The sequence below is a fragment of the Peromyscus eremicus genome, chromosome 9 (assembly GCF_949786415.1).
Source record: "Peromyscus eremicus chromosome 9, PerEre_H2_v1, whole genome shotgun sequence".
Classification (NCBI taxonomy): domain Eukaryota; kingdom Metazoa; phylum Chordata; class Mammalia; order Rodentia; family Cricetidae; genus Peromyscus; species Peromyscus eremicus.
The window spans coordinates 46285257-46541652 of NC_081425.1; the positions used below are offsets into that span (position 1 = coordinate 46285257).

Consider the following 256396-nt stretch of genomic DNA (forward strand, 5'->3'; position numbering starts at 1 on the left):
TTTGGTTTGGTTTGTGCATTATTATTAATATTGTCATACTTTGATAGCTATTACTGTTGTAATATGTATGTAATATTGTCATGCTTTGATACTATTATCGTGACCAAATGCAATTTGGGGAGCAAAGGGTTTCTTTGGCTTTATTCCAACGACATTGAGAGAAGTCACAGCAGGAACTCAAGCAGAAACAGCGGCAGGACCCAAGGAGAACACTGCTTAGTATCTTGCTCCCGTTGACTTTTTAAATACACTTTAAGACCAACTGTCCAGGGTTGGCACTGCCCACAGTAGGCAGTGTCCTCCCACATCAATCATCAATTAAGACACATCCAATGGCCAATCTAAGGGAGGCAATTCTTCAGTCAAGGTTCTCTCTTCCTAGGTATGTCAAGCCATTGTAATCAGTATTTATTCATCACACAAAAGAATGGATTTCATTATGACATTTGCACGCATGTATAGAACATTCTTTGATCATATTTGCCCTCTCTGCCATTCCCTTCTCTGATCTCCCTCTCACCTCAGCTGGTTCTCTTCTTCCCAAATAGTCTTCCTCGTACGTTCACCTCCTCCTCCTCCTCCTCCTCCTCCTCTTCCTGTTCTTCTTAAAAGATCTTGTTTTGTTTTCTTGAAACAAGGTTTTCCTGTGTAGCCCTGGCTATCCTGAAACTCTCTCTGTAGACCAGGCTGGCCTCAAACTCACAAAGATCTGCCTACATCTTCCTCCTAAGTGCTAGGATTAAAGGTGCCACCACCACCACCCATAGATTATTTGAGTGTGTGTGTGTGTCTGTCTGTCTGTCTGTGTGTGTCTGTGTGTGTGTCAGTGTGTGTCTTCATGTGGGTAAGTACATGTGAGTACAGTGCACAGTGATCAATAGGGGGCGTCAGATGGTTGTGAGGATCTGAATTCTGGTCTTCGTAGAACATAGCAAGCACTGTTTACCACTGAGTCAGCTCTCCAGCTGAGTTATGTGTTTTTAATATGAAAACCTATGAAGAGTTTGAAATGTCCGGGTTAGAATCTTGGAATTAAAGGTGTGGTCCCTGAAAAAAGGAGCCCATCAAGACAGTTAGAGGGAATGTAAATTATTCCAGCTGTTATGGAAACCAGCGTGGAGTCTCCTCAAAAAAAAAAAAAAAAAAAAAAAAAACCAAAACACTAGAACTACCAGGTTTATCACTCAAGGGTATACACCTGGGAGAATCTAAGTGGAGACACCTGCTTATTGTGTTTATCATGGCACTTTTCACAAGAGCCGATTTCTAATATAGCCTACGTGCCTGACAATACGTATAGGAATAGAAAATGTGGCTTGTATAGACTATGGAGTTTTATTCAGCCATAAAGATGAACATAATCATATCTTTGTCAGGAAAATAGATGAAACTGGAGGTCATCAGATAAATATTTTATATTTTCCCTCAAATATGTGTGGAGTCTTGATTTAAAATGAAGAGGGCCAGAGGGGTGGCTAAGTGATTGAGAGCATGTACTGCTCTTGCAGAGAACCCAGGTTCAGATGCCAGCGCCACATAACAAGCTGGGTGTTTTGTACAACCCTGTAATCCCAGCACTGAGGAGGATGGAGACAGGGGGATCATGGGGGATTCTTGGCTTCTATCTTAGCTGAAAAAAAAAATAAAAGATCCAGGTTCAGGGAGAGACCCTGCCATAAAGGAATAAGTGGAGTGTGGTAGAGGACACCCGATGCCCTTCTATGACCTCCACACAGGTGTATGCACCTACACACATGTGCACATCACCACACACAGACACACAAATTCTTTAATATCATGCATACTGAATGTTCCTATGGTAGTAGCTATTTTGTTTTATTATATCAGGGATTATTGCATTACAATGATTTGAGGACTTTATACTAAATGATCTGACTTATTTAGCTATTAAAAGGCTTTGTTAAAAAAGGAGTCTTAATCTGTTTCCATTTATCAATATGTCATTTTTTTCATGCTCAGCCAAACTTTGGCTGATTCAGGTCCCTCTGGCCAGACAGTCCTGGAGTGAGAACATTTATTTTCTTAGATGCAGCTGTTTCCAGGCAACAATTGTTCCAGTCCCAGGTTTCCAGGCAACAATCATTCCCATTCCAGATTTCTAGGCAGCTTGGCCGGAAAGGGATCCTGGCAATTCGGAGCCAAGGAATACCATAAAGTCACTATAAGCATAGCAGCTTACAGTCCTGCTCCAGGGAACTGTTTCCCCAGTGTAACAACTCTGCTTTGGCCAGGGAGGATTTCCCCATGGAAGTTATTACAGTTCTTCTCCCCATCAAGCCATTACAGTTCTCAGGTCCCCCAGAGTGTAACAACTCTGCTCCGCTAGAGGAAGATTTCCCCAGGGAAAGTGTTACAGTTCTGCTTGCTCCTGTGCGAAAGTTGTTACTTCTCTGCACCTAAACCTCATTCAAGAGATTTATGGGGAGGGAGGAATCCAGGAGGATGGCTGCCTCTGCCAGGGTGGAAAAAGGCAGCGCCCAACTGGTACAGGGCTCATATAGGGCTTCTTAGGGGTGGAGTTTTTCCAGATGAAGATGTTCAGGGTGGGAATCCACTCAGATTTCAATCCCTGAGCTTGGACAAACTCAGAGATTGGCTGGATTTCGTGCTCAGGGATTGGTTGGTTTTCATGCTGAGTTGGTCAGGGACAGAATGTGTTTCTTTGGCTCTGGTTTCAGGGCAGGGTGTGCTTGTTTCATTCTCTGGCCCTTTTACCCTACACCCCATTACCCTGGTGAGGTGTTCCTAACGGCCTTTAACCCCAGGTGCAGAGGATCTGACACTCTTCTGGCCTCCACAGATCCCCGAATACACACACATATCATACCCAACACACTATACTTAGTAAAAATAGAAATACCTTAAAACAAAAATATTGAGTGAGAAAAGTTTAAGAAGCCATGTCTTAAAGGCAGGATAGCTCACACTTATAATTCCAGCACTTGTAGGGGAGGGTTCAGGTGGGAGGATTGCCATGAATTCAAGGTCAGCCTGGGCTACCTGTTCAGTTCCAGGTCAGCCTGGGCTAAATGGTCGGTTCCAGGTCAGTCTGGGTTACCTGTTCAGTTCCAGGTCAGCCTGGGCTACATGGTCAGTTCCAGGTCAACCTGGGCTACCTGTTCAGTTCCAGGTCAGCCTGGGCTACCTGGTCATTTCTAGGTCAGTCTAGGGTACAGAGTGAAACCCTGTCTCATGAAACCAAACCAAATCTCACAAAGCCTTGGCATTTCTCTTTGCTCCTGCAGATGGTACATTTTCATTTAGTACTGAAGGCTGTGTCTGTGTCTCTCTGGCTGCCACGCTGTATGTTTTATGGTTGTTTTTAAATAAAGGCTCCCTATGTCATACATTTTTCCTAGTGAACTTGTTTACAGTTGCTGATTGCTGCCGGTCTCTGCTCTGGGCCTCAGTGGGAGGATTCTAAGCCTGATGGATGAAATCTTCTGAGGGCTTGACTTAAGATACAAAGAGCCACTTCCAAAGTTGTTTACTCACATAGCTGACTCCTGAGAGGTAAAAAGAGTGAGCTCCTTTCCACTGGATCTCTTTTCTTTTCTCTTCTTTTCTTTTCTCTTTCTTTCTTTCTTTTTTTCCTGGTTTTTGGTTTTTCCAAACAGGATTTCTCTGTATAGCCCTGGCCATTCTCGAACTCAGTCTGTAAACCATGCTGGCCTCCAACTCAGATCTGCCTGCCTCTACCTCCTGAGCGCTGGGATCAAAGGTGTGCCCCACCACACCCAGCTTTCCACTGGGTTTCTTAAACAAGTGCACTCCTAGTAAGGATGTGTCAGGCAGTGGGGGGTGGCAGCATGGTGGGCGGCTTCTCCTGGGGTGTGCCTTGAGGAGAATCAGACCTTCCTCCTGCAGCTAAAGCTGCTAACAAGGCAGACCCCACCAACAGAGTCCTCCAACTCCTTGATTTTCATCTGGTGATTGATGAGTTACAAATTAGTACTATCTGTCCTCTTGGAATAAGCCAATCACAGAGACAAACCTTTCCTCTTCAGAGCTGGCAAACACATAACCTCAAACTCCCAATCTTTCTATCTGTAGTCTGTTTATCCATCAAGAAAAAGTCCAAGATCAAACCACCCTACGGAGACACACCTGTCTTCAGAGCTGGGCTCTTCTTCCCACTGTAACAGCCGGAAGAAAATGACCTGAGAGAGAAATCTGGTAGAAAGCCACCCTTCCGTGACCTATTCACAGAAGTCACAAGACGTCACTTTCACTACATTCTGTTTGAAGTGAATCGCTAGGCCTGCTTCCCATCCAGGCAGAGGGCACCTGGCTTCCTATTTTGAAGAAAGGGCTTGAGACGTATTTTAAAACTACCTAATGGCCTGCAGATGTAACTCAGTTGGCAGAGGGCTTACCTAGCATGCAGGAAGCGCTGACTTAGCCCTCCAGCACCATATGAAGCAGACTCAGGAAGCCGCAATCGCAGCATTCAGGAAGCGGAGGCAGGGGAATCAGGGGAGTTCAAAGTCACCCTCAGCTACATATTGAGTTGGAGGCCAGCCTGGGCTACTCTCAAAAAATAAAAATGTCGTGATCATCAAGCCACCTAGAACATCAGGAGTCGCCTGGAAAATACACGATAACTGGAGGGTCTAATTATGCATGTCCCATGTTCTCCAGTACAAATACAGTTTTGTAGTCTTCAGTTTTTCTTGCTTGGTGGAATTAAAAATAACATCTAGAGAGGTTCATCTCAAACAGTGCTATAGCAGGTACACCCGATTTGCTCCGTCTGCCTCCTCCCCTGAGAAGGTCCTACGTAAATCCTTCCGGATAGAGACGGGAATTTTGATCTTCACAGTAGTCTCTCCAGCACATACCTCTGCACAGAGACATCAGACTTCTTTGGTAAAGCCTCAGTGACTTACCCCTTATGTTAAAAGGAGGGCGAAAGGGAGGGAGATGTGTTTTAACTTCTCAGAGATTCTGGGAAGGAAGCTTCAAGTCCACAGTGATAATGAATAAGCTGAGTCTACATAGTCACAGCAATTATTTCCTTCAGGACATGTTAAGAGATGAGAAAAAAAATCGATTGAAAACAAATTTGCATTAGAGCTAAATGTTTAAAAAGCTCAATTAGACCTCTTGTAAGCCTGGCTGTCAATTCTTCCTCTGGGTTTTCAGTGGCTACTGGATTCATGGTTTGCGAGGAAGATGCTTGACCTCGGGGAAAGCAATTAGCATCGCTCTCACAGCTCAGTGTTGGTTGCTCAAGGTCTGGGAAGGCTGGGAGAATTGTAAAAGACTTACTGAAACAAAATCAATTTCCAAATGTGATGTGTGTATGCTCTCTGGACTTAGGCAACTTGGGAGTATCTTATTAGCAGAACAGAAGAACAAAAGAATATAAAGTGCTAACTGCTAAGGGCTTTTGCTCCTGCCATGGTTGAATCTAAGCCTCAACATCAGAAATAATAAATTGCAGTGGAGCAGAAATATTACTAATTGCTTTTCTTCTCAGGAGTCCTCCATCGTGATCATTTCAGTCCCCCCAAGAGTAATGTGAATGTCCTGGTTCTGAGAGACTACAGGGATGTGTCCAGATGGGCAATGAATTACAGAACAGAGACCTTTAGCCCAGCCCAGTTAGTTACTGGCCACCAGTGAGCTGTCTGTGTCCACGGGATTAATGATATATTCTGACTGCCTGTATCTGGCATTCCATTGTCTCTGTTTAGCAGTCCCAGAAGGAAGACGATCCCGTCCCATCCAGAGGCTTGCCAGGCGAACACCACAGAAATCCATTGTCTCTAGGCATAAAGACAATTTGGCAATCAACCAAATGAGGTTTCTGGGGATTCAATTTCAGTGGGTTTGGGAGGCTTTTCCTGGTGGATGATCAAGAGATGTTGTGGGGAAAAACACATTAAAAAAATAATATAAAATAAACCAAAAAGACTAGTCTTGTGATGGAGAGATAAAGAAGGTCTTAGGAGTCAAAGATTCAGTCACATTGGACCTCCTGTGGTTCTCTCTAGCATTCAGCATGCCGTGTGTGTATGTGTGTGTGTGTGTGTGTGTGTGTGTGTGTGTGATGTGTGTGTGTGGTGTGGATGCGGTGTGGTATGTTTTAAAAGTGTTTTAGTATATATTAATCACTCAGATTAATGGTTTCCATTACGCCACGTTCAAAGGTATTTCAATCAATTGTCCCCACCCCCATTACCCTCTCCTGTCCCTTCCGATTCCCATTGATCAAGATGCATTTAAAAAAATATTTGTTTTGGGCTGCAGAGATGGCTCAGTGATTAAGAGCACTGACTGTTCTTCCAGAGGACCCAGGTTCAATTCCCAGTACCCATATGGTGGCTCACAACTGTAACTTCAGTTCTAGGGGACCTGAAACCCTCACAGAGACATACATGCAGGCAAAACACCAATGCACATAAAATAAAAATTTTATTAAATTTACGTGCCTGGTGCTTACAGAGGCCAGAGGCTTAGGATCCCCTTGGACTAGAATTACAGGTGGTTGTGAGCTATCATATGGATGCTGGGAATTGAACCTGGGTTCTCTGGAAGAGCAACAAGTACTTTTAACCACTGGGCTGCCTCTCTAGCCTCTCAAGATTTTGTGTGTGTGTGTGTGTGTGTACATGAGGATACAACTTTCAAATCCAAGTGCCCATTGGCCAACCACCCACTTGATGATCAAAAATCTCTCATTGCCTCTCCTTAGATTCTCATTCTACATCTCACAAGAATGAGAAGGAAGGTTTCTCTATAGAAATAATATCAAAATTAGAATACAACAACTTGGCAATTCCTGACTAATTACTGGGTCTACTCAACACTCATCAATGGCTGCAATATTATTAATGGCTACTTTTGTGTTGCTGTGATCCATACACCTGACAGAAACACTCGAGGAAAGATTTATTTTGGTTCCTGGTTTCAGAGGTTTCATTTTTTCAAAAACACAAAAACCAGGATACCCTAGAGATACAACTGGGAAAATCCAGAATATAGAAAATGACATGAAACAAGTAACCAGACAAGAGCAATGACCGTGAAGAAGAGGAGAATGGGGTAGAGAGGGGAAGGGAAGAAAGGGAAGAGGAGTGGAGGTGAGGAAGACGGGAGAAGAAGAGATCCTATCCTGGAATTTGTTTAGAACACGAACAGACCATAAAAATAATGGTTTTTAGGGATGGAGAGATTGCTCAGTGGTTAAGAGCATTTGCTGCACAATCATCAAGACTGGAGTTCACACACCAACATACACACCTATGTGTCCTAGCCCCAGTGGCAGGAGGAGAAAGGAGGATTGCTGGAGCTTGCTGGCCCCCAGCCTAGCTCGGGAAATATGAAGTCCAAGTTTAGGGAGAGATACTGCCTCAAAGAAATAACAGAGTATGGGAGAGGACCCTGGATGCCCTCTCCTGGCTTCCCTATGCATGTGGTAGGCATGTCTGCACACATGTGAGGTGAGCAGGCACACATACACCAATACACACGTAAATACATCTCTAAAAAACTGTTTTAGAGCTTTGACCAAGGTGATGAATGATCCTTTTCTCCTTTATGTTTTCCTGCTGGCTGGAAAACGCAGACATTGGTGATCTACCATGCAGCCAGGACTGCACCCTGGGGCTGGTATAACAAGAAGTTGGAAGTTCCCCAGGCCTTCAACAGCCTCTGTGGCAGAGTCACCATGGCAGCTCAATTGTTTACAGCAGAGAGGTGTGAATGCTATGAATGTAGGGTGATGGCAAGGGCTCTTCTCCTAAGGGCCAGGAGCAGACTGGACATCATTCATTCATCTCTGTCCCACACCTTCACCTGGATGGAACCCTCTTCTGCCCCTGTTTGTGCATTCGGTGGGAAGTCTGGGCTTTGAAAACGGGAAGCCTTAGTTTTTGCTCTTAGGGAAATGTGGACAGGATTCCTCATTGATATTCAGCATGCATGGCTTCCCCGGCTTGGAAAACTGAATGTCAGTGAGCTCCATCTGTTTAATATGGTATTTTAGGGCTTACTGTTACTTGTAATTTTTATCTGGACACTTTGATCAAGTGTTTGAGTACTGTTTCCTAGCTCTAATTTCATTTTATATAGAAAGTATGATTTAAATGTTTTGATAAATTATATAAAGAAATAAATCGTATTTTATTCCAGCAGTGACAAATTAAATTTTCTCATGCTTTATTTAACACTGTATTCCCACAGTAATCCCTAACGGGCAATTAAATTGGCTTGCTGAGAAGGACTGCTTCTTGCAGGCCACAGCGGCCATATGTTACATCAGACACAAGGCATTTACCAGGAGTAATCACATGGACTCCTGTCACTCATCAGGCAAAATACATGCAGGGTCCTGTTTGATCTTCCAGAAGGAGCGTGTTTCAATTTTTTTTTTTTTTTGTACTGAGTTATCACTTGGTAGGTGATCTTATTTTGCTACACAGCTAAGAATCACAAAGACATAATCCATTTTACCCCCAAGTCTCTCTCTGCTTTGTTTTGGACTCATCTATTTCTCTCATTCGCCACTATTATTTTCTTAGTCCAAGCTATTACCCTTTCCCACTCATTTCAGTACAGTGTCTCCCGGGCTGGTCTGATAGCTTAGTGGGTAAGACTCTGAAGACCCAAGTTCAATCCCCAGAATCTACATGGTGGAAGGCCAGAACCTACCCGATAGTTGTCTTCTGACTTCCACCCATGTTCTATGGCACACACACACACACACACACACACACACACACACACACACACACCATGAACACACGCACAAACATAAACCTGGTTCTAGGCATGGTGGCACATTCCTGTAATGCCAGCACTATGGAGGCTGAGGCAGGAAACCATGAATTTGAGGCCAGCTTCGCGGCAATACAGGATGACCCCGTTTCAAAAACCAAAACTATATATATATATATATATATATATATATATATATATATATATATATATATATATATATATATATATATAATTATTTTATACTCAAGCTTTAAATTCTCCTTCCAACTTACCTGTTCTTTGAACAAGGCTTCCCAGCGCTTGCCTCTTTTGGCTCCCCCTTCCTCTGCGAGTGTTACAGATCCGGAGGGAAAGGTATCCTGACTTGTTGGGAAGTCAGGCTACACCTACAGCTGTGAAGGGAGGTATCCGGGATACCTACAGTAGTGAGGAGAAAGGTATCCTGACTTGTGGGGAAGTCAGGCTATACCTGAGGCTGGGGTGCGGTGGGGAATGTTTTTCTCCCTGCAGGATGTAGCGATCTTGCTCCTCAGAGAGAGCCATCACAGCTGAGCTCTGCTCTGTTCCCTTAAAGGACTGTCCTAGCGGAGGTGTCCGGTTCTTCTTCTGTTCCGGCCCAAGATGTTACTTTTTCTGCTTCACTCTGCTAAAGGGGAACCCCCTGAAGAAATGTAGCAATCTCCTCCAGCTGCAGCGGCAAATTGTTGCATTTTCTGCTCAGTCCCCTAAGGGAACGTCTCAGCAAAGGTTCTTCTGTTCTGCACAGGTGAAGGAAGATCTTCATCCAAAACTTTTAAGAAAGAGATTTATCTCCAGATCTAGGAGACTGGCTGCATCTGCCAAGGTGGGAAAGGACAGCCCACAATGCAACAGGCAGAGGGCCTTATATATGGCTTCTTATTTTATTTTATTTATTATTATAATTTTTTTATTTTTTTTTTATATTTTGGTTTTTCAAGACAGGTTTTCTCTGTGTAGCTTTGCGCCTTTCCTGGAACTCACTCTGTAGACCAGGCTGGCCTCGAACTCACAAAGATCCACCTGCCTCTGCCTCCAGATTGCTGGGATTAAAGGCGTGTGCCACCATCGCCCGGCTTATATAGGGCTTCTCAGGGGTGGAGTTTCTCCAGGGAAAAGATTTTCTGCTCAGGGATTGGTTAGTTTTCCTGCTCAGGGATTGGTTTGTTTCGTTGGTCAAGGGCAGAGTTGGCTCTGGTTTCAGGACCAAACCGAGTTTCTTTCACTGGCCCTTTTTAGCCTTTTGGCTCTAGTTTCAGGGCCAGGGCATATTTCTTTCACTGGTTTTGGTTCTAGGGACAAAGTGTGTTTCTTTGTCACTGGTTTCAGGGTCAGAGTGTGTTTCTTGGGTTCTGAGTTCAGGGCTAAAGTGTTTCTTTCACTGACTCTCTGTTCAGGGTCAGGGTGCTAGATTTCCTGCTCAGGGATTGGTTGGTTTCGTTGGTCAGTTGATCAGGGGCAGAGATGGCTGTGGTTTCAGGGCCAAGCTGTGTTTCTTTCACTGGCCCCTTTTAGCCTTTTGGCTCTAGTTTTAGGGCCAGGGCATATTTTTTTCACTAACTCTGGTTCCACATCCAAAGTGTGTTTCTTTGCCTCTGGTTTCAGGGTCAGAATGTTTCTTTCACTGGCTCTGTTTCAGGGCCAGGGGCAGGGAGGGGGTTGGCTGGCCCTTTCCCCCACATTCTCTCCTGCCATGGACAGTGCTCCCTCTGGGGCCATGCTGCCATTCTGAGAACATGATGACATCAGGTCTGGGTTGCTGCTGGGGCCTTCTTTAGGGCCATGCCCCTACAGCAGCCAGGGTTGAAGTCCAAGACTTCATTAACCACTAAAGTCTTGCAGATGACTGGGTTTGGGTCAAACACCTGAGTCCATGTTGGTCTCTGAGGGCCATGCTTCTGCTGGAGCCCTGGGAATCTGGAGGGCCTGTGCTGCCACCTGGAGCCTCAGTGATATCCAAGCCTGGGCTGAGGCTAGGGGCCATGTCTGGGTCCATGGCCCCACCTACCACAGCCAGGGTGGGTCTGAGTCAATGTCCATGGCTCCTGATACCATCGAAGGCCATGGGGAAACCAGGGGTCTAGGCTGCCACCTGGGGTCATGTTGGTGTCCAAGGGCTATTCTGTTGTGGGGGCCATGCTGATCTGTGTGGGTTGTGCTGCTACCCAGGGCCATGGTGGCATCTGAGCTTGGGCTGCTTGCTGCCTGGGACCATGTGTGGGTCTGTGGTGTCCATGGTCCGTGTTGCCACCAAAGGCCACACAGATGCCTGTTGTTTAGGCTGTATGCTAATGTTGGTGTCCAAGGGCTACTGGGGCCATGGTGTTGTCTGGGCCAGGGCTGCTGTCAAGGACCATGCCTGTGTCCATGGCACTACCACAGCCAGGGTCTGTGTTGATGTCCATGGCTTCTGAAAACATCGAAGGCAATGCCAGGGCCAGGGGTCTGGGTTGCCACCTGTGACCACGTTGGTGTCCAAAGGCTCTACTACCACAGTGGTCAGGCCAATCTGAGTGCCCTGTGAAGCCACATGGGGCCGGGCCCAGGCTGCTGCTGTAGGCCTTTGTAGGGCCCAGGGTAGTTTGGCTACATTGCTGCCATGACAGGCTCAATGGAGACCAGTCAGAGATTAGGCCCAAGTTTTAGTTTACTCTAAGACAACACCCACTTCCAGGAAAAACCACAAACGGACACCACCCAGGAGTGGACCAATCAGTATTGAGGGGAAAAATACCTAACACTCTAACCATTATAGATCAAATCACCAGATGCACATATCCCCTTTCGCCAAGATACCTCTAGGCAAATATCAGCCAATCAAGGGCCCTGAAACTTGGAAATCTCCTCACCCCAACTTCTGCTATGATAAAAACCCTACCCTGACCAGGTTTGGGTCTCTTCTGAACTGCTGCATCAGATAGGTGGAGGGTCCAACCTCGAGCTTGAATCAAGACTCTTGGCTTTTGCATACAGAATCAGACTCCTTGGTGGTCTCTGGGGGACTCTTCGACTTGGGCATACCAGCCACGTGTGGGTCTGTGGTCCAACAGCAGCCAGGGTCTGGGCTGATGTCCATGTCTCTTGTTGCCACAGGGGTATAGGAACCAAGCGTGTTGAAATCCAAGAGCCATGCTGAGCCAGCCCTGTCCCTCACTGGCCCAGGATGGCTGGCCCTGCTCCTCACTGGACACCATAGCAGGAGAGCTGGTGCCATCCCCCCCATAGGAGAACTGACCCCAGCACTCAGGAGAGATAGCCCTACCCCACCCCACAGGCTTTGGAGAGCTGGCTCTGCCCCTCGCCTGAGGGGGTGGTCTCAATGATCCAGACTGATCAGCTCGACTACCACCCAGACCCACATCCTGGGCCTTGGGTTGGCCCACTCTAACAGCTGCCCCATCTTGTTTGACCTGCTAGACTGCGCAAAGCGTCCTGCAGAATGATAACCACAGAATCTCCATAAATGGGGCAACGACAGGATATCTGAGAGGAGTTTTGATGAAGGCCTGGCCCAGTGATGATAGTGTATCAGAAATCAGAAGCCTTGAACCAGACCGATGACTCATGGCAATGAACATTTTGCAGTTGGGGCTGATTGGACAAAAGGGATGTACTGCGTGACACACGGCAGCTCCCAATGCCACCCAGATGAATGAAAAGGTGATGGAAAGATGGAGGAGCGAGATGCGTTTGGTTTTTTTTCGTTGTTTGTTTTGTTTTTTAATTAATTTGAGGGGGTATACTACAGGGGTGAGGGGTGGATATGGAGGGACTGGGAGGTGAGCGGGATTGGGGTGCATGATGTGAAATTTCCAAATAATCAATAAAGAATTATGTTTAAAATTTTAAAAAAAGAAGAGTTTAGCAGGGCTAGTCTTTAATCACAGAGTTCAGGACGTGAGGCAAGCAGATCTCTGTGAGTTCCAGGCAAGCCTGGATTATATAAAATGAGTTTCAGGCCAGCCAAGGTTACATAGACCCTGTCTCGTAAAAGCCTAATTAAAAAAATACTTTACAGTGGACTTCTGAAGGGGGGGGGGCAGAGATGCGAATTTTCCTCTAAGTGACAGTCTTTGAGCTAGAATGTACTTGAGTGAGTGTGAACAAAGAGCACTTCCGGCCTAGAGCAGCATCAGGACTGTGGGTGACAGTCAAGGACATAATTTGAGAGTGGGCTCAGCCACCTGTTAATGGCATTCTGATTCCCTCAACTCACTTGTTACATCTTTATTAAAGACTTTGCCGCCTACGCTGTAATGGCTACGTGACAGAACTGTACTGGTCTGAATTTACAAGGCCCAGGGGGAACTCCAGCTATATGTCAAACAACAAAGAGGAAAAGTCCTGGTGCTTTTTGTCATGCCTCAGACCTTGCACTCTGCCCCAGCTCTAATGAATCCTCACAGTGTGGGATTAGAAGAATTATTCTCGGTAATGCAAGCTTGCTAAAATGTCAAGTTTCCAGACTTGTCCCTGGAAATTCTGGATTTGCTCATCCTAGCTGTTGGGATTTTCAGGATGTTCCTCGAGGAATCCTGCTGCAGTGTGTCCAAGCACTGGCTGTTGAGAGCCCTCATCTAGAATGAAGCATGCTTGGTAGTGGATGTGGTGGTTGGGATATTTTTTTTTCCTGCTTCATCCCATCTGGAAGAATCGGGGAGGATTGTAATTCTCCCTTTTAAGCAGGTAGAATTGCCTGAGGTCTGAACCAGAATCTAAGCCTCTCAGGATGTCTAACACTCAGGCCTTATTCACTTAGACGCTATGAATCTGCGCCAATACAAAATTGTGAATTTATGTAAGACATCATGAGGATTTTTTTTCCTGTAAATTGGCTGTGAGGTCCTGAAGTGTGAACTTTGTAGATGACAATGTCATGTTGCAATGTCAAAGACTGGGCATGCTTGACTGGGTCACAGCTTAGTCTAAGTACTCTTAGAGTTCTTGGAAGAATTGTAGCCAGAGTGAGTCTTGGGTCTTGCTTCCTGTGATCATATTTTCATCTTAAAAGATTTGATAAGAATTTCACTGTCAACAACCTGGGGGAAATAAAGAATTTTGGAGTTACCTATTTTTGTTACTGACCTTTGTATTTGAATGCTTTTTTGGGGGGAGGGGGTGTGATAACTGGGACACGGTGTCAGCTCTTAGAAGTTTAGACTAATGATTGTGAAATGAGCAAAGAATAACAGCACCACTGAAGTAAATTCTTGTGAGGATTCAGAAGGACTCTACACAAGTACCCGGCCAAGCATCTGGCGTGTTAGCACGGTGAAGGCTCTGGCTGCCATGACTGTCACTTTGAGATCTCCAGGGAAAAACAGTAAGAAAGAGGTGCTGAATAATTTGTTCCATTTTCCCCATATAATCATTTTCAAATCTCTATTTTCTTCTTTTGCCGCATTTTCTTTAGCCATTTATTGTCTCCTAATATCTTTAAACACACACACACACACACACACACACACACACACACAAATTTATCTCCAGTGACCCACAAATCAAAGCTAAGTTCCTAATCTTTTTATTTTCAACTTTTAATTGAATTTATTGTATGCTGAGTTTATTTCCACGCCATAAGTGGTTTTTTTGTTTTTGTTTTTTCAGTTTCTTCTAGGATGTCTTTTTCTTCTGTGCAACATCCTCTTCTGGTTTAGGAACAATTTGTTCCTTCTCAGCAAGGCTCATCTCTGTGGCAGGGAGAGTTCGTGTATAGATTAAAATCCAATGCATCCGTTACTTTACTTTTCTATTTTTTTTTTTTTTTTTGGTTTTTCAAGACAGGGTTTCTCTGTGTAGCTTTGGAGCCTGTCCTGGAACTCACTCTGTAGCCCAGGCTGGCCTCGAACTCACAGAGATCCGCCTGCCTCTGCCTCCCGAGTGCTGGGATTAAAGGCATGCACCACTGCCGCCCGGCACATCAGTTACTTTTCTGTTGCTGTGATAAAACACCATGGCCAAGGCAACTTATAGAAGGAGGAATTTGTTGTTTGTTTTTGTTTTTGGGGGGGCCTACAACCCAGCACCCAAATAAATCATACGTGGAGGCTTATTCTTAGTTATGAATGCCCGGCTTTAGCTTTGCTTCTTTCTTACCAGCTTTCCTTAACTTATCTGGTCTACTTTTTGCCTCTGGGCTTTTCCTTTTCTATTCCTGTATGCCTTTCTTTCTTACTCTGATCCTGGTTGTGTAGCTGGGCAGCAGGCCCCTGATGTTCTCTTCCTTCTCTGGCTCCTCTTTTTCAATCCTCTTTTTCATCTGGCTCCTCCCTACCACTTCCTGTCAGCTAGTTGCTGACTCAGCCTCCTGACCACAGGTGAATTTTATTTAATAAAACATATCTTTGCATCATTAAACAAACAGGACAGCCACAATATTAAACAGAGAGGATAGGCAGTGGTAGCACACGCCTTTAATCCCAGCATTCCAGAGGCAGAAATCCCTCTGGATCTCTGTGAATTCAGGGCCACATTGGAAACAGTCAGGCATGGTGACCTATGCCTTTAATCCCAAGAAGTAAGCCTTTAATCCCAGGGAGTGATGGCAGAAAGCAGAAAGATATATAAGGCGTGAGGACCAGAAACTAGAAGCATTTTGGCTGGTTAAGCTTTTAGGTTTTTGAGCAGCACAGTTCAGCTGAGAGGCATCCAGTCTGAGGAAACAGGATCAGCTGAGGAATTGGCAAGGTGAGGAAGCTGTGGCTTGTTCTGCTTCTCTGATCTTCCAGCATTCACCCCAATACCTGGCTCAGGTTTGATCTTATTAATAAAAACTTTTTTTTTTTTTTTTTTTTTTTTTTGGTTTTTCGAGACAGAGTTTCTCTGTGTAGCTTTGCGCCTTTCCTGGGACTCACTTGGTAGCCCAGGCTGGCCTCGAACTCACAGAGATCCGCCTGGCTCTGCCTCCCGAGTGCTGGGATTAAAGGCATGCGCCACCACCGCCCGGCATTAATAAAAACTTTTTAAGATTCCTGCTACATCTACAACAGGAGTTTATTTGGGGTTCATGATTCCAAAGGATAAAAGTCCATCATCAGCACAATGGAGACGGCGTGGCAGTAGTCAGGCATAACCGAGAGCTCACATCCACAAGCAGGAAACAGAGAGAGTCAACTAGAAATGGCTGTGGCTTTAAACTCTGTCTTCCAAGCGCCCATTAGGATGGACCATTAAGCACTGCTTACAGCACTCAACTGCGTTTCTAGTCCACAGTCCCAAAGTCTCCCACAGTCCTCCCAAAACCAACGTGGTCAGGTTTTTCACGGCAATTAACTCATTCCCTGGTACCAACTGTGTATTAGTTACTTTCCCATTGCTTTGATAAAATACAATCATCAAAGAAACTTGCTGAAGAAAGAATTTATTTTGGGCTTACAGTTCCAGAAGGTTAGAGTCTGGTGGGGATAGCAGTTTTGGTAGGCATGCTGATTGGAGCTGGCCGTTGAGAGCTGAGGGCTCCCATCTCAAGCTGCAGGCAGCGTGTTAAAAGAGTGCACTCAAAACGCTGTGAGTCTTTTGAAACCTCGAAATCTGCCCCAGTGACATACTTACTAAGCCACACTTTCTAAGCCTCTCCAAACAGCCGCCACTGGGAACCAAGGATTCACATGCCTGGTCTATGAGGGGGCATCTCATTCAAACCACCATATCTCACTGTGAGCTCTGTACGTCGGACAGTACATCATAGACGCTTCATTTAACCTGCATATGATCAATGCAAGTACCTAATCTTTGAAGCCCATTCCTGGGGCATGCCAGGCTCGTTTGCTTTCCTTCTCTCACAGTCTAATTTATTCCTTCTACTTGAACTAAGCCTAAAGCAGTTCACATATGCTTGCCTTTTGTGCACGTTAGGCCTGTTTCCAAGCTGTTATAAGAGAATGCAACCTTCCTTTTCAGTGCGTGCCTGGTCTTTCCCATCACGTTAGTTTTGCCAGCAGATCTCAGAGGCCTGACAGTTTTCCCAGACCTTATGCTGCACAGATACAGACTTTCTGCAATTTTGTGCATAGCTCTGGTGCGTGATTGAATAAATTACTTGCCATTCTTCCCATACCTTACTGTTTGTTTCTCTTCAGCAAATGTTCATTCAACCAAAGCCTACTGACATCCCAGAGTATGTCAAACACTGTGCTGGATGTTGTACACATAAAATGAATAAAGCACTATTTCGTATTCTTCCATTGTGCTTCAGTAAATCTGGGGGGAAAGCAATGTTTTTGTCAAGGAGCAGTTCAGTTAGTAGTCTAGAAAACAAAGGTAGGCATCTCATGGTACAGTGTTAAGTATCACACACTATGAAATTGAGAAAATAGAACTTCCTCTGGGGGAGTTTCTCAGGAAGTAACATTTCCATTAGTCTTTGTTCATAAGCAGAAGTTTGCCAACCAAAGGACAGGGCCATAGTAAAGTAAAGGGAAAATAGGGTATCTAAGGCACAGGAATTGTTTTCAAAGAGGCTCTGAAATGGCATGAGGAAGGTCCTGGGGTCTTCAAGCATGTAGACCAGATTGGTGTGGTGGGTGTATGGAATACTGGGTACAGAAGGTCAACTGAGAGGACTCAGTTGAAGCAGAGGGTGGAATTCATTCCAAAGGCAAGCGGGAGAGGAAACTGTTTAAGCAGGGCAGTTAAATAACCAGATTTGGCCCGGGCTGGTTAAGCTTTTAGGTTTCGAGCAGCAGTTCAGCTGAGAGCCATTGGGATGAGGACACAGAAGCTTCCAGTCAGAGGAAACGGGACCAGCTGAGAAGTTGGCCAGGTGAGGTTAGCTGTGGCTCGTTCTGTCTCTCTGATCATCCAGTGTTCACCCCAATAATACCTGGCTCCAGGTTTGATTTTATTAATAAGAACTGTTACGACTCCTGTAACAGTAAATACACACAGCTTTTGTCTATCTAAACCATAGCTTCTCTGTACGTCTTCTTCAGTTATTCGTCTTTCAAGGCACTGCTCGGTTTTGGCTCTTTGTTTCCCGCACTTCCATCACTGGGAATCCCACAGCCAGAAGTCACACCCACCTAAGAAGTTGCAGAAGCCGGAGATTTGTCCCTTGCGGCGCGCCGTCCCGACGTTGCCCGTGCGCAGGCGCAGTTCCTGGCCCCGGGGCGTGCTCTTTCCCTTAAGTTCCTGGTATCCCGGCCGGTGAGCGCCGCCGGCTTTGCGCGGTCTCCCTGCTGCAGCGGCTGCCTCCGGTCCCGTCGCTCTCCGTCCTTCAGCTCGGAGCCACTGCTCGTGCGCGCACGCCGCCGCACGCGACAAACTCATGGCGGAGCGCGGGGAACTCGATCTGACGGGCGCCAAACAGAACACGGGCGTGTGGCTGGTCAAGGTGAGACGCGAGCCCCGCGGGGCGCTTTCGCCCGCCCCTGCCGGGTCTCCCAAAGTTCTGGGTCCACCTGCCCCGGGCCTCCCCTGTTCTGAGGGGCTGGTCGCTGTCGCGTCCGTGTACAGGTTAGAGAAGCTACTTTAGGGACGCGGGGCGTCTTTGAATTCCCTCCGCCCGGCATGGAGCTCCCCTTACCGCCTAGGCCCGGCCTTCCGGGGCGTCCTGCCCTGATGTTCGCAGAGGGAGCGGTACATTTTACCCCAGGCCGGACTTTCGGTAAAGTTGACTTTGGTCACTGTATAAATTAGTGGAGTAGATATGCCGTACAGTTTTCTGGACCACAAAGTGGAATTGGCCTCAGTGTACTTTTTTTTTTTTTAAACTGGGAACTGGATCTCACTCGCGATGTAGCCCAGGCCGGCCTGGAACTCACAGATCTATCTGCCTGCTTCTTTCTCCCGAGTGCTGGGATTAAAGGCGTGTGCCACCACCGCCCGGCGGACTTAGTGTTTTTAAAGAGCGGGTTTAGGTCTCATGAAACTAAACAAAAGTAAATATATATGTATATATATTTATAGTCATGGCACGCTTTGTTCGCCGTAGTGGGCATCATTTATTTGGGTTACTTTTGCACACGGTGAGGGGGTACTCTTTGGGGGGGGGAATTTCATTTTAAAAAGCCACTTTTAAGTGGAGTCGTGAAAGTTTCCCAAAGTCACAGGAACTTTTGGTTTATGAGTGTTTTATCTTTATAATGAATGTCAGTGTTTCAGTTACATGGCTGAGTTCTCACTAAGTCAAAGTGTTCCTTTCTGTCCACTTCTATGAAACCACTCATCATTTGCCAGCACCTCAGACTGTGTTAAATTCTTCATAGCACCTAACACAGTTTGTGGTGATCGTTGTACCTGTATCCACTGTTGATTGGCACCCCCACCGTCCGCAAAGTCACAATGAATGGAAGAGCTCTCACTCTCCAGCCTGCTCTCATCTGTTTTATGTCACAGCTGTGTAGACATGACGTGGAAACTTGGAGCAAATGGGCTTTTCTGTCTTCAGCTGTTGGTTAAAATGGAGATCTCCCCGTACACAGAAGGGAAGTGCTCGCAGCAGTGTTGGGACGTGAGATATGCCTTTGTATTTGGAGTATGGCAAATACTCGGTAAATGTTTGCCTTGCAGGGTTTGGGTGAGTGTACAGTAGTATGACAGTGGGAACAGAAATGCCAGTTTGAAAATGCATGCAACATTGTGAGTCCTGGAAAGTGAACCCTCGAGCAAAGGGTGGAATAAGTAAAGGTTGAGGTCAGTGTTTGAGATTGTCTTTTCATGAAATGAAAACGTCCTGCGGTTTTAGTTTAAGGTAGGGTTGCAAAACTATCAGAAAAATAGTAGAGTTTGGTCTCCTGCAGAATGACTTAGAGGAAATGGTAACTGGAGTCAGAAACAAGATGTTCTTGCAGGATCATAAGTATGTGCCGATGAAGCCTGAAGAATTAGGGACATTTGTTCTGTAAAAGTTACAAGAGTTTTGGTGGCAGACACCTCTCTCTTCCTGTCACCTTCCTCTGTAAATGGTGCCTGCTGTTTGTTAGAGGAGGTGGGAATCATCCTTTGGGCATTGGATGCCCTTCATTCAGCTGCCACCAAGCTCAGGCTTTACTTTTTCACAGACGAGCAAGGACTTGGGCAGTGATATCTAAAACATAAAAAATCACAAAGGCTGTATGTCAGAGAAACACAAACTCTATTGGGTGGGAGTTAGTCTTGTGGTTTCATTGGATTAAGAGCCTGAGAGATTAGCGAAACACACTTCCAGGTGTGTTTGTGGTGCTGTTTCTGGAGACAAGTAGGTCATTAGGGCTGTGATCTAATTAATGGATTAATTACTCCTTTGGTGGATTCATAATATAGCTTCCCTGGGAACTAGTGAAATGTAGTGAAGTGCATAGTTGGAAGAAGTAGATGCTGGCCGTATGTTCTTAGGGGCTGGGTCTTGTCCGGGCCCTTTCTGTATCCTCTGTATCTTGGTCACCATGGTGTGAGCTGCAGTGCTCTCCCTTGCTTTTCCCACCACGATAGACAGTGCAAAAATAACTTCTTTTTCCTTTTTTTTTTTTCCCCTCGAGACAAGGTTTCTCTGTGTAATTTTGGTACCTGTCCTGGATCTTACTCTGTAGACCAGGCTGGCCTTGAACTCACAGAGATCCGCCTGGCTCTACCTCCTGAGTGCTGGGATTAAAGGCATGCACCACCCCCGCCTGGAGCAAAAACAACTCAAATTGTTTCTTTCAGTGTTTGGTCACAGTAACCAAAAGTCTGATTAATGCAGATAACACAGCAAAGGCTTCTAAGGAACAGGAGAAAAGAGAACCTATTCTCTTCTCCCTTCCTTTCCTCCTTTTATCCTTTCCTCCCTTCCCCTCTCTTCCCTTTCTACCTGGAACTCACTGTGTAGCGCAAGGTGGCCTTAAACTCATGGTAATCCTTCAGCCTCAGTGTGAGCTAGAACACTTGTGCTTCTTGTATATTCGTTATAAAGCAAAGATACTACTATGGTGGTGCACACCTTTAATCCAAGACCTTGCGAGGCCAACCTTGTTCACATAGTGAGTTCCAGGCTAGTCAGGAACATAGTAAGACCCAGAGGCCAGAAGAGGGCATTGGATCCCCTGGTACTACCGTTGTAGATTGCCATGTAGGTGCTGGGAATTGAACCCAGGACCTTTGAAGGGCAACCAGTGCTTTTAACACTGAGTTTTCTCTCCAGTCCCTATCAAACTTTAGTAGCAGAAACATTAAGAATCCATACAGTTTTTGAGATACACTGTACACAGTCTGATCTGGCTTTGTTGCTGAATTGTATCACTAGCCAGCCCTAAGGAATCACTACTCAGTTTTCACATCTGTAGACTAGGGAGAGTGCGTGTGCGTTTGGAGAGTGACTGAGAGGATGATGGGTGTAGAATTTCTAGCGTGGTGGCTGACAGAGTTGTCTTCTCGCCTTCATCATTTCCAGCCTTAGGCATATTATCTAGCATATATTTGTAGTTCAGTAAGTTAATGTGATGAACTTACACAGAATTGAATAAACACAATCAGTCTTTTTACCCCTTTGTTTTTTAACTTTAACTGTAGTCAGTGTACTGTCCCCCATAATCAAATCTTGCTAGACTTTAACCCCCTTCCAGCCCTGATGCCTATATCTTAATTGTGCATTCCTTATGTTCATGATAGTATTCCAAGATTACTATGAGAAATAATGACACCTGATACTCATTGAGTGTTTACTCCATACAGCGTATGATGCTTCATACTATATTTGTAGTCTTCCTGTTGCTTCTTATAACAAGATAGCCTTAACGATATGTGCTGATTTCATGAAAAGAGACAAGTTATATATATTAGAGAATTAATATATTATTCCATTTTTTCTTAGAATTTAACCGTTGGTGACTTTTGTGTCTGGTTTTAGACACAATATTTGTATGGTTGAGAGCATAGTCCCTGGCACATAGACTCTGGAGATGGTTTGGCCTTGAATCCCAGCTTTATCATTTACTAATTGTATAACCTTGGGGTATGTGAGCCCTGGGTACTCATAATCATATGTAAAATACTTTGCTTCATTTTAGGTTCCTAAATACTTGTCCCAGCAATGGGCTAAAGCTCCTGGAAGAGGTGAAGTTGGGAAACTGAGGATTGCGAAGTAAGTTATTTATATGTGTACATGGTGAATATACTAACAGTTTAAAAGCTTTCGTTTTGAGAATGTTTACAATTGCTTTTGAATGTGACTATATTCTTAGAGAATTTATTTAGAGGGTGAGAGTTACTGGGCATATTAAAGCGGGATGTGGGATAGTTATATATTCTGTGAGGAGATGAGCTTGTATGTGTGTGATAGTGTGAATATAAAGTTAAATTTATTGGTGAAACTTGCAGTCAAGGAGCAGATGACTCCATCTCCACAGCTCTCCTTCTGTTCATCGTGTGCAGAGGTGTGCTCGAGTTAGGCATACCTAGAAAGTACTTCTGATGGAAGGACTTTGCTACTGACATCGTGCCTGGCTGTAGGGGTCTGGAACGAGATAGAGAGCATCTAGTAAACACTGTCACAGACAAGCCTCAAAAGCTGAGTTGGTGTCACCTGAGGCTTTGTGTTCCATTTTTTCCATTCATTTGTATTTGTCACCCCTCTTCTATAAGGTAGTTGAATCCAGGTCCTCCATGTTAGAAAACATTTTATCATCCCCAGCCCTGTTCATCCTTTCTTTCTTTCTATCTATCCATCCATCCATCCATCTTGTTTTTTTAAGACAGGGTTTCTTTGTGTAGCCCTGGATGTCCTGCAACTTGCTCTGTAGACCGGGCTGGCCCTGAACTCAGAGATCTGCCTGCCTCTGCCTCCTGAGAGCTGGGATAAAAGGCATGCGCCACTGTGCCTGACTTCATCCATTCATTAAATAAATATTATTTTATAAATATGTGTCTTTTGCCTATATGTATGTCTATGCCCTGTATTCTTGCCCGGTGCTTGAAGAGGCCAGAAGAGGGCATCTGATCCCTTGGAACTGGAGTTAGAGTCAGTTAGTTGGAAACCACCATGAGGATGCTGGAAATTGAACCCTGTTCCTCTGGAAGAGTAACCAGTGCTCTTGACTGCTAAACCATCTCCAGCCACTCATCCATTCACTTCTAATCCAACTCCAGTGAGAGTCCCATGCCTTCCTCATTGAAACAGCTCTCATCTGCTACTAATGTCCCAGTCTTTATCGTTGGCTTTTGTTTCATAACAGAACTTTTACAGATTTGATTTGTTCACAATTCTCTGGATTTGTTCTGGTTGGGTCTAACCTGCCAGTGTCTCTGATTGGACTGGCCATGTTAATATCAGGTGGCTTGGTATCAGCTGAGCAGTGGCCATCTGTTTTACCTCCAGCATGTTCTTTCATGTGGTGGTGAGAGTTCTCAGTAGCAAAAGGAAAGAGGGTCTACAGTACAAGCAGTTTGCAAGCCTGAGCTTGTATCTGTTTGCTAAAGCCCCATTGGCCAAAACCAAATTCAAGGGTCTGCAGCAGAGTCCGACACCAAAGAGTTTATTGCTGTGAAAACTTATTCCACATCAACATTCCCAACTCTTCTGACTCAAGTGGCAGCTGTCTTGATTGCCCTTCATCAGAATTTGACATGGAGCTGGGCGGTGGTGATGCATGCCTTTAATCCCAGAATTTGACATGGTTGATCACATTTCTTAAAACTATTATCCAGGGCTGTGGTGGCACACGCCTTGAATCCCAGCACTTGAAGGCAGAGCCAGGCAGATGTCTGAGTTCAAGGCCAGCCTGGTCTACAGAGCGAGATCCAGGACAGGGACCAAAACTATACAGAGAAACCCTGTCTCGAACCCCCCCCCCCCCCGGAAAAAAAAAAAAAAAAGCTGTTATCCATCACACCAGGACGGCACTCTGCAGCCCCTTCCTTCATTATCTTCTCCTTCTTTGGATCTTTGCTAGGTTCTCCCACCCCCCATCTCAGTCCTTAGTTTACATGACCCCTCTTCTCAGTCATCAGTTCTTCTCTTCTCTTTTTGTTCTCTTTTAAGTGGTCTCATCTCTTCTCTTAGCTTTAGATGCAAATGTTTTTTCAGATGTATAGATCAAGTCTAGCCCTCCCCCAAACTCTAGGCTGGCGACTGGCCATTTCTTCAATATTCCCATGTGGATGTCTCAAGTGCATCTCAGGCTTAGTAATTGCTACCTGCTTCTGTCAGAAGTGGCTTCCTCTAGTGGCCCCACGACTTGTTCCCACACCCTTTTAGGTCCCCATTGACCACACACATAAAACAGCACACTATTCCTTCTACCTCCTCCTCCTTTTTTCTTTCTTATGTCTTTTCTTTCTTGTAGTTGATTTTTTTTCATTTACTGCTCTTCTCACCTTACCTACTGTGTATTTGTATGGTATCTTCTCTGTTGTACTATACATGCTACAAGGTCAGGACTTCTTCTTTTTTTTTTTTTTCTTGGTAATTACCATATTTCTGGTGTTGAGAACAGTGCTTGGCATGGGACACACTGAACTGAGTTTTGTTGAATCAGTCAGTGAAAACTTCTAAAACAAATTTAGTAAAAAGAGCTGTTTTATTCTGTATTTCTTTATACAGTAGGTCCAAAACTGACAGCTAGTAAACAAGAGTGAACATTTTATAGCTGAAATTTTTCTGCTTGCTCTACTGAAGTATGGAATTTATGTCCCCTACCCCCTAAATACGCAGTATCTCTGAGAATTCAACTTCATGGGCCATTTTAAAGCTTCCTCAAGAAAGACACATCACTCTGGGGTTAGATTTGTTAGCTTTCTTCTGGGTTTTGCTCTTTGTTATGACTTGTCTTGAAGAAACTTAATACTTCTTTGTCTTTCCCATTTTGTCTCTTAGTTCCTTGTTTCTTGTGTGTGCCTGTACACATGTGTATATGCATGTTTAAGTGTGTTCAGATGAGGGGTGTGTGTGTGTGTGTGTGTGTGTGTGTGTGTGTGTGTGTGTGTGTAGAGGCCAGAGGTCAAGCTCAGGTGTTCCCCAGGAGCTGTCTACCTTGGTTTGGTTTTGTATTGAGGCAGGGTTTGTTACCTAGGCTTAGGTCTCGCCAGTTATGCTAGGCTGGCTGACCAGAGAGCCCCAGGTATCCATCCACCTGTGACTCCCCAGCAAGCCACCATACCTGGCTTTTTATCTAGTTGCTGGGGTCAGGTTCTCATGCTTTGGTGACAGGCACTTTACTGACTGGGCTATCACCCAGTCCCAAGTTCCTCCTATTATAAAAAAATATATTGATTGAAAGCAGGTCAGAGTTGTAAAGCTAGGTAGGAACAAGCAACATCATCTCTTTTTCTCAGGCAATGATCATGTCTGATAATTTTTATATATGTTATGTGGGGGAACCCAGGCCATCACATATGTTGACATACTTTACCACCAACTCCCTTGCCTTTATTCCAGATATTTAATTAATGAACTAGGTTTGATTTCAGGCTGTTGAGTGGTAAGAAAACTCCAACTGGTTCCAGTTCCATTTGGATTTCTAGACCTTGCACAGGTCACTGAATCTTTCTGAGGTTAGATCTCTTGTCTTGAAGTTGTCTGTTCAGGGCTAGTGTGGTAGCTAAGGAAGGGCCTTGTTGCCAAGCCTGACAGCTTGAACTCAGTCCCTGGGACCTATGTGATGGAAGACATATCAGAAGACAACCCCCACAGGTTGTCCTCCGAGCTCTATAGGCTCTCAACCCCCCCCAACTATAAATACATTAATTAAAAAATTAAGTTGCCTTCCTGTTTTGTGGTGCTTTTATAGGAATCCAGTGAGATGATGTGGAAATAGTCACTTATATAAAAATAAGCATAGTATCAGCATATTCCTTGAAAGTTGTAAATAACATTTTCCTGAGTCATCATACATTGATTGGTTTTGGAGTGCTGAGGGTGGGACTCACAGGTGGTAGGAAAAGTACTCCACCACTGAAATGCTGCCGTACCAGCCAAGCTTGCTGACAGAAGCAAAGAATGCACACCTTCAGTTAAACTTGCAGTGACTGTTTCCTGTCAGATGGGATCCTTTGTAATGCAGACAGTTATCTTCATTTTTAAAAGGACTCACTTAAAATTTTTGTTTGTTTGTTTTTTCAAGACAGGGTTTCTCTGTATAGTTTTGATGCCTCTTCTGGAACTCACTTTGTAGACCAGGCTGGCCTCGAACTCACAGAGATCCGTCTGTCTCTGCCTCCCGAGTGCTGGAATTGAAGTCATGCACCACCACCATCTGGCTAAAAATTTTTTTGAGATTAAATATAATTATATCATTACCCCCTTCCATTACTCAAGCCCTCCCATGTACCCCACCCTTTCTAATTCATTACCTCTTTCTCTCTCTCTGCAACAGTTAGAGAGAGAGAGAGAGTTTGTGTGTGTGTGTGTGTGTGTGTGTGTGTGTGTGTGTGTGTGTGTGTATGTTTAAAATTCCTAAATATGCACATACAGCTTGCTTAGTCCATACTTGTTTGTATGTTTTCAGGGCTGACCTTTTGGTTTAGATAACCAGTTGGTGTGCTGTTCCCTGGGGCGGCTCTTTCCTTCATCTCAGCATTCCTTCATTGCCTGTTAGTTTTTTTTTTAGGGTAGCGACTTTATGAGAGTTCTCTTGTCTATGTTAGCATGTCTTTTGGTGGTGTCTTTCGTTGTGGAAGAGGGTGTGGAAAGAGTATAAGAGCCAGAGGAACAGAGTTTGCTCTGAAATTGTGTCTTCTAGAAATGCCAGAAGGACTTACTAATTTTTTATGTTAGGTTTTACTGAAATAGGAGCCCATACCAAGATGAAAGCTGAGACCTGTGTGTCATTGAAGAAAGTCAAGGCAAAGGCAAAAGGCTTCATTTATACACTGAACCCCTTGTCATGTGATGTGTGTGACTTTACTAGACTCAGGCAGGGCCTGGCTTCTCCTCCTGAATAGTTGTACATAATTGTTGGCTTTGGGAATTACTCTTCTGTAGCTGGAGAATTTCTCTCCAGCTCCCACCAAGTCCCGCCAGTCCCGGAGCCCACTTATAAAATAAACACACAGACTCTTACATTATTTAAACTGCTTGGTCATTAGCTCAGGCCTGTCATTGTCTAGCTCTTACTCTTATATTTAGTCCATTTCTATTAATCTTTACTTTGCCACATGGCTCATGGCTTACTGGTACCTTACATCTTCCTTGTCCTGGCGGCGGCCCCAGGTAGTCGTCTCCTCTACCTTCCTGTTCCTTCAATTCTTCTCTCTGTTAGTCCCACCTATACTTCCTGTCTGGCTACTGGCCAATCAGTGTTTATTTATACAGAGCGATATCCACAGCACTCTTCTAAGCATTAGTGTCCTTGTTTGTGAAGTGTGAATATTAATATTAGTGCCTCCAACCCACAGGACAGTGTTTATATGACAGTAGAAGCTTAGCATTTGTTAAATGGCTTTGTAAACTCAGATGTGACCTTACCGTGAACATTACATTCCTGTAAACCTGCACAAAGACCATGCCTATTAGAGGAATGTCAGATCTCTCTTGGTGTGAGAGACTGAGACTTAGTAGGAATGAGCTGGAGGGAAGTCATGCAGACCCAAGTACTGAAGTAAGAAGTTAAAGATGTTGTTCAGATGAGCAGTGATGGCTGTGCTTGGGGTCTTCATTGATGTAAGCACCAGTGCTGGATTACCAAGCCAGGGTTACCCAATTAGGGTTGAAGGGGATGTCATTCAGGCAGGGTCAGAGGGTTCTCAGCAAGACTGAGGCTGAGACAAGTTTATGTCAAGTAATCAGACTTTTTATACACGTATCAAAACAAAATATAATGGTGGTTGCCAGAGTACAATGGTGATTGCAAGCTAGATGTGGTACACAAGATTAATGTCTAAGACTAATTGTTCAGCCAAGCTTCCACCCTTGAGGGTCGAACAACCCCTTCACAGGGGTCCCCTAAGACTATCAGAAAACACACATTTATATTACAGTTCATAACAAGAGCAAAATTACAGTTATGGAGGAATAATGAAAATAATTTTATGGTTGGGTCATCACAACATAAGGTATTGTATTAAAGTGTTGCAGCATTAGGAAGGTTGAGAAACCCTGTTCTATATGCTCTATTTCTAGGGAATGCAAGGATACACAGGTGGCTTGAATCCTTCACTGCCTGAGGGAGTGCCTCAGTTTCTCAGGAACTGAAAGTCACACAGTGTCCCAGGAGCCAGGGACTCTAACTTAAAAAACCTGTGACACAAGCCTCTCAAGGTAGCTAGACCAGGCCAACTCTATGATTGCCTGCACATTGGTAGGAAATTTCAAGCTCCTTTTCCCTTTATTTTAAATCAAATGGCTTACATAGTTGCATCTAGTATTCATAGGTGACCATACTTACAGGTTTGCTTGGCTCAGTCCCAGTTGATAGGTTGAAGTGTCCAGTTTCATTCCCCTGAGTATCCTAGTTTTGACAATAAACGATAGTTACCTAAATGTTATTGTATATGTGTTGTGCATTACCAGACCTAGTTTTTATTTATAAAATGGTATCGTTGACCCTTGACCACCCCAAATCCCATAGAAATACTGTGTATATGTGTTTGCTTATATAAGGAATACATTCCTTTTTAAATTTTTTAATCACCTTTATACAAACTAAAGTCATCTGTATTTCCCATTCACTCCTTGGAGGTGGTGACAGTTTGGTGTGTAAGCCTCTAAACTGCATCCTGATTATTTTGGATGTGTAACATATGGATGCAGTTTTAAAGCATCTTTGTTTATTCCACTGAATTCTCAGACTCCTTTAGGCTCAGTGTTGCTAATTTCAGAACATAGCACAGAATTCTGGTTGTGTTCTCGTTGTCATTCACTGTTGTATGGGGGCTTAGGCTTTAGTTTATAGATTGTTCTGTTTTCCTTTATCTCCTCCTAGGGTGCATGGCTAACCCCTGTTCCTTGGGTCTTTTTAGAAAGAAAATCCTTAGTAGAAGAGACTTGAAATTAATCAATTACAGAGAAGAAAAAGTAAACATGCCAGAATTTCCTTAAAAAACATGTGATCTTGTGGTTGTGAGGAGTAGTTTCTATGCCACTGTACAATATAAAGAGCAGATATTGTGTGTGTGTGTGTGTGTGTGTGTGTGTGTGTGTGTGTGTGTGCGCGCTATCTGTCTACCCAAAATGACACAGTCTTGCCTTCCAGAAAATCTGACCTCTTTAATAATAGCATGCCCATAATATTTCCCTAAGATTGTGGAGAGATGCTTGAAAACAGCTTGTTCCTATTAGGTCTTTGGCTGCATCTCCTGTGTGTCTTGTTCACACTCCTAATTGACTGAGTTTTCACTGCTATTGCTGAAGTACTAAGTCACTATTGGTAAATGTAGACTGGGTGAGGAATGGCTTAGCAGTACCTGTGACAGAATTACCAGAATATATGGCTGTAAACTGAACTCTCTATTAATAGATGTTTGTTTAAATGAAGTGCAGTAATGGTCTCACTCTTCTTTTTGCCGGTTACCTCACAGTGCAGGCATATGTTCTATTTTTAATGTTGCTCTTAGAGGTGAGCTCTTAGAGAGAAGTGGTTGGGATCAAGGGATGGTGAGGAGAGTTTTTCAGTCGATGCCTTATGAAGAGCATGGGACACTTGAAGGATTTAGGACTGTAGAGAGAATTAGGGCACACTACAGGTAAACTGCTTTTCAAATGTTTTTGTGACTAAAGGACACATGATCAGTTATTGATTCTTAAGAGGAAAAGTAGCCAGTTTATAGTTGTCTATGTGTATGTGTTGTGAAGGGGGTGTTGTATTGAGTTTAAAAAAGAATTGAAGGGTTTAGAAAGTCAGTGTGGAACACTAATTAGGTGTATGGACCCAGAAGTCAGGTTAGAGGTTCAATCCTGACCGCCCAACTAGCTGTGTATTTTGAGATAAATTATTTACCCTCAGTTTTCTCATCTGTTAAAAGGGCATGTATTAATACCTCATGTTGACTGTATGTGTATAAAGTACTTAGTGTAAGTCATAGCACACATCACATACAGTAGGCACCATGAGGTGTAGGTAGACTTCCCTCCCTATACCAGATCTCCCAAGGTCAAGGAGAGTACACTGCACAGCATAGGCCAGAAGCTAGGAAGATCTGCACAGTGTGCTGGTTCATCCCTGCACAGGGCTTTGGGGTGGAGAGACAGAGAGGCAGAGGGGAGGAAAGAAATCTGCAGCTGGGGAAGCAGCCATCCTCACACTTGGTTCCATTTAATGCCTGCGAAACTGAGAGCCTGGCTGTGAGTGTGACCCCTGAGAGCAACACTCTATTTAGACGGTTGGAAATTTGGCTGTTTATGTAAATCAGTTTATCAGATGTCCTGAGCCTCTGTACTCTGATTATTTTGTGACTTTGGGCATCCAACATGTATCACACCTGAATTTCTACTGCTTTAGCTTCTTCAATTTACATTACCATCCTGCCTTAGAGCACTTCAGTTTTCTGTGTTTGGTTTGTGCTGCATTTTACCTTCAATCTTGAGTACCATTTCATTTTACTTATTTGTTTGTTTGTTTGTTTGTTTATTGAGTCTTTTTCAGAGACACTAGATTTCTAGTTTTATTGCTTAATAGATTTAACATCCTATATCATTTGGGGCCCATCAATAATAAAAGTCTGCAAATAAGAAATCAATGAAATAAAACTGAATGAATCCATAACAAGTTTACACTGCTGACAAGCATTTATATTAGCACAAACTGTTTGAAAGACAATGTATATGTGTATCTATACATCTAGCAATATATACAGTACATACATTATACAGTATTGCTGCTCACAACAAAATGGAGTTGGAAACCACTATTCCCTGGTAGGTACTTTACAGCTTAGGCATTGTTATTAGTTCTTGTTCCTGTTGCAGACACAGACAGAGGCATAGGCACACACAGAAAGACAGAGACAGACACTGACTCAGCCGAGCATTGCGATGATGAGAGTGAAAGATGAATAATAAAATACTCTTTCCTTGATCCCAGCAGTCTCCTCAACTTCTAGGAATTTACCCCATGGACCAAGTTAGTGATAAAAAGATTGATAAGCAAGAATAAGTTTCATTTCTTAGCAGGGATTACTTAAATATGCTGAGCACAGTTTTTAATTATTGGATGCTTTTATTTTAAAACGGTCTTAAGGTTGGGGCTGTAGCTCATTTGGTAGAATGTTTGTCTAGCATGTACAAATCCCTGGTTCAGTCGCCAGCACTGGATGTGGTGGTGCATGCCTGTAATTCTAGCACTCATGAGGTAGAAGCCAGATCAGAAGTTCAGGCTTATTCTCAGCTATGTAGTGAATTCATGGCCAGCCTGGGCTACATAGGACTGTCTCAAGTTTTTCTTTTTTTTTTTTTTCTTTTTTTGGTTTTTCGAGACAGGGTTTCTCTGCGTAGCTTTGCGCCTTTCCTGGAACTCACTTGGTAGCCCAGGCTGGCCTCGAACTCACAGAGATCCACCTGGCTCTGCCTCCCGAGTGCTGGGATTAAAGGCGTGCGCCACCACCGCCTGGCCTCAAGTTTTTCTTAAGCTACAGGACAGTTAGAAGAATTCTGAAAAGTACTTTTCCCTTGAACCATTTAAGACTACAGTGCTGAAATATCCCTGGTCACTCTGAACTACTCTTAATGTATGTTTCCTCCAAAGATGTCCTCTGTGTAGTCACATAGACCTCCAAACCAGCAGGTTAACGTCCAGTAGTACTACCCTCATGCTTAGACTTTATTCAGTTTTTTCAGTCATCTCAGTAGTATTTTAGTTGATTCATTTACAGATGAATCTTACAGATTTTGGTTTGTTGACTGAATCCCAATTTTCTGCTCTTATCCTTTGTTCTGATGTGCCTTCTCACCCTGTGTTGGCTTATTTCCCTCAGTGGGCTGCATTTGCTCTGCTCACAGGGATACTGTCCTCTCTCTATTAGGTTTCCTCCAGGGAGATGCCTTCTTGCACTGCTAGGAGTGTAGCAGTGTGTTTCAGGTGCCTTCCTATCTAGATGTCTGTACTTCTGCACACAAGTGCAGCCAAGCCATTCCTTTATGGAGAAGCCCTTCTTTATCTACCTTTGCTTTGACAGCTTGTGCGTCATCCTCACTCCATTTGGACTGTGACTTTACTAGCCCGCCTACCTCAGATAGATATCTCATTTGGTATTGCCTAATGGCTTTTGAGCTTAATTGTTTAGGCAGCAGAAACCCTTCAACGTAGTTGATGATTTCATATTATTTGGTTAGTTTTCTTAACTAGGAAGAGAAGTTTATCATCTATCAGTGATAATAAGATCTGTGGCTTTTTGGTGTCAGATCCAAGAAATACTTAAAAAGTGAAGGACAAAGACATGCTTTTTGTTTTTTGTTTGTTTGTTAAAGCAAGAGGAGTGAGTGGATCGTGAAGAAGTGCTGTGGGTGTTGAGAAGTGGCTCAGAGTAGTGAATGAGGAAATACAGAACATTTTGATAAACTCTGATGGATGGGCCAGATGTTTACCTCATTGCTTTCTAGAGATACTGTTTAGAAAACTAGTTGGTGTTGGCCATTTTGGCCACAGATCATTAGACAAAAGAAATGTGATAGTTTTAATGTGGAACAATAAAGTCATGTGTACTTCATACACTGACACACACCAACGCAAAAGTATATGTATCCACCTTTTTAAAAAAGGTTACAGTTTTTCAAAGACAAGCTTTGTTTCCTATGAAGTTAACCTGTCAGAGCTCATTAATCTGTCCTCATTCCAGCTAAGTTGCTGCTGTGATTATGTAAAAAGGAAGTTACCGCTCCCCTCCTGTGTTCCCTAATTGCATCTGCATGATTTTCTAGTTATCCAGACTGGAAATGTCAATGTGATCTTTAATTCATCCTTTTTCATTTGCTGCCCACTTCCAGCCATTTCCTCTTCTGTCAGTTCTGACAGCTCAGCAACCCACTGTGACCTTCTTCCTGCATTTCACCACCACCTGGTTCAAACCTTCATTCCTTTTTCTGTGACTTTCGTGTTCACCTCCATTCAGTCCATTAACATTGTAGCGTAGTCTTCTGCAGCTCGGCCCTTCTGTCTGCATCTCTGTGTCTTAAAAGTAGCTGAACCACACACCTCAAGAAAGAAGTTCAGAAGTGATGGAAAGGGACTATGGCCAGTTCAGTGCCCGACCCAAACTCGTGTGGGGTTGTTGTCAAGTACAGTTTGAGGCCATTGTTACCAAATCTTCAAGTGTTGTAAAAGAAGATGGAAATTCATTTCTTTTGTGTGAAATCTTAAGGTTTTCTCTCGTTTTCATGTATTTTCCCATACGTAAAGAAAAGCTGAGAAATCAGTAATAATCTATTTTAAGAATTTAGACTATTAGGGACTGGAGAGATGACTAGCAGTTAAGAGCACGGGCTGCTCTTCCATAGAACCTAGATTCAATTCCCAGCACCTACATGGCAATTCACAACTGTCTGTAACTTCTGTTCCAGGCGATCCAGCATCCTCTCTGGCCTCTAAGGGCCCTGCACACATGTGGTATACTTACATGCACGTGGCAAAATACCAATACACATAAAATAAATAATTTGGACTCCTTACTTTGATGAAAAGCCTCTTTACTCCTTAATTCTAGGCTGCTCTTCCAGGGTTAGAGGATGTACGAGATGCTTTCTCGTTTTGATGTCTATTAGTCTATAGCCTGAAATTCTTCCATTTTATTGACCCCCATCTTTTATTCATTTCCTCTTTCCTGGCTTTCTAGTCTGCACTGTATTGTGTGTGGACGTCTCTGTAAACACCAGGGCCAGCAGAGTAATGATCTGCATGAGGTAAGAAGAAAATCTGGTTCAGCATGACACAGTAGCCAGTGTTGGTTCAAACTTCTAGAGTGTGACACTGGACAGTTTATTTTAGGCATCTTTTAAGTACAGTACAGTTTTGGAAAAAAGTTTCCTGATAACAACTCAATCCTGTGTGCATAATAGCACTTAAGGTGTGACTACATTGTTTTGCAAAGTACATGTGACTTCTTTTTCATAAACATGGATTCTATGAACTTAGAGACTAGGGAAGGATCTGATGTGGTTTAGGTTATACAGATAGCACAGAAGGCACCAAATTATAAAGTATGAGGGCACCAAGCTGTAAAGCACATGTGACATATAAAGATGTTGACATAGTTAGAGTTTCTATTGCTGTGAAAAAACACCATGACCACAGCAACTCTTATAAAGGAAAACATTTAATTGGGACTGGCTTACAGTTTCAGAGGTTTAGTCCATTGTCATCATGGTGGGAAGCAAGGCAGCATGCAGGCAGACATGGTGCTGGAGAGGTAGTTGAGAGTTCTACATCTTGATCCTCAGGCAACAGGAAATGAACTGTGTTCCACACTGGGAGTAGCTTGAGCATTTGAGACCTCAGAGCCCGCCCCCACAATGACACATTTCCTCCAAGGCCACACCTACTCCACACCTCCTAATAGAGCCATTCCCTACATGCCAAGCATTTAAATGCTGAGTCTATGGGGACCATACCTATTCATACTGCCATAGGGCCAACCTAGGATCAGTCAGCCAGATGATGGAAAACAGAGAAAGCCCTAAATGTCCCTCTTTGAAGCTGAGCAATGTGTGCGAGCCTGGTCCTCAGGATGAAAAGACTCTTGTTTCATGAAAGGTATAATTCTCCAGTAGAAAGGGTTGAGGTAGTAGAATAAACCACAAATGTCCTCATCTAGATGCACACATATTGGTAAAATGTTAGGACTCCAAATGCGCATGTACACACACACACACACACACACACACACACACACACACAAAACCTAAATGTTTTCATGACAGAAAAACAGGTTATTTATCAATCAATGAATAACTAATCAGATTGGTGTCTGACAAACAATATTGGATACAGTAAGCAACTAGAAGTTAGAAAACTTCCATCAAAAATCTGAAGGAAAATGATTTTTAACCAGAAACAAAAAGTTGGAACTCAAACTTAATTACTTGAAGTAAGCTGCAGTAAACTAGAAAACTAGTGCTGAGTTGAAAGATAAAGCAACAAGGGCAAAGAGGAGGAGAAAGGGCAGGAGGAAGAAAAGGAGGATCAGGGGAAGAAGAAGAAAAGAACGAAAGGAAAGGGCCATTAAGAAGGAAACATTAAGACTCAGCTAGTAAATGTTTATGCAAATTGTAACACGCAAAAGATAAGAGATTGCAGGGACTGCTGGTGTATGCTTTCACTCCCATGGGGAGGCAGAGGCAGGCAGATTTCTGAGTTCAAGGCCAGCCTGGTCTATATGTCGAGTTCCAGGACAGCTAGGACTACACAGAGAAACCCTGTCTCAAAAACCAACCAACCAACCAACCAACCAACCAACCAACCAACCAACCAAATAACAGATTAGCCTTAAACTAAAATCTCAGGAGTACACCAGAAGAGATCAGGATGAAAAGCTGAAGGGGATGGATGGATATGGCAACTGAGTAAACACTAAGGAAAGATAACCAGCAAGGCAATGGGTAGAGTAAGTGCAGACTGTAATCCCAGCATGCCAGAGATGGACCAGCCTCAGCCACATAGTGGGTTTGAGGCAAGCCAGGACTACAAGAGACTCTTGTCAAAAAACAAAACAAAAAACCAAATGAAACATATAAAAGACAGCAGGGAAAAAAAGTAACAATAAAACCCAGCCAAATCACCAATAAAATAAGAAAAAGCAGTACCCAACCAATCTATGAAAATGCTGGAATCAAAACATGATCTTTCCAGCTACTGTGGTGTGAGTCAGAGCCTCTCAGCCTTGCACAGGCTGACAGGAAACGGTTGCAGGAACCAGAGCAGAGGCCAGGGCCTTTGGAGACCTAGCTGCAGATCCACTTGAACCTATGACTTTGAAAAAGATAAGGGCTTCTTGGGTACTGGAAGCCTTAAGAACAGCCTACCACATGTTCTCCAATATGTCCTAGGGACCAGCAAGTGCCAAGGTCAAGGCTGTGGTTATCCCACATCATCAGAAGGCACTGAAGAGACTGGCCAAGAAGCACAATGCCCTTTGACCTTGGTGTATGAAATGAAGCCACTCTCACAAACCTGGGTGTGTAGGCCCACAGAAGGCTGCACACAATGGACACATGCAGCCAAGCATGTGGTTGGGCCATAACCAGAAAATAGTATTTCACAGCCCTTCTCTGTCTTCTGGCTCTTAAATTCTTTCTGCCTCCTCTTCCTCCCTGTTTCCGGAGTCTCAGAGGCAGTAGTCTAAATGTCCTGTTTAGGGCTGAGCACTCAGCCATCCCTTTTCTCAGCCCCCTGAGCAACCATAGGCCTCTGCCTTCACCACTAACACTGCAGAAAGAGGCTTCTTTGATTAAGGCTGGGAGTAGTATCTCTTTATGAGTATAAACATATATTTAGAAGGCAGCTTGGCACCATGACTTTTTAACTAAATAACAGTATTAAGTTCACTGCTCTGCTATAGTTTATTTTTATTCTATGTGTATGATTATTTTGCCCACATGTATATTACAACAACAGAAGAGGGGTTTTGGATCACCTGGAGCTAGAGATAGGATGTTTGTGAGCCACTATGTGGGTGCTAGGATATAGACATGGGTCCTCTGCAAGAGTAACAAGTGCTCTTAACCCCTGAGCCGTCTCTCTACCTCCATCAGCCGTGGGTGTTTGACCAGGTTTACAGTATCAGGTATGAATTCCCCTCTTGGGGAGCAGGCCTCAAGTCTAGTCAAAGAGCAGTTGCTATCCCCATAGCAGACAAGCCACCGTTACACCAGTGGGGACATCTTACCTGGTGGGTGGTGGATGTTGCAGGCTGCTGTGGGACTTTTTAGGACAAGGACTTGTGCTTCTTCTCAGTGCCTGTTGGCTCTAGAAGATTATAATGACAGCATGAATGAGGGACTTAATGAAGGCAGGTTAGACAAAGCTGAGTGTTGAGGAGAAACAGAAGTTTCCATGTGGTCTTTGCACCTCAGTCTTCTTTAGTTCACTTATATATTTCATGCTGCAAGTCAAGTGTGCTGGATCATCTTTGAACTTGTTTTTGTTCTTTTTCTTTATTCAGATAGTATCTGCAGATCTTCATTGCCTAAAGAATAAAGTCTATGCTTTGGGCTGTGATGTTTAAGGTCTTCCACAATTGAGCCTTAACTCTCCTTATTAGTAATTTGCTCCCTTCTTCCTTCCCTCCTCCCTCCCTCCATCTTTTCATTCCTCCCCCTTTTTGTTTTGGAGAGGAGCTCCTAGGATTGAACCCAGTGCTCTTACCCAGAGCCCGCCGACTATTCCGTTGCTTTGCTTTCTTCTTGCCCCCAGATCTGATCATCCAGTTGTGCAGATTTTAAGATTTGCTTAGGTAGGAGCAGTTCAGAGGCTTTGACCCAGGTTTGGTTCCCAGCACCCATATGGTGATTCACAATTGTCTTTAACTCCATTTCCAAGAGATTTGACACCCTTTTCTGGTCTTGTCGGGCACTAGGCATGTATGCAGTGCACATACTTACATGTAAGCAAGACACTCATCTACCTAAATTCAGTCTTTAAAAAACAAGATTTGGTTAGATAAGTATTTTTTTTTCAGACAGACAAAGGAAGTAGTAAGCTGCTAAAGGCTAAAAATTCTTAAAAATAAGAACTAGAAGATCATTATTTAGTTAATATAATTAGGAGAGGTTAGAGTAGTAGTATATGATACAAGTTCATAGCTAAACATGTGGGGTTCCTCTGACTATCTTTTCTTACAGGATTACAAATAGGAGCAAAAGATAAACATTAGTTGAAATAAATTTAATGTTTTATGCAACAAGAATGAGCATGTCTTTAGACTTTTACTTAAATTCGAAAGTAATTTGTAATCTAAGTAATTGTAATTTTTTTTGTTTCTCTTTTTAGGAATCAAGGAAGGACTGAGGTGAGATTTATATGAAAATTTTATTGAAATTATCAGCTGGGCATGGTGGTGCATTCCTGTAATTGCAGCACTTGGGAGGAAGGGGTGGGTGGATCAGGAGTAGTGCCAGGCCAGCCTGGGCTACCTCAGATCCTGTTTCACAAAGATCAGCAACAACGGCAAACCACAGTGAGAATATTTAATTGTTAGTAATAGTTGTTGCATTCTGGAAAACTCTAATTGAAATGAATGTCTGATGGTCAGGAATATGTAAAGGTATAAATGTTACTTGGATGGATGAATGGACTCTTCTAGTTCAGTCTGAGCATTTTTCTTTGCCCTAACTATCCCTCTTAGCATTGTGAAACAATATGGCTTTAGTAATACTTTAGCATTACTTCTGTGGGACAAAGACATTTGATGTGAATTTTGAGGATGTTAGATTTGAAACTATCAAGTCTTAATTCATATTGTGTATATGGTACCTATCATAATAATAACTGTATAGTTAATAATTCATGATCTTCCTGTCTAGTTGGAAAACCAGTGATTTTATAAATTATTTAAACATAAAATAGTACCATATATTCATGCAAGAGTTTTTAAGCTCTTTAGAGTAGATAGCTTGCTCCTTACCCTTTTCAGATACAGTTGATTTCTCAGTATTAAAATACTCATTCAACAAACGTTGTTTTCCTTCTATGTGCCAAGCATGTGCTAGGTCTTAGGGAATGTGTCAGTAAAAAAGTAACCAGTTTTTTTTCTGGAAAGACTGCTTCAGCCACAGACCAGAGAAAACATTGGTAGACAAGCTCCATCATCTGACACATGGGGATAAATATTCTGTTTATGGCTTAGAAATTTATTGGTGACATTTAAGAAATAAATGTTTAAAAGACTCACATCTTTTAAAAAGTTTTTTTAAAAATTTATAATCAAAATGTCTATATAGGTACTTGAATATAAATGTCTATTTTAGTAAGCTTTGTTTTTTTGTTTTTTTGTTTTTTTTTTTTGGTCCACTAGGTATCTTTTACTTTGAATGAGGATCTTGCAAATATTCATGATATCGGTGGGAAACCAGCTTCAGTCAGTGCTCCTAGAGAACATCCATTTGTCTTGCAAAGTGTTGGAGGACAGACATTAACAGTGTTTACTGAGAGCTCCTCAGGTAAGGGGGAATAGAATTATGTGCTACGATTTCAGTACATGTGTAGATTTTCTGTCTCATCCTGCACACCTGTTTGCTTTGTTTAAGGTCATTACCACCTATTGTTTTGTCTGCTTGTCTGTGTCATATCATGCAGTCTTTCTGCCCTTGTATTTTTCTTGTGATGAATGAAATTTTGACCATTACCTGAGAAGAGCTTAATACCCATGTGGGTATGAACTTTCAGAACAAAACGGATGGGAGACTGTAGTGGTGAGCTGCTCTCCTAAGAGTCTGGGCTTGCCAAGCTAAGGCAGCCCTTGCTTGCTTGGCTAAGTTAATCCAGAGCAAAGTTATGTTCTGTACAGTGCTTCCATTAGGAAATGTTTTAGCTTGCATTTCTGTGCCTGTGTGCTTCGTGTTTTGGAAAGTCTTTATAGTTTATAAGGATTAACTTTTATTGTCATTAGCTTCCAGAATGAATGAAGTATAGTTTTTAAATTGTGTGTGACAGCAATGTGACATTGGTTCAGTTTGTGAATTAAATGTGGAGGAAAGCTTGCTGGCTTGTTTTCATTAGTCTTTTACTGTTATCTTTCACTGAATTCAGAACATTGCTGTTCAAGCAGCACTCCCTCTCCATTCAGTAGAATTAATTTTCTCCTAATTCAAAGTTATTGGTTATGAAAAGAAAAAATTAATTTTGTTGTATTTCAAGCATTTTAAAGCAAACTGTAAGATACTATGTATGCCAAGAATGCCGTTGCTTTAAAAAAGCCTCACGAAGCATTTTTGTCATAGTTTGGATTTTAGTAACTGTGTGAACTGATCTATTAGATTTCCAGTAGCTTTATAAACTGATCTAGTCTTTTCTTTTTTCCTTTTGATAGAGAATCTAAAACAATGCTGAGTATAACTTTAGGGACATGAAGCCAGAGCTACAGGATTAATTTTACTTTTATTATTATTATTATTATTATTATTATTATTATTATTATTATTGGTTTTTTGAGACAGGGTTTCTCGTGTAGCTTTGCACCTTTCCTGGATCTTGTTCTGTAGACCAGACTTGCCTCGAACTCACAAGAGATCTGCCTGCCTCTACCTCCCGAGTGCCCAGCTTTTTTACTTTTATTCTTTTGATGCTATATTAATTTGTTGTATCGTGTTCAGGAAAGTAGAAAATACACTTATGTTGGGGAAAATTCAGCCAATCAATAGCCACTTATAATATGTTCTATTGTTCAGGGCACAGTGCATGTACAAACAGGCAGGCTGTGCTTAAGTCTTTGGAATGAAGATGTTGAACCTGTGAGGCTTCTCGCCTTCTGTGGTGAGCCATCAGAGGCAGAGGCTTGGAGAGGCTCTAACTTGCCTAGCAGAAAAAGTATCTTGTTTCTATTTTTTTGTAACTATGTGACTAGTGTTTCCAAAGAATGCTTTGGCTCTGATTGTGATTCAGAAAACTAACATGTGTTGTCCTCAAAATTGTTCTTTAGTTTTCATCTTTTAAATTCTTCCTGAACATTTTGTGTTCCCGTTTTGGTAGCAAGTGTGCTCCCAGTGATATGGTTTCAGGCTTATCTTGGCACAGGGTATGGAAAAGGATGCAGATTGTCCTTGTCCTGTTTCGTCTGCCTGTCTGTCTCATATGATGCAGTCTTTCTGCTCTTGTGTTTTTCTTGTGGTGAATGAAAATTTGACCATTACCTGAGAAGAGCATAATTCCCGTCTGGGTATGAACTTACAGAACAAAACAGATGGGAGAATGTTTGGACAATGTGTTTGCTTTATAGAACGGAAGGAACTTTTTGTAGCACAGAAAACTTACTTTGTAGATGGGAATTTTTTTTGTAAGTCGTTGCCCTTCACTTTCTTTGGGCCTTTCTGTCCTTTAAGTTCTTCCTTTGTGAAATCTGGGTAATTACTTACACTTACACTATAGTGTACTCCAATGCTTAGACCAGTGCTTAGCACCACTGGAAAGGAGAGACAGGTAGATCCTTGGAGCTTGCTGGCAAACCAGTTCAGCTGGATCTGTGAGCTCCAGGTCTGATGAGAGACCTGTCTCAAAAAATAAGCTGTAAGGTGATTAAGAAAGATGCCTCAATCGACCTCTGGTCTCCACACACATGCATACATGTGCCTGTGCACACGGAACCACATGCACATACACCATACACACAAATAAGGTGGAAAAGTAATTGAGGAAGATAGCCCATGTTGACCTCTGCCCTCCAAACACATATCCACATACATGTATGCAAACACATGCACAGATAAATGTTTAAAAATAAATATTTTAAGCTCTATTTAGGTGATATACCAGTCTATAAAATGTAGAGTTTTATAAGAAAATTAGTGTTAAGTTCAGTATGTATAGAGTTTTAGTTTTAATAACTTTATGCCTTTTGTTAATGTAATTTTGTTGGTTTTGAGAGACTTTCTTTGAGCCATCTTTGAGTTTTATATATTTGAATGTCTGTGGGAGATGGAATTAGAGGGGACTAATAGTGTACTTTATAATGCTGTCCCTTAATCAAAACTATCTTCATATCATTAACATTTTATCAACCAAATTAATTTGTTCCTGGTTGGATGGTCAGCTTGTTATGGGTTAGCTCCTCTACTTCTGCATTTCTACTCCTACTGTATCAGCTCAAACTTTTCACAACTGAGCTTCTCTGCTTTTCTTCAGCTGGGACTCTCTTCTGGATAGATTGAGCAAGAAGAGAGCAGAGATCGTGCTGACAGTCTCTGGGGATGGGAGGCTAAAGGTTAGAGTGCTTTCCAGGGTCTGGGCGTGAGCATCCGGATGGGTGGTAAAGCTGAGTTAGAAGACGCTGAAAGTGGCAGGCAGGGCATCTTCCTTCCTTCCTTCCTCCCTTCCTTCCTCCCTCCCTCCCTCCCTCCCTCCTTCCCTCCCTTTCTCCCTTTCTCCCTTTCTTCCTTACTTCCTTCCTTCCTTCCTTCCCTCTTGGTATCCGTTCATTAATTCAGCAGGTTGATGTTGCTGCCTACTTTGTGCGTGTCCTCTTCTAGGCTTAGGGAATTTAAGTGAGCAGTCTCATCCTTTGTGGTGCTTGCTCCCTCTGGTAGAGGAGACAGCAGTGAATAGTAACCTGTCTCAGACTACAGGTTGTCTGGGGAGATGGGATGAGGTGTATACACTGGTTGGTTTTTATCAACTTGACATAAACTGTAGTCACCTGGCATGAGGGAACCTTCAGTTGTGGGTTTGTCTTCACCAGATTGGCCTCTGGGCATGTCTGTGGGGCTTTTTCTTGATAAATGCGTGGTGTGTGCAGGCCCAGTCCACTGGACAGTCCTCCCCTGGGCAGCTGGTCCTTGGTTGCAGAAAGAAGCAAGCCAAGCAGAACCAGGAAGGAAGCCAGTAAGGAGTACGTCTCCATGGATCCTTCTCTGACTTCTCTGTGACAGACTGGGGTTGTGAAGTGTAAGCCAGATAAACCTTCTCCTCCCTAACTTGCTTTCTGGTCATGGTGTTGATCACAGAAACAAAGCAAACTAGAAGCAGAGACTGGGGCATTGCTGTGATGCACAGGACCATCTTTTGGGAGAGTGTGAGGTATTAGGAACTTGGGGCTGGAAAGCTGCTGAGTGCTTTTAGAGTTTAAAGAGCAGGTAGGGAGCTTTGAAGGCAAGAATGTTGAGAGTAGTGTACATGATGGAGGCCTGGCTTGTGCAGTTTCAGAGGGAAGAGAAGACAATCAGGCCATTTATGTGATACTTTGCATTGAGAGTCCGGAAATGAAACCTTTGCTTAACTGGGGCTGAAGAATCAGCTGTGATTAATAAGAGACGAGCATCATTGAGTGAATGGGAATGCAGGCAGCAGAACTTGGTAATGTGAGAGCGTCTCCCATGTGCCACTGGTTTTAGAGGCAGGAAAGCTGCAAGATTGAAGCCGTTACGAGAGGAGCTGAAGGCAACACCACCAATCCGCTGTTAGCAGCCAGATGCTTTCAGGGTGGAGAAGAACATTTAACCTAAATGTTTAACTTAAATGTCCTATGGTAAGAGCCAGCCTGCCATGTCCAGGCAGTAGCAGGAAGGTCAGGAGTGGATGAGTCTAAGGGAAGAGTCTAAGTGGGTTCTCAGGTTCAGAAGCCCCTGTGAAGATCTTGGGGTGTATTTAATGGAATGAGAAGCTGTGGGATGCATCAGGTGAGTCAGTTTACCTTGTAAAGGCTCCTTCTGACTGGCTTGAGAAGAGCCCCATGCAAGCAAGGCTAGAAGCAGGAGGCCGTGACAGGCTTGGTCCAGTGTGGCAGCAGTGACAGAGGTCTAGTCTCGTAGCTAATGTCCAGCCCTGTATCAGTAAATCTCACCTAAGTCCAGAAGACAGGGGACAAATTCACTTTTTTATTCCATGTTCTCTATAAATTCAAGCTCTTTATTCTCTTGGCCACATTAGTTATTATGCTTCCTATTGTGCTTAGCCACAATCCTCACCTGGTCATTTCTTGTAGAAATCACACATGAACATGTGTGACAACCTCTTCAGACTTCGCTGGGTCTCCACTCTCAGCTGCTAAGTCCCTTTTCTTTCTAACAGCTATCTGCAGAGCAGTCTCTGCTTTTCCTCTTGTTTGTCCGTCAGGTGTGTGTGGTGCCTTTTGTAGACATAGCCTTTATGGAGCTAGCTTTTATTTGTAACCCTTACTGTCATGATGTGAAGGAGAATGGCTCCCAGAGGCTCTTACATTTGAATACTTGGTCTCCAGTTGATGGAACTGCTTGGAAAGGATTAGGTGTGGCCTTGTTGGAGGAGGTGTGTCACTGGGAGTGGGCTTTGAGGTTTCAAAAGATTCTCAACTTCCCTAGTATGTCTTTCTGCCTCCTACTTGTGGATCAAGATGTGAGCTCTCAGCTCTTAGGACTTTGCTTCACCACCATGAACTCTAACCCTCAGATTGTAAGCCAAATTAAATGCTTTCTTTTATAAGTTGTTTTGATCAGGGTGTTTTGTCAAAGCAATAGAAAAGTAATTACCTCACTTAGATTTACTTGGCAGTAAGATTTCCATAACTTATTTTGTCCCATATTTAAACTTTTTAGACTGAGGCTAGGTCTCAGGTTATACCCACAATACCCAGTAGACTAGAATTCAACGGAGTGAATGTGGTGAAATATTTGGTGCCTGCTAAGAATCACGCATGCTCCAGAGATACTTTTCAGTGCTTTAGAATGAGACAGCTTATTAGCCACTTGCATAGACTGCCTTTCTCCTTTGGAAGTTAACAGCTTGGCTGAAGATACTTGAGGTTCAGGACTGAATATAAAGTAATCTTGTTACACTTTGCATTTGTTTATTGTAGTTTTGGATATCCCCCCACACACACACACACTTTCTCTTTGCTAATCAACCTAGTTCAGCATTGTGCGCACTGAGGCTTGGTTAGCTCTTCTACATATTTTCAAAAACCTATTCCCCAGATAAAGTAGCAGCCAAGATAGTTGGCCCTGAAACATTTACTTTGATACTGTATGGCAGCCCAGTATGGCTTAGACTACAAGTTTGAAGAAAATATTTAGAATGAAAATTCTCCTTGAGGATGCTGAATTACTGTTTGCTTGAAATTTAAACTGACACTGAGGAATTTTGAATCTGCTGTGGATGGTTCTGCCTTGCAAGGTAGTAAGCAAAGCTTGAAGTATGGTGTGCCTCCATTTTAAATTGAAGTTTTGAGTGCTTATGGAGAACATTACTGCTGCATTTTACCCCATTGTGAAGAATGGGATATCTGATACTTGATTTTGAGAGATTTGAATTGCAGCTCTTTATATATGCATGTGAGCCTGTTAACACTCAAAATCTCATTAGATTGCTTTTCCACTAAAGCTATAGATGTATATTACTAATTGCCCAGAGACTTTTACTTAGCTTTGTTCTAAAAAGTTAGCAGAAGCTGGGAAACAGACATACTGCTGGACTTTTTTTTTCTTTTTCTTTCTTTCTTTCTTTCTTTCTTTTTTTCCCCCCGAGACAGGATTTCTCTGTAACAGCCCTGGCTGTTCAGGAACTCGCTCTGTACATCAAGCTGGCCTTGAATTCATAGAGATCTACCTGCCTCTGCCTCACGAGTGCTAGGATTAAAAGTGTGTGCCACCACTGCCCAGCTCTGGCTCAAATTTTTGAATTTTTGACAGATTAGAATCCTTATCAAAGGCCAAGTGTGGTGGTCCTTGTCTATAATCTCAGGAGAACGAGGAGAGTTCAAGGCCAGCCTGGTCTTCATAGGGAGTTCCAGGATAGCTAGGGCTGCATAGAGAGGTCCTGTCTCAACCCCCTCTCCTCCCAAAAACAACAGCCACAAATCCAGACAAACAAATTCAGTGTCTATGTTCCTCTTGGGCTAATCTTTCACTCGAGGCTGGGTTCTGGAGCAGCGTGTGTCCCTTAGCAGGAAACTTCCTTCCTGGACTTGAACTGTTCTTTGCAGTGCCGCCTGTATGGTTAGGTTTATGAGAGTGCTTGTGTTCATTAGCAGCATTGTTGAGTTTCTCAGATGAGAATTTTAGTATTAGAAAGCTGCTGAGCTTAAAAGACACTGGGCACAAGCTCTTCAGACGTAATATTCTCGAGAAGCTGTGTTTGTTAAGTACAGTTGAGGTGTTGTCTTTGAAGGGACGAGTGTTTCTCATTCAATTTTGAAAAAAATACTGCCCAGATACTGGAGTGTGTGACTGGTTTATCAGTCAGTTGATTTGCTTTTTCAAACTAACTGAAAACAAGTGGGCAGACTTACTCACACCCAGTGTGTCCATCCACTAAGGCAGCCATATTACCCAGGAGCAGCAGAAGTGTGTGCCTTGCATTTGCCTTTACAGAATGTTAAAGTCTGTATACTTGAGGGAAACATTCTGACAGGAAACCAACTTTAAAACAACACCCGCAGAGCCTGGAGTATACGGTGGTGAAGCAGACCGACATGCAGATTGTTGTCACTGCCTTGATTTGTGGTGGCATCACCGCTTTTATCCACTGTTGCTAAGAGCAGTGAAAAGGCAAGTCCATATTTTAATAAAGTAGTTCAGACCTGGTGGGTACTCAGAAGCTCTTGAGGATCCCCTAGGGGTCATTGGCCCCAGTTCTGAGGAATGCTAGCTTAGTGTGCTTTAAATAAGCAGCCCTTAGGTGTTACATTTATAGAGGTATTGCTCCTTCCTACACTAGTGCAGCACATCGGTAGCAATCTTAGAACAATAACATGCCTGTTTCAGTGTGTGTGAGAGGTTGCTGTGGATGGTGGTGGCGCATGCCTTTAATTCTAGCGCTCAGGAGGCAGGGCAGGTGGATCTCTGAGTTCGAGACCAGTCTGGTCTACAGAGTGAGTTCCAGGACAGCCAGTGCTGCACAAAGAAACCCTGTCAAAAAAACAAAACAAAAAAACCCCCAAAAACTGAAAATAAGGAGTACAGTGCATATTTTTACACTGGACCTGGTTCACAGTCAATTTCCTTTAAGTGTAATATTTCTCCTGACATTTGACTTGCCTGTCTATGTACTGTCAGTTTAATTCTCCCTAAAACCCTGTGGGGAGGGGGCCCGAGAGATGGCCCAGATGTTAAGAGCACTGGCTGCTCTTCCAGAGGTCCTGAGTTCAATTCCCAGCAACCACATGGTGGCTCACAACCATCTGTAATGAGATCTGGTGCCCTCTTCTGACCTGCAGGTGTATATGCAGGCAGAACACTGTATACACAATAAATAAATCTTAAAAAACAAAACAAAACAAAACAAAACCCTGTGGGGAGGGACCCCAGGGGCTCCACCATGCAGATGAGAACTAAAGTTCTTAGGCATTCTGTGATTAGCCTTCTTAGTTGCTTCTGCTGAAATATTTGTTTAAAGCATCTCCCTGTGATTAAGAGATGGCTCTTTTGGTAAATTGCTTTCCAACTGTGAGGACCTGAGTTCAGATCCCCAGTACCCCTGTAAAAAGTCAGGCATGGCAGCAGGTCTGTAATCCCAGCACTGGGTTGGCTGAACCAAATGGATTCCTAAAGCTTGATGGCTGTCTTAGTTAGGGCTCACTCCTTCCTTTTTTCCTTCCTTTTTTTTCTTTCTCTTTCTCTCTCCCTTTCCTCCCCTCCCCCCTTTCCCTCCCTCCCCCTCTTTCTTTAGTTTATCAAGACAGGGTTTCTTTTGTTTATCGAGACAGGGTTTCTCTGTGTATCTCTGGCTGTCCTGGAACCAGCTCTGTAGACCAGTCTGGCCTTGAACTCAAAGAGATCCGCCTGCCTCTGCCTCACAAGTGCTGGGATTAAAGGTGTGAGCCACCACCGCCAGGCTTAGTTAATGTTTCCCTTGCTGTGAAGAGACAATATGACCATGGCAACTCTTATAAAGGAAGACATTTAATTGGCTTACAGTTCAGAGGTTTAGTCCATTATTTTCATGGAGGGAAGCGTGGCAGTGTGCTGGCCGAAGTGGTGCTGGAGAAGGAGCTGAGAATTCTACATCCTGATTGGCAGGCAGCAGGAAAAGACTGGCTTGAGCTTCTGAGACCTCACAGCTCACCCCCTAGTGACACACTTCCTCCAACAAGCCCACACCTCCTAATATTGCCACTCTCTATGGACCAAGTCTTCAAACATGAGTCTATAGGTGTCATTTCTGCTCAAATTATCACAATGGCTAATCAACTTAGTTAGGTGAGCTGCTGGTTTGATGGAAGATCCTAACAAAAAGTAAGGTAACAGAACTTCTGCTGCATCCTTGCTTCTGAGCCCTGTGGACATTCTCTTTTGTCTCTCTGCTGTGTCCTTGCACAGCCCAGAGACCCACCTGGGGCAGTAAAGTAATGAAGCAAAGACCAACATAAGGTCACACAGAAAAGCTGGAATTGGGTAGCCTGGACTCCGATGGAGAAGCCTCAGCACCTAGGAAGCTCAGCATGTTTAATCTATACAGTTGAACAGAGAGGCAGAGTTATTGCATACAGGAGAATCAAGGAGGCGGGGTTTATGGTATACAGCTGAATGAGGAGGTAAGTTTAGCTAATCTTGGTGAGATCAAGCAATCTTCATAGAGAAGCAGCCTTCTGGGATGGACATTTTCTGCACACAGTATTATCTATAGTGGACCAGAGGGAGGCTTTGCCATCTCTCCAAGCCTCATCCTGGTGAAAGTCTGGATCTAAGGCTGTGGTCCTTAACATGGCCGTGGCCATGTCAACAACACACACTACTCAGGCCATCCTCACTCCCCACATCCCTTCTTCCTGCATGTCACTTCTCAGTCAGCTCCAAGCCTTGTCTACCTTAGCAACTGTGCTGGGCTTTCTTGTTTCCCAGGTGACTAAGTGACAAGGCTCCCACAGGAGGAGGGAAGACCGGCTGCCTACTTCTTCCTCTGCTGACTCCTTCCCAGTCAGAGCAGTCTCAGCACATGTGAGGAGAACAAAGTGAGGGGGAAATTATGGTTTAGTGTTACGTAGATTTCCTGAGCTGCCCCCGAGGTTTGTGGTTGTCTGCTGTGGATTTATTGCCAGCTGCCTGAACTGTGTCTACTGTGGAACACTGAGCCTAATAGTAGAACTGTTCCTTTATTCAGTGGTTGAAAGAGAGTAAAAGGGATGTCTGTGCTGTCCATACTCAAGTATGTGTTTAGAAATTCAGAGCTGGTTTATGTGATAGCTATAAACCAAGGACAGACTAAAAGAAAGAACCTGGAAACTAGAATAATGTTAAATAATATTGGGAATGACAAATTCATTAAAATTTAATGACTTATGTTTTTATGTATTTTATTTATCAAAAATTGCTTTTTTTCATGCAATATATTCTGATATGGTTTCCCCTCCCTCATCTCCTCCCAGATCCTCCCCACCTCCACAGCCATCCAACTCCATGCCTTCTTTCTCTCTCTCTCTTTAGAAAACAAACAAGCAAAAAGAAAACAAAACAAAACCAGAATATAACAAAATAAACAGAAAAGCACATACACACTCACATAGAAAACCCATAAAAACACTGATTGAAAAGCATAATATATAAGCAAAAAAAAAAGGCCCAGAGAAAACATTAAGACACAAAAAAATCTCAGAAATACCATTGAGTTTGTTTTCCCTTGACCGTCTACTGCTAGCATGGGTATGTATACAAACCCTTGAGTATGGTTTGTGTACACAGTAAGACTCCATTGGAGAAAACTCATTTTTCTTTTGTGAATAATTGTCAGTTGGAGATGGCTTGTGGATCAAGGATGTGGGCTTGTGTCCACTTCACTCTCAGCACTGGGACCCCATCTGGTTTGGACCTTTGTATGCTGTGAGTTCATATATTCATCAGTCCTGCGGTATCTGGGAGGCCTTACTTCCTTGGTGTCCTCCATACCCACTGGCTCTTACAATCTTTCTACTTCCTGTTCCACAGGGTTCCCTGAGCTCTGAGGGGTGGGATTTGATGAAGACATCCCTTTTAGGACTGGGCGTTCCAAGGTCTCTTCACTCTGCACCTTGTCCACTTGTGGGTATTTGTTCCCATCTACTGCAGGAGGAAGCTTCTCTGATGAAAGCTGAGCGAGACACTGATCTGCTTCCCAGGCCAGTAGAGCCAACCCTCAGTTTTTATGGTGTAGTAGTTTAAACCTTTAGGAAAGTTTAGAGACCAGTTTATAATGTCTTCTGATTGTTGTGTTTTGTAAGTACTATAATACAGTCTGTTTTCAAGACTAGAGGATTTTAGATACACTGATTCCCATCTTTGTCTTCCTGGTCCCAGCCCCACAGCTGCTTCTCTAGAGGACTCTTGCTCTGGAGTTGCTGTATGAGCATGACTCAGTGTGCTTCTCTATATGTCTTTACAGTGTAACCAGAGAAAACCAGTACAGTTTTTGGAGCTGATTAAGTAGTGTCCTTTGTAGCTTGAGTTTTCCTGCCTGGCCCACAGTCAGGGCAAATCTCTCTCACCTGCCAGTCTCACAGCCGCTCAGACCCGACCAAGTAAACACAGAGACTTATATTGGTTACAAACTGTATGGCCGTGGCAGGCTTCTTGCTAACTGTTCTTACAGCTTAAATTAATCCATTTCTATAAATCTATACCTTGCCACGTGGCTCGTGGCTTACCGGCATCTTCACAAGCTGTTTGTCATCGTGGCGGCTGGCAGTGTCTCTCTGACTCAGCCTTCCACTTCCCAGCTTTATTCTCCTCCTTGTCCCGCCTACACTTCCTGCCTAGCCAATGGCCAATCAGTGTTTTATTTATTGACTAATTAGCAACACATTTGACAAACAGACCATCCCACAGCAGTCCTTTATATATCTAGCAATGATGGAAGTTCAGTGCTTAGATACGAGAGCTATTTTAGAAGTGTAGAGTATGTACTCACAAGATTAGTTTTTCTTCTGTTTATTTTTAGAATTTAAAACTAATTTGGTAGACATTTGTGATGTAAGTTACACCAATGAGAAACTTAACTGTCCAGTGTTCCCGGTGAAACTGTGACTACTCGGCAGAGGAGGAGAGAAGATGCTTACATTCTGTTTAGCCATGACAGCCGTGCGTTTTTGTAATTTGGTAATGTGCCTCCTCTTCATCATCTGTATTGTCATGATCCTACTGACAATGTTTTCATTGTGCATCAGTTAACATTTAGAATACTGTTCCTCAGAAGGCTCCGTCTATCATTTCTGGCCCATTTTATTTTCCTAGTTAAATAAAAGGATTGCTTTATTTTGTTTTTATGTGTATGAATGTTTTGCCTTTGTGTATGTTTTTGAACTATGTGTGTGCCTGGTGCTGAAGGAAGCCAGAGAGGGCATTGGATCCTCTGGAACTGGAGTTAACTAGGAACTTAAGTCAAAAAGCATTAACACATCTTTACTTTTATTGTATATAATCATACTTACCTATTTTTAAAAAAGATTTATTTTTTATTATAGTATTATAGGTGGGTATGTACATGTGAATGTAGGTGCCATGGGGGCCAGAGGCATTGGATTCCTGAGAGCTGGAGTTACAGACAGTTGTGAGCCGTCCAACAGGGGTGCTAAGAACTGAACTTAGGTCTTCTGGAAGAGCAGCAAGTACTCTTAAATGCTGAGTCATCTCTCTAGCCTCATATTTACCTTTTCTTGAAATACTTTGATACCTACCTTTGACCAAACCTGGCTATTTCCAGTTTGGTAAGACAATCCTGAAGCATTTAGAAAACTTGTCACACCCAGAGAGAATGGCAGGGGATACAAAGATGCTTGTCTTCTCTCCTGTTGGTTTTCTGTAACTTCCAGTTCATGAAGTTGCTTCTTTGTTTAGGCTCCTGTATACCCAAGTTCTCAGGGAGAACTTAGCATCTTTACAGACCAAGTCAGCATGGACAAACTGGTTTCAAAAGAGAAGTTATTTCTTGGAGGTTTTGAAACTAAGTCATTGACTATTTAATTTTAAAACATTTTCATTTTTTTAAAAACATAGTTCTTTATTGATTCTTTGGGAGTTTCACATCATACACCCCAATCCTGCTCACCTCCCAGTCCCTCCATATCTACCACTCACCCCTGCAGCATGCCTCCCTGAAAGAACCTCCCCAAATTAATTGAAAAAAAAAAAAAAAAAAAAACAACAACAACAACAAAAAAGCCCACCTCTCTCTTCAATCTTTCCAACACCGTTCATTCATTCTAGTCACATCAGGAGCTGTGGTGTTTAAACATTTCATTTTATTTTTTCTGCTTTTACAGTTGTCTTTTTGCCTTTTAGTTTTAATTTTACTTTATCTGTATGAGTTTTTTGCCTGCATGTATGTGCAATGTGTGTGCAGTGTTGGAGCAGGCCAGAAGAGGGCTTCAGATCCCCTGGGACTGGAGTTACAGATGGTTGTGAACTGCCAAGTGAGTGCTGGGGATTAAACCCAGGTCCTCTGCAAAGAGCAGCCAGTGCTCTTAACTATTGAGCCATCTCTCCGGCCCTAGTTTCTTATTTTTAAAGCCTACCTTGGGAGTGATATTCAAGTTGTGTTGTTGGTATCTACGTTACGGGCAGGATTCTCCCCCAGTTCTTTGAATAGCTGTGGTTTCTTTTATTGCTTTTCTGCCTTTTGAGGTAGAGTCTCACTCTGTAACCCAGGCTGTCCTGGAACTCTCTATGTAGTTCAGGCTGGCCTCAAACTTATAGCAATCTTCATGTTTGAGCCCACTTACCTTACAGATGTGAGCCAACATACTGTACTTTCTGTGCCTCATCGTCTTTATTCTTTTGGAGAAAGAGTCTCATGTAGTCCAGCTGTCCTCCAGTTGTATAGTGGAGAGTGATCTTCTGATGTCCTCTCCTCACCTTCCAAGGGCTGGATGACAGGCCTGTGCTGTTACCCCTACTCTCCCCCTGCATTCTTAGAAAATACCACGTGGCGAGCTTTCCTTGCTCTGTGTTTGTATTACAAAGAAAAGATGGTTTGTTTGGTTTCCTTCGTATTGTTATTTTTTTAGAGCTGTCTTCTGACACTGTTAGTATAGTAATTCCCTTGAAAGAAAAGTAAGACTCTACTATTGGCTTATTATTTTAAAAAATGACACATACTGTTTATTTAAGAGCCTACATAGAATGTTGAGAGCCAAGTAAATAAATAAAAATAAAAAAAGTTGCAGCCCCTTGTGCCCACTGGTTGCACACTTTAGGTGGCCAGTGCTGGTCAGAGGCGGTGTGTAAGAAAGTCACAGCGCAGCAGGGTTGGAAGGGAGGCTGTGCTTGCCTGCTCTTAACTGCAGTAGCTGTGCATTTCATCTTCTCTTAGCTACTTGTTTTGAAAAAAATCGAAGGGGTTTTTATTGTGGCATATGGTTAAGTACTTAATTTATTATTAAACAATAGCCTATGAATAGAAAAAATAGATAACCTGTTAAGGTCTTAGTTTGTTTAAGGTAGTGGATGTACGTGAACTGTTGCATTTACTCGGTTCAGTAAACCTACCACCATGCAGTGGTAGTATGTTATTTTATTGATGAGAGAGAGGATTTTACACAGTTGATCCAGATCATGTAGCCTGTAGGCCTGAACATTTAATAATGATGTAAGTAGATTTTAGAGTGGATGTAAAGTCAGTTTTATGGAAAAGACATAACGTTTTAAAAAAGAGAAATACATGGGAAGTTTAACTTTTGTTTTAGACCATTTTACATATATTCTAAAACAAACAGGCCAACCCTGGTATCCCTGCCCAGCTCCAGGAATTTATGATAGATTTTTTTAATGTGGCTTAGGTAATGATAAACGAATTAATTTGGCTTGATTTCTTTCTTTCTTTCTTTCTTTCTTTCTTTCTTTCTTTCTTTCTTTCTTTCTTTCTTTCTTTCTTTCATTTTTAATAGATTCTTATTCTATAGCCCAAGCCAGCCTCAAACTTGGTATTCTTCTGCCTTAGCTTTATAGACATGTGCCACCATGTCCAGTTGAGTTAATCAGTTTTGGAAAGATGTTTAATCACACCATTTCTTCATCATTGCTCTGGTAAATTGTACTGCCTAAGACTGTGTGTGGCTCTATGTATCACTTCAGTGCTACGCTTTTTGATGGACAAGCTATTGGCTGTAACTCCTTGAGGGCACAAAGGTTATATAGTGGGTAATGTGTTGAAGGAGCCAAGAGAAGTGATTGAACTCATTCACTCTCTTGGCGATTAATTCTTGTAGGGTTTCTAATGCTGTGAAGAGACACCATGACTAGGGCAACTCTTAAAAGGAAAAGATTTAATTGTGGTGGCTCACTTAACAGTTTCAGAGGTTTAGTCCGTTATCATCATGGTGGGAAGCATGGTGGTGTGCAGGCAGGCATGGTGCTGGAGAAGGAGCTGAGAGTCCTACATCTGGATCAACAGGCAACTGGAAGTGAATGTCACACTGGACCTGGCTTGAGCATTTGAGACCTCAAAGCCTGCCCCGTAGTGACACACTTCCACCAACAACGCCACACCTACTCCTAATAGTGCCACTCTCTGTAGGCCTATTGGGGGCCTTTTTTTTTTTTTTTCATATTACCACAGCCATTGTGAATGTTCTTGTTTCTCTATCCCAGCTCTCTGCAGTCTTTATCTTGTCTCTTTTGTTATAGTAGAAATTTTTATGCTTTTAGGAGGCTATTCTTGAGGTTTTATCCTTATATTGATATTTTAAAGCATCTACTCTAAGTACCCTTTTTTTCATAGTTATTTTTCTGAGCTTATTCTTTTAAAACAACATGGGGGTGTTTACCATGACATAAAGCATACTTCTGTTAATTCATAGCAGCCTTCACTAAAGAAAACAATACACAGGGTATTTTAAATGTGGCTTTTTACTGCTTTTGAAGAAAGTTCTTCCAGCTGGAAAGATGTCTTTTGTGCTCTGGTCCATGTTCACTCAGGCTCAGAGACTCAGGTATAGCAAAGGGAAACATGCAAACAAATTGAAGTGTGGCTAGCTTCTCACTTGTATTTTTCAGAGGATTATTTTATAGGATTTTTCAAGGGAAAAAAATAAGATTGGATTTTCCACCCTCTAACCCCACTTTTTGAGTTTTTATTATGGTGAATTTTTTGAAGACATAAAAGCAGAGAAAGTGTATGGAGAACAGCTGCCTCCTTTGTCATGGAACTTCAAGGGTGTCAGGTCCCATATGGCTGTGGTGCCTATTTACTATACCAAAGTGTCTTCTTGGCCTCAGACTCACTCACTACCTGTGGTTCCTCTCAGCATGTCTCATCCCACCCCCTACTCTAAATCCCTCCAGTCCAGGGGCTTCCCTTCCCCCAGCTTCTGATTTCTATATAATCCAGCCACTTGAGCCATGTGCTCTCTTGGTTCCCTCTATCACTCTCCCCTTCCCACTCTTGTCTCATGGCCCGGTTCAGTCTGGACCTTTTAGATGCCTCTGCTGTTCTCTCCCTCATAGCCACAATAGAAACCTCAGCCATACTAGGAGCAGTCATGTTCTCATTTTCAGTCAAGATCAGGTATGGCTAGTGTTATAATGGTGTAGCAAGGCCACTACCCTTTCACCTAGCAGAGTTATGTTAATGACTTCATTTCACCCTTAACTTTCTCAGTGCGCGTCTCTGTATGGATTCCTTGTTTAAAAATGCACAACTGCAAACCACTGGGATAGGTGCAGAAAAAACATAAATCCCAAAATGTCTTCATAGGTATAGTTAGTGGGAGCTGTTAATGTTCAAATTCCAGTGGCTTCTTTAGTTTTTACAACTTTATCTGAAATAACCATGGTTCATATTGCATGGCATCACTTTGAGAAGATGCAGTTCATCGAGTCTTTCTTACTGCTTTGGTGGCATGATCGTTCTACAGACTGAAGAAATTTGTATGATGAAAATGCTTAAGAGTAGAAAATGGTTTCTAGGGCAACCAAGGCACTGGTGTCGCGTTTGAGATCATGCTGAGGGGGCTGCTGTTCACTGAATACTGGATTGTTTTTACTTTGTCAGAGTAAAGTTAACTACAGAGGGGGTGGTGGTGGCCCACACCTTTTAGCCCAGCACTCGGGAGGCAGAGGCAGGTGAATCTCTCTGAGTTCGAGATGAGCCTGGTCTACTGAGTGAGTTCCAGGACAGGCTCCAAAACTACACTAAGAAACCTTGTCTCGAAAAAACAAAAACAAACAAACAAAAAGTTACTAACAGATATGTTTGGAAATGCAAAGTATTGCTAATCTAGTATGACCGAAATCTAAGAAGCAGAAGGCTTTCGAAGTAGAGGTTAACAACCAAATAAAGGATTCTGTGAGACTTTGTATAATGAGTGTGTGTCTCAAGGAGGGGCAGTGTTTATAACTTTAGCAAACTTTTACAATATCAGTTTATTACTTGGAATATGAAAGGTAATTGATCAAAAGAAGAGAGAGACCAATTTCTCTAAGTTTAAATTTAAAATAAATTTCTTTGGTCATTTTATATTCCATTATACAAAAATACTCAGTAAGCAGCTTAAGGTTCTGAAATGTAACCACAGTCCTGTCTTTCCCTACCATCTAGTAGGAGTGGAGAGCTGTGTGTGGCCTGGCCAGGGAGAAACGTTAGTGGTGGGTGAGCCAGTGGATACTGAAAGCCTGCTCTGTTTGAAGAGAGCTGCAGCTGAGGTCTGTTCTGGTTGGCGTTTTAAAAGCACATGTGTCTCAGTGCTTGCCTGGATCCTTTCTTACAGATATACTCACTAGCTGTTCCAACAGATACATGCTGGTACCTTCTTCAACCCTTCTTCTGAAGCCTTTCTTGAGAATGTTTTAGGGATGGAAGGAAGTACAGTCATCTCTTTTGATAGAAGAAAACCTTTCCCACCCAGGGTAGTTTTACAGCTTCGGTATCTTACATATGACCCTAGGATTTAATGGCTGTGGTGATGTAATAGATTTTTCCTTACTGTGTAACTTGTTCCATACTGTAATTTCACCATTTATTCAGATGAATACCTATACTGTTGAACAAAGGGAAAACGTGGTTTAGAGCAGTTTTCACTGCTTTCTCTGCTGTGCCTTGGGGAACACTGATGTTTCTTTTATGCACAAATGAAGGACAGGCTCCTGTAGTTTGGGACTGGCATAAATGATGTCTGTGCCCACCCATGTGTGTCCCTTGGTTCTAGTATTTCTATGTACCTGGGCCAATTTCTACATTGTGGCATCTCTGTCTCTGCCTGAGAGAGCTGTTTCTTCTTCTGCCAGCCAGCCTGCCCACAGGGAGGCATGGACAGAGTGCAAGACTACTATAACTCTTAACCCTATGGACAGCCTGTCAGTCTAACCTGCAAAGAATTAGTGGGAGTAAATGCTATTCTATTAACCCTAAGTTGGGATACTCTGAGAGTGTATCTTATGCTGCCTTCCAGAGTTCTGCCGCTGGATTAAGCAACAGTTTCTACAGTGGGTTCAGCTAGCACTGATTTTCTAGACTAGTCTCTCCATTGACTTCTTTTGTTCCTTTTCCCCAGTCTCTCCAGTGTTTTGGGACAGTCACCTGTAGCTAGAGTTTTCCTGCCTGGCCCACAGTCAGGAAAAATCTCTCTCACCCACCAGTCCCACAGCCACTCAAACCCAACCAAGTAAACACAGAGACTTATATTGGTTACAAACTGTATGGCCGTGGCAGGCTTCTTGCTAACTGTTCTTATATCTTAAATTAATCTATTTCTATAAATCTATACCTTGCCACATGGCTCGTGGCTTACTGGCATCTTCACATGCTGTTTGTCATGGTGGCAGCTGCCAATGTCTCTTCCCACCTTCCTGTTCTCTCAATTCTCCTCTCTGTTAGTCCTGCCTATACTTCCTGCCTGGCCACTCGCCAATCAGTGTTTTATTTATTGACCAATCAGAGCATATGACATACAGACCATCCCACAGCAGTCACCTCCACCTCCCTCACAAGTACACTGCCCAGCATTTCAGACCGTGTGTTAGTTGGCTTCTGGAGGGATCAAGACAAGACTTGGAGCATGTGTGTATGCGTTGGCTGGTTCTCTTTCTCTCCCCTCTCCTCACTTCCCCCTTCTTCCCGTGTGTGTGTGTGTGTGTGTGTGTGTGTGTGTGTGTGTGTGTGTGTGTGTGTGTTGGGGGAGTCAGAAGACAACTTGTCAGAGAGCCACTTCTCCCCTTCTGCATGTGGGTTCTTGGGATGGAGCTGGGTCACCAGGTGATGAGTGCCTTCCTGGCTAAGCCATCTCCAGCACTACTTTGATGAGCTGGCCTCCAGTCCACAGGGATCCTCCTGCCTCTGCTTCCCAAGTGCTGGGATTAAAGGTGTGCGCCACCTCACCCAACTTCTACTTTGAGTTTTAATTCATAGGTCCACCATTGCATTTTCTAGACTGATACTTTACATATCTCTAGAAACTTTGTCTCCCCTCTAATGTACACTACTTTTCACATTTTTAAGCACGGGTTTTACATAGATACAGGTATTGTCTAGAAATAGTATAATACTTCAGCTTCAGAAACACTGTGTATTAAGACAGACCAGAGAGTGCTAACAACATATATTTTCCTTTTCTTTTTAAGTACATAAGAAATGAGTTAGTTCTTTGAGATACATAGGCTGGTAAATTGTAGCTTGAGTTTTCCTGCCTGGCCCACAGTCAGGACAAATCTCTCTCACCTGCCAGTCCCACAGCCACTCAAACCCAACTAAGTAAACACAGAGACTTATATTGCTTACAAACTGTATGGCTGTGGCAGGCTTCTTGCTAACTGTTCTTACAGCTTAAATTAATCCATCTCTATAAGTCTATACCTTGCCACATGGCTCGTGGCTTACCAGCATCTTCACATGCTCTTTGTCATTGTGGCGGCTGGCAGTGTCTCTCTGACTCAGCCTTCCACTTCCCAGCTTTATTCTCCTCCTTGTCCCGCCTACACTTCCTGCCTAGCCAATGGCCAATCAGTGTTTTATTTATTGACTAATTAGCAACATATTTGCCATACAGAACATCCCACAGCAGTAAATTTATCATTTAATTTGGGGCTCCAATTAATTTTTCTTTCTCTAACTTAAAACTTTTAATATTTTTCTTCTGACATGACTTAGTAAGTGAAAGCACTTGTGAAAGTGAATGTCAGTTGAATCAGTGATGCAGGTAATTTATTTGAATTATTTTTGAGGAGTTTTTTTCTTCTTGGAATGAAATCATTTCCACCAAATGACATTTTTCTACACTAATGAGGTGCTTTGTACATGGAATATTTCCCCCTTGCAACTGCCTTTTTGAGTGAATTATATTCTAATAGATTCTGTAGCTTTGAAGTTGTTATTTCAGAAAGCTGCGGAATATAGAGATTCTAAATACATGACAGCCTGGAGTTGGTATTCCCAAACTCATCTGAGATGACACCTGAGAGACTCGTTTTGAGACTAGAATGACAGCTTATGGGAGAAAAATAAAAAGGTGAGAATAAAGGGATTGGCTAGCCTGAAAACTTTTGAAGAGACCTGGCTCCTGTTGTCCAGGGGTTTGACTATAGAAGATGATGGGAAAGGAAGTTTAGTGGAAGCAAAAGAGAAGGGAACAAACCAACCAACCAACCCAGCAGAATTCTATTGGGTGAAGGAGAAAAGTGTCTGTGAGCGTCCAGCACATCAGTGCTTCACACCAGCAAGTAAAGCCTCTTGCATACTGAAGTGGCATTTCCAACGAGTGAGAGAGTGAGGAACTTGACCATGCCAGAGTGAAAGATGTGACACATCCAGGAGTTAGTCGAGCTGCTCTGCCTCCTAAGGAAAATGGTGCTTCTGAAGACTGTGAAGTCTCTGAAAAGGCATGGGGAGTGCAGAAGATTGGTGCTTCACAAATTAGGAGGTTGGTGCTGTGGTCTCAACATCTCCAAATACTGAGAAGTGCTACTGGAGTAAAGGTTTGGGGAGAAGAGAGAAACAACATTCAGCACTTGATTCCACCATGGTTTGGGGCTACCACTTTCATATAAAAGACAAATCCAGTGTCATTCTGAAGTTAATTGTTACACAGCTACAGATATCATCCTGTATGATATATAGTTCATCTTGTTTCTTCTGAAGATTGAGGAATGTTTCTCACATTTGTGGGAAAAGTGTCCAAAGGCAACCATTGTCTTTGTTCATTCTAATGGATAGTCTGTCTTACAGGACTCTGTCTTGGCTTCTTTCAGGCAGTGCACAGTACCTCAGCTACCTTATCTCTGGATATTTGTGATTCTAAAATTGTTTTAGATGCTTTTGTAAAAATGTCTGCATTTATGATGATTGTTTCTAGTTACTCTTCAGTGGAAACAATAGCTTTATTAATAACTCAGTTTAGGTCCTTCCATTTGTAATTACTAGTCTTCATTGGAGCTAATTTTAGTTGGTATGTTGAGATTTTGTCTGACTGACTACTATTAGGCTTACTTGGCTCTTATAAGAGAGGGTGCCTGAGCTGACCTACTCTGGTGATTGGATGGCCGAACACCCTAACTGTCATGACTGAACCCTCATCCAGTGACTGATGGAAGCAGAGGCAGAGATCCATGGCCTGGCCCCAGGTGGAGCTCCAGGAGTCCAATCGACGAGAGAGAGTAGGGATCATATGATCAAGAGATATCGAGACCATGATTGGAAAAAGTACAGAGACAACTAGCCAAACTAGCGAGAACACATGAACTGTGAACCAATAGCTGAGAAGCCCCTAACTGGACCAGGCCCTCTGGATAAGTGAAACAGTTGTTTAGCTTGAACTGTTTGGTAGGCCCCCAGGCAATGAGACCAGGGCCTGTCCTTAGTGCATGAGCCGGCTTTTTGGAACCTAGGGCCTGTGCTGAGACACTTTGCTCAGCCTTGGTGCAGGGAGGAGGGGCTTGTACCTGCCTCAACTGAATGTACCAGGCTCTGCTGACTCCCCAGGTGAGACCTTGTTTTGGAGGAGGTGGGAATGGGGGGTGGGTTGGGGTGAGTGGGAGGAGGGAGGACAGGGGAATCCGTGACTGATATGTAAAACGAATAGAAAAATCTCTTAATAAAAAGAAAAGAAAAAAAATAAGTAGTAAGAATCATTTTTGATGAGCTTCATGTGGAACCTGATCATATATAAGTGGTAAGACTTTCATTCTAAAGAACTCTGCTTTGTTGTGGTGGCTACTGAAGTGCTATGTAAGCTTTTCAGCAGTCAGATTTATGTGAAAATCGTTGTCTATATCATTTCTGTAGAAACATAGGTATCTTTCTTGTAAAACTAATTTCATAGTACTGTTAATATTTTGTAAGCTTGCCACGTATAGTTATATTTTTTTACATAGAAAATTTAAATATAGAATAGAGGATATTTATAAACTCCCCATATTCTGCCATTACCTTTACACACTAATGATAAATGGCTCATTCATTGTTAATGGTTTACCTCTTTCATATCTGCCTTATCTGGATTTTGTGAGAGCAAATCTGGGTTCTATCTCTCACCTTGTAGTAATCACTTTAGTTTCGGGTTCTCAGGGATTCTCCTCCCCAAGTCATTCCAAAGAGTAATATTTAGGGATAATTAGCTCTAGAGTGGAAGCTTCCTGACTTTGAATTTCTCAGTTTTTCATAATCCCAATCTTACCTATAGATCAGTTTGACATTATTTAGTGGTTATAAAGAAAAGGTATATTTGCATTATGTTACTTTTTCTAGTGTAATTTTATTAAACAGTTGTAGCTGGAGTTATCTCCAGTCCCGCCCTGGCTGGCAGTCACTCAGACTCAAATAAACACACAGATGCTTATATTATTTAAACTGTTTGGCCTAATGGCTCAGGCTTCTCGCTATCTAGATCTTACATCTTAAGTTAACCCATTTCTATTAATCTATAAGTTGCCACGTGGCTCGTGGCTTACCGGTATCTTAACATCATCTTATGGCGGTGGCTGGCAGTGTCTCCTTGACTCAGCCTTCCACTTCCCAGCATTCTCCTCCTCTTTGTCCCACCTACACTATCCTTCCTGCCTGACTACTGGCCAATCAGCGTTTTATTTATCAATCAATCATAGCAATGTATATTTATAGCATACAGGACATCCCACAGCAAACAGTAATTCACATTTCACTCTTACAGGGTACAATTTGCTAGTTTTCGTGTATTTACAGTGGTACACCTGTCACAACATCCCATTTTGGACCATTTTCATCTTATTAAAAACATTATCATTAGCAGTCACCCCTTAACTGTCTGTACTGTAGTTATCCATTCTGGAAACTTCGTACAGGTAGAATCACAGTATTTAGTCTTTTGTGATTGGCACTGTGTTAATTCCTCTTTTGTTGCTGTGATAGAATAAATACCATGACCAAAAGCAACTTAAGGAAGAGTTCATTTTGGCTTATGGTCCCAGAGGAAAAGAATCCTTCATCAGCTCCTGGACATGGAAAGCTTTTGGGATTTATCTTTGATACCTTACAGTTTCAATAGGGTAGTTTTTGTATGTGAATAGGTTGCTCCTCTAAGCTTCCCCGTAGGAATCATTGAGCTTCGTGCCTGTGGATTGCTGTTTTTCTTCAACACAAGACATTTTCAGACATCGCTTTAAGTGTCGTCTCTGCTCTCTACTTTTCATCCTCCCTCTGAAATCCTGACTGAACAAATGTCTTAAACATATGCTCAGTTGTTTCATTATGTCTTCTGCATATCCTAATTTTTTTTTTTTGCTTTTCCCCCATGCTATATACTCAGCAAAATTTATTGTTTCATATTCTAGCTTTACTGAATGATTTTTTTAACTTACGTCGAGCCAGGTATTAATCATATCCAATGATGTTTAAATTCTGTCTATTGTGTTTTTAGAGTTTCTAGATGTCTTAGCTGATTACTACTGTGTTCCTCACAACATAGTTATTTCATAGTCTGTATTTGAGAATTCTAATCTCTGACATCAAAGTTCTTTCCTCCAGATAGGACTTGCCTTACTTCCACTAGCCACTTGAAATCATTACCAGTTCTTATCACCGTTTCAGCAGTTTATTGTTGGGTAAGAAAACACACCAAAATGGAGCTTAAAAATAAATGATGCAACATTCCCATGGATGTGTGGGTATCTGATTAGGCTGGGAGGTCTGTGAGTTTATCACGCATCTGCACCCAGCTTTGAGTTGGCTACGGTGCTGCTTTTGACTTTCTCACTCACAGTCAGGTTCAGTGTTGCAGGGGTACCTTGGTCCTCCTTCGTGCTCTGCAGTACTTTCTCCGTGTTGAGTGTCTAACCCAACATCTGTGTCTGGCATCATAGGGTAGGTAGGGTTTTTCAGCTGCAGTTGTTTAGTTTCATCTAGTCACAGGGCCAGCCCAATTCCAGAAGGAAATAATCCCCCACTTCTTTCTCTTACTTTCTTCCTTTCTGGGTTTCCCCCTTTTGTGTGTGGCTGCAGATTATTTATTGTAATCCCCTCTCATTTTTATTATTCAAAACCCTGGGAAATTCAACAACTAATTGTCCTGTTGTCTTAGTGCCTGTGAATTTGGGGAGTGGAGCAGAGCAGTTGTACTTTGAATTCGCAGGCATTTTCCTGGGAAATTATATCTAAGTTGTATCACGCATAGAATGTGTTGAATTTAGTCCAGTATAGGTTTGGTGCACATAACTGTTTATTATTCTCAGTGTTTTTCTGAAGTTTAAAATATTAAAACTAAAACAGAGGAAAATGCTCTAAGGGAATTCATTAAATTATTTTATTTAGCAAATAATTATTTTCTAAATTCATACCAAATGGATTTTTTAATCCAGGCCCTTCAAGAAGCAGGCATTAAGCAAGATGAGATTCATTGTGCAGGAATTTCTTAGGAAAGTAGATTGACCCCCCCCCCTTTCTTTTTCTTGCTTTACATTTGTTTATTTGGTGTGTGTATGTGGGGGTGGAGCTGTGTATGTGTGCACGTGGAGACCAGAGGTCAATGCTGGGTGTCTTCCTTATACCTGTCCTCCTCAGTTTTTGAAGACAAGGTCTCTCCCTGAGCTGAGAGCTGGCCAGTTCCACAGGGATTTCTCTGCCTTGCCATCCCTGGCCTTACACGGGCATGCTGCTGGGTATGGCTTTGTACATGTGTCCTGCTTACTTGAACTTAGGTTCTAATGCTTGCTATGCCCACTGAGCTGTCTCTTCAGCCCTGGAAGGAATTATTATTTTTTACCATAATCTCCAGAGACAGCCTACCACAGGCACCTGCAACCACACAAAGAAGCTTAACCATTCTTTGTTATGCCATAAAATTGAAGTTAGGTAATCATTCATATTACTGTGAGACTTGATATCCACATAGTTGAATACACACACACACACACACACACACACACACCTTTTGCTCTGCAAGCAGAATTACAGCTGGTCATAAATATTTTTTCCCAAGCTGTCTGTTTGTTGAAGAATTGCCTGGCTTACTGAACCATACTGATTTTTTTCTTTTCTCATACTTACTGTTTTTATTTATTTGTTTGTTTGTTTGTTTGTTTGTTTATTTATTGCTGTTAAAATCCAGTTTTAAATATGTATATTTTTTCTTAGTTATGAGCTCTGATCTAATTTGATCTGTATTATTTAGAACATATAAAATGATTGTTTTTATTTTCTCAAGTTTTGTTTCAAATGGACTGTACCGTTAATTATTTCTACAGGTTTCTTATACTTGGCAGCTCTCATAAATTATTCTGTTGCTTTAATTAATTTTTATCTCTTAGTGCTTTCTTTAGGAGTTGATTTGAAGGAGTCTTGTTTTTTTTTTTTTTTTGCCGCATACTACATAGAAAGAGAGAATATGAATGAATGAATGAGTGAATGAATTGTCAGACTTCTTGTCCTTATCACACATAGCCATCAAACCCCAAGGTCGTAAACCATGGAATCTGTTGTCTTTACACTTCTCCTTCTCTCCTCACTGGCTGCCCTAATGAAGGGAGAGTTACTTATTTCAGCTAGTGGCAGCTTGAAATTTATTGGCCTATTCACAGTAGCTTTCTTAGTTTCTATTCTTATAGGTGTGACAAAATACTCTTAACAAAATCAATTTAAAGAAGAAAGGATTTATTTTAGTTGATAGTTCACTGTGGATACTCCATCATAGTGAGGAAGTCAAGACAGCAAAAGCCTGAACAGCTGGTTACATCAAATCCACAATCAGGAACCAGAGAGTGATAAATGCATGCTGCTGCTCTGTTACCTTTCTCCATTTACACAGTCCAGGACCCCAGCCAGGAAATGATGCCACCCACGGTGGCCAGTTCTTCCCACCTCAATACAATGAAAATAATGCTCTGCAGGTACAGCCAGGGACCCATCTCTCAGATGATTTTAGATTCTGTCAAGTGGACAATAAACACTAACCATCAGACAATAAATCAGAGTGAAAAAACTTAGTTAAGAATTTTTGACTTGGGGATTGAATGAAGAATAATACTTCAAATGTGTCTATTACTCATATGTGGCCATTTTTTCCCTAATGCTCTTAAAAACAATTATTAGGTGGACTGCTTTACTTCTGAATTATATTGCAGGTAAATACTGTTTCAGAAATGGAGTTGGGGTGGAGGTAAGAAACAGCATTCTACTTTTTAAAGGGGAGGGAGAGAATGTAGGTAGGGAGAGTGTCTATTGTAGAGAGTAGGCTTTGAAGCTGACTGCTGAGTCAGAACTTCGTTACTCACTGGGATCTGCATTGGCTTGCTCTTTGCTAGACTTCAGTTTCACCATCTGTAAACTGAAGGTAGAATTAGCAAGTATTAACCAAAGTGCATGGTAGGAGTTCATGAAGAGTAGATGTAAATAGCATTTTCTCCTACTTTTCAGAATTCTTTTGTTTTCATATTTATCACCGCACGTTATTCTTCTACATATGTAATAGTAGCCCATGGTGATGTAGGCTAGAATTTTCGACAGGCAAGAGCCTTGGGCTGTGAAGACAATTTTAAATAAGTGTCTATTGTAGCTGTTTTTAAAACATGGGTCTAAAAAATGAATTTCTGCTGAACGGTGGTGGCACACACCTTTAATCCCAGCACTCAGGAGGCAGAGGCAGGCGGATCTCTGTGAGTTCAAGGCCAGCCTGGTCTACAGATCCAGATCCAGGACAGGCACCAAAACTACACAGAGAAACCCTTTAAAAAAAAAAAAAATTTCTTTGGAACGTCTTAAATTACAACAAAATGTAATAGTGATCTACTGTTATTTGTAAGGGAAGGGTGTGTGATCAGTTGGCACTGTCATTGTCCTGAGATTGATCAGAACGAGGCTACTAAGCCTCCCCCTTGAGCCCATCAGAATGACAACATTGTTCAGTCTTTATTGTGCCTTGGTTATTTAATAATTCAAGGTGACTAGAAACTAAAGGTGCCCAGGTCGAGGCCATACCCCAGCTTTTATTGGTCTTTGCTCCTGCCTTCCATTTCTTAGTTTTCCTAATTTTAAGATGCTTTCTGTTTCTAGTTGTCTCTTTACATGCATTTTTCTATTTGGGCCTTCAAATGATTTAAAGATATTTGTCTTTTGGGTGGCTTTAAAATAAGGCTTTTAAAATAACAATAGTTTTATTTATAAATAATGACTATATGTTTAGAAGTAACTTAACAGAGAATCCACTAACCTGTAGATGAGTGGGTGATTCCTTTAATGCATTAAGTCTTAAACCCATTCCAACCATTGTTTTTTAGATACCCCCTCTATCCCCATCCTCTGCCCCTTTCCCCTCACCTTTTTCCCTTCCCTCCCCTACTCCCTTTCTCTCCTTTGCCTGCATTTTGAAAAACACTGCCTGGTTGCAGTCAAGTCAAATTTAGCTTCCATCCTTTTATGGTGGGAGCTGACCCAGAAGGCTGTCACAGCGAGCTCTGCTGCTCATGGGCCCTGTGTCCTCTGCACTGGGACCTAGGGATAAGGTTGGCTGCAGACAAAACAAAGCACTACCTGGTGCCAGCAAGATGGCTGCCAAGCCTAAAGATCTGAGTTCAATCCCCGGGACCTACATGATAGAAGGACTGACTTATATACACATGCACTCATATGCAAATAAAAATGAATTAATTAAAAAGCCTATGTAGATTTTAGCATCAGTGCCCTTGTATTTTATATGTGCAAAATCTAGATGTCTCTGTTCTTGATGTTTCTGTTGACATGTTATTGGATGCCTAATTGTTTGAATCACTTACTACAATTGATTGATTTGGAAAACTGGAGCTAACTGCGCAGGCCGACAGGGACCGCATGGATGCCCCACTGCGCTGCCCCTTGGCACCTTGTCTATAGAGGCAGCCCTCAGTGCAGCTTTCTCTGTGCCTTCTGTGCTGTTTCTAGCCCTTACTAGTTCAGTGTTTGCATTCAGTATTCTTTATTCTACGGAGTGCTGTGAAACTGCATTCAAAGTGCTTTATGAAGGATTTTTTAAAAATCCTTGATACTGTAAGGATACAGAATTGTATCCCCTTTCCTCTACCTCAGTAATTCTCCTCTACCACAAAATGGAGGCATTACATGAAATTTACTGTATCTCCGATCTGTAGCATTGCTCTTGGCTTTACTTGGCACATACCTTTTCCTCCCTTCCTTTGATTAAAGGTATTCTACTCACATTCCATGAAGGAATTTTTAATTGAGTTTTAGAGATCAGTTTCATAGTTATTCCCAGTTGTAGTTGTTTCTTCTCAACTTAATCCAGAGATGATTCTGTGTATAAATGGAAAAATTTGCCTGCTTTGCAATGGTTTCTTTCCTTTCGTGGCTAGACTTACTATTTTCAGAGGTTTTTTTGTTGTAGTTTTTTTTTTTTTTAAGATTTATTTATGAATTTCTTGCCTGCATATATGTCTGTGTGCCACATGCACGCTTGGTGCCTGCCAAGGTCAGAAGAGGATATTAGATCCCTTGGAACTAGAGTTATAGATGATTGTGAGCCACCATGTGGGTGGTGGGAATTGAACCCATAATCTTCTGCAAGAGCACCATGTACTCTTAACCACTTAGCCATCTCTCCAGCCTTTTAAGGTGTTGTTGTTGTTGTTGTTGTGCGTGCTTGCGTGCGTGTGTTTGTGCGAGCGCCATGGAGGTCAGAAGAGAAGAGAAGGCTAAATCCCCTGGACCTGGAAGTACAGGTGGTTGGAGGATACCTGCTGTGAGTACTGGGAGTTGAACTCTGGTCCTGGGCACGAGTAGCAAAGCACTGTGACTGCTGCGCCATCTCTCCAATCCCTGGTTAGACTTCTCATCCTGCCTAGTCTCTCTTCCTTCTGCAGTTGTGGCCCCAGTCGGAAGTGGATTCTTTGCCCTCATTTGTCTTTCAGGATACTTATCAAGGCAAACTGAATTCCTATTATAAAAGCTAAGGCCTGACCTGATCTAGTGAACAGAGGTCCTGACCTTCCTCCAGTGTTGTCTTGACATTTGCAAGCCTCGTGTTCTTGGTCAGGTTTTTCACTCAGTTCTTCGTGACTAGTCTGAAGGCAGTATTGTGGAGTGACTAAGAACTTGGTGCTTAAAGGTTGCTTGCCAGCTGTAGGACTGGACAAGTTGTCTTTGTCTGTGGGTCTCTGTTTCTTCTGTAAAATAAGAGTGCTGAAGCCTTTGGCTACTTCAGATTGAATGGACTGACCAGCATCTCGAGGCATCAGTGACTTCCGATACATTTCCCCACTCTGATGGATGGAATTCTAAGATAAGTCCTCTCTCCCCTGCTTCGGTCATCAGCTGCCTCTTGCCATTGTTGGCTTGTAGCTTCTGTTCTCATGGTTTCTAGCATGAGTGCTGTACTTACCCATCATGTCTGACTCTTGTTGGTAAAATAGAGGCAAGAGGAAAAAGGCAGAGGACTCAGCGGCCTTTCTCCTCTTTAAGGAGCATATTACAAGTCATCTATGCCTATATGCCATCAGTAAAAACATGAGGCCATGGCCAACCTATTGAGCCTCCCAACCCTAGAACAGCAGGAAATACAGGTTTAACCTAGTTGAGTTAGATTCCTAGCAGAGGACAAGAAGATGGTTCTGGGAAGTAATGAGCAGTCTCTTCCTTAGCTTTGGAGACTGTCATGTTCAGTACTTTGAAAAAGACAATGCTTATGTGAAAAAATGGAAAAGGAAGTTTGGTTGTTTGGGACAGAAAGTTGCAGCATGTTTAATACACTTTAAAATCCTTTGTACATGGTGATTCTTATGGGAGTTGTTTTAATTTTTGACATTAGTATGCACATTTTAGGAAGACTATTAACACATACTTGTCAGTTTTTGTAAGGCTTATTTATTTGTTTGTTTATGTAGATGAGTACTTTATTTGTAATACAGAATAAGGCATCAGATCCCATAATAGGTTGTTGTGAGCCCCATGTGGGTGCTGGGAATTGAACTCGGTCCCTCTGGGAGAGCAGCCAGTGTTCTTAACCCCTGAGCTTACCTCTCCAGCCCCATATTTGTCAGTTTTAAGGAATAAAAACTTATGCTATTAAGTGATTATACATATTTGTCTTTTAAGGAAAAGTTGGTATTTACTATCTTTTATACAGAATCAAATTATAATGACATATATTGCAAAAGGGGTATATGAAAAATTATTCAATTCCAGTGGAATTGCAAGGTTGCATCTCTTTTGAATTAAAATTACTTTTATTATATTTTTAATAAAAAAACATGAACATAAATATTAACAATTTTTGTCACATTAATAAGCTAAATATTTTCTGAAATTATTTTGTCTGCAAAACAGCTCTTTAACTTCTTTGCTTTTTTTTTTTTTTTTTTGCTAAAAAGTGCTGGAAAAGTATAGTTTAATATGTTACCCACTTGCTAAAGAATACCCCCCCCCAAAAAAAATGCTTGCCTTGGGAGCAAAAAAGACAATGCTTAATATTTACGGCTGTGCCTAATACTGCACCTCCTACTTTTCCTGGCTTGTTTGGATTAATTCACATGCTTTCCCCAGAAGAGCGATCTTTTATAATGTAATGTGCTCTGTACCCCATACTGCCATGATACTTGAAACAACCAGACATGACCTCTGCAGGAGTGAGTGAGGTGGTCATGGTTCTCTTGTTGGAAAACAATTAGCTTCTGAGGGGTTTTAACTTTATGCAGGATTGGTAAATCCTACTTGGGTTTTGAAATCCTCAACTCCCTTTTCTACCTTGAACTTATCATGAAAAAGCTGCTGTTTAATATACTTATTTTAACAAAATAAGAGTCTAGAGAGGTGATGCAGGAGTTAAGAACACTTGTTGTTGGTTGTTTTTCACTCTTTTATTCTTTGCTCTTTTGGAGGGCCTGCCACCCAACTCCCAGCTAAATCACACAGAGGCTTGGCTTATTGCTAGCCAGCTTTTCCTAACTTAAATTATCCCATCTACCTTTTGCCTCTGGGCTTTTACCTTTCTCTATTTCTGTATATCCTTCTTATTCCGTGTCTGGCTGTGGCTGGGTGGCTGGATAGCTGTCCCCTTTGTTTCTCGTTTCTTGATCTTTTCTTGCTTCCTGATCTTCCTCCTATTTATTCTCTCTGCCTGCCAGCCCCACCTATCCTTTCTCCTAGGCAGGAGCCATTCAGCTCTTTATTAGACAGATCAGGTATTTTAGACAAAGTATTTTTTTTGTTGTTGTTGTTTTTAACAGCTTCACAGAGTTAAACAAATGCAACGTAAAAGAATGCAACACGGCCGGGCGGTGGTGGCGCACGCCTTTAATCCCAGCACTCGGGAGGCAGAGCCAGGTGGATCTCTGTGAGTTCGAGGCCAGCCTGGGCTACCAAGTGAGTTCCAGGAAAGGCGCAAAGCTACACAGAGAAACCCTGTCTCGAAAAACCAAAAAAAAAAAAAAAAAAAAAAGAATGCAACACGTCTTTGCATCATTAAAACAAATGTTCCATAGCACAAACAAATGTAACACATCTTAAAATTCTACAACAAACACTTCCTTCTAGAGGAATCCAAGTCAGGGAGCCCACAACCACCTGTGACTGTAGCTCCAGAGGATTTGAAATGCCTTTCTGGCTTCTGTCAGTGCACGCATACACACACACACACACACACACTCACACTCACACACACTCAGCATTCACTCTCACTGACACATGTACATATAAGTAAAACTATAATACAACTTTTAAAAATAAAATGAATTAAAAGTAATTGTGCTTGAGTTTTTAAAATTCTGTCCTGTGGTTAAAGAGACAGTGTGGTACCAAACAGTTAGTTGGTGTTGGTAGCATAGTGATGAGTGTACATTTCTTCCAGAATGAACATTAGGAATGACTTTATTTCATACATAGATAGCCTTTGAGTTTGACAATACATAGTAGCCGTTGTCTACTGCCAAAGCTGTACATAGCAGTTTGCTGTTTCAACACCGTTAGTGACTTTTATTTCTTTTATACACACTAATGCTTTTGTTCTGCAAGCAGTATAGTAGAATCTCCCTTTTCTTACTCATTAAGTACATTCTGCCAACACTCAGGTCATCTTATACTCAGATTCCAGAATTTTTATTGAGACTCAAAGGGGAAGGAAATACAACTGGAGACCAAAATGACATTTTAATGTGTCCTGGTTTTCAAGGTCACTGAATTTTATATACTAATCTCAGTGTGGTGTTTTCAGGTTGTATTGTAACAGGCACACATTTCATAAATTCCTGTGGTTGTGTTTTCTGTTTTGTTGTTTTGTAAGCTATCCCTACTAACTTTTTAAACACTTTACAGCATGTTAACTATAATTAATAATGTACACTTTAAAGTGTTTTCACAACAAAAAGATATGTGAGGCAGTATATATATTAATTAGTTCCATTAGCCATTCCACAGTGCTCACATACTTCAATACACCGTGTTATATACCATATATATTTTTTGTCCACTAAAAATATAAGAATTCATTTCAAAATATTCACATATGTATGTAAAAAATACAGAGAAAAATCAAAATGAGTTTATCAAGATGTAAGATCACAGTATCTTCAGTCATAACTTAATTTTTAAAAGAGTCATTAAATGACATACCTAAAGTGAATGCAAAATCATTTAGTTATTTGTAAAACTAAATTAAATGATGAAAGATTCAAATTCAAGGAAGTATTGAAATTAAAATTAGTTATTCAGCATTTCTTAAAAATTCTTAAAAAAAGAGTTAATGAACATCTGTTATAAGGAAGCAAAATCAATGGAGTGTAATTAAAATTAAATCAGGAGGCTAGCTCAATTTCATACTTTAATGTAGAAGAATTTGTGCTTAGTATCCTAGAGGATATTAATCAAAATTACTTGTATAAAGTTGAAGCTAGCATCAAAAAGAAATTTTAAGAAACTAAGTAGATCTTTGTAGGTAATTATTAAAATTGTTTTGATATGTGACCAGATGTACTAGGGTCCTGCACTTGGAAAAATCTGTCATGGTGTTGTAAAAGAATATAGTAGAGTTGCCTCATTCTTTGATATCTAATAGACTTCCCTTTTTGTTTTTGCCATTCTTTAATGTCTAATTCAGTACTTCACATACATAATGCCTCAGTTACACACACACACACACACACACACACACACACACACACACACACACACACACCCTACAGTCAGTGCTGGAGATCAAACCCAGGGCCTTGCTTATGCTAGGCAAGCCCTCTGCCAGAGTCATCCTCAGCCCAAGATATACACATTTAACGTGGCAGAGGAGTTTAGTTAAATATAGATAACATAATAGTGTGCAAGATACATTTAAGTGACTTGTTTGATAGAAACACTTTAACCAATTATGTGTTTTTGTCAAGAAAAGATGAATATTGTTACCTCTCACAGATTATTTCAGGTAAATTTAGATTTTATCTTAGATGTATCTGTGCCCAGCAAGTGCTTATTTATTACTTTCCCCTTGTGTTTGTTGACAGAGCAAATGGATTTTAATAATAGCTTTAACAAAATATGATTAGGAAGCCAGCTACAGAAGAAGTCGTGTGTTTCAGAGCTGTACACATACATTCTCTGAGTTACAAGCTGTGTTGGATGGTCCGTGTTACATCTCTGCTTACGAGCATGATCATTATGACTCAGACACTAATTTTAACCTCAGCCAATACCTTTGCATTGTGAGGTATTTGCTCATAACTCATTAAATAGGCATAGCTTTTAGATTGCTTTATCATCTGCATTGTTCCCACTGAATTTAAAAATGTTAATAAGATAATGCTAACTTCTTTTGTTGTATATTTTTATATAGGGCTAGAAAGATAGTCTGAAGGAAAAAAAAAATTTTTTAATTCTTCTGTTTATTTTACATCCCGGCCACAGCCTCTCTCCCATCCTCTCCTCCCAGTTCCTCTTCCCCATCTCCTCCCACCCCCAATCCTCCTCCTCTTCCGTCTTCATCCAGGAATCATGTGTGTTTTTAATAATAAAATGAAGTCTCTTTTTCCTATATTTTTGTCTTAATATATTTCACTTCTTTGCATAAGCAAACATACGTTTATTAAAAGTTCTGTGTTCCATTTATGTCTGAATAGAAAGCCTAACTTAGCAACCCTGCCTTCTCCATGGCTGATATTTGTGATTAGGAAGATGCCCTTGCACTGGCTAAGATTATAAGTGCTTTGCCTGGAAGTCCGTGAAGTAGAGGCATTTACAGAGCTTACCATTGAAACTTCATCGCCAGGACAGTAAAAGTTTGAAAGGAGTAAGGATGGACTCAGTATCCTCTAAGATAGTTTGTAGAAGTTAATAGAATATGAGTCCAGAACTCTGAAGGATTTCATTTTAGCATATTTTGCTCACAACATAAGAAAAATATTTTTCATAATACAGTTAATGTGGGTTCTAAAACTAACCTTTTTAGCAAACCTGATATGTAAAAAATTTAGATTCATAAATAGACAAATTTTGGGTATTCTTTAGTCTTATGAGATGAATGATTCACCTCATGTTCTTTAAATGACATGACATGACATTAAAAATGTTATTTGCTGTTCCAAAATTCAATTTTTCACTTAACATTTTACAAGAATACTTGTATTATTAACGTGTACAAGTAAGACTGTATCTGATATTCTGTATTCACATGGAGTTTGTAAATGTCTGTTTTGTGCTAGGTTCCTGGTTAGGTACTGGGGACCTGAGTGGCCTTGTTCACATGTGCATTCCTTGCTGCATCTGGAGCCACTAAATTTGGGCTGTGGACTTCAGCTCTTGATAACTGTGTTTGAAGTAGGATGGGATTCTTAACCCTTCTTTCTCTGTCATCTGTGAGAAGTAAAGAGTGACTGTCCGTTTGTGTGAGGATTGATTGAGATACATAGCGTGATATTTGCATATAGTAAAACACATCAAGGCAGTCCTGGTCACTCATACCTGGAACTCAGCTCTAGGAAGCTCGAGGCAGGAGGGTCTTCAGGAGTCTGAGGCCAGGCTAGGCTACAGGGTAAGTCCCTGTCTCAAAACAAAAACCAGACAACAAGAACTTAATTGAATGTTACCTTTTTGTTAGTAGTGCCTCAAAAGTAGCACTTAAAACTATACCAGAAACACCGCAACAGGTTTATTCAGTATTTTCGTCATTAGGCTGGGCCAGTAAGTCATCGACTTTGTGTCATTTGAAGTCTTGTGTTTCATTTATTCTTCATGCTGCACAGATACTTTAAAACACAGCAGAAAGCCATAAGTACATTTTTGTTTGTCATAATTTAAAGTTGGGTGCTAGAATCACTGTGTGGGCTCGTTCTAAATAACAGGAGAACGTATGTGTAGGTCCTGGTAACTGCAGTAAATGCCCGTTCCCACCTTCCTTTACAAAGGTGCTTATCAGTTCTTAGGAAGGTTTGCTTTTAAGAGAGAACTTCCACACTCGTTGAAACAAAACTGTCGGGAAAGCTTTGCTCTCAGGAGGATACCTTGAGTGAAGATCCTTGTAAATGTTGCTAGAAAACTAAAATTTAAAACTAGATACTTTTACCCACAGCACAACATTTAAGCACTTGCATCAATATACAGTTCATTTTGAATTTGCAAAGGTACATTTCTAAAGAAGTGTAAGGGTAACCGATGTAGTCTTGTTTTCTTGTGCACTATTGATTGATGTAATTACTGTTATGCCTTAAAGTTTGAGGACTTAAATCCAGATATGAATATTCATCTAAAGAGCTACATAAACATGTGCCTGATTCCTTTGGTGGTTCATAACAGCAGCAGTAACTTCGTTATGAAAGGTAAATTCTCTCATGAAGTCATGGGAAGCCTTTGCAGTTCTGAGACTTGTTCAGCCGCATCTCCTCTAACAGATTGTCAGTGTGTCTTTATTATCTGGAGTGAGATCTTGATAGAGAAAACCTGACTCGGACATGAAATCACTACCAGTTTTTTTCATTACCAATCCAAATGGCAAGGAAAAGTCAGCTCAGAGTCTGAGGAGGTATGTAAACAGCTAAGTAGTAGCCACTGGCAAATCATTGTTTGTTTGTTTGTTTGTTCCTGTTTTAATAATCCCTTTAAGTCCTGATTAAGCCATTTATAGTTTATTATGAATATTTGGTACTTTAGGAAAAGCATTTTTTTCTTAGTGTAACATCAGAGAATGTTGTAGTTTACATTGAGTGTTTTTGAAGGGCTGTGTTTGCACAGTAGCTTTTAAGGGGTTCTTTTATAGTCTGTACGGGCAACTTTTATATTACCTTAGATCTTGTAAGTCAGAGTCAGTTATAGTTAATAATCATTAATTAATATTGAACTTTATTCTAAATTATATATGTAATCAAGATGTTGGAATATATGCTAAACTACGTAAGCTCAGCCAAGATAACAGTTTTTTGTTGGTTTATTATAATTAAGGTTGAATTATAGTTATTTTAAAGGTTGCTTCCCCACCCCTTTTTCTTTTCTTTTTTTCCTTTGTCTTTTTTGAGAGAGTCTCATCTAGTATCCCTGGCTAGCCTCAAACTTGTGGTAATCCTCCTGCCGCAGCCTCCCAACTGCCGGGATTCAAGGATAAGTCACCGCTCCCAGCTTGTTTATTTTAAATTTAAGACAGTTTGTTCGTAGAAACCATAGGAGTGATGTGGTGAAACCACAGGAGTGGTGAAGGTGCCTTCTGCAGAGTAGGTAGGCAAGGTGTGCACTCACATGTAGAGGACAGCAGGGAGATGAGTCCTCAAATAGTCAGGTTTGAAATTTCTTTAAATATTAGCCCGAAATAGAAACAAATCAGCACAACTCTGAACAGGTATTTTTTAGTATGACATAACAGAAATTGAGTAGTAGTTGGTGTTGACTTTGTTGGGTTTTGAGATTCTGAAGGTCTTTTTACATAATAGATTTTTAAAGGACCAGTAAAGCTGTTTTGTAAGAGTTTGTTGATTTAACGTTCATTTAATATTTTGAGCTTGAAAACTGAGCAGATAGAGTGATTGTGAAAATGGATTCTTCCATTTTGACACCGTGTACTCAGCTGGGACCATGCTACCCAGGCCTTGCTGGAGCGCAGTGTGCCGGGAAGTACAGTCGTTAATTTCTGTCCCTTGCCGGACCAGTAAAGTGCTATAGATTGCATCAGTGCAGAGTATCATGCACAATCATCAAGTGGCACTATTTGTTTTTAAAGTGACACATGTAACTTTTATTACAATCATTAATACAAGCAAAGAAGCTAGCAGTGATTTTTATTATTTTTTATTGTTATCAAGCCGTTTCCTAGGAATTTTCAGCAAAATATCAATTTAGCCATAATTCTAGTATGAAATACAGGAGCTGTAATAAAGCTTTTGTGCCTGCTATTTAAAAAGTCAAATCAGCAGCTCGAATATATTTTACAATCCCATTTTGATTCACTGTCACTCTGCTTTAAGTAGCTCTGTACATTTATTTTGCTCTCCATGTTTATTTATCAGTTCAGCTTCTTTGTAGATTTTTTTCTGTAAGTAGAAAGGATTTTTGAACTGTATGTTGTTAACATTTGCTATAGTGAATGATAGATGCAAGTACCCAAGACATTGAAAGACAGCTTAAGGGACAAAAAATAAATAGCAAAAGCATTGTCTTTATTTACAGTGTAGAAGACCACAGCTTCACCGGAGGTGGAAGTGTGATGGCAGAACACCCCAGAGAAGGACATCTTTAGTGATAGATTTACATACCGTTAGCTCACAGTACTTGATTAGCAGCCGGGCTCTGGGACAAGCTAGCTGGGCACGTTGTTTGGGACGCCTTTGATTCTGTGGCTTCTGAAGCTTGCTGGCTGCATGCTTGTTGCCTTTGTTCGTGAGACAGGTAATTACTTGATAAAATGAAGTGCATCACTGTGAACAATTGACCCTTTGGAGCAGTCCAGGCTGGTCAGCAGTCTAAAACCACACTTTAAAGCCATCATTATGGCTTCAAACTTAAGAGTTTCCAAGGTGCAGACAAAGGTGTTGTCTTCCTTTAGTACGAGTCGAGTGCCATTCTCAGACTTGATGAAGTATTTAAATTGGATGATATTTGACGACACAGAAAACTCTTCTGGAAACCCATCCAGCCTGCTTTTGGACACCAGGACGATGCGAGATTTTATTTTTGATATGAAATCAGGAGCATTACAGAAGATTCTCAGTCCTTGTGAACGGTCGTGGTTATCTGTTATTTCCAAGAAAGTAGTCTCTCGAGGTGTCAGCTGCTCTTTTTCCCACCTGGATTTCACTTCCTCTGCCAGCCCCTTGAGCTGGAAGAATTCTGCTTCCTGAGCAAGAAGTTGATTTTCTCGAAACCCTTCGGGCAATAGAAGTTCTCCATTTCGTAGGAAGTTTAGGACATGCCTGAAGAGGAGCCCGTCCCTGTCTATGAAGTAATGGCCATCAGCATCAAAAGGACAGAGAATTTTCCCATTGACAATACCTTCAAGGAAAGTGTCTGGGTACTTGGTCAGGGTTTGCTTTTGAGTAATGTATAAATATCCACCAACGTTGAGGGTCATCAGTGTGGATTTGCAGTTCTTGCCTTGCTCAGCATCTTCCAGGCTGTTGTGCCTGCCTTCATACTCCCTTTCTTTTTCTCTTCTGATGAGTTTACGCTCCATTTTCAAGATCCTATTTCAGCCTGTTCTTCTTGGCTTGGAGATTTTGTCTTTGCTTTTAAAAAGGGAACACTAGCAGGAAAGCACGCCTTTCTCCGTCCCAGGCTGGCGATGCGATGAAATGCTGGCAGCAGCAGCAGCGCTGCGCTGGCAGCTGGCTTTGCAGTAGGTGGCGCCTTGTCAGCTCTGCGTGCAGGGGCTTCTGGAGTAAGAGGAGGAGAGGATTTGCATTTAACTGTGTCGGGGAGGGATTTCTGTGTCTGTTCTCAGAGGAAGGAAGACTTGATACTCAGGGTAAATTCGCTTTCCTCTGCCAGGTACATCGCCATTCTGCTTTCATTTCCAAGTAAATGGGGATTGCTCTCCATTTCGAGAGGTCTAAGTCACAGCTTAGTCAGGCAAGGCTAATACTGAGTTCTATTGCCACCTTTTGGAAAGTGCCATGTGTTGAAACCCGAGGTGAAAGAAACTGCCCATATAGAATTTTCTCCTATGAAAGTCCACTGTTTTCAGTGATGGAGACCCAGACAAAAATATTTAAGCTAACTGTTGTGACACTGCATTTGAATTTGTGTCTTTTGGATTTGGGTCTCTTTGTTAAATGAGAAAAAATTAGCATAACTTCTTTTCACAAAAGGTTGTTTTTTTTTTTAAATTAGCATAGCTTCTTTTCACAGAAGGTTATTTTTTATTTATTTTTTACTCCAAAATTTTAAAAAATCATGTAGGCTGTCTCTGTAGTATTCATTCACATTTTGTTGGTTAAGATTTCCTATGGGAAATCCATAAGCTTGTTTCCCCTTATGCCTACGTCAGTGCTCAACAGTCTTGGGCTACTACAGAGGATACTGTAGCCATAGCATGCATTTGTGTTGGGAAAATGGAGAAATGGAGATTCTAAATACCTCCTCCGTAGGAGTGTCATAGGCCAGTTAGGTTTTGTCTGTTCTTTCACAGAGTGACAGAATAGTGAGTGGAATGCCTCCCTGTTCCTCTATCCCTAAAATTGCCTTCCAGAACATTTCATGATTCTGAGTTTATACTCCTGAAATCAAGGGCCCGAAGTCTGGGTGTTTCCCAGCATTTATTAGTTGAGCAGCCTGTGTACTAAATTACCCTGAGGAACTCTGTTGTTCTTAAGAGTAAGACTTTGGCTTTAATATGAAAGTCACTTATATTTCCATGCATTAGTGGTTATTTTTAAATTATGTGTGTCTTGTTAAAGGTATTAGAATAGGTTCTCCTTTTAAAATGTCCAACTTTTACTTTCTGTAAACAGGGTTAATTTTTTATTAGATATTTTTAAAAATTGTATCTCCTAGTAGATAATGAATTTAACATTTAATACCAAGGTTATCAAAAGCTAATTGAAATTGGGCTAGAAATTTAAGACATAATCACTTTTTAGCTGATGGTGAAATTCACCTTCTCTGTTCTACCGAAGATAAAATTGCATTCCAGAGATCTTTTAGTTTTTTCCTGGGATTTTGCACCTTGCTTTGACGAAAGCCATAAACTAACGTGTCCTTCTCAGCCCTGCAGCATTTAAGAAGAGTGTGCTTTTACAATCTGACAGCGGGTGCATGCATAATGTGTGCGTGCGTGCGTGCGTGCGTGTGTGTGTGTGTGTGTGTGTGTGTGTGTGTGTGTGTGTGTGTGTAAGGGGGGAAGGAGAGAGTGTGTTTTAGAATCAAATCTTTTCTATGGTTTGACTTATTTTAACAACTGAATAGTTGGGTGTAGGGTACAAATTTGGAAATCATGGAGTTTTTGTTATTACAAGTGAATAACATCAACAAGAGATGTACAATCCATTTTTTTGTGAACCAACAACAGGACACCAGAATCAATACAGTATGGTCATATTTTAGGGCTAGGTTTCCTGGTGTAGCTGTACTTCCTTAGCCTGTCTGTAGACACCTTTACTGGACAGCCTTGCTACTGTTTCTGCTAGAAAATGGGCTTCCATGGGGTGGTGAGCAGGTGGGAGCACAGGCAGGTCTGCTGTCTTCTACCTGAAAGTTCCCGTGTGGTTTCTGCTGCGAGAATTTCATCACCACTCATGAGCACTGTTTCTTCCGTCTTGCCTTCTGTGTTGTGTTATTTAATTTTTTGTTTTTGTGACAGTCTCACTCTAACCTACCCAGTCCTCAGAGTCTTGGTAGTCCCCCTTCTTCTGCCTCTTCAGTGCTGGGATTGCAGCTCTGATACCTGGCTTCCAGGTTTGCTGGGATACAGTCCAAGGACTCATCTACCATGTGCCTCTTACCCAGAACACTTCCTCACTTCACTGTGGTGGCATGGTGTGTTTGCCAGCGGGCCTGCCACTAGTATTGTGACTGAAGTCCTCTGATGGTATATGAATCCACAGAACTTTCCTTTTGTGTCTTGTCTGCCATCTTGCATCTTTAAAAAAGAAACTGGTATCCAGTAGATGCCGCCTTATCCATATGACTGCCATTTTAGCCAGATGATTACAGTCATGGAATTACAGCTTCCTTTGATCTTTGCTGCCTGTGGTACACTTGCCAGCTTGGCTTCTTCTTGTGGACTCTTGGAATTGTATTATCTGTGATAGATACCTGTTGTAGGTAGTCAGTCAGCTCTAAAACTATAAAATAGTACTTGTGTAACAATCAGTGATAGTCCCTATTTATGTGACTTATTTCTCTGCCTCACTACAGCTACAAAGTAGAATTAGTCAGTCTAGTGATTCTGTTATGAGAGACTAAACAATATATGAAGATTGGCTCCTAGGTGTCTCTGACCTCCAGCTAACTCCATAGGCAGGAAGTATCATTGTGAAGAGTAGAGCCCCCTCTTTTGTTACGACCTGAGTTCTTTATAAGAGTTGGATTGGATCACACATGGTAGTACATGCCCTTATTTATCCCTAGCACTCAGAAGCTGAGGCCAGAAGATCCTGAGTTCAAGGCCAGCCTAGGCTACATAGTAAGGTCCTAGCTCAAAATTTAAAAAGGAAGGAAGGAAGGAAGGAAGGAAGAAACAATATAGAAAGATAACCTCTTCAACACTGTAATCATGAATCTTACAAAAAGAAACGTTGAGCAACTTCAAGAATTTAAATGGATTGTTGGTTTAAGCATTTCCTATAGTGAAATAGGCCCAATGCCTAACCAGATTCTAGCAAGACTTCCCATTTGAGGTAATACTCATTTACTGTCTATAGAAGACAGAATTTATTCTAGGCTAATAATGGGAGGAATTCACATCTTTTCTACCAACTTTTAATGTTTTGTATGTTGATTGACAGATACAAGGAGAGGCCAGTGCCCCCAGACTCAGCAATTCCCTCTTCCATGAGATCCAGACACTGCATTTCAGGAAGTTGCAGTGGTCTTAGGAGCTTCCATTAATAGAAAGACACCCCGACCCCACGTTCTGCACCCGTGCCAGATCTTTTGGTTATTTTTGCACATTTGCTTGTGTTCCTTGTTCTTTGAGATGGTGAGTTCCCGTGAGCTTAGAAAGAGAAGGGAAAGTGACCGTGGCTGTCAGTTTGTACTTGATCTCCTCGGTACCTCGCTGACTGTGACTTCACTGTGCCCTCCCTCACAAGCCGAGTTTCTCGTTTTGACATGTGGCTTGTTTCTGCATAGCCTCCTGTTAAAGCATTGGCTGTGAGAGGCTTTCATACTGCTATTCCCTATGAATATTTTATATTAGCCCTTTCGTGTATTAAAAAATAAAACACCACTGAATCAAGGTTTTTTCCATGTGAGTCTAGTTCTGTTTGCATGTCAAAGTTTAGTTGCATTTTGAAATATAAAATTCATCTGAATTGTGTGTATCTAGAACTCATCTTACTAACGCAAGGACAGTGTCGGCTAACGGGCCACAGCATCACATAAGCTATGCTGAAGACCAGAACCTTCTAGAACTCACTGAACATAATCTCTGGCCAGAAGAGCATGTGGATGTGTCGTGCTTGCCTCGTGAACACTCACACATGACTTTTGCAGTACTCTTCTCCACGGAAGCCAAAGGGGTGTGTGGCTACTTGGGCAAATTTTTTAGCCTTCTTTTAAGAGTACAGAAAACAGGAGTGTTTTATCAAAAGAACAAATAAAAATGACAGACTAGCTGAGAAGATCGGGTAAAATTCCATTCCACCTTTTTGCTTACAGAAACAATCTTGACAGCTTTTAAATCTTATTTATTCTACTGTGTATACTTTGTAGATGAGTTCTTCAATAAAACTTAGGTTTCATAAGTAGAATTTAAACTTTAAAAATATTTTTAATGAAGAGTTTGTTTTGTTTTAGTATTTATTTGGTATGTGATGTGTGTGGGCATACAGGCCACAGCACTCAGAGGACAATTATGAGAGTTGGCTGTCTCCTTCCTCGGGATCCTATGGATCCTGGGACTTGAACTCAGCTCATCAAGCTTAGTAGCAAACACCATTACCTGATGAGCCAGCTCACCAGCTCCTTGTTTCTAAGTGTGGCCACTTAAAGTTTTTATTTTACCCCGACTGGCAAAACATCTGTCAGTCATCGGCTTGGCTCTAAAGTTAGAACGTTGTACAAACCTCATCTTTGTGGTTCTCTGTGACAAAGTCAAGTTTCACTATTTCTTTGAGAAGTAGTTATTTTGTGTTAATAGCCACATCTACTATCTCTAAATGAATTGTGATTTTGAACACTTTCATAAAGTTTGTGTGTAGTGGATTAGGGATGGAGAAGTCTCACTAACATTTTTTTTTTCACATTTAACATTTCTAAAATTGTCTTGAAGTCATTGGCTTGCCAAAAATTAATGCCAGCATTTTGTTTCCTTAGTGGGACATTACATAATGATGACTATTGAAATTGATGTCATTTTTAAGCAACTCTGAGACACTCCTTTCATATCTCAGGAAAATCAAGACAGGAGACTGTTTAGGGGATGAAGTGAAAGACAGTGAGCAGAGAGACACTGAACGAAGGAAAGCTGGCTGCTGCCCTAAAGTATAAACTAGCACGTGCCCCGAGAGCACCACCTCCCTCCCTTCCTTCCTTCCTACAGCACAGCTGAAGCAGGGCGTGGGAGTCCAGCACACTTGAAAAACTCCCCAGGGGCAAGCTGATATCAACCAGAAGAACCAGCAGTTAAGGAAATGGTGCTCTGAGGAGGTGTCTTATCTATTGTTTTGTTTCCAGGTAGGGTTTCTCTGTGTAGTCAGTCCTAGCTGTCCTGGAATCAGGCTGGTCTTGAACAGAGGGATCTGCTGGGATTAAAGGCAAGTGCCACCACTCCCTGCCTAAGAAGGGGTTTTAACTTAAAGTAGGTTGGGTTTTTGTTATTTGTTTTGGGTTTTATTTGCTTGGTTGTTTAAGAAAGGAGAGAATTCTTTTTGCTCACAGTTGCAGGGGTTTCAGCCTGTGCTTGGCTAGCTCTGCTGCTTTGGGCCAAGATGAGGTGGAAAGCATGGCACTTACCTCATGGTAGCCAAGAATCAGGGCTCTCAAAGGGGGTCTAACCCCTGTAGTTGGAAGAACTAACTCTTCATACTTAATACTATCTTGAAAATCAGAGAGCTCAACTACTGTTGCTAATTACAAGAGTTATTTGGGGCTAGTGAGATGGCTCAGCAGTTTTGAGTGCTGGCTGTACTTCCAGAGGAGCCAAGTTCAATTCCAGTGCCCGCATGATGGGTAACAACTGACTATAACTCCAGTCCTAAGGAATTCAGTACCCTCTAATTTCAAATAGAGCTGCTATAGCTAGATAGTTTCCTTTAATCAGGGCCTAATACAAACCATAGGTTGAGTGTTTGTGAAACTTAAAATCTGAAATCCAAAGTGGGTTTTGAAGTTTTGCATTGTGGATTTCTGAATTAGGAGTGCTCAACTGGTAAAACTTATGCATATTTCAAATCCATAGAAGTCTAAACTTCTGTCCCCATGTATTTTGAGTATAGATATTCAGCCTGTCCTGCATTACAGTGACTTTCCTGCCCCCGTGTTACTACAACAAAGTATTCCTGCATATAAAAACAGCATTTATTTTTCTAAGTCTGTTTTGTTCCTAGATTTTATTTGCTTTATTTTGTATGTGTGTGGTGTGTGCACAAAGGTATTTACATGTATGGGTACATGTGTGTGTGTACGTGCATATATACCTGAGATTGGTGTTGGGTCTTTCTGCCTCACTCTACTTTGTTTACTGAGGCACTGAACCTGAGCTTACCAGTTGGGCTAGGCCAGCTAGCTGCTGATTTCTCCTGTCTGTGCCTCTTGAGTGCTGAGACTACAGGCAGGCTGCTCTGCCTATCTGGCTTGGATTCTTACCCTTAGATGCATGTGCTTGTGTGTATATGTGTGTGTGTATGTGTGTGTGTGTGTGTGTGTGTGTGTGTGTGTGTGTGTGTGTACTAGTGCCTGTATGTGTCAGGGCTCACATACCATGGATCATATGTGGAGCACAGAGGACCACCTCAGATGTTGGTCCTTGCTTTTTACCTTGTTTTAAATAGTTTCTTTTCTTGTTCACCACTGTGTGCAACAAGCTATTGATGGGATTCTCCTGTCACTGCCTCCCATCTTGCCTTGGGATTATATACATGGACTACCTCACCTAGTTTACATAGGCCTGTTGAAACTTGGCTCTTCGTGCTCGCATGGCGCCAGTGCTTTCCCACTGAACCACCTTCCCAGCCTCTTTTACATTTTTGAAAGCAATTTTGAAAGAAATTGTCTCTGTAGCATTATGTCCACATCTTTGTTTAAGACATTTTTGTGTTGACTTAATCATTGATTGTCTCAAGTCTAGTGGGACGATTACTTGCGAACTTAGTTTTGTAGAAGGGATTAAAATAATGCAAATGTGGGAGTTTTACAACGTTGGTTGTAAACATTTTACAGCATGTTAGTCTTTGATAAAAAATCTGCTCATGGTCTATAGGATGACAGGACTGTCCAAACTTCTTCACACATTTGATACCAATTTTCATACCCTTAACCAACCACTTTCCTTTCTGCTCCTACACACCAGCCCGTCACTGGCAGGTCCTCTTAGGCAGGGTACCAGCATCTGTGTGCATGCCTGTGCCTCCCATCCCTCTTTCTCTCCATCCATGAAGAAAAAGAGCAATATGTGTCAGTGAGGAAGTTGAGTTCTTCATTAGATCCTGAGCCTAGTTCTCAATTGTAGTTTTAGGTTTTTATTTTAAATTGGGAATTCTCAACACGTTGATTTGAATGGTATTATAAGAAAGCATGTATTATCTCAAATTCTGAAGGTCAGGTAAGATCAAAATATCAACTCACAAATTAATGATGAATAATACCTTTCACCTTTTAATAAAAAGAGGGGATACTGAATTCACTTAAATGGTTTGTTAAGGTGCCAAGTGACCCCACCCAGATATCCCCAGGGGGAACAACTGCTAGGAAAATGGACTAAATGAAGAGAGAGGATACTACTGGAAATATTAGAAATCGTTTACCTTCTAGGTGCATGTGATTGGTAGAAGTTCTTTTGTTCTCTTCAAAGATGGTAGGCTCAGGAGTGATTTGTGAGAGTCACTTCAGAAGTCTAGAAGATCAGCTCCAAGTCTAGTAACTAGCTTACTGAACTGTGTTGTAGCTGGAGTTGGAAGTGTCCTCAAAGATGTCCACATGCAGATGGATCCCGAGTAGTCTTGTGGAAATGAATAGCCAATTTCTGGATGCCTGAGGACTTCCTAACCTAGCTGATCTCATTGCTCACGTGCCAGTGCTAACACAAACCCTTCCTGCTTACTTAGTAATCCAGCTTGCTCAAGCTAGAGGTAGCTTTAACTATTCACTTCCCCTCCAGTCTTCAAAATGGTACTGGGAGCCTACAAATCTGTGTTTGGGGTATGTTTTGTTTATTTACTCTTAATTTTCTTTCTGCTCCCATTATATTTATTAGAGTCTTTTGGCTATAAAACAAGAACAGAAATGGATAAACCAATCTGACCAAAGAGTTGGACAGGTTAGAAAAGATCTAAGTGTTTGTCTTTTGAGACAAGGTTTCTCTGTGTAACCACCCTGGCTGTCCTTGAACTCACTTTGTAGACCGGGCTGGCCTTGACTCACAGAACTCCGCCTGCCTCTGCTTTCCTGAGTGCTGAGATTAAGGCATGTGCCATCACGCCGGCTGAGTGGTACTTTACTCCTGTCATCCACAGAAGAGTTGAACAAATGCCCAGACCTAGGGAAGGGAAGGGAAGGACTGAGTGATTCAGGCTCTCAGTAGAATGAGTTTGTGTGTCCTCTTTACAGACTGCAAACATGACCGTGTAGTCTTAGGCATTGGTGGTTTGCGTTTCTGAGCTGAAAATTCCAAGTACAATAGAGTGTCTAGGCTTATCAAAAACTACTGCCATGACTGTTCCAGCCACCTCCAATTCCCTTATCATCCCTACCGTCTCTAACTCTTCCCAGTTGTCAGGGTTTCCAGCAAAGCTCTTTGTGATCCTCCAGTTGGACATAATTTCTCTCTGTATTGAACTCAGTACTGTGTGTCAGCCATGTAGCACTTGTGGTCTTACTTAGTATAGTCACTTTGTATGATAGAATCCCGTAGGTGATATGGGAGGACCATGGTCAGTTAAATTAGATGGTAGGAAATTATTTCATTAGCAAGTTTCAGGGCTACACAGAGAGTCCTGTCTCAAAACAAACACATTATGATTAATATATATATTCCTGTGTTGTATTTTAGGATTTTAAAGTGTTTAGCTGCTTGTTTAGGAATGTAAGATAAAACTGCTTTGATTGTAGGGTGGGTGCCAGTTGACCATCTGCTTTTGCCTTCTTGTGGAAATTAAACCTATAATTTAAACGATCAGTTTTGGTTTTTTCAGTCACAAAGCAAGAACTTAGATACTGCAGTAACACTAATCAATTTGTATAGATAGATGCTTATCATCTGTCTCCAGGTTCATAGCAAATTTGAAAGTATGTTTTAAAAGCAGTTCACCTTTACAAGTCTTTAACATAAGACTTACATAGAAACAGCCCCAGGTGCCACACCCCTTCTCTTAATTTAATAAGTTGATCTGATCCGTAATCAAATTATATAATTACTTAAACTAGCATCAACAAGTTTGAGCAGAAGTATGTGGGAGTACTTGAGATTAACCTACTACCCACTAGTGTATGGCGAGCTGTGGGCATCTGTCACTGTATTTAATAATGGGTATATGTGCGCCTGTATTAATCTGGAAATAAAGAGGTATGTTCAATGCTTCCATTATATTGAATTTGCTTGTATACCCTTTCTTCCCCATTTTACTAAACCTGAATATGGGGAGAGGTGTGTGAGCTCAGCTCTTTTCCTCACATTCTCCAAAAATTTCTTGTTTCCAGTGTTTTACATATCCATAAATAAGTCACATCAAGGCCTAGAGTGCTGGCCTGGCAGGAAAGAACACTGATACTCTTCCAGAGGACCGGAGTTCATATCTCAGCACCACATCTGGTACCCAAGACCACCTAGAACTTAGCTCCAAGGCATCAGACTCCCTCTTCTGGCCTCTCTGGGCACTTGCACACATGTGTCATGTACATACACATACACAGTTTTCAAGTTACTCTCCCAGAAGTCCAGTGTTCTGTTCCCAGCCTCAGTGTCAGGAGGCTCACAACCACCTGTAGCTCCTGCCCCAGAGGAGCTGAGGCCTCTGACCTCTGTGAGCACCTGCGCACACAGTCACATACTCACATAGGCATACGCAGATATATAAATAGGAATTCAATTTAAGTTAAGTAAAAGAAATTATTTGGGGATTTCTATATTTCTTTTTCATTTAAAACAAAGCAGCGTTTTGTAATCCCAATACTTAGGAGACAGAAACAGGTGGCTTTCTGTAAGTTCTAGGTCAGTCATGGCAACATAGATGACCTTGTCTCAAAAACAAAACAAAAGGCAATGTAAATGTATTGAGTTATTAATTTTTTTTGTAAATTCACAAATAAACTAATTTGTTTTGGGTATGTTGTGTGTTGTGTGTATTCACACACACCATATTCCACGTATCATGGAATGTCGAAATCATGCTGTTTCTATACTTTTAAGAACGTACAGCACAGAACAAACATTTGAGAATGAGTGCACTTGTCTCTGCATTCCCTGACCACATCTATATCTGATGTGCTTTGCATGACATCTTGGGCAATAGGCACTTGATAAGTATGTATTAAGTGTATAAGAGTAAAAAGGATTATTTTTCAAATATTCACTTTCTTTCAAATTGGTCCAAAAGGTAGTTTTAAATAAAGATTCCTGTGATGTATACAGTTTGTAATTACCAGCCATGATGTACAAGTGAGTGCTATAAGCTAGAATTTCATGTTTAATATCTTCCCCTTGAACTGTAAAGAAAAGATGCATGGTTCAGTGGGGAAAATACAAGAGCATGTTCCCATGAGAGTTTGAGAAGTACATGTTAGCATTAAACAATGAGCAGGCAAGTCATGTTTGGGGGGGCATGCCCAAAATAAGTTGGCCTTTTAAATTTAAGAGAGGGAATAAGGGAAGCAGAGCGTTCACTAACACCAGCCAGTTGATGGGAAAATTCATTGCTAATGATTAAGTCTTTCCTTAGCTTGAGAAGCATTTGAAAGCAGTTTTAGGTCTAAAAGGATGGTATGCTAAACAGAAAAGGATGGTCTAGGGAAGGGAATGTTACTGCTCTGTGTGAGTAACCTTGACTAAAGAATAGAAAGTATCGGTCAAGTTGAAGTGAGCAGGGGCCTTCAACTTCTTCCCACCCTTTAAGAATTAAATTCAGTGTATCCTCTTGGAGTAGGTACTGCTAAATAGGTGGGGAGCATTAACAAATGGTATTAAAGGTAGCCATTTTAGCATTCAACATTAGTAAATACTTGGATTTGTGGTTGATGTATTATCAAGATTCTATCCTAGACTTACTTTGTTTTTGAAAAGCATCTTTTACTGTGTAGTGTTGGACTTTTCCTCATACACTCAGGATACAGAATACATCAGAATTTTCCAGATTTTATTATTGTGAGACTGGATTGGGTTCTTGTTTTGGACTCTCAGTTTCATCCGAGAGATCAGCTTGGATATAAGGTTTGTGTTTGCTTTGAGAAAATTCAAAGTTTAGTCCTACTAACTCCACTCGTGACAGGGACTTCTTTTCAGGTTTAAAATGTAAAGGATTGTGACTTGTATAGTATTTCTTTCCTGGCACATTGTAGTGTGAAATATGTGTGGGTCTTGTCATTGTGCTTTCCAGCACTTCTTAGCCGCCACTAAAGATTTTTTTTGTTTTGAGGTACTCTGGGAATATTTAATTCAGATGGTATGTTTCATAATTAGTATTTAAGACCATAGGATATAACTCCTTGAATTTTGGAGACAAAAATCTAGGAAAGTCACGGGAAGATTTTCCAGTATGATCTGTGTAATGTGGTTCCGTGTGAGTCTGCGTTTTATTTGGTGTGTCACTGTTCGTATAGCAAACGGGTGCTGCTTGAAGACTGTGCTGTATCTTAATCATCTTTGATTCTCCAATGCCCACATGGTGCCTTTGTGTGGTAGTCATGTACATTAATGGAATGAATGAAGTAAGTCACCTTGAAGAGATGAATCAGTGCATTCCTGGTTAGTCAGAGGATTTTCTTAGTCCCTTCTCAGAGTTCAGGTGAATTCTCATGGAAATGACTGACCAGGAGCTGTTTCTAACCACAGTCTTAGATTTTCAGGTTGTCCTACTGCTGTCTGTGAGAGGCAGTCATCTGCCTCTTACATAGTAGGCCATGCCCATCAGCTTCACTCTGCCATGGTGCCTGATGCCAGTGGGCTTGCAAGGTCCAGGCTTTTATTTCCTTTTCTATTTCTCCTGGTTTTAAGTCAGGGTCACTATAAGAAAGAAAACTGCATTTCTGTTTAAACAGATAGTCATAGTAGATTCACTGTTGGCTTATAATAGTCTTGCTGTGTAGCCCAGGCTGGCTCAAAATGTATATCCTCTTTATCTTTCTCCCCAGTGCTATGACTACAAACATGCTCATTCCTCACCTTAGAGATTCACGTTGACACACTCTTTATCATTTAGGATCAGAGTACACAGTATAACCTAGATAATGAGTTGCCCAGTTCACAGTATTTTCTTAGCGGGCTCTTCTTCCCACAAGGTGTTCTAGGACATCGTTTGTGTGTTTGTACGGATCTTTGATTTAGTGCTTTAGATTACTGTATTTCTAGAAGTGACTTGTGTTATAGATGGAGTCTTCCACCTTTTTATGTGGTTGTATGCCCTTTTACTCTGAGTGTGTTTGAAAGCTGCTGTTGACAAGCGGCAGTGCAGCTCAAGGAACAAGCCAGAAAGTCTCCAGTTTGCAGCTTAAGAATGAGGTTTCCCTATTCTCATAAGTGATGTTGCTATCAAATTAATACTATCCTTTTGTTTCCTGGTATTCTGTGAATTATGTTTTAGTTATATGTCAAAATGCCATCTTAGAAATGATGAATGTTATCTCTGAATACAGTTTTTCTCTTCTCATTCAAGATAAACTGTCATTGGAAGGAATAGTGGTACAGAGAGCCGAATGCCGACCTGCCGCCAGTGAAAACTACATGAGATTAAAGAGGTTGGTGTTTTGTAACTTTAAACTGATACTTGATATTTTTCTTGGGGCTTAGGATACTTACATTAGATTGCTTATTGGCCACATGCAAACCATAGTTTTGTTTGTAATGTTTGCTTTCTGCTCTTTGGGGTTCAAAACCAAGTAGTAAATGCGGCATAATAACACACACTTTTAATCCCAACGGATCTCTGAGTGAGGCTAGCTGGTCTACATAGTGAGTTCCAGGCCATCCAGGGCTAGAGTGAGACCCTGTCTCAAAAACAAAACAGAAGCAAGTAGTAAGAATGTCTTCAGAGAACTGTCAGAACCCAGCTATTGGAGTTACCTTAACCTACTGTATTAATGCATTCTGAAATCAAAGTTGATATTTTTTCCTAGGTGTACTTAGGTTGTGTAAGCTGGGGTCCATGCACTCATGCATGTGTGTGCACATTTGGTTATATGAGTGTGGTGTGTGGGTCAAAGGTCATCCTTGAATGGTGTCCTCAGGTACTTTCCACCTTGTCTTGTGTGTTTTGTGGTGGTGGCTTGATTTGGTTTGGTTTTAGAGACCTTGTCTTTTGAGACAGGGCTCTCTTGCCATAGAGCTTGCTGCCTTAACTGAGCTGGCTGGCCTGCAATTGGGGATTTGTCTCCACCTCTGAGCACTGGGAGAATATTGAACCCTTGCTTGGGTTCTGAAGAGCAAAGTCAAGTCCTCAAACTTGGCAGATGCTTTTCTAAGGAAGCAATCCTCCCCACCCATGAATCTTGATTCTCTAATGGCATGTTTCAGAGGTCTTCAATTTTCCTACAATGAATATGTATCAGACTACTGTCTGAAGAAGCAAGTATGGTTGTCAGAGTATCATCTTGCTTTTGATCTATTCAGAATTTTATAAAGTTATGTATTGTTAATGAGATTGTTACTTCATCCCCCAACTCTAATTTGCCATTAACATTTTGTAATTACTATTTAAAGACAATGACTTTGAGTCAGCATTTTTCCCCAAACTTTGAAGAAATGCTTTTTATACCAGTTTCATGATTAGTATTTAATAGATTTCAGCACCATGAGATTAGAATTGCTCATCCACCCATTCATCTACCCATTCATTCATTCTGCACTGTCTGCCAGGTGTGTTTTTAGGTACCAGAGAAACAGTCGTGCATGGGATAGACACTGTTGCTAAGCAACTTCGCCGAGGGCTGGTTGTAACCACACAGTGCTGCTCCTTGAGAAAGTGCTGTATTCAAGAAGTGGCCGCCTAGTGTCCAGCATTCTTACCTGGGAGACTGCAGTTGAACTTAGCATCTCTAAGGTCATATTTCCTCCCTTTTCTTGATTGCATTAGATGCTGTTGCCTAGGAGTGGCACAAACATGCTGGATGCTCTTTTGTTCTTTTGTCTAATCATTCCCCTAATTTAAATGCCTCCCCGGGGCAAGCAAAAGAATGACAAGTCAAAATGAAAATTAGCTTTGTAAAACTGTCAAAAGATATTTCACTCCTTGTTTGCAGCCTATAAAGTTTATGCTATAATACAAGCCTTTTGATCTTCAGATAACTGCAAATGTTGAAAAGTACAAAATTCGTTGTTGGACCATTTGTTGAGATCTCTTTTTTGTGGTCGTGATTTTCCTTAAAGGACTTCTCTGAGGATGAGGGCAGGCGGGCCACCTGCTGTGTTTGTAAAATATCTGCCTTGTTTGTGCCAAAATGAAAATTATGTAGCTGTAAAAATAAGCCATGCATCCAAGTATTCATATTTTAGCCTTAAGTGACTGAAAGCAAAGAGCACAGTGATTCAGGAAGTGCTGATCATGTGTATCACAGAGTAGCTGGTGTCCAGTTTGAAGGCTGGTAGTATTTTAACTAAGTAGAAAAAGATGAAGGTGGGAAGAACCTTCAGAATAGAAGTCATAAAGACACGAGGCTTGTATGGTGTGTAAGCCTAGATATGGGAATTGTGTCAGATGACAGGTGCCCTTCTGTCATGAACTCTATATACCCTCATACATTATATACTATTTGTCCAATGTGTCAGAAACAACTCCAGATCTCTGCCTCAGAACCTATCACCAGCATTCTTTTAGCTCAGGTAATGCCACACCCACCTCACTGTCTTTCCTTGGTCCAAAAACCTTCCACCCCACAGCCAATGTCTCAGAAAATCTTGCAGATTGTACCTTAAAATCCTTGTTTCTGTATTCCAAACTTGCCTTAAACAAGCCACAGAAGTGGCCTTGCTTTCTCATCTCGACTATTGCAGTTGCTGTCCGCTAGAGTCCTGCTTCCCACCCTAGTCTCTTAGCGCAGTAGCCAGCTCTGTAGCAGGTCTTTTAAACTCTGAGTCATGCCATTCCTTTGCTCCTGGTGTCTCAAGTGTTTCCTGTCTTGCTCAGAATAAAATTCAAGTCTTTGCAATGGTCAGTGGAGGCCTCCACAGTCACTCTGTACTCTGTGTGCCTCCTCTCCATCCTTGGCTCTTCTCCCTCTCTCCACCCATTTTGCATCAACTGCCCCAATCCCTAACAGTCTGTGAGAACTCTTGCCTTGCTCTCATCCTGGGCCTTTGGGCTGTGGTTTTCAGCCTCCAGCAGCCTTTCTTCTTTTTCAAGTGTCTGCTCCAGTACACCTTTTCATTAAGGCCCGCCTTGACCACCCTACCTCATTCTCTGCTCTGTTTTCTTCATTGCATCTCTTCGTTCCTTTCTCTCCTCCGAAACTGTAACGTTTTACCTAGCTTTTCTTCTGCCTTCTCCCTCCTGCAGTCAAACCTCTCACAAGAACGGGGGGTTTCTATTTTTTTGACTTTAGATTTGTGTATATCTGTTTAATTCTTTCTCACACACATTTAAAATATTTCACACACATAATAATCGGTAAATACTTGGTAAGTGAAAGAATGGCAGAAGAATGGGCTTGAAAATTAAGAGCTTCACATGCCATGTAGGAAGGTACTGAAGAAGTTTTTTACTGGGTAGAATATGAAGAGATTTGTGTCTAACTGAATCATTCTGACCATAGGCTAAAGATGAGACAAAGGGAAGGAAGCTAGAGACTAGATAGCCAGACATAGAGCATCTGCTTCAGAAGGGAAGTGGGACGCTGTGTTTGCGGTATTATTCTGAGCAGAGAACTCAAACTTGGATGCTTATGAGATGACTGATTTCTCTAGCTGGCCTGGATGTATGTCCCACCATGACTATGCCAGACTGGCTCCATTCCATCCTGTGTATCACACAGGAAGGAGTATACCCATGAAAGAGGAGGGACTGGAGGGTTTTTGTAATTTCCATACCCATCTTAATGTAAATTCTAGCTGACAGCTTATCAAGAAGACTTAAAGCAGAAAGTACTTAGCATTACAAGGGCAGTACCAGGGACTAAACTAGCAAAATAGCTAGAGTGTGAGTCGTGAGCTGTGTCTCTTATACTTCACTTGCAGTTATTGAGTGTTGAGTGTATGCTTTGATCCCTGAGGCGAAGCTCAGTGTGCTCTTAAGTCAGAAGATGCTGTTCTTGCTCCAGAGAGTTTACAGTCTTTGAACCTGAAAAAACACACATGCACCTGCTTCTGTAAGAATATGGTTATTGCCATTGTAGCAGGGAGAGGAGAAGTATGCTGGTGCTGTTGAAGGAGAAATGGAAAGGCAGATGTAGGTGACATTAAACAGAAGTGATTTGGCAAGTGGGATATCCCACAGCTCAGTAGCACACATATGATCGGGTTTCCTCAGACACCCTTTTGAGTACTCTCTCTTTAGTGCCATTCACGTGTTCTGATAATCTGGCTCTTGTCTCACTTTCTGGCTTCATTTTCAACTGCTCCTCTATAGACATGCTTAGATCACACTTCAAGGTGCTATTCCAGATATGCCTGGGGTTTTCCCATCACATGCCTTTATTACATATATGCCGCATTCTCTACCTGCAGTGTCTTTGCCTCTGCATCTTTACATGTGTTGCAACCTTCAGCAAAATCTCTTCACAGTTCCCATCCCCACCCAACTTGGGATCTGCCATTCTTCTTTTGAACATTGCCATGTCCTTATTCTTTAATGGTGTGTGTAAGTAAGTGTCCATGCCTTGTTTTCTGTTGTGCTTGGAGGACTCATCATCTATCACATTCTGATCATCATGATAGCAAGGACTGCATTATCTTTCCTTTCCTTCCTCTCTCCTTTTCTTTTTGGTTATTGTATTTGTAGTTTGCTGAATAGTGTATTCTGAATAACAAATAGCCAAAAATATATGTAAGAGTGAAGTGGATTAAAGTGGAAAAGAATTGTCAAAATGACATACAGGAACATGGGAATCATAGACACCTAGCTTCTGTATTTCTTTTACTCAGCACCATTCTCAAAGCCTGGACTTTTTCAGTTTTGTACATATGTATATATATGTATGTATAACTGTGTGCATGCACACACATACACCTTTGAACAGGAGAATGTGATTGCAAAAATTAGATAAACACTTTGAGAATTTTATTTTAGTAATAAGTTCTTAACTCTTAAATTTTGGTTAATAAATTTTCCAGTTGTGAAGATTACATATCCATAAATTGTAAGTTAATAAGATTCTGTTGTTTCTTTAGATAAAGGTGAAGTTCAATGCGTAATGCTTGAAAATAAAGATGGGCAAAAGAGATGCCTCGGTGGTTCAGAGTGCATACTGCTCCCCTAGAGGACTGAGCTTGGCTCCAGCACCCACAGTGAGGGGCTCACAGCTGGGTATAACTGCAGCTCTGACAGACCTAAAGCCTCTTGCCTCTGTGAACACCTGCACTCATGTGTACACACCCCCACATGTGCCCATATTTTTAAATAAATAAATAAAGTCAGGGTTTATAAATAAAAAGACAGCGTTAGAGTATATACTTAGCATGTGAGACCTTGTGTTTACTCCCTAGTGCTACTGTGTGCATATGTAGTTAAAAAAAAAAAGACAGTTTTCCATTTGTAGAAAACACACCCCTCACATGCCTATGGTTTTTTGAGGCAGGATCTTGATTCTCAGTTCTCCTGCCTCAACCAGTGCTGGGATTACAGGCTTGTGCCACTACCATGACTAGCTGAGTAAGCCTTAATATCAAAGACCTTTCCTTCCTTGATGTAAGTCAGTAATTTTAAAATTTAATTAGTGAATTTTACTGTATTATATTTTAGTGAATGGCAGTTGAGCTAAATGCTTTTAGTAACATAAGTGGCTATATTACGAAGTATAATGTTATAAATAATGTATTTATAAACAGTGTTCTTTAAGGATAATCAGCTGTATTTTTGAAAAATTTGATTTTAGTAATCAATTCTTATTATATAGCTCTGTTATTGAATTTTGGCTGATAAATTGTTCAGTTATGAAAATTACATATTCATTAAATATAAGTTAGCAAGATCCTGTCATTTATATAAAGATGGACATTGAAATGGGACTAGTATTATAGTAAACCTCAGGAATATTGACGCCCTTAACAAATGGAATTCAGGCCAAGAGAGAAACGACGCTGCTGTTCTTTCCTTCTGTTGATCAGCACACAGTAGACTTGTGCATGAATCCCGATGGCCACTAGACCATGTAGAAAATCACCACCACCACCTCTTACTAGTTCTGTCTGCTGGCCGTAAAACCTTAGACTCAGCTTTTCACATGGCGAGGGAAGACCTTCCATGCTTCAGTGCTTCTCTGTATTTGATGTTAATTTGAGTTGATCTCATTGTTTCAGTAGCAAGAGACTTATGTTGAGTTGATGAATATATTTTACATCAGTTCATAGTGGTGTGTTAGTTAAAGTTGATCTAATTTTGCTTTATTGAGTGTAACTTTTACTTTTATCTGTTGAATTCTTTATCTTTAATATAGTTCAAGTATATGATCAGCATATTTATAGTTTGTAGCCAGATTTTTCTTGGGGCCGCCAGTTCACAAAAAATGACGTGGAGACTTATTAATAATTATGAAAAGCTTGGCTTGTAGCTTAGGCTTGTTTCTAACTAGCTCATATAACTTAAATTAACCCATTTCTGTTCATCTGCATGCTGCCATGTGGCTCGTGGCTTTTACCTGTCCTGCATGTCTTGCTCCTTCTGTGTCCGGCTAGCAACTCCACCTTTCTTCTTCCCAGAGCCCTCTGTCCACAAGTCCCTGCTATACCTCCTGCCTAGCTATTGGCCATTTAGCTTTTTATTAAACCAGTCACAGTGACATGTCTTTACACGGTGTAATCAGATATCTCATAGCAGTAGTTTATGTTTCACTTTGTCAGCTACAGAGGGACATTCCAGTAGGAGGATATGTGGCATTGGGACCTTTTACATGATTATGTAACCACCTCATTTAAGAGCACTTGCTTTCAGGGCTTGATAAGATGTCCCAGTGGGTAAAGGTGCTTGCCAGAGAGCCTGATTTTGGTTCCCAAGAACAGCGTGGTTAAAGAAGAGAACAAATTTTTTTAAGATTTATTTTTAATTCAACATTTGTGGGTTTTCTTCAGAAAACCTAAGAAAACCCTTTTTCTGTGGGAACCTGTGAAGGATGGAGAAGAAAAAAATTTGAGCCTCCTTTTGTGTTAAGAACCTACGTGGAGGCCAAGCGGTGGTGGTGCACACCTTAATTCCCAGCACTTGGGAGACAGAGGGAAGTGGATCTCTGTGAGTTCCAGGCCAGCCTAGTCTACAGAGATCCATAACAGCCAGGGCTACACACAGAGGAACCCTGTCTTGAAAAACCAAAAAAGATCCTAGATAGGAAAGTAGGCTGCATTTTACAGTCCTTCCAGATAGAAGTTCCTATGCTGTACCTGCCCGGATTCCTGTTATTGCTTGTGTGATTATAGATGTCTTTGACCAAGCTGGAGAGATGGCTCAGTAGTTCAGAGCACTGGCTGCTCTTCTAGAGTACCCAAGTTCAATTCCCAGCACCCACATGGCAGTTCATAACTATCTGTAACCCAAGTTCCAGAGGATCTTACACCCTCACACCAATGCTCATAAAATAAAATAATAAAATAAATTATTTTTTTAAAAAAACCTCCAGAGACACAACACATTCTAAATAAAATATATAATTAAAAAAAAAAAGTTATCTTTGACCATCTTGCTGCAAGTAACTACAGTTCCAGAGGATCTGATGCCTTCTTTTGGCCTACATAGGTGCCTATACTCAGGCATACACATAAATAAAATAAATCTTAAGATATTTATATACTTTTGATTTATGATTTTATTAGAATGATGATCATGCATATGTACACACATATATGCAAGGTGAATGTAAAATAAGTTTGCCATATCATTTATTATTTAAAACAATATATTTTTAAAATTTTAACTTGTGGGCTGGAGAGGTGGCTCAGTGGTTAAGAGCACTGTCTGCTCCTCCAGAAGACCGGGGTTCAATTCCCAGCACCCATGGGGCAGCTCACAATTGTCTATAACTCCAGCTTCAGAGTATTTGACACTTTCACACAGACATACATATAGGCAAAATACCAATGAACATAAAAATAAATAAATCATTAAAAAATTTTAACTTGTATTATATCATGTGTGAGGGGTGTGTATGCACATGTGCACTTGAGTGCACAGCCATCTCCACATGTGGCACAGCACACATGTGGAGGTCAGAGAACAATGTGCAGGAGTCCGTTGTTTCCTTGCACTGTGGTCCCAGGGATTGAATTCAGGTCGTCGGGCTTTGTAGTAGGCACTTTACCTACTGAGTCATATCCCTGTTTCTCAAAGCAAGATACCTTAGCTGGGGCATGGTGGTGCAAGCCTTTAATCCCAGCACTAAGGAGACAGATGGATCTCTGTGAGTTCCAAGACAAGCAGGATTATACACAGAGAAACCCTGTCTCAAAAACCAAAAAAAGAAAGAAAAGAAAAAAAAAATCTTCGGGAGGCAGAGGCAGATGGATCTCTGAGTTCAAGGCCAGCCTGATCTACAAAACTAGTTCTAAGACAGCCAAGGCTACACAAAGAAACCTGTTTGGAATGCCCCCATCCCCAGAAAAAGGATACCTTGACTAGAGAGTTGGCTCAGTGGTTAAGAGAACTTGCTGCTTGCAGAGGACCCAGGTTCGGTTCCCAGCACCCACATCAGGTGGCTGAAAACTACATGTAACTTCAGTTTCAGAGAATTTGATGCTCTCTTTGGACCTATATAGTTGTCTGCATATATACTGAAGCACATACATAAACACAAACAAAATATTTATATACTTTTGATCTGATGTGTGATTGCTTGTGTTTGTTTGGATTTCTTGAAGATGGGTCTCATGTAACCCAGACTTACCTTGAACTCCTGGCCCTCCTGGCCCTGTTTCCTGAATACTGACAGTAGAAGTGTGTGCCATGTATCTAGATTGATGTGGCACTAGAGATTGAACCTAAGTCTTGACAATGCTAGACAAGAACTTTACCACCTGAGCTACTTCCCAGGTCCCCTGTGGGGAGCCATCCCACCCCCGGTTTTCCCCAGGGTGCTCTTGAGCACGAGCAGCAGGAAATATTAGAAGTATAGAGGAGAGAGAAACAGATAGAAAATACAGGATAGCTCCAAGAGGGCCTAGATCCTAATCCATCGGGCCCTGACTGTCTCTGCCAAAGGGCTTTTAAAGGAATGCCAAGGGGTGGAGCAAAAGACATTTCCCCAGCACAGCCAGTTGGAGACCATCTCAGACACCTGGTACTCAGGCCCGTGGTCCAATCATCCTCTTTATGCAAACCTGCTGGGTAAAGCCACGAGGAACCTGAATGGGCTCCAACAGTCCCCTTTGTTTTTGAGGCAGTCTTGCTCTGTAGCCCAGGATAGCCTCAAAATTGTGGCAATCTTCCTATCACAGTATACTTTTGAAAATGAAAACAGGTACTGATCAGAGAGAATGATTTAAAAGCATGTGTACTGTAACTGTTCCAAGAAAAATGGGACCTGTAGTCTCTCACTTCTAAGTAGCCTAGGCAAACTGAAAAGCCAGCCTTGAGGACAGAAGCCAAAAGATGGGAGTCAAATATTGAAATTTATACTAAAATACTAGATGAGAGCTAAACCAGTCCAGGTGAGCTATGAATGCTTTCATTTGCGTGTTGGGAAACCCAATACAAACTGGTTTTAAAAAATAAAGTACATTGACCGGCATAACAGTACAATGTATGGTGGGCTTCTGCATTGCCTTCATTTGGAGGTTCAGAGTATGATCAGCATGTCAGCTCCAATTCTAATTTTGAGAATCTTTCTCCAGATTGAGAGCTTTCTTGGGTCTGTCCTCAGGCTCTCTTTTCTTCTAGTAGTCAGATAGCTGCCATTTGGTTCCTGCCTTTTTGTTCATATGGGGCACCTGAAGTTGAAATTATAACGTGTGTGTGTGTGTGTGTGTGTGTGTGTGTGTGTGTGTGTGTGTGTGTGTTGGTATAATATATATATATTGCATAATACAATATTATATAATGTGTATATGTGTTTTCATGTGTGTGACTGTGGAGGCCTTTAGTTGACATCCAGTGCATTCCAAAATCACTCCTCTATTTACTGAGATAGGATCTCTCAGTGAACCCACAGCTCATCAGTTCACTTGTCTAGCTAGTCAGACAGCTTGCTTTGGGAAAATAGTCATTCCTCAAGAGAAGTAATCAAGAGTATGGACTGTCAGCCAGGTGGTGGTGCACCCCTTTAATCCCAACACAAATGAGGCAGAGGCAGGTGGATTTCTTGAGTTTAAGGCCAGCCTGGTCTACAGAGTGAGTTCCAGGATGGCCAAGGCTGTTATACAGAGAAATCCTGTCTGGAAAAAGTCGTGGGGGGTTGCGGGGAGAGTATGGCTGAGTTAGAATGAATGTTCTACCAGAAAGCATGTCAGTAATAGGGAACATTCATTCCACTGAGGTAGTCATACTTTTGATTACTTCCCTTGGGGAAGGAACATTTTATTCTAAGTATGATCAAGACTTCCATTAGAAAATCATTCTGGGACTGGAGAGATGATTCAGTGGTTAAGAGCACTGACTCCTCTTCCAGAGGTGCTAGGATTGATTCCCAGCACCCACATGGTGGCTCACAACCATTTCTGACTTCAGTCCCATGGGATCCAACACTCTCTTCTGGTCTCTGCAAGCACCATGTGTGTGCATGAAACACATACATACATATATGCAGGCAAAATACCCATACACATGAATAGATAGAAAAGAACTCTGGACTTTTTGGTGTCTTGATAATTAGACAGATAGTTAGAGTTCAAGCTCTGGGGTCAGACTGCATACTCTGAGACCAGCTCCCTACCTACTGATCTCAACAGTGCACCTGGCCTGTTTCTTTGTTTTTTGTTTTGTTTTAATCTGTAAAAAGGACAGTGGCATTTTTCTCGATGTGAATACTTTACAATTGCAAATGTTCACTGTTAATGCTATGGCCTTTAACCATGCAAGAATGGCTACCCTAGCTCGGAAAGTTGCCCTGACCCCATCTGTTGTTGTGGGTTTTTACTCTTTTGGGGGCCCACTACCCAGCTCCCAAATAAATCACGCACAGAAGCTTATACTTAATTATAAATGTCTGGCTTTAGCCTGGCTTGTTGCTAACCCACTTTACTTAACTAGTTATCTGGTCTAACTTTTGCCTTTGGGCTTTTACCTTTCTCTATTTCTATTTTTGTATACTTTTCATTATTTCTTGTTCTGTGGCTTGCTATGTAGCTGTATAGCTGGCCCCTGGTGTCCTCCTTCTTTGGCTACTTCTTTCTCATTCTCTCCTCCCAGCTTTCTCCTTCTATATATTTTCTCTGACTGCCAGCCCCACCTATTTCTCTCTCCTGCCTCTCCATTGGCCATTCAGCTCTTTATTAGACCATCAGGTGTTTTAGACAGGCACAGTAGCAAAGCTTCACAGAGTTAAACAAATGCAATATAAACAAAAGTAACACACCTTAAAATAATATTCCCGAAAACCCATCCAGTTTGTCTCATGATAGAGGATGTAAAGGGGTGATTTTTAAATTGTTTTGTTCATGCATGAAAAACACTCATGCATACGTCTGTTCGCCACATGTGTGCCTGGTGCCCATAGAGACCAGAAAAGGACATCAAATTCCCTGCAACTGGAGTTACAGATGGTTGTGAGCCACTATCTGGCTGTAGGAACTGAACCCAGGTCTTCTGGAAAAGTAGCCCATGCTCTTACCATTGAGCTATCTCTCAGCCCCAACTTTTTAACTATTAAGTATGCTAGTGCAATCAAGTTGACCTTAGTATATAAAGAGAATAAGTGCTAAGAGAGTGTCTTAGGGTTTTTATTGCTGTGAAAAGACACCATGACCTCAGCAACTTTTATAAAAAGAAAACATTTAATAGGGGCTTGCTTACAGTTTCAGAGGTTTAGTCCATTATCATAACAGGAAGCATGCCAGGAGACATGCTTCAGAGGCAGCTGAGAGTTCTACATCTAGATCAGCAGAAGGAGACTATGTGCCACACTGGGCATAGCTTGAGCATATGAGACCTCAGAGCCTACCCCTACAATGGCACACTTCCTCCAACAAGGCCACACCTCCTAATAGTGCCACTCCCTATGGGCCAAGCATTCAGATACATAAGTCTATGGGGCCATTCCTATTCAATCCAGCACAGAGAGAAAATCTGAAGATTTTGCAGTGGAGTTCTAAGGTAGTAATCCTCTCTTCAAAAGAGAAATTCAAATGACAGAACTGCCTGGATAGTCTCCAGTTGATTCTGGAGCTGAGTTAACTCTATCATCTCATCACCCTGTTCTTTCTATCCAAGGATTTCTTGTTGCTGTTATTGTTACTGCATGTGGGTAGATATCAGACAACTAGAGAGTTTTGAACACACAGTCTTGCTGATAGATGCTTAGAACGTCTCTCAGAAGTCTAAAGAAGTCTTGATGGTTTCCTGAGTCATGTTTAGAAATGGTCTTGTCATTCTGCAGGCAGTGATAAAGTGCCCAAGTGCGTAATTTTTTAAATATGTACCAAAAATCTCTATGGTTAAAGATTTTTTTAAGGCTGGGAACTCTGTCCTTCTGAAGCACTAATGGAGAATAAAGGCAGCTAAGTCTTTTCTGCCATAAGGGTGCTTCTTTCTGTTCCTGCATTCTCTTCCCCTAAACTGCTGCTTTTTAATTGTCTGTTTGCAAATGAAGAGCAGTGTGAAGAAGCTGGTTTGAGATTATAACATAATTACATTATTTACCCCCTTAAAACACTAGAACAGACAGGTATGTGGTACACGTCTTTAATCCAAGCATGGGTGGCAAAGGCAGGTGAATCTCTGTGAGTTCAAGTCCAGCCTGTCTACATGGTGAGTTCCTGGACAGCCAGAGCTAAAGAGAGAGAGTCTGTCTCACCGCCCCCCCTTCCCCCAGAGAAGGACTAAATTATGCTGTTTAGGGCAAGAAAGATACCTAGGAGATCTTGAGGGCAGCACTCACCCCTTTTTCAGCTCTCAGGGAACAGACCATGGCAGTGTCCACAAGTTCACTGCTGCAGACTGCTCCAGGAGGTTTCCTTCTCTTAGGAGATGACGGTTTCCAAGTGAGTGCAGACACTTTTAGGAAAATATACTCAAACATGAGCTCATGGCTTAAACAACAACCTGAGGATTTATGTAAGTGATTATCTTCTTTCAGGTCATCCAGTGTCTTTCAGCATGTAAGTGCTGTTTCACCCTGAGCATCTCTGGTCTTCCAAACTCCCACGCTCAGCTTGTTCTTTTTGTTTCTCTGCTGGTACCAAATGTGATTCCTCTCTTGTAGAACCCAGATGTGTGGTTTTTGGTTTGGGGTTTAGTTTTTGTTGTTGTTTAATGTGGGAGTATAAGTCCTTTAAAATCAAATGTTTTTTTAAAGGACAGAGAACAGAAAGAGCCTCTGTGTTCTGGCCCCATATTGCTGCCAAGTGTGCGCTGGATCAAGACCAGTCACTTTCTGCCCCCACATGCATTGTGTGCTCTCCTGACCTGCTCTCCAGGGTCTTCATCTGTTTTCTACTTGCCAGACTCCATTCCTTCCCATGCAGCCCAGATGTCAGAAGTTCCTTGACAGCTGCCCCACTCAAGGCAGATACCACCTCCCCAGTTCTTGGTGCATGTCCCCTAATTAACACTAGCCACATTTGCTTTTCATTTTATTTCTGTTACTGTTGTCTCTCTCTTGATTGTGAGTTCTTTGAGTTTAGGAACTGGTTCTCATTCGTCCAATGAAAACTAGCAAAGGTTAATATTTGAACAGATTTAAGGTTTATAGTTCTACGTTGACTGATGAATATACAGAATGGTATGTTTAAAGGCATTTGTCTGCGTTTACAAGTGAAAGTGTTAAGTTCGGGCAGCATTATTGCCATGTGGTAGTTCCCAGAGCCCACAGCTTTGCAGAATGAAAATACCTCAGTATAAGTCTGTCTTTGTTCACTCACAGCTGAAAGTCAACAGGACTAACCTGAGGCAAAACTCGATAGAATGATTGTCTTTATTATCTGGCTGTCTCCTTTTTCACCTTCCTTCTTGCAATGTCTATATTTAGACATGGACTTTTTATCTCATTCTGATCTTTTTATTCTGTCAATTCTGAATGCATCCAGTCAAACTGAGCACTTGATTTTAAACCTCCTATTACTGAGTGTTGAAATCCCTGCTCAAGGTATTTGAGTGGGCAGTTTTCCATGGGAGGAAGAGAAGTCACTCGATTTTGACCATTTATAGATTGGCCCCAGACAAAACCTAATTGGTTTGGTTTACTGGAAGGTTTGTCACCAGGACAACCATCTCTGCCTCTGGCAGGTGAGCAGTGCTGGCCCTGATGCGTTTATTGGAAATCTGTTCTAAGGTGGCCTCTATAGGTGACCACGTTCCTACAGGTGGAACCAAGACCATTTCTGGCTAGTCCATCTGGTATCATTACAGATCAGAATAAGGAGTTTATCCCTCAGATGTTTTTATTTTTATGTTAGAAAATTGTGGTAATTTACAAGTGTAGTTAAGGAAGACGTTACTACCATATGCCAGGAGATGGTCACGATAAGAAGTGTGAATCATTGCTGTCTTAGATGTGAATATGGCTTCCATGTGGCACCACCACTGCAAAATGGGCACACTTGGGAGGGAACTGCACTCACTCCCCAGTGTTGCAGACCTATGTATGTGTGCTGCTTTCTTTGTGGAACACATAAAGGGTGGTGTGCTTCTCCTGGCCCTTGGAGGCACTGAGGTTTTCATCCTTTAGACTATGATTCCCTGAAGCTTTTCAGACTAGGAAAAGATGTCATAGCCTCCCTTGTTAATTAGTGTGGATCCTATTCAGTACATTGGGTCAGTAAGCTACTCAGTGCCTGGGACCACCAAATGTTGTCAGTCAAGTCTTTAACTTACCAGTGGGGTGAACTTAATTTATACTTTGAGATGGTCAGAACTCAGTCTTTGCATTTTGTTATCCCCAAAGTACTAGCTGTGACTCTAATGTAGTTGTCATGAGGTGTTATAAAGAGAACTTTTAAAGCAGTTACTCAGTTTGTAAGTAGAGAAAAACATTGATTTTTTAAAAATGACTGATTAGTGGAAATGACTTTTGAGCAGGTCAACCTGCGTGGCAGACTTCTCTTAAATGGCTTCATGTCGCCTGAATCCATTCTTTTCATTTACTGTCCTCTTAGAAAAACTTATTTCCACTTTCCCAAGTGAGAAAATTGAGTTGTGGAAAAATTAAATGATTCTCTTAGGCTCACATTTTGTAAATGGCAAAGCTGGAATTTGAACCAATATCAATGGAATCCAGGACACTATTGACTGACAGGTTACCTCTTCCAGGTCTAGTGGTTTCAAAATACTGTCTAGTGTGCTAGGAAAAAAGAAGGAAACTTGCACACTCCTTCCTCTCTTAGATGGCTCTTGCTCTAAAGTCCTCAAAACTTAAACCAATATTATTAGTACCATGATGCTGGATTACCAAGTAAATATAGTAAAAGCAGTAATATAAGATATGTAATTATTTCTATTTGGAAATTTTACCCAGTTTCTGATCTTACAAATTTAAATGAAGTTTGATATCATAACTGAAGTTAGAGCTACATATATTGGCAGGAGAGAAGTAGAATAGAACAGCAAATGGCTTTGTCTATGTGATTTTCTTTTTTTTTTTTTTTTCTTCTTTTTTTGGTCTTTGTCAAATCTGGAATGCTTTAGTAATTTTGATGAAATAGTTGTGTCATTTTGAAGTTACTCATTGATCCATCCACTATCTAGTAAAGATAGTCATTCGAAATGTGTCTGACAGCTAATAGGTCTAAAGTATTTTCTGAATAAAAGAAGGAATAAAAGTTGTAAGGCTGGGGCTTAACCAATTAGAGTCTCCTGGGCTTCCGAGAACTTTGGTCATTATGAGTCTTTCCTTTTTAAGTTATGGCATGTCACATTGACTAACATACTTCCATTCCTTCCCCCATATTTCATAGCTCCCAAGCATTATTTATTACTCATTGGTCAACAGATATTTTGCTAAGTATCTAAGCATATTAAGCCATGGAACATCAAAAAAACCAACCAGAGATACTGCTTTTGGAAAATAGATTAAGCTGGTGTAGTGCCCTGTTTTATGTGGTGTAAGAGATTGGCATAGGCAGTAAATAGTAGAGTTCATAAGTGCACTGATACAGTAAAGTCAGGGGAGGGTCTAGACATGTGGGGGGAGTCCAGGCTGGAACAGCAGAGCACAGGTGTAGATGTAACAGTCTTATTAAATAAGAAACACAGAGCCAAATGCAGAGTTAAAAGCCCAAGAGGTCAGAGCAGTAGCTGAGAGCTGAGACTAAAACCCTTTCTTACCCTTCGCTGCCGTTGCCGTCCTTCCCCTGAGAAAGAGGCCTACTTCCTGTGTGTCTGTCTTTTTATTGACTTTCTGTCTGCCTTCTCATTGGTTGTAAACTCAACCACATGACCTCCTCGTCACTGCCTGTCTATACAGACCTCTAGGTCTCTGGTTGGTATTGAGATTAAAGGTGTGTGTCTCCATGCTGGCTGTATCCTTGAACATAGAGATCTGCCTGTCATGTCATCAGGATTAAGGGCATGTGCTACCACTGCCAGACTTCTGCTATGGCTTGCTATTAGCTCTGACCCCCAGGTAACTTTATTTATTAACATACAAATAAAATCACATTTCAGCACAAATAAAATATCACCATACACAGGCAAAGCAGTAGGAATGGTACTTTGTAAACCATCATGAGTAAATAGATGAAGGAACACGTTAAGGCAGCAGCCTGTGAGTAAAGCTGGCTGTAGAGTATGTCGGTGCTGGGCTGAAGGCTAGCCTCCATCTACTGGTAGTCCCTGGTGAGTGTCCTTTACTATATAGGAATTGCCTAGGTCTCTAGGACTTTATCCTTGACACACCCTCCTCATTCAGTAACTAACTTAAATCTTTTTAAATATATATATTTTTATGTGTTTTGCCTGCGTGTATATGTGTATTATGTATGTATGTGCACCATGTGTGCCTGGTGCCTGTGGAGACCAGAAGAGAACATTGGATCTCGTGGAACTGGGGATGGTTGTGAGTTACCATGAATGCTGGAAGTTGAACTCAGGTACTCTGTAAGAGCAACCAGTGCTCTTAATCAAAATTATTTTCTTTTTTTAAGATTTATTTTTGGCTGGAGAGATGGCTCAGGTTGAGAGCACTAGTCTTCCAGAGGTCCTGAGTTCAATTCCCAGCACTACATGGTGGCTCACAACCATCTGTAATGAGATCTGGTGCCCTCTTCTGGCCTGCAGGGATATTACAGGCATAACACTGTATACATAACAAATAAATATATATTTAAAAAAACTGCTTCATTTAAAAAAAATTTATTTTTATTTAATGTGCTTGCATGCAGTGCCCTTGGAGGCCAGAAGAGGACATCAGATCCCCTGGAACTGTAGTTACAGACAGTTGTGACTTACCATATGGGTGCTAGGAATAGGACCCCAGTTCTCTGGAAGGGAAGCCAGTGTTCTTAACCGTGGAGCTATTTCTTTAGTCTTCCTTTAGGTGCACTTATCTCTGTAACTCTTTGCACCCTACATTTTATCCATTTAAAATACATCAGTATAGATACATATCTATATATGTATGTGTACATGTGTGTAGTGTGTGTATGTGTGGAAACTCTAACATGTGTGTGTCCTCCTGAGACCCATTCTCCTGAGTTTCATATTCACGTGTGTAGCATTCCCCTTGACCAGAGGTTCTCAACTTGTGGGCTGAAGGGGTTGCATATCAGATATTCGTATTACTACAGTTCGTAACAGTAACAAAATTACAGTTATGAAGTAGCAATGAAATAATTGTATTATTAGGGGGTCCCCACAACATGAGGAACTGCATTAAAGGGTCGCAGCGTTAGGAAGGTTGAGAACCACTGCCCTTGACTGTCATACTTGGATGGCTGTCATTTTAGCATACCTAAACCCACTCTAGAATCCTATTGTAACACTAAGTAAGCTGTAGTTTTTGTTTCTCAATATAGATTAATTGTGACAGCAGTACATCAGATCAAGCACTGGGCTTGCAGGTAGAAGCCTGTAGTGGGTAGCCATTCCAGCCTTGATCTGGAAGTTCCGACCCCCATTGAGGCTTCGGTAACTGTCACGCCTACAAGGCGGGGCCAAGAGAGGACCCTGAAGACCCGATATCCGGACGCTCTGGCTCTCTTGGTTCCTGGACCCTGGACGCTGGAGGTAGACCGAGCAGAGTTCTCCAGACCCTCAGGACTTTGTGGTTGGATCTTGAGACTTCTTCAGCCTCCTCTCATTCATTGGCAGCAGCCCAGGAGACCACCTTCTGTCTACCAAACAGAACAGTCTCATCTCCAGTTTCTTCTGCATGTGAACAAGCCTTTTGCCAGATCTTCAAGTGGCAGCCTCCTTCTTATCGTGCAGTTCCTCGCTTCACGTTGCCCTCCCTGGCCCTCTAGGCTGAAATAATGTAGCCTTCCTCTCAGTGCAACTTCCTAGTTCCTTGCTGTCTTAATCACTGTTCTGTTGCTGTGAAGAGACACCATGACCAAGGCAACTCTTCTAAAAGAAAGCATTTAACTGGGGGCCTTACTTACAATTTTAGAGCCTTAGTTCATTATCATCATGGCAGAGAGTGTTTATTAGCATGCACAATATTTGGGGGAATACAATACCACATTTCCTCTCTTTTTTCTAAAATTTAAAAAAGCTTATAACTAATACAAGAAAAATTATATCTAGTAAGTATATACAATATACACAGTCAAGATTACATTAACGATGTCTAGTCCATTAACATTTGACAGATTCAGATAAATTCCATTATATATATTAACAATGTCCAGTCCAATAACATCTGATAAACTCAGACCAAAAAATTTTCATTACTTATCTTATTTAAAACAAGCAGTAGAGAGGGCAGGGGAGATATTGCTGGGTCTGGTGTGGGCTTTGAAACCTCAAAGTCCACACACACACACACACACACACACACACACACACACACGACACACGACACACGACACACTTCCTCTAGCAAGGCCACATCTAATCCTTGTCAACTAATGCTACTCCCTGATGGCTAAGCATTCAAATATATGAGCCTGTGGGGGCCATTCTCATTCAGAGCACCACACCTGCCATGTTACTTCTCAGTTTTATTCTTAACACTTAAACTACCTTTGTTAGTTATGACTAATGCATTGTCTGTGTGCTCATCAACTTCAGGGTCCTCTCTTGGCCCTGCCTTGTAGGCATGACAGTACTGAAGCCTCAATGGGGGTTGGAACTTCCAGATCAAGATTGGAATGAAAAATACTTGTTACATGAATACATGTTGCTTATGATCTTGTTTTTAAATGGTGTGTGTGTGTTTGTCTTGTCTGTTTTGTGATTATGTGAATATGTGTGCAGAGGTCAAGGTTCTATCCCCTGGAGCTGGAATTGAGGCGCTTGAGATGGGTGTCAGAAATTGAACTCTGGTTCCCTAGAAGAGTGGTGCATGCTCTTAACTACTGAGCCATCTTCATCCCCTTAATTTTCTTAAGATTTTTCTTTTAGGCATGTATGGGGGTGTGCTCCATGTATAGGGCGCTTGTGGAGGGTCAGACCCCTCAGAGCTGGAGTGACAGGTGATTGTGAGCTGCCCGTTGTAGCACTGGGATCCTCTAGAAGTGCAGCAAGCTGTGAACTACTGAGCTGTCTCTCCAGCCGCTTTATAATTTAAAGTTTGTAGTCTTCGGTTTGCTTTTTTAGGTTTCTGTATGTCCCGGCCTAGCTTTCACTTGAGATTCTCCTGCCTCAGTCACTTCAGTGTTGGGATTGTTACAGATGTACCACCATGTCCACCTTAGTCTGATTTGATAATCAAGTTACAGACTTTTCTTCTTTTATTAAATCCTAATGGTTTTACCCTGCTGAGCCGTCTCTCTACCCCTCCTCCAAAGTTAATCCTTCAATCGTAATAAGAATGTATTTCATCATAACATTTAACCAGGCGCTGGTGGCGCACGCCTTTAACCCCAGCACTTGGGAGGCAGAGGCAGGCGGATCTCTGTGAGTTCGAGGCTAGCCTGGGCTACAGAGTGAGTTCCAGGAAAGGCACAAAGCTACTTAAAGAAACTCTGTCTCAAAAAACAAAACAAAACAAAAACAAAAACATTATTTATATATATATATGGTGTGGCATATTATATGATATATACATGTACTGTCATGCTGTGGTTGTAATCTTAAGTGTCCCCCAAAGATTTGTGTCTGAGGTTTGATTCCCCAGAGGTGTATTGTGAGGTAGGGAAACTTAAGTGCAGCCTCGTGAAAGGTAGGGCTTTTGCCAAGAACATGTGGCCTCAAAAAAGATATTAGGGTACCAGCTGTTCTTCCTCCCCTCTTTTGCATTGCAGCCATAAAGTAAGTGGTTCTGCCCTTCACTCACTCCTTATAATGATGTACAAGCTAATCTTGGACTAAAACCTCTAGAATTAGGACTCAGAACTTTTCTCTTTGTAAGTTGAATGTGCCATGTATTTCTTATAATAATGGAAAACAAGCACAGTTTGACAAGAAATTAAAGATATCCATACCTGTTGAAACCAAAGTTAATACTACACAGAGCAGAATCCCACCACCCCACCCCTTGAATCAGTATTTTATATTGTTGATAATATGGAGCAGCGTTTTCCCCCATTAGTTGTCAGTATTCTATACCATAAAATAAATGGTGTCCATAGCCAAGCTTCGCAAGTTCATGCAATAACCCTCAAAGTAAGTTTTGAGCATTTATTATGTGGCAGCAGTCAGGGATGAACAGATGAGGAAGACACTCATCTTAGAGTTGCTCACTATAGATAATTGTATCTGATATTCAGTGTTCCACATAATTAAATATATTTGTATAGTCCATCTACTTCATGGACTACAGTTACACCATTAGCCTTTAAAACTTCATTTTGTAGTCCAGAATGACGCAGGTGTATAGAGAAAACTTACTGCACACATGTGCATACACACACCCCTCAGAAGGCTAACGTGACAAGAAGTACTTTAATTTGTGAGTCTGTTGTTTACCACAATTGTCTGCTACACTCATCAGTTTGGGAGGAGGTGGGTGTGGTGATGGACGGACAAATGCTATTGTTCACAGAATTTTCGGTTCTTATTATATAATTACATTGGGTGCCATCTGGCTTTTTCCTGTAGCACGTTAATTACTCGTGGTTCTTCTGTTTCTGTTATTAGTGCACTTTGGCTTAGCTGCTTTTTAAGTACAAACTTTAAGTGTTTGTTTTTTTTCATCATAAAATGTTATCCTTTGGGGTGAGATTCATGGAATCCAGCCCATGTAGGCTCTAAATGGTGAATAAATGGTGGTACAATGTACTTATTCAGATATATATAAAATAACTACTGGTAATCATGTTAAAGAAATAATTTACTTTTTGTTTGTTTGTTTTTCAAGACAGGGTTTCTCCGTGTAGCTTTGCGCCTTTCCTGGGACTCACTTGGTAGCCCAGGCTGGCCTCAAACTCACAGAGATCTGCCTGGCTCTGCCTCCCAAATAATTTACTTTTTCATGAATATTTTGTTCTAAAAATTATCTCTTGGTTTTTCTCTGTTACTATGTTTTTCTTTCTTGAATTTTATAGGAATAAATTGTTTATATTAGTTTATATTTGTCTTTTTAACTTTGGAAGATTGAAGGTATTTGTCCAGTAAGATATACAATTAATAAGCTCAAAGAGCTGGCAAGAAAAACACAAATAAGGATAATTACCATTCCTTTGTGGATATTTGAGAAAGGGTCTCATATTATAGACCCAATTGGCCTGAAATTTACTGTGTAGCCCATGCTGGCCTCAAGTTCATAGCAATTCTCTCTTCACTTACTAGCTATTGCTGTCTCCAGCAAAGGTTTCCTGTATACTTCTTAAATGATCTAATGAAAATAACTGTAATGTGTCTTTGTAAACAGTGTTACATAGTACATCTGTGCACACCTTATATACAGACTTCATTGAGAACCAAGCCTAGCCTTCCTTTTCTTTAGCTCACGTTTTCATATGAATGAGCACCTGTGTTTGAACTGCGCTCTGGGTGCTTCCGAGTACCATCAAGAATAGCATATGGTCTTTCCAAGTGGGTCCTGGGTATTACAGTTCACATGTTCTTTTCCTTGTCTTCTGCAGTTCATCCGTTTTTCTCTCAGAGCTGCCATTTTATCATGTTAGCAGTCTCTTGCAGCCCTCTCCTTTTGGGGGAGATATGAGTGGAGACAGGGTTTTTCTGTGTAGTCCTGGCTGTCCTGGAACTCACTCTGTAGACCAGGCTGGCCTCGAACTCAGAGATCAGCCTACCTCTGCCTCCCAAGTGCTAGGATTAAAGGCATGAGCCACCAATGCTGGCTCTTCTTTTCTGATTTACTGTTTTTAATTCCTGGGAGCTAGGAATCCAGTGTGTGTTAAAGAGGACTGCATAAGTTCTGAGTTGAGTGCTCAGAGCTGCCATACTAAGCCTTGTGACATCTGTTTTGGTTGCTGAGATGGTTTCTGAAATTCTTTTTGGTTCTGGTGAAGGCACATGTCATTCATAGTATCTAATAATTCACAAAATGAAAGAAGGTTGTCTCAGCTTAAGACCCTTCATTAAGGTAACTTGGCCTTTGTGATAATGATACACTTGTGCCATCTTTCTGTAACTTGGCTATATAAAAAAGTATTGCTAATTAAATATTCTGACATCTTTCCCAGTGCTTGGCTAGGAAACTGAACCGTGCAAGCAAACAAGCTCTTACTATTAAGCTGCTGATTTCCAGAGTCGATTTCTCTGCTGATCATTAAAATTTCTATCATGGCCAAAGTAGGCAGCTTCAAAGTCTAGTTTTGTGTTGACTGGTGGCCAAACCCTGTGCCTCCTGTGTGACACAGGCGATGCTCAACTGTTGCTTTGCACTGCTGTCCCCATATCAGGGTTTTTTATAGTTGGTCCGATGAACATTCCTTAACTCTCCAGCTGCACTGTGAGCCACCTTCTTTAGTAGGCACTGTCAGTGACTGTGTCTATAAAACACAAGAAAGATAAGATTTCTCTTTTAAAGGTTTGCCGAGTACAGGCTTTTTCCAGCTTTTGTGTGAGGATGCAAATCAGCTCAGGTCTGTACCTGGAATGTAGATTCCAGAACCAGCAGCAGAAGTCTGAGCTGGAAGTAGACACAGTAGTTCACAGACAGTCTGAAGAGGGTGGTATAGGTGGCCCTTAGAGTGTGTCAGAGCTACTGACATATAAAGTCTAAAATGTAAAGACTTCTTAACAGGTGGTATGCTTTCAAATAATATGCAGACAAGAATAAAACAGTGCTCTATTTAACCCAAATTCTATTTCCTCTGCAAGCTAAATTGTAGTAATATGCTACAGAATTTTTTTTTTACAAGAGACCATAAAATTATCATCATCCCTTAAAATTATCACTTCATTAAATTGTAGCTCTCTTAGTTGGTGAAGTACACTGATGTTCACACAATGACAAAGTCAGCTGATAATATATGTCATCCTCTTGCCCAGCCCAGAAGTTTATTTATTTGTTTGTTCGTTGGTTGGTTGGTTGGTTTTTCGAGACAGGGTTTCTCTGTGTGGTTTTGGAGCCTGTCCTGGATCTCACTCTGTAGACCAGGCTGGCCTCGAACTCAAAGAGATCCGCCTGACTCTGCCTTCTGAGAGCTGAGATTAAAGGCATGTGCCACTGCCACCTGGTCCAGAAGTTTAACTACCTCACCACAGTTAATCTTTGCCCTAAAGAACAGCATTGGTCTCTTATCATGCTTCCTCCCAAAGACAGTAGTGAGTAGAAGGTTAGAGCAAAGACAGGAACATTCAGGGACTTTTTAAATGCAGTGTTAGAGAATGTATATTGAAAGGTACACTGCCAGAAATTGTATTACTATTTTCTTCCACAGAGAGGATTCTGGGTAGCTAGCGGAGACTTAGTTGTATTATGGATCTTTTTGTACTATACAAATTCTATTCCAAGTGGTTGGGTTACCCATCCAAAACTATGTGTGGGACCATAGAGCATGTCGCAAGGGTGGAGCTTTCCTCCTTGTAGGTGCTTGGTTTGAGCAGCCCTCCCTTCAGAAGCTGATGCCATTCCTATACATAGTGAGGCCTGTTTCCTAGTCATCTTTGCTTCTCCGTCACTCTGGTTTCCTATCAGAAAGAGTAGCATTTTGCTTCTTGCAGCTTAATACATATTAATATTATCTAATATAGGTTAATGTCTAGAATATTACAGTTCCCAGTATTACTCATTTTCTCAGTTTTTATTACTTGTTTGATCTTCCATGTCAAATTAAAGACAATTTTTACCAAATTAATAAAGCTCCAGTAAAAGCTTTTGTTTTCAAGCCAGGATATTGAAATGAATGTGCTGTTTGACTATTTCATCTTAACCATGTAGAAATATGGTTAACCATGTAGAAATATAGCTGCCAGATTCAAGCTTTCTTTTGAGTCTTCCTGTAGTGCAAATCCTTGGTAGAAAGTTGAGCATTTTTGCTAAGAATTGGCCTATTATAATTGCTTTCCTTTTAATAAATATCGCACAGCTGGAATATAGAAAAACTACTTGGGATACTTACACTATTGGCATGTAATGCTTTTTCCAGTTGTTTCTCTCTTTCCTTAAGGTATATCACTATTAACCTATAAATGTGTATTGACATTTTTTTTAAAAATCTCACTAGCATATGAAACCTAGAAGAGTATATAATCATTTGACATAAAATATGTTCTCATAGTTATTTAAATAAAAATGTAAAATAAAGTGGACTATTGATCAGATATAGACAAGAACTTGATTTTGAGTTTCAGTTTATTGATTTCTTTACCCTAAGAAAAACAAGATTGAGCACTACAGAACTGCAACTGTACGGACTGGTTTTCTAAAACAGACCCATGGTCCCACAGGTGCATACGTGTGTGAACACTTATCCAGCCACGAACTTTCAGCACATGACAGTGACGCTTCACTTCAAACATGTGGCGAAACCTTTGTGTGCAGAGAGCATGCAGTGGGCTTCCTCTGCAGTGCCCCTGCCTTGTCTGCTTTCACTGAAGAGTTCTCTGGAAGTTTTATTAATGCACTTTAAACAGATTGTAGAGCAGTAGTTAATGTCTGTTACCTGATGGCTTCTGGACTCTGAATGTATTAAGTAGAGTGTAATTGAATAACATGGTGGATTGTTGACGTTTATGCTCACTTTGTAAGTAGCTGGGGACCACTGCTGCAGTAGAGAGATGAATAAAGTACTTGGGGAAATAGGACGTTGTGGATCGAGGGACAGCTTCCCTGGGGACGTACAGCTCAAGAAGGCATTGCTATGAGAGATGAGGACCAGGACTAACAAAAGGCTTCCTGAGTGAACAGCCTGAGAAGCTCCAGAAGGTTTCTTTGGGAGTTGTTCTGCCTTGCCTTCCCTTCTGTATCATGTCAAAGCTTTTGCTGCAGGCTTCTGCAGTACACTGCCCAGGTAGTACTGGGCCCCAGCCCTTTGGAAGTTAGTGTCACATGTCTGCTCACTACACTCACAGCCCATTCTTCCAGAGTTAGTTAGCTCTGGAGCGTTTGTTTCTTGTTCACTTGTCCTATCATTCTCCTTACTCTTCCTGCTGGACATGACGTGCAGTTTAAAACGAGTCCTTTGCTACAGCCGCTCCAGTTTAATAGCCGGCTCCCTGTAGCTTAGCTGGGCGTACGGGACTTCTTCAGTCTCACTTCTGTCCTTCTGTCTGTTCCTCTCCTGCTTCCTTCCTTTCTCACACTCTCGTTCTCTTTCCTTACCTTCTCTCTCTTAGAACTTCTGAGATTTCCTCAGCTTTCATGGAATTGGTCACCTTCTCCTGTGACCCTATTCTCCTCCCTTTTGCACAGTAAATGCCTGCTGAGGACATCCTCCTCCTAAAGCAAGCCTTGCCTTAGTCCTCCAGACAATCACTCTACCTTCTCTGTGGGTGTGTTCACTTCCTATTGCAGCTCTCCTCCATGGTCTTGTTTGGCTCTCTGGACTGGCCTGTGACAGTCTGTTGGGAGATGGTAGATGTGTGGAGTTAGTTTGCAAAGGGGCTTTTATTAGAAGAGGAGCGTGACTGGTAAGAGGGAAGCACAAATGCATATTTCAGAGAAATTGCGGAGTATTGATAGAATGCATTGTGGTTCGAGTGCTGGAGTGTGGGAGAGAGGCAGCTCCAGTGTTTGTATTGGGAAACGTGGATGGTTGATGAGGTCCTGTTCTGGAAAAGTGAGAGGTGGGAGGTTGAGAGGAGAATTTCTAACAGGGCAGTGTGCGCCAGTCTGGGATAAGTAGAATAGGGTTTACAAGACCTAACAAAGAAATTTAGAAGGATAAATCAAAGAACTAAAATAAGCTAAAGGGACTTATAAGCTGACACACTTAACCAAAGATGATGCAAAAATGCCGGGTGGTGGCGGTGGCAGCGCACACCTTTAATCCCAGCATTTGGGAGGCAAAGCCAGGTGGATCTCTGTGAGTTTGAGGCCAGCCTGGTCTACAGAGCAAGATCCAGAACAGGCACCAAAACTACACAGAGAAACCCTGTCTTGAAAAACAAACAAACAAACAAAACCAAGAATAACATTGCCTTATATTTGTGCAAGTCAGTAAATTGTGTTTATTGCCAGTCTCCATAGTCCCGGTGGTTTTGGGGGAAATCTAACTAAAGCAAGTCCTAGTAATGTGTCTGTCTGGTATGAGGTGCTGTAGTTCTTAGCGATACATTCCATGTAATTAAGACAACGCTTCACTTAGAGCTAGAATTTTGTAGTGTTATAGCATCAAAAGATCACAATATAACATTGAATGAAATAGCAGCTTTTGTTACTTAGAAGGAGTCCGTGAAGAATGACAATATAAAATCATAAGAAATGGCAAAAAGCCTTAGATTTTCTTAGTTTGCAGCTTTTGTATGGGACGAATTATTTGGCATGGAAATTTAACTGCTTCAGGTCAAATCCAAATCTAGCATTTGCCTTTTGAAACTGTTTCTCAGGTGTTTATCTCCAGCTTTTATTTTTACTGTCTAAAGTTTACTTTCTTCTAATAAGAAAAACATGTGCACAAAGCCTCCTATGTATCCCCTCAATGAAGAGAGAGCCAGAGACCATATGGCTGAAGGCTGTGGGGGCCCTTTGCCTATTCGCAGTCCTGTTTGGCAATCTTGGAGGTTTTCCCCATGTAATATCAATATCAGTGCCTCAGCAGCTGGTCCTAAATAGAGCTCTCTCCCTTGAAAGCTACCTCCTTCTCTAATTTTTTTTCTTCCTGGCTTGATTAGTCTTTAGTTAGCACGAAAATCTCTTTTAATTTTTTAGACAGCATGCTAAAATTTGCATTTTCTTTTCAGAAACTCTTTATGAATCTCAGCCCACATTAGCGGCTATACACTGCCAGATATTTCCCATCTACTCCAGCATTTATATTTTCATGGAGTCACTAATGAATTAGCCTCTTGCTATATTTGCTTAGTCACCATAGCAACAGCCCTTGGTTAGTATACACCTGGGTAACTTCCTGCAGTTTGACATGATGCACAGCCAACAATTCTGATTTCCACTTATAGGCAACTGGAATTTTGTAGATGGTACTTTTTAATTTACTAAAGAGAAGTGGTTTGATTCTACTGCTGTATTGTGTTGGTACGCATCACATAGTCAAAGAGTGTAGAAATTTTAATTTAGAAAAATGATTCAGACTTGTGTAGCTACCTAGAGAAATAGTACTTCTCTCATTGTAAACACCTTATTTGATCTCTAGCCTTAACATTTTTAAAAGTCAGAGAAATTAGGGCTTACAAATTGAGGTTGCTTAATAGCCTAGGTATTTAACTTTAAAAACTTCAAATAATTCTGGTTATAAGCCTTTCGGTGTCTTTGTTTTGTTTTTTGAGACAAAGTCTCATTCTATAGCCCAGGCAGTGTTCACACTCACTATATGATCCAAGTTAGCCTTGAATTTTCAGTCCTTTGCCTGGGCACACACAAAAAGCCTTCAGGTTTTTTTGTTTTATTTTATGTGTATGAGTATTTTGCCTGCATATATGTATGTGTGTGCCTATGTAGACCAGAAGAAGGCATCAGACCCCCTGGAAATGGAGTCAATAGATGTTTCTGAGCCACCATATGGGTGCTCAGAATTGAATCTTGGTCCTATGCAAGAGCATCAAGTGCTCTTAACCACTGAGCCATCTCTTCAGCCCCCAAGCCTTCAGTTTTTAATATAATAAAAGATGAAAACTGAAGATACTTCTCATCACAGTAATGTGTTGTGGGATGTTCTCTGTGCTGTGAATGTATTGCTATGATTGATTGATAAATAAAACACTGATTGGCCAGTAGCCAGGCAGGAAGTATAGGCGGGACTAGCAGAGAGGAGAATTCTGGGAACAAGAAGGCTGAGTCAAAGAGACGCTGGCAGCCACCATAATTAGAAGCAGATGTTAAGATACCAGTAAGCCACAAGCCACGTGGCAACTTATAGGTTAATAGAAATGGGTTAATTTAAGATATAAGAACAGTTAGCAAGAAGCCTGCCACAGCCATACAGTTTGTAAATAATATAAGTCTCTGTGTGTTTACTTGGTTGGGTTTGAGCGGCCGCGGGACTGGTGGGTGAGAGAGATTTGTCCTGACCGTGGGCCAGGCAGGACCAGAAAAACTCTAGCTACAGTAATGTTTTCCATCTTCCTGCTGTCACGTTTGTGTTAGATCAGCCTCTTTGAATCTCATTTTACATCCTTTCTTACACTTCTCAGTCTTGCTATATGGCCCTAGTTGGCCTAGAACCCAAAGAGGTCCAACTGCCTCTGTCTCTGAAGTGCTGGGATTACAGGCTTTGTGCCATCATACCTGGTAGCCTGCTTAATTAAGCCCACACTTCTCCTGAGTCTGTTTCCACTATGTAAATGTGATGCCTTCAGATTACATGTAGTGCAAATATGTCCTTCAGAAAACACACGTTCTCTAATAGACATTTTTGGGGAGAGAAGATAGTATGTTATTCATGGTAGCATTTATAATTTGAAGAATCTAGTCTATCTTAAATGACATAAAGAATATCAGTATGCCATCTGCTGTGAAATCTCCAAAGGCTCATTTTATTTAAACCTTTGTGCTCCTTTCATATATAAATTGCTCAACATTCTCTATACTTTTAAGCCACACAGTTTATATGAATTATTTCCATAAAGGTCCACATTCCTTTAATATTCTCATTTTGACCCTTACTGATTTCCTTCATGGCTTTAAATAAAGAGAAAAATAGGCACGTTTTAGACTGTTCAGTCACATGTTCTTGTACTTTGTATCTTTTCATTTGTTCCTGCCTAACTTGGTTATTGGGTAGATTGTACCAGGAAACCAGGGTTTTAGCTGTGGTTGTTACTAGAACTTTATCCTGTTCTATGGACACGGACTTTGCCCTTGCCTTCAGATAGCATGAAAGCCTTGAGTCGGTTGTAGAGGGATCTAGAGAAAGGAACTTGGTATAAAAATGTTGCAAGTTGACTAATTTGGCAAAAGTTGCAAGAGCTTTTACCTTCCTACTTTCCTACTGGGAATCAACCTGAGTTGATTTTCCTGAGTCAGCCAACCTCATTAATCAGTTTTCTGCCCCCCACCCCATAATAGGTTTCTCCACTGACACAGTAAGCCAGATCAAGCCAAACTGTGAAAACTTACAATAACAGGTTTATTTGAGCAAAGCAACTCCCGAACCGGTTCTCCAGTCCTAGAGATCAAGGCTGGAGAAGAAGCCACATGCCCAAACTGAAGCAGGGAGATTATATGGTTATAGGCAAGGGGGTGGTGATGTGTCTACCACAAGCTGGGTTTGTGCCCCAGTATGGTCAAAAGCTGAGCGCTCGGTGGGGGGGGGGGACGACGACGGGGACCTTGGGCAAGCAGCCAGCAGCTTGAGGGGAGGAAGCTGCAATGGCCGCCAAGAATGCAGAACTGAGCTTTTGGATGTCTTCCCTTTGTTGGGAGGTTCTCAGAGTGGTATGGGTTTGGAAAGATAGGAGTAGGCTTTCTGGATTATGTAGGGGTGAGCTGGAGGTTCCAACTGAACCCTCATGTTGGTCACATACACAGTTGTATACCAAAGCAGCATTTGCAAAGTTCTGCATAAGTGACCCAGGTCACTATGCCAGCAGCTCAGAAAAGTAGGCTATTGCTCGTCACTTCGTGGCTTGCCTCATGGCTCCATGTAGCTAGCTATATTGTAATTTTTACTGTCTGTATCTTGTTGCTGCAGAAAACTTTGCATTTAGAACAAACAGGATGAACCATTTCTACAGTGCTTTCCTGCTTCTACTATTAGCATGAAAAATATTATTTAGTTGGACCCATGCAGTTTCTAGCTCTATGAAAAAAATTATGTAGTCTTCATGGATCATGTTTTAATATGGGGGAAATGTTTTAGACTAATTGTTGGTCAAAGTAATCTGTATGTTTCAGGATCTTCCACTCAAATATATGTGTTTACTTTCATTAAATTCAGACACATTCTAGTCACTACTGGTTGAAAACCATGAGACTTGACTTGAGTGTCCCAAAGGATTGAATGTTTGAAGTCTATCAAATATATCCAGACTCCAGTGAGCCAGTCATGGTTGTACATGCCTGTAATCCCAACATTGATGGGGCTGATATAGGATTACCAGCCTGGACTCAAGTGAAACTAAGTGTCTAAAAAAGCTTAAAAAAAAAAAAGTGAAATAACATTTTAAAAAGTGGTATTTTAAAAAAAAAATTATATATGGTTACTCTATACCGTCAGCTATCAAATTTTATGTCTTTTGGTGCAAAGGTGAATTGTAATGAATTATTAAAGACTTATTATGTATACAGTTGTATATCTGCATATATGTCTGCAGGCCAGAAGACGGCATCATCTCATTATAGATGGTTGTGAGCCACCATGTGGTTGCTAGGAATTAACTCAGGACATCTGGAAGAGTAGCCAATGCTCTTAACCTCTGAGCCTTCTCTCTAGTCCCTGATGAAGGATATTTTTAATCTAATGTAACAAAACACCACCATTAAAATAATATTAAATGAACACAGGTTTCCTAAGTCGTATTTCTAAAATCTAGTGTATAAACCAAGTAATAATTAAAAGATATGTGCTTCTTGAGGTAATTCCTATACATATTGGTGCAATATGGGTCCTTCAGTAGCAACAACAAGTACAATAACAGCTAAAGTATACTAATAGTATGCCAACATTCTCCTCCTCCTGTTCCCTTCCCTCCTCCTCTTGCTCTCCCTCCCCTTCTTTTTTTTCCTCCCGCACTCCTCCCCTCCCTCTCTTCCCCCTTTTTCTGTTTTTCCCCACCCTCATTCCTGAGGTTGAGCCTAGGTTCTCAAGCACTACTGAACTGTCTGTCCTCAGACCTCGTTAAGGGCTTTACAATTATTATTTCATTATTTATGTGTGCGTGTGTGAGTTTATGTGTTACCATATGTGTGCATGTGTGCCCACAGGTACCCTCAAAGGTCAGAAAGCTTTGAATCCCCTGGAACTAGGGTTCCCAGTGGTTGTGAGCCACCGACTGTGGTTGCTGGGAACTGAAGATGGATCCTTTGCGAGAGCCATAATCCCTCTTAACCACTGAGCCATCTCTTCAAGCCTCTATTTCATTTTCCTTGATAGCATTTTTCTTTGGTACCAAGATCTTAGGAAAACTGAGTAATTTAACCGCCATTACACCCATGCTGAACTGAAACTGGAAGCCCGGGTGTGTATGCTAGCCCTGCCGTGTGGTGTGGTTCACTTTTGTACTCTGTTGTGCATTGTTTTTAAGAAGATCGTTTGTGCCAGAAATTTACTCTGTGTGTGTGTGTGTGTGTGTGTGTGTGTGTGTGTGTGTGTGTGTGTGATGTGATGTGTTGTGCAGGTGTACTCATCTTTAAGTGTATGGGAAATTATGCCTGGCTTGAACTAAGAAAATAATTACTGCAATGGATAAGTTGAAAGTTACCAAATTTCTATTACTTGAACAAAATCTTGAGTCAGTGTGAAGATGAGATACCCGGTTGCTCCCAAAGTGTGACACCTTCTCCTTGACCCCTCCCCAGCTGAGCAGATGTTCTTACTGCTTGCAGCCAGGGTGCTCGGTACCCTGCTTAGAGGAATCCTGTCCACCGAACATACCTTGATGCTAAAGAAGATTCAGTTAGAAAAGAAAAGGAAATCATAACCAGGCATGGTAGTGCATGCCTTGGACCCCAGGACTTGGGAGGCAGAGGCAGGTGGATCTCTGTGAGTTGGAGGCTAGCCTGGTCTAAAGAATGAGTTCCAGGACAGCCAGGGCTACACAGAGAAGCCCTGCCTTGAAAAACAAAGAAATTAAAAAAAAAAAAAAAAGTGTGGGGGGCGGGAGGGATCATGGAAGATGGTGAAATGTTGAGACAGTGAGTTAAGATACTTGTATTTTGGAGTGTTTAGTGGAGATTTCTACTGTTTAACTAATAGGTAAATAGAGACTATTGCATACTCTTGTATATTCTCCCTGGAGAAGTGAGAATTAGTTAAGTGATTGACTGTGTTGTACTATTTCAGGTAAAAACAGAAGCTAGGCAGTAGTTCTTTTAAAGACACTTAGAAAGTCTTTATTACGCTAAATGTCATTTATTTCACCTTACTCTGCCTGTACTGAAAACTGTGGGTGGATGTTGTTTCGAACAGAAATCTAGAGAAAACAAAGTCCAATGTGATTCATCATTTCCTAATGATTATGGCCCCTCCTCAACACCTGGCTAGCTGATATATATAATAGATCCATTTGGGATATATTTTCTTTAAAAGCTGTGAATATTTAAAATGGAGATAGTATGCTTATCAAACTTGAAAACCATCTCAGTTTATTTATAATTGATTGTGATATGGATGATTAGTTCTGCACAAGGAATCCTGATTGATTGTATTTTGAGATGGAGTCATATTTTGTTACGTCGACTCTCCTCCAACCCCTGGACTCAGACACCCCTACCTTGCCTCCCTGTCTAGTATCTACAGCTGCAGTGTGTGCATCTGTGGTCATCGACAGTCTAGGTTGCCCTGGATCCAGAGGCTTGAGTTACTTTATTTTTATACAGAACTCACTTTGGTCTCGTTTTTTTGCATTAAGAAGGAGCTAATGATTGAATCATGTGATAAGTTGCTGGTTTTAGAATCCAAAAATGATCACATTTCTGTGTTCTATAGAGTGAAGTTTGATTTTTGTTTTTTGTTTTCCCTAGCCTGACTACAGCTGTAATGTACTCCCCTAAGAACAATCCAGATGAATCCTTCAGCTAGTTCCTGGATTCTCCATGGCAGAATTGTGTCGAAGGAATTACTGTTCCTTTGGAATTAATAGCTTGGTATAGATAGTATATGTGAGGTTATTTCTGTTTGGGGTTGTTATTTTCAAGGGTTGTTGTTTTTTTAATTTTTTGGGTTGTGTTTTGTTTTTTGGTTTTTCGAGACAGGGTTTCTCTCTGTAGCTTTGGATTCTGTCCTGGACTAGCTCTGTAGACCAGGCTGGCCTTGAACTCACAGAGATCCACCTGCCTCTGCCTCCCGAGTGCTGGGATTACAGGCATGCACCACCACCGCCCAGGCTCAAGTTTTTTTTGTTTGTTTGTTGGTTGGTTGGTTTGTTTTCAACTGAACTAGTTTGGCAACATTTGCTAAGTGATATCTTAAGGGTTTTGTTTTTGTTTTTGTTTTGTTTTGTTTTGTTTTGGACACTTAGACCTGAAAACACCATCACTACATTCCTTAGAGTCAGCTGGAGTGGAGGACTGGTCGGCCCCTGGCGGGGAGCACATTCTCTTTTTGGTTCACCATTTACCACGCAAGGCCCTGTAGTTCATAATGTAAATACCATTGCAGCATTTATTTATCTTTTGTGCTACAGCTGTATTTGATTCCAATTCATGTTATTCTTCAAATGACAAGCTTTACAAAGGACTGCCTACTTTCATAAGACTCAGATGCCAGGCAAAACAGACAGATTTCTCTCTTCTGGCTTTGGCCAAAACTGTAACTAAATTGATTTTTCCATTTCAGCATACATGTAAGTGAGTTGTTGAATGCAGGGAGCTAGGCCTTGGTGGCTGTCTTAGTCAGTGTTCTGTTGCTGAGAAGAGACACTATGACCATGGCAGCACTTGTAAAGGAAAACATTTAATTGGGGACTGGCTTACGGTTCAGAGGTTTAGTCCCTTTTCATCATGACGGGAAGCATGGTGGAGCACATGCATACATGGTGCTGGACAGGGTCTCAGAGTTCTACATCTGAATCCTGGGGCAGCAGGAAGGAAGAGAGACATACTGGGCCTGGCTTAAGCATCTAAAACCTCAAGGCCACATCTACTCCAGCAAGGCCACATCTCCTAATAGTGCACTCCCTATAAGCCTATGGGGGCCATTTTCATTCAGACTACCACAATGGCCAAGAGCTGGAATGATAACACTGTTGTGTGAATAGCAGTCAAAGAAACAGGTTTTGTTGTTATTTGGATTTTTGTTTTGAATTAGGTGTAAGGATCTTTATGTGTACATATTAGTACAGGTGTCAGTGGAGGCCAGGGGTTTCAGATCCACCAGAGTCGGCAGTACAGGTGGTTATTAGCTGCCTGTGGACGCTAGTAAGCAAAGTAGGGTTCTCTGCAAGCAGAGTATGCACTCTGTGTGCTCAGTATGTGCTAAGCCATCTCTCCAGCCCCTAGAGCACGATTTTTAAAGCACATTTTTGTTTACTGCTTTGCTTTAAATTTCTGATTTTCTAGGCTGGAGAGATTGCTCCACTTTTAACAGAACATACTAATCTTCCAAAAGACCAGAGGTCATTTCCCAGTATCCACTTGAGACAGCCTAAACTTGCCTATAACATCAGCTCCAGGGGACCCAACACCCTTTTCTGGCCTCTACCCACACACAGACACACATACATAGTTATAAATTTAAAATTAAAAGTTTGACTACATAAAAGTCATATACTGTGACAAACAAGTATGATTCAAAACTACCATAGCATTATAAACATGTTTTCAAACACTTTTCTTTGTGAGTAGAGAATATTAAAAACCTACAGTTTCTCCTAACCTTTTAATGTGCAGATTTTTCTGAATCAATTGTCCTATAGTGGTATTAGGAATTCATGCCAAGTATCTGTTAAGTGGTTTATACAACAAAGGTGATCAATAATACCATATTTCTTATGCCAAGCATGATGGTACACACCTTGAATCCCTGCTCTTGAGAGGCAAAATCAAGTGGATCTATGTGAGTTTGAGGCCAGGCAGGTTTGCCTGGTGAGAAAACAAACAAAATGAAGAATATTATATTTCTTATTACAGTTTCTTGGAAATAACACCGTACTTTTTAGTGTTCTAAAAAAGATAAGATTTAGTCTTAGATATAGTCAGGACACAGAAGCATTTAGCTTTCTCCTCATTCAGCCTAGCACTTCTGTCTGTAGTTGGCTACTCTGCTTTATGAACTGAATATTTTCAAATTACATTGTATTGAAAAACCCAGATAATCCTTGTTTTGATGTTGAAAGTGTGGTAAAGCCAGCAGTGTTTAATTTAGAGCATTGTTAGTAATAAAATAGAGTTGCAAATTGTCCTGGCACATCATGAGATAATGTTAAATGAATTATTTAGTGTTAAATAAAAAAGCCTGTTAAGCTATTTTAAACTATTCATGGTTAATGAAAATATTTTAGAGATTAAGTTCTTCTGAAATGTGTTGTGTTTTCAGTCCATAGATTAACCTTTTGAATTTTGAATCATAGGATGTCCTCTCTTAATTAAAACAAAACTGTGAGAATTGACTTTTTTAAATGTATAATAGAAAGGTTAAATTTTTGTATGAGCTCTTTATTTAAAAGAAAACAACAATGTGTTCCTTTATTTAAAATATTTGATGCCTTGATAATAAATGTGACACAACTCTGATGATGAAATTGACTTTTAGAATTGAAAGGAAAGTGTGCCTCGTGAGCATGAATCAGAGTGCAGAGGCTACAGATAAATCCAGGGTGCAGGTATGGCAGGACTAAGCTGCCATTTGTAAAGAGCGCTTGCCTAAACACACTGGAACTCAGGACTTCAGATGTGGGGTAATGGGAGTGATTGATTTGGAAAGAAGGGGCTGGTGCTGCCTCCTTGATGTCTCCAGAAGAATCATAGAGGGAGGTGCTTGAAGCAAGGGAGGTCATCTGATTGACAGCATAGGGATTTCCACATGGAGAGGTGAGCTGAGTGCCTGTGGGCAGGGAGGGCTCAGTCAGAACACAACAGACTGCCGCTTAGTTGTGCCTGCTTTATTTTGCCAAGGAGCTACCAGTGCCTAGTTCCTACACTTGGTGAACATGTCTTGTCTGTCTCCATCACTCTCCTGCCTTCCCCTCCCCTCCTGAGGGTCTCCCCCAATCCCTTCAAGACTGCTTCACTTAGAAGTGTCGCTGTATCCTTTTTGCCTTCCCTAGGACCCTGAGCAGCTCTGTACCAGCTAACCCTCGTACATTTTGTAGTCACCTTTCCTCCATATCACTGTTAGCTGACTGAATGCCACCTACCCTGTCCCCAGGACTGCTGTTAACTGACTACAACATTTGGTTAGTGTCTAGGTTCAGCCTTTTCGTTATATCCCTAACCTCTAACCAAATGGGGGTATTTTCTTTTAATTTATCTTCTCATTATACAAGTCATAGGTGTTTATTGTAGAGATTTGAGAAAACTCAATGAAAAAAATCTTAAAATGTATAATTTTGATCTCTTCCCATCTTTCATGTACTTCCACATTTAAAAAAAATTAATAACTGAGGCCAGACAAAAGGTGCAGCAGTCACAAGTACATACTGCTCTTCCAGAGCATCTGAGTTCAGCTCCCAATACCTATATTGTGCTGCTCACAACCACCTAAAGCCCCAGTCCCATGCAATCCAACACCCTCATTTGGTCTCCTTGAGCCCCCACATGCATGTGACCCACGGAGGGAGGGAGGGAGGGAGGGAGGGAGGGGGAGAGAGAGAGATAGAAACAGGCATACACAAAAAAATAAGAAAAAATAGGGGTTGGGGATTTAGCTCAGTGGTAGAGTGCTTGAAGACCCTGGATTCGGTCCTCAGCTCCAGAAATAGATAGATAGATAGATAGATAGATAGATAGATAGATAGATAGATAGATAGATAGATAGATAGATAGATAGATAGATAGATAAACAATTTAAAAGGTAAAAGTAAAAATAAACAACCTACAACAGTAGCCAAGCTGTTTTCTAGCCTGGTTCTCGGTTCTCCATTGCATCCATTAATTCCTTAAAGGCTTCACTGCATTCCATTCTTGAGTGGATCTCAGTGAGATTCAGAAGGGATAAGCCCAGGTATTTTTCCAAAAATACTTTTATTTCATGCTTATTCTTCAATTATAAATTAGCCAGATATGGTAGGCAATTTTCTAAAGTATGTTACATTTTGTATTCTGATACCCTGCTGATGAAAAGTCTAAACGTACAATGATACCTTTGTGTCTTTAAAAATAGTCACTTTTGTGAGCTGTACTTTTCCCCTCTTAAAACAGATTTTTCGGATTTACTGTGCTTATAAACCAAATGGATTAAGAAGCAAATTTCATATATAAATGAGGACTCAATAAAAATCCCAAAGTCACTGCTTTAAACAATACAGGCATTTATAGGGTAGTGTCCTCATGGCATACATGGAATTGTGTGTTTATGGTTGTTTTTCTGAAGGCAGATTTTTGTTGTTGTTGTTTTTTTTAACACACCTTTATTTCTTGTCAGGATAGTGGAAGCTTTGGATTAATCACGATGAATTTTAGACAATAAAGACAATTTGTTTTACTTGAAGAGTTTGGTTTACCTATGCAACATAGTTTCAGAACTACTTTCAGGACTGTAGTGACATAACTTGTATGTTTAGCTTATGGGGCTAGTTTTTACATTGTCATCGTTTTTCTGTGTTTCTAAGTAATATGGTAAAGCTACTGTGATATTCTGAGCTTACTTGCTTACATGTTATTAGTAATTTCATAACTCTACAGGATCCACTCTACTAAGCAGTATATTAACAATGCCTTCTGTTTTTCAGATTGCAAATAGAAGAGTCTTCCAAACCTGTAAGGCTGTCACAGCAGCTGGACAAAGTTGTAACGACCAATTACAAGCCTGTCGCTAATCATCAGTACAATGTAAGTCTTCTGTGTGGCTTCATCAGTGTCACAGATCCTTAAGCTCTGGACCTTCGCAGTCATGCAGCTTCCTGTGACCTGTGCTAAGCATAGAAAGGTGCTTGCTCTTTATCTGGAGCTACATGTGGAAGGGAGCCACTGTCCAAATTGTTCTTGATCGGGTCTTACAGATAGATAATACCACTTTATTCTCAATGTTTCTAATCACAACAGACTTTATAGACATAAATTTACTAATTTTATTTGTTTTCTGTATCTGTATGGTTTACCATACCAGTTTTAATGTGCTGACAGATTTTCAAATATCATACAGAAATATGTACAACTCTGTCATTATTTGAAAATCTTAAGGGTTCTGGAACAGTGGTGGTTGTCCTTGTTGATTATTAAGATTGCTTTGTTTCATTTGAGGTGTCACAGGCATTTTTATGGTCCTTCATTCGTATGCACAGTGAGGACTGCCAGTGTTCTTAAGCCTTTCTATTGAAGAATATGGCTAGGACAATGTATGATAGAGATGTAAATTGTCTTCTTGAGTATCCTAGCACATTATATGTCCGTTACTTTTTGGAGGGTCTCTAGACTGAACCTGCAGGTCACTGATTCAGCTAGACTAGCTGGCCAACAAGCCCCAGATTTTGGAATTCAGTTCCTCTTTTTTTAGAATAATTCATGATTTTATTTAATCTATTTTAATTGTGTGTACAACTCATAATATCCATATATTAATATAGAATGATAATATATTATATATTATTAAGATATACCTGAGTGATTCGTTCTTTAAATTTTTTGCTTGTAGAGATGTTAATCAAAAAGTGTAATCAGGCCAGGTGTGGTGTCACACACTTTTAATCCTAGCACTCACTCTTGAGGCAGATGGGTCTCTCTGAGTTCCAGTCCAACCTGTTCTACATAGTGAGTTCCAGGCCAGCCAGGGCTACATAGTGAGACCCTGTCTTTAAAAAATAAAGAAGTGGGGCTGGAGAGATGGTTCAGAGGTTAAGAGCACTGACTGCTCTTCCAGAGGTCCTGAGTTCAATTCCCAGCACCCACATGGTGGCTCTGTAATGAGATCTGGTGCCCTCTTCTGGCCTGCAGACATACATGTAGGCAGAACATTGTACACATAATAAATAAATCTTAAAAAAAAAATAAAAATAAAGAAGTATAATTAGGGGCTAGATATATATATATATATATCCATCCTTTGGTAAGGTGTTTGCCTGGCAAACAGGAAGCCCTGAATTTGAACCCCAGCACTGCATATAATTGATCATGGTTGTATATGCTTGTAATCCCAGCATGCTTGGTGAAAGCAAAAGGATCTGAAGTTCAAAGGTTGCTCCTCAGCTGGAGCAAGTTTGAAGCCAGCTTAGACTAACCCTGTTGAAAAATACACTTGAGCAAAATTAGCTAATATGTAAGATTCCTGCCAACTCTCCATCTCGGAGTCAAAGTAACGATGCCACTGTCTGGTGGACTTGTCATCATCCGCCCCTGTGACTCTCACAGGTACTCTATAGTCTCATAAAGAACTGTCCTCTGCTGTTTCTGTGGTGGTTCTTAGTGTGACTCGTATGCTAGAATCACCCAGAAGGATCTTTCCTAAAGAGGGGAAATGCCTCCAGAAATTAACTCAGTTCATCGAATGTGGATTGTGTTTTAAGCTCTTGGGTTATTTTGGTTTGCAGCCACCAATCCAAAGACAGGAACTTTTTATAGTTGTCTGCCATCTGTTGAGAAGGGAATGGGGTTCTAAAGGCACCAGGAGACGGTCTTCTAACTTAAGATGTGTCTTCTCACCTTTGTTACCATCCCTGCCCTCTTGTTCTAAGTTTAATAAAGGACTCTGTGTCTAGCTTTTGGTGCTAGAGGAGCTAGGATAAGCTAACTGGAAAGCACTGAGTGAAATAATAGAGTTGTTACATAAAACCTTCAGGTGACAGCCTCCTCCCAGGAACTAGGAAGGCGTTTTATGTTTATGCATAGTCCTTTCCCTTCCGTGAGACAGCCAGCTGCTGGTCTCAAGAACTAAGGTTGTTGAGCTTTGAGTTTTTCAAAGTTAGGTGCCTAAGAATACTACATGCCTTGTCCTTTTGAATCTGCGTACCAAGGATTGACCTGCTCTGAAGAATTACTACCTCCTAAGAGATGATGACACACTAATCAGAAATGGAAGCATTGACTGAGGGAGAGGGAAGTAATCTTTCACAAAGATTTAAAATACAAAGCCATGATAGTCAAGGCTGTCACAGTCACTTCAGAAGTTGGAATAAAAGCCTCACAAAGACTGCCTTGACAAAGCAATCAGAGTATTTCTGCAAACAACAGTCTAGAATTTACAGACATCTGAATTATAATATTTTAATTGGTAGTGGGCGGCATTTATAATTTTAGTCAGTGATTAAGGTTTCAGTAATAACGATTGAGCATGTCTATATCACATCCACAGTCAATTTTCAACATGCAGTTATGTTTTAATCTTCAATAATTTGTTCTCTTGAGAAAATAAAATTAATTTCATCTGATAAGTTTGGGGAATATAAAACATAACTGGAGACTAAGCTTAAAGTGCTTTCTGAGTTAACATTTCTCTCTAACAGTTGGTTCCACAGTGATGTGGTCAGTGGAGGCGGGTGAAATATCAGTAAGTAGAATTCACATGACATAACAATTACTCTGTGCCAGTAACATCTTAGTAATTTATACATTGCCCTGGCTGCTGATGAGCTGGCTGGCTGGCTGCTTGCTCTACATATCGTTCCCTTGCAGTTCCAGTGGGCATCAGTGAGAAGCGAAATACCCAACGGGGAAAGAAGCAACACTGGCTCAAAGTAATCTTCTGGGTACAGTGGTTCATTGTGTTCAGAGTTTATTTGTATGGCCTCGTTTGTAGTGTTCAGTTGAGTACAGTACGAGGGGCACCGTTTTTATACTGTGTAGCGTAAAAAAAACAACAGTTACTTCAAGGGCTTAGCTTTGTCCTAAGTACAACATTAGGTTTTAGATGGCTTAGCACTTCAGAGCACTAGCTGCTCTTCCAGAGGACTTGGATTTGATTCCCAGCACCCCTGTGGTGGGCTCATAACCCCCTAGAACTCCAGTCCCAAGAGATCCATTGCCCTTTTCTGGCCTTTATGGGTACCAGGCACACACTTGATGCACAGACATACATGCATAGAGAACACCTGTGTACATAAAGGGAAAAACAACAGCATTAGGTACTAATAGCTTGATGCATCTAAGTCTCTTTTAATAGGATGTGAATACTGGACCTACTTGGCTGATGAGAATTTAGATTATGAACCTGTCTTAGACATTGCCAAGGCATATTTAACCAATTTATTTGAAAGCAGTTTTTTTCGATAAGTTACCTATAGTATGGACTCTAAGAACACTAAGTGCATGTTCCAGTACCGAAAAGCTCTCTAATGAGGACTGATAGCTCCATTTTCATCGTTGCTGTTTTAGACACCTGGGTTTTCAGGTTACACTTGGTTTGGTGGTTGGGGTTTTTTATTTTGCTTTAGGCATGTAGTCCATGGCTAGCCTTAATCTTCTGTCGCTGAGGATGACCTTGATCTCTTGTGGGGTTGAGTGCACTACCCTGCCCTGTGTGCGTTTTCTCTTCGGTTAAAGAAGGGAAACACCAGAACCTGTGCAGCAGTCAGTGTATTTGGGGTGAGAACATGCCAACCAGGAATTTTGTTAATCTAGGTAGTATTTGGTTGTTTTCTTACTAATTAACATTTACTAATTATAATTTGAGCTTGTTTGTAATTTATTCTAAAAACCTTACCTTTGAGTCAAGCCTTACTGGCTCTAGATTTGGGGGTTGGAAAAAAAACAAAACACATAAATGTCTCACCATTGCAGAGTAGAATGTGTGCCTTCTCTAAGTGAGCCATCCTGCTTTACTGGTAAGATTATGACATCATTTTCCTACTGACCAGCCAGCTTCTCCAGTCATTTCAAACAAAGAAGACCTTGCTAATGTGCCATCCATCACTCCTCCCATTCCTGAGCTCAAGCCCTCCTATATTCTTCCAGCATAAATTAAAGCTGGGAGGGTAGCATGTTGTGATACTTGGTTTCGTGGGTTTGGTTCTGGTCACTCATGCTTTCTTGATTCCCCAGGACGATCATTCTCTTAATTCCATCTTTGGAACCCAGAGAAATCTTCTAAATCTTTTATAGCTGCACATAGGTATGCTATTTTATGTTATTTTCAAGATACCTCTCCTCCATTTTTGGATGCTTCTTTTTTTTTTTTTTTTTTTTTTTTCTTTTGCTACTTAGGCAAGCATTCTACCACTGATCTCTATCCCTGGCCTTTTGTTTTGTTTTCTAATTTGAGATAGTCTTGCCAAGTTGCCTGGGGTGGCCTTGAATTCCCTCTGTAGCCCATGCAGCCTTGAACTTTTTTGGTCTTGTCGCAGCCTCCAAAGTAGCTGGAATCACAAGCCTGCACTAATAGGCCTGCCTCACTGAGAGAATCTTGAAACTGGCTTGGGCTTTATTCTACAGCATGCAATGGAGATTTTTCCTCTGTTACGATCTTGTCCTAGGAAGTTCAGTGATGTCCTACCACTGCATTTAAAATAGAGAGCATAAGCTTAAGTGACTCAGTTGTTATCTCTGAGTGCTTGGGCTGTTCTGAAGCTGGTCCCCACACTACAGTAATCTCAGTATGCAGGGTCTCCTCTCTGCTGGCCTCTTCCAGCCCACCAGAGCTTTAGTTACCCAGGGAGCTTCCAGACTGGCCTTTCTGCAGCACATTAATCTGCCTTTTGGTGAAGAAGCAGCTAAGCTTAACCAACTGGCCTAGATAGATAGATAGATAGATAGATAGATAGATAGATAGATAGATAGATAAAGCTGGATATTCTCTGTGTGTGTGTGTACACACATGCAAGCACATAAAAGCTTTTTTCTTCTTCTTCTTTTGAGATGAGGTTTCTCAGTGGCTCAGTGGCTCAGAACTCTTCCAGAACAACCTCAGGTATCTGGAAGATGTCTGTCTCTGCCTCCCCAGCACTGGGATTACAAGTACTTACCAGTATGCCTTGCTTTTTACCTGCATTCTTAGAATGGAACTCAGCTTGTGCATTTACTAACTGAACTATCTTCCCAACAGATTATTTTTAATGCAAAGATGATTTTCTGCAAATGATTAGTACTGGGATGATAACAATGGGAGAGAACTACTTTTTAACTTTATTGACATTCATACAATTGTACAAAATACTGGATTTCATTATATTTCATACTTGTCTATAATACATTTTGATCATTTTCAAGCCCCTGCTATCATATCCTGCTCCCTCTCTCACTGCTCCCCTTTCTCTACCTTCAAGCTCTCCTGCTTTCGTGTATTATCTCTATAGTTTTCATCATCATCATCATCATTAGTAGTACATGTTGTCTTAGGGTCACTATTGCCACTATGAAACACCGTGACCAAAGTAGTTGTAGAAGAAAGGGTTTATTTGGCTTAACACTTCTACATTGCAGCCCATCGTTGAAGGAAGTCAGGGCAGGAACTCAAGCAGGGCAGGAACCTGGAGGTAGGAGCCGATGCAGAGGCCATGGAAGGGTGCTGCTTACTGGCTTGCTCCTCATGATTTGCTCAGTCTGCTTCCTTGTAGAACACAGGACCACGACAATGGGTAGGACCTCTCCCATCAATAACTAATTGCCTTATAGCCAGATCTTACAGATACATTTTCTCAATTGAAGTTCCCTTTCAGATAACTCTTATGTCAAGTTGACATAAAACTACCAGTGTGTGTGTGTTTGTGTGTGTGTGTATGTATGTGTGTGTATGTGCCTGCACACGCGAGCGAGCGTACATGCATATTATACATACATACATACATACATACATACATGCATATTCATACATACTTACAAATAATCCGCTGGTTCATTTAGCATTGCTCATATATACTTTTTTTTTTCATATGTGTACAATGACCACTTGGTGTACTGGGTAACCAATTAGGGGGCTCATCCCTGGAGAAGACTTGATTCTCCTCTCAGCAGTCATCAATTACTTGTGGCTCTTCATTTAGGGGTAGGGCTTTCTGAGATTTCCCCGTTCAAGTTGCATGTCAACTGGTGTCATTATTCAGGTCCTATTTAGGTGACCATAGTGTTGCGATCCCATGGGTGCAGCTTCTCTGTCTGGTACAGAAAATACTGTCTCACCACAGATAGTCTGGTCCTCTGGCTTTTGATACTCTTTCTACTCCCTCTTCCAGCATGTTCCCTGAGTTATATTGTAGATATATCTGTTGGCAGTGGGCACCCCAAGGTCACTTGTTCTCTGCTTTTGACCATTTGTCGTTTTTTTGTAATGGTCTCCATCTGCTGCAGAGAGACGCTTGTTTGATGAGGGGCAAGAGCTGCGTCCAGTGCTGGTGTGTGTGAAGATGTACAACACAGTGGGGTACATAAACATGGTCCTAGTGTCTTGGTTTTATTTGAATAAGGACAGCTGATAGCAGATAAAGGAAGATTCAGAAAAATAGTCTGCTGGTATCGGTGCTGAGGGTATTACCTTTCTTGTTGTCACACTTCAGTGTGTAGAAGTAAAGCACAGCTGGGGTCAGAGGGAAGAATCCTTTCTTCCTAGTGCTTCCCTTCTCTGGTGCTAGAGTACCTGCCCTGTAATGAGCCTGTGCCCGACTCCGAGAGCCATGAAATCAACTTAACTGTATTTTGATTAATCAAAAACAAAGGAACTGCAAGTTAGTTTCTGACTAGTCCAGGCTAACCAGGAAGAAAACCTCCTTGTGGGGAAATAAAGTGTCAGGGGAGACTGAAAATGGTTTAGAGCGGTGTTGTAACTGTCCTAGAGCCTGAAAGGTACTGAGAGTCCTGGGGCAACAAGACCCTGACTCTGAGTCCCTGCCGGAGGCCTGATACCTTGAAACTTTCACTGTAGTTCTCAGATGACTAGGACTGAAATGCCTGTTTCCAAATGGTTCTGTTACGTTGATACCTTTCTTCTGTGTTTGCCTATAGATTGAATACGAAAGGAAGAAGAAGGAAGATGGAAAGCGAGCTCGGGCAGACAAACAACACGTCCTAGACATGCTGTTTTCAGCCTTTGAGAAACATCAATACTATAATCTTAAGGACTTAGTGGACATCACAAAGCAGCCTGTGGTATGTATGTGTTTCTGCTGATCCTTAAGCATACCCTACTTTGTTAACATAGTATTAGTGAGGAGAAGCATGATTACGTTCACATCCACTCTTCTAGTGACAGTTTATGTTGACACTCAGAAAACAAGTCTTCATTAATGCAGCTATGTCTTTCCAACATCCATCTCATTACTTGAGATTTAAGATACATTTAAGGGCCACTGAAATGGCTCACTCTATAAAGGCATTCATGCACATGCCTGATGATCCCTGAACCCACTTCAGAAGGAGAGAATCACCCTTCTGAAAGTTGTCTTCTGACTGTTACACACACACACACACACACACACACACACACACACACACACACACACCAAGGCCCTCATGTGTGCAAGCATGTGTGCACACACAATAATAAAATGTTAGGGCCAGAGAGATAGCTCGGTGATTAAGAGATTGGCTGCTCTTCTAAAGACACGAGTTTGACTCATTGCACCCACATGGCTTGTAACCATCTATATCTCTAGGTCAGGAGATCTGACACCTCTCCAGCCTCTGCAGGCACCCAGGCATTCATGTGGTGCACGACATACATGCAGGCAGAACACCCTACACATACAATTAATAATAGTGGTAAGGTCATAGACACATTTAATGGAAGTAATTTTGTATGAAGAAAAGGAACCTGTGTTTTTAATATTAATCTGAGATCTGCTAAATGGTTCACATTCTTTTTAATTTCTGTTAAAGTGTTCCTGCTACACTGTTAGCAGCTCAGCTAATGCTTTCTTTCCCTTCGGCTTCACAGCCTGGGAAACAGCACCCAAACTAGATTAAAATATTTTTAAAGGAATAATTTATTAGCAAGCTGTGTTTCTTCTGGTTTTAATGACGTTTATCTTTTTACTTTTATATGTAAATATGTCTACATGAAAAGGCTGTTCCAGACACTGACGGCAGATAAGCTCTTCCTGCAGAATAAAACATGCGCACAGTTAGACATGAGGAAATAGCCGAGTGCAGGGGCATTCTAGTGATGCTAGGGAAAGGAAGTTCCTGTCCTTGCCGTGGGGGTTAGGTTTATTCATTTTGCCTGTATGGAAGGGAATTATTAGAATTTCTGTCTAGGGTAGATGTAGTGATGCATCTTTGTAATCTTAGTACTCAGAGGCTGGAAGATCCCAAGCTCAAGGATAATACACAATACATGTGTACCCTGTTTCCACAAACGCTTTCATCAGTTCAGTTTGGGTTTTTTTTTTGTTTGTTTGTTTGTTTGTTTTTGTGGGTTTTTTGTTTTGTTTTCATTTCACTCTTTGTGTATGAGTGTTTTGCCTCAATGTATATCTGTGCCTGGGGAGACCAGAAAAGGACATTGGATGCTGGGGATTGAACCCAGGTCCTCTGAAAGAGCAGCCAGTGCTCTTAACCGCTGAGCCAGCTCTTCTGCCCTGGTCAGATAGTTGTTCTCTCTCACACGTGCTTGCTCATTCTCTCTCTCTCTCTTTCTCTCTCTCTCTCTCTCTCTCTCTCTCTCTCTCTTTCCTCCCTCCCTCCTCTTTTTCTCTCTCCCTCGTCCCCCCTCACACACACACACACACACACACACAACCCTCCTGCCTTTCCCCTCTCCTCTCCATCTCTCATGTCCCATCCCCCACCTCCACCCCACTTTTACTTACTGCCTGGCTACCTCACTTATATAACCTAGACTGACCTCAGACTCAAAATCCTCCTGCCTCAATTACTATAGTTCTGGGATTAAAAGCACATGCCCCCATATTTACCTCTAGTTTTTTCTTTTCTCTTATTTTTTCTTCCTAAAACCCTTCATTTCTACAAGCAGACTTACTCATCACAGAAACTACCCTAGGGTAAGGTAGTCTTTATGTCATTCACTAGTATGTAGCTTATATAGGCAACCAAAACAATAGAACCTTTTCAAAGACAACCAGTTTGAAAAGACCAAGCTTTGGTACCTGATACAAAGTCAGCATATGATACCTATTTAACAGAATGTTTGTATGTGATTCAGCTTTTAGCTTTTTCTTCTCTCTCTAAAATATGAAACATTGAGAGATGTTCAGTGGTTAGAGCATTGGCTGTTCTTCCACAGGACCAAGATTTGATTCCCAGCACCATATGACAATGCATAACTGTCCAGAATATAAGGGATCCAGTGCCCTCATCTGGATTTCGTGGGAACCGGTATACATGTAGTGCACAGACAGGCAAAACACTCACACATGAAATAAAATAAAAATAACTTAAACATATTTAATAATAAAAATAAAATATGAAATAGAGGAAACCTGTTATTTCTCCCCAGCTCTTGGTGATCTTTAACATTTGCTCTGTTTTGTCTGGTCTTCCTCCATGTTTTATCTATAAACTAGAAGCACACATAACATTTCCTTTAAAAACACAAGCCATTGAAAAGTTTAGTTGTGCCCTTTGAAACATGAAGCTGCCGATAGCACTCTGAGACCTGACACCCTGCTTCCAGCATCTCCTCTTTACCCATGTGCATCTGTAGTAATGCCGTAGAGGCCGCTCTGATTATATCTGAGCCTTGTCATTTCCTTGCACTCGGTCCTCCGGTGTGTTTAGTATTTTGTAGGTGTGGGTGTACATGTAGAAGTCAGAGGATAGCTTGAGAGAATTAGTTCTGTCTACCACGTAGGTTCCACAGATGAAACTCAGGTCATCAGGCTTGGCTACAGGTACCTCTACCTCTGAACCATCTCACCAGCCCCCAAATGCACCACCTTTTAATTCAAAATGGATAGTTGAATAATTGACATGCTTCTAATAGAGTAGGTTTGAGTCACAAGAAAAGTGCAACTTGGTGCCCATACTCACACAATCCTGACCAACAGTTGCTTCTCTGCATGGTAGGTATTCCATAAGCAAAGCAGTTATGGTGCTGTATCAGCAGTCAGGTGGGATTAGCCTGGGACTCAGAAGCTGTTTCTAGATAGGCCTAAGTAAAGATCTAAATAAATAGTAAAGATCTGGAGAAATGACTCAGCAGTTAAGAGCACTGATTGTTCTTCCAGAGGACCCAACCATCTGTAACTTCAGGCCCTGGGGATCCAATGTCCTCATCTAGCTTCCAGGAGCACCAGGCATGCATGTGATGTACATACGTACATGCAGGCAAATACACACATAAAATAAAAATAAGTAAACTTGGGGCTGGAGAGATAGCCCCATGAGTAACAGCAAGAGACCTAGGTTTGATTCCCAGGACCCATGTGGTGGCTCATAGTGTCTGTAACTCCAGTTCTAGGGAATCCGACAGGCATATTACAGGCCAAATACCCATACACATAAAATAAAATAATCTTTTAAAAAGGATTAGAATAAAAGTAGTTTAAGCAAAATTTGGAGTCGAAGATTGTGTGGTATTTCTCCAAGGATAAAGTAGCTAGAGAATTTGAAGTCGAGTGTATCTTTCCCACCAGACCTGGAGGCTTTCAAGCATATCCTGTTGGGGTCTGTGATTGGTGATGATTCCCAGTTACAAGGGACAGAAAGCAGCTAAAACCGTGTCCACAAAACTAGGAGGTATCCCTCATGTAGCTGTAAAGTTCCAGGCCATGGCTTTAGAGCTAGCTCGAACTTGCTTCTCATGTTATCCACTTTAGACTGTTCCTTCTCCTCTTTCCATCTTCCTTGTTTGTTGTCTTTATTTGTAAGCAGATGCTTGCCCATTAGAGTAGCCAAAATGGCCTCCTCCCAGCTAGCAGCCACTCAGAAGACCTATCCTGGTTATTCCTGTAAAAGACCCAGGGTGGGATCCGATGAGTTCAATAGGAGTTGAGTGTCTGTTTTGTTTTTTTTGTTTTGTTTTGTTTTTCGAGACAGGGTTTCTCTGTGTAGCTTTGCGCCTTTCCTGGATCTCACTTGGTAGCCCAGGCTGGCCTGGAACTCACAAAGATCCGCCTGGCTCTGCCTCCCAAGTGCTGGGATTAAAGGCGTGCGTTACTACTGCTCGGCTGAATGTCTGTTTCTGGACTAGGAGGTCAGGTCAGGAAATGCTCTAGCATATTAATTCCAGATACAATGTAGTCAAGCACAGCTTAGGAGGGGAGCTGCACTGCAGTTTATGCATATGCATGTGGACACGGGTCCCCACTGGGTGTCAGTCCTCAGGTGCCTCCTGCTGTTGTCCTTTGTCTCACTGTTGTGCCTGAGCCTTCTCATGAGCCTTGGGTGGTGGGCCAGCGAGCCCAGGGATCTACCTGTCTCCACCTCCTTAGTGCTGCGATTACAAGCACACCCTCCATGCCCAGCTTTTTCACAAGGGTTCTAGGGCTCACACTTAGGACATGCCTGCTTGGCAGAAACTGACCAAGCCACGCCTGCAGTTCCAGAACTTGACTTCCATACCTTAGCAAGCATTTAGTAAGTAATGCCGACACCCAGGTTGCTCAAGCCAGACAGAAATTCCTGTTCTTCATGCTGTGGACTACAAATCCTGGCTGTGGGCTTCCTACTTGGGTCCTTAAAGTAAGAGGTAGCATAGAGACTGGTTTTCTTAAGATTTATTTTTTTATTTTATGTGCACAGGTGTTATTGAACCTAAATCTTAACAGCTCAGCCATCTCTCCAGCCCCAAGACTGATTTTTCTACCTAACAGGTCCAGGGCAGGGCTGAGGCTTGGACACAGTTGTCCTGACTTCAGCTGAGGAATGTCATTATTGTGTCCTCTGAGATTTATTCCAGCACATATATAGATCTGTGGACAAGCAAGGAAAATTTTCCTGACAGCCTTTTTAATGAGGAGGGAAATGTGTTTTCCTCACAGTAAGGTTCCTTTCTGCTTTTCATGTAGTATCATTGATCATGGTCTGGAGTGTAGGAAATAGGACACAAGCTTGATACTTGCTTATCAGTTCCTATCCCAATCTATACTCTCAAATCATTGCTGTTTGTTATAGTGCTGTATTCTGGAGCTTCTCTTTTTCTATTTGATTCCTCTGTCTCTGGTTTTAATAGTTCTCGGTTCATATGCCTTCAGTTCTTGAATTTGGTATCGAGGATGCTAAATTTTCTAAAAGAGTATATATTAATTAATGACAGTCCTTTTTTGAGAATAATTAATTCATGCATTAGAAGTAATTCTCAATAAAAGACTCATTAATCAAAAGTTTTAAAATAGGAAATGTTACACTAAGATAAATAAAAGTAGGTAAAATTTAAATACATTTACAAAATTTTAATATTTCTATTGAATAAAGGTTTGGGTTGTATTTTTTATTTTATCATCATCATTATTATTGGTGGTGGTGGTAGAAATACAGACAATTTATTAAGGAAGAGAAACACACAGTTAAAAATGGAAGCAGCTAGCATCTAAATACTGTTGTTTAGAGACAAGATCCCATAGCCCAGGTTGGTCAAGAACTGGCTGAGGCGGAACTGATCCCAAACTCCTGTTTCTGGGGACTGGGCCCCCCAGCTCTGTCCTGGCCCTGTTTTGATTGTTTGTTTGGAGGTGGGGCTCTGCCCCACTTGACCTTGCTGCCCTTTTGTCTGTCCTTCCTGGGGTGTCAGGGCTTACAGGCTTGTCCCAGCAGCCCCAGTTTCCCATCGTTCCTGGGTTTCTGTGTTTTTGTTTTTCTGTACCTCATTTATGAAGTTTTTTTTTTTTTTTAAGATTAATTTAGTAACATGTTTGAATATCTCAAGCTTATGTAGAAGGTGCTACACAGGTAATAGTACTGGGGACAGATGCCCAGGAAACAAAATTGTGTGTTATTTATGTACAAAACGTAAATGGAACATTCCTGTGGGTGGTAACCTAGAAAATTGGTCTTTAATATTTTTAAAAAATGCCATGAGTTGGGCAGGTATATATCGTGTGTATGTGGCTGGAAAAAAAAATTTCAGTATGTAGTCCAGGCCAGCCTTGAACTCAGAGTAGTGTAGCTGGTGTCACATAGGGCTTCCTCCCGCCTCAAGCCTCCTAAGTGCTGAGTTGACAGGTACCTGCCAGCACACAGTTCCCTTTTCATCATTCTTCCCACTTAAAGCCTCTGTTTGCAGAGTAAGCTGTGTTGAACTGTATAGATCAGAGCAGCTAGTATACTGACAGTCACAAGGTGACCCCACAGTCAGCTTTAGAACATGCACCCCAAAGACAGCCATCTGCATTAGCAGTCACCCACCCCCAGTTCTAGACATCTACAGCTCTGCTTTCTGTCTTGACACATTATCCTGGGTAAGATCTCAAACTCAGTTATTTTTTTCAAAATAAGTGGTGTAGCCGGGTGGTGGTGGCACTCAGGAGGCAGAGGCAGGTGGATCACTGTGAGTTCTAGGACAGCCTGTTCTAAAGAGCAAGTTCTAGGACAGCCAATGCTGTGAGAGAAACCCTGTCTCAGAAGGGGGGGGGGGGGGAGTGGTGCTTTCTCTTTTATTAAGACTTGGATATCTGTTTTCTAGTAATTAGTGATTTCAAGTATATATAATATGTTGTTTTATTCCCAGTTTTAAACCATTATAGGCAGCCTTTAATAACCCAAGTTCAGCTATTCCATATACAAGTAAACTATTCCAGCACTGAAGCCTGTCTTTAACCAGAGTTAAAAGAGCCAGGTGTGGTAGTGCACACTTCTAATGCCAGCATTCAGGAGGCAGAGGCAGGCAGTGAGTTTGAGGCCAGCATGGACCAGCCAGAGCTACATACTGAGAGATTGTTTTGAAAATTAAAAAGAACCCTTCAGACCTATAAGGCATTTGCCACTGCCAGACAAATAAGGCTTTTTTAGCACACAAATATAATGCAATAATTAGCTAGTTTTTCAAGGTTTGAATAAAATGTAAAGTTGAATCAAGCAGGGTTTTATCCTTTGACCATTTTGTTACCAATTTGTAGGCTGCTTAGAGTTTTCAAAGGGAGAAATACAACCAGTGGGAACCCAGAGAAGACACAGGATGGGGGCGGGGTGGCTAGTGAGGTGAAAAGGAGAAAACCCAGGCCTCAGCACCATATCCCCCTCCTGTTCACAGTTTGTCTGTCTGAAGTATCTGTCTGGAGCATCTGTTGCCTTTCTTCACTGTTTACTCCTACTGTGTACTTTGTTTCTTAATGAGCAGTTCTGTGCCTTGAAGTCACTAACAGCCTCATCACCAGTCCTTTGTTCTGTTGACATCTCTGACAGGAGTCACTTACTCACGCAGAAAATTCTGTTTATGACACCCTTCCTCCTGTGGTACCCTGTTACAAGACACACAATCCCCATGTGCCACCTGGGGCACACAGATCTGCATATTGGGCACTTGATCTACACTTGTGGGGCCAGTTTTGTGACTAGAAGCCAAACAGGGTCTATGATTAACTTACTGAAAGCATTAGTAGCTGTAATCTGCTCCATGACAGAGCTGTTCATTCATAATCAAGTTCAGTTGATTTATTATTATGTAAATAATGCTTATCACTGAAATGCTTAATAAAATGAAATGCAGATCAGTCCTCTGAGGTTGGCAGAGCTGGAGAAGGAAAGAACTGGGTGGGTGACGTGGCAGGAAGCAGAGAGGAAACCATGGGTTGCTTGCACCTCGTCCTGGCTGGAGGAAGGCGGGTGTGGAAGTCCATTGGCCAATTCTGACTTGTCACTCACCAGTTTTGTCCTGAGCACAAACACAAAGCCCATCCTGATCCTCTGGCCCTGTGCTCAGGTATGCTTTGCTGCTTCCTTCCCAGAACCTGTGGCACTCTGTCCCCTTTGCTCTGCTCCACTCACTGTTGCTTCCCTCCCACACATCCCTTTGATGAGCGCGAGGCTGAGCCAGTGTCTGAATGACGTGCTGCATTGTGGCCCACACTAATGAGAAACATCCTAGTCCCACGTGACTCGAAGCTCTGCCGGTTGCTGGCGTCCTTTCTGAAAGGCAGGCATTGAGGTGGGAAAGTAAGTTGGATGGCTGCTCAGTTTTTAAGTATGTGCTTCTCTCTGCACAGAATTACTGTCAGTTGAAATGATCAAGTACCCATCCTCAGAGAACTTAAGAGCTTCACAGGCAGGGGCAGCGGCCCGGCCCTTCTCAGTGCTCCTACAGCACGCTGTGTATGTGACTGTCCTGTGCTTGCCTAGGTATGCCATGTCTCCACCCGATCCAGTCTGCAAGGAAGCCTGAGGTTCTGTCCCACTTGAGTGGCATGTAGTCAGTGCCGGAGTAAATACTGGAGTGGATAACTGAGGGAGTGAGATTAACAATGGTCAGTCCACATACAATTTTTAACATTTCATCTCTCTCTCCAGCATTATTATGTGGTCTGGTATGCTTTCCTGCATACAGCTACAGCACAGCTTTTCATAATGAACATTCAAATTCCGGTAGTGCAGTTCACTCAGCTTTGCTCCTCACACTGTCACTGCCTGTTCCAGAAGTAAGACTCCAAAAAGTAGAAGTAACAAGAATTGGAGTTCATGAAGCTCCTTTCTACAGACCTTCTTAGCAGCTCCCCAGTCACTCTGCTACCTAGTCAGTTGCTCAAGCACCCCTACTCACTCAAATAGTACCTGGCCAGCATCAGTGATGTACAGGGAGGCCTGGCAGGGGCACATGATTTAAGAGGAGAAAGACATGTAAAGTAATAAGGCCCTGAAGACAGTCTAAGCACAGAGAGCTAAAACTGGGTTATTACAGAAACTTCAAGGAGGGGCTGTCGTGGAAGGGTGGGCTTGTGGAATGCAGTTGTATGTATGGGTTGGGATGACTGCTGAAGAAAATTGTTCTGCAAAAGTGACATAAGCCAAACCTAACGGATCAAAGGTTGAGCTAGGAGGGCCAGGGTAAGCATTACAGGGAGGAGGCACCTAGCATGGAGAACTCAGAAGCACAGAGACTGGCAAGTGGGACCGAAGACAAGCCAGCCAGAGTAGATGCCCCGGAAGGAATCTGAGATGAGACTTGCAAGCCAGGAGACATCTTTGAAACACCTCATTGTTGTCTGTTATGCTGACTAGTTTTAAATCAACTTGACACAAGCTAGAGTAATCTGAAAGGAGGGAATCTCAATTGAGAAAGTTTCTGTAAGATCTGGTTCTGTGGCATTTTCTTAATTAGTGATTGATGTGTATAGGCAGAGTTATTTGTCAGGACTGCCGGCTCCTCAATAAACACACAGAGACTTAATAAATTATAATGCTCAGCCAGCTCTTAGAACTTAAATTAACCCATATTTCTTATCTAAGTTCTACCACATGGTTCATGACTTGTTACCTCATTTTTTATACATCCTGCTTCCTCTGTTGGGCTCACAACTCCTCTGACTCCGCCCTTCTTCATCCCAGCATTTTCTCTGCCCTGAAAATCAATCCTGCCTAGCCATCAGCCCATCAGCTTTGTATTAACAATGAGAGCAGTACATGTTTACAGTGTACAAAGGTTGTTCCACAGCAGTTACGGGAGGGCCCAGATCATTGTGGGTGGTGCCATCCCTGGGCTGGCAGTTCTGGGTTCTATAAGGAAGACCTCTTCCTCCCGTTAGGGATTTTTCTGAACATGTTTTACCCTGTAGCTACTACTTCTTTCTCGCACACACTGTGCATACCCCCTTGCCAAGGCCTTTCATTTTGGTTGGAGTACAATGTCTTGTGATTTGAAGCATCCTAAAGGCAAAGGAAATTTGAAAACACCACGCTGCAGGGTTATAGCCTGGGTAAGTGTTTTTCTGATTCTGTTTTGTTACGTGACCAGGTCAGTAGGCAGTGATTATCTCATCCCCTTCTTACTGTTGCAGTAAGTTCGTGTACTGCATGGGAAACAGCCAGCTTGTGGAGTGAAGACTGTCTCTGTGGTTGTGAGCCTAGCCCCTCCCAGCTGAGCCGTCTCTCCATCCCTGTGCAGACACTCTCACTGTTTCATGGTGAACACTTCTGGCCTTCCATCTTCTTGGCCTAGATTATAGGTAGGCACACAGCTGGAGATCAGGAGAGCTCTCTCTGGGCTGCTGAAATGCTCCTGGTGGTGGCTGTTTGCGTGTAGCCCCGCTCTGGTGCATCTACAGCCACGTGATTGTTCGTGCACCAGCATCTTAGCAGTCGCACAATAGACCATTCTTCTGGAATTCTACAAAGATGTCATTCTTGGCACCTAAACTGAGATCATTTGTGCCTGACCCATCATTTTCCATTTATGAATCCAGTTTAATTAGAAGGTAGTTTATGAACAGTGTCCCATTTTTCGAGTGTAATTTGAAATAGCAGATGGCAGACATGCACATTACCTGCATGCCCAAGCCTCTGCTTACTCATTCACACTCGTTCCTTCAGCAAAGCTGACTATAGAAGGTGTGGGAGGCAGGCAAGCCGCCTGGGAACCCAGGACTCACTGTTCATTGCTGCCACCTGCTGGGGCCTGTTTGCTGGGCTGGGAAGGCTGGCCAGGAGACCAGGGACCTTCACGAGCTCTAGTTTTCAGCTGTTAAATTCCCAAATGGCGGCCTACCCTGGCTGAATGGATTGTGCTGTATTATTCCAAATCAGCCTGGGTAGGAATTTGACTATTGGGTAACTTGCGGTGTCCTGCCCTGGTTCAGAGAACAAAGAATATGTATCAAGGGCTCACTGATCCTGGAGTGTCAGAGCTTCAACAGCCTTAAAGCAGATACGGTGGAACTTCAGAGTAGTTGAACAAATCAGCTAGGGACTTGGCCAAAGGCAGACTTCCTCTTGCCTGGCATGGTGAAGCATGCCCCTAATACCAGTACTCTCGGGGAAACAGAGGAAGGAAGAATCCAGGCTTGAAGATTAGCCTAGACAGCTTCATGGGATCTTGTCTCAAAAAACAAGGACAAGTCTGCATATAGTGGCACTCCAGAGGCTGAGAAAGGCAGATCTCTACTAGTTTAGGGCCAGCCTGGTCTACATAGAGAGTTGCAGGCCCTGTTTATATGGGAAGGGGGCATAGTGGCATACACCTTTAATCCCAGTACTCTAAAAGCAGAAGCGGGTGGATTTCTGTGAGTTTGAAGCTAGCTGGGCATATAGCTTTAGCACTGGAGCTTGCTAAAGATCCACACACACACTGTGGTTTGGGTAGTAATGTGCGCAGTGCAAATGCTATCTGGGCAGTGGCTCCTCCACCATTAGTGCCTCTCCTGAGTGAATTAGCTCTCCTCCTGCAATGAGAGCAGCCATCTTAATATTGGGACGATTCTTTGAAGCACATAGTCAAATTAGGTTGATTGGGTTTTCTGTGGCAGAACACATCACTTGTGAATAAACTTCTTTCTCTTAGAAGCTACTATAATTTGTATTGGTCAGTTTATAGTGGGTGCTTCAGTGGGCTTTGGCAAGTAGGCAGGGTTTTGTAGTACATTAACTGGTGTGCTCATTATTAGTTCTTAGTCCTCTCCCGTGTTTGGCAGGCTCGGGCAGCACCAAGATGATACCTTTCCTTATTCTACAGGAAGGGGGTATTCTGAAACTCAAAGTTGGAAGAGCCGTGTTAGTCGGATCAGGTGTGGCTCTCAGTTTTAGTCCCAGCACTCGGGAAGTGGAGGCTCATGGAACGCTGGAAGTTGAGGCCTCTCTGGCTTACATCCGGGGTCTAGACCAGCTGAGACTGCGTGATGAGATCCTGTCTGTAAAAGAGGAAACCTCATCTTGGCAGTGGGAATTCTAGATACTTGTCCTGTGCTTGCTTCTTGACGTTTACTTCCCGTCCCTGCGCCGTGTGTCGTTGGTGTGTGCGCTCGGGAACTGCTGACTGCAGCCTGTGGACCGAGTCCGATGAGCCACTGAAGTCAAGAGCGGATAGCCCTCTGTAGAGTTCGGTGAACATTCAGCAGCCATCCCTAAAGCGTGTTCTCCTAGTCCTTGATGCACATAGTTGAGTGTTAATGGGGTGTGCTGGTCAACCTCTTCTTGAAAACCCCACTTGGGTTTAAGAAACATTGGCTTTGTTACTTGTGAATAGTTAGTGTATTTCAAGTGTTATTTTCTGCCTTAATAATCTCCTGTGGTGTTTTTGTTTGTTTGTTTGTTTTGTTTTGTTTTTTAGGGATACCTGAAAGAAATCTTGAAAGAAATTGGCATTCAGAATGTAAAGGGGATTCACAAAAATACCTGGGAGCTGAAGCCAGAGTACAGGCATTACCAAGCAGAAGAGAAGAGTGACTGAGAAGCGTGTGCTGAGCAGTGAGAAGCTGCCGTCAGCCAGCGGCTCACACCACACTGACCGCCTGCAGGACAGCACAGACAACAGGTCTGCAGGTCCTCTCAGGAAACTGTTAAAGCTGGCGTTCCTTCCATAAAGTTTCTCAAGTGCTTTTTAAAGAGAAAGGTGTTATTTATAGACTAAACTTGGGTTAAATAAACCATAGCATTCAGCTGGGCATGCTAGCGCATGCCACATGTCCAACACTCTGGAGGCTGAGGCGGGAAGATGCCAGTTTGAGGCGAGCCTGGAACACACAGCAAGACCCTCCCTCACAGAAGTAAAAATGTTTTCTTGGTTTGGATAGGGGGTTGAGAATTAAAACTGCTTTTGTTTTTAAGGGTTAACTTTTCAACTATAAGTAGGATATTTCCTAAATGAAAATTGTCTGTATTGCTGAGAAACTAATGAGGGAGGGTCATCAACTACAGAAACTGTTAAGACAACACAGTCCAAGTTCCTTTTTCTGAAACTGAAGAGGGAACTCGTCTCCAGAGGTCATGTTCCCCTTCAAGCATACATCAATAAAGCGACCTGTTCACTTTGTACTAAATGGCAGCTTTCATCACTGGTCTATTTTACCCTTCTGATACAACAAGACAAACAGTCCAAACTGTGGGTGTTAGTGTTCCTTCTGTTTACTTTTAAAATAAGGAAATCGGGGCTAGAGAGTGGGCGCAGGTTATGGGCATACATTGCTCTTGCAGAAGATATGAGTTTATTTCCCAGCATTCACTTAGAATGGCTCACAGCGGCCTATAACTCCAGCTCCAAGGGACCCATACCCTCTTCAGGTCTGTTTAGGCAGCCACACATACATTCACACAGACACATACATGAGAATGTTTTTTTAAATCTCTTAATAATAATTGAAAATTAAGAACCTTTGCATTTCAAGATAAATCTCCTCTAACCAGATATAAGGTCTTTGGAGCCTGGCTCTGGCCTGAGAATTTCACTTCCCACTCTGCAGGCAAGAGCTGACCTTTGGCTATCAGATCCCATTGCCAGCTGACTCGGGGCTGTAGGGTGGTGCAGCTGAGGTAGAAAAGGCTGGCACTGTTTCCTAGAGCATCCAAATACCCTTTTCTTGTCATCTTTAATTGATTGTGGATGGAAGCAGTCCATGCACACCATGAGTTTCTTCTAGACAAAATGCCACGTGTCAAAGCAGTCCTAAATCACACCTGCCAAGCAAAAGATCCTTCAACAAAGTAAGCACATGGAAAAGTTGCTTAGAGCTCATTTGCATTTTATTCTTTACTCTGGATGCCTGCAGCCAAGCTGTACAAATGCTGGAAATGTAAGAAAATGTTGTATAATTAAAGCAAGGAAATAATTTTTCATTAAGAGAAGGACCTTAGCCAGTGGTGGAGGTGCACATCTTTAATCCCAGTGCTCAGGAGGCAGAGGCAGGTGGATCTCTGACTGACTTCCAGGACAACCAATGCTACACAGAGAAACCCTGTCTCAAAGAAAAAAGAAAAGGGAAAGGGAACTTACACCATTGTTTGCTTTAGTGGCATATCACCAGAATACTGAGGGTAGGTGCCGCTGTTGTAAGAACGGTGTTGTTTTGTCCTCCCTGTACGACACAAACCTACTAAGGAAGGTAGTCTCAGTCCTCACCCACCCTCCTGATGCAGGAGCCAAGTATGCTCTGCCCCTTGGCTCCACTTGTTAAAAACCTTGTATTTATTCTCTGACAATTTCATGCACGTATCCGTTGATCACATCCACTCCAACTTCCATTCCCTCTACTTGTGTATAACTAGAAGCCTAACATCCAGAAGCCTGTGCTGGTGTCGTGATAACTGCAGAACTTAGTGTGTGGGTAAATTTTACAGTCTGTGCCATCCCACAGGACTTGGCATGAACACAAGGATGCCCTCTCTGCTCAGTTTGTTTTTGTAGATGTCGGTAATACCACCATCTCCTTAATAGAACACCAAGTTGGAAATTATACTGGACGGGTCTCTTGAGTCTTCCTCTGGTTACCATTTCAGTTTTTCTGTATCAGCCACAGCCTGTTAGCTACTTTGCCTTTCATCCAGTGAGGTATGCAGAGGCCTGACTGGCCTTCCCAGAGACGGCACAGCCCTGATGAGGGAACAGTCAGGCTCACAGCAGACAGGAAACGGATGAGCAGAGCCCTGCCTTGCGGGGCTGTTGAGTGTGCTCCTGAGGAGCCTTTGGTAACTCGGTGGAAGGAAGAAAGGCGAGTTCCAGTAGGACCCACAGGATGCAACAGCAGCAGACTACCGTACAGGTCCTTTAAGACAGTCTGCTGCCCACTTGACATCTTCTAGACCACCGGTGATGCACTCCCAGGACTCCGCTGTGACATTAGTAAGCACTCAGCTGGATGTTCAAAGAGACAGTGCTGTGCCTTGAACTTCAAAAGTGAATACTGCTCTTTCCACAGTGACGCTAAAGGGAAGACTTCAGTCATGTGTCACCAATATGTTCAGCATACAAAAAAGTTGGCATCACAACTATAAAAAGATCTCTCAGAACCAGTAACAAAACAAACTACATAGTTTTAAATGGGCAATAAATGTAAACATAACGTTTCTTATAGGGTTGGATCAGTAGCACATGAAAAGCTGCCCAACAATCAGTGGTAACTAGAGAAATGAAATTAAGATTATAAAAATATGCCACATGCCTGCTGGGTAGGTAAAACCTGTCTATAGAAACTTGGCAGTATCAGGTGCTAGAGCCCAAGGAGAGCAGCCGGAACTCACAGACGCTGTCCATGGTCCTGCAGAATGACGGGCAGCTCTTGAAAAAAAATTTTAGAAGCTTCTTAGAGTTAAGCATGCAACTCTGCAGTCCTGATACCAGATGAAGAGGCACATGTTTAGAAACCTGTAGCTTCAGCCGGGCGGTGGTGTTGCACACCTTTAATCCCAGCACTCGGGAGGCAGAGCCAGGAGGATCTCTGTGAGTTCGAGGCCAGCCTGGTCTACAGAGCGAGATCTAGGACAGGCACCAAAGCTACACAGAGAAACCCTGTCTGGAAAAACCAAAAAACAAACTTGTGGCTTCAGTTTCAAATACCAAATCCTGGAAAGCACTCAGCTGTGCACCAGATAGTAGATCAGACTTTGGTATAGTCTTGTATTGGGTCTCTTCCCATACTGAAGATGAGGGACTCCTGATACACGCAGTTGGATAGATCTCTGGTACATTTGATGTGGCCCCTACTGTGTGCTTCCATCCAGCATCTGCAAGAGCAGAACAGGAGGGAAAAAGTAGGCCAGTATTTGTATGGGGTATACTTGGGAGATACTACAAAGACAAGGGAACTTTGGACAATGAAAAAGCTGATTGCTTCTGTGATTATATGATATGAATGAAAATTTGATGTGCATGTTTAAAAGGTGCCTTACTGCAGATGAGTCTTGTCAGGTGTGGTGGCATATGCCTGTAATCCCAGCAGAGGGTAAACTGAGGCAAGAGGACTGCACTTCCAGCCCAGGCCACATAGCAGGACCCTGCCAACAGATAGTTTTAAAGGAGAGAGGGACATGTTTTCAGACTAATTTGTGGGAGATGGGGGGGCAGACTAGGGAGTTAGCCTTGGGCCTGTGCATACTAGTTGTGTTCTCCACAAAGCACTTAGTATCCCAGACAGGCCTGGAGCTTTGGCTCCTCTTACCTTAGCCTCCTGAGTAGCCGGGGTTGTAGGCCTGTACCACAAGGCCCTGGTCAAACTGACTTTTTCAAAATTAAATAGAGTGGAAACTAGAACAAATGCCCATTAACAAGGAAGGTTAAGTAACTGGTCTATGTGATGGAATGTCTACAACAGTTCAAAAGAATGTGGTATACTGTTGTGAACTGACAGTTTCCTGCGCTTCGGTAGAAACGTGTTTCAGAACAATGTTAAGGGCTAGAGAGATGGCTCGGTCGTTAAGAGCACATGTTGCTCTTGCAGAGGACCGACTTTTGAATCCCAGCTCCTACAGTGATTCACAGCTAACTAACTACAACCCCAATTCCAGAGGCTCTGACCACCAGACACATGGTACACATGCATGTGTGGCAAAAAGGCAAAACAGTCATACACATAAACTAAGTAAATTTGAAAAGTTAGCAAATGTTAATTGTGGGTGATTGAAATTCTGCATAATGTAAGCAGGATAAACTCTTAAGAACACTTTTTGTAAGATGCTGGTTACAGTAATAAAAATAAAACTAGCTATTTTTTGAGAGCATACATGTTTGTAAACACATAAGAAAATGCCAGGGGAGCATACCTAACTTAGAGTACTACCTGTGGGGGGTAGGAACATAGGGCAAAACAAGGTGTTTCTCTCAGTCTGTACATTGAAACTGTCTTCATTATGTGGTATGTGCATGTGTCTCCAAGCTCAAAGGGAAAGTGTGCCTCTAACAGAGTTCATTAGCTAAAGACTATTCCAAGAAATACATGGGGTTCCATCTCCCCCCACCTGGGCTTTACAGTTAGAAGATACCTCAAACCCTGCCATGGAGCAAGAACACCCTCCAGAGGACTAAGTGGAGGTGACGAGAATAGACGTGGTTCACCAGACATTTAGTAAGTTTCACACACAAGCCAGGTCCCTACAAATGGAGTCTCCACGGTGTTAGCACTCTGAACTGGTTTGCCTGTTGCCTTGGTGTGTTTTCCTAGGGTTAGTATTGATAAGTCCCACCCTTTCCAAAGGGAAAACCATGCCTGAAGTAAGAGATGAACACTGAGACACTGGAGTGTGGGTTGATTAAAAAAAAGGGGGGGGGCTGTTTCTAAGCAATGCATAGTAAAACAATGTCTTGCCAGGCATGGTGATGTATGCCTTTAATCACAGCACTCAGGATGCAGAAGCAGTGGATCTCTGATTTGGAGGCCAGCCTGGTCTATATAGCAAGTTTCAGGCTAGCCAGGTCTGCATAATAAGATCCAATCTCAAAAAGGGTGGGGCCGACATGGGCAGCAATGTCTTAGTCATGGAGCTGAAAGGCTAAAGCTTGAACTCAAGTCAAAGCTTTTTGCCAGCCCACACCGTCCCCACTCGTGTTTCTGGCCTGTGGAACCTAGGAGGGTGGGATCAATTCATCCATGCTGCACGAAGTTGGTTTTGTGAGCAAAGTTGTCTCCATTGAAGGAAAGACTGGTGGCTAAAGGCCCCAGAGTGGCTACCAGAGGTCTTTCCTGTTACCGTGTAGCTGTGGAGGGAGAGAGGGGGGCATTACTCACCAGGCTTTCTATCCTGTTCAAAAGGAAAGCTGCAGTACTCTCAGACAGTGTTGGCAGGTGGAACCTTAACAGCGTCAAACCACCAGCTCTGAGATCACATTCTGTTAACCACCTACGCAGATCCGTCGGAAAGCCGAGCAAGCCTTGGCTTGCAAGCTTAATAAGTTGAAATGAAACACTCCCACGTGTGAGTTCAAGTTGCACATGCTTGTGTTGGAAATGGCTGCCAGGGTGTCGACTGGGCAGGGACAGCCAAGGAAACCACGATAGTTTGGTTTGCTCTTTGAGACAAAGTATGGCTGTACTGCCTAGGTAACCCTAAATTCCCGGGCTCATGTCCAACTCCTGCCTCAACCTCCAGGACTGACTACAGTTGGGAGTATTTGGAATTGAACCTAGGGCTCACACATGCTAAATGTGCATTCTACCACTGGTCTACATTCCCTGCCCGCAGGACCACATTAAATAATAGTTTAATAATAAATAATAAACGGCTCTTTTCAGTTGCTCTTGGTTGAATCCTCCTGAGGGAAAGTGCATGTGTTGATCAAGGTTAGGGTATCACGTACACGAGAAAAGAAGCCAGGACATTACAGCGAATGTTTCACGTGCTTGAAGCAGACATCCATCTGTACCAGATGTTTCCCATGTCACTGTTGCCGGTCACAGAAGATGGAGAGCCTCTGGTTTGAGGGAAGTGGTTGGGTGGAGGCTGGTAAAGGTTACCTTTGTGCTATGGCAGAGTGTCTCAGTCACTGTTGTATCGCTGTGAAGAGACACCGTGACCAAGGCAACCCTTATCAAGAAAGCATTTAGTTGGGGTCTTGCTTACAGTTTGAGAGGTTTAGTTGATTATCATGGCGGAAGCATGGCAGCACTCATTGTGCTGAGAGCTACGTCCTGATCTGTCTGCCGAGTGACAGGGAACTGGGCCTGGCAGGGGCTTTTGAAATCTCAAAGCTCCTCCCAGTGACACACTCTCCACCAAGGCCACATCTCCAAATCCTTCTCATAGTTCCACTCCCTGGTGACCAAGAATTCAAATATGTGAACCTGTGGGGTCCATTCCTACTCAACCCACCACAGGGAGGTTAATGAAGTTAACTTCTGATGTCCTAGTGGTACGACTGGCTCGAGCCTGGTCTAGAGAAGGCTTTGCTGTATGCTCTCAACCAAAGACAACACATGGCAGAGGCCCTGCTCCAACACATGGGGTGAGTTTCCCGTATCTGCATCTCACTGAGATCAGAAGGCAGGAACTGGACCGGCTCGTGAGTTCAGGGAATGACCGTCCCCCACGTGGCTTTGTAGCATCACTTGTCCCCTCTTAAAAATAGTTATCACAGAAGCTGGGTGTGGTGGTGTGTGCCTTTAATCCCAGTGCTCAGTAAGCAGAGAGATGTGGATCTCTTTGAGTTACAGGACAGCCAGAGCTACACAGTGAGACCCCGTCTCACTTTAAAAAAAATATATATATATATATATATGAGTCCTGGGGACCGGCCACCCTCTCAGGCCGCATGGTCTTTGCTGTTTCTGCTTCTGTGGATACTCTGCTCCATCCTGCTCTCTGCAGATTGGCCTCCTTGACAACACACGACTTGTGTTGTGGCAGAAATGAATGCTCAGGGTTCCAGTTTTTTGGTAATATTTTATTTTGTATATGGGGATTTTGCCAGCGTGTACGTATATGAACCACTTGTGTACAGGCCTGTACAGTCCAGAAGATGGTGTCAGAGCTCCTGGAGTTAACAGATGGTTGTGAGCAATGGGAATTGAACCCGGGTCCTCTAGAAGAGCAAGTGTTCCTAAACACTGGGCCCTCTCTCCAGCTCCAACTCCCCCGCCCCCCCCCCTTTTTTTTTGTTTCTTCTTAATGCTTAAATCAAACCTTTACATATTCTAATCACACACTCCAGCTTTACATGGCTGTCAGCCCAGCCCGTTGCCCCTTGTTTCTAGATCAGTGGTTCTGAGGTCTGAGATGCACAACTAAAGAGGGTAGTGAGGAATGATTAGCCAATAATGGTGGACTTTTGAAGAAAACGACCATTCCAGTTCTAGAATCCCTGTGACTCCTTTGTGCAGAGAACAGAATACGCAGTCCAGAGAACAGTAGCTTGTGTGGTAAGCTGTATGAGGGACTTAACTGCTTGCGTGCATAATGAGGAAAGAAGCCGAGCATGGTGGTGCAGACCTGTAGTCCCAGCAATCAGGAAGGCAAAGGCAAGAGAAGAGAAGTGCATGACTGGGGCTAGCCTGAGCTACATAGACTGTCTTTAAACACCCCCCCCCCAAAAAAAAAAACCTAAATTGCACCAGGTAGTGGATTTGCACACCTTTAATCCCAGCAAATCTGTGAGTTTGAGGCCAGCCTGGTCTACACAGCAAGTTCTAGGACAGCCAGGGCTACAGAGAGAAACCTTGTCTTGAAAGGGCCTTAAATTGTGATTGGGACAGCAATTATCACCAGTGACACAGTTGTTAGCCACAATTTAGAAGTTCCTGATCCCGTTTCTGGCAGGTGGCCCTTGAACTCACATGTTGCTAGTGTGCACTAATAAAATGTTGTCAGCAGGTCAGAAATGTGACAGCCTTTCTGCAGACACAGGAGCAGGAAAAGCATTCACACGTGTCTTTTTAGTGGAGCACAGGCCTCATACACCTGGTACCATGGCCCCCTTCAGTCCCTGGATTCTCTGATACACCTGCTCACCAGAATCCTAGTGGGAGATCAGGGCAAATACAGGCTACTAGCCCCTACTGAGACACATCCCTCGGGAGGAGCCCCCACCTCCTCAGGAGGAGCCCCCACATCCTTATTCTCACAAGGTTCCAATCACTGCTAATGGCCAGTCAAGACTCAAAACAGCTCAGTTTGTCATCCACTGTCAACTAGACAACTAAGCGTCATTTGGTGGAGGTTCTCCTGGTCATGGACAGCTCATAGGAAACTTCAAGGCTTTCCTGAAGAAACTCAGTGACACCCCGACTACTACACATCCCTGCACCCCCTACCCTGGGAACTCAAAAGGGAACCCACACTGACAGTGTGAACCTTGACATAAGCCTCTATTCTCTCCTGGAACCACAGATAAAAGGACATACCCTTGATCTAGCACTAGAGAGGCAGAGGCAGGTGGATCTCTGAATTCAAGGTCAGCCTTGTGTACAGAGCAAGTTCCAGGACACAGAGAAACCCTGTGTTGAAAAACCAAACCAAACCAAAAAAGAAAGGAGACAAGTGTTCTTGGGCTACACCATAAAGTTGCATCCTGATGAGCCTGTCACAATTTGCAAATTGCTTTAATTCAGCCTAGCAACACTGTTCACTATGGAATGTGTTGTTTACCTTGTGCTGGGGTAGCTGCCTGGATGCTGCCATACCATATCAAATTGCATGTCACTGCCCAGGGAACAGATCCAAATTCAAAACAGAGTACAGTTTCTGCAGAGTGTGAAGCGCTTTCACACCCTCCTAACATCAAACCATTGAGGTGGGCCTCTTCTCAACAGTGCCAGAAGGGGAGAGAAGGATGTGGAGCAGCTTGGCTCAGTGCCTGCCAGCGCGGACGAACGGCCGGTAAATCTTCAGTGTGGAATCTGCTTTCTGAGCTGGGTAGCCTGCAGTTCACGGTTCACTTTTAGCCACTTCACAGGAAATGGTTGAAAATCCATTAATAGATGAAAGAGCGAGACCAAGGAAACCTGGTACTGGGGTGTGTGTGTGTGTGTGTGTGTGTGTGTGTGTGTGTGTAGTGATTATCAAACAGACCTAATAGTAACTCCAATTTGGGATGAAACAAATACTTAAAAGGCTTGAAGCCCCAGGTCACTCTTCTGGAGCCCTGTGAGTTAGGTGCCTCTGTGATTGGGTCCTCCCTGCCCCCACCCAGTGCCACCAGAGCCACCAAACACATCCTCTCAGCCTCTACTAGCCAGCCCTGAAGTTCCCACCTCTTGCCTGTCACTTTCCGGGATTGTAGTGGTCCTGGAGGTGATTTCCCATGGAGGAAAAAAATGGAGGGTTTCCCCAGGTTGGTCAGGTTACAGATCTCATGGTTCCTTCTCTGACCGCATCTACTCCAGTCTGTTCAACCTCCAAGGTCTGATGTTTCCCAGACAAGAGCACTGGGAGATGACAGAAGGTCTCTTCTCACTCCTGAGAAGGCACTTCAGTCCCTGCCAGGCCCGATGCACACTGGGATACATCCGGTCCAAAGGTAGAAGGGTGGGGCCCGTGAGATGGCTCAGTGGGTAAAGCTGGGAGCCCGATGACCTGAGTTTGAACCTCAGGACCCACATGGTGGAGGGAAAGTACCAACTCCCACAGGTGGTTCTGTGACCTCCAGCATGTGCCGTGGCTCAGGTATGAACATACACACACATGAAATGTAATTGTTTTCAAAAATAGAAGTGTGTGTTTGATGCTGGTCCTTACCAAGTATGCACCTTGGTGTCCATAGCAAACAATGAGAGGCCCCTGACCTGGTGAGACCTACAAGGAACTGGAGTTTTTTTTTTTTTCCTGCAACAATTGATATTCTGGTCCACTCAGCCTTTATGACAAACCACCATAAAATGAGTAGCCTATTAGCAGCAGAAATCTGGGCTTGTGGCATGGCTTGTCAGGTAAAGGCATTTACCACCAAGCCTGAGAACTTTAGTTCTCTCTCGGGGCCCCCAAAGTGGAAGGAGAAGACCAACTCCCCAAAGTTTGTGGTCCGACCTGCCCACATGTGCTGTGACCTGCAGCCACCCCCGCACACACAAAAATAAATACTTAAGTAAATGGATGTCATTTAACATGGAGGCCTGAAGTCCGTGCCCAGGGCTCCCCTGTCATAGGTTCTGGTAAGGGTCTTCTGGTGTGCAGCCTGAACACTTGCTGTCATTACTTAGCGGAAAGAAGGCAAGAAAGTTAGCTGGAGTCCAGTTCATGAAGGGCACTAATCCTGATTCTGAGGGCTGCAGCCCCATGACGTCATCTTCCAAAGTCCCTCCTAACACTATTACCTTTCAGGAGAGAACTTCAACATGAGTTCTAGGGCTACCTAGACATTCGCTCCATCAGTCAGTCAGTCATACACCAGGAAGAAGTTTCACATGTGATTCCATAACTTGTTCTTTTTAAAGATGAATAAACCTTATTTTGAAAACAACTGTTTGCTGCCTTCAATCCTCAGTTGAAATGACTGCACAGCTCTGTTCATTTTTTTTTTTTCAAAGTAGAGGCTACACCTACACAGGATCTACTTTTGGGCTTGGAAGAGGGTGGTTAATGCCACAGCTCATGAAGACTAACTTGCCAGTTTAATTTAAATTGGGTTGAATAGCAATCCTAGCATAAGAGCTAAAACACATATACTGACCTTGAGCTTGGGTGGTAAAATAATAGCATCATGCAGTTGAGCAAGCTGTAGGGTAGGCTGGGGGCTACCTTTCTAAGGACACCCTGAGGTTGTGTCCGCCTGACCCACGGCAGCTTCATCTGGGTCTCCTGCCTCTGCCTCCTTCAGCAAATCCTACAGGCGTGCACCACCACAACCGGCTGAGTGTAGCTCGGGCCTGAGCTGGGGCCCACAAGGCCACAGGCAAGTAGCTTTTTCTCGAATTCATACCAAGATCGTTGGACGCCAGATGTAGCACGAATCTTAACAGGTCTTATTAATAAAAACAAACCTGAGGCCAGTTATTGGGGTGAATGCTGGAAGATCAGAGAAGCAGAACAAGCCACAGCTTCCTCACCTCGCTAATTCCTCAGCTGATCCTGTTTCCTCAGACTGGAAGCTTCTGATTCATCCAGAATGAATCTCAGATGAACCGCTGCTAAAAGCCTAAAAGCTTAACCAGCTAGTTCCTGGTTTTCACGCCTTATATACCTTTCTGCTTTCTGTCATCACTTCCTGGGAATAAAGGTGTGAGTCACCATGCCTGGCTGTTTCCAGTGTGGCTTTGAACTCACAGAGATCCAGATGGATCTCTGCCTCATAGGATTAAAGGCGTGTGTGCCACCATTTTCTGGCCTCTGTATCTAGTGGCTGTTCTGTTCTCTGACTCCAGATAAGTTTATTAGGGTGCACAATATTTTGAGGAACACAATATCACCACATACAATTCTTTTTTAAAAATAGAATGCATTGGGGCTGGAGAGACGGCTCAGTGGTTAAGAGCTCTGGCTGTTCTTGCAGAGAACCTGGGTTCGGTTCCCAACACATGGCATCTCACCACCTGTAACTGGAGTCGCAGGGAATCGAATGCTCCAGGGCACCAGGCATGCATGTGGTGCACATACATACATACAGGCAAGACACAACAAAAATAAATACTAAAAATACTTTTAAAAGCATGTGTATCCACTTGGGAGGCAGAGGTAAGCAGATCTCTGTGAGTTCGAGACCAGCCTGGTCTACAAAGTGAGTTCCAGGACAGGCTCCAAAGCTACACAGAGAAACCCTGTCTCAAAACAAACAAACAGAAAAAAAGCATGTATATCTTTGTGGATGTGGTGGCTTACACCTTTAAATCCCAGTACTTGGGAAGCAGGCAGAGGCAGGTGGATCTCTGTGAGTTCATGGTCGGACTGGTCAACATTGTGAGTTCTAGGGTAGCCAGGACTATGTAGAGAGACCATGTCTAAAGGGGGGGGGGCGGGAATGTGTATCTTGAAAGTAGAAGGGGTAGTTTTGGGTAGAGAGACCACGGAGAGGAGAGAATTAGTGGTTGTGGAGGGTAGCAGTGGGCAAATATAAGCAATGTACAATGATGTGCGTACATTAAAATGCCATAGAAAATGGTTTGAAAAAGGTAAGCCTTGGGCTGGAGAGATGGCTCAGAGGTTAAGAGCACTGACTACTCTTCCAGAGGTCCTGAGTTCAATTCCCAGCAACCACATGGTGGCTCACAGCCATCTGTAATGAGATCTGGTGCCCTCTTCTGGTCTGTAGACATAACACTGTATACATAATAAATAAATAAATCTTAAAAAAAAAAAAAAGAAGAAGAAGAAAAAAAAAAAGAAAAAAGTAAGCCTGTAATCTCAGCATCTCAGAAAGCTGAGTCAGAAGGAATAAAGGGCAGCCTGGGCTAAACAGCAAGGCTGGGATGTGGCTCAGTCCACAGAGTGCTTGCCTAACGTGTAAGAAGTCCTGCATTTGATCTCAAGGACTACATAAAACATGGCGGTCCATGCCTGCCTGTAATCCTAGCACTTGGGATGTGGTGGGTGGAGGATCAGCCCAGGCATCCTCGGTATTTGAGGGTTCAAGGTCAGGCCAGGTTACATGGGACTCTGTCTCAAAGGAAGAGGGAGGTGGTGTGTATCTATTTTAGTCCTTTTTTTTTTTTTTTTTTTTTTTTTTTTTTTGGTTTTTCGAGACAGGGTTTCTCTGTGTAGTTTTGGTGCCTGTCCTGGATCTGGCTCTGTAGCCCAGGCTGGCCTCGAACCCACAGAGATCTGCCTGGCTCTGCCTCCCAAGTGCTGGGGTTAAAGGCATGCGCCACCACCGCCCGGTGGCCGCAGAGTTTTTATTGTGCTGGGATCAATGGCTCTTTAATGCGTAAGCAATGCCTCAGCTGTTGACCAAAGTTAAGGCTCTTCACTGAGTGACCGTCAGAGTCCTTCTCTTCACTTTTTACTATCTTCCAGATTCACTCAGGTTAGGACTCTGAGTTCATCGCCGGTCTCCAGTTCTTGGATGGCTTAAACCCTTTGCCTTGGTCCCCTGAGAAAAAAATAATATAAGAATTACCCCAGCTACCCTTCAAGGTGGCCAGCGTCAGGTCATGCAAGGAAAGGCCTGGGTTGTTCATTATACAGAGAAGTGACTCAGCAGCTGACCTCTATTGATTTTTATTGTGCAATATAACTCACTGTGTGCTAGAAGAATCAGTAGGCAGAAAGAAAAGAAATGTTCCCAACCAGACGTAGGTGACTTGTTCTCCTTAACACATTGCTGTCATGATTGTGAAGGATAGATGATGATGATGATCATGATCATGATCATGATGATAATGTATGTTCTGCTAAAGACAGGACATCACAGGACTGTAAAGAGTGCTTGCTATTCTTGCAGAGGACCCGGGTTTAATTCCCAGCACCCACATGGTGACTCACAACCATCTGTAACTCCAGTTCTAGGGTATCTGAAGCCTCCTTCTGACCTCCAAGGCCACCAGGCATGCATGTGGTACACAACATATATGCAGGCAAAACACACATAAAATAAAATAATTAAAAAAAAAAAGATAGGCCATGCCCCCCACACACACACATCTCAAGAGATTGCTTGCTAATCCTATGAGTAATTGCACTCCTAAGAACTAAGTCTCTGGGATGCTTTTTTCTCTTTTCTCTTTCTGTTTTGTTCTGTGTTCTTTAGAATTCACCCTGTAGCCCAGGCTGACCTCAAACTCCGCAATCCTGCTTCAGCTTCCCAAGAGCTGAGATTTTCCTGGAAGCGGCTGCTCCAGCCCAGACAATCCGATGGTGATGATTGCAGAAGCAGCTGCGCTTCCCTGAACCCTCCTGAAAGGGAAATCCGGGCTGACACCATTGGCTAACACCACCCTGGATCGTGACCTACAAAACTTCAAGATGATGCTTGTTGTCTTAAAACAAGGGTTATTTTGTAACACTAGTATATAATTAATACAGTGAGTCATGGTAAACAAGATGCAAGCAATTAGCATATATTTCAAAATAAAAGCTACCTACTTTGAATTCTTTTTACATTGGGGGTGCAGTTGCCATGGTGTGTGTGTGTGTGTAGGTCAGAGACAACTTTCAATTTTCAGAATCAGTTCTCTCCCTGTGGGTTCAGAATGCCAAACTAAAGTTGTCAGACTTGGTGGCAAGTACCTTTGCCTGAAGAGTGACCTCACCAGCCCCAGAATCCATATATATGTAGTGAGTGAGTGTGTGTGTGTGTGTGTGTGTGTGTGTGTGTGTGTGTGTGTGTGCACATAAGACAGGGCACAGGTGTGGAGGTCAGAGGCCAACTCTCTGGCATTCTCTCCTGTCATTTCATGGATCCAAGTATGAAACTCAGGTAGGCAGGCCTGTATGCTAGCCTATATCACCGGCCCGTCTCTCTGCCTCTATTCAGAATTTTTTTACCTTACAACACGTGATTAATAGGGGCTTAATTCACTCACAACCCTCCTCTATGGATGTACATGCCCACGCCCATATTCCTCTGTTCATTCATGATTCCGTGGGTTGTAAGTGGTCATTGCTTAAGAACCCCCAGGGAGTAGGACAAATTGAGAGGGTGGGCTGAGCACTTAGTTATTTACTAAGCAATAGCAAACTACACCTAAAAACAAAGTCAAGAATCTGGAATCCAGCAGCGAGCGCTGGGCCTGCCTTTCTCCAGTTCCTACCAGCGAACCTCCGGTTCTCAGTCCCGTGTCCCGTCCCCGTGTCCACCCCCATCCCCCACTCCCTTACACCCCCCACACACACACACTCCCATCTCATGGTCCTTTCCAGCCACCAGACGCCCAAGAAATCCTGCAGTCCACCTTTTGTACTTCATGTACCTTGGCTTCTTCAGGCAGCAAACTTGAGCTCCCTCTGCTGGCCTTCTCATGAAGCGCATCACCCAAACTGACGGGGCCCGCCCTTTTAAACAGGCGAGGCACGTAGAGAGTTAATGTGATGAACCGGTTTTCCTGACACACGCGGTACGTGCAGAAGCTGCAAGTATGGTATCCAAAAAGGAAAAAACAAAAAAACAAAAAACCCAGCCACCTATGAGCTGTTTTACTCAGTTACAGATTTCTCATTCCTTGCCACGTTTATCTAGATGTCGATAGAGTGCAAATAGGTTATTATTGACTGTTCTAATTTTAATAAGATTACAGTCTCATTGCCCATTTTAATTCCCCTGAAAAGGCTCAGAAAATAGATTGCAAAGTTTGTTTTTAAAAAAATGTCTTTTTTTGAGAGCTAGGATGCCAGAACTTATTCATTTCTCAGGTTTGCTCTTGTCAGCCCCCCTGGGATGTGATTTCAGGTAGTAAGTCTCTATTTGTTCACCCTCTCTCTCATCTAGAACCCCCAACGTCTCATCACGGCTGCCTTTCCCCTCCCTTTGGGGTAGGAGAGGGCAGCAACGATTGAAACGGTGAAACAGCCGCAGGAGGCACTTTCCACACATTGCAGATGTGTGCACAAGGAGTTTCAGACGAAGAGAATTCTGGGATGGCGCCTATATGATTCACAGCGTGAGTTCTTAAGTCTCTACAGAGAATGCACTCATGGGAAACCCATCCTAACCACTTTGACTATCTCGAATACCTACGCAATAAATTAGTAACAGACTTGGACCAAACGTAAACGTCCCAACAGATCCACTTCTCTTCCCGGGGGAATGTTTGGTACCCTTCTGCGTTTGGGAGCGAGACTACGTTCCCCTCCACTTAGCCACGAACCATTTCAACAACGATGCTCAGTAGAATCCCTTTCCTGTGTACCACCTGCCTTCGATTGTAAATTTTCACCTGGATGGATTTTAGCAACATCGAGTTACACGGCTAAGCAACGAGCCAGGCCTGGGCTCCTCCAGTGGGTCGGGCTCCTGCCTCACAAGGAAACGTCACTGGACCAAGAAAAAGCTCCTTCGCCTTCCCTTGGCCTCTCCTTTCCCTGCGCCTCTCCCGATGTGGACCCGCTGACACCTTCATCCGTCTCAGGGCCACTCGGCGCAACAGGCGCCCCCTGCAGGCGACTCTCCATCACGGACCACCCAAGAAGGGTTTTAAAGCCCTGAGTGCCGCGAACCACAAATCGTCTTTTAGGGTCCATTTCTCTCCACCAGGCCCAAGGCAGCTTGTTTATGAAAGAGCTGCTACCGCAGTGGCCCACACTCTGTCATCAGGCAGTACCGCTGGAGGAGGAGGAGGAGGAGGAGGAGGAGGAGGAGGAGGAGGAGGAGGAGGAGGAGGAGGAGGAGACAGATAAAGTCACAGCGATGAGTTGCCTCCCCGCCCACCCCCGGCTCATGTGAGCGCCTCCTTAGGGAAAAGAAGCTAAAAGGATGGAGGGGGCTCCGGGGCGGCGTTTGCCTTGGTTGTTTTTTAAAGCCACATATAGCTAGCTCTGTCTCCAGGACAAGGCAGGGCACCGGAGCCACCTCCCGATGTGCCCCGGCTGCGGGCCTGACCCTCTGCTCTACACAGCTGGGCAGAGTTCCTGAAAACCAGACACTCGGAGTCAGGAGCACCGAGGACCCACACAATAACCTCCCTTCTCCCCCTAGCCCCCTGGGAGTGAGGCTGGTGATGATCTGAGATTTCTCTAGATCAGCCAGACCACTAGGCGCTTCCTAGCCCAAGGGTGTTCAGCATGTTTCCTAGCAGATGGGACACTGGGCCAAAAAGCAGACTGGGGATAGCTTTAGAGTTAGAACTCTGGTTCGTTCCAATTATCTTTAACAACTACTGTGATCAACACCATAATCAACTTGTGGGGAAGGGGTTTCTTTTATCTCAGGTGACACCATCACTGAAGGAGAGGCCCGCACTGAGGCAGAGACGGTGGAAGCGTGTTGTTTACTGACTTGCTCAGCCTGATTTTTATTTTTACAGCACTCCGGACCACCTGCTCAGCATTCACAGTGGGAGGACTCTCCCACATCAATCATCAATCAAGACAATGCCCCCACAGACTTGCTTATGGGCCAATCTGATGAGGCATTTTCTCAGCTGAGGTTCCCTCTTCCCAGATGACCCTGGTTTGTGTCACAACGACAAAAAACTAACCAGCATGGGGGGGACGTGGTGGCCCTTTTAGGGGGGCCGGTTTAATTGGAGAGTTAAGTCCTGGGTGCGTGTCCTCGAAGGGGATGTTGGTACCCTAACTCCTCCTCTTCCTCTTTGCTTCCTCGACACCATGAAGTGGGCATCTTCTTCTGCTCCCACGTGCTTTTGCCCTGTTACAGACCCCCAAACAGTAAGTCAGGCATGAGCAAAGACCTCCAGAGCTGTGACCCAGAATAGCCCTTTCCTCTCCATAAGCTGGTTCTCTCAGGCATTTTGTCACAGTGACGGGAAGCTGAGGAACATGTCTGATGTTTCCTCTCAGTCACTTTCAGTCCACAGACCCTTATCCTGCTCCTCAACGACACACCGCCAGCTCCCTCTCTTGTACTGGGAGCTGGCACAATCCCTGCTCCTCTGATACAACACTCCACTGCAGCAATCCCCTCACGGCAATGGAGGACTTGCTGGCTCAAGTCTGCCTTACCGTTTCAAGAAAGAGACACGGGTAAGCTTTCTTCAGTACATCTCCCACCCATTTCCCCCATCACTGTTGGCGACAGACGTTCAGCCTCTCTCCCTCCCCTGGCGACCCCCTCCCCAGCCTCTTCTTCCTCTACTTACACCTGCTCTGCCCCTGAGCATCCATGTGGCTACCTTCTCCATTCCTCCTCAGTTCTGTTTGGAATCGAACACAGAACTCTTTACTCCTGGGCCACTGTCTTTTACAAGAGGTCTTTCCCAACCAACCACAGAAAATTGCAACACTCCCGTTCTCTGTCTAACATGCCAGCCCCTCCTGAGAGGATATGCTATTGTAGTCCACAGCCTCTGGGCACGGATTTAAAACGTGTAAGTGCCACAGGTGGGAGGTGTAGCTTTGTGTTGGAACGCTTACCTAGCATGGAGGAGGCCCTAGGTTCGATCTCCAGCTCTCAAAACCAAAACAAAGAAAGCACAGGTAAGTTTTGTGAGAGCATTAGCTTCTGCGCCTAGACGACAGTTCAAGGCGTTTCCTTAGAAGCACTTCACAAACAGCTGCTGAACACGAGAGCAGGCCCGTGGTGCTCAGGGAAGGGTTGCTGTGGGGTCTCAGTACTGACATGCTGGGTGGCTAAATGTGTCTTTGTGGAAAGACACCAAACATCACAAACGTACACACTGCACACAGGAGTGACAGGAGTGACGGGCGGCCATTTCGTCACTAATGGACGCTCTGTGGCCTGGATATCTCGAATGTAAGTAGCACTCTTCGTCCCTTTAATGTCTCAGTGGTTACTGGGTCTTCTTATTTAACATAACACACATTTGTATCTTAAATATTATAATCATATTTCAACATAATTGACATAGTTTTAAAATCCTATTACCTTAGTTTACACATCTTGGGTATTTATTTATTTGTTTAATTGTTTATTTGTTTATTTGAGACAGGGTCTCTCTATGTAGTTCTAGCTGTCCTGGAGCTTGCTATGTAGACCAGGCTGGCCTTGAATTCATAGAGCTCTGCCTGCCACTGCCTCCTGAGTGCTGGGATTAAAGGGTTGCCCTACCACGCCTGGCTATTTTATGAATCTTATGGAATATTTTTGGGACTGGAGAGATGGTTCAGTAGTTATGAATGCCAATTGCAGAGTTCACTTCCCAACATTCACATCGGGCAGCTCAGAGCCACCTGTAACTCTAACTCCGGGGGACCTGACCTCTTCTTCCATCCTTTGTGGCACCCACACTCATATATTTCATAAAAGTTAAAAAGAAAATAGGAGACATTCATGACTCAGGGGAAAAAAAAATAAAGCCATTTTGTTTTGTCTCACACCTGTAATCCCAGGACTACAGAGATTGAGGCAGGAGGATCGCCACAAGTTCAAGCCCAGCCAGTATTTCAATTTAAGATTCTGTCTTAGAAAACTAAACCTATGAAAACCACAGGCAGTGAGCAGAGTCAGCCTGAGAATAAGCCACATGGGCTGCCGCTGGCAACATCGGCCCCAAGCGCTAGATATGGAACTACAGAATTTAATGTGTGCCTTGTGGGACATGTGTCTCGCTCTCAACCCATTTGTGCTGGTTAGTGTTTTCTGTCAACGTGACACAAACAAGGGTCATCTGGGAAGAGAACCTCAGCGGAGAGACTGTCTCCATCAGTCTGTAGGCCTGTAGGCGTGTCTGAGCCATTTTCTTGGCTGATGATGGATGTGGGAAGACCCGGCCCACTGTGGGCGGTGCCACCCCTGGGCACGTGGTCCTAAGGTGCATGAGGAAGCAGACTAGGTGAGCCACGGGGAACAAGCCAGTAAGTCGCTCTCCTCCTTGGGTCCACTTCAGTTCCTGCCTCCAGACTCCTTCCCTTCGTGATGGGCTCGTACTGGGACTTGTAAGCCAAGTAAACTCTCTCCTCTCTAAACTGTTTTCTGTCCTGGTGTCTTATCACAACCATGGCAACCAGACTGAGACACTGCTCCACATTTCTGTCTCTGAACCCCATTCCTTCCTTTTAGAATAGGAAGTTTTAATTTGTGTAAATGTATGTTAGAAACACATAGGTGGTGGCGCACGCCTGTAATCCCAGCACTCGGGAGGCAGAGCCAGGCGGATCTCTGTGAGTTCGAGGCCAGCCTGGTCTACAGAGAGAGATCCAGGAAAGGCGCAAAGCTACACAGAGAAACCCTGTCTCGAAAAGCAAAATAAAACAAAAACAAAAAGAAGAAAAAAGAAAGAAAGAGAGACAGAGAGGAAGGAAGGGAGGGAGGGAGAGAGGGAGGGAGGGAGGGAGGGAGGGAGGGAGAGAGGGAGGGAGGGAGGAAGAAAGGAAGGAATATGTACTTAAAAAAAACAAAAATAAAAAAATATAAAACAGGCACACAGCCAAGAGTCTCAGAGAAGACGTTGAACTTGGGTTTTTGAGAAATTTCGAACTGTTGAGATGTGGACCCTTACAGATGAATTGGATGCAGTTTGCATTGTAGAGTAGGTGTGAACTTCTCAGGGGGCAGGGTGGAATGTTACGGCTTAAGGAGATGTTTGGCTTTCTGTTTTACAAGGGATAGACACTGATGGTTAATCGTGATTATCAGTTTGATTGGATTAAGAGATGCCTCCAAGATTAGTGACATGTACATCCGGCTGTGCCCCTGAGGGCTCCCAGGAAAGACTAATTAAACTAAGGCAGTTAAGAAACACCCTCAGTGTGGGCTGTACTGTGTCTAAATACCACGACCTGAGGTGGAACAAGATGAAGGAGCCTGATAGCAAGCATAGACACCCCTCACTCTCTGCTCTACCTCACCCTTCTACCACAAAGGATTAAAACCATGAGCCAAAACACATATTTCTTCCCTCAACTTGTTTTGCTCAAATATTTTGTCACGGCAACACTAAGGTAACTAACACAAAGGTGAAAACTATTTGATTTAGAATTAGAAAGTAGATCACACCAAAAGAAGTTCAGGTTTTTAAAATCCTCACTGTGCTGTTGGTTTTCGTCACCTGGACACAAATCTAGACCTCAACCAAGACGATGACTCCATCAGATTGCCTCTAGGCAAGTCTGTAGGGCATTTTCATGATTAGTTATGGATGTAGAAGGGTCCAGCCCACTGTGGGTAGCACCGACCCTGGACAGAGGGTCCTGAGTTGTGTAATGAAAGCAAGGTAAACAATCCAGGAGGTGCAAGCCAATAGCAGCATACTTCCACAGTCTGTTTTAGTTCCCGCCTCCAGGTTCCTGCCTTGAGTTCCTCTGATGATGGATGGTGATGTGTAAACATAAGTCAAATCAATCCTTTCCTCCCCGAATGTATGTTATCCCAGTAATAGAAACCCTAACAAAGACACTGACATATTTTTTAAAAAACAACAACATACTCTTTTTTATGAATTATCTACCATTATCTCAACATTTTCTCAATTAATTAAGTCATAAACTTTTGACCACCTCTTCATTCTCCAGATATTTAGAAAAGCATATAAACTGTGTAAGAGGAATTCTAGCTTCTCTCAAAAGTTGAAAAGATCTGCCAGTCCTGGATTTCCATCCTAATATCCCAACAAAACAACTTTGCAGTACAGTTTCATGTGGAGATTTGTTGATGCGAAAAACTGCATTTTCTGTACACTGGCTTCTGGCCACATGTGCTTTATAACTTGTTTCCCACCACCTTCTATGTGCTGCCTTTTCAGTTACAAGTCACAATTCTAGGTGAATTGTCACAGTGGGCAGGAGAATTTTCTGGGAGTCGTTTAATCAACCATGCAAATGACTGAAAACAATGGAACCAGGTTCCATTAAGCACAGAGACTAGAGAGTTGGCTCAGCAGTTAAGAGTGCTTGTGGTTCTTCAGAGGACCAGACTTGGGTCTCCAGCACCCATGGGCTGGCTTGTAGCTCCAGGGAATCAGGCGCCCCCTTCTGGCCTCTGAGGGCAGTTGCACACATGTGCACATATACACACACAGAGATACATGAATAAAAAGTAAGTTAAACAAAACGTGTCCCAACTCAACTGTCCTTTATTTGGATTCTAGGAATACCTGTAGCTGCTTGGTGCCACCCGTTCCCAGATGGAAAATGACACTGTCAGAGAGGAAATCAAAGTAAAAAAGATGCAACGATTACCAGTGACAGATACAACGTTCTTTCTTTTGTAACACAAACACAAACGTATGGCCTAAAAGGACCTAGGCAAGATTCTTGTCTTTTCCTGAAAAACCAGAAGAGCTGATGGTGTTGGTGCTCCCTGCCATCAGGACACAGTCCCCTGGAGCTGGATCGGCATACCCTTCTGCCAGGGCGCTTGTCCTCCACTGTACCCAGAGCAGCTGGATTCGAAATCCTGCAGCCAAGCCAGACTGCAGGTGGCCTGCTTCTCTGGCCAAAGGACAGATTTTTGCCAGGGCTTTCGAGTGACAGCTGTCCATCTCTTGTGGAGATTAAAATGGAGAGAACTGTGTCGAGGCAATCAGTTCATCTACCAAAATAGTCCGTCTTAATTGAAGTTGGAGAACTGCCCCAGACTACTCATTAAAATCCAACCCAGCAAGGGGAAAGAACATCTCAGCAAAGCTCCGCGGTGGGGGAGGAGGAGGAGGAGGTCGACTGAGGAGGATGCGGGGGCCCTCTAGCGGGAGCTGCTATTTCTCTGGCCCTTTCAAGATGAGTTAGTGTGGTTTGGAGAGGGGCTGCCTCTCAAAGGTACAACGCCTGCCTGTAACTCAGGCAGAACGGCCAGAGGAGCAAGGAAAATCTTCGGTGGCTGCATGGGTCAGTGGGGCTCTGTTGTAAGCTGAGGTGGTGAGAGGCGGGGTTCCCAGAGGGAGACCCTTCTCTCACGCACTGAAAACCAGCGAGGGCTGAAATATTAAGGACTAATTAGGTATGGTAACTCACTGGCAATGCGAACGATGTTTTAAGAAAGCTTCTTGGAACCTAGAAGTCGGCCCAAAGGCAGTCATTTTTATTTTATAATTATGGAAAACTTCAATACATAAAGTGCTCCCCTACGCCTTTAGCAGTTATCAGCGCAAAGCCAGTTTGCATCCAGCATCCACCTCTCCCTTTGCATACTGTGGGAGAATGAGTCCTCTGAGAAAATGGTCTTTGAAAGACGGAGGCCACCGCCCACCCCCAACTCCTCTGATGTTGGCGCCACCAGTTTATTGTATAGTTCCTTTCAATCATCAAGCACGTATGTTTTGCACTTTGCATGTCCCTTTGCGCACCAGAAGAGAGTATTGGATCCCGTTATAGACTGTTATGAGCTGCCATGTAGATGCTGGGAATTGAACTCAGGACCCCTAAAAGAACAGCCAGTGCTCTTAACCACTGCACCGTCTCTCCAGTCCCTGTTTCTTTTCTTTCTTTCTTTCTTTCTTTCTTTCTTTCTTTCTTTCTTTCTTTCTTTCTTTCTTTTTCTTTCTTTCTATCTTTCTTTCTTTCTTCCTTCCTTCCTTTCTTTCTTTCTTTCTTCCCTCCCTCCCCCCCCCCTCTCTCTCTCTCTCTCTTTCCTTCTTTCTTTCTTGTTTGTTTGTTTGTTTGTTTTTAAGACGGGGTCTCTCTGTGCACCCTTGGCTGGCCTGGAACTCACTCTGTAGACCAGGCTGGCCTTGAACTCACAGAGATCTGCCTGTTTCTGCCTCTAGGACAGCCAGGATTGCTTCACAGAGAGACCCTGTCTCGAAAAACCAAAAAATAAAAATAAATTTTTTAAAATGTAGTTTTCCTCTATCCTTATTTTTTCTTTCATTTTCCCTCGGCCAAGTCGTTTGTCCTTTCAAATTCTCCAGTTCTTTAATGATTGTACGGAGGTCAGAGAAAGCAGCCACCCTCAGGAGTTGCTGTGATTCGCTATTTGAATGTTGCCTGGGTTCGAGCTCCGGTTTTTCTAGGTGACTGTCTAATCCAGTTTCCTAGTATCAGGAGCACAGCCGCACTGCTGCGGTTTCTTCCCCTGGTGTTTGAAGTTGTTATTTCAATGGAAAGTGTTTCTTATGTCTTTAAAAAGCCACACCCAGCATTTTGTGTGAACCTAAGTAACAATAAAAGTTTAGAACTTAATACTGTTTGTGACTTGTGTTAACTTGTAAACCTTCAAATCCAGTTCCTCTTATGGATTTTCTTTTTTTTTTTTTCTTTTCTGAGATGGGATTTCTCACTATGTAGCCCCATCTGGCCCGGAACTCACTATGTAGACCAGGCTTGGCCTTGAACTCACAGAGATCTGCCTGCCTCTGCTGTGGATGATTGATTCATAAATAAAACACTGATTGGCCAGTAGCAAGGCAGGAAGTATAGGCGGGATTAGCAGAGAGGAGAATTGAGAGAACAGGAAGGCAGAGGGGAAGAGACACCAGCCTGCATCCAGGGAGCATCATGTAGAGACAGCAGGTAAAGCCACGGAACACGTGGCGACATATAGATTAACAGAAATGGGCTGAGTATAAGAGTAAGAGCTAGACAATGGTAGGCCTGAGCTAATGGCCGAGCAGTTTAAATAATATAAGCGTCTGTATGTTTACTTTATAAGTGGGCTACAGGACTGCCGGGGTTTGGCGGGACCCGGAGAGAAAAACTCTAGCTACATGCCTCTATGCTGGGATTAAAGGTGTCGCCACCACATGCAACCTCAATGCTCCTCCTGAATTGTCAGATCTGGTGCAGGATTTCCTTGGGTGGCAGAAAATGCTGTGGTGAGACAACCTTTAGACTCAGTTGCCACAGGGGTTAAGTGAGGAATTGGTCTCTCTGGTTCCTTGTGTTTTAAACCCTGTTGTCACTGCAGACTTGCCCCAGGCCACAGGGAGCTAAAGCAAGTGCCCAGTCCTAATCTCCAGACAGCTCAGCGCACAGGCAGCTGCAGCATCTCCAAACTAATCTTTAAAAAGCAAGTAGTGGGTTGGAGATTTAGCTCAGTGGTAGAGCGCTTGCCTAGCAAGTGCAAGGCCCTGGGTTCGGTCCTCAGCTCCGGAAAAAAAATAAAATAAAATAAAAGGCAAGTGGTGCAGAAGGATTTCGAAAGGGAGGCAAACGTTTTTGCAAATTTTTGAAAAGGGAAATGAAATGTTTGGGTCCAAGAGTCAAAAGTCAAAAAAGGCTAAAGGTCAGACCAGCGTTGACCAAAGCGAGTTCACAAGTTCACATGTAGTCCACAGTCCAGGGGCAGAGATGTGGGTAAGTGCTGAGAGATTTGGAAGACTGTTTAACAGAACTACAGTGGTCACTGACTCGGGAGGCAGAGACAGGCAGATTTCCATGAGTTTGAGGCCAGCCTAGTCTACAGAGCGAGTTCCAGGACAGGCTCCAAAGCTACAGAGAAGCCCTGTCTCCAAAAACAAACAAACAAAATCAAATTATCAAATACTAAATATTTCCAACTACATGTTGTACGTTTTAGTTTGCAAATAGCATTTCCAAGGGCTCAGGCTGTATGTCAGCTGGTAGAGTGATTGCCCACAGGCACAAATCTCTGAGTTTAACCCCTTCAGGGCATGAACCTGGATGGTGGCACTGGTCTGTAATCCCAACACTTCAAGAGAGGTGAAGGCCAGAGAATTAAAAGCTCCACGTCATCTTGGCTACAGTTGAGGTAAGCCTGAGATACAGGCGATCCAGCCTCAAAAAACAAGCTAATAGAAACAACTCTTCGAATAATGAATTTTTATTACATGTTGTATGTTTTATAGTGTATTATATATTTTATTATATGAGCTCAGTGGCTAAGAGAACTGCTGTGCAGCATGAGGGCCTGAGTTTGAATACTGAGCACCCAGGTAAAAAGGTGGGCGTGGCTAAAGCCATGCCTATAACTCCAGCACTGTGAGGGACAGAGACGCCACCAGAGCTTGCTGGCTGCCAGCCTAGCTCCAGATTCAGCGAGAGACCCTGTCTCAAGGGAATAAGCAAGAAGTGAAGGACTGCCCCAGATGGCCTCTGCCTTGCGCATTGGTGGCATTGGTGTGGGGGACAGGAGTGAAACAGATTCCCTGGTAGGCAGACAGGTACAGAGAGAGGACCCTGACTAGGATAAAGGTGGTCCGTTTCCAAGATGGCCAGCTTTTTTCCTCGTCCTCCTGACCAGAGACAAAAGCCTAGCAGATTAAAACAAAGGCCTTGTGGGCCTATTTCACTGCCAACAGGGCCCCTGCTGATGGACAGGCTCAACAGACTCAAGGTTGGATTAGGATAGAATTGCACAACAGTTGTGGACCAATCAGCCATCCTGTCTTTCTTCAAACTGACCAACCCCAAATCAGGGGAGGAAGACCCTTTAGAGACTTAAAATCCCCCTCCCTGGAGAGGAGGCTGGACTTGCGGCTTCCTGAATGCCCACTCTGCTTTTCCAAGGGCCCTTTCCTCTTTGTGTCTTCTGCACATGCGTGTGTTTCCTCAACCCTAATAAAAGCCTCTCTTCAACCGCTGATTCTGTCTACTCCAGTCTGCTGGATCTGAGATTTCTCCACTGTTACAAATCACATAGATCTCTCCTGCCTCTTAACTCTTTAACTAGCAGAGACAATGAACCCAATCAAGATTCCCAGACAGTAACAGATGCATGGGCCCTCACACTGCACACACACAAGTTCCTATATACCACATATGCACACATTATACTAAACACACACACACACACACACACACACACACACACACACACACACACACAGTTACTAGTCCAAGAGAAATGGAGAATGTAAAGAAAACTATCCCTTCTCCCAGAGATACATTGGAAACCATTGGAGAAGTCACCGGATAAGTGAGAACAAGACAAAGACAGCATTTTTATTTTATGTTTTAGGTAGGATTATTGGGAAAGAGTAATGTTGTGGAATATTACTTTAACTGTGTAACGGTGTATTACATTTGTTTATGTTGCATTTGTTTAACGATGTACTGATGTGTTACATTTGTTTAACGATGTAATGATGTGTTGTTACATTTGTTTAATGATGTAAGGGTGCATCAGCTAGAAATAATTGGGCTTTGTTTGTGCTGCATTTGTTTAATGATGCAAAGATGTGTTACATTTGTTTCACCTTGCCTGCCTAAGGCACCTGATTGGTCTAATAAAGAGCTGAACAGCCAATAGCTGGGTAGGAAAATGATAGGCAGGGCTGGCGGGCAGAGAGAATAAATAGGAGGAGAAATCTAGGCTCAAAAGGAAGACTGAGAGGAAGAAGAAGGAGGAGAGAACGAAGGAGACGTCCAGGGCCAGAAGCCAGGCAGACACCGGCCAGCGGACAGGAGAAGCAGTGAAAGCAAGATGTACAGAAGTAAGAAAGGTAATGAGCCCCGAGGCAGAAGGTAGATAGAGAGAAACAGGTTAATTTAAATTGAAGGAGCTGGCCAGAAACGCGCCTAAGCTAGGCCGAGAGTTGAAACCTGGTAAGTCTCTGTGTCATGATTTAAGAGCTGGTTGGTGGTCCCAAAGAAAAGGCCTGGTACAGAGTGTTGCTGGTGGCCCTGTCAGAGGAGCAGCAGGTGGCAATTGAAGTTCAAGGTGTCAGTCCACCAGGAGGAAACTCCCTGATGGGTGAATCCTGGATAGGTAAGGCCCGGATACCACAGACCCCAGACTAGCTTTTGCTTCTGCTGTGTCTTTACATGTTTGCCCCCCGCCAACTTTCTCTAGTATCTGGCATGGTGTGAATGGGTGTGGGGAGATCCCCACTGCCTGTAATGTAGTGTGCTTGTCTGGTGGAGACAACCCATTCTACTGGGCATTTTTACCTGTGGATTATTATGAAGATGATTTCTTCCTAAGCTGTACTGTCTAAATGATAATAATAGTGTTAGTTTAAATAGAGTTTTGATAATCAAAAATATAAACAAAGAAGTGTCACACTGCTACAACACGTGAGTTTCTATTGAGGAGTCATTTAGACTGTGGCTTAGGTTAATGATGAAGAAAATAATTGAGTCCCAGTTAGCCCAGCTAGCTTAAATTCTTTTAACCTTAATGCTGGTATGCACAGGTTTCAGAATGCGTCACAGCTGAAACAAAGCTTTGAAAATAACTTAAAGATGTTTTCATCAAATAGCTTTGAGGTGGAAAACCCAAGAAGATAATCTAAAGTCTTAGAAAGGCACATAGTTGAATGCAGGACTCTTTAAGGTCATGGAACAAGAACAAAGCAGCCCAATTATTTCTAGCTGATGCACTTTTCTTGCTAGGATTGGTTGATGACCAAAGGTGATAATTAATTTCTTGAACCCATTTTTGCCCTTAATCTCCTGATAGAAATAACTATTGATGAGTGGATATGCACTCTAAATATTTAAAGCAGAGTTGATTGATTCTTTTTCATATATAAAAGTTTAGATTTGTGATTCCTTTATAAGATAAGTAATAAAGTAATTGGTCCTTTCTTTGTAACTGCAAAACTGCAGCCTGCCAGTAAAAGACCTGACTAAGAAAAATATCTTGCTTGCCTACATGGTTAACGAATAACAAGTTGCTTGGGTATCAATGTATGTGGGTTCTTGGGATAATGTGTTTTTCACTTGTAATACGTAAAATGTTTGATCATGTAAGGGATAAGGAAAACATGCTGTTTTTTACTCTTTATTTTGTGTTCAATGTACTCATTCACTGGAAAAACAGAATGTAACTACAGTGTAATTTTTATATTGCCTGAAAGATTTTGCTGGGGTATATAAGCTATAAGAAAAAGAACAAAGAAAGCATTAAAATTGGCTAGAAGGAAAACATCAAGAATGAGAGAAGGAAATCACCAGGAAAATAAAGAATAGAGAGTCAAAAGAAGACTTAAAGAAAAGGTCTGAAGGAAACCATTGAGAGAGTGTGAATGTCTTCTCCCTTAACCCCCTCAGATAGAAAAGTCTAGTATGCGCGGACACTGTGGATTCCCTTTGAGCCCTGTGCTGCTGGAGGCTGGTCCCCCCAGATGGCAATAGAGTGTACTGGTTAAAACTTAGCAGTTAAGAACCTTGAGTATTGCCCACAGAGTGACAGTATGGACGGAGTGTCAGCAGTGAGGGTAAGGGGCTCCAAGTGGCCCTGGAGTGACAGCGTGGTGGGGTTTGGACTCCTGCAGGGCTCCAGAAGTTTGCACTACATTGGTTTGTTGTTAGACAGCGAGGAACAAGCAATACAGGGGAAGTGAAGCTCCTTTCTTTCTGCAGATCCTGGAAGGAGAATGGCTTGCAGATCTTTTAACAGGAGTCATTTACCCAAAAAGGAAATGCTTTAAAGGAATGTAAAAAGCAAGTCAAATGTTACAAACCAATTTGGGGAAATGTCACTGTGTGAGAATGAGGTGGGTGACAGGTACTGGGCTCAGTGCCTGATAATGCCTCACGTTGTTACGTAATAACTAAAACTTATCCTGTGCCTCCTCACCACTTTGCACTGCATTATAGCTCCTAGGATGGTACAGAACACACTGAGAAAAAGGGATGCAGGCAAATTCTCAAGACAGTTCTCAAGATAGCCAGAAAGAAACAGTCTATTAGCATAGGGGCGGATTATCTTTTCTCAGCAGCCTGGGATAGAGTCTCCCCGATTGCCTCTTCTAGACTCTGTGATGCAATCAAGGATGCTGTTTAGAGATTTTGACTGACATGAGATAATGATATCAAATCCTGTTTCAGTTTATGAGACATGGCACAAACATGATGAAGTATTTCTGGGTTTTCTTCATCCCAGAAGATTTTCAGGGGTGAAAAGTTTCAGCGAATGATGGGGTTTCATTATTTTTATTTTTATTTTTTCATTATTCATTTTTCTTTTTTAATTTTTTAAAAATTATGCATACGTATGCCTGCAGGAATATGAGTGAATCATTCACGTTCAGGAGCCCTTGGAGGGCCAGAATGGGTGCCTGATTCTCTGGAACTGAGGATACAGGCTATTGTAAGCCAACATGCAGGTTCTGGGGATGGCACTCATGTCTCCTGCAGGAGTACTCAACACTCTTAGCTGGTGAGCCATCCCTCCAGCTCTGAGTGGTAGGACTTTAATCAGAACCCAGACCTGGAATCCTCACCTCTGCACTGTGGTGGTCTTCCACAATCTGAAATTATGACTTCTGTTTTCATTTTTTGAGACAAGATTTCTCTGTGTAGCCCTGGTTGTCCTAAAACTTACTCTGTAGACCAGGCTGGCCTTGCACTCACAGACATCCACCTGCCTCTGCCTCCTGAGTGTTTTGATTAAAGGTGTGTGCCATCACTGCCCTCAAGCTGAAATTAAGACTTGAAATAAACAAAACAAAACAAACAAAAAACCCCAGGGTTTATAAAACTCAGGAGCCAGTGAGATGGATCAGTAAGTAGTGGCATTTCCCACCAAGCCTGGTGTCCTTAGCTCAGTCCCTAGTACCCATATGGGGGAGGGAAAACATCACCACCCACAAGCTGTCCTGACCTTTGCACACATGCCACACCATGTGCACCCTCAAATAAATAAATAAATAAATAAATAAATAAATAAATAAATAATAAATAAATAAATAATAAATAAATAGAAATTTAAAGGGGGAGGTGGGTCAGAGGTTAAGTGAGCTAGCTGCTCTTACAGAGGACCAGAATGTGGTTCCCAGCACCCATGTCACACGGCTCACTCCCGCCTGTAACTCCAGCTTCCCGGATCCACCCTCTTCCGGCTTCTGGGGCATGCCATCCATGCAGCACACACAGGCACACACAGGCACACATTAGAAAAAAACCAAAAACCTCTGCCTAAATAACACAAGAAGGTATTCTCTTTCTCTTACTTGATCTAAAATGGAATTCTAAAAAGAGAGAATTAAAAAGGGAAATATCTATAGCACAGATCTGATGCTGAAACATCTGGTGTGCAAAATGAGGAGGCATTTCAGCATGAGTTCCTGAGTGAGCCCTAGTTCCAACAGCACCAGTGTGTGTTCAAGGCAGACCACACCTACCCTGCGGAGCCAGAAGCGGCAAGAGAGAAGGGTGGGCTGATAGCAAGCCTGATACCCCACAAAAGCAAATATATACTCAGGCTACCTGAAGATCGGATTGTTTTAAGCCAGGTGTGTGGCATGTGCCTGTTTCCCAGGACTTGGAGGCTGAGGCAAAAGAATTCACGGCCAGCCTGGCCTACAAAGTGAATTTGAGGCTAGCCTAGACCTCATAACAAGACCCTCTCTCAAAATACCAGAAAAAACAAGATAATTAAAGTTAAAAATCAATACTGCTTTAACACATGTATAAAATGCAGCCAAGCCACACCTGGAGAAGGGACAGTGGTTCCAGGCTCCTCGGTCAGGAGGATGTGAGTGGAGGGCCATGTGCATTCAGTCAAGGGTCCTCTGGCTTGTTACATTGTTTTCTTTCTAATGTTCGCATTGTTTTCAGCAGGAGGGAGGAAACAGGAGGCCAAGATATTGGCTGTTTTCTATACAACTATTTAACAATTCATTTCCTTCCCCTGCCTCCTGCCAGAACAGTGATTTCTTTAATCCCCACAGTGCCCAGTCCTCAGAGGAGCTTTCAGAACTCTGGGCATTCTGACCGAGGTTTGATGATTGACACCAGAGGCTGAGACAGGAGGAGCTTGGAGCTCTGGAGTTTAGGGCCAGCCTGGTCAGCATTATCAGACTATGTCTCTTTAAAAGGTACTGGATATTCTGGCTCAGTAGGTATGCTTATTGCTTGTCATTCTTGTGATCAAAATACATGATAGACTTTTTTTTTGAGACGGGGTCTGTCTGGCCTGGAACTTGCTCAGTAGACCAGGCTGATCTTGAACTCACAGAGATCCACCTGCCTCTGCCACCACAGTACTAGGACTAAAGGTGTGCACCACTGATCTCAGCAACAGAAGCAACTTAAGGGAGAGTTTTATTTGGGTTCCGGGTTTCTGCAGCAGACAAGGCATCGTGGTCTGGCTCTATACTGGAGGGCACTGTGGTAGAAATCCTCATGGGTTAGTGAGACTCATGTGATGGTTGACATTGTCAGCTTGACAGGACCTAAAATTGCCTGGGGCACGGATATCTAGGCACGCCAGTGGAGGGAGTGTCTTCACTGCATTAATTGAGGTTGGAAGACCCACGCCCTGTGGAGACTACAAGCAGGTTCCGCTATAACCCTCAGAGGTCAGCCCCCACGGACCTACTGCCAACAGCCTGGCCCCTCCCACAAGCTCCCCCAGAAAACGATGCTATCTCTGGGGATCAGATGTTCCGACACACGAGCCTGTGGAAGACATCTAAAATTCAAACCATAATTATAGGCGTGGTGTTCCTATGTTAATCACCATGGAGAAACACCTGAGATGATTAACTTACAAAGGGGAAGGATTTACTTTGGCTCATGATTCTGAAGAATGCAGGTCACGATCAAGTGTCCTCATAGCCTTGGCCTCTGATGAAGCCATACATGGAGGTGAGAGTGCATGGCAGAACAAAGGTGATTGCCTTGTGACAAGAAGGAAGGAAAAAGAGAGCAGGAAAGACAGAGAACAGGTGTCCTGTCGTTCCCCCACCCCCCACCCCACCCTACCCCCGTGTAGCCCTGGCTGTCCCAGATCTCACTCTGTAAACCAGGCTGACCTCGAACTCAAATCCACCTGCCTCTGCTGGGACTCCAAGATCCCCTTTCAAGGACATGTCTCCAGTTATGGAAGGACCCCCGGCTATAGGACCCAGCTGTTTCCCAACAGCGCCACCTTCAGGATCAAGCCTGTAGCACGAGCGCCTTTGGGGGATACTTTCCAGCACTGTAGGGGATATGGTGAGACTCAGTATTTTATTTCATTTGTTTATTTTTAGTTATTTTATTATTTATATGTGTTTTGCCTGCATATGAGTCTGTTCACCATGTGGGTGCTGGGAATCAAATCCTGGTCCTCTGGAAGAGCAGCCAGTGCTCTCAACCACTAAGACAACCCTTCTTCCTCCTGGGACTCAGTTTTGTGGGGGGTTTTGTTTGGTTGGGTTTTTTTTTTTTTTTTTTTGAGACAGGGTTTCTCTGTGTAGTTTTAGAGCCTGTCCTGGATCTTGCTCTGTAGACCAGGCTGGCCTCAAACTCACAGAGATCCATCTTCCTCTGCCTCCCGAGTGCTGGGATTAAAGGCATGTACCACCACCACCTGCCTTCATTATTTTTTTAAAATGGAGTTTATTTAACAAATAGCAAATGCACTCATGTTATTAAAATATTCTAGAAGGTGCAGATGAGGACCATCAGGCTGTCTCAATGGGTAAAGATTTATGGGTAATAGGTTCCAGCTATCAAGCTTGGCATCTGATCCCCAGGATCCACATGGTGGAAGGAGAGAACCAATTCCTGCAAGCTGTCCTTTGACCTCCACATACATGCAATGGCATGCATGGACACACACACACACACACACACACACACACACACACACACACACACTAGATAGATAGATAGATAGATAGATAGATAGATAGATAGATAGATAGATGGTTGATAGACGGACAGATGTCTGGGGTTCCTAGTTCCTTCCTGGAATTATTCTGTTCTGATTTGTCTTTCTAAAGACAGCACATGCATAGTCTAGAGAGTAGAGTAGTGCTGGGAAGCTGCTTGACTTTTTAAAAAAACATACTACTTTGCTCCTTGATTTTTTTTTTTCCACAAAAGACATTTTGGTGATGATTTCATTTGTCACAAAAAGAGTTTTTCATGCTATGGCCACATATTTTAACATACAAAATATTTCAATATCACAATTTACTCAAATAGTCCTCTGCAAATGAACACTTACCATCTGTCTTATGAATCCCATACTATACAGTACATCAAAGAATACATTTTGGGCTGGAGAGATGGCTCAGCAGTTAAGAGCACTGGCTGCTCTTCCAGAGGTCCTGAGTTTAATTCCCAGCAGTCACATGGTGGCTCACAACCATCTATACTGGGATCTAATGTTCTCTTCTGGCATAAAGGCATACATGCAGATAAAGCACTCATATACCGTGGGAGCACGAGGTTCCTCGTGGCTTTACCCAGCAGGTCCGCATAGAGAGGATGATTAGGACCATGGGCCTGAGTGCAGGTGTCTGAGATGGTCTGCACTTGGCTGTGCACTTGGCATCTCTATAAATACCCTGGGGCAGAGACAGTCAGGATTCATTGGAATAGGTTCCAGGTCCTCTAAGAAGCTATCCTTTATTTTCTATCTGTTTATGTCCAGAATCTAAATCCTTCTATCTAATATTTCCTGCTGCTCGCACTCAAGAAAACTCTGGGGAACTGTGGGGCTGGTGGGTAAACACACTGCAATATACATAAAGTAAACAAATCTTTTTAAAAAAGAAAAAAATACATTTCTATACATATACACATCAGTTCAGCCACAGCGACACCTGTAGAATGAATCACCAGGAACAACAGGGGGCCAGAGGTTGTGCTTATAATAGTTCTCCATTCTACAAGACCTGTGCAGCCCCCCCCCCCCCAAGCCTTGAGCCTCACATCTGGGAGCATGTTCTTTGCAGCATCTGCAACAGAAGCAGATTTTTGGGTTTGGTTCTTTTGTAGCTTAGACTAGCCTCAAATCTGTGTTTCTCCTGCCTTGATCCTCCACAGAGGTAACAGGCATGACACACGATGATGTCTGGTTTGTGGAGACCCACAGAGGTTTCCTAGTGAGAACTTACTCAGGGTCTGAGAATCTGAGCTTGCTTTACCCAACAGGGCTGCATAAGGGGATAATTTGACCACAGGTGTGGTTACCAGGTGTTTGGAAGGGTTGGTCTACACTTGGCTGTGCAGTGTGCTTTGATCTAGCAAGGTGGAGGTCTTTTGCCCCGCCCCTTGGCATTGTTATAAAAAGCCCTTTTGAATAAACAGAAGAGGCCGTTGGGTATTGACCCAGGTCCTCCTGAAGCTGTCCTGTGTTTCTTCTGTCTTTCTCCTCTTCGCTATTTTTTTTTTTGGTTTTTCGAGACAGGGTTTCTCTGTGTAGCTTTGTGCCTTTCCTGGAACTCACTCTGTAGCCCAGGCTGGCCTTGAACTCACAGAGATCCACCTGACTCTTACCTTTCTATCTAATATTTTCTTATCCCTTTCTCCTCCTCATAAGAACCCTTGAAAAGGAGGGAGCTGGCCTCTCACACTGGTTTTAATGAGGAAATTGACACCATCTGGGATCAACTGGGAAGGGGGGGTCTCAATAAGGAATTATTTAGACCAGGTTGTTTGGTGGGCATTTCTGTTGGGGAATATCTTGATCACTTTGGGGGTAGGAAGACCTGCCTCCTTCAGGTGGCGCCATTCCCTAAGTAGAGGATCCTGAACTGGGTCAGAATGGAGAAAGCAAAGGAACGTGAGCATGCATGCATTCAATACGCTCTGCTTCTTGAGTATGGATGTAATGTCATCAGATGTTAGGAGTTCCCACCTCTCTGGTGTCCCCAAAATGATGGGCTATAATCTGGAACTGTGAACCAAAAACCCTTTCTGGGGTTATGGGGACGATTCTATGGATACTGCTCTTGCAGAGGACCTAAGTTTGGTTCCCAGCACCCAGAGTGAGTCACCCATCACACCCACCTGCCGCAAAATGTATTGTTATCTCTGCAATTTTATTTTATTTTTGTTTTTTTGAGACAGGGTGTCTTAGAGTTTCTATTGCTGTGAAGAGACACCATAACCACAGCAACTCCTATAAAGGAAAACATTTAATTGAGCTGGCTTCCAGTTCAGAGGTTTAGTCCATTATCATCATGGTGGGGAGCATGGCGGTGTGCCAGCAGACATGATGCTGGAGAAGGAGCTGCTACATGTTGATATGCAGGCAACAGGAAATAGACTGTCACACTAGGCAGGATCTTGAGCACAGGAGACCTTAAAGCCCACCCCCACAGTGACATACTTCCTCTAACAAGGCCACACCTACTTCAAAAGTAAGTCCATGCCTCCTAATAGTGCCACTCCCTATAAGATTATGGGGGGGGGGGTCAATTACATTCCACACAGGGTTTCTCTATGTAACAGTCCTAGTTGTCCTGAAACTCTCTCTATAGACCAGGCTGGCCTCGAACTCACAGAGATCCACCTGCCTCTGCCTTCTGAGTGCTGGGATTAAAGGCGTGCGCCACCACTGCCTGGTATCTGCACTTTTATTTCGCGTCTTTCTTTCCTTTGGTTTTCTTTCCTCCTCCCTGCTGGCCTGTTAGAACGTCTTAGCATAACTAACAGTCCTGGAAGCTAGTGCACCCTTCTGAATAGGTTTGCAGATGGCCTCCCCAAAAGAAGTCAGTCACCTTCCCCTGTCTCCTAGAGATAAGTCCCCATTCATTCCAGGCTGCTGTATCTGTTGGGACATCAGAGACAAAGGTGTCGACTGCCTTATAAATCTCAGCCTTCTGATTTGGGGGTGGCTCTTCTGTAGTGCACCCCTCGGCATACGCAGCAGCATCCGATCTTCCCATCACCGTGGAGGACAGGGTGTGGGAACCTTTTCCAGTTGCTGCTCCAGCTGCTACTTCTGCATCAATGATAAGCTGTCTTTTACACATAAGTTTGGTGTCTCCTGTCAAAATATGTATGTGAAACCGTAGTAACGTGTTAGCTTGCAAATGGTAAAATCTCAGACCATTCACAGTCTCTGACAGAAACAGGCCAAGGGATTAAAAGAGAAGAACATTCAGCAAAATTACCAAAGAACTTGGTGGGGAAAGCTAAGCGATGTTTGGCAGGCTTTTTGTGCGGTTCACACGTCCCACGGAACCAGCCCCCGCGGTGTTCTTGGGATGTCCATGATGGGGTTAAAGGTCTGATACTCCAGAAGATGCCGCCTTGGCATTGAGAAAATGGACGGCAGCAAGGCCACTCTTTTTCTCCTCACCCATTTCCCCGGAAGCAAATCATAGAACCTCTGTTTGAGAGAACGGCCCCCCTCAGAAGCACAGAGGAAGAGAAACCCCCCATCATTAGGACAGAGAATCTGAGTAAAATTTGGCTTTGCAAATTTCCCACAGTTCGTTACCATTCTACCAGCCCTCTTTGTGCAGGCTAGTTTTACGTCAGCTTCTCCGAGAGGAGCCTCAACTGAGAAGATGCCTCCAGAAGACTGGCTGTAAGCAGGTGGGCATGCAAGGCAGTTTCCCTCCCTCCCTCCCTCCCTCCCTCCCTCCCTTCCTCCCTCCCTCACTCCCTCTCTTCCTCTCTCTCTCTCTCTCTCTCTCTCTCTCTCTTCTCTCTCTCTCTCTCTCTCTCTTTCTTTCTTTCTATATTTGTTTGTTTGTTTATTTAGAGACAGAGTTTCTCTGTGTAGCCAGGCTGGCCTTAAACTCACAGATCCACCTGCCTCTGCTGTGATTAAAGGTATGTGCCATCAATGCTGGCCTGGTAGGGTATTTTCTTAGTGATTGATGGGGGCGGGGAGAGCCCCGCCTATTGTGGGTGATGCTGCCCTGGGGCTGGTGGTCCTAGGTTCTATAAGAAATCAGGCTCAGCAAGCTATGGAGAGCAAGCCAGTAAGCAGCACCCCTCCATGGCCTCTGCATCAGCTCTTGCCTCTAGGTTCCTGCCTAGTTAGAGTTCCTGCCTTGCCTTTCTTCAGTGGACTGTGACTTGGGATATGTAAACCAAATGAACCCTTTCCTCCCCAGGTTGCTGGCCACGGTGCTTCATTACAGCAACAGAAACCCTGACGATCTTCATCCAGTCATCCTGCACCCCTGTCCACTTCTCACCAAACCTAAGTCTAAAATGATTTACCTCCACCTGATTCTTTTGGTCCTCATTTCCTTATGAAAGTTCCTGTGTCCTGTAAATTTTATATTAAAATATATACAGAGTGGGCTATATAGACATGGCTCACTGATTAAGAGCACTGGCTGCTTTTCCAGAGGACCTAGGTAGGTCCAATTCCTAGCACCCACATGCTGGCTAGCAACTGTCTGTGACTCTGTCTTGGGAGATCTGACACCCTTTTCTGGTCTCCGTGAGAACTAAGCACATTATAAACTACAATGCATAGCCAGGTGCAGTGGTGGCACACACCTTTAATCCCAGCACTCGGGAGGCAGAAGCAGGTGGATCTCTGTGAGTTTGAAGCCAGCCTGGTCTACAGAGTGAGAGCCAGGACAGGCACCAAAACTACACGGAGAAACCCTGTCTGGGGGGGGGGGGGGCAATAAATAAAATGCATACCTGTCAGCCCAGCACTTGGGAGGCAGAGAAGAGGATTAAAAGTTTGAAGCTAGCCTGAGCTACATAGTAAGACCATAGTGAAAAGAAAGGAAAAGAAAGTGGAAGAGAGGGAGTTATGGAGGCATGGGCACAAGGCTTTCTCTTTCTCTGGTGAGCCTATCTTGGCCAGCAGGGCCTCAGCCACAATTTTTTTGTTTGTTTTTGTTTTGTTTTTTGAGATGGAGTTTCTCCATGCAGCTTTGGTGCCTGTCCTGGATCTCACTCTGTAGACCAGGCTGGGCTCGAACTCACAGAGATCCGCCTGGCTCTGCCTCCCGAGTGCTGGGATTAAAGGCGTGCGCCACTGCCACCTGGTTTCAGCCACAATTCTTATGCTTGTGAGGAAAGCTATCACTCCTCCATCAAGTCCCTGCTGCTCCCACGCTCCGCCACCCTCCTCTCTGTCTGTGGAGCAGAAAGGAGCATGTTGCACATTGCTTAACCAGATTTCAGCGGCTTAGTCACTTTCCCTTTTAATAGACAGTGGCAGTGGGCGTTGTGCTCATATTACCCAGGGCAGTCGCCCAACACACATCCCACCTGACTAAACCCATCACTCCCAGTTGCCCTCAGTGTATCCAGTCGGGGAGGCACTGGAAGAATGGTGCACTGGGATGTGACAGAGAAAGACTATAACGCGCCACACCAAGGTTCAAACTGACCGAGTTTCTAGCTGATGCTCACTACCTACTGACACACCTATTTTTACCTCCGGGAGCTAATAAAAGGTATCCTTTTTTTTTTTTTTTTTAATTTTATGTGCAGCAGTTTTCCTCTCTAACTGGCCAGTTTTCACCTTAGGTTAAACATTAGTTTGGCTGTTTTGCTTACACGACAGCTTAGGAGTTCTTCGGGAAAATTCTTGAATTGATGTGCTCAAGTGACGTTGCATGCATTGCTGTTTTCAGGTGGGTGTCCAGAGAATACTAGCCTTTTCTGTGATTTTCCAAGTCCCTGCTGCTTTCTGTGAGAGTTAGGTTAGTTTTTTCACTGCTGTAACCAAATACCTGAGAGAAACAACTTAAATGAGAAAAGATTTTGTTGTTGTTGCTTTTCAAGACAGGGTTTTTCTGTGTATCAGCCCTGACTGTCCTGGATCTCTCTGTAGACCAGTGGCAGTTGGCGTTGGCCTCAAACTCACAGAGATCAGCTTGCTTCTGCCTCCCGAGTGCTGGGATTAAAATCGTGCACCACCACCTCCCTGTGGGGAAATGATTTCTTTTGGCTCACAATTCAGTTTCATACTGTGGATCTAAGGAGAAGCTGAACATACAGGTTTTTGTTCTATTTTGTTAGTAGCATGCTTGTATGCCAGGTGGTGGTGGTGCATGCTGTTAATCCCAGCACTCAGGAGGCAGAGGCAGGTGGATCTTTGATTTCCAAGACATCCAGGGCTACAGAGAGAAGCCCTGTCTCAAAAAAACACTACAAAAAAAAAAAAAAAAAAAAAAAAAAAAAAAACCAGAACCTCAGGACTAAATGATGCCTAGTACCTCAACGGTATTATTAAAATATTTCATGCGGGCCTGGGGACGTTGCTCAGTGAATGAGAATTGATTGGTATGATGCCGCCCGGCCTCAGTCCCCTGCACACATTACAAAACCAACAAAACTCTGTGTCTTTTAACTGTTGACTAACAATTGTGACTTGTGTCCTCTCTGGGCCTTGCCCTCCAGTGAGTCACTGAGTACCTCGGTTTTCATTCATTCAGTCATGTCACTTATGACTCACAGGCTGAAGTTCTGCAGAGGACCCTTCGGCGCCCTGTATATGCAGAGAAGCACAATGCACTCATAAATGATCGGAAAAGTCTCTCAAGCTGGAGAAGGTAATTGAGGAAACACATTGAGCAAGCTACTTTGGAAAGAATTCTCCTCTAGGTGCATAGTTGACATTTTTTCTAACTGAAACATGTTGACCCGGACTAAACCACATCCTCTCCAGAGGTTCTCATGGCCCCGTGTGTGAGATTATGAAATGTCATTCTCCATTGTTTGGAACCATGTGTAGCAGCAGAAATCCACAACCTACAGGCTCTCTAAATAAACAAGATGGAATAGTCTAGAAGTTCAAAACATGCCCCTCCCCATGATAAGCTGATACTTATCATTGCTGCTATGATGTAACCAGTGGGTGGGGTTGGAGGGATTCCCTGGATAAACTGCCAACATTATGACCTGACCTGCTAATGAAGACAATTACCCCAGCAGGTAGCTCAGTCAGTGGAAGGTGTGCAGCACCCTTTTCTTCTTGAGCATACTTCTCAGGGATTTTTGTTTGAGATAATATAAATTACATATACTACATATATGAATTTATACAATTATATATAATTTATATATTAATATAAATTAAAGGTCTTCAAAAGCATTACATTATGTTACACCCTTATTTATACATTTGTTTTTTTGTTTGTTTTTTTTCTTCGACAGGGTTTCTCTGTGTAGCTTTTGCGCCTTTCCTGGATCTCACTCTGTAGACCAGGCTGGCCTTGAACTCACAGAGATCAGCCTGCCTCTGCTTCCCGAGTGCTGGGATTAAAGGCCTGTGCCACCACCGCCCGGCTCCTTTCTTGGGATTTTTGAGTTTCTCTGTTTATCCCTGGTTGTGCTGGAACTCAGAAATCCGCCTACCTCTGCCTTCTGAGTGCTGGGATCAAGGGTGTGCACCATCAAAAGCCGCAACATCCTAATTCCTTAAGGATATAGAATTACATAAATTATAATGCTGACACTCCTCTTCCAGACAAAGCTTGTGGCCTACCAGGAAGATGCAGGCCTGTATACACGTGACCTACAATCTGCCAATCACTGCCATGTGGTGTCCTTGTTGGTTCAAATCCTCCTGGGTTAGTTAGGTTTCATGGAGAGCGTTCTGCCCCCCAGCCAGGGCCTCTCATTGCATGTGCTCACACACGTCCTCAAAGGATGATGTTGTTACAGTTCTTCAAGTTGCCTGAGATTTGTGGCTACTCTCCTTTACCATCAACCTCATTACCAGTTTAGTTTGCAGTAGTATTCTGAACTCTCTAGTTGACTTGTCTAAACTTGTGATGGTAGCGCACACCTTTAATCCCAGCAATCGGGAGGCAGAGGCAGGTGGATCTCTGTGAGTTTGAGGCCAGCCTGTTCTACAGAGCAAGTTCTAGGACAGCCAGGACTGTTACACAGAGAAACGCTGTCTCGAAAAGCAAAAAAAAAAAAAAAAAAATCCTTACCATCCTTAAGGGCAGTGGTGGTGCACACTTTTGATGTCATCACTTGGGAGGCAGAGGTAGAAGGAACCCTGAGTTCGAGGCCAGCCTGGTCTACAGAGAGAGTTCCAGGACAGCCAGAGCTACACAGAGAAACCCTGTCTAGGAAAAAAAGAAAAGAATTCCTGAGAAGCCCTAGGGAACATGTCACCTATAGATAATCATGCTTGCTAGGAGAATGGAACTGAGGAGTCAGCATGAATGCACCCCAGGGCACCTCAATTTCTAACTCTGGGACGTTTTGGAGTTTGGGATAACACATTTGTCTCCAGGGTGTTGCACTGGTCTCACACCTTCAAAACACTAGGCGACTGGCTTCTATGGACAGCACCCAACCCCATCGATAAAGACGCTGCTGTCTCTAAAATAGTGGAAACCATGCGTCACTGGGCGTCATCCACTGCAATCCATCAGTTTGTGGCTCAAGAGTGAAGGAAGCTTCCCATGTATTTCCCACTTGGAAAAGTGTCCAAGTACTGAAAAGTTTAAAAAGAAAATATCTTTCCTTAGTACTGCCCTGCATGTGAGTAAGCAGGCCTGAAGAGAATTCACCAACTCAAGGACCACCCGGGAGGAGACAAGGACACTGAAAACTGGTTAGTATCTAGCAGTTAGGGAAAGTGGGCCAGGGACTGAAAAGCGTGCATGCTCCTCCAGCACTCAGTGTCTTATTTAGGGACCCTATTGCTGTGTGTGATGGCTGCTCTTGGTTGTCAACTTGACTGCATCTGGAACGAACTACAATCCAGAAATGGAGGGCACACGGGTGAGAGGTTAGTTTTGCTTGGTTTGAAGTGGGTGAATCCGCTTCTAGTCTAGACCTTCTGAGGGGGGAAGACACAACTCTAATCTGGACCACATCTTCTTCTGGCAGCCTGTATAAGGACATGGAAGAAGGAAGCTTCTGCTCTTTGCCTGCTTGTCCTCACCTTGCTAGCACATCCATTCCTTCACTGGCATTGGAGCCTGCTTCTTTGTGATTCCAGCAAATACAGAAACCAGCTGAGACACTCAGCCTTGTGGAGCGACTAACTACTAGATTCTTGAACTTTCTGTTCACAGCTTGTTGGATTAGCTGGACTGCATGCAGCCTGTAAATCACCCCAATAAATCATATATATATATATATACACACACACACACACACACACACACACACACACACACAGTCCTTAGGACAAACTATACCACTTTAAAACAGGGGTCCACGATTTGACTCATTCACTGAGACCAGTGCGGAACGTAAAGGCATCAGATCTAGTAGGTCCCCAGACCTTAGCAAGGCTGACTCCATGATGAAAGTACCAATCAGGTTGGAAAACACAGCATGGAAGATGGCACCATCTGTCAAACTAAAACAAAGACCTAATCCAGCAAAGCCCTTAGTTCTGGGAAAGTCTCTAACCTTGCTCTTTAGTTTCTGTAGTTCTGTTTCTACCTAACTGTTGTTGTTAAATGAAGTATGTCAACCCAGAACACTGTGTTTGTGTGTAAAAGCTCACCCCAAGAAAGGCTCGGAGGCTACACTGGGATCCTGAACCTAGTCACCAGCTGGCTAATAAAGACATTTTCGATGATGGAGGCTTGAATGGTCTGCTCCCAGACATCCACACGGCCACTCCTTCACATCCATGTTCAAATGGCACCCTGCACAGGCTTCCACAGCTGACACTGTAAGTCCTTTCTCCATCCCATCGTTCTCCACACATACAACAAAACCCAGGGCCCACGGGTACTTGAAACCTGTCTGTACCAAACACGTCAGAAAGGTCAAGCGGTGCACACCCCTGACCTGTGCAGGAAGCTCGGGTGCTTGTTTTTCTTCTCCAAGTGGCTCCAGCACTAGCTAGAAAATCAATTAGGAAAAACGACTGAGAAAGTTGCCTTCATAAGAAATTGGGAGCCTGGGATAGAAGTGCAAGCCTTATGTCCTAGCACTAAAAGGTTGAAGAATTCGAGGCCCAGCTCTACAGAGGCCCAAAAAACCCCACAATAAGCCCCAGGGGTTGAAGATGGAGCCAGTGTTGGTGGTGTGCTTGATAACTACATAAACCCTACATTCCATTTCCAGGACCCAATCTCCTCAGCAGAGGCAGATGACAACAATCGTAGGTGGCAGAGGCAAGGTTACCCTCAGCTGTTTGGAACCAGCCTGGGATGTAAAAAGCTGTCTCAAAGGCAAAACAAGTCTCACCACCAGGCAGTGGTGGCACACACCTTTAATCCCAGCACTTGGAGAGGCAGAGGCAGGCTGATCTCTTGAGTTCCAGGCCAGCCAGGCATAGAGAAACCGTCTTAAAAAACCAACCATTGGGTTGAGGGTTTAGCTCCATGGTAGAGTGCTTGCCAAGCAAGGGCAAGGCCTGGTCCTCAGCTCTGAAGGAAAAACAGTTACAGAAAAGGCTCAGCAAAATCTTTGGTTATCAGCCCCCGTGTCAAAATCCAGCTGCAGGGCATCTTCTGGACTCCATAGGCATCTGCATCACACACACGATTTCTAAAAATGTACTTTTAAAAGGACCCAAACTTTGTGCTTACTACTGACTTCTGGTTCTACCCTGCAGAGCCTCTGGGCTATAATGTGTTCACACATTATAGCACAACTAGGTTTTAGGTTTTCTCAAGGTATGTACTGGTTTTGACAGCAGTAACAGTGGCAGTGGCCTGAAACATTTTCAAAGTGGCTTCCTAGATCACAATGGCACATCCTCCCTTCATCAAAATATAACATCCAGCATTTGGGCTTCCCATTCGTCACAAAGGGGTTAGTACCCCCTTAAATTTAGTGTACTTTCGGATTTTGATCCCTGGACAAACCTCAGATTGCATATCATAAATCCGTTTTAGCTTTTGAAGATACATTATAAACAGGAAGGGACTCTATAGGGCTTCCCAGCACTTCACATAAATGCAAATTTTGTTGAAATATTTGAGAACTCGTCAATCAGCCATGGGCAAACCTACTTTACAGCAGGCAGTATGTGGGTCTAGGTTTGTTGAGATCCATTTCACCCAGCCTTGTTCTCTTCATCCTATCAAGAAGGATGTTGGCATTCCTTGTGAACTTTGGAGTTACTTGGCTTCTGGAGTGGGAAGTCATTAAGCAGTATCCAAATCAACTGGATCAACACATCTCACATCCTATTCCATCAGCCATCCTTAGCCATTGTCCTCCATATATGGTGGCCCATGCCTTTAGTCCCAGCACTCAGAAGGGAGAGGTCTAGAGGCTGGACAGCCAGGGCTACATGGTGAAACCCTGTCTCCAAACGAAATAAAGCCAACCCCCTCCCCACTTACGGCTTGCGCCAAGTTTATACAAGTTTAAGGAGTCTGGCATTCACCCAGGAGACTTGGTTCTACTTCTGAATGAGCAGACAGTACTTTGTTTCAAACTAGTTGGTCTTTATGCTTTTGGCAAGTTCTTCCTGGAGGCGATGAAAGTGAGGGGTCCACTTCATGTCTTTCCCTTCACTGCAACTCAGATTCTTGTTTTGTAAGTAGTTCCCACCGCAAAAGTTATTTTCTGTTAACCACCAGGCTCTAGTTTCTTCTCACCACCGCTAAAGGACGGAGTCGGCACAATAACGTTAAACTAAAGAGGCATCTGTAAGTGAATTTAAATGCACTTTATTTTTAGACAACCTACATGACATGTTTTTTCTTTAAAAAAAAAAAAAGAAAAAGAAAAAAACAATGTCTCCACTCCAAATAAATCATGGTCAAAATAAAAGCTCAAGATGATATCAGTCCCATTTGTCCTAAGTCCTGGTGTTGTATGGATGGTAAGCAGCAGCCGGTTATGGTGACAGGTGATAGATCCAATTTGTTACTGCAAAACAATGAGATTGCATTAAGAGCTACCCCTAGCTCAAAAGCACAACTGTCCTACCATACATATGTACTCCCCAATTCAATCTGGACTGCCACAAAGACAGGCAGGAAGCGCAGGGAGCATTTTCTTTGGCATCCTAGTGCAAACCAAAAGAACCACAAACTGTTCTAGGTCTATCAGTGGATGCAGACTACCCTCACCAAGCCGCAGCACCTGCCAATCTGTCTGCAGAGTCCATCCTCCACAAACGGCGGACACTGTCTGAATAGGAGCCCACCCCACCGTCATCCCAGCTGTCCGAGGGTGCTCGCCCACCTTGTATTTCTTCAGGATAACTCTTAAGCTCACCTTCCACCCAGCCAACTCAAAAGCCTCCAAAAATCTCCACGAGTTCCTTATAAACACTTGTGTATTCAATTTAGTCCACTCGGGAGCAATCCTGTGGTCCAATATGAAATGGACTTGAACCCACTGTGGAGCAGGGGCAGTTATTGCCAGTCCACACAATTATTTACTCCAGGCTAGTGTCTAACTCTACTTGCCTAAAGATGACCTTGAGAGCCTTCCTGCCCTCACCAGTTTCTCTGAGCACTACCAGGAGCTACTCTACCTCCAGGCTTTTATGTATGAGGCGTTATTCTCTTTAGATGCCACCACCTAGAGGGCTTCTGTAAAACCCATGCCTACCATCTGTAGATGGCAAGGATCACACCTGAAAAACTTGCTGGTTTTACACTATAATTTCAACATATACTTACACATTTTTCCATCTCTAAGCCATCCTTAAAGAAAATCATGAATGGAGTCACACCATCTTCACGGTAGTCCAGAAGAGCAACCATGCCATCTGGATTCATGTTTTCACCAATAAAAAACTGAAGAAACAAGTTACAAACACCTAGAATCAGACTGTTATTATACTCACAGACACAAATCAAAGTAACCGATAAATAAAAGGACGATTCAGAACAGCTCTAAGCCAACTCCCCCACCCTCCCAAAAGGGCTTCTCTGCGTAGCTTTGGAGCCTGTCCTGGGACTGGCTCTGTAGATCCCTCTGCCTCTGCTTCCAGAGTGCTGGGATTAAAGGTGTGTGCCACCACCACCCAGCTCCAAGCCAACATTTTGGCAAGTAAAAACTCTGATGCTAGCCAAGTGTGTTGGCACACACCTTTAATCTCAGCACTCAGCAGGCAGAGACATTTGGACCTCTGGGTTCAAAGGCCTGCCTAGTCTACAGAGAAACCCTGTCTCAATGAAAAGTAAAAGTTCATCAATTTAAATTATAGCTCCTAGTCTGGTGTGGTGGCACACACCTTTAATCTCAAGAGGCTGAGGTGGGTGGACCTAAGGGGGTTCAAAGCTAGCCTGGCTCACACAGTGAGTTCCAGGACAGCCAGGGCCATGTACAGACACAACAAACCAAAGCAGCCTCCTTTGTTCCCATGGTTAAGACTGTATCATTCTTTGACTTATTTACCTGGTAGTTATTGAAATTAGCAAGGATGTGCTTAATTTGCTCTGCAGCCCCAGTCATAAAAGGCTTTACTCTTTCTGGTTTCTGTTCTTCAAGTTTGCCTTTGAGTCTGAAACAGTAAATTGTAACAGGTCACTAAAGTATTCAATTTTCAGCAAAATCAGTTTTTTTCATGAAGTAAAATAAATAAATAAATAAATAAATAAAAATACAAGCCCCAACCTAAAAACAAAAGTCTACTGGCTACAAGCAAAATGCTACAACACACTACTAGGTGGCAGAGGAAACCATTCAAGAACTTTAATCCCAAGCAATATTAACTTTTAAAAAGGAATTTTTTTCTATTCTTCAAAGTTAGGGCCGGCCCGCTTGCTCCAGTATGCTCCTATTAATGAAAAGCAACCATCGCTGTGTAACAAAAGGTCCTCCCTTCCCAAGTCCTTTATAACTAAGGAACCAAGCAGACACAAGTCTTCTAGGAGGACCCTGACCACCAAAACTTACGATTTCATGTAATCTTTGATGTACTTTTTGTAGGCCTCTTTTGTGAAGCTGGTTTCTTGTAAGTGGTGGTTCATGACAATATCCACACCGGTGACTACTGTGCTTTCGGTACCTTCGCCCTCTGGGCCTTCGGCGGAAGCATTTCCACCAATGAGCGAGTCATCGATGTTACCCTCTGTTCTACTGACCATCTACATTAAAAAAAACAGTTTCGTTGCAAAAAAAAAAAAAACCCAGCTCCAACTTACCATCTACACACTCCGGCAACGACCTGTCACCTCCTTGAAACACTTTAACCCAACAAAAAAAAAAGAATCGCTGCCCGGACGGAAAACCATGGTCACTCTAACCAAGCGGAAGCCAGAAGTTGCCGGCTCTCGGACCGCCAGGGGTTAAGCGCGCACACATTGCCAAGATATCCTAAACAGAGACAATAAATATGTCCCCGAGCGCCCGGAAGGAGGATGGGCGCTGAGTTCGCGGACCTATTTCCAGGCTCGGCTCCGCCTCCACTTTTCTAGAAAAACCCAAGGCCGGAAAGAGCGTCTCCTCCGCCTGGAGGCGGCCGGGAGGATTGCACGAGCTCCGGCGGGCGAGCCGCAAACCCCAGCCCGGCCGCCCGGCCTCCCGGCCGCCCTCCCTCCCCGCGGCGCCCCGCTCACCTTGCCCTCCACCTCCAGGCACAGCCCGTCCGCGATCTCCCGGATCTTGTAGATGTCGGAGAACAGCTCGTCATCTGAAGGAGGACAGAGAGCCGCCCGTCACCCGGCGGAGGCCCGCCATTTCCCGCGCCGGCTGGGCGCACGCGGCGACGGCGGCGGCGGCGGCTCCCGGCCCCAAGCCCTGCGCTCGCGCCCCAGGCCTCCCCGAGCCCACCCGCACCCAGGCCCGCGGGCGGCGGGGGACTCACGGCTGATGAGGTCCCGGTAGATGATCATGGTGGCGGCTGGGGACGGCGGCGCTAGCCTGACAGCGCGGAGCGAGCGCGGTGCAGCCGGAGCGGCGCTCGGGGGGAGGGGGGAGCGGGCGGAAAAGGCCGACTCGGGCGCTCCCCAACCTCATATAGAGGGCACGTCCCCCTACGTCATCGCCCGCTGCGCCCCCGGAACTGCCGCAAGCGGTGACGTGGCACGCAGGGCAGCGCGGGGGCGTGGCCACGTCACGGCGGGACCCGGGAGGGCGGTGGGCATCCGGGGACTTGGCCGGGTAACACAATGCGGCGTTCCCTTGGGTGCGCGCGGCGGGCGGGCGGGCGGGGGGCGGGGCCGTCGCTGGGAACCGCGCGCCCGAGGCCTGCTGGGACCGGAAGGGAACTCGCGGCTGACGGACGGCCCCGCCGCTTGAGTCACCACCTCTCGGGTGTGGCTCCGGGGTAGCTGCCCCCGCCTCCCGCCGCGCCGCGCCGCTCAAGTTCCCACCCCTTTCTCGGAAGGAAAGTGTCAGCAGAATTGGATGCCGGTTGCCGGGCGCGCCGCCGAGCCTGCGGGGACGACGGGGACAGCGCTGGGCTGGCGTCCCGGATCGCCGGCCCTGTGGTCTCTCCGCTGGGTTCCGGGTGTCAAAGCCTGCGGTGGATCTGGCAGGATAGGACAGGACAGCTCTCGGCTGTTTTGGTTTTGGTCTCGAATGACGTCCCTTGTTAGAACCAAGTTCTGTGTTGTCACTTTTATCCCAGTTGCTTCAGGGTTAGACAGGCCGAAATGAGGCGCTTCCCACTTGCCCGGGTGACTTGAAGAGCTTTTAACATCCCTTACGAAGTACAACAAACAGAAATACAACTTTTCAGTCCGGCCGTTCAGGTAAACGTGTATGACAGGATGAAATCGCAAAGTTTTCTTCCATTCCAGATTTGGTTGCGGTCTGTTGTATTCCTAGTGTTGACGAGTTTCTCGCGGGTCCCACTTAAGAATGACACGGCCAGTCCTGCCTGTAGAAAGCTTCCTACTAGTATGTCAAAGGAGCAGGCTTACAGATTAACAAATTGTCCTACATACAGTAATAACGCATTCAGCAGTAAACTGGAAGGATGAAACCAAAACGGCCACTTAAATGGGATCCACTCAAGAAGATGGAGTGCTCTAACACTACACTAAAAGCCACTGGAAATAAAAGGGGGTAAGAGGGATCAGAAAACATGGACACATAACAGTGGGTGGTCAGTGAGTCTGCACTCTCAAAACACAGTTATTTCTGGGTTTTGTGAATTCTTAAGTAAACATTATCCCAGGCACTTAACATTTTCAGATTATTCAAAAACACACATTGATACAGAACCTCAAACATTACTCTCTAGCTTTTTCTGTTATTTTCACTCTTATGCCCAAATAAAAGTATTTTTTTCACATCATTAAAAAACAACGAAAAACCACCATGGTGGAAAAGATCTGAAGACTCCAAGCTTAACTAAGTTGAAATGTTGTCTCCATTACCAGTCCTGTGATGTTGGGAAAGTCTACCTCTTTGAGCTTCAGTATAAAATGGAATTTCTGTGAGTGAAATGGGACAAACTGGCTGGCATGCTTAACAGGTCATAAATATAGATGGGATATGTGTGTGATTCCCCAGTTTCATTTTACTTTTTTTCAAATTATCCCTGAAGTTGTTACTGTCAGGTCCAAAAGCCATTTGTTCCGAGTTTCTTCTGGACCTGACCGTTACCTCCCCTCTTACTGTCTGCATGTGTAGCCAAGCTGGCTTTGAATTGACCTTGTAGACCAGACAGGCCTGGAAATCAGGGTTCTCCTCCCTCAGCCTCCATAGGGCTAGGATTACAGGTGTGAGCCCACCATTATCTCAAATTATCATTTATGATGAGAAAGAAATGCCTAACAGGCTGGTGTGGAGTAGAAAGTAGACACTCAGGATGTGGTCTGATGAATTAGAAAGTGGATGAGTTTGATTTGGAATTCTCTTGTTTATTGGGTCAGAAAATGGATAAGGAACCAGCCAAACTGGACTAGTCCTAGTAGTTTGAAAATCTTCACTTTGAGATAATGTGAATCTTTTTGCCGTGGGGGGTAAGGGGGAGACAAGGACAAGGTCTTTCCCTGTAGCCCTGGCTGGCCTGGAACTTGCTATACAGACCAGGCTGACCTTGAATTAACAGAGATGTGCGTTTTAGGATTAAAGGTGTACACAGACCCTGATACCACAGTGCTTTTTGTTGTTGTTGTTGTTAAGATTTATTTATTATGTATACAGTGTCCTATCTGCAAGCATGCCTGCAGGCCAGAAGAAGGCATCAAGTTTCATAGATGGTTGTGAGCCACCATGTGGTTGTTAGGAATTGAACTTAGGACCTCTGGAAGAACAGGCAGTGCTCTTAACCTCTGAGTCATCTCTCCAGCCCTACCACAGTGCTTTTTAAATGAAGGATTTAAAAAACAAATTTAATGAATAGTGAACCGTTTTATTTAAAAATTAATGAAATGGAGGGCTAGGTGTAGTGGCACCACAGATTTGTAATTCCAGGGATTGAGAGGTTGAAGACTGGAGGACCAGTGATATGAGGTCATCTTCAGATACACAAGTTCTGGACTACCTGAGAACTTGTCTCAGAAACAAAAACAAATGAACAAAAGAAACCCTCCACAACAAATAATGGAATAGCGGGATTCTGTGATCCTTTTTGCATTCTGAGAGGGGCCTGAGACTCTGTTCAAATACACTCAAGGACGAAAGTAATAGAAAATACAGTGAATCAAGCCAGGTGTGGCATACCCCTTTAATCCAGGTAGTCTGTAGACAGAGGCACAACACATCTCTGAGTTCAAGGTCAGCTTGGTCTACAAAATGAGTTCCAGGACAACCAGAGCTGCACAGAGACACCCCGCCCCACCCCACCCACTCCGCCACCAAAAAGAAAATACAGTGACTCATAGTAAAAGTAAACATGGCTGGGAGGTAGCACACACCTTTAATCCCAGCACTTGGGAGGCAGAGGCAGGCAGATCTCTGTGAGTTCTGAGTTCAATCTGGTCTATATTGTGAGTTCCAGGACAGCAAAGGCTACACAGAGAAACCTTGTCTGCAAAAAAAAAAAAACAAAACAAAATGAAAAAGTAAACATTATGAATTACAGTGTTGGGGAAATGGCCTAGGGCTTTGCAGTGGCAAGTTCTAGGCAAAAAATTCATATTACCAGTGGTCAACAGGGCTAGGCTGTAGTCTAGTAGCCTGTGGAACTGTATGGTCTAATGGTCAGTGGGACTGTATGGTCTAGTGGTCAGTGGAACTGTATAGTCTAATGGTCAGAGGAACTGTATAGTCTAATGGTCGATGGAACGGTATGGTCTAATGATCAGCTGAGCTCTAACAGTATTGAGGGCTATTGCAGTCATATGGACAGTGAGGCTGTAGTCTAGAGGTCAGTAGAACCATTCCTCATTCCTGGCTGTAGGAACTTGATATGATGCCAGACCTGCACACAAGATGAATAGAGCTTGAAGTTTTAGGGGTGGGACCCAGGCATCTGAACTTTGTGTGTGTGTGTTTTCTTTTTTCGAGACAGGGTTTCTTTACGTAGCTTTGGTGCCTTTCCTGGATCTCACTCTGTAGCCCAGGTTGGCCTCGAACTCATAGAGATCCTCCTGCCTCTTCCTCCCGCATGCTGGGATTAAAGGCGTGCACCACCACCGCCTGGCGGTTCTGAACTTTTTTTTTCTTTTTTTTCTCTGAGACAGGGTTTCTCTGTGTAGCTTTGCGCCTTTCCTGGAACTCGCTTTGGAGACCAGGCTGGCCTCGAACTCACAGAGATCCGCCTGCCTCTGCCTCCCGAGTGCTGGGATTAAAGGTGTGCACCACCATGCCCGGCCTGAATTTTTTTAATCTTTGGAGAATGCCAATGTGCAGCCAAGTTAAGAGACCACTAGTAAGAAGAGAACTTTTCAAAATAGTCAGTAGAAGGAGTTTGATTCCCCTTCAAGGTGGCAGACAAACCAGGGAGGCAGAGATTTGCTCGCAGCCTGCCTGTCCCCGGTGCCTGGAGCAGTGCCTAGTTAGGAAGCCAGTAAGTGACTTCAATGGATGCACTGGAGACCAAAACTAATAATAGTGCAGGTGTGTCCGAAAGCCAGAGAGAAGCCCTCAAGCCAGGATCTGCCTTTGTGTGGGGCTGGCAGATCACCTGCTGTTCCCTGAGCAGGAAGTTGCTCCATAGCCAACTCTTGGCAAGTGTGCCAGCTGAGAGAGTGTTGCTGGGGTGAGGAAGACAAGCTGAAAATACCTTCCTTAATTCTTTTCTCTCCCTTTAAAAAGGAAGCTTCGAAGCCGGGTGTGGTGGTGCATGCCTTTTATCCCAGCACTGGAGAGGCAGAGGCAGGAGGATCTCTGTGAGTTCAAGGCCAGCCTGATCTCCATAGCAAGCTCCAGGACAGCCAGGACTGCATAGAGAAAACAAAAAATAAAAAAGCTTCTAATTGGCTATGAAAATAAAAGGGGGAAATGTGTGTGGGGTCCCTACAAGTGCCACAGCCCTAAGAGTAATGACCCACGGGAGGCAAAAAGGAAATCTTCCCTGCCATTGAAGAGAAAAGTCTGCAAATTTAACCTTCCTGGTTTCTGTAGTGCTACCTGTGAGCACTCTATAGGGAGGAGGGGGAGAGAAAGAAAGAGAGAGAGGAAAGAGAAAAGGCACGGACTGGAAGGGCAGCTTAGCGGTGAAGTGCTTGCTGTGTGGGCATGAGGACCTGTGCACCCACGTAAAGCCAAGTGTGGCTGCACACGTCCAGCTCTGACGGTCGGCGGCAGCAGCAGGAGGACTGGGCTTCCAGCTAGTGTAGTTAAAACGGTGAGAGAATAAGGTGGAGAGAGAGAGAGAGAATACGCCTGTGTTGACCTCTGGCCTCTACAACTGCACGCACCAGTGAGTGCACCCCCAACGCCACACACACACACACCCTAATCAAAGACATAAACTTGTCTTAAACTGTTACCTTCTCCATAGTCCCTTTCTAAAATTACATCCTCTAGTAAAAAGAAAACAAGATTATAATCTGGCCTCCTCTTTCCTCTTTGCTCTTTTTCCTTCTGGTCTCCTCTTGGAATTCCCTATTCTTTTCTCCCTAACTTTGCCTTGGAGCTCATCATCGGCATCCTATTTTATGTGGTTTCCCCTTCAAGGTGGCAGACAAACCAGGGAGGCAGAGATTTGCTCGCAGCCTGCCTGTCCCCAGTGCCTGGAACAGTGCCTAGTTAGGAAGCCAGTAAGTGACTTCAGTGGATGCACTGGAGACCAAAACTAATAATAGCAAACAGCAAATAGCCATGTTCTAGTGCAGTGCCCTGTCAGGTTGTTCTAGTAGAGAATCAGATTTTTTCCTGGATTCCTGTACAGTCAGAAACTTAGGTCACAGTGTAACTGATACCAGAAAAGCCTATGTCTTTGTCCCTTCATTTAACACACAGTTGTACATAAAGAAAGCCAACATGTGGCTGCGTGTGGTGGTACACACACTGTTGCCGGTACTTGGGAGGCAGAGGCAGGTAGATCTGAGTCTGAGGCCAGCCTGGTCTACACAGTGTGTCCTATGCCAGCCAGGGCTGTAATAATGAGACGGTCTCAAAAGCAAACACATGGCTCTAAACATACATGTGTCTTTGCAGAGGTACACCCCGAAGTCTGAAGGACGTGCATCAAGAAGATAACCATGGGTGACCAGGGACGGCAGCTGGGCTGGGGAAAAGCAGATCTTCAGTGCTGATTGCAGTGTCGGGGGTGGGGGGGTGGGGGGTGGTCAATTTATGCACATTTATGTTCTTTCCCCCTAGACACCAAACAACAATGCAAACAAAGAATGGAGCACTGTGACCACTATGTGTAGACTCTAAGAAAAAGTCACGCCGGTTGGTGGTGGCGCACGCCTTTAATCCCAGCACTCGGGAGGCAGAGGCAGGCGGATCTCTCTAAGTTTGAGGCCAGCCTGGGCTACAGAGTGAGTTCCAGGACAGGCTCCTAAAGCTACACAGAGAAACCCTGTCTCGAAAAAAAACAAAAACAAAAACAAACAAAAAAGTCACTAAACAAGGGGCATAGATACTTGAGAGGACTGAAGGAGTTTCCTATCTGAAATGTGTGGCTGAGAGGTAATGGGTGTTCTGATGCCTTCATAAACATGGGGGCATGTGAGGATAGTCCAGCACTATTTTGATCTGGAAAATTAACTCAATTATTGTGCTAAAAATGGCAACAGGTCCTTCCTGGGAGTAGTGAAGAATGGAGGCCTGAATGCTTGTCACCTCGCTGCAGGAGGAAGATAACTTATCTTCTGTGCTCCATTCTCTCCACTAAAGAGTATTCCGATGTGAGACGTTCTTCTGGCAATTGGTGCGAACCAACAGTGCAAATGGGATAAGAGGCAGCCAGAAAAAGGTGTCAGTAAGTCTTTTTTTGTCTTTTTGTTTGCTTTTTTTTTTTTTCTCTCTCTAGACAGGGTTTCTCTGTGCAGCCCTGGCTGCCCTGGAACTGGCTCTGTAGACCAGGCTGGCCTCACACTCAGATCTGCCTGCCTCTGCCTCCTGAGTGCTGGGATTAAAGGCCACCACTGCTCAGCAGGTGTCAGTAAATCTTAATAATCAGAGGTGGGCTCTAGATTATCAGAGTGGGAGTTTTTTAGCAACCAAAGAGAGGAATATAATTCATTATGAGTTGTTATCAGAAATGAGTTAGATGGCACAGACCTGTAATCCCAGCTACAAAAGCTGAGGCAGGAGGATAATTTTGCAAGACCCTGCTTCTAAATTAAAAAAAAAAATAAGTCATTTCTGAATAAAACCAAATATTCTAGAATAACTAGTTTTTAGTGTCTAATGAGATACATAATGAGTTCTCCCCACATACCATTATGTAGTTAGGGTATTTGTTTGGAGACAGGGTTTCACTGCATAGCCCTGCTCTGTAGACCAGGCTGGCCTCGAACTCACAGAGATCCCCCTGCCTCTGCTTCCTGAGTGCTGGGATTAAAGGAGTGCAGTTCCACACTCAGCTCCACATGATTGGTCCTGACAAAACCCTAATTTAGTGAAGGGCTTTGTACGGAGGGTTCCTTATAGCTTCCTGCCATGTAGGCTGGCCTTCCAATTCAGTTCTGTGAAAAGAATTCTCCCAGTAGGAAGAACAAAGGAGTCCTGCCTCGGCCTTCAGATGTCTGGATGGATGCAAAGATAAAACTACTTTATGGTCCAGAATGTGTAGACTATTCTTTTAGAGAATTGCCACAAGTACCATTACTGTGATGGGTGTCTGTTGGGATTGCCTGTCCCCATGAAATCCAGAGAAGACTGGCAACTCTAAGTCCCCCTCCTCCCTCTCTCCCTTCCTCTTCCTCTCACTCCCCCTCTCTTTTTCTTCCTCTTCGCCCCCCCCTCTCTTTTTGGTTTTTTGAGACAGGGTTTCTCTGTGTAGTTTGGTGGGTATCCTGGATCCTTGCTCTGTAGACCAGGATGGCCTCGAACTCACAGAGATCCGCCTGCCTCTGCCTCCCGAGTGCTGGGATTAAAGGCATGTTCCACCACTGCCCGGCTCCCCACTCTTTTCAAATATTTATATTTTGTTTTGTTTTGTGATACAGGTTCCCACTGTCTAGCTCTGGCTGTCTTGGAACTCTATACCAGGCTGGCCTCGAACTCACAGAAGCCTGCCTCTGCCTTCCAAGTGCTGGGATTAAAGGGCACCATGCCCAGCTTATTTATTTAATTTTTATTTATTTTATGTTATGTCTGTATGAGTGTATGCCATATGTCTGTGGGTTCCCACAGAGGCCAGATGTCAGGCCCCCTGGAGCTGGAATCCGAGGCAATTGTCAGGAGCCTCGTGTTAGTACTGGAAACTGAACTCTGGTCCTCTAGAGGAGCAGCAAGTACTCTTAACCACTGGGCCACGCCTCCAGTCCTCAGCTCCACTCTTCATCTTCCCTCATCAGTAGAAACAAAACAACACACACTCCCACACACACACAGACACACAAATCCACGTCATCTGTCATCTCGCGTACAGGCAGCTTGACCCTCTCGTGTTCTTGTCTTCAAGGCCTCTCGCTTCAGTTAAAAGGTGACATTAAAATGTCTTCTCCAAAACAGTTCTTTCTACAAAGGAAAGCATTTTGAACAAGCACAGACTTCTGACAAGAACTGAGTGAAATTGTGGCTGAAGCCATAGTTCAGTACCAGTATCCACAATGTGCTGAGTTCCACCCCAGCATCAAAAAAATGTCCTCTACATACACGTTTATACCACAAGTAGAATTTTTCATTAAATAGTTTAGAATGTATGTAGGCAGTAATTTCTATGTGCCAAGCTCTCTGTTACATGCTAAATGTACAACATGATCAAGACAACCCTTGCCTGAAGGATGTGAAAGGGACTTGAGGTTGGATATGCACATGACGGCCCTGGCTAAGCTGTGTTACAGAGGAGGAGGCAGATGCTGTCCACTCACCTCACCAGACAGCAGCCAATTACTATAGTGTTTCATTCCTTGAAAGAGTGCTGGACGTTTTCAGAGACAAGACTCTAGGCAAATGTTATAACTTCTGGACTTACATATATTTAGTTTTCATTGTTGTTTGTTTTTTGAGACAGGATCCCACTTTGTAGTCCAGGCTGACCAGAAACTTACAATATAGCCCAGGCTAGCCTCAAACATGGGGCAATCCTCTTACTTCGGGTCCCAGAGTATTGGAATTATAAGTCTAAACCACAGCCTTTGGAATGCTGGAATTACAGGCATAGACAACCATGCCAGCTGCTTATTTATTTGTTTGTTTTTTAGATAATCTAAGTTCCCCAGGCTGGCCTTGAATGTGTGGTCCTCCTGCTTCACCTTGGCAGTAACTGGGATTCTGAGCATGCACCACCATTTCCTGGTTAAGTGCTAAGATTTGTTCCATTTTTTTTTTTTTGAGACTGTGTAGTGTACATTATGTAGGTAAATTGACATGTACTGCTTGAGCTCAGTGAGAACTGGCTCTGGAAATGGGGTTGCAGGACCTTGCTGTGGAACAATCTGAAGTTCCCTTCATAGCTTTGAAGGAGTCAGAGCCTGAGGGAACAGAATTCCCTCCGGCTACGGCCCTTGGGGCCTAACCACTGCTGGTAGCCCCTGAATTGTACTTGCTGATTCAGATAGCCGTGACTTAAAAGGCAGCAAAAATTAAAAAAGAGGACAGCATGTGTTGTTATTTGTTCTTTTACTTGGAAGCCTCACCTGAGGGGACACTGTGTTCTGCCTGGACTCTCTACAGGGAACTCCAGTAGACTGCCTCAATGGGGCTTCCTCAGTATCTGGATGCTTGAGTACCTGGTTTGATAATTATCTGTCTGTCTGTCTCTATATCTATCTAATCTATCATCTATCTGTCTATCTAATCTATCATCTACCTGTCTGTCTCTCTATCTAATCTATCATCTATCTATCACCCATATCCATCGCTTGTTACTTATTCTTTTACTCTAGCTTGCTATATACTTGAAGCTCACTTGTTCAAACCTGAAACTGGGTAATTATAGATCATCCTCAGATGGTACAGGACAGTGTCTACCTGTGTAGCCAAGACTGGCCTTGACTTACAGCAATCTTATTGTCTCTACATCCTGACTGCTGACATTCCAGTGCCTGTCCTGGATCTTGCTCTGTAGACCAGGCTGGCCTCGAACTCGCAGAGATCTGCCTGTCTCTGCTTCCCGAGTGCTGGGATTAAAGGTGTGTGCCACCATGACCAGCTAGTAAGAATGTTTTGTTTCCTAATACTTCTTAATACTTAACCACCACATGAGGCAGATGTGCCAACTAACCTTCCTACACAGAAAGGAGAGAACAGAGACTACTGGGCCACGGCTTACAGGTGTCTACTTTGTCCTTACAAATTCACCAAATGAGAGAGACAAAGAGCCCCTGTCCCTTACAGAACCTAGTGGAAGGCATGTGAGATGCTCTGGGTTCAGTTTCCAGCCACAACAAGCAACAGGCAAAAAGAACAGAAAAGAAAAAATTCGACCTACCAACTCCTTTAATTTGGGTTTGAATCAGATTGCTGGTAGGAAGGGACTGGAGAGATGGGTCAGAGGTGTAGAGTAATTGTTGCTCTTTCAGATGACCGGATTTACTCGCCAGCACCCACAAAAGGTGGCTCACAGCTCCCTGTAACTCCAGTTAAGCCTCCTTGGGTACCTGAACTTACCATAAACTCACAAGGCACATACACATAAATGTAAATAAAAATCTAAGAAAAGAATGCATTGGAATAAATGAGAGGAGAATTCTACTCTGGGCTGAAGAGAGCTCGCTGGTCCCTTTCCTCGGCCCATGGTCACAGAGGAGCAAGGGTAAATATGTGCCCTGTGCCATCCGTGGGGGAAAGCAAGCCATTTTCCTCTCTAGTCTGTCTGGGTGGGCAGGCAGCTGCCTGCTAGCTGTGATCTTGGATGACAGAGTTGAGGATGAATAGGTATTGCTGTTAGCATTGGAACCCATGCTTTTGGGTCAGATCTGTGGTGACATTTCTTTCCTGACCCCTGTCTGTGCTCACAGTTACTCCTGGAGACCTGGCCTTGGCTGTGGAAGGAAATACCATGGGAATAGATACCTTTTGGCCATGATCACATGGTCTATAGATCAGCCGCCTACCAGCTGCATGGCTTAGTGAGCCAGTCTTAGCCATGGTGTCCTCATGTGGAGACACAGTGTCATGTGCAGGGACATTGGGAGGAGTGATAGAGTCAGCATAGAAAAAAGAAGCAGATTTCTCGGGGATGATGAAAAAAAAAAAAGCTCTGGAAACGTGTGGTGGTAATGGCTGCCCAACACCCGTGATGTACTTAGTGGCATTAAATTGTATATTAAGACGGTCAGTTTTATAGTACGTGTAACTTCCCACAGTGACAAAAAGCAGCTCCCACAGAGTCGTACTCTGTATGTAACCATCAAATGCACATTCCCTCCTTATCCCTGTGAGTGAATGTGCTCTTTGGAGCACCCAGTGTCTCTACTCAGAAAAGCAAGAATCAGCTGCAAGCTGCCTCCTTAAAACTCCTTTGTAAAGCAACAGGTCCTGAAGCGCAAAGAGGGGGGCTCCATTTCCACAGCGCTTCCCTCTCCATGCCAGCACTGCACATGCCTTCAAGAGAATGATTTTCCAGAACACTGTACTGGAAGCCCTGTGAAAAAATACTTCCTGGCTACAGAATGCAGGGTATCCTGGAGATGCAGCTCAGGGGGTAAAGGCACTTGTCATCAGGGGTGAGGACCTGAGTTTGATTCTTGGAAGCCCACGTGGTAGGAGAGAACCACAAGGTGTCCCTTGACCTCCGCACCAATGTTGCCGCACATCCATGCCTGTGTACATAGAAAGAAACAAATGTAGTGGAAAAAGAACAGCAATACTTCACGTGAGCCGGGGAGTTCTGAGAAGGTATTTGACCAAGGGAAGACCTTTCAGATGCCAGGCATTTCCAAAACACTTACTGGGTGATAAAGTCTTTTCTTTCTTTCTTTCTTTCTTTTTCTTTTTTTGTTTGTTTGTTTGTTTTTGGGACAGGGTTTCTCTGTGTAGCTCTGGCTGTCCTGACTCACTCTGTAGTCCAGGCTGGCCTCGAACTCAGAGATCCATCTGGCTCTGCCTTCTGTGTGCTGGGATTAACGTATCACTGGGGTCAGACTCACTCAGCTGCCATGGTAACATAATTCTTTTCATTAGTCTGTGTTAATTATACAGAAGAATGAGGTTTTTGTTTGTTTGTTTGTTTTTGTTTTGAGACAGGGTTTCTCTGTGTAGCTTTGGAGCCTGTCCTGGAACTCACTCTATAGATCAGGCTGGCCTCGAACTCACAGAGATCCGCCTGCCTCTGCTTCCCAAGTGCTAGGACTAAAGGTGTGTGCCACCACCTCAGGCCCTAGGCTGATTTTTATTCTGTAGGGATACTGGAACCTACAGCTGAGAGAGTATTATGGTAGAGGATAGATGCTATTTTATTAACATCACAGTCTGGCTCCTTATTTCTTCAGACTGGGTCATTAGCGAGGTTTTCGACTCCTGTCCCTGATCTGTTCACTGGGGTCAGACTCACTCGGCTGCCGTGGGTCCTGGTGAGTTCCATGCAGTGGAACACTGCAAGGGCAAAGGTACTAAGTCCCTTCTAGGCCAGCACACAACGATAGTCACCCTGTTGGCGTCACTCATCCAGTTGAGAGCAGGCAAGCCAATGAGTCAGGTCTAATTACATTTCATGCCTAATTTACAAGTGGAAAGGACTGAAATTCTAGTTTGACGCATCAGTGTGCATCTGTCTACCTTAACAAGCATTAGATAGTACTCTGGAGTACAATCTGAACAGAGTGGATATATTTTTTTAAAGTTTTAGACTTAAATGGATTTTTTTTTTAGATTTACTTATTATGTATACAGTGTTCTGCCTGCATGTATGTCTGCACACCAGAAGAGGGCACCACATCTCATTACAGATGGTTGTGAGCCATCATGTGGTTGCTGGGAATTGAACTCAGGACCTCTGGAAGAGCAGCCAGTGTTATTAACCACTGAGCCATCTCTCCAGACTTAAATGGATTTTTTCTAAGTTTTAAAAATTAAAACTTTCTTTTCTGTTGTTGTTATTGTTTTTTGTTTTTTTTTTTTTTTTGAGACAGATTTCTCTGCTTAGCTCTGGCTGTCCTGGAGCTCACTCTGTAGACCAGGCTGGCTTTTAACTCAGAGATCTACCTGCCTCTGCCTCCTAAGTGCTGGGATTAAAAGGCGTGTGCCCCCACCCCATGCCAGACCAAATTAAAACTTTCTAAACAAGCGGGGCTGTGGTGGCACATGCCTTAATCCCAGCACTGGGAGGCAGAGGCAGGGATCTCTGTGAGTTACATGCCAGCCTGGTCTACAAAGCAAGTTCCAGAATAGCCAGAGCTGGGCTGTTACACAGAGAAATACTGTCTTGAAAAAAACCAAAACCAAAACCAAAACCAAACAAAACAAAAACAAAAGAAACTGTTCTAAATAAAACAAAAAATTAAAGTATAATATACATATGAAAGTATACATGTTTGAAGGGTACAGTCTAATAATTTTTCATAAACACAACTCATGCAACCAGCACCTAGATCTATAGGTAATTACAAGCCCCCCAACCCCCCCTTTTGCTCCTAGAACAGCATTAAAGAGACACCTTATGCATTTATGTTAGGTAGGCTGTGCCTAAAGTGACTTGCGTAGGCCGGCAGATACTCTCCATTCTAATTTACCTCATTATTTTTTTTATTTTTTATTTTTATTTATTTATTTATTTATTTTTGTTTTTTTTCGAGACAGGGTTTCTCTGTGTAGCTTTGCGCCTTTCCTGGATCTCGCTCTGTAGACCAGGCTGGCCTCGAACTCAGAGAGATCCGCCTGCCTCTGCCTCCCGAGTGCTGGGATTAAAGGCGTGCGCCACCACCGCCCGGCTATACCTCATTATTTTTAAGTTAGGATCACAGTATTGGGTTTGATTATGGCACTCTGGTACACAATAGGTACACTTTGTTCTGCTCATTGGCTTCCCCCTCTACATCCCTCATCCCTCCATGCCCCTGTGAAGGTTAAACTTGGCTGTCAATATAATGGGATTTAGAATCACCATGGAAACAAACCTCTGGACAAGTCCGTGGGGATTTTGTAGAGGTGGTATATTGAGATATGAAGACACTGCTAAAGATATAATCAAAAGAAAAAATGGGGACACACAAAGAAGAAGAGAAGGAAGAAGAGGAAGAGGAGGAGAAGAAAAAGAAAAAGAAGAAAAAGGATGAACGGAGAGCCTTATTGATGTTCTCAGAAACTGGGGACCGCTGTCCTGGCAGGCAGCGGCAGGTGAATTGAGCTTGGTCTCTGCTAAGACTTAAACTGTGCTGAGTCTTCACTACTTTCGTCTCTGCTCACTAGGGGCCTCTGCTGGCCACATTTGGCTTTGCAGCATGTGTCTGGGCTGACTCTCACAGTCTCCCAAGGCTCTCTAGCTAGCTTCTGGGCCCGCGATGGCTAAAGTAGCCGTCGCCGCACCCCGCTGCTTCGGGGAAGAGGTAAAGCAACCGCAGCCGGTGCAGGGGCTTCTGAGCGCAGCTCACGCTGCCCAGGGATGCAGCTGTGGGTAGCAAGGAGCTCTGAAGTTTCAACTGTGACAGTTCCATAGCAGTGACGGCAGGCAGGTGGCTCTAGACTCTAAGCTAGGGGGAGACCGGACCCCACTGCTGACCTCAGGCTCCACGGTTGTTCTCAGCGGGTGAGATCAGCTCCTAGCAACCCAGGACGAAGTTCGTTTTCCACTATACGCTCACTTCCCGATTCCCACCGACTTGCACTTCTGGGCTTGTTAGTGCCCCACCCTTCCGCTCCCCGGGGTTATGACAGGTTAAATTTGGGCTCCCTATCTTATGGCTGGGGTTGTTTCCCTGTTCTGTTCTCAGGCCCTGGAGCACTGTTACAAACAATAGATCCTCTCTGTGGATGGCATCCGGTCTCTGAGTCATACAGAGAATTCCTGTACACTGCTGACCTGTCACTGAGGCATCCTTGTCTCCCCAAACCTCACAACTAGTTTTGAGGCTTCTAAGTGTTGTGGGTTTACCGTGAGGGAAGCCGCTCTTCGCCAGAACCGCCTGGTTTGCCTGTAGGAGCCATCTCCTGCCTTCCTGCGGGTGTCGTCTCTGTGCGTCATGGGTCCTCTCTTGAGCCTCAGGTACCCTACCCACCACTGCCTTCGTGATTTTGTCTTTTGTTTTTAGGTTTCTCGAGACAGCGTGTCTCTGTGTATCAGCTCTGGCTGTCCTGGATCTCGCTCTGTAGACCAGGCTGGCCTCAAACTCACAGAGATCCACCTGCCACTGTCTCCTGAGTGCTGGGATTAAAGGCGTACGCCACCACCGCCAGGCTGTGAATTTTTAATCTACAGATCTTCTTTTCTTTCCCACTAATGCTCAAGTGAAAGAATGCAGATCATGTGGCCTGTCTGTCCCCAGTCCGGATGTGTGTGGTTCATGCTCTTGTGTTCTGTGTGGATTTCCGGCAAGGGTTTGCTGCTAGATTCAGAAGTTCAAGAAGACTCAGATTTGGCTCTTGGATAGGTTGGATTTTTCTATTACGATGCCTTCGGTGTCTGGCTTTGGCTCTTCCTCGATTTTAAATTTCTGACAGCATCAGGTTAGGCCACACTGGGTTTAACCTCAAGTCTCACTTCTCTCCTTTAGACTAAAACATGTTTCCTGAAAGCTGGGATGGAGCTGAGCTGAGGACAGCTTCTTTAACCTCCCAGCTCCACCTCCCACTGTTTCTATGGCAGCATCTGCTCTTGGATTTCCTGGCTCTGCTTCCCTCCCCCTTACAGGACCTTCTCTTTCTTCTTAATTTTTTTTCTAACATTGATTTCTTCAGTGTGTGTGTGTGTGTGTGTGTGTGTGTGTGTGTGTGTGTGTGTGTTGGGGGGGTGCACACCAGCCATGGTGTTCATGTGGAGGTCAGAGGACAACTTGTAGGAGTCAGTTTCCTCTTTCTTTGGGGTTTCAAATGCTCAAGCCAGGCCCAGGGTCTCTCTCCTTATGGCTGCTGATAGAGAACCTCCAGCTTCCTCTTTAGTACCATGTCTGTCTGCACACCGCCATACTTCCCACCATGATGATAATGGACTAAACCTCTGAAACTGTAAGCCAGCCCCAGTTAAACGTTAAATGTTTTCTTTTATAAGAGTTGCTGTGGTCATGGTGTCTCTTCACAGTAATATAACATTGACTAAGGCCAGGCATGGTGGTGCATGCCTTTCACTCGGGAGGCAGAGGCAGGTGGATCCCTGAGTTCGAGGCCAGCCTGGTCTATAGAGAGCTCCAGGACAGCCAGAGCTACACAGAGAAACCCTGTCTTGGATAGGGGGAAGAACATTGACTAAGATAGTACTCAATTCAAGTATTTTGTTATGGTAACACAAAACATGGACTAAGACAGTAAAATGCTTCTTGTCCCCCTTTTTCAGCTTAGACGATAACCCCCTACTATCTGGGCCTCTCAGAGGCTTGCTGTTCTAGTACTCAGTGTTCTTGTATTCAGTTGGTCATAGAGTTTTGCTTAACAAACTTCCATGGTAGCCTTTAATCCTAGCACTCAGGGAAGCAGAGGCAGGAGGATCTCTTGAGTTCCAGGCCAGCCTGGCCTACAGAGCCAGTTCCAGGACAGCCAGGGCTACACAGAGAAACTCTGTTTTGAAACAAACAAACAAACAAACAAAACACTTCCCAGCATGCCCCAAAGCTCCAATTTGATCCTTAGTACCACAAACACAAAGCAAAACAAAACAATCAGGGCCTAAATTAGCTGAGGGTCTTCCTAAAAGGATGTGCATCTCACAAGGGAGAGGAATTAAGGTGAGGAGGCCACAGAATGTAAAGCACACTTCATTAGAAGTGACCGCCCTTCTGTTCCGTGTGCCCAGTGGGACACGCTTCTGGGAAGGTTCCTCTCCTGGAACTTGATTTTTGCCAGTCCCGTATCACCTTAGAGAGTATAAAAAAAGATACAGACCTTCAAACACCGAATCCCCACACATTGGTGCACACACCGTTAAGTGCCTACGTGCTGACATGCATCCCTGAACCTAGTTGAAGAATTCCCGCATCAGCATGGTTATCAAAAGCACATGCTTCTCATCAATGACGTACAGGACAGAAAGTGAGATGGCCATCTCTTGAGGTGTCATACTGACCCAAGTTTAAAACTAGAACTCCGAGTCCCACTGTAACAAAGAGTAGTCTCCTCTTCTGGCCTGGAAAGGTCAAGCGGGGAGTGGGCACACAGGCTGGGCCTTACATCCACTCCAGGCTGTTTAACTCACTGATACATGGTAGTCTGTTTCTGATTGGTGAGTGACAGGTGTGCCCCGCTTCTCTTTTGCTTTTTCTGCCTAATACTTTCAGATTTAGCTCCCCGCCCCCACCCCCGTTCATGTGGATGCACATGTACACACTTGTGCTTGTGGGGGTCAGAGAACAATCTCAGATGTCATTCTTCACAAGCCATCTACCTAGGGTTGGTTTGTTTTGTTTTAACTATCTATCTATCTATCTATCTATCTATCTATCTATCTATCTATCTATTAATCTATCAATCTATCTGTTGAGGTAGGTGTGGGAGCCCGTTCTCGGGTTCCTCGTGGCTTTACCCAGCAGGTCCTCATAGAGGATGATTAGACCACGAGCCTGAGTGCAGGTGTCTGGGATGGTCTGCACTTGGCTGTGCTGGGGGAGGAGGTCTTTTGCTCCACCCCTTGGCGTCTCTATAAAAACCCTGGGGCAGAGACAGTCGGGGCCCGTTGGAATAGGTTCCAGGCCCTCTCGAGGCTATCCTTTATTTTCTATCTGTTTCTCTCCGCGATATTCTCCGCAATAAATCCTTCTATCTAATATTTCCTGCTGCTCGCACTCAAGAAAACTCTGGGGAACTGTGGGGGTGGTTGGGTAAACGCCCCACAGGTAGGGTCTCTCTATGTAGCCCTAGCTGTCCTGGAACTCTCTACATAGGCCAGGCTGGCCTTGAACTCACAAGAGATCTGCCTGCCTCTTTGTTGGAGTGCTGGGATCAAAGGTGTTTGTCACCACCCTCAGCTTCAATCCTGTTTTTTTGAGGCAGCTTCTCTTGTTGGCCTGGAGATCAGAAGTATCTAGGCTGGCTGGCTAGTGAGCCTCAAGGATCCTTCTGCCTGTCTTCCCAGCACTGGAATTACAAGTGCACACCACTGTGCCTGTTCTCTCTCTCTCTCTCTCTCTCTCTCTCTCTCTCTCTCTCTCTCTCTCTCTCTCTCTCTCTCCTTCCTTCCTTGCTTCCTTCTTTCCTTTTTTCTTACTTTTTTTTTTTGCTTTTTTTGAGACAGGGTTTCTCTGTGTAGCCCTGGCTGGCCTCGAACTCACAGAGATCCACCTGCCTCTGCCTTCCAAGTGCTGGGATCAAAGGTGTGCACCACCACCACCTGGCTTGTGCCTGCTTTTTCTATGCGGGGTTCTGGGAATTGAACTCAGGTCCTCACACTTGCATGGCAAGCACTTTATCCACTGACCTGTTTTCTTGCTCCTCAGAATCAGTTCTTAAAGGTGCCCTTTACCCTCTTCATTGTTTGGACATGATGTTGGACTGCAAGGAGTCAGATTTGCACACAGATATTCCAGGTGTGGGTCTGTGCAAGACAGCTGTGTCCTAGGCCTTCGTGGGAGCCTGTGATTGACTGAACAACCGCTCCACAGGGCGAACACACCAAGTGGAACACCCTGCTTCCAGTTTGTCTGGAGTGTGGTCTACAAGACTTATTTCTGAGCCAGGTAGGGTATAGTGCCTCATGCCTGCAACCCTAGCACTTGGTATGCTGAGGCAGGAGGACTGCTATGAGTTTGAGGCCAGCTTAGGTGATGTAGGGAGTTCCAACTCATGGTTCTCCTGCCTTCACATCCCTAGTGCTGGGATGGCAGGTGTGTGTATCACCATACCCTGTTTGCAGAACTTTTGAAGTATTTTTGTTTATATGTGTGTATGTGTGTGGCTTGTACGCATGTATGTATGTACGGGTGTTCACATGTGTGTGGGTTTTTGTGGAGACCCAAAGTTGATGTTGGGGGTGTTTTTCCCTAGATCACACTCCACTTTGTTAGAGGGGCTCTCTATTACATAGTTTTGCCTTTCCTGTAGCCCACTATGTAGACCAGGCTAGCCTCAAACTCACAGAGAGCCACCTGCCCCTGCCTCGTGAGTGCTGGGATTACAGGCAGTCATCATGCCTTCTTGGCTTTCAGCTGGATCCTGGGGGATCTGAACTCTGGTCCACATGGCTGGGAGACCAGTGCTTTATCCACTGAGCCCTCTTCCCCTGTCCCTGAATGACATCATCTTTAATCAGCTTTGAAACAAAACTCCTCACTTCCTCTGGTGGGTCAACATAGATTCTGAGTTTGTGTCTTAACCAGTACATGTGGCAGGGAAGCTGGGATTGCATGGAGCCGCTGGACCCCCTCCTGTGACATAGCCCGCTCCATCCTGTCAAGCAGGCAGCAGCTACTCAGAGAGAGGAGAGCTTTGCCAAGGGTGACTTCCTCAGTGAAGGCATTCAGGAATTTCTAGACGGTCTAAAGCTCACATACTATGTACAACTGTCATTTTCTCTCATTTCCCTTTGGTCTTCCTAGACCCGTTAGTTGAAATCTTCCAGCTCCTTAGTTCCAGGAAAGTAATGTCTTCTCCGTCCTGAGTCCCTTCCTCGCCATATTTCACCTGGATGTCAACACGCCTGTTTCTGTGCTTCATGACTCCTACGATCTTTGTATTCACTCCCTTTTTTTCTTCCTTCCCTTTCTTTCTGTGACAGTCTCACTATGTATCCCAGGCTAGAGTGGGACTTTGCATTTCCTGGCCTCAGTTTCCCAGGTTCTGGGATTACAGTTCTGCGCCACCCTTCCTTCCTTATAGTTTCAATACTTTCGTCTCTACTTTCTTTTCTACAACAACTTATCAGACCGGGAGCTGGGGAGGTGGCTTAGCTGGCAGAATGTTTGCTATGTAAGCATGAGGATGTGAGTCTGGATGCCACATACCCACGATTAAAAAAAAAAAAAAAAGCCAGGTGCATGCTTCACATGGTTATAATCCAGCACGTTAGAGCAGCTCCAGGCAGTTCCCTGTGAAGGGAGCAGGCAAAAGCACCTTGGCCTGAGTACTGCGGTTTTAACTTCAGACTCCATTTTACCTGCAGAGTGAAACAAAGTTCAGGGTCCCAAGCCCCAGGGGAGCTGAGAACTTTCCAGTGGCTGATTAACCTCCCCTCTAAACCATAGCAATAACTTGTTATGTACCTTTAGTTCTCTAGAAACATTATGAGTGTTCCTAACCACAAAAGGAACCAATGAATCTGATTGATTGGACTGAAAGGCTTGCATTAATATCAATTGACAATGATGGAACATTCAAGGAAGCCCCAATCTCTAAATCCTGATTGGTGAGAACTGTACCTGTAACTTGGCAACAAATGTTTGTGAATTTTATGCTTATAATCCCTGATTCTGCCCCTGCTCGGGGCTGTCAGGAGAAACAAGGCTCCTGAGTCCTTGTCCCGAAGTCCTGATCGATCAGTGACCCGCTTACGTGGTGAATTATTAAAATCTTTGGAACCCATAAGTGTTTTCTCTCTCCTTCCTTGTGGCTTATGACAGGCTAAGTGTAACACCCTGGAGCTCACTGGCCAGCCAGGTTAGCCAAATTGGTGAGCCCCAGATTCAGTAAGAGACCTCGTCTCAAACAATAAGATGATACCTGATGTCAATCTCTGCTTCCACATGTACACCCTTGTAAATGAGCACCCCTGACACACATATGTACACACGAACATGTACACACAACCATGGCACACACAATTCTCATTGATACTGATCATCTCAATATCTCTCTCTCCCTCTCCCCCCACCCCCTGTTCTTTTGAGACAGAGTCTCTTTACATGACCCTGGCTGTCCTATGCAGACCAGGCTGGCCTCAAACTCAAAGAGATCTACATGCCTCTGCCTCCTGAGTGCTGAGGCTAAAGGCATTTGCCAGCAAGCCTGGATTTTCTAATTCTTTTAAAAATTTTTATTAATTAAACAAAATGTATAGAAATGAGTTTGTGTTTGTACAGATGGCGCCTGAGGAGGCCAGCAAAGGACTTTGAATCCTTGTGTGCTAAATTGACAGTTGTGTGCTGCTTGACGTGGGTGCTGGGAACCAAACTCAGGTCCTCTGTAAGAGTAGCATGCACTCTTAACCGCCCAGCCATCTCTCCAGCCCCTTTTTCTTTTTGAGATAAAGTCTCATTGCGTAGTCTAGGCTGGCCTAGAACTTGCCTCTTGCCCCAGGATTGAGTGTTGTGTTTCAGGCTTGTGCTACAGTGGCCAACTCTTGCTAATGCCTTTCTTGGCTGCATTCATTTATTCCATTGATTTTGTTCTTTATTTCTTTTTTGTTTTGTTTTGTTTGCTTTGTGGTTTTGTTTGTTTTTGTTTTGATATTTTTAAGACAAGGTTTCTCTGTGTAGCCTTGACTGTCCTGGAACTAGGATCAGTGGACCAGGCTGGCCTCAAACTCAAGAGATCCACCTACCTCTGCCTTCTGAGCGCTGGGATTAAAGGAGTGCGCCACCGCCAGCCACTCTGCTTCTTTATTTCGTTGTTGTTTTTATCCTCATCTTCCATTCAGTTCTGCTGTGTGTCCTCTGTGGTGTGAGGGCAGGGACAGGATGGGAATAGGAGATGAGGGAAGGTAGGAATATCCTATGGTAGAAAATCCCACAACAGCCAGAAGAGGTGGTGCACGCCTCTAGTCCCAGTGCTGACAGAGAGGCAGGTGGATCTCTGTGAGTTCAAGGCCAGCCTGGTCTACAGAGTGAGTTCTAGGACAGCCAGGGTTATATAGTGATACCCTGTCTCAAAAGAAAAAAAGAGCCCATAACACACCAAGAACTCACCTCTAAACAAGTTCAGGGCTTTCTTTCTCCTTCTGGGCAGAACACAGAGTAGTAGAAGGAAGTGTCCCTTGAATGACGGTTCTCCAGATATGGAGGTTGGAGGGGATAGCTCTGGTCAGTCCAGTCCATTTTCCCAGCATGCCCTCCACTGCAGCTGAGGCTCTGAAATAATGCTTCTTTTGGCCCAGAGGGCCCCAGGGTCCACCTCACCTCAGAAGGAGGCCAAGCCTCAGTTATACCAAACGGAGGAATTCAAAAGAAAAGCAGGTAGGGGACGACAAGAGGGTGGAGTAGTAGAGCCTCACCCCTGCTCGTGTCTGCTGGAGGAGCTTCCTTCTCCTGAAGATCTGTGGGCCTGACTCAGCCAGCCGGCCCTGTCCTCTTATCCCGGGAGGAATTAATAGGAAGTGTTGACCTTGACTTCACCTTTGACCCTTCAGTGTAGTCAAGGAAGAATTTGATGAGTGAGCGGCCTCCTTTAGGCTGGTCTAGAGCTGGACACTGAGACTCGGTCTGGGCCTGCTCCTCTCACGGTCAGGATGCTGGAAGGAGGTGCCTCTTTGGCAGAAAACAGTATGTACACAGTTCCAGACCACACTTGTGAGTTCTTCCTTGCTGGCTCTGCTCAGACACTGCGCTCTCTCCATCTCTCTCTACACCCAGCCTCCCCACGGAGTTCCTTAGAGCTTGGTCCTTGGAACTCTTCTCTTGGCAGACTGTCGTCACTTCTTTCTTTCTTTCTTTTTTTTGGGGGGGGTGGGTTGGGGTGGGGTTTTGAGACAGGGTTTCTCTGTGTAGTTGTGTAGTCCTATCTGTCCTGGAACTCACTCTGTAGACCAGGCTGGCCTTGAACTCACAGAGATCCATCTGCCTTTGCCTCCTGCATGCTGAGATTAAAGGCATGTGCCACCACTGCCTGGTCTTTCTTTCTTTCTTTCTTTCTTTCTTTCTTTCTTTCTTTCTTTCTTTCTTTCTTTCTTTCCTTTTTTTTTTTTGAGACAGAATCGCACCGTGCATGTAGCCCGGGCTGGCTTTGGACTCAAGACCTTCGTGCCTTTGTCTCTTGAGTGTTGGGATTACAGAAGTATGTGGCCTTACCTGGTTTATTTCTGTGGTTTAAATAGCTCCTCTTGTTAAATGCAATGTGGTGTCATTTCAGAGCTCAACATCCCTGAACTTCAGGGTGAGATAGACAAAGAGTTCGTTAAGTTGGCGATGGCAGCTTTTTACCCAACAACCTGTTTCACTGAAATGAAGCTCAAACTTGGCGCAACATTGAATTCTACACACTCTCCTAAACCGGATCCCCAAACATCTCAGCCAGTGGCCCCACTGGAACCCGGTGTTCTGAACCCGGGTGCCAGTCTCTGCCTCCCTCCCAAAGGTTTCACAGTGCATGTGGAACAAAGGCCAAACTTCTCAGCCAAGCCTAGAAACCCACACAGGAACAGTGGAGCACTGAACTTGGGGGTTGAAGCCGCACCGTTTGGGTGTGCTGCTGGTTTTGCTGGCCGCTCTCTATGCAACTCTGGGCAAAATCCCTAGTCTCTCTGTGCCTCACTCCAGTGACCTAGAAACTTCACAGAACCATGCTATTGGGGGGGGGGTTGGCTTACACTTTACATTGTAGTCCATCATTGAAGGAAGTCAGGACAGGACTTTAGGCAGGATCCTAGAGGCAAGAATTGATGCAGAGGCTGTGCAGGGGTGCTGCTTACTGGCTTGCTCAGCCTGCTTGCTTGCTTTCTTTTTTTTGTTTTTCTTTCTTTTTTTAATTAATGAATTTATTTATTTTTCTATTATCAGCTTGATACAGTACAAATTCTTATCCTAATAGTGAAATGTTTGATTGAGGCTTGCCCAGTAATTGAGTAAAACCAAAACTTATTATAAGCCACAGTCATCCTAGGGTCCCCCTTGCTCTATAGCCTCCCTGGTTCTGTGGGTTGCAGTCTGATTCAGAACCACGCTATTATCTGCTTCTTAAGAAGGCCAGTGGTGCCTCCCGTGCTGTAGGTACTTGTAAACCACTGCCTCCTTAACTTCTGCTTGGCTTTTACTCCTCCTTCGTGATGCGCTAGCCACACTAGCTCCCCCTGGGTGCCTCAAAGGAGGCTTCACAGACGCCCCTCTGTGTCACATGGTTAATTCCTTAGCTTCAAGCCAGCTCCAGAAAGAAGCCATCATTGACCACCCTCCTAAAACAGGTCTTCAAAACCAATTTCTTTTCTTTTGTAACACTGGCCACCGTTTTTGTTTTTTTTTTTTATAGCTTTTTTTATTTTTTTCTAGACAGGTAGTCCAGGCTGGCCTGAACTCACTATATAGCCTAGCTGGCTTTGAACTCTCAATCTTCTTGCCACTGAATCTCAGATAGCTAGTTAATCTGTTTTTTGTTTTGTTTTGTTTTGGTTTGGTTTTTTGAGACAGGGTTTCTCTATGTAGCTTTGCGCCTTTCCTGGGACTCACTTGGTAGCCCAGGCTGGCCTCGAACTCACAGAGATCCGCCTGGCTCTGCCTCCCGAGTGCTGGGATTAAAGGCGTGCGCCACCACCGCCCGGCTCTAGTTAATCTGTTTAATACCTCTTACCATCACTAGACCATAAATTCCACCAGGAAGGATTTCTTGCATTGGGTCTCGGCAGAGAGGCTTGGTGCTGGGTTTTAGCTCTCTAGAGCACGGGCCTTAGACTTGCAGACTGTAACAGGCCTTGGGTTTCATCCCCAGAACCACTAACACAACCACGGGTTTGGTATTCACTGCATGTTAATACACACTTAAAAAAAACTGAATGAGGAAATAAACGGAGTTTACGCAACTGTACCCTCCACCCACTGATGCTCCTAACATTCGAATAAACGACTATGTGCTTGCTTTCTTCTTCAAGTGTCTTGCTTATTATTGTTCTAATTAAAGTTTTTTTTTGTTTTTTTTTTTTTTTTTGTTTTTTTTTTTTAATGCTGGTGATTGAACCAAGGGACCCTTGTGCAGATGACATGCTACAAAGCTACACCCCAGCCAGAATTATACTTAGTTTATTTGTTTGAGTGTTCATGTATTAATAGATTCGATCGCTAAGCACCCTCTCACAGCAGATCTGCGGTACTCGCCAGAGATCACTACGGGAAAAGTCCTTTTCATTTTCTGTATTCCGAAGCGGTGGGAGAGCATTGCTAGGGAAGTGCTTGTGGCCGAGGAGAGGGCTGCACTTGCAGTTTCGCGGTGTGTCCAGCAGAAGGCGATGTCGAGACGCGGCTGCCGTGGGCGCGGGTGCAGTGCAGGGTGGGGCTGGGATCGCCAAAAGCGGTCCTCAAAGCTGGACGTGGAAGGGTGAGGACATCTGCGGGATGCTTTCCATCTGAGGGATGGAAAAGCCCAGCAGAACGCGAAGAACGTCAGAAGGATTTGGAGAGGTTTTGGAAAAAAGAAAAAAAAAAAAAAAAGGGGATTTCTGGCCGCGCCCCCAAAGGTCTGGTCCTGCGGGAATCCGGCGGTCCTTGGGCCCTCCTTTGAGGGTGCTCCCTTAAATTAAGAGGTCCGGGACTCCTTGGCGGGAATTTCTGTGGCGGACTCAGCTGACGGCTGTGAGGAAGAGATGCATCGGGTTCCACTCTGAGCCTGTTCTGTGGCTGTGTGACCTTTCCGTGTGTCCCCGCCCCCAACACCACTGGCAAAAACCGCAGGTGATAAAGACGACTGCTGTCCAAATTCGCTTCAAGGCTGAAAGGATGTGGGGCTGCTGGCAGCGAGGGTTTAAGGATCGGCCACTCTGAATGCGCGGCAGGTGTGGCTGTTAGAGAGTTCTCCCTGTCCGGTGGAGCGGAACGCCGTCCAATCTCGTGATTTGAGAACTGGCAATGTAGAAGTTGGCGCAGGGGGTGGGGTGCTGTCTCTGCTTACACCGGTGTTCTTTTCTTCCAGGAGGCGGGCATGAACAGTGGGGCAAGACTGGGGCTTATCACGGAAGGGTTCTTACAGCATCTAGAGAGCCCAGAGTATTTCCTTAAAAGAAAAAAAAAAGCAACATTTTATTTTATTATTTTTTTTGTACGTGTGTAGGTGTTCTGCCTGCATGTATATCAGTGCACCACGTGTGTGCCTGGTGCTGGCAAAAATCAGAAGGGGTTGGAGTCTCCAGAACTGGAGTTGGAGTTACAGATGCTCATGGATGCTGGGAATCAAACCCCACACCCCTAGAAAAGCAGCCAGTACTCCTAACTGCTGAGCCATCTTTCAAGCCTCACCTCCACCCCCCAGTGTATTTCTTAAATAAAGGATATTGAGTTCAGGAAGCTGGATCAAGGGTCTTGCCAGCACACACCACAGCCTTTGAAAGGTTTGGTGGTGAATGTTCCTAGATCGTGTTTTTGTAACCTAGAGGAAAATAAAGTGGCTTTCTTGGCTGGGGATGGGGAGGAATGATTCCTGCTCTCCTTCAGGGTCGTCATTACCATCTTATCCAATAGACAAGGAAAATGTTTAGTCGTAATGATTGATGCCATTGTTAAATTGCCCGGAATGTTCCAGATGTTCATGTAAGCCTTTCATCTTATTAAAAGGGTTATTCAAGGTGGACATGATGGCGCATGCCTTTAATCCCAGCAGGTGGGAGGCAGAGGCAGCTGGACAGAGTTCAAGGCCAGCCTGGTTTATAGAGTGAGTTCTAGGACAGTCAGGGCTGCAAAGAGAAACCCAGTCTTGAAAACAAACAAACAAACAATCAAAAAGGTTATTCAGTGGGTTCTCAGGATTGGGGGATTTGGGATACCACGGTGAGTAAAATGCACTCTAGTGAGAGACTGCTGAACACAATCACAAAAATAGGATGATTTTTTTCATATTTGTCACATTTATTGCTGTGTGTCATGGAGGGCCTCTCTAAGGAGGTGACATTGAATAGAGACTTAGCTGGTTAGAGGCATTACCACACTGAGGTCTGGGAGGAGATCTTCTGGAGAGAGGAAAAGCAAGTCATCAAAAGGCCGAGGTTAGTGGCCTGGGAAGAACTGGGCAGAGGCAGATGCTGCCGGGGATGGGGGAGGGGCTGTGCAGGAGGAGCAGGAACTATGTCCGGGACGGCTGGAGAGGAGGTGTCTGAGGGGAGGACCTCAGATAGGACTGGTCAAGCCTGCTTGTCCAGCTCTATCCTGACCTCACCCTGACACAGGAGCTGCTGTCCCTTCTCCTGGGAAAAGGTCACCAGCGCAGATGGGACTCCGAAGTAGTGATGGAAAGTTTTGGAAAACAGATGTGCACCCCTAAGGCTGGTATTGTATAACTGGTTTTGGGCACTGGTTGCTGAGGCAAGGCCGACTGAATGGTGGCCTCTTTGGTTTCCTTCCAAACACACCCTTGTGTTCCTGCATCCATCCCTGCCGTTAAATCCGTCACTGTTCCTGCTCCTGCTGCAGTGCCCACCTAGGACTTTCCATTCTGCCCGGTTCTGCACTTAGGGTTTGAACTTAGGTACTCATCCATATGTGGCAAACACTTTATCCCTTGAGCCATCTGACTGTCCCCAGACGAACATCTTTACAAAACAACCTGCTCTTAATCACTGATCCTCCTCCACCCACCTCCTCTCAGCAGCCTCCCAGCTCAGCAGGGAACTCTACCAACTCAGCCTGTGAGTTCTCAGGTTTCCAGTCCACATGAAATTAGAGCCCACTTTAGTTTTGTGGAAAGAGCTATCTCTAGTTCACACCTGGTGCCTCTTCCTTAACAGGACAGAACAGGGCTTTTTCTCTCGTGTGTGTGTGTGTGTGTGTGTGTGTGTGTGTGTGTGTGTGTGTGTGCATGTGGATGCCAGAAGTCTTCCTGGCTTGCTTTCTATTGTTATTGTATATATATGAGTGTTTTCCTGCATGTGTGTGCACCATGTGCATTCATGCTGCCCATGGAGATGAGAAGATTGCGTAGTCAGATACCCTGGAACTGGAGTTATAGATGATTGTGGGTGCGGGGAACCAAACCCAGGTCTTCTAAAAAGAACAAGTGCTCTTAATCACTGAGCCATCTCTCCAGCCCCTCTACCTCATTTATTTGTTTGTTTGTTATTTTTGAGAGTGTTTCTCATTGTACCTGGAGCTCACCAATGGTCTGGACTGGTTGGCCAGTGAACTCCAGGGATCCTCCCCCTACTTCCCAGCACTGGGGTTATAGATGCACACTGCCCTGCCCAGCTTAGGGTTTGAACTTAGGTACTCATCCATATGTGGCAAACACTTTATCCCTTGAGCCATCTGACTGTCCCCAGACGAACATCTTTACAAAACAACCTGCCAAACAGCAGAACTTTACCTGTGTATGTATCTCTGTGTCTGCTGTCAATAGCCATACCTTTGCAGAAAGCCGACAGACAAGAGCCAAGTCACAAGGAGGATGTCGACAACTGTAGAGGTGGATTTTGTCAACCTGACACAATCTGGAGTCATCTGGAAAGAGTCCCAGAGAGGAATTGTTAGATCAGGCTGGCCAGGAGCATGCCTGTGAGGGACTGTCTTAGTTATGTGGTTGATGTGGGAACACCTATCTGGCTTAAAGGTGGGCAGGGCTGCTCCTTAGGTTTGGGTCCTGAACTGTTGAAGAGCAGAGAAACCGAGGCAAGCATGAAGCATGCATGCATTCTCTCTGCTCTTGACTGTGATGTGACTTCCCTTCAGTTACGGACTGTAACAGGGGTTGGGGGCTCAAATAAACCCTTTCCCCCCTACACTGCAGAAGTAGGACAATAACCAACATGATCACAAACTGTCTTAACAGTTGAGCTGCTCTTCAGCCCCTTCTAACAAACTCTTAAGGGAACACATTTCACAAGATCTACAGAGAAACTTACAGGTGCAAAGTGTACAATGATCACCCCAAGTTCAAATTCCATACAGTGACACGAAAATAAATGAAGGACTCTGTTTAAACTGCAAGGTTCTCTTAATATTGGTCATCTTCTGGTCACATTAGCAAAAACTGGCTTAAAACAAAAAGCATATGTTTCATTAAAATAATCACCCGTGTCTTCTGCAGAGTTTGCTGGGGTTTTAACTACTTAGGAAACTGAGTCTTAACAAAGTCAGAGTCTAAGCATCTGTTTCTGCTAATGCCCGATTGTTCAGCTTCCTGAAAACGTTTAGCAATGGCCGTGCTAAATCATTTGCCCATTTCTAAAGAGCTTTGCCCTCATCTTTTCCATTTTAGAAAAGTCTAGTCATTCTGTTTTAGTGGGGGAAATCACATTTTGCCATATAAAGTTCTTTTCTCATAAAAAATTTCTCCTCCTCCTCCTCCTCCTCCTCCTCCTCCTCCTCCTCCTCCTCCTCCTCTTCCTCTTCCTCCCTCTCCTTCACCTTCCTTTCAGGAACATCCCCTCATGCTCATATCAGTCTTCACGTTTCTCTCCTACTTGATGGACTGTCTTTCCAACTTGGATTTCTTTTTAAAGTTTCTCTCACAAATCTTTTTTTCCTTTTTGTTTCACCAAATTCCTTTATTCCCTCTCTCTCCTGATAGGTGGTTGATTCCTGATTGATTTCCATGACATCAGCATGTGCACCACCATGCCTGGGCAAGAAGCATGTTTTTTTAATAACTTATGACTGTGTTTTATGTACATTGGTGTTTTGCCTGCATGTATGTCTGTGTGAGGGTGTCGGATCCCCTGGAACAGGAGTTACAGACAGTTGTGAGCTGCCATGGGGGTGCTGGGAATTGAACCCGGGTCCTCTGGAAGAGCAGCCAGTGCTCTGAACCTCAGTCATCTCTCCAGCCCCAAGAGGCATTTTTAAAACAACATTTTCATATTAAGTGGAAATTAAAGACCACGACTTTCTCCCAACTCGTGAGAATGAGGACTGGTCAGCACCAGATGTCTAAGAGCTTCAAATCTACTTTCAAGCTCCCCAACAAATCCGCTGTCTTTCCCAGAGGGAATCAAAGACTGAAGCCTCACTTAACCTTTGGACGAAACCCAGCTGGGAGTTTCACAAAACCCTAAGAGTTACAGAATGTTACATTCCATTAAGACAACAGAGCTTCGGTGACCTTGGATAGAAATTACCTTGTACAAACAACAAAAGATGGGACAGAAAATGCACACCAGAGGTAAAAATGTGTGTTCCTCAGCAGCTGCTGCTTCGGATGGAAAGTTACCTGCTCCCTGAAGAACTGCGAGAGTTAGAAACAGTTATATATACATATATATACACATATATATATGTATATATGAAACAGTTAATATATAATGAAAATAATTATATATGTTTAAGCACACTCAGAATTGTTTCCTAGAACATGTCTCAAGGGTCTGTCATTGGAACCCAGAGCTCTAGACTGAACTCCAGAGGACGTAACCTGGGAAGAACAGCACAGAACAGCACTTTTTTTTCATTTTTGTTTCTTTATTTATTTTTCTATTATCAGCTTGATACAGTATAAATTCTTATCTTAATAGTGAAATGTTTCATTGAGGCTTGCCCAGTAATTGAGTAAAACCAAAACTTATTATAAGCCACAGTCATCCTAGGGTCCCCCCTGCTATGTAGCCTCCCTGGTTCTGTGGGTTGCAGTCTGATTGTTCTTTGCTTTACATCTAGTATCCACTTATGAGTGAGTACATACCATGTTTGTAGATCGATTCCCAATTTTCTGAGAAACCGCCATAATGGTTTCCACAGTGGTTGTACAAGTTTGCATTCCCACCAACAGTGGAGGAGTGTTCCCTTTGCTCTGCATCCTCTCCAACATAGACTGTCATTAGTGTTTTTGATCATAGCCATTCTGACAGGTGTAAGGTGGTATCTCAGAGTTGTTTTGATTTGCATTTCTCTGATGATTAAGGATGCTGAGCATTTCTTTAAATGTCTTTCAGCTGTTTGAGATTCTTCTTTTGAGAATTCTCTGTTTAGCTCTTTAGCCCATTTTTAAATTGGATTGTTCAGTATTTTGATGTCTAGTTTCTTGAGTTCTTTATATACTTTGGAGATCAGTCCTCTGTGAAGATCTTTTCCCATTCTGTAGGCTGTCGTTTTGTCTTATTGACCGTGTCTTTTGCCCTACAAAAGCTTCTCAGTTTCAAGAGGTCCCATTTATTAATTGTTGTGCTCAGTGTCTGTGCTGCTGGTGTTATATTTAGGAAGTGGTCTCCTGTGCCAATGCAGAACAGCACTTTTAAACCAGAAGCCAAGCCGGCTTTCACCTGAGAGCTAAGACAGTGCAGCATCTCGGTTACATGGACGTGACAGAGCCAGGAAAGGGAAATCCGTGTTACATCCACACGGCATCCACACAGCTTCCCAGAAGCTCGAGTGAGGTCTCCAGGCAGCACTTGGGCATCTCAAGCCTGGGGCCCCCAGTCTGGGCAGCAGTTGTGACTCTTTACTAATCGAGTCATCATACCAGGGAGTCCCCACCTATCCTGGCAGAGTCCCTGGAATGTCACTGGGCTACCGAATCTTGGATGTCACCACTACAAAGGCCAACAAGCAGAGACAGAAGTTCAGTCTTTAAGTTGGGTTTATTCAGCGGCCATCTGAGAAGGCAGCAGATTAATATTTAAAAAACCCAACCCCAGTGTTCCATTTTATCTCCTGATAGAAAGCTTTATAGGGGATGGGGGGTGGGAATGTCTTGTCCTTCTGGCAGGTGATTGCCGCATTCCTGAGACTTGTAGTGCTGTGCCTTTTCGTTGTTGTTTGGTTGGTGGATTTGTTTGTTTTGAGATAGCCCTGGGTGTTTTCTACAGACCACTCTGCTGACCTTGAACTCAGAGATCCACCTGCCTCTGCCTCCTGAGCACTGGGATTATTGCACCACCACCACTGGACACATAGACTCTGGATGACCCGGAAATCGAACTCAGTTCCTCTGGAACATCAGTCAGTGCTCTTAACCACTGAACCACCTCTCTCCTCTCTATCTGTGCCTCTCTTGTCTTCCCACACTCTGAATGTCTTGGGCTCTTCTAGAACTCTTTGTTTCGTTTTTTCAAGACAGGGTTTCTCTGTGTAGTTTGGGTGCCTGTCCTGGATCTCGCTCTGTAGACCAGGCTGGCCTTGAACTCACAGAGATCCGCCTGGCTCTGCCTCCCGAGTGCTGGAATTAAAGGTGTGTGCCACCACTGCCCAGCTTTTTCCTTTGAAAAAAAAAAAAGACTTATTTATTTATTATTTATACAGTGTTCTGTCTGCATGCCAGAAGAGGGCATCAGATCTCACTATAGATGGTTGTAAGCCACCATGTGGTTGCTGGGAATTGAACTCAGGACCTATGGAAGAGCAGCCAGTCCTATTAACCTCTGAACCATCTCTCCAGCCCCTTCTAGAAACTCTTATTCTAGTTATTGTCTGCTTGTGTTAACCTGCTATTACTCTGGATGCATCTGGGCTGGGGATGAGAGTTGACCCAACAAACAAAACATTAACAGTGTGTACATACTGAGCATGTACAAGCATATTCCTTTTTATGATATGGAGCACAAACACATTTTTATAATATAGAGTATTAATAAACATAGAAATAAATGTTTTCTTATCTGTCCCCCTGTTCCCTATCATACAGTCCTACTCCTTTGGACTTTAAAATGGTCAATTTGAGATGGACTCAGTTAGCAAACTGATTCATTATTTTAGAAAACGAGATAGCCATGACCTTGGCTATGACTTGGAATTTTTGGGGAAAGCATCCTGTTTCCCACTCACTAATGAACCTCTTGGGAGGGTAGCAGGGAATGCAGAGGAATGGATGGGGCATGACCAAACGGTCTGCTGTAGACACTCTGAGCAGGGGTCACTTCTAGTGACAGCCAAGTGACCTTTTGGCCCCCTGGTCTCCCCTGGATATAACAACTCTAGGTCGTCTTGGTGGTTTTTTGAGTTATATTTCTATTGCTGTGGTAAAACACCATGCCCAAGGCAACCTATAGAAGAAAGGGTTGATTTGGTTTATGGTTCCAGAGGCATCATGGTCCATAGTGGCAGAATAGAGATAACAGGCAGCAGGCAGATGGAGCCGCAGTTAGGAGCCCAACATCTCAAAATGCAAACAGGAAGCAGAGGGTGCACACTGGAAATGGTGCATGGCTTTTGAAACCTCAAAGTCCACCCCCAATGACATACTTCTTCCACAAGGCCACACTTCTTCCACCCACCCAAACAGTGTCACCAATTGGGACCAAATATTCAGATGCCTTGTGGCAGGGTCCTGTGCTGTTCCCTTTGGGGGAGGGGGCCAAGTAGGCGCAGAGTCAATGACACAGACTCTGGGAGGATGTCGAAACAACAAGCTCAGTTTATTCAGGAAGAGGCAAGCCTTATGTACCCTCTATCCTGCCCTGGGGGAAGGTCTGATGAATATTCATCTGCTGGTGCGACATGGCTGCCTCTCATTGCTCCAAGTCATCACAGATTATGTCTCAGCTGCTGTTGCTAAGGCCCTTAGGCAGACCCAGGTTGGCTCTCAGAAAGCATCTAATTACTGGTTAGGGCTGGCTGGCCCTCAAGCCTGTTAGGGATGAGTCATCCCACAATGCCTGAGAATATGGGGGACAACTCATCCAAACCACTGTTATGGTGGAGGTGGTGGGGTAGAAAAAGGACTCAAAGAGCACTGGGTGTGAAAAAAAAATCTGGAGAAATCCAAAACAAAGCTGACATTTGGAGAAAGGGAGGGCTTCCTGTTTTAAGAATTCTATTAGAAGGGCATATGACCAGTGTGGTTATTAGGAGTCTTGGAAGTATGAAAAGACAGTTGAAAATGATGGCTGAAAAGATCCTCAATTTGATGAAAGGAGATTATAGATACAAGAAGCCAAGTGAGATAGCAGAGCAAGGTAAAGCATGCATGGCATGGCCTGGGGTTTGATGGCTTATCCTTAAGGTTCACATACTGCAAGTTTCTTCCTTGGGGAGTCCATGTTAAGAGGTAGCAGGTCCTTCAGGAGATGGGACAAAGAAGAAGCCATTAAGTCACAAAACACCACCCTGGGAGGGGATTAAGGTGGCTTCTGTGGGACCCTGAATTAATTCTTGGAAGTGAGTTCTTATAAAAACAGCAAGACTAGCCGGGCAGTGGTAGCACACGCCTTTAATCTCAGCACTCGGGAGGCAGAGGCAGGTGGATCTCTGTGAGTTCCAGGCCAGCCTGGTCTACAGCGTGAGTTCTAGGACAGCCAGGGCTGTTCCACAGAGAAACCCTGTCTGGGGTGGCAGAGGGAGAAGAGGAGCAAGACTGGACCCACCTGTTCTCCAGCTCCCAGTCTCTCCATGGGATTTGTTCCACATACATTGTGTTCTTAGGCCTTCATCAAACCCAAACTTGTGCCATACGCCTGCACCTTCAGAACTCTCAGCTGAATGACCCTCTTTTTTTTTTTTTTTTCAAGACAGGGCTTCTCTGTGTAGCCCTGGCTGTCATGGAACTCATTTTGTAGACCAGACTGGCCTGGAACTCACTGAGATCCTCCTGCCTCTGACTCCCAAGTGCTGGGATTAAAGGTGTGCACCACCACCACCCAGCAAATGACCCTCTTTTTAAAATGAAGTTTGCAGGTTGGAGATGTGGCTCAGTGGTGGAAGCTTCCTAGGCTGTGGGTTCAGTCCTCAGCACCACAGGAATAAGTCTGTGATGAGGCCATGCGGGTTACACATTGTCTCTTGCCCCTCCCAGCCTAGTTTCTGGGTACTTGTGACTAGACATAGGGTGGAAGATGACAGAGAGGTTGGGAACAATTTGTTTATTCATTGAGAAAAAAGAAGAATGACAGAAAAGACAAATGTTATCATCTGTTAAGACTCTTTAAGAATTTAAGGGCTGAGAATTTAGCTCAGAGAGTAGAGTGCTTGTCCTCATGCACCCGTCTGTGGGTTCGATCCCCAGGCTGGCATAGAGCCTGGCTTGGCGGCACACAGCTATAATCCTAGCGCTTTTGAGGTAGAGTTAGGAGGCTCCTCCTCTGTGACACAGCAGCTTCGAGGTCAGCCTGAGCTCCATGAGACCTTGTCTCAAAAAACATTCTTTTCAGCCAGGGCTGTTACACAGAGAAACCCTCTCTGGAAAAACCAAACAATAACAATAGTAACAACAACAGAAAACATTCTTTTAAGTGAGCAAGAGAGGGCTGTACCTCTGTCTCATCTCAGGGACCAAGGCACATGATATTAGATTTTTCTGTTGGTGCTTGAAGTAATGGCTGGCATTTGTGTGTGTTCTTACATTTTTATAGCTGCCGACTACAAAGGACCCTGTGGTAGCTAGGGGCGGGGATATTTTGCCCGGCATGAGCAAGGTCCTGGGTACTTTCCCAGCACTGTCCCAAACAAAATGAAACACTGAAACCCCTAAGGCCTGTGACGAAGAGTACCATCCTAGTTTAGATACACCACACCGAAAGCAGCAGCAGCAAGCTGGGAGAATCTGAAAAGCAAGGTTAGGGTTCCCTCACCCCAAAGAAGTCTTAGAAGTAGCCTCCATAGCCAGGTGTGCCGGGTTACACCTGTCATCCTGGTACCTGAGAGCCTGAGGCAGGTAGGTGGCTGCAAGTTCAATGCTTGCCTGGGCTACATAGTGAGTTCCAGTACCCTGAGCTACAGAGTGAAAGTCTGTGCTAACAACCTCCCCCCCCCCCCACACACACACAGTAGAGGTAACCTTAGATGCAAAGCGGGTGTCTCCTGCCCTCCTAGTTCTTGCTCCCCATTCTACCCCCAAGAAAGCCACTGAGACTAAATTCTTCCCCCAGAACAGGTCAAGCAAACCAAAATCATTTTTTTTTAAACCTAAAAACGTTGCATAACTTTCCCCAAGCTGTCCATAGAGAAAATTTCTTACCTACCTTTTTGACTATAGGTCACATGACACAGCTCCTCCCCCATTCCGGAAGAGCCCATCTTCTCATCAGGAGGAAGGTGTGTCACAGAGGCTGGAAAGAATTTGAACGCTTGCTCTTGCTGTGGTTTTTCCCTGCAGGTTTATTATTACTAGGTCTTTTTTTCCCCCTGTTGTCCAAGGCTATCCATGTTTTAGCACCTAAATATAACATGGGATGGTGTACCTTGGCTGTTCCACATCGTATAAAACTATAAGCAAATAAATTGGGCATGCCTTTTTCTTGATAGGCTGACTTTTGTTACAGCGGTGATGACTGTGACTCTTCGGGTGACAGAGAAAAGACCCCCTCTTTGATGCCGATACAAGTAAGCATGTTCTGTAGAAACGTGGACATGATACAAAGAGGCGCTGAGTTTTCTTCTGTGGTTTGGAGGGTATGAAGTGGTTGCATCAGCATGGCATTTTACCTGGTTGTAAAGTTCTGGTAGGGGAGGAATATTCCAAGCCAAGGGGACAGTGTGAGTGGGGTATGAAGGAGCATGCTTGGAAAACCACAAGGAATCCACAGGGTTGCACGGCTCTGCCTGCCCTGCTTACGCCTGGCACACAGCGATCGCTCACGGTGTGCCTGCCAACACTGTGCTCCGTTTGTGATCTCAGAGGGTACCATTCTCATGGGTACCATTCTCCCCATTTCAGAGATGAAGAGACCGAACCTTACAGATTAAAGTAATTTGCTTCTATTAGCGGACAAGGCAGACTTCATCGGCAGAATCTCTCAGCTAGATCTCACCTGCTAACTTGCCTCCCAAAGCAAACAAACACACACAAAAAAGGGCTTGCAACTCAGTAAGCAACCCTCTTGGGCTCTTGCCCATCCTATTTGTTGGAATCACTGACTTAGAATATTCAAATATCAGATGCAGCATGTTCTGAAGCAAACCAGCATTTCAGGATGGCCTGTGTGCTTCTTCTAACGCCCCTGGCTGAGGTTTCCTGTGACAGTCTGATTACAGAGGTTCTACTCTGCTCTCTACTGTTTGGTACCATGGTGCTCCATTCTGATTTCCATCTGAGTCCTTTGCTGAAGCGCCTTCTGAAGAGACTTCTGCAAATGCCCATCTCCCAGGGACCAAGGCTTCCAAGGAGAAGTGGGTCCTGCTGTGCCCTGCGGCCATAAGACCCAGAGAAACCGCTACAGCCTTTCTGTGCTACCACTTAGTTCGTGAAGACCCACAGCTGGGAGAAGTTCACTATGCTACGTGACCTGTTAGTTTATAGGGTGTTGCTGCAGCAGGTCTGGTGGTGGTGGCGGGGTTAGGGGGCGTGGGGGGTGTTGAGGTGCTGCAGGAAGGAGCCCATAGTCTAAGACAGTAGAGCAGAGGCGACATCCATCCCATAATTCTGTGCATAGATTATGGCAAAGCAGGGAGATACAGAAGGAAACAAGATCCACTGAAACACATCTAGACGATACAGGGATTAGCTATCACTGCTATTGAGCCTGTGGGTTTTGATAAAAAGAAACCTGGACACATCATGCGTTAAAGCATAAGCTCATAGAATAGTGTCAGCCAGGAGATCTGAGTACTCATGGGAACTTTCCCTGCCTGGCTGGCTGGCTGGCTGGCTGGGCACACCACCCATCACTACGGTCTCAGCCCTGCTGGCCCCCTCCCTGCTCCTCAGACAACCCAAGCACACATCATGGCTTCAGGGCCATAGATTATGTGGCCCCAGTGCCTCAATTCTTACACATTTGCTCCTTCTGCTCTTATCCCAGGTGTGTGAAAGCTTGTACTTCCACGTCCTTTCTTCTCTTCACAGAGCCCCTCCCCATCACCCAATCCAGCCTCACACCGCCTCTCCCCTTTCTTCTTTTCACTCTGCATTTTTGTTCCTTGTTGAACTCCTGGGCTTCCGCTTCCGTCCTAGGTAGCTGGGTTTACAGCCATGTACCACACATCCAACTTTGTGTTCTCCCCTTTACTTTCTTTTTGTGAGACAGGGTCTCTCTATTTAGTCCTGGTTGTTCTGGAACTGGATATGTAGACCTGGCTGTCACTGAACTCACAGGTAGCCTCCTGCCTCTGCCTCCTGAGTACTGGTATTAAAAGCATGCACCACCACCACCTGGCAAGCTTTGTTTATCGTATGTCTCACATGGCAACATTTATTGTATACTTGTTTATTATCTGCCTTCTCCTAAGTATGAGGTAAAACTCAAATGGACAAGACTTTGATGTATTCATTGTTACATATACTGTGCCTACCACAGTAGCTAGTGTGTGTGTGTGTGTGTGTGTGTGTGTGTGTGTGTGTGTGTGTGTGTGTGTGTATGGATAGAAAGATAGACAGACAGACAGATATTTAAAATGGATGCCTTAAAACTAGGATGCTATTTCAGGGATTTTCATTCTAAATACTTAAATTGATTTGAATCAAGATTAGAACCTTATGAGAATAAAATGAAACACAGTTAGGTAATCGGCTGACCTGCATTCACTTCCTTTCCCCGGTACCTGTCAGTTACAGAGCCAAGCCATAAAGGAGATCACTGTATTAAGCTCTAATTCAGACCAGAAACCGTGACACTCAGATGGATATGGTCCACACAAGAGGAAGGGCAGACTGAGTAGGAGAAAGAGCCTGTCATTGTAAAAGTCAGGACACCTGACCTCCAAACTGATCAAATTCTATAGGTAGCTGCACTCTCAATGTCTTGTAACGAGCAGAGACACCGGACTCTGAAGACCTTCATTTATTTAAAGAGTAAGAGAGAGGGGTAGGGTGTTTGTCCAAGTCAATTATCAACTACATTATAAGCTAGACATCCATCTTTACATAGTGGCTGTTGTGGTGGTTTGAATAAGAATGGCCCCTCAGGCTGGTGCATTTGACTGCTTTGTCACTAGGGAGTGGCACTATTTGAAAATAGTAAAAGAGAGGTGTGGTCTTGTTAGAGTAGGTGTGGCCTTGTGTGTGTGTGTGTGTGTGTGTGTGTGTGTGGAATATGTTCCTAGGGAGGCGGGGCGGGTGGCTTTGGAGTTCCAAAATGCCCCTGCCAAGCCCAGAGTCTCTCTCTCTGCCTGTGGATCAGGATGTAGCCCTCAGTTACTGCTCAGTGCCATCTGCGCCACCATGCTTCCTGCCATGATGACAATGGACTGAACCTCTGAACTGCAGGCTCCCCTTAAACGCTTTCTTTTAGAAGAGTTGCCTTGGTCATGGTATCTCTTCACAGCAACAGAAGAGTGACTAAGACAGCCATACCGTGATAAGGGCCTGATGCTGGGGTGGAAACTTACTGCTGAGAACTCCTTGAGAGATAACTGGTTTGCTACCTTTAGGAATGAATACGTGGGTGCAAAGGATTTTCTATGCAGTAGGAAGTTGAATAATGGCCCCCGAAGATGTCTTAGACACTGTGAATGTTAACTTACATGTCACAAGAGACTCTATAGGTGTCTTAGTTAGGATTTCTTTTGCTGTGAAGAAACACCATGACCGCGGCAACTCTTACAAAGGAAAGCATTTCATTGGGGCTGGCTTACAGTTCAGAGGTTTAGTCCATTATTGCCATGGCGGGAAGCATGGCCGCGTGCAGGCAGACACGGTGCTGAAGAAAGAGCTGAGAGTCCTACATCTCGCTTTGCAGGCAGCAGAAGGAGACTGCCACACCGGGCATGGCTTGAGCACCTGAGACCTCAAAGCTTGCCCCCACGGTGACACACGTCCTTCGACAAGGCCACACCTACTCCAAGCATTCAAACATGAGTCTGTGGGGGCCATGCGTATTCAAACCACCACAACAGGTGAGATTGCACTGAGGATTTAAATTTTCTTTATTATGAGAGAGATGTTGGGAGAGCACACGTGTCACAGCATGCAAGTGGCGGTCAGAGGACAATTGGGTGGCACTGGTCCTCTCTAGCCACCTTCATGTGGGTTCAGGGGGAGTCAAAGTCACATCATGTTCGCATGCTGAACCATGTGTGTCTGTGATCAGAATGACCTCTTGACACAGAGGAAGGAGCCACACGCTAAGGACCAAGGACAACACTACTGTCAGGTCCAAAGAAAACTCCAGTTCTCCAAACTCCGGAAGGCAGTCTAAATATCCAGAAATGAGCTCAGCCGGGACTATAGGAGGATTTCTGACAGTTAGATAAAAGTCAGCGTTCCTCAGGAACTTGTGAAGCCTGCTCCCATTTAGCAAAAGGAATAATTTCTCTTATCGATTGCAAAAGGGACATGTGGCGCTCTAATTAACATATACATGGTGCCTATCAGCATGTCCAGTCCACGCTCTCCTCCAGGCTCCCTCAGTCCCGACTCACAAGCACTCGTTACACATTTCAAAGTCCAGGCTGGCATCCCTAGCCCTCCTCACCTCCTACTGTCCCCAGCGGCTGGTCCTTGCTTACCCCTAGCAACTCACCCTCCTCACAATCCGGCTATTCTCACTACCTCTCTCTGTGCATGTGGTCCTGCTCTTCCTGGTCTCACTATGCTTTGTCTCCTCCTTCCCTAGCACTGGCCACGTCTAGTCTGCTGGCCATGTTCAGTCTACTTCTTTCTCTCTCTGGCCTGGACTTTTCCAGATGCCTCTAGCTGTTTTCTCTCTTATATCTACAATAAAAACCTTCCCCTTAACCATATCATGGACAGTCATGTCCTCAGTTTATACAACTATAAGCTAAAACCAGTGAAGGTGGATTCTCTTCTCAGAGCCTCTAGAATGACCCAGACCTGCCACATCATCACTGTGGTTCAGTGAAGCTGAACTCAGATTTCTGATTTCCTGAACTGAAAGAGAATATGTTTCTACCAGCCTGGCCAAGGCAAAATACATTGAAATGCAGTGGGTTCATAAAATCCTCTCTCTTCTCTCTCTCTCTCTCTCTCTCTCTCTCTCTCTCTCTCTCTCTCTCTCTCTCTCTCTCTCACCTTGTAGTCCTAGCTGGTCTGAAACTCAATATGTATAACAGGCTGGCCTCTGAACTCAACACAGGCCCTCAGGCGTCTGTCTCCCAAGTGCTGGGATTAAACACCATGATACCCAGCTTTGTTTTTTGTTTTTTGTTTGTTTGTTTTTTTTAAAGATTTATTTATTTATTACGTATACAGCATGTATCCCTGTAGGCCAGAAGAGGGCACTAGATCTCATTACAGATGGTTGTGAGCCACCATGTGGTTGCTGGGAATTGAACTCAGGACCTCTGGAAGAGCAGTCAGTGCTCTTAACCTCTGAGCCATCTCTCCAGCCCTGTTTTTTGTTTTTGAGACAGGACCTCATGTAACGCAGGTTGATCTTGAACAAGCTATGTAGCTGAGGATTGTCAGGTCCAAAGGAAACTCCAGTTCTCCAAACTCTGTCCATATATCCAGAAATGAGCTCATCCTGGACTATAGGAGGTTTCCCCTGCTGCCTCTGAGATTCTCAACATGCTCTCTCTATTTTCTATCTCTCCCACAGGTAGCCCTGTCCAGTCTGCTGGCCATCTCTAGTCTACTTCTTTCTCTCTCTGCTCTAGACTCTTCCAGATGCCCTGGCTGCTCTTGTTGTGGCCAATCTCGAGACCCTCAAGCAAGACCACCACAGAATTGATATCTGATGTCCGATGCAAAACACACAGGGGTTTATTGATAACAAGCAAGCTTGGGCTTGGTCCGCATCCAACACTCGACACAGCGGGTGGAGGAGGACGGCCCTGAGCTCTCAGGGTGAGGGGTTTTTAAAGGGAAAAACTGCAGATTGGTACAAACCTTGGCATCATATGATTGGGTGAGGGTGTGCAACCTTTGAATTTAACGGTTGGGGGTTACAGTTATCATTTGGGGCAGGCCTGGACAAGTCCCAGGCTTTGTCCTTGAGCTGCCATGGGTGCTGGCTGGCCGGCCTTGCACGTTCACACTGACCCATGCATGTAGTTGGTGAGGGGTCCCAGACAGTAAACAACTGGCTGGACCTTGAGCAGTCAGAGTACGTGCAGACTATGTCTTTTGTTCACGGCCCTCCCAGAAACTGCTGGCTCAAGTCGCAGGAAACTGAAATTGAGGCCTGACCTCTGAGCAGCCGGTTACGGCGTCTGCTTGGACCTTTCATCCTCTTTCTCTCATATCTGCGATACAAGTCTTAGCCATATCATGGAGCTGTCATGTCAGCAGTTATATTGCTCTGTCCCCTCAGATACAAGAATCACCTGGAATTCCTGATCCTCCTGCCTTTGCCTTCCAAAGGATTACAGGTATATCCTACTTGCTTGGGGCCCAGGAGAGAGAAGCGATCTAGGCTGTCTCCGAGGTGGGAAGCTGGGGAGTATAAAGGGATTATAGCAGGTAGCGTGGGAGGTGATGTCGGCCTTATCCAGGGACAAATTGAAGGGGTTGAAGGTGATGTGGAGGAGGAAGCTAAGAGCACTTGGTGATGGAGGTGAGAGAGAGAACGGGCCACCAATGATGCTGGCGCTGACTTGGACAGGAATAGCACAGTAGAAGGGGTAACTGTAGGTTGGAAATGAGGTTTGGGGGTCAGCAGTTAAAGAAAGGGTACAGTGAGTGGGAAGTTCAGAGAATTAAACAGCTCTACACTAGTCTAGGATAATCAAAAGAGGCCCATGTTATGATTCAGCGCGCAAGAGGCCTTGGCGGATTGGGCCAAGGTTCCCTGGTGGGTGAGGGAGACACACTGTGGGTGGGGGTTGGAGAGAGACAGATAGAAAGAAAGAGAGGGAAAGAGAGAGAGAGAGAAGGAGAGAAAGGAAGGTAGAGGTGCGCACAGCGTCATGAAGAGAAAGAAGGAAAAGGAAAAAGAAAAAGGAGGGGGAGGGTTTTTTCTTACAGAGGGCTTTTTACATAAAAAGACATGGGGCGGTTCAAAATGCTAACACCTTACTGTATAGTTGGATAGCATGGCTGTTATTCTTTTTGTTATATTGCTCAAGGGAAGGAATGAGTAATAAATGCAATTTGCAAACCCTAAAGATGCTAGTCTCTGTTCTTAAAAAAAATTATTTATATTTATTTTATGTGTATTGGTGTTTTGCCAATACTTATGTCTGTGTGAAGGTGTCGGATCCCCGGAAGTGGAGTTATAGACAGTTGTGAGTTGCTATGTGGGTGCTGGGAATTGAACCCGGGTCCTCTGGAAGGGCAGCCAGGGCTCTTAACCACTGAGTCATCCAGCCCCCAGCTAGTCTTTGTTCTTAAAATTTTTGCTTATTTATGTGCATGCCTGGTGCCCAAGAAGAGGGCAATTCCAGATCCCCTGGACCAGAAGGAAGAGATGGTTGTGAGCCGCGACATGGGTCCTGGCAATGGAATCTGGGTCCTCTGCAAGAACAGCCAGTGTTGTTAACCACGGAGTCATCTCTCCATTGGAACACAGAGTCAAGCATGTTTGGGTGGATCTAAGAGTCCTGTGGCCCTTGCAATGGAAAGGGAAGGTGGAGGCTGGAGTCAGGCCCTTCCACGTCACCGCTTCCTGTTCTGCGCATTTTAAAAACTGAATTGAGTCCTGTAGTTGAAGAAACTCATTCACGTTAAACAATCTCACAGGAGTTTTACATATGGAAATCTAGAATGCTTTTTTGTTTATGTTCAACGGACAGTGTGGAAAAGACCAGACATAGTGGCTCAGACCTGTAATACCAGCAACTGGGAAGCTGAGGCAGGAGGATTACCATAAGTTTTAGACCAACCTGAGCTACATATTGTGAATTAGGCTGGCCTCAGACTCTAGGCAATCCTCCTGCCTTAGCCTCCTGGAGGAATTTCAGGTGTGTGGCTGTATGGCAGACTGTCTAAAAGACTAAACAGAAGAAAGTAGGTAGCACATGCAACATATAGGTGTATATATATGTACACACACACACACACACACACACACACACACACACATCCCATAAACTGTAGGACTGCTGAACTACATCTTAAGCTTTTTTTCACCCCGATAAACCTCTCTGCCAACGCAGCAATCCAAATCAGACCAAATCAGACCGAATTCAAAAAAGCCCTGGTTTAATGGGTAAAAAGTTTTCCCGAGTGATTCTCTGCTCCCCCAGAGAGGAGACAGGGATGAGAGACCAGAAAACCACGTGTCTGTTTTCTGGGATGCAGCTTAAATACTCTGTGGAAGTGGTCTTGAACCTCTCTGGGGTTGGAGCTGTGTTTGACGCCTTTGAAGGGGTGAGTTTGGGGAAAGAGTTGGGGGAGGGGAGTTGAGGTGGATCTTGCACCAGAACATTCCAGACTCTTTGGGTATATGGATGCCAGGGTGCCGGGGGCTGAGGTGGAGCTCCCACCCAAACATGAAGTAAACCACAAAGATTAAAACTAGCCTGTGAAGTCCTGGTTGCTGTGATATTTGGCTTGATGAAGTGTCTAGGTAATGCTGACAACAAGCCTTTAACATTGCATAGCCTTGCTTTGTTTTCTAAATCCTTGGAAAATGGTAGAACTGTTTCTTGAGGCAAACTCCACGACTTCACTGCCTTAGCTGTCACTGACTGCTTCTGTCAAGGTCACCTTCCAATGAACAGGTCCTCATGATGTAGTTTACAGTCGGAAGTCATGTAGCCTCAGGACCGGTTTGCTTCAAATTCTCGATATGTTTTCTTCAGTTACTCAGAATGTTTCCCAAGGGAACCTGCCTTCCATTTAACTTTCCTTTCCTGGAAACTGCTGTTTTCTCTGCACTGTTCTGGATTTTTCTGGAGTGGAGAAGGTTTAATAGAAGGCTGTGTTTAAGGTCAGAGGCTAAACAGGCTGGATCCAGAAGAGAGCCATTGGCAAAATCCCAGCTTCTTGGTTAAGCAGACATTACTGGGTAGCTATTGTGTGCTCACTGATGCTGGGGTGGAGCATGAAGAACTGATATCAAGGACAAGATGAACACTCAGGTAGGCTGACTGCTGGTGGCATAAACCACTGAATGACACCATCAACCAAACCTGTTACAAAGTCAGTGTGCTGGCTGGCTTTATGTCAATTTGACACAAGCTAGAGTTATCTGAAAAGAGAGAACCTCAATTGAGAAAATGCTTCCATAAGATCTGGCTGTAGTGATTCCAGCCCTCCTCCATCAATCACTAATTAAGAAAATGCCCTACAGGCTTGCCTATAGCCCAATCTTATGGAGGCATTTTCTCAATGCAGGCTCCTTCCTCAGATGACTCTAGCATGTGTCAAGTTGACACAATAACTAGCCAGTACAATGGGGGAGGTCCCGGTCCCTTGTGGGTGGTACCATCACTGGGCTGGTGGTCAAGGGTTCTGTAAGAAAGCAGGCTGAGCAAGCCATGAAGAGCAAGCCAGTAAGCAGGACCCCTCCATGCCCTCGGCATCAGCTCCTGCCTCCAGGTCCCTGCCCTGTTTGAGATCCTGCCCTCACTGATTTTGATGGTGAACTGTGATGTGGAAGCGTAAGCTGAATACACCCTTTCCTCCCCAAGTTGCTTTGAGTCATGGTGTTTCATCACAGCAATAGTCACCCTAACTGAGACAGTCAGATTTGCTAACTCATCACATACATGGTCTAAGGTAGACCTTAGTTTTACCTGCATTTCTTAGTGTACAAACCATTTGGAGGCTTTCTTGAGGAGGAGATGATCTGACCTTATAAAAGAGAAATGAGGGGCTGGAGAGATGGCTCAGCAGTTAAGAGCACTGGCTGCCCTTCCAGAGGACCCGGGTTCAATTTCCAGCACCTACATGGCAGCTAACAACTGTTTGTAACTTCAGTTCCAGGGTACCTGCCACCCTCATTTGGGCAAAACACCAATGCACATAAATTTTAAAAAAATGAAGAGAGTAGAGAAATGATAGAAGAAAAGGGAGAGATGATGTCATGGACAAGGCACTGAGCTCCCAGATGGATTTATGGGACTGTGGGTAAATCATGTATTTGACTCTCTTCCAGACAGGCCAACAGTACCTCTGTCCTCTTCCATCTTAAAATTATATATATATGTATGTATGTATGTATGTAGTGGGGACTGAACCCAGAGCTTTGTGAATGCTAGACAAGTGATCTACTACTGAGCTCCATCCCCAACCTCTAGACCTGTAGCTTTTAAATAACAAATATGTTAAGGACCTTCATCATCATCATCATCATCATCATTTGTTTTTGATGTACTCTGAAGCCCAGGCTAGCCTGGAACCCACTATGTATCCCAGGCTGGCTTCCAACTTACAGTGACCTTCCTGCCTCTGTTTCTCAAGTCCTATGGTTATAAGTGTGAGCCACTGTGTCTGCAAAAGGCTTTACTTTTCGATGAAGCAGTTCCACACTCTCCAAAGGATGGTCAGTTGCTTTCACTTTCTGGTTAGATAAGGTCTCTGCTGTGCTGGAGCCTGGCAGGATGCCTGGGCTAAAGGTCTGGGGCAAGCTTGGGGCACATTAGGAAAGCTGAAAGCCACATGGAAGCTGATTCCAGCCCCCTTTCAGCTTTGCAGAGGAACTCCCCAGGGTTCACACCAGCAATGGCTCACACTCCCAGGCACCTCTGTGGACTCAGAGGCCCTACTGAGCTTTGGTAGGTCTTCCATTATAACCAGGACATCAGCAGTTCTGAGTCTTTCAGGAAACCCATTTGGATCACCTTCTCCCACTCATGACTGGCCTGGTGGGATGGTTTTCTGTGGTTCGATGAAATGTCTCTTAGCTTTGAGAAGGCTAGCAGAGAGCAGGCTGGGGAAGCATCATCAGCCGGTCTGTAGTGATGAGACAGTACCCCACCCACCCCAGTATTCATAATACAATAATTAGGATGCAGTTTGAGACTGAGCCTCATTGTACAGACAAGAGAACCCTGGATTCTTTTTACCCAGATTCCCACTCCCACTTCACTGACTTAGAACCAAGATCTCTCCTGGTAGCACACGGGTCTATACAGAAACTTGATGCTTTCAAAAATCTACTGGATGTAGCTCATTGGCCAGGTACTTACACAGCAGCAGACATGTTGGTGGTTAGCTCCTAACCTAGAGAATTCAGTAATCTCATCTCCCATGTGCCCGGCGATACTGTTTGCCTTTTTCCTCCTTCTCACGTCACATTTTGTTTTTCTTTCTTGGAAGAAACAATAATATCCTCCATGCAAAAGTTTGTCTTGTGTGTCTTGTCTTAGTCTGGATTGCCATAGAATGGGTGGCTTAAACATAAAATTCTTATTTCTCGTATGTCACTCTGGAGGCTAGGAGTCCAAGATCAGAGTTCCACCATCATTGGGTTCTCGATGAGGACCCACGCCTTGGTTTACAGATAGCTACTCTCTCCTTGACAAAAAAAACAGAAAAAAACAAGTTCTCTCCTGTTAGTTCTGATCATCACTGCTGCTATAACAAAATAGCCGAAACTAATTATTTTACAGACAACACAAATTTATTTCTTAAAATGAAAAGTCCAAGGACAAGGCACTGGAAGATTTCCTCAGACTCTTCTCTGATGCCTCCGATGGAGGAGATGGTTGCTGAGTCTCCATGTACCAGAAAAGAAGGAAGGGCAACAGGAAGTAGCCCACATCTTTTGGCTTCTGTTTGAAGAGCTCTAATTTCATCCTGAGGACAGAGCATTCAGGATCCTAATCATGTCCCCAAATGCCCCACCTCCCTATCCCATCACACTGGGGCTGAGGATTTCAACACAGGAATTTGAGAGGGACACAGACATCTCACTCATAGCAGTCCTTTGGTCTGTGATGTCTTGGCCATTCCTCCTCAGCTGTGAGCACTCCCCATCATACTGGTTCACATCCTTTCTGTTGGTACTTCCTAAAAAGATCCCTAACTCATTGCTCCACTCCTTACCCCTGGGGCCTTTCATCCCCTGTGGACTCAGCGATTGCTGGTATGATGCCATCAATTCTACATTCTAATGTTTTTCTGTACCCCGATAATAGGTTTCTCTGCCAATGCAGTAAGCCAGATCAAGCTGAATTTTAAACGTTTAACAACTTCTTTTTAAACAAAGCAAATCCCAGTTGGGTTCTCCAGTCCTGGAGATCAAGGCCTGAAAAGCCATACACCCGAACTAAAGCAGGGAGCTTACATAGCTTGTAGGTGAGGGGTGAGGATGTGTTCACTACAAGCTGTGTCTGTGCTCATAGTGAGCATGCACTCAGTTGGTGATTATTAAATGAATGAATAAATAAGTGAACAGAGTGAAAAAATAAAATTGATTTTTATATAGCTCTATCTAAGATTCATGACTCCACTGGGATGTTTCTGTTTCTATATGCCACTTTCCATACATTTTATTTTTCTTTTGCTGCTCTTTCATTTTCTTTTCTTTTCTTCCTTCCTTTCTTTCTTTCTTTCTTTCTTTCTTTCTTTCTTTCTTTCTTTCTTTCTTTCTTTCTTTGTTTCTTTCTTTCTTTTTCTTTTTTTTTCTTTGAGACAGAGTTTCTCTGTGTAGTTTTGAAGCCTGTCCTGGATCTTGCTCTGTAGACCAGGCTGGCCTTGAACTCACAGAGATCCACCTGGCTCTGCCTCCCAAGTGCTGGGATTAAAGGCATGCGCCACCATCACCCAGCCCTCTCTTTCATTTTCTACTAAACCCCAAAGGACACAAGTCTCAAGACTTAGGGGTAGGGCTGAGGATGTAGGACAATGGTAGACTGCTATCCTTGTGTGTACAAGACCTTGGAGTCCAACTCAAGCACTGCATAGAACAAACAAAAAACAACAATCCCTGAGACCATACACCCGTGGCTAGGAACTCAGTTCTACTCTCTGGAGCCAGGGATTAAGAGAGTCTTGATCCCCAAGGAGCTGAGTTTGTGAAGTGCAATCAGATAAGATGAGAATTGGAAATACATTGTTCTGGGCTATAGTGGCTGAGGGCTTTCATAGCACGGGAAGGCCCTGGGTTCAATCCCCAGGACCAGAAAAGAGAAAAAAAAGTAGAAGTGCTACTGCCCTAGGTAGGAGAACATATGCCCCCAGGGCCTGAATATGGAGATACTACAGTGCAACGTAGTATTAATAAATTGTTACATGTTGCTTGAGCTCACCGAGAAGCTGGCTCTAGGAGTGCGGTTGTCCTTTACCTCTATTTTAGACCCTCAGATGTTTGTGTTGTGCCCTGTAAGAGCTGTTGTCTGAGCATGGGCCACCCCCCAACTCTGTGACGGGGAAGAGAAAGCAGCCCAAGAATAGAAACGCTGTGTCCTTGGTAACAGTTGGGAGATGAACCACTTTCAACAGACGTGATTATTGTTTATCTTATGATATAAAGATGTCTACAGTGGGCAAGAGAAGCCATGGGAAGCTCATACACGGAGAGCAAGTTCAATCAGGAACTCCAGCTGACTGCCTCAACTCCCCCAGACGGTTTCTGCTGGGTGTTGTGAGTGCTCGGTTTGATGATGCCGTCTCTCTGCTGTTACTTTGTTGTAGGGTCCGAGAAGATCCCAAACAACCCAAACACACAAGAGCTCATGCACAGGGAGATCTTTATTGAAAGGGCAGCTAAAACTGACCTGTCAGGCACAATGGTACAGTCCCGGGAGTCAGAATGTTACAGAGCTTTTAAGTCTGAAAACCACAACCATCTGTGCCAAGTTACAGTTACATTGTCTCCACCAACTAGGATTCAGGGATAGGGGACTTTTCCTGGAAACATTTTTTGGGGTACCCTTATCCCGTTCTCATTGGTTGGTTTGGCAGGGCAGCTTGCCCCGCCCCCCCTTCATGTCTCAACTTGCCAACCAGGATGTCAGTCACCCACATACATGTCTCTGACAAGCAGGATGTGAGTTACCTAGGGAGGTCTTGGGAACTTAAACTTTATTTGACCACTATTCAAGATGGAAGTTTAATTCAAAATGGCTTCAGTTTGGTTCCTTCTTACAACTTCTTGGGAGCCTCACCAGCCTGGACAACCTGTTCTGTGTAGGACTCTCTCTATTGGAAACTTCAGTTAGCTGCCTAAAAGGAACTTCTCCAACCCATTTCTGCTGGCTGCTTTGAATGCCTGATTTGATAATATTTTATTCTCTGTCTCTTGCTATTTATTATCTCACTTTCATTTGCTATATACCTAATACACTCATTCATTCAAAACCCAAAGTATGGCTGTTACGGGTTACTCTCTGGACTGCACAGACACGAAGTTGGAAGTTAGGCAACTCACCTTCTTTCGTGTTTCTTTTGGGGTGGTTTGCTCTTATGAGTCATGTCCAGTGACGTGTTGGTGAGAACAATTAGTAAGGACCAAAGTTGGAGACATTCAGTGTGGGCATGACCTGGTGGTATTGTCACCCAAATAAAAGAGAATAGAAAACATTTTTAGCAGGACCTGCTGGATTTCCAGATGTTCTGCGGACTGTCATTTGTGAACATTAATTAAACATTCACACTATGCATTTGATAGAGTCAGAGCTGGAAAAGCCATCTGCCCGTCCCTCACAATTTTTCTTCTCTTTTAGCATAAATTAAAAAAGTGTCACTGAGTGGTGGTGACACACGCCTTTACTCCCAGTACTTGGGAGGTAACAGCAGGCAGATCTCTGAGTTCAAGTCCAGCCTGGTCTACTACAGATTGAGTTCCAGGGCAGCCAGACTGTTATACAGAGAAAGCCTGTCTAGAAAAACCAATACAAAAAACAAAACAAAACAAACAAACAAACAAAAACAAACCAACAACAACAACAAAACCCAAAAATATGAACACCATATAAAGACCAGTTTGTCAAGTCCTCTTTAGCTTTTGGGTTGTTTGACTTATGAAAAGAAGAGGCATTTAAGAAATTGCTCGCTGGGTGGTGGTGGTGCATGCCTTTAATCCCAGCACTCGGGAGGCAGAGGCAGGAGTATCTCTGTGAGTTCGAGACCAGCCTGGTCTAAAAAGTGAGTTCCAGGAAAGGCGCAAAACTACACAGAGAAACCCTGTCTTGAAAAACCAAAAAAAAAAAAAAAAAAAAAAAAAAAAAAAGAAATTGCTCAACATCCTTTGTCATCAGGGATATGCAAATAAAAACAACTCTGAGATACCATCTTACACCTGTCAGAATGGCTATGATCAAAAACATTGAAGACAGCTTATGCTGGAGAGAATGCAGAGCAAGGGGAACACTCCTCCACTGTTGATGGAAATGTAAACTTGTACAGCCACTTTGGAAATCAGTATTGCGGTTTCTCAGAAAAGTGGGAATCAATCTCCCTCAAGACCCAGCTATACCACTCTTATTGGTGGAAGTATTAAGGCAATTCTACGTAGTTAAAAGGGAGGTTTATTTTGTGGGGTAACTTACAAGTAAAAGGATAGGTTACAGGGTCCGGGAAAGGTGTAGTGTAGTCCAGTGGTGTTCTCTGGAGAACTCTGCTAGATTTACCTCCAGCATCCAGGATCCAGGAACCAAGAGAGCTGGCACATCCGGATCTCAGGTCTTAAGGGCTTCTCTCTCGGCCCTGCCTGGTAGTTGTGGCAGTTACCGAAAGCCTCAATGGGGGTAGTACTTCCAGGTCAAAGTTGGAACAGCTACCCTCTACACACTATGGGGCATATACCCAATCATACCACAAGGACACATGCTCAACTATGTTCAGAGCAGCATTATTCATAATAGCAAGAACCTAGAAACGACCTAGATGCCCCTCAACTGAAGAATGGATAAAGAACATGTGGTACATATACACAATGGAGTATTACTCAGCAGTAAAAAACAATGACATTATGAAATTTGCAGACAAATGGATGGAACTAGAAAATATCATTCTGAGTGAGGTAACCCAGACTCAAAAACAAATATGGTATGTACTCACTCACAAGTAGATACTAGATGTAACGCAAAGGATAACCAGACTACAACCCACAGCTCCAGAGAACCTAGCTAACAAGGAAGACCCTAAGAGGGACACATAGACAGCCCAGCAAAGGAGAAATAGATGAGATCTACATGAGCAAACTGGGGGTGAGAGAGGGTAACGGAGGGCAAGGAATGGGGGAAGAGAACATAAGGAAATGGGAGGTTTGAGCTACAACAGGGACAGAGTGGGAGAGCAAGGAAAGAGATACCATGATAAATGAAGACATCATGGGAATAGGGAGAAACAGAGTGCTAGGGAAGTTCCCAGGAATCCACAAGGATGACCCCACCTTAGATTACTAGCAATAGACAAGAGGGTGCCTGAACTGGTCTACTCCAGTAACCAGATCAGTGAATACCCTAACTGTCATCATAGAGCCCTCATCCAGTGACTGATGGAAGCAGATACAGAGATCCACGGTCAGGTGCCAGACGGAGCTCCAGGAGTCCAATCGATGAGAGAGAGGAAGGATTCTATAAGCAGGGGACATCGAGATCATGATGGGAAAATGTACAGAGACTGCCAGCCAAACTAGTGGAAACCCACTAGTTTGAACTGTGGACCAACAGCTGTGGAGCCCCCATGGAACTGGACTAGGTCCTCTGGATAATGAGACAGTTGTTTAGCTTGAGCTGTCCCCCCCACTTCCGTGTACCTCCCCCCGCTCCCCAGGCAGGGGGATTGGGATCCATCTATCCCTGGTGCATGAGCCAGCTTTTTGGAGACCAGTGCCTAAGGTGTGACACCTTGTGCAGCCTTGGTGCAGGGGGAACGGGCTTGGACCTGCCTCAAGTGAATGGACCTGCCTCAAGTCAGGTTCTGCTGACTCCTCATGGGAGACCTTGACTTGGAGGAGGTGGGAATGGGGGTGGGTTGGGGGGAAGGCTGAGGGGTGGGAAGAGGGAGGGGGGGGAATCTGTGGGTGGTATGTAAAATGATTAGAACATTTCTTAATAATAAAAATTAAAAAAAAGAAGAAGCGGCTCATTTGGACTTCAGGTCCTGGTGCCTGGAAGATGTTGGCAGTTAGGAGGTGGCTCAGGGCACAGAGCAAGAGAGGGAGCACATATCTGTCCTTGTTGGCTTTTGTCTTCAGTGACCTCTGGTTACAGGAAATGTATTTGGGGAAAAGGTCATCCTGTTTATTTTTTCATAGACTTTTTTTATGCTTGAGAAATAGACATGACCTGATCAATAAGCCCCAGCCCGGGTCTTATCTCTTAGGTAAAGAGTGGCTATGGTATATGGGTACACACAGGTCTCTGCAGAATCTTTCCCAGACTGTTGGAAAATCCAGACTCAGGACAGAGACCTCTGTCAACTCAAAACCTCTATGCGGTGGGTGTTTGAAGAACGAATCTGGAATTTATCTCCTCTGAGAGGAATGCATGTCCATGTGACTTGAGCCATCAAGTGAGCGATGACCTTGAGCTGGGGGATGACTCCAGGAAGAGAAACACCACCACAGACTGTTGGCAGCTCCAGCATGAACACAGCTTGGCTTCTGCAGCTCGAGGCTGCCCCCCCTCCCCCCGAGGAATTTGCTAGTTTCCCAGGATTTGCTGAGGTTCTGACCTACTCAGAGCTCTTGCTGCTTGGGCTAGCTGAGTATGAGCTCTTTGTTTGTTTTTGTTTTTTGAGACAGGGTCTCTGTGTAGTCCCCAACTGTCCTAGAACTAGCTCTGTAGACCAGACTGGCCTCAAACTCACAGATTCACCTGCCTCTGCCTCTCGAGTGCTGGGACTAAAGGCATGTGCCGCCACACCTAGGTTAAGCTCTTTAGTCTATAGTGAGTATTGGGGTAGATGTGTGATCTGTGGCTATATATTTCTTGAAGAGATGCATAATGGTTTTATTTTGGTTTGGTTTTTTTTCCCCCTCTTTTTTTGTTGTTAAAGTTTTTTAGATTTTTTTAAAAATTTTATGTGTATGAGTGTTTTGCCTATATGTACATATGTGTACCACATGCATGCCTGGTGCCTGGGGAGGTCAGAAGAAGGCACTGGATCCCCTGGAACTGGAGTTATGGGTGGATGTGAGCCACCATGTGGGTGCTGGAAATTGAAGCCAGGTCATCCGCAAGAACAGCAAGTGCTCTTAACTGCTGAGCCATCTTCCAGTCCCACGAGGATAGCCATAAGAAACTCTCAGCACGGTCCTTTTTCCCCATACCTGTAGTGTTTTTATGTTCTTACAGTTTTGTTAGGGTGTAATTAATGTATCGAAATTGTCCATGTGGAAGGTATATAATATTTTGTTGTTGTTGTTATGAAACAGAATCTCACTATATTACCCAGTCTTGAATTTACTATCATCCTGGCTCAGCCTCCCAAGTGTTAGGATCACAAGTGTGTGCCACCACACAGCCTGGGGTCAAGGTGTAATGATTGATACCTTGCTTGAAAGGCCTTGGCGGGTTTGGGCCAAGGTGCCCAGCAGTGGGTGAGGCATGCCATGCTGACAAGGCGAGCACCGCATGACGGGCATGATGCGGCAGAAAGTCACTCATACCATGCGGACACGCATCCGCGTGGAAAGTTTTATTGGGGGGAGGGGGGAGAGAATAGAGGAATGGAGAGAGAGAGAAAAGGAGAGAAAAGAAAGCAGACGTGAGGTGTGGGCAGCCGCGTGAAGAGAGGGAAAGGGGAAGAAGAAGGAGAGGGAGGTTTTTTTTCCTTTTAAAGGGGGCTTTGTGTCAGGATGCAGGGCGGGTCCCCAAGGGGCAGGCCAGAATGCCAACACAAGGTACATGGATGTGTTTGGACAAAACGCATGTACCTAATGTACACATCATTGCTGCAATGAAGGTAACAGGCCAGCACCCCACTGCTTCTCTGTCTTTTTGCTATAATTATTTTGTGTGTCTCCTGTCGTGTGTGAGTTAAGAACTCTGCTTCTGTGGGCTCTATCTTCTTAGCAAAATCTTTTCTTTCTTTTTTTCTTTTTGTTTGTTTGTTTGTTGTTGTTTTTGAGACAGGCTTTGTGTAGCCCTGGCTGTCCTGGGACTCACTTTGTAGAACAGGCTGGCTTCGAACTCGGAGATCTGCCTGCCTCTGCCTCCCAAATGCAGCAGGGATTAAAGGCAGGCACCACCCCACCTGGTCTTAGCAAAATCTCAAGTGGACAACTGTAAACAGAGGCTTTTTTCTGTCCCACCCCGTCCCATAGCCATTTCCAAATAATCACTTATGCAGAAAGTGAAAGGATGAACAGCGCTGATTGGTCAGCGGAAAAGTCACGGGCCATGGCTACCAGAGTTAGAATGAGCTTTATTTAGAAAGAAGAGGGGATAGGAGGGGGAGGCCAGGCCTGGCGGGGGAGGGAAGCGGGTCAGAGCAGACAGCAGAGAGGAAACAGAGGGAGAGGGTGGGGGTCCGTGTCGGCTTTTTAAGGCAGGGACGCAGTTGCCCGCGCCCCCTGATGATGTAAGACGTTAGACCTGGAAGAGTGGGAGCAGGATCCTAACAGAAAGTCCACAGATAGCTGATAAGAATTATTTATTGCCGGGCGGTGGTGGCGCATGCCTTTAATCCCAGCACTTGGGAGGCAGAGCCAGGCGGATCTCTGTGAGTTCGAGGCCAGCCTGGGCTACAGAGTGAGTTCCAGGAAAGGCGCAAAGCTACACAGAGAAACCCTGTCTCGGGGGGAAAAAATTATTTATTATGGAATTACATGGAGAAGAGCAGTTCACTAACACAGGATAAGGCAAATCGGTCGCCGAGTCCTGGAAGGCTGAGAGCCGGTCCCACGCTGCTTTCTGCTGCCCGAGTCAGTCTCCACCGTCCAAGAACCTGAGAAAGCAAAGGGTTCCGGAGTTCGTGCGCTTCAGGTTTTAAGCTAGTCAAGAAGCCACGCCCTAGGGGCTGGTACCCCAAGGTCACAGGTGGAACAGGTGCCCACTACAGACAATAGACTATGTTTTGTTTTTGTTTGAGTCAGGGCCTCGGGTAGTTCGGGCTAGCCTTGGACTCTATGCTGCCTAGGCTGACCTGGACACCCAGTGCCGACCCAAGCGCTAGGATGTTAGGCAGCCACCTCCAGGCCCGATTTGTGCAGTCCCAGACGGGGAACACAGGCCTTGTGCCCGCTAGCCAGGAACGCACTCTGCCAACTGAGCTAAATTCGCGGCTTCAGCCTTTTTATTTGTTTTTGGTTTTGTTTTTTTTTTTTTTTAGATAAGCTCTCGACATTACAGCCCAAGCTGGCTTAGGCTTCACTTTTTAGCCCTGGCTGGCCCCAGATTCATGGTAATCCCCCTGTTTCAGCTCCCCAAGTACTGAGAGGAGAGGCATTGTTATACAGCAGCACTGTAACTTTACATCCGATGAGCAGCCCCTCTCCGCCAGCCTCTGTCCCTGCTTTTGCAAGTTTGGTTATTTTTGATGCCCCATGCAAGGCCTCATCCACTCTTGGTCTTTCTGTACCTGATCATTTCACTTAGCATCACGTCTCTCCGATCCACCTCTACGGCGTCCATTGGTGCCATTCTTGTTCAGCTCACCTTTGGGCCGTCACGTTGGTGAGACTTTATGAATGTAGCATCTGACGTGATTAGGAGACACAGTCTCGTGGCAAACTCCCTGATCCTCTGGCTCTCACAGTCTTTCTGCCCCCTCTTTCTCAATGCCTCCTAAGGCTCAGGTGCAGGAGTGTTTTGTAGATGTATCCCAAGGGACTGGGCTCCACAACTCTGTGGTTTGATTGGTTGTGGTGTTCTGTAGTGGTCTCTGTGTTATTATTCCTATCCACTTCTGAAGTCACATGACCCAGCATGCACTGTCAGCAGTCAGGCAAAATGCTTAGTCGCTCCAAGGCCTTGTGTCCTATGTAATCCGTGTGCTGCACAGTCATGTAATCTATACGCATGCGTGGCATAGCCATGTAAGCCCCTATATGCATGCACAAGGTGACGTATAAAGGCAGACTCCACCTGCTTCCTGCTCTCCATGTTTCCCTCTGGTAGACCTACTCACACCCTTTTGTAATAAAACTCTTATAGTGGGTTCTGTTGTACTGTGGGAGGCCCCAAATCAGCTGGACCACACAGCTGCCATGACAGGCTTAGAGGCCCAGACACAGCTTCTGGCAGGCAACACCTGGACCCAAGAAAAGTCATAAACTGACCCCACCCAGTGGGGCCTGCATCTAAGAGGAAATACCTGACATTCCACACATTCCCTGTACCCCTAGACAAATGTCAGCTAGTCAGGGTCCTGAACCCTGGAAATCCCCTCACCCCAACCTCTGCTATGATAAAAACCCCACCCCACCTGAGCTCAGGGCTCTCTGCTCTCACTGCTGCGTTGGGCAGACAGAGAGACCAAGCCCAGAGCTTGAAATTAAAGGCTCTTTGCTTTTATATACGGGATTCGGCCCTGGTAGTCTTTTGGGGGTCCCCAAGATCTGGGCATAACAGTACCTCGTGTTTTCTCGCCCCTGGTAAATAACTTCGGTTAAATAAGTAACAGTCTGTTGCAAAGAGAAGTTTCTTTGATGAGGGATGAGGACTACACTTTATCTATGGGTATAAGGACAAATGTTTATAGACCGTTGTTAGGGATTATGCTGTTTAGGAAATTAATGGTTATGGGTTCTCCTCCAATAACTATGACGTCACTAGCACTGAGCAGTTTTCTAGGTTTCCAGTACCAGGCATGGTTTCTCCCTTGTTGAGGGGAAAAATTAAAAAGAAATAAATAAATTCAAGTGTGTAAGAAGTAGATGGAGTGGGTAGTGACTCCTGGGGTGGAATGAATAGCATGGGCTTTGCTGCTGGTTATTCTTAGGGAAGTGATAAATTTGTGAGATTGTTTTATTAGCTTTACATAGATCAATAGCGTTATCAGCAGGGAAAGCGACACATTTACAAAGCCGGGTAGTGGGGGAGGCAACAGAGAGGTGCTAGTCTGGCCATTTGTCTGGCTTTAGCACAGCGCTCGGCACACAGCGAAGGAAGTTTTTCGTAGCTTTTTAGAATCTTACCCCAGACTGGTTTGATCCATGGGCGACTTACTCTGCAGAAATGGAAGCCAAGGACACTGAAACCACAAATACTGAAGGCCATTGTGGATGTGAACCCTTTCCCACACATTCCCTCTGATGTCCCCAGGAGTTTACTTTTGTATCACTTTGCAGAAGCTGGATCACGCTCAGCTGCGGAGGGGCAGGGAGAGAGCACCTAGTGTTGTTGGTTCTCTAATGGAGACTGGCAGAGAAAGGTTAGGGATAAACTGGTTTACCCATACCTTTGAGGAGTCACCCCCAATCAGGCCCAGGAACCCAGCAAACAGCTAGTTAGTTGTTTCTGCTGTGGCATTTATATGTAAAGTAGATGCTTCTGGCCAGGTGGTGGTGGCAGTGACACAGCTCATCTTTAATCCCAGCACTCGGGAGGCAGAGCCAGGAGGATCTCTGTGAGTTCGAGGCCAGCCTGGTCTACAGAGCAAGATCCAGGACAGGCACCAAAACTACACAGAGAAACACTGTCTTGAAAAACCAAAAAAAAAAAAAAAAAAAAAAAAAGGAGATTCTTCTGGGTCTCAGGGGTTCCCCCTCAAATTATATCCATACACGAGGAAGGGCCAGTTTGTAAGGAGACAGTGCCTTGTGTGGTCATTAGCCCCGCCACACAAGATAGATGTTGAGGTGTTCCCTGGCGCCATGCCACGACTCCAGTTACAGCTGAGGTGATTCTGTCCTGTTGCTGTTGACCAGCCCTTCTGGATCAGTCAACCACAGGCCCCTGCTCTGGGGCCCCCACCACGGTGGTGACTCCGTGTTTGGTCTGCTGATCATTACTGCTTTTACAGAAGTCTTTCCGTGTCTTATATCAGATACCTAGAATTGTCTCTCGAGAGGTACCCCTCCCCGGCAGGGCCGTCCTCAGCTCCCTATTAGTGGCTTCCTTGGTCACTTTAAGTGATTGGTCTGGGGGATCATGTCTGAACATTCTTGGTCACTAGTAGAGAGGACCTAGGATGACGACATAGGTTTCCTGAGGCTTTCCAGAGGAGGAAATGAAGGCAAGGTGAGTGACCCTGGATGCCCGACTCTCAGCCATCTGTTGATCAGTGAGTTTTATTTAGCTGCTTCACTATTTACAAAGAATTATTCGGGGCTGGAAAGACCACTCAGCGGTTAAGAGCACTGGCTGCTCCTCTAGAGGACCCGGATTCAATTCCCAGCACCCACATGGCAGCTCACAACTGTCCATCAGTCCGGTTTCAGAGGATCCAACACCTTCACACAGATATACATGCAGGCAAAACATGTAAAAAGAAATAAAAAAATTAAAACACTTATTAAAAAGAGAGTTGTTCATCTTTCTAACTTTATGCCTTTGTATTAAAGCCCTCAGCTTTCCAGAGTGCCAGAAACCAGAACAAATAAAACCACTGCCACCCAACTCCTCCACATTTTCATTGCTCTGACTGTATTCCAGTGATTTATGTTGATGTTACCATTGGTTTTAAAAACTGAGCCGACTCCAAGCATGGTGGTACATGCCTGTGACCCCAGCCTGCAGAAGGTTGAGGTAGGAGGATTGCTGTGAGTTTGAGGTCTGCCTGCACTACAGAATGAGACTATGCCACAATAAATAAATACTAATTTAAAAATAAAAATTGAAGTGAAATTTGTATTCAATAAAATTAACTGAGATTTTTACTTATTGTGTGTTTTCCTTGTGTGTGTGTCTGTACACCATGTGCATGCTTGATGACTGCAGAGGTCAGAAAGGGGTGTTGGACCCCCTGTGGCTGGAGTTACAGATGCTTATGAGCTGCCATGTGGGTGCTGGAAATCGAACCCAGGTCCTCTGGAAGAGCAGCCAGTGTTCTTAACTGCTGAGCCATCCCTCCAGCCCCTTAAAATTAACTTTTTTTCTTGTGAGATAAGATCTTGATTTTTAACTGAGATTGGCCTCAGTTACTGTAAACTGTTGTACCCAGAGTCCCCCAAAGACCACCAAGAGACCGAATCCAACACAAAAGCAAAGAGTCTTTTTACTATTACGAGTTAACTTGGGACTCTCCGTCCATCTGACACAGCAGCAGAGCAGGGGAAACCCGAGTAGCAATGGGGCAAGGTTGTTACAGCAAGGGGGCTTGGGGTCTACAGACTACATAGGAACAGACTCAGGATTGGTTTATGCGAGTGGCAATCACGTTAGTAACTTTTAATTGGCTACGGTTAGTTGCGGGGTACAGTTATCATTTTTGGACAGGCCTGGATAAGTCCCAGGCTTTGTCCTTGAGCTGCCGTGAAGGGATGCTGGCGTAGCACGTACTGACTGTGGGGGCTGACTCAGTGGCCCAGGCTCTGTCCTTGACTCATGCACGTAGCTCTAAGTTGGTGAGAGGTCCCAGACAGTAAGCAATTGACTGAACCTTGAGCGGTCAGGAAGGGAGCTACTGCAAGGACTATGTCTTTTGTTCATGGCCCTCCCAGAAACTGCTTGCTCAAGTCTCAGGAAACTGAAATTGAGACCTGATCTCTGAGAGAAGACTGAGCAGTCTGTCATGGTGTCTGCTTGGTCCTTTCATAAACCTCCTGCCGCAGGTCCCCAGTCCTCAGACTACAGATTTCTACCCCAGGCCTGGCTAAAACTTTAGCCATTTTGAAATACACACTTTGGTGGCATTTAGTGCATTCCTGTAGTGCAGCGAGCATCTCTCACTGGCAAATGCCAGAGAACAGTGGGGATTAATTACCTTGTTTTCCAATGGAAAAGATCATGTGCCAGACTGATCCCTGGAGACAAACACAGGTTTGTCGAACTGACCTTATTTACGGATTTAAGAGAAGCATGCCTTTCTGAGTAAAATGCAACTGGGCCACTCTCCCCAGGTCTCTGAACCTTCCCACACCCCTGAGCTTGCAGTGGGACAGTTGGAGTTTGCTGAGGTTCTGTTGTTTTGCTTTGTTTTTGTTTCTCATTCTTCCTCCTCTTCTATCCTGGCACTATGTAGCCCAGATTGGATTCAAGCAGAGTGCTGGAGCCAAGCTGTAGCTTCATTGTTTAACCATTTTATGGGCACTCAGATAACAGTTACACTCACCAAAAAGCAAACCAGAGTCAAGCCCAGGTCACGGGTGATTGGGACCGTCATGACCATAGATACACTCTGTCTGGTCACCAATTGGCGAAGGAATTTTCCAATTACAGCTCTTGGACCACTGTGATTCAACTGTGACAACATTTTCTCTCTGTGTTGTCTTCTCTTTTTAATTTTTGAGATTATAATATTATAAAATTCCTCCTTTCCCTCTCCTCCCTCCAAACCCTCCCATATACCTCTCCCTACCCTCCTTCAAATTCATGGCTTTTCCCCTCAACAATTGTTATTGCATGCATATATGTCTATCTCTATATCTCTATATCTATCTATCTATCTATCTATCTATCTATCTATCTATCTATCTATCTATCTACATATATATTCCTAAATATAACCTGTTGAGTCCATATACTGCTACTTGTATGTATGTTTTTAGGACTGACCTTTTGGCACTGGACTGTAGCTAGAGTTTTTCTCTCTGGGTCCTGACAAGGCCCGGCAGTCCCGGAGCCCACTTATAAAATAAACATACAGATGCTTATGTTATTTAAACTGCTCAGCCATTAGCTCAGGACTACCATTGTCTAGCTCTTACTCTTATACTCAGCCCATTTCTGTTAATCTGTATGTCGCCACGTGTTCTGTGGCTTTACCTGCTGCCTCTACATGATGCTCCCTGGACAAGCAAGCTGGTGTCTCTTCCCCTCTGCCTTCCTGTTCTCTCAATTCTCATCTCTGCTAGTCCCACCTATACTTCCTGTCTGGCTACTGGCCAATCAGTGTTTTATTTATCAATCAATCATCCACAGCACTGGACAACCATTTGGTGTGCTCTTCCTTGAGGAAGACCACTTCTCTGCCTCCCAGCTTTCCTCAGTTGCTTGTAGCTCTTGGTGTCGGGTGGAGGCCTCGTGGACTTTTCTTCATTCCATTTGGCATGTCTGTGTTCAGCTCACATTTGGGCAGTCATGTTGGTGAGACTTTATAGATGTAGCTTCTGGTGTTACTCGGAGACACAGTCTCACAGCAAACTCCCTGATTTTCTGGCTCTTATGTCTTTCTGCCCCCTCTTCCTCAATATTCTCCAAACCTTCGGTGCAGGAGCATTTTTGTAGATGTATCTCAAGGGACTGGGCTCCACAACTCTGCACTTTGATTGGTTGTGGTTTTCTGTAGTGGTCTCTATCTGTTGCAAACAGAAATTTCTTTGATGAAGGATAAAAACTGCACTTAGGCTGAAGGAGGATGTGGGAAGTCTGTATGTGAAGTGGGGTGGTGGAGGCTTCGCAAAATTTTTTAAAGCCAGGTGATAGCCAGGTGTAGTGTCGCACGCCTTTAATCCCAGTACTTGGGAAGCAGAGGCATACAGATTTCTGTGAGTTTGAGGCCAGTCTGGTCTACATAGAGAGTTAGTTCCTGGATAGCCAGAACTACGTAGAAAAACCCTGTCTCAAATAAATGAAGGAAGGAAGGAAGGAAGGAAGGGAAAGGGAGGAAGGAAAGGAAGGAAAGAAAGAAAGGAAGCAGAAACCAGAAACCAAACAATGAGAAACAGGCTCTGGGAGCCTTGGCCTGACAGTGCTGCTCTCTCTTTCTCTTCCCCTTCGGTAACTCTCTAGAGATGAAAAGGAGGGCTGCATTTG

General features: G+C 43.8%; 3 protein-coding genes and 2 non-coding genes across 7 annotated transcripts; 2 read left to right on the forward strand and 3 right to left on the reverse strand.

The window, feature by feature from the left end:
* The first annotated feature begins 17861 nt into the window (after window positions 1-17861).
* On the forward strand, window positions 17862-147412 carry Gtf2f2 (general transcription factor IIF subunit 2). 3 transcript variants are annotated; one of them, XR_009381194.1, is made up of 9 exons: window positions 17862-18097; window positions 21729-21802; window positions 37569-37587; window positions 38593-38737; window positions 89687-89768; window positions 127427-127526; window positions 134559-134702; window positions 142655-142787; window positions 146704-146815. XR_009381194.1 is itself a non-coding variant. In XM_059273314.1 (8 exons), the coding sequence occupies exons 1-8, from the start codon at window positions 18032-18034 to the stop codon at window positions 146821-146823; spliced, it is 750 nt and encodes a 249-aa protein (XP_059129297.1). In that variant the 5' UTR covers window positions 17867-18031; the 3' UTR covers window positions 146824-147412. The 3 variants fall into 3 exon arrangements, 2 of the variants coding, with proteins under 2 accessions (XP_059129297.1, XP_059129298.1); XM_059273314.1 differs by lacking the exon at window positions 142655-142787 and having other exon boundaries at window positions 17867-18097; window positions 146704-147412; XM_059273315.1 differs by lacking the exons at window positions 17862-18097; window positions 142655-142787 and adding an exon at window positions 19209-19256 and having other exon boundaries at window positions 146704-147412.
* LOC131920203 (small nucleolar RNA SNORA5) lies at window positions 65943-66078 on the forward strand. The gene has a single exon (XR_009381549.1). It is a non-coding gene; the product is annotated as a small nucleolar RNA SNORA5 (small nucleolar RNA).
* On the reverse strand, window positions 76262-77291 carry Kctd4 (potassium channel tetramerization domain containing 4). Its single transcript, XM_059273313.1, has one exon. The coding sequence runs from the start codon at window positions 77176-77178 to the stop codon at window positions 76399-76401; it is 780 nt and encodes a 259-aa protein (XP_059129296.1). The 5' UTR covers window positions 77179-77291; the 3' UTR covers window positions 76262-76398.
* Window positions 147413-191372: 43960 nt separating the features above from the next.
* Window positions 191373-194656, reverse strand: Tpt1 (tumor protein, translationally-controlled 1). The gene is made up of 6 exons (XM_059274335.1): window positions 194488-194656; window positions 194240-194313; window positions 193578-193768; window positions 193077-193182; window positions 192356-192472; window positions 191373-191594 (listed from the first exon to the last, which is right to left on the reverse strand). Exons 1-6 carry the CDS (start codon window positions 194513-194515, stop codon window positions 191592-191594), a joined length of 519 nt encoding a protein of 172 aa, XP_059130318.1. The 5' UTR covers window positions 194516-194656; the 3' UTR covers window positions 191373-191591.
* Window positions 191660-191786, reverse strand: LOC131920201 (small nucleolar RNA SNORA31). The gene has a single exon (XR_009381547.1). It is a non-coding gene; the product is annotated as a small nucleolar RNA SNORA31 (small nucleolar RNA).
* Window positions 194657-256396: the final 61740 nt, after the last annotated feature.

Excerpts from the sequence above, each read along its gene's own strand:
- Gtf2f2 (XM_059273314.1), top strand. The coding sequence starts at position 18,032 with ATGGCGGAGCGCGGGGAACTCGATCTGACGGGCGCCAAACAGAACACG. Across the intron at positions 89,769-127,426 it reads AACTACATGAGATTAAAGAG|ATTGCAAATAGAAGAGTCTT; the intron begins GTTGGTGTTTTG and ends TCTGTTTTTCAG. Across the intron at positions 134,703-146,703 it reads ACATCACAAAGCAGCCTGTG|GGATACCTGAAAGAAATCTT; the intron begins GTATGTATGTGT and ends TTTGTTTTTTAG.
- Kctd4 (XM_059273313.1), bottom strand. The coding sequence starts at position 77,178 with ATGGAGCGTAAACTCATCAGAAGAGAAAAAGAAAGGGAGTATGAAGGC.
- Tpt1 (XM_059274335.1), bottom strand. The coding sequence starts at position 194,515 with ATGATCATCTACCGGGACCTCATCAGCC. Across the intron at positions 193,183-193,577 it reads ATCAAAGATTACATGAAATC|ACTCAAAGGCAAACTTGAAG; the intron begins GTAAGTTTTGGT and ends TTACTGTTTCAG. Across the intron at positions 192,473-193,076 it reads CTAATTTCAATAACTACCAG|TTTTTTATTGGTGAAAACAT; the intron begins GTAAATAAGTCA and ends TTGTTTCTTCAG.